A 288,358-nucleotide genomic window follows, 5' to 3' on the forward strand; every position below is an offset into this window, starting at 1 on the left:
TCCTGAACTTGTTGATATCCAGGCATCACTGTTAGAAGAAGAAAAGAAGCTAAAAACTAAAGAAGAACCAAGTACCTCTAGAGATGAGCATGCATTATATGTTGGCAACAGGTACAAAGGCAAGAAAGATCAGCTCTTTTGTGACTTCTGCAAAAGGACCGGACACACCGAGAAGTTCTGCCACGCAAGAAAGAGATCCCAAAAGGCCTATCTAGTCGCAGTCAAAGAAGAAGAAGAAAATGAAGCAAAGGAAGAAGAAGATGAAGATCACCAGGATCGGAAGGACAAGACTCATCAGTCCTTGTACTCTCATAATTCTGATAGACTGTTTTAATAGCCTTGTATTTTTCCTTGCCCTAATGCTTCCTGCCATAAGCTATGTAAACTCCTTATGTAACTTGGCATTACAGTCCCTGTACACTTTGTGAGGCCCCTGTTACAGCCTCTGGATGTTCACCATGTTTATGGTTCCCACACTTTGCAGGTTCTCATTACAGCCTCTACACACTTTGTGCCTTTCCTAGTTGTGATTGAGGAGGGGTGTTGAGAATCAGCAATCACACTCAAACAGCCTCTTTGTATGGAGTCTCAGGGTTAAGGACATGCAGGCTAACTTATCCCATATGCACAATGGTGCCTACTGCAGTTTCCTATTTTCCTATAAAGCATTGTACTTGCTTCCTTTCTTAAAGCAATGATAGTACTCTTTTCATTTCAGTAAAGTGTCAATGTCATTGTCCACATACACAAGATTGTGTTTATGAGTCCAAGTCTCAATCTTGGAACCTAATTCACTTGTGTAACAAACAGTGTCCATTCCATCATGAGTCTACACTTCTCCTTCCATCCTCCATAGCTTCCGGTTATGTCATGCTCTAGATCCCGCATTTCTAACACCAAGGAAGCCCAAGAAAGAAAGTATGCCTATCAAATGATGGCCCATATGCGGGTAAAAGGTGTTCACCTTAGAAATTCCATTCTCTCACAATGAAAAAAATCATGTTGCCATCAATTGCTAGGTTCTCATAATTGTGGTGAGTGTTTTGCAAACAAAGTGAAGGCCCTTTCTTCAGGAGGTCCTCGTCTCCAAATCATCAAATCTCTCTCTCTCTCTAGCCTAATCCACATCAAAGGAGGACAACTATGCATGAATGGTGTGGAGTTTTGTAGAGGTACAAAGTATGGAGACTACCTTCAACTGTTGCTAGCTTGAAGGTTGGGTGTGGTTGAAAAGGTGGCCATCACACCTTATGAAATATATGTCACCAAGGATGGACACACTAAGGCAAGAACAATCGCTAGTGAGCAAATTCTCTGTATAGCAATGTTGGTGGGTTTCAAAAAGAAACACTCTGGGAAAAATCCTTTATAATTCAAGAAAGTGCATTCCCTCTACTCCCTTAAGTAGTCTCCACTTATGAATAATAGTAATGGCCTGAATTTCTACACCTTCCACTCTGTACAAAACATCCGAGTGAATGTATGCATCAGTAGGAAGATTTTCTTCCAATAGCATCTTGTCATGTACTTTGGGGCTGAAAGATTAAGGGAGATTCTTGTATAACCAGAACCTATAATCTTCCCAATGCTAGACTACAATGCATCCTTCAATGTACATGTCTTTATTTTATTATAATAGTTTCTCATGAATCACCGCGAGTTGTATGACCAATCCAACCTCTTGTTATGCAAACTGTGTATATTGTAGCCAGCACAAAGCTTAGATTCCAAGGCATTATTAGAAGCATACTGGGGCCTAGACGTCTTGTTGAAATCAATGCATCTATGAACCCATTCATCCTTTCTCTCATAAAATACAACTTAAGTCTAAACATCCAAAAAAGGTAGAAACATTGCTAGCTCTACCTTCCCCAACCTCCACCAAACAAGTAGATCCAAAAAAAGGTAGAAACATTGCTAGCTCTACCTTCCCCAACCTCCATCAAACAAGTAATCTCCTTCTTACAAAAGCTAAGATATTTGGGTGGATTTATACACCTACTCTCTCAGGCCATATATCCCCTGCAGCACTGACACACCAAGTAACACTTGTATGGAGTGAACAAAGTGAAGGACATTTTAAGGAGATAAAGAAAATGTTGGGGTCACTTCCTATAATCCTCCAGCCTTGTTGGGAAGAAACATTCTTTGTAAACCCTAGCGTGGGAGAAGAGGCCATTGGTGCTACTCTCCTACAAAAAGATCCAAAAACATCCTTCATGAGGCATGTGTATTTTTCCAACCGCCTCATGAAAGCCTCAAAGAAGGCTTACACCTCCATGGAACAACTAGTGTTGGCCCTCATGTTTGCAGTAACCAAATTTTGGTCATATTTGCTTCCAAAGAGGTTCGTGATCATCACTGTGGAGGATATGTTTCCCTTTGCACTACAACATATGGAAATCTTTGACAAAATAGCAAAGTGGGTGGTCCGACTTCAAGAGTTTGATTATACAATGGAGGTTGAAAAAACAACTCCAGCATGCCTGGCTGATATTTTGACAAACAGGTGCTATGAGAAAAATCTCAGGGTGAAAAGAAAGGACCTTCCACCACCCCCATCCATAAAGACTCTTGTAGATGCTTATAGTCTCTACTTTGATGGTGCATACAAGAGAACTAAGGATAAGCCAGCCCCAGGCATTGTTGTTTTCTCTCATTTAGGAGAGAAAATCTATGGTGAAGGAATCATCTTGGAAGGTGTCCACTCTAACAATGAGGCAGAATATCAAGCTTTAATTCATGGTTTTTATTGGTGTCTTAGTAATTCAATCGAGAGGTTGAATGCTTTTGGAGAGTCCATGCTATTGGTAAGGCAGATGTAAGGTACATGGGCATGCAAAAATACAAACCTCTCTAGTAAAATGAGAGAGGCCAAATCTCTTATGAGAAGATTTAGGGAGGCACAAGTACATCATGTGCCAAGAGACCAGAACAAGGATGCCGACCATCTAGCATCATCAAAGCTGAATGAGTCAATGGTGGGAGCAGTGGCTATCAAACCCCCACTTCAGCAAGGCAAGGAAGAATTAGAAGATATTCTATACCTCTTAGAGCAAGGAGAAGCTCCCAAACACCTGACTAAGGGAGAAAGACAATGGCTAGCTAGGAAGGCTACAAGATATCGCATGGTAAATGATAGTTTGTATTGTCTTGGTAAGGATGGTGTGCTTAGGAAAGTGCCTTCAAAATGAAAAATTGAAGAAATCTTAAAAGCTTGCCATGATGATGTGTGCGGAGGCCACTTTGCACACGACATCACAAGTAGAAAGGTTCCACAAGCCGACTTTACTTGGCCCAGTCTACATCGAGATGTCAAACATTGGTGTCAAACATGTGAAGAATGTCAGAAAAATCAGGACTACGATGGCTCATAGCAGAACCCCAAACCCCAATCAAGGTCTATGGACCCTTTGAGAAGTGGGGAATTGATGCCATAGGGCCTCTACCACGCAACCCATCAAGAAAAGAGTATATTATCATGGGGGTAGATTACATGACTAGATGGGCCGAGGCTATGCCAACTAGAAGAATCATTGCTAAGGAAGTGAGTAAATTCATCTTTGACCACATTTGTTGTAGGTTTGGTATCCCTCTTGAAATACTATCAGATAGAGAACCAGGGTTTAGAGCTAATGTGGTGGGTGAACTCATGCAAAAGCTAAATATTCAATGACGACACTCTACCCCTTACTACCCTCAATGCAATGGATTGGTGGAAAAGGTAAATGGAATGATTTGTAAAATCATCAGCAAATAGGTACATTCAAGGCCCCGGGATTGGGACAAGCACCTTAGTGGAGCTCTATGGGCTTACACAACCTCCTTCAAAACCATGTTAGGGTTCACACCTTTTCATCTAGTTTATGGACAAGAGGCTCTTTTGCCTATTGAGGTGAAATTAGCTAGCCTTGGGTATTAGGTGGCACAGTAGGCTCTCAAAAGGAGAAGTTACATAAAAGATTATTGGACCTAGAGAGGCTACAATTGGATCGTGAAGAAGCCATCAACCACTACTCCCAGGAAGATGAGAAGCGTAGAGAAAAGTTCAACAAGAAGTTAACAGATAAAAACATCAAGGAGGGATCTTTAGTGCTTCGATATGACAATCGCTTTGATAAAAGAAAGGATGGCAAGTTTCTCTACCGGTGCAAGGGACCGTTTTGGATCCCAAAAAAATTCAACAATGGCTCCTACAAACTTCAAGACATTGAGGGAAAAATGCACAAGACCAGGGTAAATGGATGGTGCTTAAAACCCTATCACATTAGGGTGGGGTCAGTTCAAGAAACCAAAGAGTGTCTAGAGGCATAAATATCTCTAGCCAGGTTGGGGGGGCTATATGATCTAAGAAAATTATGAAAAAATATTTGTCTAACACTTTGTTGATTTTTTGTACATTTGGAGGTTTGAAATAAAGAAGAGGGTGGAAACAACCTCTTGGGAAATCCAAGAAATCACTAGATGGAAATATTTCATGGACCGGTTTACCAAGGGGGGGTGAAGAGTAAAGATCAATGGAGGAAGGTGAAGGAAAAATGTGTAATATGAAAAGAAAAGACATGAAATGGATTTGGAGCCATCCAAAGGGCATGTGAGGCTCATAATGCCATGGCTTTGGAGCCTTATGATAATTCAAACAAATGGGACCCTTCTTGGAAGCATTAGTGGAAGAAAAATTAGGCACATGATTTTGTAAGATTTTTTGAAAATACTTCCACTCTAATTCAAAAAAACTTTTCAACATGAAAGTTGTAGCGCGTGAGCTGAAGTTTTGGCTGGTATTTTTTTATACCCTTTTGAAACTACGAGTCGGGAGATATGGCCAAAATGGTGGATGCTAACTTTTTCCAACTGCGGTGGAGACCACCTCCCAATTTTATACACACACACTTTCTTCCCCACACTTAGCACTTCCATAAAACATCATTCATTAGAATCCCAACCCTTTTCCCTCCCTTCTCCTCTCTCTCAAGCTAATAAACCATTAGAATTCTCCTCCTAAATCACCCTCAAATCATCCTTAATTGTACTAGTAGTGTATGAATTCTCATTACTCTCTCTCCATAATTGCTAGATATGATCTTATTTTATGAAAATTCTCTATATTTTTTTTATAGGAGAGATCTTGGACTCAAGCTATGGGGGGGAGAATAGAGACAACTCACCTATGATGGAACTTGATTAAGTACAAAATTGGTCAATAAAACATCTAGATGGAGTTTCCACATTGGTGGAATCGCCTTAATGCAGCTTTGGTGGTGTTAATTCCTATTCTATCTTAACCTCCTCCCTAAATACTCTCAAGACCTATATAAAGAGGCCTTCTCCTCTGTAATTTGCAAGAGAGAGCCAAGAGGCATTCTTTAGCCCTATTGAGCCTTCCCATTCTCTCTCATGAGCTTATGCAATTCATTCCCTTACTATAGCATATGCATGCTCTACAATGTAATAAGCCCATGCTATTGGTGTCCATATTGTGTATATTGGTTATGTCTTGAGGGTTCTCCATCTCTTGTGCCCTCTTAAGTTTTATTGATTCATTTGTAGTTCTCTCTCTCTCTCTCTCTCTCTCTCTCTCTCTCTCTCTCTCTCTTTCTCTCTTCTCCCTCACAAGCTCCTCTCCCTCTTGCATAGCGTCCTAGTCCGCTCTTCCATGACTAGGTGGTGCCCTTACCTCATTCACTTTGTGGCAAAAGGGAGTTTGGCATAGTATAGAGGCTGCCATACCGAATTTCTTCGTCATGTACTATTGTGAGAGAGATCATATGCAAGAGATAGCTAATTCTATAAAAAACAATGTATCTATCTATGAGAGATGGTGAGAGAGAACTATGAAGACAATGAAGATGAATCATATGTGATTAATTCCAGTCAAAAGTAGTGTATTCTTTTGTGTTCTTATAAGTTTTGATAGATTCTATAAAGATGTTAAAGATTAAAAAGTGGGAGATATCTATTGATGATGCATGAAGATTTCTTGCTAGTGGTGTTATTTTCCTTGTTGTGGTTCTCTAAAGAATAAAACAAAAGCTTGTTGATGTTACAAGATAGTTTTTCTTGCAGTAGAAACCCTTTTTCCTTTGGAAGCTTTCCTTACCAAGGCCACATTCTACAAAAGATTTATCCCCCAATGGAGAAAGCACAAGGCTATTTCTGATGCGGTCCCTCTATGATTGTCTGTTTCCACTACCTTCTGAAGCTGCCAAAACTTGCATCATAGTAGCAAATTTCCTCCCACAAAACTGAAGAGTAGAACAAAGAGAATGAGTATCAATGGAGGATTTGGCCTTTATTGAAGAATTTCCAGACATCATCAAGTGGGAGATAATCAAGAAGCTTCAGGAGTCGTGGTCAGTGGAGGTTCACAAAAACAAGAAAGAAAAGAGTTGAAATTTGTTCGTGGATGCTCAACAGTAGGAGACGTGGGATGTTTGGTGCACTAACAATCTCCTGTTTTTCCAATTAGCAACCCACTCGAAGTTGGTAGATAGAGTGTTCTTCACAATATACACTATTGAAACCATCAGAAGCTGGCATTACTATGATGATGGCACAACAACGATCCTTAGAAGATTGAGTTTTAACACCTTCAGAATGGAATATCTCCCTCTCTGTAGTGGTTTGAAGGCTGAATTCTGAGACATAGAGAAGAAGGAAGTAGAAGAGATGTTGGCCAAAGAGTCCTCTGGAGACCTTTGATTCTATTATATTGAGTATAGACTAACTGGTTGGAGCTAACCCCCTGATAAATGATGCAATCAAGAGGCAAGCATTAGAACGAGTCCAGAGGTACGTGAGAAGAGAAAAGAAAAAAATAAAGGCTGAGAATGAGCTTGCAGAGTAGAAGCCTCCTTTGACGCCCTAAAAGCACTCTTTACACAAGTCCCCATGGCGACTCAAGGTCCCCTTCCTAGTCTCATTCGTCCTGGAAATATTGATGAGGCCAGCAAATGTAGTCCCATTGCCCATTTTTAAGGGAGAGTACAATGAAGACCCTAATCTTCATGTAGCAAAGTTTATGATAGCATGTGTGGCTAACAATGTCAGAACCCCTGAGCATTGGTTAGCAATATTCCCCGCCACTTTCAAGGGAGTGGCATTTTAGTGGTATGAGAGACCAGCAGCAGAAACTTTTGGCACATGAGATGACCTTCCTCACTAAATTCAGGTGTGAAGGTTTTGAAGAGCGGATGCGAGAGGAGTTCATGAACCTAAGTCAGTCCTTTGGAGAAAGAGTAGAAGCTTATGTCTCATGAATGGTATCCATCCTGAAGAGATCAACCAATCATCGTTTGGATGAAGGCATTTAGAAAGGAGTATTCCTCAGAAGCCTACAGCTAGAGGTATGTAAGTTTGTGGAATTGAGAAGACCAGTCAATCTACAAGCTCCAGTGGAAGGTGCTAGACTGTATGATGAAGTAGAGGTTGTCAATGACGCCAGGAAAAGGAGTTCTACCTTCTACAATGTCAGGAATGGTGTATCTGCCCAAATACAGTCCCAGGAATTGTTCCCCACCCCTACCAACAAATGCCTACAATGCCTCAATACAGTGCACCAACTCCACAATGGCAATAGACAATGCCCGCCATGATGACTCCACAACTACCCAAATGGCCTTAGACAGTCCCTCAAATGGTGAATCAACCTCAACATTGGAATCCTATCAACTGGAATCAACAACAGTCAACACTCCAGATAGGAGCCCTGAATCAGAACCAGAACAGAGGATCTTCTACATCAACTCAACTAGTCTATATAGTGATAACAGAGACGCCTTAAAACTCCACTACCAACATGGCAGGAGGCAAAATCTTGAAGGAATACTTATCTAACTTAGTTTCAAATATCAAGACGGAACTCATACATGTGTTGACAAAGTAGTTGCAGACTCTGAAGGTAAATACTGCCAGTTTGTCTAATCCCACAGGAGTAGTGCGAGAGGGCCTCAGATCCAATACATGGTGTGGAAAATGCCAACAATTGAGATATTTAGCCAAAGAATGTACTCGCAAACCGACTATCCCAGGAGCTTTTTGTTCATACTGCTTGAGGAAGAACTGTACGGAAGATATCTACTCTCTAAAAGAGATGCATGACAGACGGAAGAGAGATGAAGATGCAAGGTTCAATCTACTGGAGTCGAAGATAACAACCCAAGATATCGGGCCAGGCCGTCCTAGCGCTACAAGAAAGATAGTCTGGTGGTGGCTAGAGATCTGAAGTTGAATGCTATAGATGCGGAGAAAAGGGGCACATTTTGCCAAATTGTCCAAACCCTAGAAGGTCAATGGACTATAAACCTCTCTGTTAGCAGATGTAAAGGAGAAGGTCACATTGGAAAGGACTACCCCAGTCTAGCCCCTGTCAAGGCCAATGCCACTGATAGCCAGCAGAAGGCACATGAGCCTCTCTCTAATCTGTTGGAGTTTGAAGTTGCTGCTATTACCCATGCCAAGAAGAAGGAACCTTTTGTCCAAAAAGAAAACAATCCTCCTGCCAAGAATGTGAAGCTCAACCTGTCAACAGAAGGGTAGGTCAGTACAGAACAAAACCCTGTAGTATAGAGCACTACAGTGCTAGAGAAGGTACCAGAGAAAGTTCCAGAAACAGAACTAGAGGTCCAAGAGATAGACGATACAGAAATACCTCTAGAAACAGAAGAAGTGCCGATGCTGCCATTGCTGAAAGAAAAAGGAAAGATGAAAATGGGTGTAGCCCCATTTCTTAGCAGGTTGGAGAAGTCTGTGTATCTCATCAAAGAATATGACTTGGTAAAAGACCTAGACACTTTTAAACTGAATTTAACATTCCAAAAATTGCTGATGTTATCTCCTGGCTGTCGAAAGAAGTTCAAAAGTATCTTGACTCGAAGACATGGTTTAAGGATTGCTCCTTCAACATCAACCAAGAGCAATAAGGCTCTAGAGCTTGTAAAGGAAGTGGATATAGCCAACACCTTCCTAGATCTCGGTACTCCAGAAACTGGAGTATGGATTGAAGGGTACTTTATTGCAGATGCATTGATTGATGGAGGCTCATCAGTGAACATAATGATGGATGTGACAATGAAGGATCTAGGATTGCGTGGAATGCAACCTACACAGTGGCTTATCAAATTGGCAAACCAGAGCAGAATCCAACCATTGGGCATTCTCCCATATGTGAAGACAACCCTGGCAGGAAGAGACTATTGGTTGACATATATGGTGGTAAAACCAAATTCTTATGGGACCTCATATCCTCTGTTGCTGGGGAGACCATGGCTTTTTGAAGCGAGAGTGAGGATAGATTGGTTCAAAGGAACCCTGATCCTAGGCACAGGACCCAACAAAGTGGTGCTAAAGTTGTATGGATCGCAAAAAGGCAATGGATCCACATCCATTGAAGTCATAATTGACTCCTCTAATGAAGTAAAAAATGGTACATCAGCAGATGAAGAGCCTGTTAAATAGATCTTTTCCAAGAAAACAGAGGCAGAGTCCCTAATAGTGGGCATTGTAAGCTAATTCCCTCAAGATGCAAAGTCCTTGTCAATAGGTAAATACTTCCTGCCTAAACCAGGAATGACTTCTGATTACCTCTAATAACGAGATAGAGGCCTGGATGTACTGCTCTCCCTACTACATGGCCGAAGCAGAGCCAGAGACAGAGATAGAAGATGGCACAGAGAACATGTTCTTCTCTTACATAGCTCCTATAGAGATAGAGACAGAGACAGAGTCTGCAAAGGATGAAGATGATACTGAGGAAGATGGTTATGAAAGAAAAATGGAAGAGTCTATCCCACCTGAAGAGGATACGTATGAGGAGGACGTCCCAGAAGCACCAGAAGAAGAAGATCTCATGCTGTGGGATAGAATGGCGATGGTACTGTTTGGTCTGGTAAATGGATCCTCTCATATGCAAAATCTTTATAAGAAATGGATGAAAAAGAAGAAGTCGTCTTTCAGTAGTGGCTCTTGCCGCCCTTACCGATCCTTCCCAAGAAAAGATGATGATGATGCACCTTGCCAACAATCACCAATCCAATGGCCCCAACAGACATTAGAAGGTCCATGTTATGTGACATTCTTGGATGCATCATCAGAAGATGAGTCCTTGAGCCAAGAGGTAACTAATTTCAACACCAAACCTGAAACAGCCCTCATTCCATTTCAACATCCCAAGGAGCAATCCAAAGAAGAAGTTGGTTCTAGTGGAACATCAGATGAGGACACCACTCCCTTGAAGGAGTCAAATTTGTATCCAGAAGCAATGCATGGGACATTCATCCATGAAGTAGAGGGTGAAAGACATTTGACTTTTGTGGATGAAGATGGCTCTGAACGCCACCTAAAGGTGGGTAGCAGCTTGCCATAAGAGGAACTATTGATTCTACATAACTTATTGAAAGAGAACTTGGACGTGTTTGCATTGTCTTATAAAGATCTGAAGGGGATTGATCCCACAATATGTCAACATCACATTGATCTAGAGCCTAGAGCTTGATGCCAAGCCTGTACAGCCACCAACAACAAAGGAAAATGAATCCAAACTACTCTACCTTGGTAAAAGCAAATCTGCTGAAGCTTCTAGAAGTCGAGTTCATATATCCAGTGTGGCCAATAATGAATGGGTCTCACCCATCATGGTTGTATCCAAGAAGAATGGCAATTTGCAAACTTGTGTGGATTTCCGCAAGTTGAATTCAAAGACAAAGAAGGATCACTTTCCTATCCCTTTCACTGACCAACTGTTGGACACGGTGGCAAGCCATGAGCTTTACTCCCTCCTGGATGGATTCAATGGTTCTAACCAAGTGCAAATAGCAGAAGAAGATCAATCCAAGACAACCTTCACAACATAGTGGGGGACCTATGCCTACAGAATGATGTCGTTTAGGTTTTGCAATGCCCTTGCTACCTTCCAGCGAGTCATGATGGCCACATTTCAAAATCATCTACATGACTTCATTGAGGTATACTTGGATGATTTCTGTGTTTATAGTTTGATCCTTAAACATTGGGGACATTTGGAGCAATGCTTTGATTGATGCCGGGAGTATGGGATCTCCCTCAACCCTAACAAATGCATATTTGGAGTCTCTTTTGGAGTCCTGTTGGGCCACATTGTCTCTGCACAATGGATAGCAACATACCCTGAAAAGATTGAGAAGATTGCATCCTTTTGACAACACCAACCAACCTCAAACAATTGAGAGGATTTCAAGGCCATGTGGGCTACTACAGAAGGTTCATAGCCCATTTTGCAACAAAGGCAGTCCCCTTGCATAGGCTTGTAAGGAAGGATGCGGAGTTCATTTGGACAGAGGATTGTGATCAAGCCTTTAACACTCTGAAACAGTGCGTGGTTGAGGCCCCTATCCTGCAACCTCTTGATCGGACAAAGGAGTTCCATATTCATACTGATGCATCAATTGAAGGCTTAGGTACAAGCGTAGTTTTATGCCAGAAAGGCTCCTCAAAGTTGGATCAGCCCATCTACTATGCAAGCCGAAAAGTCACTCATAGAGAGAGCGTAACTATACAATGACAGAGCTAGAGTATTTGGCAATAGTATTTGCCCTAGAGAAGTTTCACCATTACCTACTGTCAACTCATTTCAAATTTTATGTGGATCATGAGTCCCTATCCTTCTTGATGAATAAAGCATATGTGAAGGAAAGAATGATGACATGGCTCCTTCTATTCCAAGAGTTTGACTTCGAGGTAATCACGAAACTTGGTCGTTCCCATGTTTTGGTTGATAATCTATCGCGTGTCCGGTAGAATGCAAAAGAGGAGAAGGACCTCCCAGATGCGCCCTTTTTTCTAGTCAAAAGTTTCACTCCCTGGTACGCAGACATCGCTAACCTACTGGCAATCCAATAGTATCCTCCTTGCATTTCTAGCTGGGAAAAGAAGAAGCTTCTGTTAAAATCAACCCCCTACACCCTGTTATGTGGTGCGTTGTACAAGAAACTGTACAAGAAAGGCAAAGATGAAGTGCTCAGAAGATGTATTGCAGGAGACGAGATTGGGATTGTCTAAAGCTTGCCATGATGAGCCATATGGAGGCTACTTTGCAGGAGAAGCAATAGCCAGAAAGGCTCTGTTAGCAGGATACTGGTGGCTGACCCTCTATAAGGATGCCTATGACTATTGTAAGCGATGTGATGCATGTCAATGGATGGGGAAACCCACCAAGACTAGTGTCATGCCACTGCAACCTATCCTTCCCTTGAAGCCGTTCGAGAAGTGGGGCATCGACTTCGTGGGTCCAATCGATCCCCCCACCAGACGGAAGCAGAATAGATACATCCTGGTATGTATGAATTATGTCACCAAGTGGTGTGAAGCTAAAGCTATGAAGCGGGACGATGGTAATAGCGTGGACTTGTTTCTGTATAAGAATATCGTCACCCATTTTGGTAGTCCCCTAGATCTTGTGAGTGACAGAGGTACCCACTTCCTTAACAAAATAATGGAAGAATCGATAGAAATGTATAAGATTCGTCATCGCAAGTCCAATTCCTATTACCCTAGAGCCAACGGCCAAGTTGAAGCCACCAACCTCATCCTCTACTCAATCTCCTGATGACAAGGACGATTGCTGCACATCACTGTGATTGGGATGATCGACTTACAAAGGCCCTCTAGGCATACAGAACCTCCCAAAAGGTAGCTACAGGACAGACACCCTTCCATCTGGTGTATGGTACAGAAGCCATCCACCAATGAACTCTTGGGAGATGTTGAGTCCCTACAACACCATTTCTTGCACTTGAAGTGTCTTGATGAGATCCGCACGATGGCCCTACAGTGCATGGAAGCCACACAAGCTCGCAGAAAGGTCTATCATGACAACTTCATCAAGCAAGAGTTCAAAGAAGGTAATCTCGTCCTGGCCTATGACTCAAGACTTGGAAAGTTTCCAGGCAAGCTTCAACAACGATGGATGGGTCCTTATAAGGTACTTGCTGTCAATCTGAATGGCTCAGTCCAAGTCCAGACTGTGGATGCCTCTAATGATCCTTTCATTATCAATGGCTATCACCTAAAGAAGTACTTCCCTCCCTGGGGATCTTGACAATCACACTCAACCTACCCTTTCCCTTTTGGTGGGTGTCACACTGTCTTTCTCCTTGTGCTACTGATAGCCATTATGCTCTTCTTTAGGAGGTGGCATCCTTCTGTTAGCCCCTCCCAGACACCTCCTATCCCTACTCAATAGAGGTGGCAAGGATGGTTTGATACATGGCGCCCCTGCCATTTGATGCTTCAAAGACAGTCAAAGGAAAAAAAATAAAGAGAAAAAAATAATAATATATCGGTCATAAGAAAAAGGACTTCGGTCCCTGTCATGCCAACCTATTCTTTGAGAAAATGTGGAAACACCCTCGAGAGTAGAAAAGAAAAAGAAAAGAGAAAAAAAACTATTATGGGAGAAAAGGAAACAATTCCCTGTCATAGCAGGCCTCATTCTGAGAAAAGGTGGAAATACCCTTGGACGAGAAGCTGGCTATGGAAAAGGTAGTAACACCCCACAATTCAGGATAGCTGACTCACCAGTAGAACTTCTTCATATACTATTTCAAGCTGCCTCCCTTGGTGCATTGTCTCTACAACTTCATCAACTCGTCTGACCCCTTCAACAGACAATCTCTTTCCAACCCAATCGAAGTACCAGACATGTTGGCTATCTCCCTGGGTACGCCTCATCTTCAACACCTTGATGATAATAATAGACGAAGTGATCTTCATTGACAACGCCTTGAGTGATGCGAGCTTTCATCCTAACAAGATGGGATGTGAGTATGGGCTACCCACATGTATCTATCAACAGAGTGTGAGACAGAGGGTGGGGTGAGTGACCAATCATTTCCCTTTAATTCAAATAAGAGGTGAGCTATGTGGACTGGAGTGTTGCATGCATGAGTTGGGCATCTCAATGCACAAAGCACGATCTATTCATGTGCACTACATTATAAGGCTCCCTGGCCTTCCTTCTTGCACTGTATGCCGACACAAGGCGGGGTGCACATTTGCACCATCAATTGCACACAAGGCATACAACCTTTGCACAAGTGACAAGTGTCTATGAGGCTAACATCAATGGGTTTTAGGAATGGATTGCCCTATTGTATTTATCAACAGAGAGTGAGACACAGGGGGTTTGAGTGTGACTGGTGTTTCCTAAATCAATTATCGAGAGGTGAGGGGATTGAGAGACATTAGGACAATTGGAGTCATGTACGTTTTCATTTTCCTATGCACCCATGAGATGGGTCTCTGCCATCATCACAAGACATATCACCCTGTTCTGTACATTGCACCATAAGGCTCCCTAGCCTGGGACTGGACACACTAATGCACCATCAACTGTGCACCCTGGCATACTCCCTCTGCACCGTCCCCCTTATCGATTCCTAAAATAGGTATGAGATTTAGGTCTCCATCAATAATACCTCGAGTGATGTAAGTTATGGGGCGAGTGACTATTCTCTCATCCCCTCTAAGTGCTCGTGAGCTGAGTGATTATCCTTTGTTAACGACACCTACCCTGACGGGCTTTATCAACCAGCTACCTCCTTGGATATTGTTGCATGGTCCCTACCATGATGGCTGCATGCTAGAGCAAGCCGTCGTACCTCCTACAACCGAATCCAACCCTCAGTGACAGTTCCTTCAACTATACGTGAAACGGGCCAAGTTTCTACCCCTATCCTTATGATTGCACATGTATGTTATATGTTAAGTGTGGGGATGTCAGAGTCCAGTCGATTGATGAGTCCTAGGCTGTGTTGATGCATCCAACCCTGTTCGTTAAGGTTTTAAGTGTGGGGATGCATCCCTGCACGTCTATGATGCATACCCCCCTACATATGCCCCAATTTGATCATGCATCTATGCCATGACCTGCGTTTACCCTGATGGGGTCCCTTCCCCACCCACTCGTCCACTTTCAACCCACCCTTGGAGCCGTTCCTTCTCTATTTCTCTTTATCCCTTGTTTTGAAGTTTTTTCATGTGAACGCACCCTACGTTCACTAGAACCCCAATCCAACCTTCTAGTCCTGTTCATCCCTTCAAATTGACCATGAGGTCCAGTTGTTATCTCTCATGTGTCTTACAAGCCATTTGCAAATCCCTGATGAGGAGGACTTAAATGTTTATGCGGGGGATGTGATCTTGCAAGCTGTCATGTATGTGCATTCAGTTGAGCTTCTGCTCGCAACGAGTTTGAAGACTTATCATGAGCAAACATCTTGGTATAGAGGACATGCTTGGCACTCACCTTTCGAGGTTGATGCTTTGGAACCTCGTTGTCTCAGGAGTGTATTTCATAAATTCAATATCCATCCATTACAAACCCAATTGTTGAGCTTTATTGCTGATTATCCATTATTTATTGAGTCCTTTTTCCAGGATCGTAAATTTTGTTGTTCTTTTTATCTGTTGGATCCTGTTGATCTCCTTTCTTATTCTCTTATGGCATATCGTTTCCCTTTTTATGTTTCCCTTCTTTCCTCTAGTCCTGATACCATTCCGCTTTTATCTTTTACCCCTTCTAGATCTCCTCATATCCTTGTGTTTACCATTTGTCCTTTTATTGCCAATCCCACATTATCTCCTACCCCTTCTGAACCTCCACCTAGTGTTTCTCCTATTCCTTCTATTTTCTCAGGGAATTCCCTTCAAACCTTTTTGTTGAATTCTCCATCTTTTCCACCTTCCTTATCACTTCATTTACCCTCATTATATGATTTGTCTTATCCCCCTTTACAATGTTATCCCCTTATTCCATTACCCTCTCCCTCTGATTATATTAACCTTCCTCCTCAGTCACTGCTAGATACTCCTGGTTATGATCATGACATTCTCCATCGAAGACAATGGACACTGCATGATTCTGTGATACGAGCGGTATTTAATTGGCCTCTTATTCCAGGGTCATGGGATATGTCTACAGCATGTTTGAACTTTTATCTTCATTTTGCCAGAGTGCATGTTACTTCTGAAGATACCACTATCCATCTTGCAGCTCTTTTTTTTTGTATCTTTTTTTCATGCATCAGGAATCAAATCTAAATGCTCGAAAGAGTATCCCCCCATTGACCAAATGTGGATGTGACTGTTTTTCAAATGGATGTATTGTACTAATTTGCACAGGCCTTCCCTACTATGTTCATCATCTTATTAGAAAGGATGTGTTGTTTATAGTTCCTCCAAAATGTGCCTCAGCATTTTGTTGATGAGAGTAAAGCTCTGGAGCGCCTCAAGCTTAGTATGCAATTTAAGAAGAGATACCTTCATCCTACTTAGTAGTGGATCTTTTCATGATTGTATCATCTTTTTCTTAATGGAAACTTATTTTTGCTCTCCAATTTTGGGGATCCATGCCATTCAGACTATATTTGTATATGGGTATTTTTTGTGTTGGGTGTTTTTTTTTTTTTTGATCGTGTGGAGCTAATGAAGATGAAGATGTGAAAATTGATTATGTTAGTTATAACATGGTTGCAATTGAATATTTGGATGTCAAACTTTTATATCCTTTAATAATTTGAGTTATTTTGGTTTTGTGATATTGGAATGGTTCCTGGTATTATTGGTTTTCCTTTCATATGTGTTTTGGATACAAGTTCAATGAAGCTGATATGTTCGGGAAGTGATAGTAGTTAGTGACTTGTGATGGATTGAAGATTCCTTTTAGCATATATTAGAGCTTTTATTCTCCTTTTCTTTCTGATGTGGGGATATGTTGAGCGTGGAAATGATTTGTTTTTTGGGCTGATTTTTTGTTGTTTTTGTTGATGAATGCTTGATTTTGGTTAATTTGAATATGTTTTGAAGTGTTTGGAATTGTTTGAGTTTGTTTCAAGGGTTTATGTTGGTTTTTGATGAGGGCATGTTGTTCTAAAGGGTTCTGTGGTTCTCTCTGTTTGGTTCTGTAAGGTCTGATTTTCTTCTATTTTGTTATGTTGTGTTTTTGTTTTGGTAGTTGAGATGGTTGAATGGATATTTTGAGAGATGGTTGAGATTGTGTTAAAAGATTTTTGAAAGATTGAATTGATTTTGGTTTGGTTTTTGTGGTTTTTTTCATCTTCTGTAAGGTTCTGTAGCTTTTGTAGTTCTCTTCTTATGTTGTTCTATTGTTCTGTAGACTGTTCTTTTTGTTTTTGTTGAGTGTTATGTTGGATGTATGGATGTTTTGGGAAGTGTTATTTTCTTACAAAAGGATTAATGAAAACTCTATTCAAGCTAATCGAAGTGTAGAAGTGGCTGATGAAGATTCACAGAATGTTACAAAAGAACAGTGATAGAAGCCAGATCCCAGAGGACACTATGATGTCTCTGGTGCCTCTTTGCATCTGACACACCTTTTGGGAGGTGTATCCACAACCTAAGAAGGACTTTGTGAGTGATTATTTAGCATTGTAATGAGATTTTTGATGTACTATTGAGAGTGTACTATTGTGAGAGAGATCATATGCAAGAGATAGCTAATGCTATGAAAACCAATGTATCTATCTATGAGAGATGGTAAGAGAGAACTATGAAGAAAATGAAGATGAATCATTTGTGATTATTTCCATTCAAAAGTGGTGTATTCTTTTGTGTTCTTGTTAGTTTTGATGGATTCTATGAAGATGTTGAAGATAAAACCGTGGGAGATATCTACTATGATGTTACGTGAAGATTTCTTGCTAGTGGTGTTCTTTTCCTTGTTGTGCTTCTCTAAAGAATAAAACAAAAGCTTGTTGATGTTACAAGATAGATTTTCTTGCAGTAGAAACCATTTTTCCTTGGTGTTTCTCTTGGGGCTCCATCCTGACGATCGATGATGTTCCTTAGAAACTTCAAATGCAGCAAGCCACCACACATGGTGCTCAAATTGAACATGAAAGTTCCCTAGGTTGTTCTTGTCCAATTGTAAAGCTCTATTTATCAAAGTTACACTAACTATGTTAAGCTTTACTCCTTTGACAACCTCACTTTCATCCAATTTTTTAACAAACTGCAATTTACCATTAGATTCCTTAATAGACATATTGTAGTACATTACCATTACCGACTGCACCTTGTACAAATCCAAATAGTAATTGTTGAGTTTAGTGAACTTCACCTCATATGCATTTTTTGTCCCAACCTTTAGTATTTCAATGCATTGAATATGCATGGGATCTCCTATCACCTCCAAAACCTTTGCATTAAGTTGTTGTTGGGCCTCTATTAACTTTGAAGGTTGAGATAAAGGCACGATTTTATTTCTCTTAAGCACACGACCAAACCTAGCATTCACACCTTTGAATATCTTTGAGTAAGTCGATGTGCTAATACCGGCCCTATCACAAATGGATTGTGCATCCATAGCTGAGAACTCATTTGACACATCTTTCAATGTGTATTCAATCACCTTTTCAACCTTAAACTTAGGATTTCTCAAAGCATTTTCCAATGTACTTGCCTTCAGCAATCTATTAATACATGATCCAAGCTCACCCTCACCTAGGTTCTCATTCTAAGCTACCTTGCATGCTTTAATATATCACTTCCACTGGCTACTATTCACCATTAACTCGTTGGTTGGCTTCTTCCTTCATTTGTGCTCTTATTTTAGCTTGTTGTTGATCTTTCTTGGGTCATCCAATTGTGCCTTTGCCTCCTCATATGAGATACCAATGTCATGGATAGTGTCCTACATTGTAATAATTTGATGGTTTTGTTGAATTATAGTGTCATTCAACTATACCACTTATCCTATGAGCTATTGTATATGAAGTTGATGTGCATCGATCACAACATGACATTTTTTAATGGTTGCTTGGCAAGTTGTAAATACTTTGAATGCCTAATCATTGAGCTACCTAGTGTAACCAAGCAACCCATTTTCATCCTTGTACACATACTTTAGCAAATTTGTGATTTCTAAGAAAGTTGGAGGTCTATTGTCTGAGGGATCAATTGGGTAGATTCCCCCATCAACCCATAAGTCCACATGTTTCAATCCCATTTGCATGTAACTCTGTAAAACCTGAGGGTTGACACTGGTACCTTGGGTTCTTTTGACTAATGGGACATATTCAATCTGTACCTCAATATGTAGCTCCTTCTTTTCTATATTCATTTTACTTATTAATAGAAATGGGGAGCCTACTTTGTTGTCATAAGAGGTACAGTGGAGATGCACAGAGAGGCACACAAATGTGCCAAGGGAAAGAATGGTGTAAGTAATTCACTCTGTTAATGAAGTTTGCATAAACATAGAGAAGAGGTCACAATACAGTCATGAAAGAGTATAGATATGGGGAAAAATAGCTCAGAGAGTAGGGATGTCCACTTTTTGTATTTATAAATTTCTATTTTACCTCCAAAAACATTTCCAAAAAACATGAAATTTGACTAGTTGGTTTTTTTTAAAACCAAAATCTAGATTATAAAAAATTTCCAAAATATCTTAAAATGAACTTCCAAAATTTTATTTTTCTTATTCTCGATTAAAAAATCAATTACCTTGTATCTACTAATCATTTTGCATTGAAAACAAAGCACTACACTCCCATAACTAACTCATTTTTAATATAAAATTTGGTTGAAAAATACTTCTTGAATGAGGAGGGAGAAGGAATTTGAGTATATCCTTTGTGGATAATATAAAAAAGGCAAAACAAGATTGCAAAAGTGGAGAGAGAAGATGATTATTTTATTATTCTTCCCTCCTCTTTTCATTGTTTTAAGGGGGGGAGGGGAGGGGCGCTAAAAGGCCCATTTGTGAGTTTATTTCTTTCCTAATGTCAGCACATTCTTAGTAGTCCATCAAGAGATATCCTAGACAACACTATCCAAGACTCTATGGAATATCTCAGAGTTTACTATCGAGGCTCACTTGAGCCTACCTTCTTGTAGTAGAAGCTTCTAACCGTTCCCACGAGGATCAAGATAAGTTTTGTGTTCCTAATATTGATCAAGTCACCTATCGGTTAGCTAGCGTCAGTATTTCGAGTTTCCACTTCTCACAAAATTACTTGAACTGAATCGGACCTGCATTGCACTTGGTTCAAAGAGAATGGGAGATGAAAGGAAGTGCAGCACGTTGACCCTTCTACCCGTAAGGAAAAATCCCATTCTGATCCCTAAAACAATGCAAGTCAGTTGTTCTACCTAATATCTAGTTGGTAGAAAAGCTCTTGACTAACCAAGATCCCCAACCATAGGTCTAGACCCATTAGGGACCCATCCACCCCCTTTTCTTGATATAGTATTTTTAATTATCTAATTACCTACCACTTTAGGTTTAACATATAAAAATAACTTCTTTGATTATCTTCTAGCATAGATTCATTACACATCTTTATTTCACGACACAAAAATAATATAAAGCAATTCTTTCTCAAACATTTCCTTTAAGAAAATGTCTTTTTATAATGCTTCATGTCTGATGACTGGATATAATATGAGCTCAAAGTTTTTCTTTCTACCAAGTTCGGTCCCTAGAGTAGTATCGAGACTTTTAAAATACTATTTGGACTTAGAGGGTAGTTGACAATTCATAAGAGTCTAAGGAATCTGTACCAGAGCCCTTGTTATCCTCATCTCCTCTTGCCAAACTAGAATTCCCTATGAGAGGACCTTTCGTATCGTGGCTAGTCCATACTTGGCAACGCAAAAACAAAAATCACTTGGAGTAGATTTTATTCACGTTGACCTTGGGGAGGTCTAGCTGTTGAGATATCGAGCTCCACTCGTGATACGCCAGGGTGACCGTTGTGTATTTATGTCACCGACTTGTCAGTTGTGCAGACGCGGTTGGTACACCGCCCATGAATAATAGCTACATGATAGCTATCCTTATCTACTCTAGTTCGTGGCTCAGTTAGTATGCCACCTTAGTTAGTTGAGTTTGGTTTGAGACCCATATATAGGGTTCTTCTATTTCTTTGTATGAGAGTTCTTTTGGCTTACACAACTAAGAAGAGGAAAATTGTTTTCAGCCTCCACCCTTGTGTGTATTCCCCCATTGTGCAAGCAAGAAAGCTACAAGTGAAACTCCTTCCTTCTCTCCCACAATCTTCACATGGTATCAGAGCCTTGTTCGTGGTAAGGAGCTCAAGAAAGCAAGCCAAGCTCGCGGTGTTCTGGTAAGAGGAGCAGTGTTGCTTTCATTTTCTGTTTTGGGAGCAGATCTCTGCAGGTAACACAGCCGGAAAGTGCAGGAGTGCATTGTCTCAGGTTGAGACGCCCTTCGCGGTGAAGCAAGAGGGCACTATATGCTGCGGGCAAGGGCTTTAGCCCTTGGCGACCTTGTTTTTTTTATTTGAGGCCATTTCAGGGCCTGTTTTGAAGGCGGAAGTTTTCTGCACGCACTCAGGAAAAGACCCTATTTTATGCTGTGCGACCACTGTTCTACAGGTCGGTGAAAAGTTACTGTAGAAATTGCATCGTATGCTTGTGCGCAGAGACATTGGGAGTTTCAGAATCATCATTGGTTCTTGTTTATGCAAAATCGTCACTAGGAAGTGACTGTGTGGTCAAATACCACTTTCGCCAGTTTTGCAGATTTGCCCTTGTGAGGGTGAAGCTGTGTTTTTTGCAATAACAGAATTTTTTTGCAGCATTCTGTAATGGCATCTGATTCTCTTTCACAGATTGTCACTGAAAAGCTTGACAAGAACAACTTCCAGGCATGGAAGTTTAGAATGACGAATTTCCTTATGGGAAAATGATATTGGGAATTTGTTGCAGGAAATGAAGAAGAACCAGTTCTTCCTGATGTTCCCAATCAACAACAAATGCAAGCATTCAAATCATGGCATGAGAGAGCCAGGAAAGTTATGTACTGGCTGTCTATCAGTATTTCAGACTCTATGATTGTGCATATTCAGGATGCAAGTACGCCAAAGGAGGCATGGGATACTTTGTCAAAAATGTATAGCACAAATACGCAAGCCAGGAAAATGCAGCTCAAGCAAGAGTTGCATAATGTGCAAAGAGAAAGTATAAGCATCAATGACTACCACATGAAGGTGAAGAAGATTGCAGATGCACTTGCTTCCATTGGGTCGCCAGTGGAAGATGATGATTTAGTTTCTGTGACCTTGAATGGTCTAGGAAAGGATTATGCACAGTTTCGGACATCCATTTCAGTTCGTGAAAGATTTCCTGATTTTGAGGAGTTGATTGCTCTTCTAATTTCTGAGGAGCAGAGAAATGGTGGTGCATCTTCTTCAGGAGGAACTTCAAAAGAAGCTGTCTTCTACTCAAATGCTGGAAGAGGTAGAGGCAGAGGTAGAGGAGGCCGATTTGGAGGCCGTGGTAGAAATCAGAATATGCAGCAAACTCAAGAAAACCAGTCCTATGGAGGAGGACGTGGTAACTCTAAAGGCAGGGGGAGCCAAAGAGGTCGTGGTGGATGGCAAAGAGGTCAAAATGCAAACAGTAATGTTGAATGCTACTACTGTGGTAAAATGGGTCATATGGCTAAAGACTGCTATAAAAAGCAGAATGACATCATGAATGGAAAACTGCAACAAGGGAATTATGCATCTTCTAGTAGACAGGGTGATGACAGAAATGAGCATTTGTTCATGGTGCAGCACATGAACAATTCTGTGACAAGTGCAGAAGAAAGCAATAATGTATGGTATGTTGACTCAGGTGCATCAAACCACATGACAGGTCATGCAGAATGGATGGAGGATGCAAGGAAAATGGAAAAACCAGGATTTGTGGAGACTGGTGATGATACTGCACATCCTATTGTGCAGATTGGAAAAATTCCTTTGTCTATGCAGGATGGGAAAAAGAAATACCTGTCCGATGTATTTCATGTTCCGAATATCACCAAGAATCTGGTTTCTGTTGGTCAAATGGTTGAGCAGGGCTTGCAGGTCAGATTTAATCCTCATGGATGCTTTGTTGAGGATATGAAAAATAAAGGTCGCTTGATAGCAAAAGGAAAGAAGAAGGGCAGAATGTTTACATTGGATGCAGACATGCCTGAATTGAGTGCAGTAATGTTTGCACATGGGACCAGTGTAGTTGCAGATATTGATATCTGGCATAAACGCATTGGTCATGTTAATGTACAGCGACTTAAATCAATGCAGGCCCAAAACATTGTTGCAGGATTGCCTAAGTTCAAGGTTGCAGAAATGCATAAGGTATGTGAAGCCTGTCAGTTTGGAAAACAGGCAAGGAAACCATTTCCTAGACATGTTCAAGAGAGTAAGAAGCTATTGGAATTAATCCACTCTGATGTGTGGACTACTAAAGATGCATCTCTTGGAGACTGTCATTATTTTGTCACTTTTATTGATGACTATAGCAGAAAAGTTTGGGTGTATTTTATGAAAAAGAAAAGTAAAGTTTTTGGGCATTTCAAAACTCTTAAAGCTATGGTTGAAAAAGAAACAGGTCTGCAGATAAAATGCCTAAGGTCAGATGGAGGGGGAGAGTACCTCTCAAATGAGTTTGCAAGGTTCTTGCAGGAGCATGGCATAAAGCAGCAATATTCATGTAGTCATACCCCACAACAAAATGGAATTGCAGAAAGGAAAAACAGGCATATTGGAGAAGTATCTCGTGCCATACTCAACGAAAAAGACTTGGCAGATTTTTACTGGGCTGAAGCAGTTGCTACAGCAGTCTACATAATGAACAGGACTCCCACTGCAGCAATACATGGGATGACTCCAGAGGAGAGGTATATTGGTAGGAAACCAGATATTTCTCATTTGAAAATTTTTTGTTGCATTGCCTATGTACATGTGCCAGATGAGTTGAGATCCAAGTTGGATCCAAAAGCTGAGAAGTGCATCTTTATTGGTTACTCTCTGCAGCAGAAAGGGTATAGATGCTATAACCCTTCTACTCGTAAGTTTACAGTGAGCAGAGATGTTGTTTTTGATGAGATGAGTAGCTGGTATAAACCAATAAATGTGATTGATGATGTAGATGCACAAAATGGTAATGCTGCACAGAATTCACAGCAGCAGTCACAAAATATTAGTGGACCTGGAGCGTCCTCTAGCAGTGGTTCACATTCTTCGCCATGGACAGGCAGATTGAGATCAGGAGAATCTTCTCAAAGCAATGCAGATAGTGGTATGCAGGTATCACAAAAAGGAAAAGAGAAGGTTGATCAGCCCATGTTTGATGTGAATGCAGGTCACTCTTATGTGGATGGTGAATCCAGTGGCTCAGAACAGAGCATTGATGATGAGTTGGGTATTCCTTCTATTGTTACACCTGGAGTAAGGAAGACCAGGGATGTTTTGAGAGCACCTGGGAGTGAACCTACTTTGCACAGGTCTACCAGAGCTAGGTATCCTGTGGATAGGCTGAAATATAATGGATTTACAGCCATTCACTATGCATATATGGTCAAAGTGATATAGGAACCAGAACTCACTTCTTTTGAGCAAGCCATGGGAAAAGAAAAATGGGAGAAAACCATGGATGAAGAAATGGATGCCTTGGAAGCAAATGCTACATGGGAATTGGTACCTTTGCCTAAAGGTAAAAATGCAATTGGCTGTAAGTGGGTTTATAAGGTGAAGTACAATGCAGATGGTTCTGTGAACAGATACAAGGCAAGATTAGTAGTCAAGGGGTATGCACAAACATATGGCATTGACTATGAAGAAACATTCAGTCCGGTTGCAAGGATGGCAACCATAAGAGCAGTCATTGCTATGGCTGCATCAAAGGGATGGTCTTTACATCATATGGATGTAAAGAATGCCTTCTTGCATGGTGATTTGCAAAAAGAGGTCTATATGGAGCAGCCACCAGGTTATGTGCATGCTGTTCATCCTGAGTTTGTTTGCAGGTTGAAGAAAGCCTTGTATGGCTTGAAGCAAGCACCTAGAGCATGGTCTGACAAGATAGGACAGTATCTTGTCACTATTGGCTTTCAGATTTCCAAGGCAGATTTCTCACTTTATGTGAGAAAAACAGAGAAAGGTATTATGCTACTTGTCATTTATGTTGATGATTTGATTATGACAGGTGACAGTGATGAAGATATCCTTCATGTGAAAATGCTATTGAAGCAGAAGTTTGAGATGAAGGATTTGGGAGAGCTGCGTTATTTCTTGGGCATTGAGGTGATTAGATCACCAAGTGGGATACAGCTCTTGCAGAGGCAGTATGGATTGGACATGCTGTCCAAATATGGGATGACAGGCTGTAAGCCTATTTCAATTCCTTTGGAGCAGAATGTGAAGCTGAGCACAGATGCAGGTGAGCTTCTAGAAGACCCTACTATGTACAGACGCATAGTAGGAAGTTTGATTTATATGACTATTACCATGCCAGATTTGAGCTATGCTGTTGGATTGGTAAGTCAATTTATGCAGGCTCCAAGGAAACCACATTTGGATGCGGCTAGACGCATACTCAGGTATGTGAAGTCCACATTGCAGTATGGACTATTTTATGAGACTGGGGTTCAGATACAGTTGCATGGATACACTAATGCTGATTGGGCTGGTAGTATTTCTGATAGACGATCTACCAGTGGATATGTGTTCTCTTTTGGGAGTGCTGCAGTCACTTGGAGCAGCAAGAAACAGCCTACAGTTGCCTTGTCAAGCATAGAGGCCGAGTACAGGGGTGCAGCAATGGCTGCATGTGAGGTAGCTTGGTTGCATAAGCTACTTTATGATATGCATGAGCCTACAGATAGGCCAGTTGTCATTTATTGTGACAACATGAGTAGTATACACTTGGCAAATAACCCAGTCTATCATGCTAGAACAAAGCACATTGAGGTGCATTATCACTATGTGCGAGAGAGGGTTTTACTAGGTCTTATTGATCTAGTTTATGTCAGCACAGAGGATCAGGTAGCTGACATATTCACGAAGGCATTGGGCGCAGAGAAGCTGCGCAAGTTCAGAGACCTGCTTGGTGTGCAGGAATTGGGATTGAGCTCGAGGGGGAGTGTTGAGATATCGAGCTCCACTCGTGATACGCCAGGGTGACCGTTGTGTATTTATGTCTCCGACTTGTCAGTTGCAGACGCGGTTGGTACACCGCCCATGAATAATAGCTACATGATAGCTATCCTTATCTACTCTAGTTCGTGGCTCAGTTAGTATGCCACCTTAGTTAGTTGAGTTTGGTTTAAGACCCATATATAGGGTTCTTCTATTTCTTTGTATGAGAGTTCTTTTGGCTTACACAACTAAGAAGAGGAAAACTGTTTTCAGCCTCCACCCTTGTGTGTATTCCCCCATTGTGCAAGCAAGAAAGCTACAAGTGAGACTCCTTCCTTCTCTCCCACAATCTTGACACTAGCATCATCATGGAACACTGCCCCAATCAGGATGTTCTATGCCCATCAAAACACTACCTCAGTCTCCTGAAATGCTAAAATACCCATTTGTGAGTTCATTTTTTTCCTAATGTCAGCACATTCTTAGTAGTCCATCAAGAGATATCCTAGACAACACCATCCAAGACTATATGGAATATCTCACAGTTTGTTATCGAGGCTCGCTTGAGCCTACCTTGTAGTAGAAGCTTCTGACCGTTCCCACGAGGATCAGGCTGAGTTTTGGATTTCTAATATTGGTCAAGTCACCTATCCATTAGCTAGCGTCAGTATTTCGAGATTCCACTTCTCACAAAATTACTTGAACTGAATCGGACTTTCATTGCACTTGGTTCACAGAGAATGGGAGATGAAAGGAAGTGCAGCACATCGACCCTTCTACCCGTAAGGCAAAATCCCATTCTGATCCCTAAAACAATGCAAGTTAGTTGTTCTACCTAATATCTAGCTAGTAGAAAAGCTCTCGACTAACCAAGATCACCAACCATAACTCTGGACCCATTAGGGACCCATCCATCCCCTTGTCTTGATATAGTATTTTTAATTACCTAATTACCTACCACTTTAGGTTTAACATATAAAAACAACTTCTTTGATTATCTTCTAGCATAGATTCATTACACATCTTTATTTCACGACACAAAAATAGTATAAAGCGATTCTTTCTCAAACATTTCCTTTAAGAAAATATATTTTTATAATGCTTCCTGTTCTGATGACTGGATATAATATGAGCCCGAAGGTTTTATTTCTACCAAGTTCGGTCCCTAGAGTAGTATCGAGACTTTTAAAATACTATCTGGATGTAGTTCACAATTTGTAAGAGTCTAAGGAATTTGTGACCAGAGCCCCTTGCTATCCTCGTCTCCTCCTACCAAACTAGAACTCCCTATGAGAGGACCTTTCACATCGTGGCTAGTCCATACTCGGCAACGCAAAAACAAAAATCACTTGGACTAGGTTTTATTCACGTTGAACCTTGGGTATGTCTAGCATCATCATGGAACACTGCCCCAGTCACGATGTTCTATGTCCATCAAAACACTACCTTAGTCACGACGTGCTAAAAGGCCCATTTGTGAGTTCATTTTTTTCCTAATGTCAGCACATTCTTAAAGTCCATCAAGAGATATCCTAGACATCACCATCCAAGACTCTATGGAATATCTCAAAGTTTGCTATCGAGGCTTGCTTGAGCCTACCTTGTAGTAGAAGCTTCTGACCGTTCCCACGAGGATCAAGCTGAGTTTTGGGTTCCTAATATTGGTCAAGTCACCTATCCGTTAGCTAGCGTCAGTATTTTGAGTTTCCACTTCTCACAAAATTACTTGAACTAAATCAGACTTGCATTGCACTTGGTTCAAAGAGAATGGGAGATGAAAGGAAGTGCAACACATCGACCCTTCTACCCGTAAGGCAAAATCCCATTCTGATCCCTAAAACAATGCAAGTCAATTGTTCTACCTAATATCTAGTTGGTAGAAAAGCTCTCGACTAACCAAGATTACCAACCGTAGGTTTGGACCCATCAGGGACCCATCCACCCCCTTGTCTTGATATAGTATTTTTAATTACCTATCACTTTAGGTTTAACATATAAAAACAGCTTCTTTGATTATCTTCTAGCATAGATTCGTTACACATCTTTATTTCACGACACAAAAATAGTATAAAGCAATTCTTTCTCGAACATTTCCTTTAAGAAAATATCTTTCTATAATGCTTCCTATCCTGAGCCCGAAGGTTTTATTTCTACCAAGTTCGGTCCCTAGAGTAGTATCGGGACTTTTAAAATACTATCTGGACTTAGTTCACAATTTGTAAGAGTTTAAGAAATTTATGACCAGAGCCCCTTGCTATCTTCATCTCCTCCTACCAAACTAGAACTCCCTATGAGAGGACCTTTCACATCGTGGCTAGTCCACACTCGGCAATGCAAAAACAAAAATCACTTGGACTAGGTTTTATTCACGTTGAACCTTGGGTATGTCGAGCATCATCATGGAACACTGCCCCAGTCACGATGTTCTATGTCCATCAAAACACTACCTTAGTCACGACATGCTAAAAGGCCCATTTGTGAGTTCATTTTTTTCCTAATCTCAGCACATTCTTAGTAGTCCATCAAGAGATATCCTAGGCATCACCATCCAAGACTCTATGGAATATCTCAAAGTTTGCTATCGAGGCTTGCTTGAGCCTACCTTGTAGTAGAAGCTTCTGACCATTCCCATGAGGATCAAGCTGAGTTTTGGGTTCCTAATATTGGTCAAGTCACCTATCCGTTAGCTAGCATCAGTATTTTGAGTTTCCACTTCTCACAAAATTACTTGAACTGAATCAGACTTGCATTGCACTTGGTTCAAAGAGAATGGGAGATGAAAGGAAGTGTAGCACATCGACCCTTCTACCGGTAAGGCAAAATCCCATTCTAATCCCTAAAACAATGCAAGTCAATTACTCTACCTAATATCTAGTTGGTAGAAAAGCTCTCGACTAACCAAGATTTCCAACCGTAGGTTTGGATCCATTAGGGACCCATCCACCCTCTTGTCTTGATATAGTATTTTTAATTACCTAATTACCTACCACTTTAGGATTAACATATAAAAACAGCATATTTAATTATCTTCTAGCATAGATTCAGTACACATATTTATTTCACGACACAAAAATAGTATAAAGCAATTCTTTCTCAAACATTTCCTTTAAGAAAATATCTTTTTTAAATGCTTCCTGTCCTGATGACTAGATATAATATGAGCCCGAAGGTTTTATTTCTACCAAGTTCGGTCCCTAGAGTAGTATCAGGACTTTTAAAATACTATCTTGACTTAGTTCACAATTTGTAAGAATCTAAGGAATTTTTTACCAGAGCCCCTTGCCATCCTCATCTCCTCCTACCAAACTAGAACTCCCTATGAGAGGACCTTTCACATCATGGCTAGTCCATACTCGGCAACGCAAAAACAAAAATCACTTGGAGTAGGTGTTATTCACGTTGAACCTTGGGTATGTCTAGCATCATCATGGAACACTGCCCCAGTCATGATGTTCTATGCCCATCAAAACACTACCTTATTCACGATGTGCTAAAAGGCCCATTTGTGAGTTCATTTTTTTCCTAATGTCAGCACATTCTTAGTAGTCCATCAAGAGATATCCTAGACATCACCATCCAAGACTCTATGGAATATCTCAAAGTTTACTATCGAGGCTTGCTTGAGCCTACCTTGTAGTAGAAGCTTCTGACCATTCCCACGAGGATCAAGTTGAGTTTTGGGTTCCTAATATTGGTCAAGTCACCTATCGGTTAGCTAGCATCAGTATTTCGAGTTTCCACTTCTCACAAAATTACTTGAACTAAATCAGACTTGCATTGCACTTGGTTCAAAGAGAATGGGAGATGAAAGCAAGTGCAGCACATCGACCCTTCTACCCACAAGGCAAAATCCCATTATGATCCCTAAAACAATGCAAGTCAATTGTTCTACCTAATATATAGTTGGTAGAAAAGCTCTCGACTAACCAAGATTACCAATCGTAGGTCTGGACCCATTAGGGACCCATCCACCCCCATGTCTTGATATAGTATTTTTAATTACCTAATTACCTACCACTTTAGGTTTAACATATAAAAACAACTTCTTTGATTATCTTCTAGCATAGATTCATTACACATCTTTATTTCACGACACAAAAATAGTATAAAGCAATTCTTTCTCAAACATTTCCTTTAAGAAAATATCTTTTTATCATGCTTCTTGTCCTGATGACTAGATATAATATGAGCTCGAAGTTTTTCTTTCTACCAAGTTCGGTCCCTAGAGTAGTATCGAGACTTTTAAAATACTATTTGGACTTAGAGGGTAGTTGACAATTTGTAAGAGTCTAAGGAATTTGTGACCAGAGCCCCTTGCTATCCTCATCTCCTCTTGCCAAACTAGAATTCCCTATGAGAGGACCTTTCGCATCGTGGCTAGTCCATACTTGGCAATACAAAAACAAAAATCACTTGGAGTAGGTTTTATTCACGTTGACCTTGGGGAGTTCTAGCATCATCATGGAACACTGCCCCAGTCACGACGTTCTATGCCCATCAAAACACTACCTCAGTCTCATGATGACGGTTTGTGCTCAAAAACACTATCTCAATCAATTATCTGTATCCTATTATCCATTCTTTATCCTGATAATTTTAAGAAAATTTGGAATCTAATTTACAACCACAAACAACTTACTTCAAGTGTATCACACACAACAGTCTTAATGAATTTTTTTCTAAGACATAACCCTTTTCCTAGGGTGACAATATCAAGGCTAAACTTGGCCTAAGTAGCAATAATTTTCAATAATCCTCTTAGATTACTCTTTCCCTTGGGATCTTGCCCAAGATAAATCTTAACAAGGAGTTTATCTTTTAAACTTCCCTCCTCTAGGGTTTGGACAACCATCAATCCTTCCAAGATTTCTAAAGGACTTCTAAGCAAAAGCTTTCATGATGATCTTTTTTAACAAAATTTTATTAGTCCTTTGCCTACTGATAACTCACTAGATTCAAAACCCTTTGATATTTTACTACAAAAAGTATTCTAATAATTCTATCTCAAGATTTTTTTAAGAGTTAACATTTGTATCTCCATTGATTGGAAATTCCATCAATTTAGTACAAATTTGGATTTAGAATTTGACTACTTAAATATTTCTTATTGCAAAAATCAGTCCTTGAATGTAATTCATTGTAGTTTCTACTTGATGCAATAAAATCATAAATTCTTTTCATATAGTGTAGTATTTTCCATGCAATCTATTCCTAATAAATCCAATGCAATCTAAATTAATTCTTTCAAATTGCAATTATCAAGGCAAAAATTCTCTTCAATAATTTTTCTACGCATGAGATTATATGCAAATTTTACTTTCAGTACTATCATGGATGCAATTTTCCTTTATCAATTCATGAGATGATGATCTAATTATCGTATTTAATATTTAAGATATTCATCAAATATGGCACCTGGGGATTCACAGAGCGCTTGGTAGTTGTTGGTATTTGCAACTTCATTTGTAACTCTGGTACCTGCCATTCCATTTGTAGTGGCCATATGCGGAGTGTTGTTAGCAAATACTGCTCTCTTGTAGCTTCCATAGCATTATTAATGACTCCCGCTCCTACAACCCTTGCAATTTTTCTCTTTGGAGCCATGGTCTTCTATCAAATAACTGTAGAGAAAACTTTGATAATAGAGCTATGGGTCATCTTTATTTGATTTATAGATATGGTGACCAATAAGAATTTGAGAAGAAATCAAGTAGACTCTCAATTTTACAAGGGAATGAAGGTGGAAGAGATGGGATCCAAATGTTATCTCTCCTATGGTAATATTTACTACGCCACATGCACCATGGAACTTGAGGCCTATTCTAGTGTCTAAAGCTTACTTGCAAAAGCCAATGGATTTTCTAAATGAAAAGATACACATGAAGATCTTGGAGCCCTCTTCATCCCCGTACTCAAATCGTTGGTTTACTATGTTTAAAAAGAATGGGGCTTTGAGATTTATTCAAGACATGCAGTCGGTCAATAAAGTGACCATAAGAAACGTGGGTGTAGGTCCTGTGGTTGATGAATTTACAGAGGCTTTTGCAAGTAGAGTGATCTATTATTTGGGTGATCTTTACTCAAGGTATGATCAATTTCAGCTTGCAGTTGTTGAGAGAAAGGATATCACAACCATGAAAACTCCCTTAGGGTTAGTATAAATGTGTACTCTCCTGCAAGGTGCAACAAACTCAATGGCACACATGACAAATGCTATGAATATAGAACTCAAGGATTTTATACGACAATCGACAATGACCTTCTTGGATGATGTTCTGATCAAAGGGTATGTAGTGGATAACAAGAATGAAAAGATTGATGCTCATGGGTGCAAACATCTTGTTGTAGACCATATTGTTGATTACGAAAGAATTTTGACACATCTAGAAGAGGTGCATTTAACTCTTTTTAGACAAAAGTTAGCCTCTAGAGTTGAAGAGGTTTTGATTGTGGGACATATGTATGGGCCCTATGGGTGAAGACCATCACCAATGAAAATAGATGGGATTGATAGAATGCAAGATGTATGCATGAATGTATTTGAGGTGCGTAGATTCTTGGGTGCATGTGTGTTCTATTTTATATGGATCCTTCACTTTGCACGTGTAGTTGATGCTCTATATCAACTCTTGAGAAAAGGTCAGAGGTTTCAATGGGAAAGAAAGCATCAGAAAGCATTGAAGGAATTGAAGTGGCTCTTGAAATCTGCTCTTACATTGAGAAAGACTGATTCACATGGGAAGCCTATCTTATTACTGTTGATACGAGCCCAATTAGGATTGGATGGGCGATTGGACAAGATGATGAGGAAGGGCAAAGATATGCAATTTGATTTAGTGCTAGATTATTGACTGAACAATAGAGAAGGTATCCATAGGTAAAAAAAGGAATTACGAAGAATTATGATAGTCCTTAAATGTGATAAGGTGTACTTTATGGGTGCTCGTGCAATCATTGAGATTGATTGTTTGCTAGCATTGGGTATGATTACTAGTTGTGCTAACTCAGACATTGCTATGCTTTGGTGGATTACATACATCAAATATTTAAACCCTAAGTTTCAGCGATGCAAAGATTTGCTACAATACTAGCAGAAGCTTGGACAACAAAGAGAAAATACTTTCAATGCTATGTATCTTCTATAGAAGTGTTTCTAAAATATAAATATGTAGGAGAGTGGCTAAGAATCGGTCAATATCTCAGCACATTAACAAAGAGAGAAAAGTGGTCAGATGAGGAGTTTAAGAAGATCAAGAGGAAAGCCTATGGATTTTTCTTAAAAGATGGGTACTTGTGGAAACATGCTAATAAGAATTAGGGTATGCAATTTCGAGTTCTGGGTGACAGAGCTTCACAAGTAAATGTTATTCATGAGTTTCATGAAAGCATATGGGTTGGCCATAGAGGTGTTTGGAAAACTTTTACAAATATCAAAGAAAGATATTGGTGGCAAGGCATGTATAAAGATGTTTCTTACTTTGTGCAAACATGTATGACATATCAAATATATTCATCTATGAGACATCAGGATGGATTGCAACCCACATATCCCTTGTCTCTTTATTTTGAGTGGGTGGTGGATTTAGTCACAATGCCTACAAGTCTTTGGAAAATGAGGTATCTTATACTTGCCCATGAAGACTTGACTAATCAAGTGGAAAGGGGAGCTCTACACGTGCCAAGGCAACAAATGCATTGTGTACTTTTCTCTTAGAAGAGATCTTTTGTCGGTATGGTTGTGTGGGAAAAATTACAGTAGATAGGGGTGAACTGGACTTGGATGAAGCCCATGATTTCTTTGCGCGATTGGGGATAAAGCTTGCTTTAACTTAAACTTATAACCCTGAAGGAAATGGCAAAAGTGAAAGAAGTCACCCACCTATTGTGAGGGCATTGGCAAAAGCATGTGGGGAGAAGGTAAAAGAGTGGCCACACAATTTCTCCCTTATGCTTTGTGAGCTGACAGAACAACTCATAGTGCTATTACAAGATATATGCATGTTGAATTGATGTACAGTAAAAAAAAAAAAACTTATCATGCCAATAGAAGAGATGATAGTCACATGGAGTGTGCTACCTTGGGAAGAGAAGATGAATTAGGAGGAGTGGCTGGCCTTATGTATTAAACAGTTGGAAAGAAAGTTAGAAGACATAGAGATAGCAATTGCAAAGTTAAGGGCAATAAGCTGGATATAGAATAAGCAATGGTTTGACAAAAGATATTGACAAAAGACATAGATTGAGGCCAAGAACCATACAAGATGGGGATTGGGTGCTGGTTTATGATCATAGTTTGAAAAACGAGCATAGTGCCATGTGTAGAGTCTCCAAACGATGGTTCAGAATTTATGTGGTAAGACAAGTGTTTGATAATGCTACTTATGCATTAAATGAGCTGTATGGGATAGCCATAAGAATTTCCCTAGTAAGGAAAAGAATCAAATTATTCAAGAGATAGGAATCTACTACCTACGAGTTGCCAAAACTGGATGAAAATGGTGACCATGATATAAGGTGTTGAAAAGACGTGGGATCTAGAGCATGGCTATGGGGGATGGAAGATGAAGATTAAGCTCATGATGACATAGACTGAAGACTTGACTTGTTACACAAGTGAATTAGGTTCCAAGATTGAGACTTGGACTCATAAACACAATCTTGTGTATAAGACTGACAATGACCAAGATACTAACTAAGATGGAAAAGCATCATGATATTGTATTCATCATATATTAAAAAGTGGTAGTCAAGTACAATGATTTATAATTGCCGGATGGGTAGCGGTTTCCCTCTATGTGCATATGGGATTCAATCTGCTTGCATATCCTAAGCCCAAAACTACCTCATACAAAGAGGCTACAGTAGGTGTGATTGCAAATATCTCAACACCCCTCCTCAATCACAACCAGAAAGTACAAAGTGTGTAGAGGCTTTAATGAAAGCAACACCTATAAAGTGTGGGCACACCAAAAACATGGCAAAACACCAGAGGCTATCGCAGAAAAGGCTAAGTGTAGGTACCACAAACATGATGGACATCCAAAGACCATAATAGGGGCCTCACAAAGTGTATAGAGCCTATAGTACAAGGCTACATAAGGAGTTTACAAGCTTATGTCTGAAGCATTAGGGCTAGGAATTACATAGCTAAAAAAGTCTAGTAAAATTTGGGTCAAGGATCATGGGTCAAGGATCGGCAGGCCCTTGTAGTTTTTAGTATTTCTTTTCGCATCGATCTTCAATTTATTATAGGTCTTCTTGTTGGTGTAGTCCAACTTGCTCTTTTTGATCTTGTACTTGTTCTTCACTTTGCTTGTAGCTTCAGTGTCCACCGCTTTGATCTTTTGGTCCTCTTCTTCTAGGTCCTCCTGGTCTGCTTCTTCATTGGCTTTGCTTGCAACAGTTGCATCAATCTTCATGATCATGTCCCCCTCAAGAAAAGGGATCATCTTTGAGGCAAAAGAAATGACTTCAAACTCTTGCACTTTCTACAAGGTAGTAGGTAGTTCTACAAATGGAAATATTGATAGCATTTGGATATAGACAACTCCTTGTATTTCTATAAGTAGATCACAAAAATCTTCTATATATTGTACATAAGCAACACAAGTCATGTTACTCTTCATGAAGTGTCTCCACATAGAGATCTTCTTATTTGTCATTAACATCAGTATCAAGTAAGTGAGAGGAGGTAGTGTGAAAACACACTATGGAGTATTAAGAGATATTATGCTTGAGTTTGATGATGATTCTTCATCATTATCTTGTCCTTAGACTTGAGTCCCCTCCTTGTTGCTGATGTGATGGATAAATTTTACTTGAATCCTTGTTGGAAACTGAGCTAGAAGCTCAGATTAGAGTGGCAAAACCTTCCAATGAACTGAGAAGAGTGAGATGGAAGAGGAGATTGAAGATGATATTTGCTTGAATATTTCAAGTCTTCCAAACACTCCACAAATGTCTTCACCTTGATGTTTATCACTGATTAAGTCAGTGAATCAGAGTGGCAATGTCTTAATCCAAGTGGTAGAAGAGAGAAAATGAAGTAAAGATAAAGCTTTTGAGAAGTTGGCTATGGCTACCAACTCTAGGGTTTCTAGGCAGCCCTAGTTTTTTTGCTCGTGCAGCTCATGGACTTAATCATTTCGCTCAAGACTTGATGAGAAGGAAGCTTGGGTAGTGGGCTTTCAAAGCCCTATGATTAGAATGAACATCGCGCTGCAGACAAGGAGAACAGTCGTATGACCAGACGACGCAGGTAGGGATCGCAAATTTTGACAATGCCGGGCAGAGGGCCAATATCAATGTGATTGAACTAACACGGAGTTGCGCCTGGAGCAGAGGAACAAATACTTAGAAGAAATCCAGTCAAGATCTAGCCTGGTTGATGAGATGCAGGAGCTCAAAGTAGGGTAGGTGTTGTGTGGCTATGGCAGCCTCAAGGTCAAGTGAGGATGAAGTTGGAAATGGAGTCATAGTGATCCTAAGCTATCCAAAGATGAAGAGGAGCTGAAAGAGCAAAGAGGAGACGTGAGACATGCTATGCCATGCTCAGCTGCGCTCTGATACCATGTTGAAAGGACGCGGGATCTAAAGCATGGCTATGGCAGATGGAAGATGAAGATTAAGCTCATGATGGCAGAGACTAAAGACTTGACCTATTACACAAGTGAATTAGGTTCCAAGATTGAGACTTGGACTCATAAACACAATCTTGTGTATAAGACTGTCAATGATCAAGATACTAACTGAGATAAAAAAGCATCATGATATTGTATTCATCATATATTAAAAAGTGGTAGTCAAATACAATGCTTTATAGTTGTTGGATGGGTAGCAGTTTCCCTCTCTGTGCATATGGGATTCAGTCTGCCTGCATGTCCTAAGCCCAGAACTGCCTCATACAAAGAGGCTACAATAGGTATGATTGCAAATATCTCAACATAAGGGCTAGCCAAGAAGATACGGAAGATAAAGAAATAAAGGATATGGTTGCAAACGATGAGGAGGACTCTAAATCTAGTGACAACTAGGACTTTGGCACATCTGCTAGAGAATGTGTAGGTTCAAAGGGGGTGAATGTCATGCTGCTACATGGACATAGTATGAAAGAACTCGGAGTGCATCATCATTCAACTTTCTTATTAATCTAGAGAGTCAATGTCATATTGGTCATTAGTGTTAGTGTCCATAATATGGATGGTTCACAAATATGAGATTTTTAAATAATTTTAGATTTTTTTTATATTTTAGATATTATTTCTTGTAAATATTCTAAAAAGGTGTAGAAAACCTCTAGAATAGGGTCACATACAAAAAGTAAGTGGCTTTTTAGTCAATTTTAGAAAATCTCATTAAAAAAGAAAGGCTATGAATTCATGCGGTGTGTGATCACAATTTTCAAGTAGCAAATAGCACTCCGGAGGAAAGGAGAGAAAAAGGAGTGATCCAAGAGAATTTTGATCAGGTATCCTAGGGTTTTACCTCCTTTTGGAGCCAAGGAAACCATCATATTTTATGTTTGAGTAGCAGAGGAGAATCTAATGTTTGGTGCACATTTTTGGATATAACAAGAAGCTCCAAGAGATCTAATGCTTGGAGATTTCTTTTGAGTAGTAGTAGACATTGTCTAGATAATCTAAGAACCATTTATCATGGAGTTTAGTCATCAAACTGTTGAATGTTGAAATGACTAGATTTTTTTGTTGATTTTTTGTTGTTTTTTAGGCTTGAATGGTTGATTTTTTATGGATTTTGAGTGATGATTTGTTGTTTTGGTAGTGTTTGAGAGTATTTTGGATTATATTGATTATGTTTTGGAAGCTCATGATGATTCTCAATAGAAATATGAGGCTATGTGATGTTCTGATAATAGGTTCTAATGAGGTTCTAATTGGTTATGATACCTTCTATCTAGCTTCTATTTTGTTCTAATTTTCTTCTGTATGAAGCATGGATTGATGATTGATGAAGGTTGAGGTCTTTTGAAAGCTTATTGAATTTTTTTTTATAGTTTGGAATGGTTTTGGTATGAGTTATGAGGTTCTAATGTTTTCTGTTGACCTTCTGTAACCCTCTAATGAGCTTATGTTATTGTTTTGTTCTGTTCTATATACTTCTATAAGTGTTCTGTGGAATGTATATGTGACTTTAGGAAAGTTTTTTAGCCTTGGAAAGAGGTGAATGTAAGTTCAAAAGAGCTCAAGGAAGTGGAAGAAGTTCATATTAGACATACCTCTTGGAAGCGGCATCCACGACCGAGGAAGGATTATTATGAGTGATTATTGATAATTGTAGTAAGGAAATGATGTACTATTGATTGAGAGAGAAAGGGAGAGTCAAAGTTAGCCAATTCTATGCCAAACAATATATCTATTTATGAGAGACTATGAGAGAAAACTATGAAGACAATGAAGATGAATCATATGTGATTTCTTTCCATTTAAAAGTGGTGTATTCTTTTGTGTTCTTGTTAGTTTTGATGGATTTTATGAAGATGTTGAAGATTATGGTTGATTCTATCAAATCCGTGGGAGATATCTACTATGATCCTGTGTGAAGATTTGTTCTTTTCCTTATTATGGTTCTCTAAAGAATGAAACAAAATCTTGTTAATGTTACAAGATAGATTTTCTTGCAGTAGAAACCCCTTTTCCTTTGTGTCTCTCTTGGGGCTCCATGTTTTTGGTGTGCAGCCAGGGAAACTTGCCATCAACAAGTATGAGAAGAGGCTGAAAATGAAGGAAATGGCATTGCCAAGAAGAGGAGAATTTAATGGATGTTTGCAAAGTTCCATCTTCCATTAAAGAATTGGAGATTCTCATTACCAAAGCCACTTTCTACAAGAAGTTCATCCCACAATGGCGGAAACACATTACCATCATGATGCAGGCTCTATGTGGTGGACTATTTCCTCTTCATGTTGAAGCGGCAAAAACTTGCATCTTGGTGGCAAATTGTTTGGGAACAAACTGAACTGCAGAAATAGAGAGAATGACCATCCATGGAAGATTTGACATTCATTGAGAAGTTTCCAAACATCATCAAGTGGGAGATCGTGAAGAAGCTTCAGGAGTCGTGGTCAGTGGAGGTTCATAAAAATAAGAAAGAAAAGAGTTGGAATTTGTTCGTGGATGCTCAACAGCAGGACACATGGGATGCCTAGTGCACTGACAATCTCGTGTTTGTTCAATTAGAAACCCACTAGAAGTTGGTAGACAGAGTATTCTTCACAACATACACTATTGAAACCATCAAAAGTTTGCATTATTATGATGATGGCACAACAACAATCCTCAGAAAAATGAGTTTTGATACCTTCAGAATGGAATATCTCCCCCTCTATAGTGGTTTGAAAGTTGAATTCAGAGACATAGTGAAGAAGAAAGTAGAAGAAATGTTGGCAAGAGAGTCCTCCAGAGACTAAAGCCTTCTGTTATCCTTCTGTGGAGCACTAACAAGTTAGTGGATCCAACCCCCTCATGAGTTATGCCATAAGGAGACAAGCACAAGAACGAGTCCAAAGGTACGTGAGAAGAGAGAATGCAAAAATCAAGGCCGAGAATGAGCTTGCAGCAGAAGCCTCCTTTAATGCCTTAAAAAAGCACTCTTTACAAAAGTCCCCATGGCGACTCAAGGTCCCCTTCCTAGTCAAATTCATCGTGGAAATATTGATAATAGGCCAATAAATGTAGTTCCATTGCCAATTTTTAAGGGAGATTACAATGAAGACCCTAATCTTCATGTAGCAGATTTTATGGTAGCATGTGTAGCTAATAATGCCGAAACCCCCAAGCATTGGTCAGCAATATTCCCCGCCACTTTCAAGGGTGTGGTGTTTCAATGGTATGAAAGACAAGTAGCAAGAAATTTTGGCACATGGGACGAGACCTTCCTCACTAAATTCAAGCATGAAGGTTTTGAAGAGCGGATGCGAGAGGAGTTCATGAACCTAAGTCAATCCTCTAGAGAAAGAGTAGAAGCTTAAGTCTCGCTGTTTGGCAATTAGACGAAAACGCCGATTGTCTATAGAACACGTACGACGATTTGGCGAGTTTCAATCTGAGATCATTGATCAGGCGATTGCAGACTTTCAGCAAACGGTAATTTGAAGTTAGCATTTTTCATGCATTGTACTCTCAAGCTAATTGAAAACCATACACAATAAGATTGGGTCTTGTTGGTAAATTTTGTATCCAGGGGGGTGATGTCTCGACCCAAGGGGAAATGGAATCCATCTTGAAGAGATGGAACAATCATCATTTGGATGAAGGTATCCAAAAAGGAGTGTTCCTCAAAGGCCTACAACTAGAAGTTCACAAGTTCGTGGAATTGAGAAGACTAGTCAATCTGCAAGCTGCAGTGGAAGGTGCAAGACTGTATGACGAAGTTGAAGCAAGGTTGTCAATGACCTCAGGAAGAGGAGTCTTATCTCCTCCCATGCCAAGAATGGTATATCCATCAAATGCAGTCCCAAGGACAGTTCCCCACCCCTACCCCCAAATGCAAACAGTGCCGCAGTACAATGCACCTAATCCACAGTGGCTGTAGACGACAATGCCTCAAATGATGGTTCAACCACAACAACAATGGCCTCAAACAGTTCCTCCAATGGCGACTCAACAACAGTGGAATCCTACCCACTGGAATCAACAACCCCAAGTTTCAACAGGAGCTCTGAATCAGAACCAGAGCAAAGAACCTCCTAGATCAACCCAACCAGTGTATGCAGTAATTACAGAAGCTTCCCAAAACCCTACAACACGTACTCCATGAGGTGGAAATCTGAAGGACTACCTATTCAACTCAATCCCAAGTATCAAGAAAGAGCTTATGGATGTGATTACAGAGCAATCACAGTTGTTGAAGGTGAATACCACTAATATATCCACTCCTATGGGAGGTGGGAGAGATGTGATGTGCTCTAATACATGGTGCAGAAAGTGCCATCAAGTGGGACATTTAGCCACTGAATGTACCCAAAAACCAACCATTCATGGATCCTTATGTTCATACTGTTTGAGGAAGAACCATACAGAGGATATTTGCTCTCTGAAAGAGATGCACGAAAGAAGAAAGAAAGATAAAGATGCAAGATTCAACTTGTTGGAATCCAAAATGACAATGCAGGACATTGGACCAAGGCCTAGGGAGTTTGGCCCTAATTTCAGTCCAAGGAGGTTTCCCTCTCAAAGTTACAGAGGACGGCAGTCTGCTAGCGATGGTCAGAGATCAAAGGTGGATTGTTACAAATGTGGAGAAAAGGGTCATATCTCAACAAATTGTCCAAACCCTAGAAGATCTGTGGATTACCAGCCCTTATGTAGTCGATGCAAAGGAAAAGGCCATACTGCAAAAGATCAGCCCCTATGAAATCTACTTCTGATACCCAACAAAAGACCCAAGAACCTGCTTCCAATTTGGTGGAATTAGAAGTGGCTGCCATAATGCACGCAAAGAAAGGAGAATATGTAGTTCCAAAAGAGAACGTTCCTTCTACCAAGACTGTGAAGTTCAACCTTCCTCAGGAAAAGTAGAATAATGCAATCCAAAGTAAGAAAATACAGAGCACTATAGAGCCACAGAGAGTTACAGAGAGTTGCAGAGACAGGACCAAAGATCCAAGAAATAGAGGATGCAGAATTACCTCCTCATGACGAAGAAGTGCAGATGTTGCCACTCCTAGAAGAAAAAGGGAAAATAAAAGTGGGTGTGGCCCCATTTCCCAATCGATTGGAAAAGCATGGGGATCCTCACAAAGAGTATGATTTGGTCAAAGGCCTAGACACCTTTAAACCAAACCTAACCTTCCGACAGTTGTTGATGCTATCTTCCAATTGCTGAAAAAGATTCAAAATCATCTTGACAAGAAGATGCGGCCTAAGGATTGCTCTCCCAACAACAACAAAGTCTAACATAGCCTCAGAACCCGTGAAGGAAGTAGATGTGGCTAACGTCTTCCTGGATCCTAGAACCTCAGAGATTGGCTTATTGATTGAAGTATGCTTTATTGTTGCAGATGCATTGATTGATGGAGGCTCATCAGTAAACATAATGACGGATGTGACAATGAAGGATCTAGGCTTGCAAGGAATGCAACCTACACAGTGGCTTATTAGATTGGTAGACCAAAGTAGAATCAAACCATTGGGCATCCTCCAATACGTAAAACAACCCTTGCGGGAAGAGACTATTGGCTAACATATTTGGTGGTCAAGCCAAATTCCTATAGGACCTCATATCCTTTGTTGTTAGGAAGACCTTGGCTTCTTGGAGCAAGAGCAAGGACAGACTAGTTCAAATGAACCCTAACCCTAGGCAGAGGACCCAATAAAGTGGTGTTGAAGTTGTATGGATCACAAAAAGGTAATGGATCTACGTCCATCAAGGTCATAACAGACTCCTCCAATGAAGTAATAGATAATGGTACATCAGGATACGAAGAGGCTGTCAAACAAATCTTTCTCAAGAAAACAAAGGCACGGTCCCTAGCAGTGGGCACTGTCAGCCAACTACCGACGGAAGCAAAGTCTTTGTCCATGGGAGAATACCTCCTGCCTAAACCCGAATTGACTTCTGAAATCACCTCTGACAGCGAAATAGAATCATGGATGTACTGTTCTCCCTACTACATGGCAGTCGTCGCAGAGTCAAAGATAGAGACAGAAGCAGAAGCAAAAGCAAAAGTAGAGGACATAACAGAGAGCTTGTTCTTCTCTTACAGAACACCCACAGATGTAGAAACAAAACCTGAAGAGGATGAAAGTGATAATGTAGATAAAGATTATGAAAGCAAGCTAGAAGGATCTATCCTACTCACAGAAGGCAGAGATGAGAAAGACATTCCTAACGTTCCTGAAGCCTCAGAAGCAAAAGATCCCTTTTTATGTGACAAAATGATAGTGGTACCCTTTGGACTGATCCATGAATCATGTCATACCCAAATCCTTTATAAGAAATGGATTAAGAAGAATAAGCCTTCCTTTGGCCATGGCTCTTGCCATTCCAAAGTTACTCTTCCTTAAAGAAGATGATGGCGATGCACCTTGCCAACAACCCCCAGTCTTGCAGTTTAAACAAAACACAGGAAGTTCCTATTATGTGACATTCTTGGCTGCATCTTCAGAAAGATGAATTTCTAAGCCAAGAAGTAACTCATCCCCCCAACCCAAACTCGAAACTTCAATGATACCTTTTTAGCCTCCCAAAGAGCGCACTAAGCCTCCATTAAAAAACACCAATAATTCCAGTGCATCATTAGAAGATGAGACCACTCCCTTGAAGGATTTGGATCTCTACCCAGAAGCAATCCTTGGGACATTTATCCGTGAAGTGGAAGGTGAAAGGCAATTGACATTCTTGGATGCTGATGGTACTGAACATCACTTGAAAGTGGGTCTAAATCTTCCAGAAGAAGAACTAATGGTCCTACGAGACCTACTAAAGGAGAACTTAGACGTGTTTGCATGGTCATATAAAGATTTAAACGGGATTGATCCCACAGTATGCCAACATCACATCGATCTAGAGCCTGATGCCAAACATGTGAGGCAAAGATAGAGGCACAGGAATCCCAATTATTCTGCTCTAGTGAAGGCTAAATTATTGAAGCTCCTTGAAGCTGAGTTCATTTACCCCATGGCTAACAGTGAATAGGTTTCGCCCATTGTGGTAGTACCCAAGAAGAACGGAAAACTTTGAATATGTGTGGACTTTCAAAAGCTAAATTTCAAGATGAAGAAGGATCATTTCCCTATCCCTTTCACAAACCAACTGTTGGATACACTGGTAGGCCATGAGCTCTATTCCCTCTTGGATGGATTTACTGGATACAACCAAGTCCAAATCATAGAAGAAGACCAATCCAAAACAACCTTCACAACATAATGGGGAACCTATGCTTATAGAGTGATGTTGTTTGGGCTCTGTAATGCTCCTACTACCTTCCAACGAGTGATGATGGATGCCTTCCACTGCATGATTTCATTGAGGTGTATCTCAATGACTTCTGTGTCTATAGCCTAATCTATGACCATTGGAGACACCTAGAGCAATGTTTTGACAGATGCCAAGAGTATGGAATTTCTCTCAACCCCGACAAATCTTTTTTTTGGTGTCTCATCAAGATTTCTTCTGGGCCACATTGTCTCTCCACAAGGGATAGCAACAGATCCTGCTAAGATTGAGAAGATTGCCGCCTTGACAGCCCCAACTATGGCCATGTGGGCTATTACATAAGGTTTATCGCACACTTTGCGACAAAGTCATCCCTTTGCATAAACTCCTATGAAAATATGCCGAGTTTACATGGATTACTAATTGTGATGAGGCATTTAATACCCTGAAGCAATGTTTAATTGAAGCACCCATCCTGCAACCTCCTAATTGGATGAAGGAGTTCCATGGTCACACTGATGCATTAGTTGAAGGCCTACATGCAGTCCTATGCCAAAAGGGCCCCTGTAAATTAGGTCAACCAATCTATTATGCAAGTTAGAAAGTAACTGATAGAGAGCAGAACTACACAGTGACAGAGTTTGAGTGTTTAGCAATGGTGTTTGCTTTGGAGAAGTTTCGACATTATCTGATGTCAACGCATTTCAAATTCTACGTGGACCATGAAGCCCTTTCCTTCCTGATGAACAAGGCCAACGTGAAGGGAAGAATGATGAGATGGCTCCTTCTGTTTCAAGAGTTTGACTTTGAAGTGGTTACCAAACCCGGTCGCTCTCATGTCTTGGTTGATCACCTTTCGTGAATCCCTCAAAGTGATAATGAAGACGAGCAAGATGATCCTGACCTTCCTAATGCTTCCTTTGCATGTTATTCATTTTTCTTTGTATCGTTGTGTTGTCACGAGCCTCACCTCACGCATGAACGTGCATGTTTTTGCTTTTACGTGCCTCATGATGCCCTTGTGGCATCCACGACTCCCCCGCCAATGTCCTGGCCCTGTTTGCTCCCCGCCGACACAAATTTTTTTACCCTTGCCCCGCGCCTATGCACGGGACGACAAGGGGGAGCTCTCTTGTTTTTCTTTTTCTCATTTTTATTATTATTTATCTCTTTTTTTCAAGTTTTTTTTAAACTAATTAAAATTTCCCCCTCCCCAACGGTTCCCCCTTCCTCCCTCTTCTCTCTCCTCTTCTTTCTCTCTCTTTCTTTCTTCTTCTCTCTCCCTGACCCCTCCCTCTCTCTCCCTCACCTACGTCTTCTCCTTCTCCACCTCTTCTCTTCCTCCCGCATCTTCTTCTCTTTCCTCCTTCTCCTCCTCCTTCCTTCTCCTCCCTCCATCTCCCCTTCCTTCTCCTCCCTCTATCTCCCCTCCCCTCCTCCCTCCTCCTCCTTCCTCCTCCTGCTCCTCCTCATCCTCCCTCCCTTTCTTCTTATTCTTCTCTTTCTTCTCCTCCACTCTCTCTCCCCACGTCGCTTCCCCTCCCTTGTGCCACCCCCCCGCCAGGGCGCCTATCGCCACCCACCCTCCCTCCTCGATGTTGTCTCTTCGTCGTCGTCACACCGCCGGTGCCACCCACCCGTCGTCACGCCACCCACTCGTGGTCACGCCGCCCGCGCCGCCTCCTCACTGCCGCCTCCGCGCCGCTTGTCACCTGCAATACCCCCCCTCCCACCCGCTGTTCTTTCCCCTCCCTACCCATTACCCCCCCTACCCACTACCCACCCCCTGTCCACCGACGCGTCCCCCCCCCCCCCCCCCTTTTTTTTTCCTCCTACCCCCCTTCCCATTACCCCACCCCTCTTAGCCCCCCTTTCCCCTGCACGCCTCGCTCTCTTACAATACCCACCTTTTCTCGCCCTTCGTTCGTGCGGGCTTATGCAACGCTTCGTGCAGGAATCCGTGTGGTTTTTCGAGCGTGTTCATTCATGGATGTGCTTGCGAGTTCCTCGCGGTTGTTCACATGCTCTGTGTGTGGTTTCCCGTGTGTGGTCGGTGTGGCCGTGGTCTTCGCAGGTGTTCACGCGCGACGATGCTCAAGGACTCATTCACGCTTGCAGGTTCCTCGCGATTGTTCACACGCAGCTGTCACACGCAAACCCGAGTATCTCCTACTACTTTCCAAAAAACTCGAGAAAACACCTAAAAATAACTAAAAACACTTAAAAATTCATATAAATCCAATAAAAACCCAAAAAATAGCTAAAATTTTCTTTGACAAATTGTAAAGTTTTTTGGATTATTTTCTTGGTCATAATTGTAGAAAATTAATTGCAAAAAATTAAAAATATTCAAAATCATTTTAAATTTCATGAAAAAATTAAATAAAACTCATTTAAAAACAATAAAAATCAAAAATAATTCCAAAAATTTTTATAAAATCTTAAAAACACACTTGCATATTTTTGGCATGTTCCATCCACTGAAAAAGCTGTACCAATGGACAAAATATTATTTTAAGGCCAAAATGCTAAAAATTTTACCTAAATTCATAGAAATTTCATTTTACATTCCAAAAATACACTGAAAAATGCTAAAAAATACAAACACATTGTTGAAGCTTGATGGTTCAATTCTCACTCAGGGTTGATTGCAGAAAGCTTATTATTAAATTTATTTTTTTAACCATAATAAATCAAAATTATAAATAAACAACAACAAAAAACCACATAAATAATAATAATAATAATAATCACAACACAAACCCTAATTACAACTAACCAAACCCAATATGACCACATTAACCTTGCCTTGCTATTTTTTTTTTTAAATCGAGTGTTCATTTTTTTTTCAGTTAATGGCTTTTGCTTTTTTGTTGGACTCATTGCATCTTGGGACTAATCCATGTGCCCTCAGTTTCTTGCATATACACCCCTCTCAGGTATTTATTTTTTATATTTTCTACTGTATTTATTTTTTGTCACCCCATAACCACAGTTAATTATTAAAATGAACTTTAATCACCCACTTTTCCACGCATGCTCACACCAAACACACCTTTTTCTAATAAATTAAAATGGACTAGCCATTCACTTAGCACGTGCTTCGTGCGCTACAGTCACATCTAATTTTATTTAAAAATGAAATCATTGTCACGAGTGCACGTACTACACAAAAAATGCTAAACACACACTTAATTTTTAATCAATGAATTTGCATTTAGAGACCTCAGTCTGGGTATTGGAGTCTGGGTTTCGTTTAAAGCATCGTTTCATCATAATAATTTGTAATTAACATTTTAAGAAGGAATCGTCGTTTTCTTATTAAGGTTTAACACCTAATAAAATTTCACCCATTTTTAAATAATTTCTTAAAACAAACCATTCATTAAACCTAATTCCCCTCACTGCACTTACTCCCCTTTTCAATAAAAGTGCTTCGTGGACTAGGCACATGCCGTCTTTCGAGTTGTAGTTGCTTACCGCAGTTCTGGTCATGTTATGAGAGGGTTGTTGTTGCATTATGGTTTGATTTCTATGATACGATTTTGGGTACGGTCTGTAGTTTTCTTTTGAATAGTTTTTGATAGTTTGAAATGGTTTTTGTATGAGTTATAAGGTTCTGATGTTTTCTATTGACCTTCTATAACCCTCTGATGAGCTTATGTTCCTGTTCTGTTCTATTCTATATACTTCTGTAAGTGTTCTATGGAATGTACATGTGACTTTGGAAAAATTTTCTAGCCTTGGAAAGAGGTGAATGTAAGTTCAAAAGTGTAACATGTCTACTCCTCAAATTGCGGGACACGTCTTAGCAGCCCATTGGGAAGAGAGTCTAGAAAGCACCGCCTGGCACTCGCAAGGAATGTCACAGGGTTTGCGATCCAGGTCCTCCCGAGTCTGCCCCGCGCAGAAGTATCCGGCCATTCCCACTAGGATCGACCTGAAGTTCAGGTTCCTCGTAGTCGGGTCTTCCTAACAGCCTTCTAACGTCGGTCTACAATTGCTCCACTTTGTGCAGATACAACTGGACCTAAGCAGACTCATACCGCACTTGGTTCAAAGAGAATGGGAAACGAGAGGGATGCATCGCTCGACCTCTCTGCCCGTAGGGCATAGTCCCATTCTGGTCCCCTAAAACGGTATGAATCAGGGTTCTAAACCAACATTGTCTAAGGTCATTGTCCGACTTTTCCTAACATTTCTCGTTAACATTTCCTTTGAGGAAAGCTCTCGGCTAACCGAGACCACCCTTCCGTAGGATAGACCCATTGGTCACATCCACCACGCTTCCCTCGGGGGTTGTTTTAGTTATCTAATTACCTACCACATTATGTTTGACACATAAAAGCAGCTTCCTTAATTAACCCATTAATCACAGGTTCCTTTACGTAATTTAGGGCACAGACACGAAGACAAGATAAAACAAGATCAAACAGTTTCTTAACTTATCTTCATATTAATGTTTGTCTCCTGCCCATACAAGAGAACTAAGTGTCCCTTTCTGCCTCCGTAGAAAAATCCTTTTGTCTCCCAGTAATAAAAACCCGAAGGTTTATCCTACCAAGATTCTGCCCTGTAACTAGGATCAAGGCCTCGAGACCCCATCTCGAGTCACGTAGAACACTTGTGTAGGGCCCGGAGGCATTGGGATTTACGGCCAGAGCCCCCCCTGGCACCCAAGCGTCCTCCTACGCCAAGTAATTTCCACGGAGAGACCACTCATGGCGGGTTTGGTCCACATTCTCGATGCGGATTCATAACCCCCTTGGTTAGGGTTTGGTCGTTCGCGGGGGGTAGCTAGCGCCATCCTTCCTTAATTATCCCTTTAGAAAATCATCCACAGCTGAAGCAACCAACCTAATAACATTTACTAGGGAAAACATCCCTTTTGTTCCCATGGCAATTTATCCTTACAGACCCCGCCATGAAATTATCAATCACAAACAACTTGGATTAGCATCCAAAACCACATCAAGAAATCACCTTGCTTATGATCCTCCTATCCTTAGTAAGATTCTCTCCTCTTACCAACACAACCAGTCGATATTCACTTGGAGATACCCTTTTCAAACAACCAAGCATAACTTGGGTCAACAATCCATTTAGAGTTAGGTCACTATCTTCTATTAAGCTAGGAACGTATCCATTTGCGATAGTCTACAGTAAGATCAATAAAACAATTCACAGGCAATTATACTTGACCTCTTAAGCTCTCTTCCCCTTGGGCGTTTCCTTGTGGTAACTTAGTCCTAACTCAAAGCATTGACTGGTCAACCAAGGCAACAGACAAGCCTTATTCGCAACCCATCCAATAGCCTTTTATTCTTCCAGTTCTTTACTCATCTCTCTCTAACCAAGTAAAGTTAACACACTTGGCAACACAAGACTTTTCACCTAGGCCTTTAGGATATAGTCTGGATGCATGCGTGCCTTCCATCTCTCTTAGTGCGGTACTATGCAGAATTTTCTTGTTAGACTCAACACTCTTCCACATGGAGCACTTAAAGCATTAACACATTCCTTGAGATATGCATTCCCCCCTTTTCATATCATGTAGGGTCCTAAGGGTATCATGACCCCTATTCTATGTATGAAATCTAAAAGCCATATTTTGTTTAACTTCCTGACATAAATCTACATAATTAATTTTACCTATATCATTCCTATGTTTTTCTATGATATTGCGAGTTTGATGGCAAAAATTAAGCCTTTAGCGAACCTCTATGTAATAGGATGCATTACAATGCAACCTCCAACGCGACCCTATCTTTTCTTGCTTTTCAATATATGCGATGTGGCTTAAATATATTTTCATCATGCAACTATATACATGACAATGCATGCAAATTTCAACATGGAACCTATTACCCTTTGTTAATTATCATGCGACTAAACCTCTAAGATGAAAGCCACTATTTCATGTATCAAAACCTAACTTCCATTCATCATTCCTTGTGAGTAAAACCTATTATTTTATGTGTGTGAAAAACCATGCAAAATCTATCATTTTATGCATGCAAGATCCTATCTTTTCTATTCTCATACATGTACCATATAAAGGTCATTCATCATAGTCCTAGTTTTCCTTTCAATGCAAAGAGCTTATCGTGTAAATCCTACTTTTACCTTCTTACAATAACCTTTCTCAAGAAAAAATAATTATTATCAATGACTAGCATTCTATCATAATTTTATAGAAGAACCTGGTTTAGTTGCATGGGACTGGGGTTTTAATTCATGCTTGAGCTTCTATCGGCTCTCATAGCTCCTGCATCTCTCATGACTCCCAAGCTTCTTCTCTTCATGACGAGATCTTTCGCGGCTTTGGGAAGGTGATCAAGAGATTATGGACCTTCTTCTTCACTCCTTCCTTCAGATCTTCATCTCTCTTTCTCTCTCACTCTTGTTTTACTTCTTCTCTTCTTCTCCTTCTCTCTCTCTCCCTCTTCTTCTTCTTCTCTTCTTCTCTTCTCTCTTTCTCCCTTCTCCTTCTTCTCTCTCTCCCTCTTCTTCTTCCTCTCTTCTTCTCCTCTCTCTTTATCCCTTCTCCTTCTTCTTCTCCTTCTTCTTCTTCTTCTCCTCTTCTCCTTCTCTCCCTCCCTCTTCTTCTTCTTCTTCTTCTCCTTCTCTCTCTCTCCCTCTTCTTCTCCTTCTCTCTCTCTCCCTCTTCTTCTCTTCTTCTTCTCCTCCTCTCTCTCCCTCTTCTTCTTCTTCTTCTTCTTCTCCTCTCTCTCCCTCTTCTTCTCCTTCTTTCTCCTCTCTCTCCCTCTTCTTCTTCTTCTTTCTCTTCCTTCCTCTTCTTCTTCTTCTCTCCTTCTCCTCTCTCTCCCTCTTCTTCTCCTTCTCCTCTCTCTCTCTCCCTTCTCCTTCTTCTCTCTCTCTCCCTCTTCTTCTTCACGGCCAGAGGGGGGGGTTTCTCATGGGGGAGGAACGGGGGAAGCACGGGGGGGAATATTACAAAAAGATCTTAAGGAAGTGGAAGAAGTAGCTGTCAAAAACTCAAAAGAAGACTGCAATGAAGTGACAGTGTTGAGCTATGAAGAGTCACTGTAGTGGCTCTAGTGACCTTTCATATTAGACACACCTCTTGGAAGGGGCATCCACGACCTACAAAGGATTATTATGAGTGATTATTGATTATTTTAGTATGGAGATGATGTACATTGATTGAGAGAGAAAGGGAGAGTCAAAGATAGCCAATTCTATGCCAAACAATGTATCTATCTATGAGAGACTATGAGAGAAAACTATGAAGACAATGAAGATGAATCATATGTGATTTCTTTCCATTTAAAAGTGGTATATTCTTTTGTGTTATTGTTAGTTTTGATGGATTTTATGAAGATGTTGAATATTATGGTTGATTCTATCAAATCCGTGGGAGATATCTACTATGATGCTGCGTGAAGATTTGTTCTTTTCCTTGTTGTGGTTCTCTAAAGAATGAAGCAAAAGCTTGTTGATGTTACAAAATAGATTTTCTTGCAGTAGAAACCCCTTTTCCTTTGTGTCTCTCTTGGGGCTCCACAAACAATCAACTTACTGTTGTAATAACCAGGAATACACAGGGTTGAATTATGCTTGGAGTCTCATACAAGGCTTTTGTTTCCCTTCTCAGGTTCTATCAATACATAGTGCTTCGAATCATTGAGCTTTGTCTTTACATATTGTGTAAAGGCTTTGGTAGACTTGGGAGAAGATTTTATGATTGATTCATGATGTATGGACATGTCTTGAGGAGAACTTGATTTTTAGTCACTAAGTATGAACCCATTAAGGAAATAAGAGGTGGCACAATAAATGTACCATAAGCAAGGGTGGACTACATGGGTGTAGTCCAATTGTAAAATCACTAGTGTATCCTCATGTTGGTTACCTAATATGCTAGTCAGTAATATCTTGCTACATCACCAAGGCACATAATGGATGGCAGCTTGTGTAGAGCTCAGCATCTCAACAAGGAAGAGTAAGAGAGAAAGAGAGAGTGGTGAAGAGAGAGAAAAAACAAAAAGCAAAGAAAGAGAGGGGAGATAAATAGGGGAAAAGAGATATATATATATATATATATATATATATATATTTAGAGAGAGAGAGAGATAGAAATATATATATATATATATATATATATATATATATATATATATATATAGAGAGAGAGAGAGAGAGAGAGATAGAAAAAGAGAGTGAGTGAGAAAAATTAAGAATAATGAAAAAAGAAGAGGAAGATGGGAGATAGATAGGCAAAAAGAGAGAAAGAAAAAGAGAGATATAAAGATAGGGAGAAAGGGAGAGTAGGGGGGGAGAGAGAGAGAGAGAGAGAGAGAGAGAGAGAGCGAGAGAGACAGGAGGAGAGGGAGATTGAAAGGGAGAGAGGAAAAAAATAGCAAATTAATAATTTTAGAAAATGAAAAGAGGGAGAGGGAAAGACAAGGAAAGGAGGAGGGGAGATGGAGAGAGAAGAGAGGGAGAAAGAGATAGAGAGAGATGAAAATCATAGGAAAAGAAGAAGATGGAGAGGGACGGAGGGAGAGGAAAAAAAACTAGTGGAAAATATAGAGGGAGAGGGAAAATAGAGAGGAAGAAAAGAGAGAAAGAGAGAGAGGGGTGTGGAGATAGAGAGAGAGGGCTCAAGAGGCAGAGAGAGAGAGAGAGAGAGAGAGAGAGAGAGAAGTAAAAATTTTAGAAAACAAAGATAGGAGGGAGAAAAGGAAGGAGAGGAGAGGGAAAGAGAGGCAAAGAAAAGATGAAGAGGCAAAGGGGGGGAGAGAGGGATAGGGATTTGGGAGAGAGAGGTGGAGATGGATATGAAAAGGGAGAGAGAAAGCTAAGAGAATAGCATAGGGGAGAGAGAGAGAGAGAGAGAGAGAGAGAGAAAGAATGAGAATGAGAAAGTCGAAAAAATAGAGATAGACAAAGAGGTGGATTAGATAGTGAAAGAGAGAAATAGAGAAGGAGAGAGGGGGGATTAAGGAGAGAGAGTAAATGAAAGAGAGGGAGGGAGGAGAAAAATAGGGAAAGTTCAAGGGAGAGATAGAGAAAGAGAGAGAAGGGAGAAAAATAAGGAAAGTTAAAGGGGGAGAGAGAGAGAGAGAGAGAGAGAGAGAGAGAGAGAGAGAGAGAGGGTTAAGTAGATATCAAAAGAACAAGAAAGTTAAAGGGAGATAGAGAGAAAGATAGAGTAAGAAAGATAGAGAAAGAAAATAAAAGAAGGAGAAAGTTAAAGGAAGTAAGAGAGAAATAAGTTTACTAGGAATTGGAGAGAGAGAGAGAGAGAGAGAGAGAGAGTAATGGAGTTGAGGGAGAGAGAATAAAGAGAAACAAGATGAGAGTAAGGGAAATTAGAGGGTTAGAAACATAAAGAAAGAGGGTGAGAAAGATAGAGAAAGAAGAAGAAAGCTAAAGGAAGAGAGAGAGGGGGGAGGGAGAGAGAGAGAGTAGTAGCAAATTTTAGAGAGAGACAAAGAAAGAGAGTGTGAGAAAGACAAGAAAAGAAGGAGAGAGGGAGAGATAAACATAATATAGCATATTGGATAACTCTTATTTTTGTAGAGACCTTTGCATAGACCTTTCAATGTATGCTAAGCTATATCAAGATGAAATTATGGAGCCGTAGAACCAATTGTGTTTATCATACCTCACTCTTAGAGTTTTGATACTTTATTACATGTTTTTTAACTTTTATGCAAGTCTAAATATATGTTGTTATTGTACTTCACTTCATCTCTACATTGAATTAATTGATAGCTCTTTTTGGTTATGCAAGTCACTACAACTAGTCCAAATATTAGTAAAGCAGACAATTCGCAAATGAGGAGGTGAAGAATATTTTCACACATATGTCTCCGAATCAAATGGTGTACTTTAGAGACAAAGCATGTGTAGAGGAAGATAGCTCATGTATGCTACACTTGACTAATTAATGTGATGGCTTTGGTGGATGTTATGAAGATCCAAAGACTTTCTCTCCTTGTCCTATTATGACTATTTTTCCTAAGGATACTAGAGAGATACATATGTTACAACCACACAATTGCTTGGTACTTCTGGCTCTCGTTTGAGGTTTAGGAGATAGTAACTTTGGTGGTTGCTATAAAGACACATATGTATTATCTCCCTCCTATCATTTGAGTAGATCTGTATTTCCTATATTAGCTACATTTGTAGTCACTGTCATTTCTATTATGCTTGGGTTTTCTCAGCCATCTACAAGTGGCACTCCTATAGATGCCACTCCTATAGGTACATCAGATATTCAAGGATATCTTTGTTATTCTCAACAACATGGTCCTAAGTGGGAGAGGATCCATATTAGACATACCTCACTAGGCTACATGTTCTTAGTGGAGGCATCCACTTGTACTATATATATGAATGATGAGAGGAAGAGATTCATGGCATCCACTAGTATTGTATATATGAATGATGAGAGGAAGGAACTCATGGCATGCATGCACAAGTTGTGTTAGTAAGTAATTTGGCACAATGTATTAGATAGATGAAAGAATATATAAGAAGCTAAAAAAGTCTATATGATAGCATCCTTACATGAGCAATTCCTAGTATCGTATTGGCTAATCTTTCTCTATAGGATAGATGATGGAGCAAATGTACACCTATATGTCCTATAGGCGATCGGATACATGGAAGATAGCAGAGAATGGCACAAGAAAGCTCAAATGGAAAGATTAGGAGGATTGGAAGAGGTTGACGGAGGAGGCTCCTTCCTCTCTACAATGATAATAGCAATAAACGGGAGGCAATGAGGGCATAATGAGAGGTGCAAGTCATATATTAGATTGGGAGTGCTGACCACAAACGTACCTGGAGGATTTTGTAAGTTTTCTATTTGTCATGGTGGTTTTCTTATTTTATGTATTGCTTTAGTATTTATCTACTTCTAACTATACTAATTGCACCATGCCTCCATGGAGACGTGGCTTGCTGGGTACGAGCAAGCCAGGAAAGATCTAGAAGAAGCGCAATCCAAATTTCCATGTAGTACACGCCATCAATCAATTCAATATCCCAAGGGCATGGAGGAGATGTTGTAGTTTATGTCTATGTGATGGTTACATGGATCTTTGATCGCAGCCTCTCGCGAAGGGGTGGAGATCTCAACTGAGGAGTGGGAATTCTCGAGGGGATGTAGTCCAAAGATGACCACATATTTTATAAGTTGTCATATCTAGATTTTATATGTGACAACTAATTAACCGTTTCAATGTATAATACAAAATATACAGTGCAGCGTGGTCGTACGGACGAATTTTTGTGTGGAGTGTATCGACAAAATGTGCTCCACAACGGATTGTGGTATCATGGCAAAGTTCGAGCAAGAGAGACGACGGCGAGCCATGGATCCAAACACCATTATAAATTAGATGGAGTATTTTGAAAACTTGCAAAGTATTATCACGGAGATTACCATAGCTTCTCCATGATCCTATTTGATGTGCATTGGTTCAAAGTGGTACTGGAAGGAGCCAGGAAAACTGTTCGACGAGGTCCACCTGGATTTCTCGAAACAGATTCCGAAAAACAATGGACGGATTTATGCAACACGTTTGTATTGTCGGTCCATTGTGGACAGGTACATGAACTCATGTTTTTTTAAATTTTATTACGACATGGTATATGTCACAAATGTTAAATCTCTCTTGCATGTGATTTTGAAAACATGTAATTTTCTATCCAAACCCCTGACAACCTCGATGGTGGTATGTTGTACCTTCAGCTCCCCGAAGTGCGAGAGTATATGATGAAAGCAATGTTCCCAGGGTAGATGAGGATAATATGCAGATAGAGGGGTCGATACTGCAAGGGGTGGAGGCTGTCCAAAGCTTGGAGCATGTAGAGGAGGCAAAATTAGGTAACAATGATGGAAAGACAAGAGGCCAAGAATTCTTTGAGAATGAGGTGGACTCATACTTTTGTGGTGACCTTTCTATCGACCTTCCAGTGTATGTAGAGTTGTGTAGAAGATTGACATGGAACTATAGGCTACATCATACTTGGAGCATCCACTTACTCAATTTCTTGATGAATCGCTTATAAGGGTACTCTAGAATATGCATTTTAAGTAAGATCATTTTTTTTAGAGTTATATTATTGTGCTTTGCTTGAATCTTTATCTTGATTATGCTAACATCAATTTTTGTCTGTGCAGGTGACCTTTGTGGATATTTGGACAGCACGATGAGTTGAGGGATGAGCAACAAGGAGCTACTAGAGATCTTCACACATATGTCTCCAGATCCGATGGCTCGATTCAGAGATATGGTGGACCAGGAGCTGTCTCAAACACCATCAGGTCATTCTGTTAGATGTACTTTGGCATGCTCTGATGCTTTGATTTCCAATAGACGAGTTCGATGCTCCAGATTTGGGCTAGACGAAGGGAGTAGTTCTGGGGGATGCTACAGAGGCGTGGATGCGATGAGCCTGTGGTCAGCTTGAGATATAGGTGCTACTCCTTGCTCTCATGCAGGTTTGAGAGAGGGTAGCTCAGGTGGTTGTTGTGGAGGTACCGACGCAGTGTCTCTATCTCGTCATTCTGCCGGAGTTGCATCACCTGTGGGATTTGTCACACCTGTGGAGATGTCTACTCCAGTCACTCCAGCTTTTGCTCAGCCATCGCCGCAGGTGGCACCCCTATGAGTTCTATTCCGAGAGATACCACCCCCGTGGGTGCATCTAATATATAGGGGTCTCCTGGATATGCCGAAGAGCGTGATCGCAGGTAGGAGAGGACACATCTTAGACGTACCCTAAAGATGTATAGATACCTTGTAGATGGTAGGACATGAGCCGTCGTCATGAATGATGAGGGAAGGAGAGTAATGGGTCGTATGAGAGAGTTGTGCCAACAAGTTTTTTGGCATAACGTCTTGGATCATTGGAAGAACATACCGAAGGGGAGCAATGACTACATAGTAGCATCCTTGCATGAGGAGTTTTTGATACCCACCGCAACAGATAGGTTTTCCACAGGCTTGATGATAAAGTGCATACGTGCGTACATGTCATACAGATGATCAAATGTATGCAAGGCACTTAAGAGTGGGGCCTCAAGCCCGAGTGGCTAGATGCAAATGACTGGCACCGACTCAGGGAGGAGGCTACACATTCTCCAAGACACTGGAGGCAGCAGCACGAGGTAACAAGGGCATGACTGGAGGCAGGAGTGGTCCATCATCTTGGGAGTGGGGGCCATAGGACTTATTTGGAGAACTTTGTAAGTTTTTCTTTTGTTCTTCTCTTTTTTTTTTGCAATATCGCTTGTACTGACAATCGTGTTTCTAACAGTTGTATTTTGTTTTCTTTGCAACACTGCATTACAAACCGCGATCCCACCGGCCTAGAGACTCGATATGTAGAGAGACACGGTCTCACTACATTGATCGATAGATTGTATGCACGTGGTAGTTCAGTAAGTCACTCATCTTTCTTGTCCGTAGTTATTAATTTTAATTAAAATGCATTATTGTATGGTGGACTGATGTGTAGTTGTTTCTTTTTTTCAAAGTTTGTTCGATGCTCCTTTGCAACGGGACAAGCTTTCAGATGGCGAGGATCTATAGCTCGCACTTGGATTCGTGGAGGGCACATCCTCTTCTTTTTTGGTCTTGTGATTTTTGGTCTATAGCTCGCGCTTGGATCGCTTAGATGTTGCTAATGCAATGACAGTTCTCACAATTTCCATCTTTTCAATTGAGCTGAAAGTCTCCTTATAATCCAAATGATACTACTATTCATAACCCTTAGCAACTAGCTAAGCTTTGTATCTTTCCAATGATCTATCTTCCTTGCGTTTCACTTTGTAAACCCATTTATAGCCAATGGATGTTTTGGCTACAAGCAGACTAACTAAATCACATGTGTCATTTTCAACCAATATTGCATATTCCTCATCCATGGTAGCACACCAATTTTTATCTCAAATTGCCTCATTGAACTTCTAGGCTCTTTGTGACCCTTCACTTTAGTCATGTAAGCAAAAGGTCTAGTTGAATACCCACTATAAGTTAGCCTATCAATAGGCTTTCTGACCCTTTTCTACCTTCTTAACTATGGTTCACAATGCGATTGTCTCTCCTGAGGCAGTACATACCTACTTTGCCTTACTCTAGGTTGTAAAAGATACGGGATCTAGAGCATGGCAAAGGCGGAAGCTATGGAGGATGGAAGATAAAGGCACAACTCATGTTGACATGACAATGTAGACAATTGTTACACAAGTGAATTAGGTTTCAAGATTGAGACTTGAATTCATAAACACAATCTTGTGTATGGACAACAATGACACAGACACTTGACAGAAGAGACAAGTACTATTGCATTATCATCATCTGAAAGTGATAGTTCAAGTACATCATTATATAGAGTTCTTTGGTAGCACTTAACATCCACTATGCATATGGGATTTTGTCTCTCTTCCTAGAATGGACTGCATCTTCCTAGCCTAGTTGTCCTATACCAAGGGACTAAAGTAGGTGTGATTGCAAATATCTCAACACCCCTCCTCAATCACAACCAAAAATACAAAGTGTATAGAGGCTTTAGTAAAAGCAACACCTGTAAAGTGTGGGCACACCATAAACATGGCAAAAACACCAGAGGCTATCGCAGAAAAGGCTAAGTGTGGGTACCACAAACATGATGGACATCCAGAGGCTGTAGCAGGGACCTCACAAAGTCTACAGAGGCTGTAGTACAAGGATAACTGAGGAGTTTACAAGTTTATGTTTGAGGCATTAGGGCTAGGAAATACAAAACTAAAAAAATCTATCTGAATAGAAGGACTGATGAGGTTTGTCCTTCTCCTAGTGGTCTTCTTCTTCTTCTTACTTTGCTCCATTTTCTTCTTTTTCTTGGACTACAACTAGATAGGCCTTTTGGGACCTCTTTCTTGCGTGGCAGAACTTCTCAGTGTGTCCGATCCTTTTGCAGAAGTCACAGAAGAGCTTATCCTTCTTGCCTTTGCACCTGTTGCCAACATATAATGCATGCTCATCTCTAGAGGTACTTGGTTCTTCCTTAGTTTTTAACTTCTTTTCCTCTTCTAACAGTGATGCTTGGATATCAACAAGTTCAGGATTTGGCATGTTGATTAAGGTTATTGATACATTATTATATTCAGGAGGCAAACTCTTAAGTAGAACACCGATGCAAACATCTTCTTCCATTTTACTGTTGATTCCTGCAAGTTGGGTTAGAAGTCCTTCCATGTAATTTAGATGTGTGGCAAGTGATGTGCTGGACTTCATTTCAAGCCTGAAAAACTCAATCAGGAGACCATACTTTAATGATTTAGACTGTGCATCGAACAAGGTGTCAAGTCTCTTCCATGTATCCTGTGAGGTCTCACAGTTATCCACACGGTGGATATAGTTGTTGTCTAGATCCAGTTTGATAATGGCCTAAGCCTTATCATCATTCTTTTGCCAAGTGACATCAAGATCCGCATCACGAGGCTTCTTTTCTTTTCCAATGGTAATGGCCCAGAGGCCCTTCTTCATCAGGATCAGTTTGATGCGGGTCTGCCAGGTATGAAACCCGACTCCTTTGAAACGAGCAGTTGGAGAGTCTTTGCCCATGTTAGACTTACGGGAATAGTAGCAAATCAACTTCAAACTTTTGAGATTTATCAGTGGAAAAGCAGATTACAATGTGTCAAGAGATACAAATAATGACAGTGTGAAAATACACTATGCGGAGACTATGTCTGTGTTGATGTTGAGCTTGAATCTTCTTTGTTCGGGGTCGTCAATCCTTCTTCAATCTTTCCAGGTTCTTCCCCTCCTTGATTTGATGCTGGGACAATAGATCTGAGTGGCAGTGTGTTGCTCCAAGTGGCAGGAGAGAGAAAATAATGAGATTTTTTAGCTTGAGTGGAAATTTGGCTATGGTGGATTTTAGGTTTCATGATAGGGGCCTGGTTTTTTGCTAATTGCAAGAGCTATGGTTGATCATTTTCAAAACTTTTTTTATGGAAATGTAGCTCTTTTCAAGGCCTATCAAAACCCTATGATCCTCATCCAGATTGCGGCCTGTAGTAGCGATGGCGACAGCAGCTCGATCGTCAGCAAGCGCAGTTCAGCCAAGTCCTTGCAATTTCGTGAATGCTGAAGCAGAGGGTGATCAATGTCATGCTATGTTGTGCCATGAAGAAGTGCCTTGATGTAAGGAATGATTCCTTAGAAGGAAGCAAGAGGAGATATGCTCTGTGTTGGGAGATCCAGGGACTCCAATCAAGGTATGTCTTGCAAGTCACAGATTTAGGCTATGGCAGTGACTGACAATTTGAGCAATGATGAGCTATGGAGTGGCCAATGCCAAGCTCTTAAGTGATACAGAGAAGCCTTGGGAGTCAAGGAACAAATGTCCAGAAGAGAACAGTTTCAGATATGACCTGTGGAGAGAGATCCAGGAGCTTCAAGTTGACAGGGTGCTGCTGTCTATGGCTACCACAAGGTCAAATGGAGAAGAAGGAGTAGAAGATGAGCTCCTAAACTTAGCCTAAGCTAGACTAAGCTCAAGCTGAGCTAGATGAGAGTACAATGGAGCTGGAGGAGCAGTGCCATGCCTGACTGTGCTCTGATACCATGTAAAAGATGCGGGATCTAGAGCATGGCAAAGGTAGAAGCTATGGAGGATGGAAGATAAAGACACAACTCATGTTGACATGACAATGTAGACAATTGTTACACAAGTGAATTAGGTTTCAAGATTGAGACTTGAACTCATAAACACAATCTTGTGTATGGACAATAATGACACAGACACTTGACAGAAGAGACAAGTACTATTGCATTATCATCATCTGAAAGTGATAGTTCAAGTACATCATTATATAGAGTTCTTTGGTAACACTTAACATCCACTGTGCATATGGGATTTTGTCTCTCTTCCTAGAATGGACTGCATCTTCCTAGCCTAGCTGTCCTATACAAAGGGACTAAAGTAGGTGTGATTGCAAATATCTCAACATAGATGTCATAACAAATGGTATGCCCAATTCACTATTAAGACTTTCACTTCCGGGTGACTTATATCTAGATGTAAGCAGGCCAGTAACATCATCAAACGTCTTCTCTTTGCCTTTATCTAATCTCCCCCTCACTGACATATCCATGTTAGTGGATGCAAAACCATGACTATGCAGTTATTCTGTCCAACGACTAACATTAGAAGAACCATCACATGTAGGTCCACTCACTATCATACTAATAGAAGGATAATTTTCAGCATATCTGGCTGGTCCATCAGAAACCACTGCATTTTGACCACCATACCATGATCCCAACTCATCGAATACTACATCCTTGGTGCTTATCAAAGTCTCATCTGCCACACCATTCTACAATGGTGTATAATGGCATGTAAGCTGCCTTTTAATGCTATACTTAGCCAAGTACCTATCAAACTCCCAAGAAACATACTCACCACCTCCATTAAATCTCAAGCATGAGATATAATATTCAAGTTCATTATGCTCTCCTGAGTTTCTTTTGTTTTTGCATTTGTTACTTGAAATCTAATAAACCTTTCTTTTTTCACCTCAATTTATTTTGTAACCTCTTCTTTTGATGATGTTTCCTCATCCTTAAGCAAAAATAAAAGTCATTTTTCTTTTGCTGAAGGAATTGTTCTAGCTTTTCCAAACATTTCAGAAACTCTCAAGACTATAGTTTTTATTTGATGAATAGGTGTCCTTAACTCCTCTCTGGTGTTTAAGATTTATTTTTTCTTTCCTTCCTTTCTAACGCTTTCTCTATTATTATTGATGAAACTTTCGGGTTTGAATCACTTTCTGAAATCCCATCCTCACTTTCATTCTCCTCTAAACTATCACTCTCTTCCTCCTCTTCTTCTTCACTATCATCCTTATTTACTAGTTCCTTCATTGAAGCCATATCAAACTTCTTTGCTATTCCTCTACGATCATAAATTGTTATGGTTCCTCTTTCCCAATCTTGTATTACACTTGACTTCCTAAGCCATGGTCTACTAAGGATAAGCAAAAAAACTCCAAACTCTATTGGCAAAACATGACATGTTATTTTCATGGCTACTCCATACACCTTGACCTCCAAATTCTACAGTATTCCTATACATTTCACTTTGGGATGACTTGAAAGCTTAATCTGAAATCTAGATCCTGCAATTATTCAAAGTCCAAACTATTCTACATAGGCTTGAGTAATCACACTCACTTGTACTCCTCCATCAATATATGCCTCTCCTATATTTTGATTCTTATACCACCATGCATCAACTACATGGTGTATATTTGGTAATTCTTCTACACTCAAAACTCTTATTGTTCCTTTTCTTCTTTTCTTATATTTCAGATTTACTAATTTTTTCAATTTCCTCTCATCCTAGGTCACACTTCCATCAATTGGGCAAATGTTATATCTGCTTTTCTACCCATCATATCCCTTCTCACGTCATAATCACTTTCTCCTTCTCCTAAAGAGATATCAGAAGCATGATAATGTTTCCTAAGTTTTCTCTTCTATTCTTATTCCTTCTTGTCTCCTTTTTTTAATTTTCTCCCTCTTTCTTCACCAACATTACTAGTTTCAAGCTCATCTCTCTCTACATCTCTCCTCCTTTTGGTTGCTAATGTTACATCAATTGTTTTATTTTCCTCACTCTTTTTTTCAACTAGAATACAATTTATGGTAGTCTTTCCTTTCTCTTCTTCTATTGGCTTTGGTGCTTAAGATGAAGTGTGGTCTTTAATTTCTATACTATAACCGTTCTATTTGTTTGGAAGATTTTGAGATAAATGATACATATCCCCTTCTTCCCTCAGTGGTGGATACAGACAATTTGTGCGTATGTGAGCTATCTCTCCATATGAATAAGAAATCGGTGGTCTTTTGAAATATCCTCATCCTTCTCTCATATTTTTTTGATTAGTATATCCCCTATTAGGGAGTCCACCTATAAGAAATCATCTATATAATGTGCGTTCAAAGGATATTAAGAAGTACCCTTTTTTTACATGCTATAAGGCCTTAAAATGGACCCTTTTACTTTATTGAACTCATAGATTTTTTTGTATTGTAATTAACAAATCTATTTTTTAAATATAATCCTGTAAATTTTACTAAATATAATACCCTTTCTTTTAAACTCACATGGTATCTTACATGTTCTATAATGGGACTCCTCAAGGTCTATCCTATCAATCCCCCATTACCTCTTCCTACAACCCTGCCTCTCAAAGCTCCTAACCTCATGTTTTGCATTTGCCCAGATAATTTATCTTTAACCTTTAGAGCTAATTATGTATTATCTTGCTAATATTTGATCATTTTACCCATCCTCTGGCCAATTTTAGTCTCTATTCTGAATATTTAATGTTGTAAATAATTCTCTTTTTTAATTTTATTTTTATTTTCTTTCTTTTTCAATTGTGATCATCACTACTCCCTTAAAGGTACTTAGTTCTTTAATTTTTACTTTAGTTCTTACCTCTCCCGTTAATTTTTTCACAAAATTTTTTATTTTTAACATTGTAGGTGCTCTCTCTTCTAGGCCTAGAGATGTGTTCTAATGATCCCAAAGCCATGTGTATTCTAAGGCAAAAAATTCTATGGTTTGGTCTTTTTTTCTTTGCAAAGTTCTATATTTTGTCAAAGGTGTTGAGAACTCTCAATCTCTTTAGATCTATCAAGGAAGGCTTGTTTAGTAGCTTCATATTCTAAAGGAATAGGAGGATTTCTCAGTCTCCAAAATTTTTAATAATTTTTAAACTAATTTCTACCTTCATCCAAAAAATGACTTTTTAGAATCTAAAGTCTCAAGGTTGACTCAATAATTTGCTAGATTATACATCCAACCTCCAAATTTTCAAGGAATCATTGAGGATCATCATCTTTTGTTCCATGCAATTCTGGAAAGGAATTGGCCATTTGAAAATGGTCTCAAACAAACAATTTAGAAATCACAAACAAAGTCAGATTTTGGCACTCCTCAGCAAGGGCACCAAGAAAGATGTTTCACAAGTGGTGAGACTGAAGATAATCCTCTCACACAACCCGAAAACAATATGACAAGGAGTGGAGGTTTGAAGATATGACTTTGTTTATGTATTCAATCATAAGTAACTTTTTCAAAATTCACGTAATTGTAAAAAACATAAGCCGCATGTGGCCATTAAAAAATACACAAAGTGATAGCATATACTCAAAGTAATAGGGCTTACCTTTATATTCTCAACAAAATCGCAAAGTCCACTAAACTTGATATTTCTACAAAGTTCAAACCTCTCAAGGACCAAAGCTCTACTCAAACATCTTTAGTTTTTTTTTTCTGACTTAACTTGGTGTGGCCCTCCTTTCTTACAAGAAAAGAATTTTTGATCGTATTAGAAGGGACCTTATCACTAACAGCTTGGGTGTTTATATAGTGTTCTCCTTATCTCAAACACATGATTTGCTTTTCAAAAAAAGCCTTTAAGATTTTACGTTTTCTTATAAAAAGCTTTATTGCTTTTCTTTTTAAAAACTCTTTGTCTTTCTCACCTTCACGTTTTGACATAAATCAACATGGCCTTTGACAATCCCGTTATTGTAGCTACCATCTTCATCTCTTCAATGTCTACAAGAACGGCTCCTTCAGGGACCTTTCCATTGTTGCAACTAATGCATGCTTCCACTATCTTACTAAAAGTAGCTTCCACCTTCTTCTCATGATAACTCACCTATAATTAGCTAACTCTATATTCTTAAACATGGTGCTACTCCCCTAAAAGCATGCAAGTGGTCTCCTTTTAGAATAAACTCTTCCTTTACTTCAAAATGAACATCATTTCGAGCTATCGTCACATAACCAAGTTCTAATAGCATCCTTAGAAATAAACCATTGTATTTATGAGGAAGAAGAGCCCCTACATCTACCTCATATATCATCCAATGTGCTCTGTCAATATCCTCCAACAATTGTAGTATAAAAAGAGGGTACATACACCAAAGTTGGCCTATAACACATATTGCCTCTCCCCACACAACATCCATTCTTCTAGCCTTCCCAAGCATAATTAATGTTTAAGGTCATTGTCTTTGATACCGATTTTGAAGAAGCATAGCAACTTCTTGAATAATTGCCCATACAAGGAAGAGGTAAACTCCATTCTTTGAAATCTGATGTCATAGTATCAACATTGCAAAGTAGTGGTGATATACCCTCTCAGTAGACACAAATTACTCTTCCTTTATTGTGAAATAATGACTTAACCAAGTCCTTGTCACCCACCATCAACACTCCACTTGCGTAGTAATTTGGCTAAATGAAATGATTCAATCCTGCTACTTGGAGCTAGATCAGTCTTGTTAATAATCAATATTGGCAGTGATTTCATTTTCTCTTCTACTTGGCTTTTTAGTATGTCATGAATTTTGCCATCATAACATGACCGTCCTTCTTGCATAGGATATATCCAAACCACACACTGACTTTACATATTCATACGATCATTGAAACATGCTAGTGAGATCCATAAAATCTTGTGATAAGCGGTTCTCCTTATCCTCAAGGGCAAGACCATCCCAAACAAAATGTATGCTTTAAACCAAAGAAAGGCAAGCTCAAGAAAATATACCAACACTTGAATAAAATCCAAGCATAGATTAAGGAGCTCAAAATAGGAGAAATCCTTCTCTAAGAAAAAAATTAATGTCTGCTTTTTTTCTTCAAAAGAGTATCGTATTTTTCATGTACCTAGTTTTGATTCAATGCAATGTGCCTCATAACCCAAATTATGCTTAGAAATTGTATGCAATGCAGTCACATATTAGTTTAAAAGAAGTGCAAAGTTGGAGCTTATTCCATGCAATCATATAATCAATGCCATATGTGAAAATATGAATGCATTCAAGAATTAGTGACTAGCTATCTACAAGTGCCCATGCATTATGCACAATGCAAACATAGTCCATTGATTACATTTTGATCCTTAACCTCGCCTCTCATCAGCCAACAAAAGGAAGAAATGTTTCACTCCACTCCATCCACCCAAGCCTTACCATCACCACTCAAGGAAAATAGTGGTCCTCATAATATTGACAAGGTGAAACAACCCATCTCACAATTGAAGGCATCCTTCATGATCCTCAAACTCACCCAACCACCTTTCCTACTCATCTAGTGGTTCCTAATTTGGTGATGAAAATCCCAACTCTCATGATTGCAAAGAACTAAGCATGTACAATGAAAGGTGCTCTCTCCAATGTGCTTGCTTTTAAATTTATTGCAGATAGCTACTATGGGTATCATGCTGTGCTAGTGCTCAACGATGGTGTAATAAGTGTATCAACCCAACCCGTGTTATGGAAATAATTGAAAAAATAAGGAGATGACTCCTGACTGTGCAGTGCACTTCACAAGTGCAACATGAAGTGCTCGTGAACCCATAATCCCTATGATGTGTGAAGATCTCGGTAAGAACATATACCTGATTCAGGATGTGCAGCGGCTATAACCAAAAAATCAAGTTTCAACCTATCCAAGAAAACACGAAACTTGACTAGGAAAATCACAAAACACAAATCCTAGTTTGATCAAACACAAAAAATATAGGTTAAAAACAAAAAAATAAATAGTCACAAAAAAATCAAGCACAATAAATCCTACCTACTACATGTTTTACAAGGGGTTTTTTGATTTCGCAGAAACTCTTAATAACATGCACTCACATAATATCCACACCACAAAACCTATGTATGGTTTAGCTCCTCTAGTGTAGGAAAACTCTTAAAGTTTGCTTAGGATTTGACTTGTCTCCCAAACCAACAAAACATATCATGTGCACAATAAGAAGACTAGCACTTTCTCCTAAAGAGTGGTTGCATGAGAGGTCTTTTAATTGCAAGTATCGAAGATTCCAAGCAGAATGCACCATTAGCTTCTCTTCAACTTCTTCCATCCTCAACCCAATACTTCTGCCTTTCACTTCATAATGAAAACTTACCAGGAGAATAGTCACCATCGGAATCCAACAAGACACTCCCAAAGAATATCACCAACTTTAATAACTAGGTCACCTACTACCACCACTTCAACCACAACTTACCTTATAACGAGAAGCTTCTACACCATGGGTACACCATCAACAGCTTGAAAAACTCCTCTAAGTGCAACACACAATGGTCCCTAGCATCCATGTCTTTGGTATAATATGAAGTATCCCACCTATGATAGAGAGTGCCATGGGACTAGAAGGGGGGTAATGTTAACCGCAAGTAGCAAGGAGCCTAAATTAGGAGCCTTAAGGAGCACACTTTTTCGATTAGAATCCTACCATGAAAAATCAAAGATTAATTGTTTTCAATATGCATAAATTATTTGTATAATTAAATCACTAAGAGATTATACAATTGTATTAATTTATCATGAAAATCGAAAGCCAATTATTACCCCATGCACATTATAATGATAGCATAGGCTCTCAAGGAAAATCCACAAAGGTTCTACTTTGTTCTCACCACAGTAAAAATCATGCAATAAGAGATGATCGGTCTTTTGACCAAAAGTGGTTGGATGTCCAGGAGGAATAGCAAAACCCTAACCCTAAGAAGGTGTATAAAAAGGATGAAAGTGAATAGAAGAAGCTATTCATGTGTTAACAAACTTTGTGTACTTTCCTTCTTGCTTTCTTTGTGTGTGAGAGAGTGATGGTGAAAGTGAGAGATTGGGAGCAATAGAGTGAGAGTGAGGGACCATGAGGTGAAGCTCTACTATTCTTCTCTCCAAGCACTCTCTCTTTCTATGCATGTGCTTCCTCTTTTACATGTGGAGGTCATTGAGGGGGGTTGAGAGACAAAGAGGCCCTTGCTTGAGTTATGGAGCTTACATGTACATCCATCATGGTTGGTAGTATGCTACACAATACTCACTACAAATAGGTTGCAATCCACTTGTGAGTAGCTAGAGAGAGAACCCAATGATTTTATGCATTGAAGCTCCTAACAAAGCCTAAATGGACATAGGTGAAGGGATAAGACAACTAGAAGGGAATAGGGAAAGAGGACCTTGGCAAGATGCCCGGTCATGTAAAAAAGGGGATGGGTATCCAAGGGATTTAGGGCTTGTATGTAAACTTGAAAAGTGAATGAGGAGCTTATTCTTTGGTGTGTGGTAAAAGTGGTCTCTTTTTTTGCTCTTCTTGTCTCCTTCTTGCTTGCTTGTGTGTGCTTGAGAGAGGGAGTGTGAGGGAGTGAGTGTGTGAGGGTGACGGATCATGGAGAAGAAGCTCTCCATTGTCTCCTCTCTTCTTCTTCTTCTTCTTCTTCTTCTTCTTCTTCTTCTTCTTCTTCTTCTCTTGTCTTGTGTATGGCTATGGAGGATGGAGCTTGAAGGAGGAGGCTTGAGGTTACTTGAGGTTGCATCTCGAATAGTGGAGCTATCAGCTTGCTTGAGAGAGGAGGTTGCCTACAATTTGGAAATCCCTTCTTCTGAGCATTATCAACAGTGATTCTAATCACTGAAAAACCCTTATCAAGATTTGTTACTGCCCTGTGGAGCTTAAATGCAAGTGCTTCTCATTCCATGGGCAATATTAGGCTCGTAAAGCTCAACCTACATTATGAGTACTAGAATGAAAGCTGGCAAGAGTGCTTCTTAGCACTACTAATGCATTCAGCTGATGCTCCTTATTGTTTTCTGCTGGTAAATCAGAGAAATGAGTGTTATTGTACTCTCCTCTGATTCATCCCATAGCATAGAGTTGATTGATAACCCGTACTCCATCAAGAACTCCTCTAATATGCCACATTATCAGGAGGGGCCTAAAGTCCAATCAAAGCTCACCTCATTGAAACCTAGGACAACAATAAAACTTAAATCAAGGGTTGTTCAAAGAACAGGACCTCAAAAATCCTATCTTGAGATATTACATATGTATGATTTTCAACCTTTTTCATCTCTACAACTAAAGTTGGTTATCATTTGTAGGGCTATCAATTCTGCTATTTGGTTCATGCTTGGCCACCTGTAAAGGACTAGACACTACCACTGCTTAAGGCAATAGGTAATACCTTCCTATAACGGCCATGGCCTATGTCTTACCTATTGAAGGGGCTCATGGCACAGCTGGCCTCCGTTCAAGCACCAATTCATGATGAAGATGCCATTGCCATCCTTTTGAATTATGTGAAAAAGCTCTTTCCAACCCTTATGACTACCCTAACTAATATCTCGAACCCAACCTTGGCAAGTACCATCCAATCATGCGTGGATGAAGAGAATAGGAACCATAATGAAGGAACTTGAGCATTCACTTCCCGTGAGCAAGTGTTAGTCCATACATCTTCTACAAAGTGCTCCTTCTGTCATAAACAAGGGCATATCATAAGCAATTCCTAGAAGAAATATCATGACAAAATGAAGTGTAATAAATGCAAAAAGACTGGGCATATCACCAGTAAGTGTCCCAATGTTCCCAAAGTACCTAAGGAATTGGAGGCCAACTTTGCCTCCCAATCCATAGATGATCGACTCTTTTGAGTCTTGTAACACTCTCTACCTATAACCTTCTTTTGTAGCTTGATTTATACATGCATCTCATTGTGGATTAAGGGGGGGCATCCTATCATGCTTTATCCAATGCCACATGGCATTGAGGGGGGTGTTGAGAAGTAAGCATGGAAACTCTCCTTATACTGGAGAGGATAAGGGCAGCTAGGTGTAAATGGATTGGAGGACAGGGGAGCAAGGGGAAACCCTAACCCTAACCTCTCCAAAGTATAAACAGCCTAAACACTCACAATTGAGGAGAGTGTACTGGTTGTACCTTGAACAACTGACTAAGCAATATCTTCTTCTTATACTTGAGCTCTCTCTCTCCCTCTTGTGCACACTCTCTCATGCTTCCAACTCTAATTTGCAACATTGCTCGTTGCCTTGTTTACCTGTGCTCAATGTTGGTTGATTGATTCAAGAGCTTTATTTCATGTCACCCCTTATCAAGAGTGGTTCCACTTCTATCATAGCATGATATGATCTATTAGATTGGGTAATGACATACTGGCATTGGATATTATTGGTATTGGAGATGTCTAACTACAGTTTTCTTTAGGCAATATATTTAATTTGCATGATGTATGCCATGTTCTAGCTTTGACTAAAAGCTTACTTTCAATTGGATAGTTGGATGGTGTAGGTTATATTGTCTCCTTTGGTGATTTCTCACGGAAGCTTACTCATGGAATCTTGTCCTGGCATGAGGTGCCAAGTCTAGCACTCTTTATTCCTTACTTTTATTTGGGTCTATCAACCATATTTTGATAGTGGCTGCAGTACCACATGCATCATTATGGCATTGTTGCCTTGGGCACATGTCCTTAAAGGGAATGAAAATGGTTTCCCCTTTTGCAATATCTTCTACTCCTTGACTATAAGTGTTTTGATTCTTGTGATCATTGTCTTTATTGTGGACAGACTCGTAATTCACATAAAAATTCTAGCATTATACGTATGATTGAGCCTTTAGCTCTTATTTATTCTAATGTTTGTGGACCTATGCCCTGCAAGTCTTCAAGTGGCACGAAGTACTTCATTACTTTCATTGATGATTACTCACATAAGGTCTAGGCATATCCCATAAAGAAAAAATTGGAAGTCTTGGCTACATTTCATCATTGGCTTGCTTTTTTTGAGAATCAATGGGTATAGACTAAAATGCATACGTTTTGACAATGGGGGAAAGTATGTCTCTAAAGCCTTTGAGTAGTTTTGTGGTTAGAGGGGTATTAAGTGTTAGTTGGACCACCCCGTTCACCCCCATCCCAGAATGGTATGGCTAAGTGCATGAATAGGACAATTCAGGAGCGAGTACATAGTATGCTTAGCTAGGTGGTAACACTTTTGCATTGAGGTAGTTACAACTATTGTACATTTGATTAATCGATCCCCATGCACTGCTCTTGACTATCAAGTTGTAGAGGAGGTATGGTTTGGAAAACCTCTATCATATGCTCATTTGCGTTCCCAAGGACAAATGCAATAAGGTGGATCCTAAGTTTGTACATGATATTGTTTTCCATGAGAAGAAAATACATAAAAAATCTGAGTAATTTGTTGAGGTACACATGGTGATATTTTAGGAGGAGCCTTCCATTACTATACAACTAGCTAGACCACTTACAGTAGCTAATGTTCTTGTGGCCTTATAGGACCATGATGTTAGATGGGAGGTATAGGTCCCACAGCCTATTTTGCGGCAATCTACTAGAGATAGACATCAACCTAATTGATTTGTGTCCTCTATGGATTATGTTATGGTGACAAATATTGTTAAGCCTCTTACCTATGATGATGCCATGCGCAGAGGTGATAGTCACTCTTGGGAGAGGGCCATGTAGTCAGAGTATGACTCAATGCAGAAAAATCATATGTGGAATTTGGTTCCTTTGCCTAGTGAAAAATGTGCTTTGCCATGCAAGTGGGTGTACAACTTGAAGAGTACCCGTGGATGCCCCAAGCCAAGGCTAGATTGGTTTCTAAGGATGGTTGTGTAGCTCGATCTTGACCTCTATCAAATGGATGTCAAGATGGCTTTATTACATGGAGACTTGTATGATGATATTCATGTAGAGCAGCCTAAGGGCTTTGAGAAAAAAGGCAAGGAATACCTAGTGTGCAAGTTAAGAAAGAGCCTTTATGGCCTTAAGTAGGCACCTAGGAAATGGCACCATAGGTTTGATGCTTTCATGCATTCACAAGGATATACTCATAGTGATATGGATTTGTGTTTATACACGAAGAGGGCTTGTGATGGCAATCTTACGATTTTGGTACTTTATGTGGATGATATGCTTATTGCTGGAGTGTTCATGATGAGATGGATGCCTTGAATGGTCAGCTCAAGAAGAGCTTTAAGATGATGGATATGGGACAGGCCTTGCAATTATTTGGATGTGCATCACGTACAATCACTCTAAGGGGCTCCTTTACTTGTCATAGGAGTACATCTAGAAGGTCCTTGAGCAGTTTCATATGTAGGATGATAGGCCTATTGGATATTCTTTACCTTCTCATGTGAAGGTTAGTTAGGCTAATTGTCCACAACCTGATGAGCAAAAGGCCAAGATGGCCAAGTTCCCTTATGCATCCGTAATGGGCAGTGTGATGTATGCCATGCTAGTAACTCGTCCTGACATAACATTTATAGTGGGAGTTGTGGCATGCTATATGGCTACACATGGTAGGTCGCATTGGGATGTCATGGAGGGTATCATGTCATACCTTAAGGGCATTGTGGATATGCTCATATATTATGGTGGCCAGGATAAAGGAGTCATAGGGTACACTAACTGATTATGTAGGACATGCAGACAGTATGAAGTCCACCTCTGGCTATATCTTCACCTTTGCTGGAGATGCTATTTCTTGGATATCCAGGGTGCAAAAATACATGGCCCTATCTACTATAGAGGTAGAGTATGTTGTAACCATTGAGGCTTACAAGGAGGCTCTTGGGTTAGGCCTCACCTGGTGGAAGACCTTGGTATTATTAATGTGGTCTCTACACTACATTTGGATTCTACACGAGTGCTATTCAATTAGCCAATAATCTAGTATTCCATGCGAAGAAAAAGCATATTGAGATGCACTGCCACTTTATTTGAGAGCTCATTGAGGACAAGTCTATTGAGCTTGTCAAGATCTCAACTGACCAAAATTCTATAGATCTACTCACTAAAAGTCTCTTAGTGGACTGTTTTGCATTCCTTATGAAGTTGATGGGCATTGGATGAGATGACACCTTTCTGCTTTATGCACAGTCATCCTTCGTCAAGTTTTCCTTGTTCTCTTCTCATTAGGGGCACATTTGCCTTTAAGTGGGAGGTTGTTGGGGGTAAAGGCACTTGTACCTAACTACCCATGTATTCATTTCACTAACATTACACGCACACTTGTATATTGCAGGTGGTGGGCATCCATCATTGTCACTTGATTTTTTATTCTTTCAGTGATATTTGAATAAAAGAAGGATAGTCACACATTGTGATTGTTGGAGTTCCCACATATAGTGCCTCTCTCTCTCTCTCTTGCTCTCTTTCTCCATCTGCCATAGCTCTTGCTTTGCTGAGATGTAAAAAATGGAAAGTAAGTTTTTGAAATTGAAATTAGGTTTGGTTGATGCTCTAGGTTTGGGAGGCCCTTTGAAAGTTTGGGATCTCCCAAACCTATAGTCAAAATAATATATAATAAATAGATGCCCTGCTCCATTGAGAGAGAGAGAGAGAGAGAGAGAGAGAGAGAGAGAGAGAGAGAGAGAGAGATGGCAACGTGCCTACTACCCACACACACCCATGCAATCCCTGCCCTATTCCATAGAGAGAGAGAGAGAGAGAGAGAGAGAGAGAGAGAGAGAGAGAGAGAGGTGATACATCAAATTTAAAAAAAGCAAGAGAAATAAGTGAGATATTAAAAACAAAAAGTAAGTTTTTGAAATTGAAATTGGGTTTGGTTTGTGCTCTAGATTTGAGAGGCCCTTGGAAGGTTTGCAATCTCTCAAACCTATAGTCAAAATAAAAATAAAATAGATGGTCCAACTTGTAGTGTCAATTTTTGAAGGACTAATCCCGGTATGTTCTTTGGAAGGTCTATGTCTATGATCTTGCCCTCGCCTTGAAGATCACTTTTGAAAATGTGGCCTTTGAATGATGTGTATAATAAACATGACCTTTCAAGATCTAAACTTCATGTAAGCAAGCTTTTCAATGAAAATCACTTATTACTGATATACCATAGAATTTTAAGTCATGTATAAGACAAATTTTACTTTCAATTATTACTTTATATATTGGATTTAATGAGCTCTATTACAATATTTTTGGCATTGATTTATTTTTTAAGTCTTAGCAATTGTTGATATGAAAGAGAGAGGTGTACCTAGGTGTAGGGCTTGTCAAGAATTGATTTAGTCTCTAACATGTATGAATTATGTATTCAAACGTATTTTCAAGTGTCTTTTTCAAGAAACTTCAAAGTAATATATGAGACATAAATCCCCTATTCTTAGAAGCTTTAACAACAATTCTAATATATTTTTATTTGAATTGAATGCTAAAATGACAACTTTCAAATCTCAAGTCAACAAAGAAAAGAAATTACAATAGTCCATACAAATGATAGCATAGTGAGAGCATAAGTGTCTAACTTGTGGTATGGATATCAACATCTCGATGAGCCTTCAAGCTATCCCAAGTAGAATGGATCGCATTCCAATCTACCTCTCTTGGATCTTGTATGCCATTGTAAGAAAGAAACATGAGCTTGTTAACATTCTCTAAGCTCAATCAATTGCCATCATTTGACTTGATACAGTTTATCTTAGAGAATCCCCTTTCACAATTGACAGCGCTTGCAACAATGACCAAGCATGCATGCCAAAGTTTTTTCATCTCACCACAAGACTGATCCCATTCGATATCATGTGCACAAAACTACCATGCCACATGCATACAGCTCTTTCGAGGATAGGCACTCTTCAAATTTTCCATGAACTCTTCATATTGCAATTTACACATGTTCACATTCACTACATCACCAAACTTTTCCAACAATAGTCTAATCCATATAGCACCCATGTTGAAAATACCATGCACATCCTCTGGATAGTCTATAGGACTAAATATTTTGGTAGCCTCAAAAAGCTCTAGGTCATGAAATTGAGCATGCAATGAAGTTATAACTCTACAAACAAATTGCCTTCCAACATCAACACAAGCATCCCATGTGATAAGATCCTTGGTAGTATCTTTATTTCTCAACACATCAATATGCAAGCATACTTATCCAAACCACTTGTACCATGTGATAAGATCCTTGGTAGTATCTTTATTTCCCAGCACATCAATATGCAAAGCATACTTATCCAAACCACTTGTAACATTTTGAAACACCATGCAACCATCTTTCATAAGTTCAAAAAACCAAGTGCCATGTTCAGCACCTCTACCAAACTCACATGCAAGAAAACATGCTTGAAGAAGATTCATAGTGGTCCAAGCTCTATACCTATTGTGGTGATATCCGCATGATCAACTTGGAATTTTTTATTCAATACATTTAGATGACGAAGCACATATGCTAACAAAAGAAGAAAAAACTGAACTTTGAAAGAGATAAAGGAGACATATAAGTCACATTTCTCTTGCATCCAAACACGCAAGAGAACTAGCATCAAAGTTACCATCCTCTTTGTTACTTGCCCGTGTGACAACCAATGAATGTCACGAATTCTTAAAATCTCATGTGCTGAAAGATGAAACTCTGAAGCAATATCCTTTACCTCTTCATGTCTCTTGTATGAGCTATTTACCCGTCTGTAAGCCTTCTTGAATGCCTTTTCCACAATATCAAAAATAGGAAATGCACACAATAATGCATCTTTTACTCCAAAGCTTCTCTATGTGCAACACAATGTAGCCCAACCAAACGGCGCACATCTCTAGCAAAACATGCAACCAATCCATTCTCTTTGCCCATCATAACATTGCATCCATCAGTAGCAAAACCCACTAATTTTGATTTGATAAGCCATAAGTACATAAGAACTCTGAATGTGCATCATATAAAGAACTTGCAGTTCCATTGCTTGTACAAAGAAATCTTATGAAATGATTGCATACATCACCATTCTTTGTCAAATATGTTAAACACACAATGATATGATAGTCATTAGAGATATCCATACTTTCATCTACCATCAAGGAGGAGAAGAAAGAACTCTCAATAATTTCACATCTAATCATCTCATAAAAGCATGTATAATATGGCTCCAAGAAAAGTAAGGAAGACGTGTATGAGAGGTAGGATGCATAGCTATGATTAATAGGAACATTTGGGGCTCCAAGAAATGCCAATTCCTCTATATCCTTTTGAAAGTCACACAAAGGCTTATCCTTGATGGTAATGAAATACAAAACTTTCAAAAGAACCTTCACATGATAAACCTTTTTATCTATTGTAGTAGAGTCCATCTTCTCGAGATGCAAATTCATAGGCATCATAGGCTTCCTTTCTTTTTCAACCCATAAAAATGCAGCCTTCTCGTGCTCTTTGGATTTCTCACAGGTTTGTGATGATGGCCTTTGAAGTACTGTACTCCCAACTATGGCAAAAGCATTACTCATCCGAAATTGTATACAATAACTACAAAATATCCTTTCCTTGCAATTAGCATCATGCAATGCATAACTCCATGGGTGATACGTTTTCAAATGCTCTTTGTAAGAGTATTGTCCTTTCACCTTTTGAGGTACACTACCCTCATAATCTAGAGTAGCATTTGCAAGAGCAACATATTGCTCTCGAACCTCATCAAGGCTTCTTATAGAATCATCAAAAGAATCCATAGTTTGGCTTGCATCTTCTATAGGCATGTCAAGATCCAAACTCAACATTTGCATGAATAGATGCACTGGGTGTATCGGATGTGGATACATGTGCACTTGAGGAGTTACCTACAAGAGTGGAATCCCCTTGAGTCACACACTTCTTTCTCGCAAGTGCTAGAGATAGAGTCAATTGACTCAAATTTCTCTTAGGATACCTATAATATGTTGCAAAAAGTTAAATATAATATATTATGTTAGGATAGAGGCCATACCTATAATATGTTGCAAAAAGTCAAAGTATGTTATGTTAGGATACTCTAAATGGTAGGGATAAGTGCGCAAAATGTTCAAAGCTTGAGCATTTACAATAGTAGGATAATGTTGAGCTCATACCTACTCTAAGTTTTGATGAAAAGGACTTGATTTGAATTTGGATGGTAGACTCCATGAGAAATCTACTCCTCTTGTAGTACACAAAAATTGAATCTTCGTTCATGCTCTGCAACCATATATTATTTTTAATAACTAATAATTACATTAATTTTTATTGCTTTTGAGTGAAAGAGAGAAAAATATCCATGGTAGTCTGGCACTCAAAGCATCAATGCTCTCTTCTCTAAAAGAGCCTCCACTGCCCACCATACTTGATCCCGTTACATTACAACTAATTGGGCTATGTAAAATCATACATGAAATGATCCAGCAAACAAATGGGTTATTGTCTTATGCATTCTAAAGCTCCTATAAAATAAAGATTTTCTTCGTTAACATTACATTGGTCAACATGTACTCTAAGTATGACATGCTTAGCAAATTGCAATAAAGTGTTTTATGGGCCTCTAATGCACATTATATTCTTCTAGAGTGCAATACATCCAACATTTTAGCACATGTATTTGGAAGGAGTAGGATGTTAAAAGATTACTTATCTAATTTAAGATAGGTAATCTCAAATTAGATTAGATTAGAAACTTCCCAAGCTCATGTGGGCTCTTTACATATAGATATTATGATAGCTTTTAGAGTTTTATAGTTAAACTTTGAGCTTGGAGTCTACATAGATATTGTTAGGGCTTTACATGGATTCACATGATCCATGGCATAATGCATTATGATGTATAGAATGAGAATGGTGCAAAATCATATCTAAACATGGACAACCCGTAGAGTGCCTAGTTGCTCATGAACTAACATATAGGTAGCCATTATGGCTCTCATCCCTATCACATGGTTCTACTTTGTAGAAGCCATGGTCAACCATCATGGGGACATAGATGATAGATTAGACTAGGACAAACAAATAAAATATATGAATAAGCATTTCTTCAATAGAAAAAATTCAGATTGGTGTGCACTTTTGAAATGCAAACTCTAGTATAATCTTATAGATGGTAAATATTTACATCATTTTAAAAATGATCATGGCATGGCTATTAGCTATGGCATGCTATACCATATAGCTAATCAATGAATGAAAATGGAGAGCAAGCAAAGTTTCAACGTCCATAATAACTTATTAAAATTTTGTGCGGACTCCAAGAGCCATCAAAAGCACTCTTGACTTATAGACTCACATTGTATACTAAAATTTTGAACCCTTAGTGCTCACTGCCTCAACAATAGCCCCTAATTCAAAATTATGAATCCATTATCAGACATCCCTTAACTTCCTAAGTTCTAACTCATAACTTTATAAGGTTTAACATATTAAAAGCAATTATCAAGGTTCAAAGTTCTAACTTCTAACCCGTAAAACAATGATGACGGTGGACCGTGGTCACAAGTGCTTCAGCCTTTAGCCTTGAGTGCTTCTGAATCCCGATTCATGATGATGGTGATTACCACTGATGTGTTTAGCCAATGTGGAGTGATGCACTGATGAGTAGCCGCATAGGAGTTAGCACTGAGTTGCTGACGTATTTGCCATTGTGTTGGAGCCTAGGGCTAGCAGGGGCTGGTGGTGTTGGCATTGAGTAGTGCTACATGAGGCTGGGGTGATGTTGGTAGTGGGTGTAGCACTGGCAATGCTACATGGTTTTGGGGCAGCACTAGTAATGGCCGCTGCTGGCCGTGTGGGAGCCTAGACCGTGGAGACTAGTGGATCAATAATGTTGGCTAATGACATAAGTGATAGACAACAATGTCATATCGTCACCTCACACATGTGATGCAACCTCAAGGCTTAGCATTGATTATTGTGGATGTCGAATCTCGATTCTTAGCTCTACACAACGCATAAATGAATGAGGTAGATATTAAATCCAAAGTCAAAACTTGAGAGGGGAGAGGCAAGACACATGAAAGCTACAAGAGCCTCAAGGATGATGCGTAAAGAAAATGGAGAGGAGACACGACTCGAGGACTGTACCTAAAGCAGTGGTTGACAATGACTCCCAACTTCCAAGAGAGCTCAAGCCTTGTAGGCAATGACGACAACTTGCAATCTCAAGACGAACATCACTTTCGAAATGATGAGGGGAGGGTTTTTAACTTTCTTGCCATTTCAAATTTTGAGGACAAGGTATACAGTATACCCAAGTTTTAACTCAAGACTTGAGAGACTAGACATGACTTATTGCCAATGGGTCCTGTGTCTGTCAAAGCTTCGAAAGTGTTGAGAGTGACTTAAAAGTTTGGAACTCCTCTAAAGAATAAGATAAATAATTTTATTTATAATAAAATGTATTTTTTTCGAAAAACTTGAAACTTGAGAGACTAGACACGACTTATTGCCAATGGGTCTTGTGTGTGACAAGACTCCGAAAGTGTTGAGAGTGACTTAGAAGTTGGAACTCCTCTAAAGAATAAGATAAATAATTTTAATTATAATAAAATATATATATTAAAAAAAACTACCTTTCGAATGCAATGTTGGGAAAATTTTTCCTTTCTACAAGAAGGGCTAATTTTTTCCTTTGTATTTCAAAGGCTCGTAATATTTGGGGGTTTTTGTAGTGTGGCAATAATGGGCCAGAAGGGCATTGCAATGTTCAAAAGTGAACCGACCAGAACCTAGGCAACCGCACTAATAAGCCTAAGACAAAACATGTAGCAGTCCAGTCCTCGGATGATCGATCTGGTCTGTCATTCGATTCTGCATCCGCTGCCATAGATGGAGAACGGATTAGCATTAACGGTGAACGATAAGGAAGGAGTGAAAGCGGAGCAGGAGCAGATCATCACTCCTTGGGAGGTGGCAGCCAAAGACGGAGGTAGAATCGACTATGACAAGCTCATAGTGCAGTTCGGGTGCCAGAAGCTCGAGTTATCGCTCGTGCAGCGTGTGGAGAGGATCACCGGCAAGGCTGCTCATCCTTTCCTGCGCAGAGGAGTCTTTTTTGCTCACAGGCATGACTCTTTTTCTTTGTTCTCGTTGCTCCCTTTCACCGATTTACTGATAAGCACAGAAATCAATCATCCTTCTCTGATACGCCAGAGTTTATTTATTTCTGTAACCTATATCGATTACATGTAATAGAATCCGGCTTTTTTATCTTCTCCCAGCGACTTATGCACGAGTCTAGACAATGCAGTGTAGGCAACTTCAGTTCTCGTGCCTGCAAACTAGAGGTACTTAGTGGCTCTACTCAGTTTGGACATTAGATAAATCATATATGATCCACCATCAGATGCCTACAGAAAATGAAATACCGGAGCCTACATTAGCCCATGCTGCCGTCTGTGGAGGAGGAGGTCTGCCCAACAGCTGCCAGCCCTTCTGGAGCAGTCGTCCATCTTCAGTTGCTGTGTTTCGGGCTGCATGTGCAGACTGGAGGCTGTTGCCCATCAGCTATTGCAGTAGCGATCAGTTTCTATCACCTAATGGAGCTGCTACCTGCACTTTTGCTGCCTCTACCCCTGTTGGTTGTTGCCCACACTGGTACTGGCCATTTTGGAGGAGCTGCACATCTGCATTTTTGGCCCTGCTGTGCATGGTGGCGTGTTCTTGATCACCAACAGCTACAAAGGACTGCTTCATTACCGTCCAAATTCATCCAGTGTCTGTTGAGCCACTACTCCCCATCTCAAGATGGGGCAGAGAAGATGATGAGTTGGAGAGTGTGTCATACTTTGAGGGATCCTGAAATGCAGCAAGTAGCCTCTTGGGATGTTTGGCAGCAACAAATGCAGCTCTGTCAGGCTGGATCAATTTTGAGATGGACAGTCGGAGCAAGAGAACAACAAAATATTGCAGGGTTGATGACATGGCAGCATAGTAGGCAGCAGAAATTGTTAGAATTGGTCAATTATGGGCAGGGCCCAATGTAATTTTTGTGATGCAGACACTTATTAAAGTGCCAAAGTTTAGTGTGTCTTACGTAAGACCTATTGTACTTTCATTGTATCATTCTAGTACTTGCATCTTTTGAGTGTGGAACTGTTACTCACTCTTGCTCATTGTCTTGTGTTCACACACTCTCTCTTCCTCCATTTCCAATAGTTGGTATCAAAGCTAGACATGTGGGTTCCGTTGCTTCACCGCTTAGCTAGTCCCACCCACATGAAGTCCCCTTAGCTGACACAGGAAGAGGAGTTGCTGTTTTGTAGGGAGGATTTGCTGTTTTGGAAGAGAAGTTGCTGTTTTGGAGAAGCTACTGTTGTTGTTTTCAATCCCGTACACGCAACCTTGTACATATATCTTTAGTTAGTCTTGCTCGCCATTTTCTTAGTCCTGCTTGCCATTTTTTGAGCCTTATCCGCCATTTTTGTGGACTGGACTTGGAAAAAAACACAAAAACCCTAATTTTCTGAATTTGGGAGTTTTAAAAATTTTTTTGGTGCAATTTCTCATCCATCCTGCTCATCTCATCCCCAATTTCAAAGAAAATTTCAATTTAGTATACTTCATGCCAAGAAATTTTGGGGTTTTTAATCAAGTTTTTTTATTTTTAATTTTTTTTGAAATTTCTTCAAGCAAATTTGAGACTTTTGTCTAATTTTAGCTCCCGTCTGTGAATCTCCATCGAAATTGCCAACATTGTGTTTTCTTCAACATTGGTGTAACAAATTTGGGCCTTTTATGATTTCTACATTTAGTACGTATCCCAAGGCGCATTGGAGTTGTTGGTTGCTATTGATAAACATCCCAAGGTTGCACCCCATCATATTTTTAGGTTGTATGTATAAATCTCTAAAATTTCTTAAAATTTATTCATCGAGATTTGAAGCTTTTACGTGGCACGCATCCCAAAACATTGGGCATATGCTAGAACAACATTATTTTGCTATTTATGTGACGTTGGATAGAGAAATTGTAGTAAATCTGAAAATTGTAGTGAAGGCTATGGCCCATGCAGATTCTTTGGCAGCGGATGCTACTTGCTACCGGTAGTTGATTGGATTCTTGATTTGGCTTCTTAACACTTAGGTTGATTTGTGCTTTCTTGTAGGTTTGTTGGCCGGTTCACGAGTGAACCCAAGATGGGCCATTGGACGTGGGTTCTTATTGTTTGTCGTTGGAGAATCTGCATGGGTTGTGGCCTTCCAATTCGGATTCAAAGGAGTAGAAATGACCTTACATCCCTCCATTTCAAATGTGACCAAAAGCTCTTGTACATACCGCTCTATTGAGAGAGGAAAATCCCCCTCGGAGTCTGGTAAATCTCACGACCTAAGGAGAAACGAAGAAGACCCATATCTGCCATTTCGAACACCTCGTGCAATGTTGCCTAGTCTCCTTGACCTTTTGGGCATGGCCACTTGTCAAAATAAGATCATCTACATAAAGCACAAACAATGCGTGCCCTCCAGTTGATATGTGGACATACAACCGGGAATCAGAAGAGGAATGTCAATACCCCAACTTCCCTTGGAGGAACGAGTCTATATTCTCATTCCAAGCATGTGGAGCTTGTTTGAGGTTGTAAAGGGCCTTTTTCAACCTGTACACGTGTCCATCTGATGAGGAAAAGCTAGGAGGCTGCTCAATATAGATCTCCTCCTTCAAATCACCATTTAGGAAGGTAGACTTCACATCAAGTTGATAAATCGGCCATCTCCTACGGCTAGCTAGCTAAGGCAAGAATAGCTTGAATGGTAGCCATCCTAGTTGTAGGTTCTAATGTGTCTTGAAATCCACCCTTGGCTACTGTGCGAAGCCTTTTGCAACGAGCTACGCCTTATGCTTATCTAGAGTACCGTCATTGTGATATTTGGTCTTGAAGATCCATTTTACACTAATCGCCTTCCTATGAATTGGCCGAGGCACAAGAAGTTCCGTACCACTCAATAGCATCCAACTCCTGCTCCATAGCCTTCTTCCAATGCTGAAATTGCAAAGTCTTCTTCAGAGGTAGGTTCCCTATGTCAGAAGTGGAGCAGCAATGGAAGCGTAAACATATGCTGTAATAAACAGCTGAAATACAAGACAAAAGAGAAAGGGAAAGAAAGAATATAGTACAAATGAGAACTCAGATGTATGCTTGGGAAATGGAATCCATATATCGGACACGAGACTGTTGCATACAACAGTGAGTCACTAGCTATGTGGGCACTAGCACCGGCTCCTCTCTCCACGGGACCTCCAGGTGGTAACCTTCTTCTAATGCTGTAACTGCAAAGCCTTCTTCATAGAGGTAGGTTCCCTATGTCAGAAGTGGAGCAACAATGGAAGCGTAAACATATGCTGTAATAAATTGTTGAAATACAAGACAAAAGAGAAAGGGAAAGAAAGAACACAATACAGATGAGAACTCAGATGTATGCTCAGGAAATGGAATCCATATATCAGACATGAGACTGTTGCATACAATAGTGAGTCATTGGCTGCGTGGGCACTGAGGAGGAGGAGCCTAGAATATATATAAGCATAAATAATGCCATAAAATATGTCAGGTCGGCCAACATTTAATGCTGGTCGACTGGTAATAATAAATGCCCCAATAGCATAAAATGCTACACACTAAAAATGCCTAAAATAACTACATAAAGTGCCTAGCCATAATATATGCTCAGACTCACACATGAGCTGTCATACTCTGCTAACACCCTATCCTGTATGGCATGGGTTGCCAAACAATATTTAGTACAAATAAGCTTGGTAGCATGTGCTTGGTTTCTCCAAGACCGCCGTGGACCATCTTGTGGCTACTATTTCTCAAGGACTCCCTCAATCCTTGAATCACGAAGTATGTCTTGAGCCCAACAAGGAGGAGGCTAAATCTCTCCTCGGTGTGCACCATCTGTTGAAGTCTTTGGAACATCCACTAGTGGTGGCTTAGTCAGGGAAGTAGGTGGGGAAGTAATATCCTCATTTGAAGAGGAAGCCTCTGCATGAGGTGCAGGCTCCAGAGGTATAGTCACTAGCGCCCAACTATCGCTTGGATCTCCAAGCACGGGATGCTCCTTGCCCCCTCTCTAAGGTTGAAACCTCCACGAAACGAATATCTCGACTCATGTAGACATCCCGCTTAACATGATCATATGATTAATAAGCTTGGGACTGCAAGCTGTAGCCCACAAACACCTTATTGAGAATAAAGAGCCACCGTGCCTTTTATATGAGCTCAAGTGTGAACACATCACAAAAACCAAAAAACAGGTATACTCTTTGTATCCACACGTTGTGCATCTTACTCTCTCTCACTCTCTACTGCTACTGCTCACTCACACACTCTCTCTCCCCCTCCGCCATTGCCATTGCCATTGTTGAACATTAAACCTTTATTGTGCGTAGGCCACCACAAACTGGTATCAGAGCTCAAGCTCATCCCGATCGAGCTTTTGGAGCTTGTCCAAGCGCTAACACAGCAAGTCATTAGTCTTGGTCAAGTGTCAGTAACGTAGAAAGTGTGTACGTAACAAGTTGAATGTAGCTAAGCAGTCAGGCGGCAGCCACAGCAAGCCTCGACAGGCTGGTGAGAGGCTTTGCAAAGTCAGTGTAGGGCAATCAAGCGATAGGTCAAATAGGTTGCGGGGTAGTTTGGCGGCATTGTAGGGCAATAAGGTAGGTTGTGGGGCAGTTGTACGGCATCTCCATGTTAGCGTAGGTGTTATGGGGTAGTCAACTATCAACCATCAACGCTTTTTTTTTTCCTTGTGAAGTGATCACATTTTTTTTTCTTCAAAGGTCTCCTTTGTTAAAAATTAGCGGATTGTCACACGCGCACAAGCACAGTTCCACAAATCTCAAAGATTGGGCACGCATTTACTTCTGAAACTTGGGGATTTTCACGTATGCATGAAGATTTTACTTGGTTGACTAAAATTTGTGGATTCTTGCACACTCTCGAGTCTCAAAAATTGGGGCTTTTCATGTATGTTCAAAAATTGTAGTGGGACATAGGTACAATTCTTGAAAAATTTTGATACATTGGACCCTGTACAATTTGGGGCTTTTGCAAAATTTGCAAAGTTTGGGTCAAATTTGGTCTTGGTATGCACGTGCAAAGCAATTCCAATGCAAATTGAGCACATAGGACCTCGGACAAATTGGGGGCTTTTGCAAAATTTGTGAAATTTTGGCAAAATTGGGCTTGTGCAATCCATTTGGGAGTTATGTTTGATGTCATTTGAGCAGTTTGAGCAGAGAAATTTTGGGGTGTTTGACCGTGGAAGTCAAATTTGTGCCCGTGGATGCATTTGGAGCAGAAATTGCAGCTAAATTCGGGGCTTTCTCGTGCAATTGATATATTAGCTTGTGATACCGCTGCAATTGCTTGTGATGTGCTGTTGCGCACATTTTATACCTTTGAAAATTGATTTGCAGATCTGAAATTTCTGCAATTACTTAAATTTTCGTTGCTGGTTGGTACCTGCTTCGTACCTTGGTCATTTGTGTGATAGTTGGGCTTACATTTGACTTTTTAGTCACTTTTGAGCTGTAAATCATGGCTGGCAGCAGTGATAGCACAATCTTTTGGACATTAAGAAGTTTGAGGGCGCACACAACTTTGCTATATGGCAGAAGCAACGCTATAATGTCTTGGTGTAGAAGCAACGGGTGAACCTATAAAGACAAAAGGGGTAAAACCAGCAACCATGGATCTAGATGAGTAGGAAGAGTTAGATGAGCTTGCACACTCTACCATAGAGCTTTTAGTGTCAGACACTTTGCTCTTCAACATAGAGAAATTGAAATCTGGCTATGATATGTAGCAAAGACTTGAGGAGTTATATGGTTAGAAAAGTGCAGCTAGCAAGGTTTATTGGTTGAAAAAATTGATAGACCTTCGTATGAAGGTACAACCATGTTTGTACATTTGAATGAGTTCAACTCTATTTTCAGCCGGCTGATTGCTTGGGAATTTCACATTGATGAGGAGTTCAAGGTAACCTTTTTGCTAGGCACTTTACTTAAAAGTTGGGACACTTTTAGGACAGCAACGAGTAAGTCTAATGTTATGTCATTATATTTAGATGTGGAGAGCTCTTTACTTGTGGGGGAGTTTAATAGGCAAAATATTTCAGTAAGTAAGTCTTCCAATGCATTGCATACTAGAGGTAGATCCCAACGGAAGGGCAACTTTGACAACAAAGCACGTAATAAGTCTCGTGGTAAAAATATGGAGTGCCATCATTGTGGCAAGAAAGGGCACTTCAAGCAGGATTAACAGTGATGATGACAAATATGAGAAAAAGGATAGCTAACATGCAAAGAAGAGGAATGTGAAGATAGAGGAAGTCAATGTAGTCAATCACGAGAGTGATAGTGGTAGTGATGTACTCTTTCCTTCTTTTTTTAGTGCACAGTCTTTGATTGCAGATTTTGATGATGATATGCACGTATGGATTCTTGATTTAGGTGCCTCATTTCATGTAACACCACACTGTGAGTGGCTCTCTTAACTACAATGGTGGTAGACATGGTGTTGTCCACTTGGGGGACAATTATGCATGTGATATTGCAGGGATCGATAGTGTGCAGTTCGCATTTCAGTATGGTTCAATGTTCACTTTGCATAATGCGAGGCATATATCCTAGCTCAAGAAGAGCTTGATAAGCACATGGCAGCTAGATGATGAAGGCTATTATATCACTTTTGGGGATAGCAAATGGAAGATATGTAAGGGCTCTAGAATTGTTGCTAAAGACTTTGAAAGTGATACTCTATATCCATTACATGTATCTAGTGTGCGCGATCACGTTGTTGCCATAACTGAGGAGCCAAGTGTATCTTTGTGGCATAGTCAGCTGGGGCACATGAGTCAAACTGGAATGAAAGTACTTTCTCATTTGGGTTATTTGCCGTGCTTGAGGTATGCTGATTTTGACCATTGTATTTTTGGCAAGCATGCTCAAACATCACATAAAGTCTCTTTCATAAAATCTTCACTCTTAGAGTTGGTATATTCAGATGTATGTGAGATGCTGAGGTTGTCTCTAGGGGGAAAGAAATATTTATCACTTTTGTTGATGATGCCACATTCAAAGTATGGGTTTATCTGATCCGTCATAAAGACGAGGTTTTGGATAAGTTTAAAAGTTTCTTGGCACTTATTGAAAATATGACCAACAAGACATTAAAGTGTCTTTGCTCTAACAATGGTGGGGAATATGTGTCCAAAGCCTTTTAAGCCTTTTGTGACATCAAAGGGATAAAAAGGCAGCTCACTGCCCCTTTTAATCCACCCCAAAATGGTGTTGCAGAGCGTATGAATAGGACTATTTAGGAGAAGGTTTGTAGCAGGCTCTCTCATGCTGCATTACCTCATGGATTTTAGGCAAAGGCTGTTCTGACAGCTGTACAATTGATAAATTAGTAATCAAACAAGTCTTCAAGTCCTGTAAATGCAATTTTCTAGGATATGGAGATAAGGGAGAAATGGGGTATAAGTTATGGGATCTTGAAAAAAGGAAAATTGTGCATAGCAATGATGTAATCTTCCAGAAAGATCGCATGCATAAACAACTCGAAAAGACAGAGGAAGTGAGAAGGTTTGTGTTCCGAGAAGAAATACGTGTAGAATAGTAAAAAGTGCCCGTTGTACAGCAGCAAATACCTGCTATAAATGACCCTATAAATGCAGGGAATGATACTGAAATTGATCGGCAAGAAGTTGCCCATAATATACTGTAGTTTCAGCAAGAAAATGTGCCATTGGAACAGACGGAATAGGTAGGATAGCATGCTAAACCTTTTGAACAACAAGCTATTAATGCAGATTTGCAGGCTGAACAGCCAACAAACACTGATCATTGGGTTGTAAGTCAACTAGAAATACCAAACAGCCAAGAAGGTTTGTTCCTAGTATGAATTATGTTGCTGATTATGTCATGTTGATAGATTGTGGTGAACTGTCATGCTTCAAGGAAGCAATGGACAAAGAGGACAACAAGAAATGGCATAAAGCGATGGGATCTCTAAAGAAAAATGGTACTTGGGAATTGGTACATTGTCTAAGGGGTAGAAAATCCTACCATGCAAATGGGTTTACAAGATGAAGGTCACCTCTGGTCCCTTGCTAAAGTATAAAGCACGACTTGTTGTCAAAGGGTACAAGCAGGAATATGGGATTGACTTTGATGAGATCTTTTCTCCTGTAGTCAAAATGACTACTTTGCAAACCATATTGGGTTTAGTTGCATGTGAGGATATGGAATTGAAACCGGCCTGTTCATTGGAAAGGGCGGTAGTGTACAACCAAAATATATAAATGCTTTCACCCAATTCACAGTCGCCCACTTTACTTGAACTTAAAGACACAGAACCAAGAAGAAATACAGGAAGCTAGAATGCACCTGTTGCAACACAGATACCCTGTTGGCCCCTAAGTCAGGTGCCCCTTGCGGTATTTATTTATTCATTAACAAGGGGATAATCCCACAATAACCTGCCTACAAGCTGTCCCTGTACAAAGTGGAGAAGGAAACACAGTTCCAACCCGATTTCGACACCATAACGGCGGTACAACTTGACCTGGTCATTATCCCTACTCAATAGGTGCCTCCATACACCTAAACACACTCAATGAAGTGTATGGTAAGAAATTCGGCACGCTGAATTTTCTGGTTTTTGTCTTTAAACTGCTCCAAAATACATGTATAGTGTCCCTGGAGCTTCCTTGAAGCTTCTGGAGCAAATAGACACAAAAAATGTCCAAAAACCTAAACCTGCAAAAATATACAGCAGGCTGTAATTTCCTGTTTTGGGCCCTGTTTTACCTGCCAATCACTTGTGTGCGTAGCCAGCGGGCTCCCGCACCTTATGGGCCACTTGCCCTTTGAATCCTGCAGGCTGCGAGATTTCACGCGAGAAATCTCAGGAAAACAACGTTTTCCACATAAGTATTTGCTTGGGAATGCAATTAGCAAACCCTGTATCTGTTCAAGAGGCTCTTGCCTCGGCAATTATGCATAAACCCATAACACTGTACATGATCCATCTGATCAGCCCACAACACTGTACATAATCCATCTGCTCAGATAAGGAGAGAGTGACCTAGGAGGAGCAAGCTCAACCTCTATACATGAGTCAGGGATGAAGAAGTACCCTCCATAGCTGATGTATTTGCAGCAATCTGCCCTCAGCCCCCATGAGTTCCATGCTCCAATCTGCCCCTCATGCATTGAAACTCGTTTTTGTGCTGCTCTCTCTCTCTCTCTCTCTCTCTCTCTCTTTTGGGAATTTATGCCCAAATTGTGACACATGGCATACACGTAACAATTTTCCTGTTTAAACCTTTCGGTCTAAAATTCTCTATGATCGGTGCAAAATTTGACCTCAGCACAGACCAGAGAATTAATCCTCGTGCAAAAACGAAGATAATGACGAGAACAGATTCTGGGGTCCAAAAATAGTAACTCCCTAAATTTTAGGAGCTGCTTCCATTGCATCCCCACTAGTCTTCTGACCATCTTTGAAGACTATGGCTACATCCAAATTTGCAATGTAGCTCAACTGAAAGTGAATTTCCATTGATGACCCCACATGGACTAATCTCTTGGAGATTTGTCCATCTTCACTTTGAACTAGTCTCTTCCATGCTAGTTCTTCAACACACTTGTCCATATACACTTTCACAAGTCTCTTCCAGGCTTGTCAATCCACAGTGCCATCAGTCTCTTCCAGACTTGTACTGGACCTTAAGTGTCCAGTCTTGACTCACTGGACATTTCTGTCCGTTTCACATACTGGCCATGCAACTTAGGTGTTTAGATTTCAAGAGGGATCCTTTTAAAAAGAAAAACCAAATAAAGTAGTAATAAAGAAATCAGCAAAAAGGTAATGGTTGTCACAGTCTTGTGACATACCTCCCTCTCGAAATCGCAAACGTCCTCGTTTGCATGAATGTCATACATGCTTCCAGCTAACCCAGTGAACTTACACTTGGCAGCACATGTACAACACATACATGCTATCAGTCAACATTGTGTACTAAACACACTATTAACACACGTATGCTCTAATTGTGAAACATGGCAGACTATCATCATGTGACTCCACATCACTGTTTCCAGATATAGTGGCCGATACACCACAATGATATCCCCATAGTGGCAGATTCTCATTTGATGACTCTACATCACCCTGACTAGAGATCTAGTGGCCGGTACATCAAAATGATATCCCCACTGAGTCAATTCACAGAATATATGCCCGATCGAGTAACCATTGTTACAACATGTATTCAATTCAATAGAAGTAAAAACTGTATTCTTGCAAGCAATACTTACTTCTTTAGCACTGAGAAAACCATATGGACACAATAAGTGTTAACCTGTACAAAATCTGTTTTTGTACATAATTTCTTTCTTAAGCAATTGTCACTTTGACAATCTATTTCAGCTTAGAGATACAAGGGGTCAAGGTAGGTTGCAAGCGAAATGCTTCAAGGTAAAGTTCCAACACATTAGGTGACTTTGCAAGTTCACCTTCGTCCATCCACTTAGCATCTATAGCTGGATAGTTCTTGAACTTAGCCAAATACCTTCTAGCAATCTTGCCTTTCACTTTCCTTTCCTTGTGTACCAGTACCTGTTTTGGAACAAGAATTTCATCAAGTTCCTCAACTTCGGGCTGTTCCTCAGCTAGCATATCTTCTGGCACATCACCCACATAGGGTCTAAGAAGACTTACATGGAAAGCATTATGAATCTTCCAATTGTCAGGCAATTTCAGCCTATAGCTAACATCACTAATCTTCTCTGTTACTTGAAAAGGCCCATAGTATCGCATACTAAGCTTAGTGAAAAGACTTTCCTTGCCTTTCCGCTTCTTTAAGCGTGCCTTTTTAAACCGCAACAGTACCCAATCACCAAGTGAAAATAACAATTCACGACGGTGATGATCAACAGCTTTCTTTTGCTTTGCTTGAGTCCTTTCAAGGGCATGCTTAACTTTCTGATACATTTCATCCATACTCTGCACATACTGATCTGCTTGAAAGATCTTATCCTTTGTATGCAAAATGGGAGGAACCTTTTTACCACCTTCAACAATTTCAAAAGGGGCTTTGCCTGTTGACGAATGCACAGTATTATTGTATGCATACTCAACCAAAGGCAATCTGGCACTAAACCTGCTGAAGGTTTGGGCTTCTTTCCTTTCCTGTCCTCTTTATCATCATCAGTTGGTCTCTTATTCTTGTCCGAACAATTAGACGCAATATGACCAGTTTGCTCACAGATAAAGCACTTCCTCTCAGCCATTAAAGCCTTTTTCTCTTCAAGAGACTTGCGCACAAAAGGCTTCTTCTGGTCCTTTGACTACTGTCCAAAGAACTTGGCTGGCTTCTTCTTGAACTGCCAAGGTTTACCTGTGCTTTGAGAAATCTGAGAAACCTGTTTACCAAATGGCTTCTTTGCTGAAAATTTCTCAGATTTGTCCTGTTTAATGCTGCCCCCAAAACCACTTGACTGTCCCAGCAATAATGCATCAGCAGTATTTCTCTATCTGCTCGGTCAATGGCACAACCCTGTAAGAAGTGACTGGAAGCAAAGCCTCCCAAAACTTCTTGTTATAATCTTCGAGATCCTTGCATTTAGATGCATCCAAATTGTGCCAAGCTGACATAACATCGATCTCAAATTCATTGGTCAACCAAGTAGAAGCAAATACTTGCTTAAAGTAAGTCCAAGTGGCAGGAGCCTGCAACAGTGTACTCCACCACTGACTAGCATTGTCCTTAAGAAAGGTGGCAGCTTTCCGGACTTTAGAAGGCTCTGTAAAGTTCCCTCCTGCAAATGCGGCATCAAACTGCTGTAAGAAAGAGAGAGCCTTAGTCCTATCTTCAAATCCTCGAAAGATGTCAAACTGTACGGCTGCACCACCTTCCTTGTATGGCTTTGGCTTCTCATGAGCCATCAAAGGGTCCGTAGGATATGGCTGTAACATAGGAACACTAACAGGTGGCATGGAAGTTGCTGGACCACTGACTACAGGGCTTGTAGACACAATACTTGCTTGCTGATTTTGATAACCAGCCATACCAAAAGTGCCCTGTGGCATGCCAAAACTGCCCTGAACTCCCTGAAATCCAGGCCGCATGCCTATATTGCCATACATGGGGTTTGACATAAAACCCTTTGTACCCCCAAACACTGTTCGTGGTACATAAATCTGGTTTCCAGGCGCATAACCAGCCATACTATGAAATACAGATCCACCTCCAAAGTACCCAGGATGTACAGAGGTTGGTGGAAAAACCTGTGGTAAAGCTTGAAAACTGCTTCCCTGTCCATTTAAACCAACATTTGGCTGCTGTAAAGTGGCGAGCTGAACTGGCAATGCCTGTGTAACTAGCGTTTCCGCCACCTGTTCCTGGACAGTCAGAACCAATTTTGGAGTCTCCATTGACTCCGCAAGTTGCCTTGGTGTTTCCACTGAATCTGCAGCATGCTTACCCTTATCCTGGACCTCTACTGGATCCGAAATCTTTGCAAATTGCCCAACTTGCTGTAAAGGAAGGGAGGGTTGCGAAAATGCCAAAAACCTTGGATTCTGCATCACTTGAGTAAACATACTCACAGTAGCAACTAACTGAGTCTTGAAAATGTCTTCATCCATAGAAGAAGCCGTAAGAACTTGTGGCTCAACCATAACAGGAGGAGTAACAAACTGTGGAGGTCTAGAAGACTCTCCCACCTCATGAACAACAGGGATCTCCTGTGATGAAGACGCTTCCTCTCTGGTGTCTTCCTTTCTATCAGCCATAATGCACAATTCTGTGTCTACACCCAAACCCACCCTGGCTCACTCTTTAGGGAAAAAGTGATTCAAATCCCGGCAATGGAACCATGAAACCGGCCTGTTCACTGGAAAGGGCGGTAGTGTACAACCAAAATATATAAATGCTTTCACCCAATTCACAGTCGCCCACTTTACTTGAACTTAAAGACACAGAACCAAGAAGAAATACAGGAAGCTAGAATGCTCCTGTTGCGACATAGACACCCTGTTGGCCCCTAAGTCAGGTGCCCCTTGCGGTGTTTCTTTATTCATTAACAAGGGGATAATCCCACAATAACCTGCCTACAAGCTGTCCCTGTACAAAGTGGAGAAGGAAACACAGTTCCAACCCGATTTCGACACCATAACGGCGGTACAACTTGACCTGGTCATTATCCCTACTCAATAGGTGCCTCCATACACCTAAACACACTCAATGAAGTGTATGGTAAGAAATTCGGCACGCTGAATTTTCTGGTTTTTGTCTTTAAACTGCTCCAAAATACATGTACAGTGTCCCTGGAGCTTCCTTGAAGCTTCTGGAGCAAATAGACACAAAAAATGTCCAAAAACCTAAACCTGCAAAAATATACAGCAGGCTGTAATTTCCTGTTTTGGGCCCTGTTTTACCTGCCAATCACTTGTGTGCGTAGCCAGCGGGCTCCCGCACCTTATGGGCCACTTGCCCTTTGAATCCTGCAGGCTGCGAGATTTCACGCGAGAAATCTCAGGAAAACAACGTTTTCCACATAAGTATTTGCTTGGGAATGCAATTAGCAAACCCTGTATCTGTTCAAGAGGCTCTTGCCTCGGCAATTATGCATAAACCCATAACACTGTACATGATCCATCTGATCAGCCCACAACACTGTACATAATCCATCTGCTCAGATAAGGAGAGAGTGACCTAGGAGGAGCAAGCTCAACCTCTATACATGAGTCAGAGATGAAGAAGTACCCTCCATAGCTGATGTATTTGCAGCAATCTGCCCTCAGCCCCCATGAGTTCCATGCTCCAATCTGCCCCTCATGCATTGAAACTCGTTTTTGTGCTGCTCTCTCTCTCTCTCTCTCTTTTGGGAATTTATGCCCAAATTGTGACACATGGCATACACGTAACAATTTTCCTGTTTAAACCTTTCGGTCTAAAATTCTCTATGATCGGTGCAAAATTTGACCTCAGCACAGACCAGAGAATTAATCCTCATGCAAAAACGAAGATAATGACGCGAACAGATTCTGGGGTCCAAAAATAGTAACTCCCTAAATTTTAGGAGCTGCTTCCATTGCATCCCCACTAGTCTTCTGACCATCTTTGAAGACTATGGCTACATCCAAATTTGCAATGTAGCTCAACTGAAAGTGAATTTCCATTGATGACCCCACATGGACTAATCTCTTGGAGATTTGTCCATCTTCACTTTGAACTAGTCTCTTCCATGCTAGTTCTTCAACACACTTGTCCATATACACTTTCACAAGTCTCTTCCAGGCTTGTCAATCCACAGTGCCATCAGTCTCTTCCAGACTTGTACTGGACCTTAAGTGTCCAGTCTTGACTCACTGGACATTTCTGTCCGTTTCACATACTGGCCATGCAACTTAGGTGTTTAGATTTCAAGAGGGATCCTTTTAAAAAGAAAAACCAAATAAAGTAGTAATAAAGAAATCAGCAAAAAGGTAATGGTTGTCACAGTCTTGTGACATACCTCCCTCTCGAAATCGCAAACGTCCTCGTTTGCATGAATGTCATACATGCTTCCAGCTAACCCAGTGAACTTACACTTGGTAGCACATGTACAACACATACATGCTATCAGTCAACATTGTGTACTAAACACACTATTAACACACGTATGCTCTAATTGTGAAACATGGCAGACTATCATCATGTGACTCCACATCACTGTTTCCAGATATAGTGGCCGATACACCACAATGATATCCCCATAGTGGCAGATTCTCATTTGATGACTCTACATCACCCTGACTAGAGATCTAGTGGCCGGTACATCAAAATGATATCCCCACTGAGTCAATTCATAGAATATATGCCCGATCGAGTAACCATTGTTACAACATGTATTCAATTCAATAGAAGTAAAAACTGTATTCTTGCAAGCAATACTTACTTCTTTAGCACTGAGAAAACCATATGGACACAATAAGTGTTAACCTGTACAAAATCTGTTTTTGTACATAATTTCTTTCTTAAGCAATTGTCACTTTGACAATCTATTTCAGCTTAGAGATACAAGGGGTCAAGGTAGGTTGCAAGCGAAATGCTTCAAGGTAAAGTTCCAACACATTAGGTGACTTTGCAAGTTCACCTTCGTCCATCCACTTAGCATCTATAGCTGGATAGTTCTTGAACTTAGCCAAATACCTTCTAGCAATCTTGCCTTTCACTTTCCTTTCCTTGTGTACCAGTACCTGTTTTGGAACAAGAATTTCATCAAGTTCCTCAACTTCGGGCTGTTCCTCAGCTAGCATATCTTCTGGCACATCACCCACATAGGGTCTAAGAAGACTTACATGGAAAGCATTATGAATCTTCCAATTGTCAGGCAATTTCAGCCTATAGCTAACATCACTAATCTTCTCTGTTACTTGAAAAGGCCCATAGTATCGCATACTAAGCTTAGTGAAAAGACTTTCCTTGCCTTTCCGCTTCTTTAAGCGTGCCTTTCTAAACCGCAACAGTACCCAATCACCAAGTGAAAATAACAATTCACGACGGTGATGATCAACAGCTTTCTTTTGCTTTGCCTGAGTCCTTTCAAGGGCATGCTTAACTTTCTGATACATTTCATCCATACTCTGCACATACTGATCTGCTTGAAAGATCTTATCCTTTGTATGCAAAATGGGAGGAACCTTTTTACCACCTTCAACAATTTCAAAAGGGGCTTTGCCTGTTGACGAATGCACAGTATTATTGTATGCATACTCAACCAAAGGCAAATACTGCTCCCACTTTGACTTGTGCTCTGACACATAGCACTTAAGTAGATCCAAGACAGTAGAATTTGCCTCTTCTGACTGTCCATCAGTCTGTGGATGAAATGATGATGAGAACTTAAGCGTTGTGCCCATGTTCTCAAATATACCTCTCCAGAATAGACTTCCATGGATCACGGTCACTGACAATAGACTGTGGCATACCATGATACTTGAAGACATTGCACATAAACAAATGTGCCATCTGATCTGGTTTTATCTTCTTCTTGACAGGAATGAAATGAGCCTGTTTGCTAAACCTGCAAATAATAGTCCATATCCCATCATTTCCTGTCTGTATCCTTGGAAGATCAAAGATAAAATCCATAGCTATGCTTTCCCATGGTTTATCTGGAATAGGCAATGGCTGTAAAAGCCCCGGTGCTTTTTGCCTGTCAAACTTGACCATCTGGCAAATCAAACACTGCCGCACATAAGCATCCACGTCTCTTCTCAAAGTAGGCCAATAAAAGAATGTCTCTACTGCTTTGATTGTTGCATCAATACCACGATGCCCTGCATACGGTGGAGAATGACTCTCTGTCATAACTTTCCGTCTCAATGGCGTAGTCACACATAGTCTACCATGCATCAACATGAAACCATCCTTGAGAAGATAATGCTCATGATGTTGTCCATTGACAAGCTGATCAAAGATCCTTGCAAAATCTTCATCATGAGCATACTGTTCCTTCATATCATCAAGCTCATGATGATAAGGAATTGACACAGCTGAAATTTGTGGCTTCCTTGACAAAGTATCAGCCACAACATTCTTTTTGCCTTCCACATGCACAATCTGAAAATGGAACATTGACAAAAAGTTTGCCCAACGCATATGATTTTTTGACAGCTTAGTCTGAGTTAAGAAATAACGCAATGTCTGATGATCTGTCTGGACAACAAAATCTGCCCCAAGTAGGTAGTGTTTCTAACTAGAAAGCGCATGAATCACAGCCAACAATTCTTTCTCATAGACCTGTATAGTCTTCTCTGGCCCTCGCAAGATTATGCTTTCATAAGCCACTACCCGGCCATCTTGCATTAGCACTGCACCAATGCTATTGCCACAGGCATCACACTGGACAACAAATGACTTCCTAAGATCTGGCAGAATGATCACTGGACTACAATTCATCTTTTCTTTAAGAAGATTAAAAGCTGAAATCTCTTTTTGTGTCCACTGGAAAGAGACTCCTTTCTTCTATAAAGCATGTAAAGGTGAAGCAATCTCTGCAAAATTGCGAACGAACCTCCTGTAGTAAGAACACAAACCCAGGAAGCTTCTAACATCATGGACAGTCTTCAAATCTGGCCATGTTCTAATTGCTTCAACCTTAGCAGGATCCATTCGGACACCATCCTTTGACACTATGTGCCCCAAGAACTGGATTTCTTCCAAGAAGAACTCACTCTTCTTGCCATTGATACGCAACCTATTACTACGAAGCTCATCAAAGACTGCTTTCAAGTGTTCTCTATGCTCCTGTTCATTCTTTGAAAAGACAATCATGTCATCAAAGAATGTACCAACAAACTACCTGTATGGATGAAAAATCCTGTCCATCATTCGATTAAACGTAGCAGGAGCATTAGTAAGTCCAAATGGCATTACCAAGAACTCATAGAGACCAAACGTGGTCCTAAATGCAGTCTTATGTACATGCTCTCGCTTAATCCTGATCTGATGGTATCCACTCTTCAAATCTATCTTGCTGAAAATTGACGCTCCTTCCAAACGGTCAAGGATGTCGTCAATTCTTGGAATGGGGAACCTGTTCTTGATGGTACTCTTGTTCAATGCACGATAATCTATGCACATGCGCCAAGAGCTATCCTTCTGCACTAAGAGCGCTGGTGAGCAAAAGGGAGATGAACTTGGTTGAATCAGCCCTTTTTCTAACAGCTCATTCACCTGGCTCAATATCTCTTTTTGTTGGGCTGCACTAACCCTATATGGAGGTCTATTTGGTGGGCTACTACTTGGCACCAAATCTATCGCATGATCCTCAGACCTCTGTGGTGGCAACTGTGATGGGAATGAGTCAGAAAAACAATCACTGAACTGAGACAAGAAAGCAGACCTGTCTCTATCTAACATAGAGAAATTTGACTCATCATTATCCTTGACATCACGTGCAAAAATCAAGTACGCAGAAAGATGATTCTTTATTATAGATGTAATGGCAGAAGCCGATACAACAGGTATAGACTCTCCTTTAAGGTTCACATCAAGCACATGAGTCTTTCCCCTATGTTCCAAAGTCAGTGTCTTGTTAAAGGCATCCAACACACCATGCTTTCTGAACATCCATGGCATTCCCAACAAGACATCACAGCCTTCAAGTGGCATGATATAAAATTCTTCTGCATCAACATAAGACTGTATATGAAGAGGCAGCTTTCCAAGAATGGGTGTCACAGACTCTAAGTGTCCAGGACATGCCAACCCTGCCTCTGCTGTGTAGCCCATCTCATCTGCTTTGATGCCCAAAGTAGAAGCCAACTCTGGTGAGATAAAGTTTGCCTTAGCTCCAGGATCAAAGAAAATGAGTACATGTTGATCCCTAACTTTACCCCAAGCTTTGCAAAGCTCATTAGCATCTGAGTGTGGCTTGTCTCCCAGCATATCTGGCACTAAACCTGCTGAAGGTTTGGACTTCTTTCCTTTCCTGTCCTCTTTATCATCATCAGTTGGTCTCTTATTCTTGTCCGAACAATTAGACGCAATATGACCAGTTTGCTCACAGATAAAGCACTTCCTCTCAGCCATTAAAGCCTTTTTCTCTTCAAGAGACTTGCGCACAAAAGGCTTCTTCTGGTCCTTTGACTACTGTCCAAAAAACTTGGCTGGCTTCTTCTTGAACTGCCAAGGTTTACCTGTGCTTTGAGAAATCTGAGAAACCTGTTTACCAAATGGCTTCTTTGCTGAAAATTTCTCAGATTTGTCCTGTTTAATGCTGCCCCCAAAACCACTTGACTGTCCTAGCAATAATGCATCAGCAGTATTTCTCTATCTGCCCGGTCAATGGCACAACCCTGTAAGAAGTGACTGGAAGCAAAGCCTCCCAAAACTTCTTGTTATAATCTTCGAGATCCTTGCATTTAGATGCATCCAAATTGTGCCAAGCTGACATAACATCGATCTCAAATTCATTGGTCAACCAAGTAGAAGCAAATACTTGCTTAAAGTAAGTCCAAGTGGCAGGAGCCTGCAACAGTGTACTCCACCACTGACTAGCATTGTCCTTAAGAAAGGTGGCAGCTTTCCGGACCTTAGAAGGCTCTGTAAAGTTCCCTCCTGCAAATGCGGCATCAAACTGCTGTAAGAAAGAGAGAGCCTTAGTCCTATCTTCAAATCCTCGAAAGATGTCAAACTGTACGGCTGCACCACCTTCCTTGTATGGCTTTGGCTTCTCATGAGCCATCAAAGGGTCCGTAGGATATGGCTGTAACATAGGAACACTAACAGGTGGCATGGAAGTTGCTGGACCACTGACTACAGGGCTTGTAGACACAATACTTGCTTGCTGATTTTGATAACCAGCCATACCAAAAGTGCCCTGTGGCATGCCAAAACTGCCCTGAACTCCCTGAAATCCAGGCCGCATGCCTATATTGCCATACATGGGGTTTGACATAAAACCCTTTGTACCCCCAAACACTGTTCGTGGTACATAAATCTGGTTTCCAGGCGCATAACCAGCCATACTATGAAATACAGATCCACCTCCAAAGTACCCAGGATGTACAGAGGTCGGTGGAAAAACCTGTGGTAAAGCTTGAAAACTGCTTCCCTGTCCATTTAAACCAACATTTGGCTGCTGTAAAGTGGCGAGCTGAACTGGCAATGCCTGTGTAACTAACGTTTCCGCCACCTGTTCCTGGACAGTTAGAACCAATTTTGGAGTCTCCATTGACTCCGCAAGCTGCCTTGGTGTTTCCACTGAATCTGCAGCATGCTTACCCTTATCCTGGACCTCTACTGGATCCGAAATCTTTGCAAATTGCCCAACTTGCTGTAAAGGAAGGGAGGGTTGCGAAAATGCCAAAAACCTTGGATTCTGCATCACTTGAGTAAACATACTCACAGTAGCAACTAACTGAGTCTTGAAAATGTCTTCATCCATAGAAGAAGCCGTAAGAACTTGTGGCTCAACCATAACAGGAGGAGTAACAAACTGTGGAGGTCTAGAAGACTCTCCCACCTCATGAACAACAGGGATCTCCTGTGATGAAGACGCTTCCTCTCTGGTGTCTTCCTTTCTATCAGCCATAATGCACAATTCTGTGTCTACACCCAAACCCACCCTGGCTCACTCTTTAGGGAAAAAGTGATTCAAATCCCGGCAATGGAACCATGAAACCGGCCTGTTCACTGGAAAGGGCGGTAGTGTACAACCAAAATATATAAATGCTTTCACCCAATTCACAGTCGCCCACTTTACTTGAACTTAAAGACACAGAACCAAGAAGAAATACAGGAAGCTAGAATGCTCTTGTTGCGACATAGACACCCTGTTGGCCCCTAAGTCAGGTGCCCCTTGCGGTGTTTCTTTATTCATTAACAAGGGGATAATCCCACAATAACCTGCCTACAAGCTGTCCCTGTACAAAGTGGAGAAGGAAACACAGTTCCAACCCGATTTCGACACCATAACGGCGGTACAACTTGACCTGGTCATTATCCCTACTCAATAGGTGCCTCCATACACCTAAACACACTCAATGAAGTGTATGGTAAGAAATTCGGCACGCTGAATTTTCTGGTTTTTGTCTTTAAACTGCTCCAAAATACATGTACAGTGTCCCTGGAGCTTCCTTGAAGCTTCTGGAGCAAATAGACACAAAAAATGTCCAAAAACCTAAACCTGCAAAAATATACAGCAGGCTGTAATTTCCTGTTTTGGGCCCTGTTTTACCTGCCAATCACTTGTGTGCGTAGCCAGCGGGCTCCGCACCTTATGGGCCACTTGCCCTTTGAATCCTGCAGGCTGCGAGATTTCACGCGAGAAATCTCAGGAAAACAACGTTTTCCACATAAGTATTTGCTTGGGAATGCAATTAGCAAACCCTGTATCTGTTCAAGAGGCTCTTGCCTCGGCAATTATGCATAAACCCATAACACTGTACATGATCCATCTGATCAGCCCACAACACTGTACATAATCCATCTGCTCAGATAAGGAGAGAGTGACCTAGGAGGAGCAAGCTCAACCTCTATACATGAGTCAGGGATGAAGAAGTACCCTCCATAGCTGATGTATTTGCAGCAATCTGCCCTCAGCCCCCATGAGTTCCATGCTCCAATCTGCCCCTCATGCATTGAAACTCGTTTTTGTGCTGCTCTCTCTCTCTCTCTCTCTTTTGGGAATTTATGCCCAAATTGTGACACATGGCATACACGTAACAATTTTCCTGTTTAAACCTTTCGGTCTAAAATTCTCTATGATCGGTGCAAAATTTGACCTCAGCACAGACCAGAGAATTAATCCTCGTGCAAAAACGAAGATAATGACGCGAACAGATTCTGGGGTCCAAAAATAGTAACTCCCTAAATTTTAGGAGCTGCTTCCATTGCATCCCCACTAGTCTTCTGACCATCTTTGAAGACTATGGCTACATCCAAATTTGCAATGTAGCTCAACTGAAAGTGAATTTCCATTGATGACCCCACATGGACTAATCTCTTGGAGATTTGTCCATCTTCACTTTGAACTAGTCTCTTCCATGCTAGTTCTTCAACACACTTGTCCATATACACTTTCACAAGTCTCTTCCAGGCTTGTCAATCCACAGTGCCATCAGTCTCTTCCAGACTTGTACTGGACCTTAAGTGTCCAGTCTTGACTCACTGGACATTTCTGTCCGTTTCACATACTGGCCATGCAACTTAGGTGTTTAGATTTCAAGAGGGATCCTTTTAAAAAGAAAAACCAAATAAAGTAGTAATAAAGAAATCAGCAAAAAGGTAATAGTTGTGACAGTCTTGTGACAGGAACTCATATAGATGGATGTAAAGATTTCTTTTTTACATGATGATCTACAAGAGGACATATATATGCAATAGCCAGAAGGTTTTGTGTCTAAGGGGCAAGAAAAGATGGTATGTAAGCTCAACAAAAGCTTGTATGGGCTGAAACAGACACCGTGTGAATGGTATCATAAGTTTGATACATTTATGCAATCTCAAGGATTTAAGAAAAGTCAAGTGGATCATTGCTTGTATACTAAGAAGGCAGCGAATAACAACCTTATTATAGTGATTTTGTATGTGGATGACATGTTAATTGGTTGTAGGGATGTTCATTCGTTAGATACCTTGAAACAAAACGTACATAGTAGCTTTGATATGAAGCATCTTGGTGAGACAAATCATATTCTTGGCATGTGTATACTCAGGGATAGATCGAAAAGTCTTCTTTATCTGTCACAGCAGAAGTATGTATCTAAGATTTTACAGTGTTTCAATATGAAGGGAGGGAAAGCAATTGGTGTATCATTGCCTCCATATGTGAAACTTAATTTAGAGGACAGCCTTACATCTGATAATGAAAAGGCTGAAATAGCCAAGATCCCATATGCTTCAATTGTGGGTAGCTTGATGTATGCTATGGTTGCTACACGTTCTAGCATTGCATTTTCGGTGGGAGTAGTTAGTAGGTATATGGCACATCCTGGTAGAAAGCATTGGGAAGCAATAAAAGATATCATGAGATATCTTAAGGGCACAAAGGATTAGTGCATCTGCATTGGAAAGCAGAAGGCATCTGTCATTGGCTTCACATATGTAGACTATGCTGGTCGTGTTGAAGGGTTTGTATTCACCTTCACAGGGGGAGCAATTTCTTGGATCTTCAGGCTATAGAAGTGTGTTGCATTGTCTACTACATAGGCAGAGTATGCTATCATGCTAGTATGGAATCTTGTCTTTCATGCAAAGATGAAGCACATATAGGTGATGTATCATTTTATCAGGGATGTACTTGATAGCAAAAGCATTGAGCTTGTGAAGGTACATACAGATGATAATCTTATAGATCTTCTCACGAAGGGACTTCCAGCAGAGCGGTTTGCTCATTGCCAACAAATGATGGGAGCTGGATAGTATATGTATTTTAGCTTTGTATATACTTAGACTTAGCTGATTTTTTTCTCAACCTTTAGCCACGCTGCCTTTAGGTGGGAGGTTGTTGGGAATAAAGGGCCATAGTGCCTTTTATACGTGCTCGGGTGTGAACAAAACCCCTTAGTACTTATACTTTAGTACTTTACATATAACTATCACAAAAACCTAAAAAGAGGTACACTCTTTGTATCCACATGTCGTGCAGCTCACACACACTCTCTCTCTAGTGCTGCTGCTTACTCTCTGTCTCACTCAGTCTCTCTCACACACACACACACACACACACACACACACACACACACTCTTTTCACCGTTGCCATTGCCATTGCTGAACATCGAAGCTTTATTGCATGTAGGCCACCATACACTTGTCTTTGGAAAGCAGCTTCAAATTTATTACGCTGTGTCTTTGGGATGTGGACATAGGCGTCACACCCAAAAACCCTGAAATAATAAACATCAAGTTGATACTCAAAATATGCCTAGGGTGTCATACCAACAACGGTTGAAGTGGAGGATCGATTAAGTATGTGGACTATAGTAACCACAACCTTGGCCCAAAGACACTGAGGTGTCTGTCTATGCTCCATTATGGTGCGAGCCATCTCAATTACACTACGGTTCTTTCATTTCAATATGCCATTTTCTTGAGGTGTGTTTGTGTTTGCTAGATACCACAATCTGCATAAAATCTATCAAGCTCATTAGAAACAAAATCTCCTCCTTTATCTGATTGTAATGTCTTCAATTTTCAGCCTGATTGATTCTCTTCAAAGAGTAACCAATCCTATGGGAGAAAGCTTCTGACTTCAGTTGCAAAAAATAAGTCCATGTCATCTTGCTAAAATCATCCATAATTAGCATGATATACAAGCTCCCCTTAAGGGAATTAGTTCGCATATGTCCACATAGATCTGTAGAAACAAGCTCCAAGGGTGCTAAAGACCTCCTCGAAGCCTTGCTGAGAATGGCATCACGATGTTGTTTCCCATGAATGCAAGATACACATGGCTGTTGGCTCACCACAATGTCCGGCATACCTCGAACAAGCTGTCCCTTAGAAGCCTTTCGAAGATAATCATAATTGAGGTAGCTAAACCGAGCATGCCAAAGCTCGGACTACGTTTGAGAGGTAAGAAGAAGAGAGGTCAAGGTAGAAGGAGACCTTAGGTTGTAGACTCCATTCTCCTCATGACAGGAAGTAAGCACCTGTCTTGATCCATGATCAAGAATCCAAAAGGAATCCTTTTCAAACTCAACCAAGAGGCTGAGGGCATGAATCTTATGTACTGAAAGCAAATGGTAACCCAAGCATAGCACATAAAGCATATTTGAAGTATGGGTATCACCTTGTCCATTTGGAATAAGCTGCATATTACCCCTTCCTTGAATAGGGACAAAAGAGCTATTGCCAATAAGAATTTGTCCATGTGAAGGCCATAAACGGGCAACACCTGCTGTAGAAGCAGTCATATGCCTAGAACCACAACTGTCAGCAATCCATTCACGAGGGTGTGGGGCCGTCTGTCAGTAGTCATGTTTGTCATGCCTTGTCATCTCTTGCCTTTGAGCCTCGGTTTGGGTTAGACGAGGACATAGGAGCTTTGACCTGTCTGTCACTTAGTTTGACAGAGGAGGCAGCTCATTTTAGAGCACTCAGTTTATTGCCTTTTAGTATATTTTCTCCTCTAATTGGGATTCTGCGTGCATTTCCCGAGTAGTTTCTGCATTCATAAGTTTGCCTCACCTGCCAAACATTGTTTGCCCTTTTTGGGATTTTTTTTAGATTTTTTGGCATTTTACTAGCAGTAAATGCTGGTCGACCATATTTTGGCTTGAGATTTCAGGTTGGCCACATTTGGGGGAATTTGGCTATTCATAGCCCCCTCTAGTTGGCAGATCATTCATTCATCTTCCTCCTTCCTTGGCAGGTGCACACTTTGACTCTGTCATCTTCCTCTGTCTTCTTTGTTCTTTTGTGTCTCTGTGTTCGTGTTCCTTCTTTCGTTGCACGCTCTCATATGGTAACTTGAGAGAGAGAGAGAGAGAGAGAGAGAGAGAGAGAGAGAGAGAGAGAGAGAGAGAGAGAGCTGATTTCTTGCGGAGGAGACCACCCCCCGGACTGCACGACGGCCTTGCCACATCAGCGTTTTGCTGAAAATACAGCTTTCTTTGTATAGGCGACAATATTTCTTCCCTAGGCGGACCCTCTACATCGACTTCCTTGTGATCCTATAGCCGTTTCCTCTTGTTTTGGGGTTGTCTACGGCCAAAACGCAGATTTCTTGTGGGTGTCTTGCAGGATTTTGAAAGTATCTTACAATCACTTTCGTGGCTTTGATGATACAGATGAGGAGCCTTCTCCACACTCCTCCGAATGACGGCAAGATCATGAAGACTATTACGTGGATCATGAAGGACGGAGATCACCTAGCTTGTTTGTTCGGGAACTCTCTTCTCCCCGTTCTCTCCATATCTCACAAAAGGCGTGTGTTGTTGGCCTTCATATGCCTTCAATGGCACCCTCTATATAGGTACTTGTACTCCCTTCTTTACCCAAAGAAGACTGACTTGATGGTTCAAACTACTCGCTTTGGTCGTGTAAGGTGGAGTGTATGCTTGATATCTTCGACCTTTAGGAGTTGTTACCCACCCTATTCCTTGTCTAGTGGACGATCCCATTGTTGGATCATCGATGGATCGCGTAGCCTTATGGGATTGGCTCAACTCTAGAGCTCGATCTTTTCTCTTCATGAGCTTATAGGATTTTGTCCTAATGCATGTGCGCAAGTTGTGGAAAGCAAGAGAAGTGTGGACAAAGCTTGCTTCTTTGTACGATCAAAGGACATTTGCCCATCAGATCCCAACATGCGTAAACTGGCACTCACAAATACCTAGTCACTTGCCTTCTGCACACTTAAACTGTTCTTCCTTTTTGAAGCAATATGTGAAGAATAGCTCACAACAGAACTCAAAATACAGATAGCCAATGCTTGCAACTCAGGCCCCTCGGCTCCATAGTCCTCCCACCATAAGGCAGCCCCAACTCTACACTTGTCATCTTGTGCATTCTCACTACCATATATGCCATGACAAGGTCTATACCTTATAAGATTGTCTTTGATTTTGCGTCTGTCGTCAGAGTCAGAGATCATATTCCTTAAGATTGTCATCCAATCAACTACAATCTCATTATTCCTATTTTGAGGGCTCTCCTAAAACTCAGGATCCAACACAAATGCAACTGCATGTAGAGGAGAATAATAACTGTTCCATCGTGTGACGGATAATGTGTGTAACTCCTCATACCTTTGTGCCATCTCACAATCCTCATCATCATTATCAAAAGGAGAGAGAAAGTATGCTGCTTCTCCATCATTCTGTTCATAGCCTTGTAGACTTTCCCAACACATAGCTGCATACTGTCTACAAGTCTTAGCAAATGTATTATTGGTTGCACCATGGCATCAATTTGACATACATCATTTCAAAATGAGGCATCTTCTGCACATTTAGCACGTTTTATTCCTGTAGCAGTGGAGGACAGTGCATTTGCACGATACTTGTCACTAATGAAGATTCGTCTCAAAGCAGCACTGCATGTGCTTAAGTGACCAAGCATCAAAAAATTATAAGCAAACCGTATTTCCAAGTACTTCAAGAGAACCTTCTTGGATCTCTTGTGAAATTGAGCATGCATAAACTGGTGGTTCAACACAAACGTCACCATAGCATTTGCTTTCTCAATTACAAGCTCAATCCAATCCAACTTACCAATGTTTTTTAGCAGATTATTAGCAGTGGAGGACAGTGCATTTGCACGATACTTGTCCCTAATGAAGATTCGTCTCAAAGTAGCAGTGCATGTGCTTAAGCGACCAAGCATCAAAAAATTATAAGCAAATCGTATTTCTAAGTACTTCAAGAGAACCTTCTTGGATCTTTTGTGAAATTGGGCATGCATAAACTAGCGATTCAACACAAATGTCACCATAGCATTTGCTTTCTCAAATACAGGCTCAATCCAATCCAACTTACCAATGTTTTTTAGCAGATTATTCAAGCAATGTGCCATGCAAAAAGACACTGTAATGTGTGGATATGCTTGTGGAACAATATCATTTGCAGCCCTATTTGCAGTCTCTCCATCCACAACAAGTCCTTGTGACCAAATCAGGGTGAACCATCTCAATGCTGCTCATCCACTGAGTTGCTAGTACATTTGCTGACTTGCTAGTCTTAGTGGCATCATGAGAGTTTATGAAATACATCTCGCCACGTGAATATGCAACCATACCATAAATAGATCTCCATCCATTTACAATTAAAGTTGCCTTATTTGATTGCCATAAACTTCTTTATGTTTTCAGCTGTAATCTCCACTGCACGTCTCTCCTCTTAAAGAGAGGTGCGCAAAGACTCGGAGGATGGTGTAACATAGGAGGGTCCTGCTTCTCCAATCTTTTTACACATGCTCTTGAAGTACTCAGAACTGACTGCATTAAATGCAATGTGATCATGATAAAAAAATCTTGCAACTGCTGTGTCTACATCCTCCTTTCTTTTGGCATCCGTATGCACATCAAGAGTGGTCTGCCTAACACGTGTCACAGTGGGTGTTGCAGGAGTTGTAGAGCCAGACATTCCAAAAGCACCACCACCTATGTTGCTGGTGAAGTAAGCTGCAGTGGATGATGGCCTAGTTGAACCTAGTCTACTAGTAGCATCAGCAGTAGTAGTGCCAAATGAGTGTGGATCAACTGCCACTAGCCGTGATGCTCTCCTTTGTGCTGAAATGGCATCTTGCTCAGCAGCCTTTTGTTGAAGAAACGGCTTCTTCTCTTGACTGACATTCTCACAAAAGAGCACTTGATGGCCGACTCTAAAAAATGAGCCCCCACTTTGTTTGCCTCAGTGTTCTTTCATAGCCACAAAAATGACATTTCCAATGTCGTTAGCCACCCCCCGATGTTGGCCTTTTAGCCTCAACCTCACACTACCATGACGAATGATCGGATCTCGTACCCCTACCACCGGGACAAGGGGCAGGAAGTCCAGAAGATGTTGCCAAGGGGACTCGGGAAGATGATGCCATGGCTTGCAAATTGTTGGGTCACTGCAGTGACTCATTGTCAAGTTTCAATTGATTATTGAGTACTTGTGTCCTGCTGCCTTCACTTCACCTTGCGAGTCTATGAACACACTTTGTACTCTGTACTGCAATGAGTACTCGTTGTATTGTAGTATGCACTGAAGTCTGAGGGTCTGAGTACACTCTCTCAGCTCTAGCCTCTGTCATGTCTCACCGTTTTCTGGTCAATGAGCACACTGCCACACTACAGGTAACAGTTTGGACTGAAGTCTAAAGATTGACTCCTAAGGGACCCAGAAGTAAGAACTCTGCACATTTCAAAGCTCAAACAGCAGAGACTAGGGTTATAACTTGTAGCATCATCATTTTAAAATTAAAATTTATAACTTATAATGTCTACATAGTTCGCTGTAATGTCCAGAGACTAGACTCTAGACTCCACTGTCCAGACAAAGAGAGTGTGCAACTTAACAGTTTTGAGTTTTGAGTTTATTATTTATTATTATTGTTAAAATTTACAGTTCTGAGGTTACCTGGGCCTTGGAGGCTGGGCCGTTGGACTCTGGAGTCATGAGTGAGAGGACTCTGCAGTATGCGCCCTGGCCCTTAGGTGACTATGTCATGACTCACAGACTGGTCACTGCAATTGACAGGGATAGCCCATTGGTCACTGCATGGAGTGTGGGGATGTGAGCTGGCGTAGGTGGAATGTAGCAAAGATGATGAGGGCAGTGGCACATCAGAACGGTGGTCGAGTGTCGATTTGCAGGTCATAGGTACAGGTGAATAGTATGTGCTATAAACACTGAAAGTGAGAAGCACATCCCTGCCATGTGGCATCCCAGGCACACATCCCACAATGAGTACAGTGTCATAGTCTGTCCCCTCCTGTCCCAGGACGCGTCCTCTGGTGACCCAAAGATGTGTGGGAACACCCACGTTTTGGGGCGTGTTAGGGTCGGGTCCCGTGTTCCAAGTCAGGTCCCTTGCGTTCCAGGCCCGCGTCCCTTGCATCCCTTGTGGCTATGATACAGTTCTAGGTATACTTGTAGATGTGTATCTATGTCTAGAGCCTCCTTGATTAAAATTGACATACTGAAAGTTATGTGGATCTTGCACACCAAAACGAGAAACAACAGAGGGTTTTGATTCATATGACTGAAAGGGATTATATGAACCTAACTCTAGGCTTGGTTGAGATGAAAAAGATGTTTCGCCAATTGTCCCAAATGCCATATGTCCTCCTTGATCAGAGAGGTGGCCAGCCTCACCGACCGGTCTGGATGTCATAGGAAAGTTGGTAGGAGGGAGATAGTTGGTACCATACTTGATGCGCATGAATTCTTCAAACTCCTCATTTGTCATGAAGCTAAGAAAAGGAGAAGAAAGTGAAGGTGAAGGTGAGTTGTTGTCTCCATTATCGAGTCCATAATGCCTCCCCAAGGCCTCTAGTGATGGTGAGGCTTGAAAAGACACTGTGGGATCCCAAGAAGGAGATTGGCTCTAATACCATGTGAAGATATACTAAGGTTTGCATGGAAAAAATGAAGAATGTATGATCATGACAAAAACACAATAACTCAGATAGTAACACAATAAGTGCAAACCCTAATTGCAAAATGTGAAAACGCAAAATGAGTAACACAAATACAAACAAAGAAGAAAGAGAATTCTGAAGTGAATGAATCAATGCCGTAAATGAATGAGAGAATGTTCAAATTTCTCAAGGGTAGAGCTGTCCAATAGTCGGTTGCTCTTGTGGGAGTGTGTTGAGGGAGGTGTCGATGTGTGTTGTCCATCAGAGACAGGTCCTGAGTGTAATAACCGCCAGTTGGAGCAGAGGCTGATGAAGAAAAGTGTTGAAACACAAAAACGACTTGCTGAAGATGATGGCAGCTGATCATTGGCAGCGGGAGGTTGGGTAACAATGTAGACCATTTAGCAATAGTTGTTGGGGGCTGAATAGTTAGTGGAAGAGGGCTGATGCTCAAAACCTACAAGACAAGGATGGGCTGAATGGTAGGCAGCCTGTCTATTTATAGATGCAGATGCAAAATGATCCTCCCAAATTAGGGTTTTGCATGTGGGACATGGGAACACTCTAGAACTGCTCCCCATTTAATGAGACTTATGGTAATTTACATGTTTTGGGGCTGTTTTAAAGAGCTAATCAGTTTACAATGTTTTTAGCTCAATACCTATATGCTTTTATATGTGCTGTCTTGTTCTTGACACCGAAGACTATTCTCTCTTTCAATAGCTTGACCATGTGGTATGTGGCATAGTGTATCTTAAACCCTTATCCTTTTTCTTTTTATCATTTTAGCAGAAGAGGAGGTTTTTAGGCTATACTTTTCACATAGGAGTTCACATAGAGTTATCAACAAAACTTTGAGATACTTTTGCACACAAATGGAAGATTATTCCGTGAGAAAGAAAGCATTTCTAGTGACCATTTATTGTAATGGAAAAGCAGCTACTGTAGAGAATAATACAATTATGTGTTTCACAAGTTACTTTCATACATTTTTTAAGTTATGGGCAAGGTTTCAAAACGACTATACTCACATGTGTATGCTTTTATATGTGCTGCCTTCTTTTTCACACTCAACACTAGCCTTTATGAAACAATTTTCTCTTTTAATGGCATTCCCTTGCGCTTCGTGGCATAGCTTATATTTTCCCCTCATCCTTTTTTTAAAAATCCTTCAAGAAGAAGAGGTTTGTATGCTAAACATTTCATATAGGGTTTCAAGTTTGTAAATCTTTCATGGAAGTGGATTAGTCATGAATGTAGCAGTGATAGTTTTTTGTTTATGGCAGCATGTTGATTCTTAGTTCACAACATGTTTGAATTTTCTTTTCTGCAGAGACTTGGATCGCATTTTGGATGCTTATGAAAAAGGAGAGAAATTTTATCTTTATACTGGCCGAGGGCCCTCATCTGAATCTTTACATTTGGGCCACCTTGTTCCATTTATGTTTACAAAGTTAGTAAACACAAGCTCTTTTCCTCTTTTTCTATATAGCATCTCTGTTTTTATGCTTGTGTTGCCTTTGTGAATGCATATTTCTTGTTTACCTACAGATGTATTTGGAAGCATGCACATAAATATCCTCAAGCACAACATTCTGGAGTATATACTGCTGTTGTTCCATTGCTTATTCTTCACATGCATTTGAAGAGGTTTTGTAGCCAAATTGACCTTTGTGATTGCCACCAGGTATTTGCAGGATGCATTTCGTGTGCCCCTCGTCATTCAACTCACAGATGATGAGAAGTGCATGTGGAAAAATATATCTGTAGAGCAAAGTAGACACTTGGCTCGTGAAAATGCTAAAGACATTATTGCATGCGGTTTTGATATCAGCCGGACCTTTATCTTTTGTGACTTCGATTATGTGGGAGGGTAATTCACATTCTTTTTACCTTTAGGGAATTGTTGTTTGGCTGCTTCAGAAATTTACGTGCTTCTTACCTCACTTCGTTCGAAGTTCATGTACTTGGATCTTGCCTTACTTCTTCAGGAGTTTCTATCAAAACATGGTTAGAATTGCGAAGTGTGTAACATTAAACCAAGTAAGATCCCATATTTCTCATTCTACTCTTTGACTACCGTTCTTTATGCATAAGTGGGAGGACTTTCAGGTGTATGTTATAACCAGAGGCAGATATATCAGTTTTGTTGTATTGACTTGTGGTAGGTGTCTATTGTATAAAAGTATGTGCTTTCACTTCATGCATACATGTTTCTGTATAGTATTCCAGATTGACAAAATGCTTGATTATCCGCTGTAAGAATGGATGGGATCGCTTTTGGTCTTAAGTTTTACAAATATACAAGCTTGGTCAGCCTGAAAATTAAGAATGGTACTTAAGATTCATATCTATAATCTGAGTAACACAAGGATTTTGGAAGGAGAAGAAAGACATCAATTTCTTAGGAGCTTGTAAAACCCCGACCTTGGTTTCTTGCCCTCATTCCCCCAGACTGCCTTGTATATGATGTACGTAATCTAGCTTCAGCTTGAATGCTGAGCCTACTCCAATCAGGTTCAGCCATGCTATGAAGCCCTTGTATTTTTATTGTTTTGAAGAGCAACAAAACAAGAAAAGTTTTGTTGATTCAACCCACAAATCACTCTCTCTTTTACCGTTGAGATAGGCCCAACCCTGCAACATGCCTCACCTTCTGACCTGCCTTGCCTGTGCCCTATTCCGACCCCACCCCCCTTGCCCTCTGCCCCTACCCGCCTTTGCTCCACCCTTACCCCATGCCCCAACCCACCTTGCCCCCACCTGCGCGCCCCCACTTTCATCACCCGCCTCACTCTGCCTTCTTCACAACTGCCCCATCCCCCCTTTGGCTTGCCTTGACCTTGCATAGGTCCAATCACGCTGGCTGCCCTCTGGACATGTTCACCTTGCACTGCACAGGTCTGCTTCTCCTTGCACAAGTCTGCCTCAACACTGCCTATTTGCATAAGCCACCCCCTGACACAATACCCCTCCAATTAAAAAAAAAAAGAGGAGAGAGAAAAGGAAGAAAAAACATAGAAGCAGAAGAAGAAAAATAAGTAAGAAAAAAAGAAGAAAAAAAAGAACAAAGACGAGGAGGAGAAGAAGAAGAAAAATGAGGAAGAAGAAAAAGAAGAAAGAAAGAAGAAATGGGAAAAAAAGAGAGGAAGAAAATGAAAGAAGGAAAAAAGAAAATAAAGGAAGAAGAAAGATAAATTCTCAAGTCACACCCCTTCGTCGTCATCCAATTTCTCCCCATCGAGCACTTCATCCCTTAGGCTCCTCCCCGTCCACCACTCTCTCACCTTTGAGAAACACTTCTTTGTCCGAGCTACAATGCTTCGTGATTAGGCTCCTTCTCATCCACTATTCCTTTAACCTTGAGCTATACTCCTCTGTCATCAGATTGTCTCCATCTACTACCTTGTAATCTCCCAGTTGTACTCCTCCATCATCAGACTTCTCCCCATCCATCACTCTCTTAACTTTGAGCTACTCCTCCCTCATGAGATTCTCTATGTCAATCACGCTGTCGTGCTACTACTCGGACACGGTGTGAAAAACTCTGGAGTGCATCATCATTCGACTTTCTTATTGATTTAAGAGAGTCAATGTGATCCGAGTCATTAGTACTAGTGTGAGTTGCATGGATTATAAAAAAATACTAGATTTTTGGATGTTTTAGCCTATTTTTGATATTATTTATTGTAAAAATCCAAAAAAGTTAAAAAAGCTTCTAGATTAGGATGTTATGCAAAAAGCAAGTTGTTTTTTCAACCAGTTATTAGATTTTTCATAAAAAAGAAAGATTGACGAAATTGCGCGTGTTGCGATCGCTGTTGACAGGCTGAAAACTGCACTTTGAACTAGAAGAGGAAGAATAAGTGATTTGGGAGATCCCTGAGCAGGTGTTCTGGGGTTTTATTCCCCTTTCGAAGCCAACGGAGCTATCAGATTTGGGTTGCGAGCAACAGAGAAGAAGCTGTTATTTTGATACACGTTTTTGTTCTACGAAGAAACTCTAGGAGATCTAATGCTTGGAGATTGTTCCTGAGTAGTGCGAGACAAAAGAATTTAGGTTCTGTCAATACATATTGATTCAATTCATTGTGCTTTATCTTTGTCGTGTTTACCTCTTGTCTATTCTTTTTTTTCTTTTCCATCTTCTATCTCTACTTTGCTCTACCTCTGATTCTCGGCGGATTCGACCTTTCATAAAAAACCCCTTCGACATTGGTGAATCCGACGTGAAAGGTCATCAGAAGAAGGAAAGACAAGATGGGAGAATCTTCGAACACAATTTCCAGTGATGTTTTGCAACAGTTGGTGCAAAATATGAATATGCTTATGCATGTATAACAACAATAATAGGTGATGCAAGCTTTTGCTCAAATAGAAAGTGTTGCGATGAATGCTTTGCAAGCAGTTGAGCGTGAGGTGAAGTTATTCAATGGCAGAAATGTATCTGCATATGTATATACCTATGCTCAAAAGATGGAATACTTTGGAGTGGTTCAACTTGCATGGAGCCGATATTTTATATGTGTTACTGTACATGAACTGAAAGCGCGGATTACTGAATTATACATGCATGATGTTGACTGGGTAGCTTTTAAGAAGACACTTAGGGAAGAATTTCACATTGAAGATACTAGTTTGATTACGTGCAAGACTTTTCAGGAGTGGGTTTTACAACCCAATAAGGGTCTTGTGGCTACAGAATTGCTAAGAGAATTTGAAAGTTGATTTGAGTAGTTGGATCTTGCAGAACAACAAGCTCTTGCAAGCTAGAAAATTGAATTGTTTCTACAGGCAGTTGATCTTGAGCTTCAAGAGAAGCTTGATGATTTGCTGGAGAATCAGACTACAGAGATAGGTTTGAAAACAGAGTGGAGAGATGTTAAGGAAGCTGTTACTGCACTTGTAAAAAAACATAGAGGAAGAGAAAGATTGAATATCTCTAGCTTGCCCACTGTTACGGACAAAACAATTGAAGTATCCAGTAAGCCACCCACTTCTATGGCTAAACCTATGACTGTACCTGCTATTGTTCCCTATGTTAGGGAAGATGTCTTGGATGAATTGGTCAAAGGCATGCGGAATCTTCAATTGAAGATTGCAAAATTGGATGAAAAAGGACAAGAGGATACGGGACGGGTAGTAGCCCCTAAGCCAAGAAAAAGATATATATGGTGTGATAGTTTGCAGTATGAGAGAAAGAATTGTGCTGCCTATCAGGAGGCCTTGGCACGATAGCTCATCTTTTGGAAAGATGAGATGGCAAGATCTATGCACAAGAAACGGGATTGCCTCTTGCTTTGAATTTTGGAAACGAAGGTATGCAGAAGTTGTTGGAAGACTCGGTTGTCCGAAATGCTTATGCGGCGGTACATGCTTTTACTTTTGGTCTATAGTTGGATAGAATGCATGGCCAAGTGATGGTTGGTCCAAAGGCTGAAATATGGACACATGCTTTACATGTAGCTAAAAAGAGAAAGGTTACTGATAGTGAAATGCCTCATGTAGGGCAAAACATTCGTGACATAAGTGGTTGAGAATCACCGGTAGATGCATATTCAGTGTATATTTAGCAAAGGTACAAAACATAGATGTACTTGTGGAAGAAAAACGAAAGAGATGAAGATAATGCAGGGACATCTAAAAGAATGACAAGAAGAAGTGTGGATCAGCCTAAAGCTATAAATCAGCCACCTTCCGAGCATGTTGTGGAAAAGGTCAGTTAGGAGCAAAAATAGGATAGCAAACAAGAGGGCAGAAAGAAGGGCAAGCAGCCAGGATATAAGTTGCAATCTGACATTGAGACAGCCACAGATCTTAAGAAGGTTCTTGAAGAACGGATCTTAAACAGTCGGGTGGAATTCGCCTTGGGAGAGGTGCTTGGCATTGCCAAGCGAGAATTTCATGATGAGATCATTGACATAATTAAGAGAAAGCGTCAGCTTCTTAGTAATACCACTAGTGTATTGCTGCAATTTGAAGAGGAAACTGGTTTGTTGGATATTTAGACTGAATATGAGCATGAAGTATTGGATTATCTATGCATGATGCTACTAAGCATTGGACAGCATGTGGAAAAGACAACCATACAAGATAGGGATTGGGTATTGGTTTATGATAGCGGTTTAGACAACTAGCATAGTGCCATGTGTAAAGTTTCCAAAAGATGGTTTGGACCCTATGTGGTAAGACAGGTGTTTGATAATGCTACTTATGCATTAAATGAGCTAGATGGGACAACCATAAAGCTTCCGGTAGCAGGGAAAATGATCAAATTATTCAAGAGGCGGAAATCTACTGCTTATGCGTTGCCAGAATTGGAAAAAAATAGTGGCCATGATATAGGGGCTAGCCAGGAAGATATTAAAGATGAAGAAGCAAAGGATATGGTTGTAGAGGATGAGGAGGACTCAAAATTTGGTGACAACTAGGATTTTGGCACATACTGGAGAATGTGTAGATTCAAAGGGAATGGATGTCATGCCACTATTTGGAGACAGTGTGAAAAACTCTGGAGTGCATTATCTTTTGACTTTCTTATTGATCAACAGAGTCAATGTGATCTGAGTCATTAGTACTAGTGTGAGTGGAATGGATTATTTAAAAATACTTGATTTTTAGATATTTTAGCCTATTTTTGATATTATTCATTGTAAAAATCCAAAAAAGTTAAAAAAGCTTCTAGATTAGGATACCATGCAAAAAGCAAGTTGCTTTTTCAGCCAGTTATTAGATTTTTCATAAAAAAGAAAGATTGACGAAATCGCGCGCGTTGCGATTGCTGTTGATAAGTTGAAAACTGCACTTTGAACTGGAAGAGGAAGAAGAAGTGATTTGAGAGATCCTTGATTAGGTGTCCTAGGGTTTTACCCCCCTTCCGAAGCCAACGGAGCCATTAGATTTGGGTTCCGAGCAACAGAGAAGGAGCTGTTATTTTGATGCACGTTTTTGTTCTACCAAGAAGCTCCATGAGATCTAATGCCTGGAGATTGTTTCTGAGTAGTGCCAGACAAAAGAATTCAGGTCTGTCAATACATATTGATTCAATTCACATATTTGTCGTGTTTACCTCTTGTCTATTCTTTTTTTTCTCTTCTATCTCCTATCTCTACTTCGTTCTACTTTGTTCTACCTCTGATCCCCGATGGATTCGACCTTTCGACAAAAACCCCTCCGACAACGTTGTCATGCCACTACGCGGACACAGTGTGAAAAACTCTGGAATGTATCTTCATCCAACATCTTTATTGATGTAGAGAGTCAATGTGATCTGAGTCATTAGTACTAGCGTCTATGGCATAGATGGTCTAAACTTACTAGATTTTTGGACAGTTTTAGCATATTATTTATTGTAAATATCCGAAAAAGCTAGGAAAGCTTTTAGATTAGGATGGCATGCGAAAAGCAAGTTGCTTTTTCAGCCAGTTAAGGGATTTTTCATAGAAAAGACAAATTGATGAAATCACGCACGTTGCAATCGCTGTTAACAGGTTGAAAACTGCAATTTGAACTGGAAGAGGAAGAATAAGTGATCTGGGAGATTCCTAATCAAGTATGTTGGGGTTTTACCCCCCTTCCGGAGTCGATGGAGCCATCAGATTTGGGTTTCGAGTAGCAAAGAAGGAGCTGTTATTTTCTGATCCACGTTTTTGTTTTACGAAGAAGCTCCAGGAGATCTAATGCATGGAGAATACTTCTGAGTAGTGCCAGACAAAGGATTTCAGGTTCTGCCAATACATATTGATTTGATTCATTGTTCTTTGTCATTATCGTGTTTACCTCTTGTGTATTCTTTATCTTTTTTTCCATCTCCTATCTCTACTTCCTTCTACCTCTGATCCCCGGTGGATTTGACCTTTCGACAAAAACCCCTCCGACATTTTTGAATCCAACGTGAAAGGTCGTCAGAAGAAGGAAAAACAAGATGAGAGAACCTTTGAATACAATCTCCAGTGATATTTTGCAACAGTTGGTGCAAAATGTGAATATGCTTATGCAGGTACAACAACAACAGGTGATGCAAGTTTGTGCTTAAACAGAAAGTGTTATGATGAATGCTTTGCAAGCAGTTGAGCGTGAGGTGAAGTTATTCAATGGCAGTAATGTATTTGCATATGTATATACCTATGCTCAGAAGATGAAATTCTTTGGGGTGGCTCAACCTGCATGGAGTCGGTATTTTGTACGTGTTACTCTACATGAACTGAAAGCATGAATTATTGAATTATACATGGAGGATGCTGATTGGGTAGCCTTCAAGAAGACACTAAGGGAATAATTTTTTTATTGAAGATATCAGTTTGATTACGCGCAAGACTTTTTAGGAATGGGTTTTACAACCCAATAAGGGTCTTGTGGCTACAGAATTGTTAAGAGAATTTGAAAGTTGATTTGAGCAGTTGGATCTTGTAGAACAACAAGCTCTTGCAAGTTAGAAAATTGAATTGTTTTTACAGACAGCTGATCTTGAGCTTTAAGAGAAGCTTGATGATTTGCTGGAGGATCAGACTACAGAGACAGGTCTTAAAACAGAGTGGAGACATGCCAAAGAAGTTGCTACTACACTTGTGAAGAAGCATAGAAGAAGAGAAAGATTACATGTCTCTAGCTTGCCCACTGTTACGGGCAAGACAATTGATGTATCTAGTAAGCCACTTACTTCTGTGGCTAATCCTATGGCTGTACTTGCTATTGTTCCCTCTGTTAGGGAATATGTCTTAGATGAAGTGATCAAAGGCATACGAGATCTTCAATTAAAGGTTGCAAAATTTGATGAAAAAGAACGTGAGGTGTCTCCTCCAACAGACCTGGAGGAGTCCTCTAGTAGTTGACTGAAATTCATATTCATGCACATCACCATCCCGTCTCCCCATGGGAAACCTTGGACTTAGTTGAACATGGGAATCTCAATTCTACTTTATAGAGAAAGCGTGGACAAGTCACCCCTAACAGCAATTTAACGCTCACCTAAGAAAGACCACTTTGTAATCGACGTCTCTTGGGAGCCATGGAAGAAGCTTGATGGGTTCAGGCAACGCTTCTATGTAGGGGTGGAGAGAGAGAGAGAGAAAGAGAGGCTTGTTTGATTGCAGCAGAGCTTTGTCGCGTCAATAGTAGTAGAGAGACTTCTGCATGGGTCGTTGTGTGTCTGTGTGTGTTCTGATGTGACGCTCTATCCTTGTTTATATAGTAATCATGGAGGGGGGTAAAGAGAGAGCGCCTGCTTTTTGGCGTTTTTGATGACATCATTGATGACAAAGATTTTCGTTTATTTCTGCCCTGCAACTTGTTTGGATCATAACTTCGTCATATGAACTCCAAATATAGTTGTTTGGGTACTCAAAACGATCGAAACGCATCTGATCGACAAGCCAACGCAGACAGAATTGCAAAAATTCATAAAAAATAGGCGAAAATAAGGATTTCCGTAAATTGTGTTATTTTATCGATCTTTTGTCTTGGACGATTTATTCCCTTCAAAATAAGTCATAGTATATATTTGGATCCATCTAAAGTGGAAATTAAGTCATCTAAACATGATACTACAGATTTCAGACTATTCTAGTAAACCAGTCATGCTTCTTATAAATCCTATAGAGATTCTATAGTTTTTTTTTTCCATATGTGGATGTGCAACATAAATCAATTTTCTTTGGAATGTATAGGCACATTGTTTATTAAAATAAACTAAGTAATGGGGACATTACATTCTCTCCTCCTTGGAGAAATCGAGATGTCCTCTTGCCTGCTATCATGTTTTTGCTCTTGCAAAACTTCTTCCATAACATGCTCGAGAGATGGCTGATTTGTAGCTTTAGATAAATCCATACTTCTTCTTGTCATTTCCTTAGATATCCCTGCATTATCTTCATCTCTTATCTGTTTCTCTTCAACAACTGCATCCATATTTTGCCATTTTTTAGCTTTATACTGCATGTTCTAATGTAAAAGTGACAATTGGTGATATATAAGAAGAGCAATACTTCTTTGTGCAAGATAATTCCTCGTATGCTGTGATTTTGGGACAGCCCTATATAACAGGAGTGCGTATGGAAACAAAGGTGCTTGATGATGGTTCTGCTTATGCAAGAGTCAGAAGCAAGGATGGAAAGGAAGCAGTCCAATTTCTTATTGTTTGTGTTAATCATTCTAGAAATCAGGATACACTTCGAGAGTCTCCTTTGGTTCCAAATGCAAGGGAATTCAAAGACCTGGATTTTCATTAAGCACTGCTGTAATGCGAGGCTACAGTAGTGTTATTCAGAGGATGTACTCGCTCTTGATGGAATGAAGCATGTATTTACTATTGGTTATTCTCAGTTTACAACAAACAGTTCATGTTGGTTTAAGCCTATGGAAGCTATGTGCAAGGCTGAACGCATATCTATGAAACAAGCTACTAAGGAACTGAGAGCATTGGGATTGTTAGCTGAAAATGAAGGCATTTCAGGCATCTTTTATGGGCTGAATATTAATGACACTATCACTGAAATTTCAACAACTATACATGCAGAAAATGAGGCTGAAAACAGTGTTGTCAGTATGTTCTTTGGACATGTATGATGTTATAGCATTGTTTACTCAGTAGGAAGGATTACAATGGGCTGAAGTATAAGACAGTTGACAAAAAGGTAAAACCAATTGCTTTGCCACTTCCACCAGAGAGTGAGGGTTTGTATGAAAAAGTGTCAAGGCAGCCAAGCTTACGGGATCCTAAATACATAGGTCATTAGTTTACATCTGAAACAATACATGAATTGAAAGTTGGTGCAGAAGGGTTTCTTTTGCCTGCTGAGAGAGACTGTTTTATGCGGATGTTGGCTAGGCATGGAAAGTCATTTGCATTTCAGCCAAGTGAAATAGGTTGTGTGGATCCAAATGTTGTCTCTCCTATGGTCATATTTACTGTGTCATATATACCATGGAACTTGAGGCCTATTCGAGTGCCTAAAGCTTACTTGCCAAAGCTGATGGATTTGCTAAATGAAAAGATTCGCATGAAGATCTTGGAGCCTTCCTTAGCCTCGTACTCAAATCGTTGGTTTTTTGTGCCCAAAAAGAATGGGGCTTTGAGATTTATTCAAGACATGCAATCGGTCAATAAAGTGACCATAAGAAATGTGGATGTAGGTCGTGTGGTTGATGAATTTGCAGAGGCTTTTGTAGGCAGAGCGATCTATTCTTTGGGTGATCTTTACTTGGGGTATGATCAGTTTCAGCTTGCAATTGAAAGCAGGGATATCACAACCATAAAGACTCCCTTGGGGTTAGTACAGGTGTGTACTCTCCCACAGGGTGCAACAAACTCAGTGGCACACATGACAAATGCTATGAATAGGGTACTCAGGGATTTTATACCACAATTGACAATGTCCTTCTTAGATGATGTTACAATCGAAGGGTGTGCAGTGGATGAAAAGAATGAAGAGATGGATGCAGACAGTTTGTTGCAAACCATATTGTGGATTGTGAGAGGATTTTGACGCGTCTAGAAGAGGTGCATTTAACTCTTTCTGGACAAAAGTCTATATTTGTAGTTGAAGAGGTTTTGATTGTTGGGCATATGTGTGGGCCCTATGGGCGAAGACCATCACCAACAAAAATAGATGGGATTGATAGAATGCAAGATGTATGCATGAATGTGTCAAAGGTGCGTAGATCTTGGGAGCATGTGTGTTCTATTTGATATGGATTCCTCACTTTGCACATATAGCCGATGCTTTGATACCAACCAATTATGCAGAAGTTGTTGGAAGACTTGGCTCTTTGAAATGCTTATGGGGCTGTACATGATTCTACCTTTGGTCTACAGTTGGAAAGAATGCATGGCCAAGTAATGGTTGGACCAAAGGATGAAGTATGGACATATGCTTTATATGGAGCTGAAAAGAGAAAGGTCACTGATAGTGAAATGTCTCATGCAGGGTAAGACATTCGTGGCATAACTGGTTGGGAATCACCAATAGATGCATATTCAGTGGATGCAGAGGATGAGGAGGACTCAGACAACTAGGATTTTGGCACATACCGGAGGATGTGCAGGTTCAAAGGGGGTGGATGTGGTGCCACTACGCGGACACAGTGTGAAAAACTCTGAAATGCATCATCATTCAACATCTTTATTGATGTAGAGAGTCAATGTGATCTGAGTCTAGTGTCTGTGGCATAGATGGTTCAAAATTACTAGTTTTTTGGACAATTTTAGCCTATTATTTATTGTAAATATCTGAAAAAGATGGGAAAGCTTCTAGATTAGAATGGCATGCAAAAAGCAAGTTGTTTTTTCAGCTAGTTAAGGGATTTTTCATAGAAAATACAGATTGACAAAATCGCGCGCGTCGCGATCGCTATTGACAGGCTGAAAACTACAGTTTGAATTGGAAGAGGAAGAAGAAGTGATCTGGGAGATCTATGATGAGGTGCCATGGAGTTTTACCACCGTTCCAGAGCCAATGGAGCCATCAGATTTGGGTTCCGAGCAGCAGAGAAGGAGCTGTTATTTTTTGATCCACGTTTTTGTTCTACGAAGATGCTCCAGGAGATCTAATGCTTGGAGAGTGCTTCTGAGTAGTGCTAGACAAAAGATTTTAGGTTCTGTCAATACATATTGATTTGGTTCATTGTTCTTTGTCATTATTGTGTTTACCTCTTGTGTATTCTTTATCTTCTTTTCCATCTCCTATCTCTACTTCCTTCTACCTCTGATCCCTGGTGGATTCGACCTTTCGACAAAAACCCCTCCGACAACGCCCTCGTCTCCTAGTTATGACCCTCCATCATTAGTAAACATAGGCCCAAGACCAAAGGCCGATCGAGCTTCGACATTACTTTTGCAAAGAGATGCGTAGGTTGTCGAGTTTCACTAGTACCATGTCAATCTTGTGACCAGCGTATCCACACCTTGGAGGCTGTCTATGATTAAGATCAGGCCCTATTTCAACAGGCAAAGGTTCCTTTTAGAGCCTTAAGGATAGATTGAGTGATGCTCACCAAGGATGCTCAGTCATCTAGTGTTGGGTGACTTGCACATCGCATGGGAACACTACATATGAGCTTTGTTGTATAGCGTAAGAATAAGCTTTGAGTTCTATATCACACTTGTGTACAACAACTGTTCGAGTTGTACTTCACTTTTGTAGATAGCATAGGAATAATCTTTTTATCATAAACAAGGCAATTTACTAGTTACTTCTAACTCTTGTCACTTGAGTGACTTAGGGTTTTTACACCACAAATAGGCATTGACGAGATGTCATCTTCTAGTGATTGTACCCTCCTAAGTATGTGGACAAAGGTGAGGATACTTCTTCCAGCACTTCTCCTCGAGATGTGAGGTGTTCCCATAGTGTGGACACCTTGTGTATTTGTATCAAAGTTGGAGGATGATTTTGATTTGTTTGGCTTCTTCTTTCCTTTCTTTTGCTTGGACTATCTTTCACCCTATGATGAAGGCACAAAAGCACGGCTTTGTGTATTGGCTCTGTGAGAACCTGTCTCCTTGTGATATTCATCTAGCTCAAGCACCATAAGACCTAGCTCTTCCCAAGTGATATTATCTTGTGTATGAGAGGTGAGAAGACTCATAGAGAAGACCCCATACTTTGGTGATGGGAGACTTAAGGGAAGTGCCACAACAAGGTCTTCCTAAGCCACAATCTTCCCTAGGGATACAAGCTCATCCTGAATTTCCTCCATATGGTTGATCATTGATTTAATCATTCATCGTAGGGGAATTTGCAGATGGAGAGATGTCCTAGCTTCAACTCGACATCCGATGCTTGAATGCCTGAACTTGATGTACCACAAAGCCGTGCTGTGGAGTTCATGGTTGGTCCATCATTGGGATCCATGGTAGGTTGATGATGAGGGACTATGACAAACTCCTCACAGGTCAAAAGCATTGAGGATGCAGTTGACTTTGCATGATCAGAGTGTAATTTTTCCCATCCAGATTTTCGGAACCAGAGAGAGAGGGTAGGATGCGCACTTGAATACGTGGTGCCATGATTGCTGATCATGGACTTATGGCCATGGAAGATAGAATAGGGAGAGAGTGTTATGAAGTTGGTCAGGAGGTGGCGTACTCACAGTCGGCTGGTCAATCCACGTCAGGATCTCTATTGCGATCTTGACGGTCTTTGCGATGATCCTCATGGTCGTGGCAGTCAAAATGCTGGCCTTCTCGGTCTCGGTTGTCACTTTTTCAGTCCTCGTGGGCCTGATCGAACGATCCTGCCAATCATTCTGGTCTGCCACCTAAGTCCTTCAAAAATACCTGCAAAACACAAGAAAAGATGCTGCTGAGGTGGATGACCTGTTGGTTGATGATGTCAGCCCTGTGAAGTTCCATGCATGCCTACTGTATGATCTGATTGCTGAAATCAGCATTGAGAAATACATGTTGAGAAATACATGTTGGAGAGGTGTGAGCTGATCAAAATGCGATAGTCGAGGGAGTTGCCTGGCTGCAATACACAAGAAGTAAGGTGGTGGGACAGAAAACACAGCCTTGTGAAGGCTGGGGCCTGATCAAATGCAGCAGATATGGACCCTTCCAGCTAAAATGCAGCTGTTCAGCACTCTTTGAATGTCGCCCAGCAATCTGATGTTACTGCCCAACAAGCAGATGGTCAACTGGATGCTCCTCTTTGATCATTTCTGGCTCCCACCAAGATAAATGATACCATGTGAGAGTGCAGCGGAAAAGAACAAGGACATGGAGTGAATAGAGGAGGAGGAGACGAGAAGAATGCAGTTGAGTGAGGGTGCCAGATGGAGGTAGGAGAAAGATAGCTGAATGTCGAGGAGGGCTGGCAATGGAATGAACAACTGACAGTGGAGTGGGGAGGGCAGCTAGCCGAGATAATTAGGCTGACTTGTGTAAAATGCCAACCCATGCATAAAAATGTGACAAATTATGACAAATGCTGCCCATGCCCATTACAGTGTCTGCCTTGCCATGTGGCAGGAAATGCCATGTTTGTGGGTTATGCTCAGTCACTGCACTGAGCACAACCCATAAATAAGGGCATGCATGAAGTCCAATATCCCAGCAGTCTAGGCTGACATACAAACAGTCAGCCTTGAGTTGTCTGAACCCTTTTCTATCTTGAGGATGTACAATAGGACAAGTGACTTAAAAAAGCAGCTCTGATACTGGTCTATCTCTTAATCCCAATGTGTCCATATTGTCTTCTGTTGTTCCGAACTGCTAGATGACATTGCTTGTATTTTTTAATCCAAGGATAGCAATCATTGACAGAGTTTTTCTTGAGTTTTGACTGAAGGGCAAGTTGGAAACTAACTTTGCTGGATACTTCATTTAATAGACATTGTATTATGTGTTTCATTTGCATTTATCAAAGTAGTCATCTTTGCTCATCTTTCTTTTGCTTTGATCTTTCTAGGCAAGGGGAATATTTGGGTTCACAGGTGAAGATCACATTGGTAAAGTCAGTTTCCCTCCAGTTCAGGTATTTTATTCCACCTCTTGAGTTATTCTGTACTTTTTAATTCTTTGAGACATCTAGGGCTTACTGTTAAGCTTTTTCAAAGGCAGTTTCTTTTCCAAGAAGAAGCTTTGTGATGGAATTGGATGCTATTATGCATCCAGCGTGATGAAAATTGATACTACCATGCATCTGGTCTGATGAAAATTCAAGAGAAGTGGCTTGCCTTTCTCAAGAATATTATGTAATTTGCAGTAATAGGTGCTTTGTAATGGGTCGGTATGTTTTAGTCTTGTTCAGTGAATTTGTTCAGACAATTACCGTTATTTGTGTGCTCAAATGGATGTAGCTAACGTTTCATCATGAATTTGCTAAGAAGTGACAAAGATTGGTAGCTGGTTTGAATTTCTTCTATTGTGCAAGGCATAAGATTCACTTATGGTATCATATGCTGTATTTTATGCATGAACAGTGAATGGTAGAAATTGTTTGATCTTTTTGAGTAATATTGCCATTATTGTGGTGGCCTTAATGCTACGATCTTATCTTCATGCTATTCAGACCAATATGTGTTTATTTGTGATGCAGGCGGCACCTTCATTTCCTTCATCTTTTCCTCATCTTTTCAGTGAAAGAAAGGAAACTCGCTGTCTGATTCCATGTGCAATTGATCAGGTTTCCTTGTTTAAGGGTGCTGAATGTTTGTTCCTTGTAGTAGTGAGTGGACATGAGGGATTTTTGGTGAAAAAAGGGATTGGATTCTGTTGCTTGCAGGATCCTTATTTCAGAATGACACGTGATGTAGCTCCGAGGATTGGCTATCATAAACCAGCTCTTATTGAGTCACTTTTTTTCCCTGCTTTACAGGTTTCAATCAGCTTATTTAGTTTCATATTTGCAACCTTGAATGCATGCTTTAATGTCTAGTTTCCTGCCTTTTGTTTAGATTCATATTGGAACTTTGACGCTGTATATTGCATTTACTTTTGTACCATTCCATCCTTTTCTGGAGTATCAATAACTGAGGCAATATATGGCAGGATATTATCTAAGGGAAGAAAACATGTGTTTCATAAGGTCCTAAAGCACCAGTCCTTTTCAAGGCATGATAATCAAACTGCTTGCCATATCAACCATTGGTGATAAATACAACCAACTTAGTTGGAGCTGCACGAAAATGTTAATTTTCCCTGTGAAAAGAGCTACTTTATTTAAGGAAGAGCTGCCTAATGCATGACAGGAAAATTAGAGTTTCTGTCACACTTGATGTTCCTTTCTCAAGAAATGTTCATAGTCTTCTCCTTTGCACATTTTTCCTTGGTAGTAGATTTCAAGTCATAAGCTGCAGTATTCTTCTAATTTTTATGTGATAAGAATTTCAATTTTCAGGGAGAAAGTGGAAAAATGTCTGCCAGTGATCCTAATTCTGCAATTTATGTGACTGATTCAATGAAGGATATAAAAAACAAGGTAAGTGTCTCAGATCAGTTTACACTGTTTACAACAGTCTTTTCCAAGTTTAGTAATCTTCAAATCGTAAACTATCGCTGTAGAAATGAAGTCGTCAGAGGGGAAAGTACATTCTATAATGTCAGCTAATATTCCGGCATGTTTTGATGATGGTTGTTAGATAGAGCTCAAAAGCTTGAAACAATCAGCCTTCCTGAATAAATTGTAAGAACAAACAGATGTGAATGTTATATACACATGACCAAAATAAAGCACATGTCCCATGTATTTAGCCATGCTGCTGATGGTTGTTCCAAATACATTGTCTGTATCTAGAGACTTGCTCCCTCACAAGCAAGCATAACTAAGATTCCTGTCTTTTTGAGTAATTCTATTGAACCCTGGCAAAAAACCTTCAAGAAGAAGATTGTAAATGAAGATGAAATGTTGCACACAGATGACAAATACGAAGCATACATCACTTGTATATGATTGTGCTGATGATGACTGTCCTAAACACGTATATGATTGCGTTGCCAGCTTGCTCTTCCAAAGTGGCTGTAGCTTCCCCTATTCAGGCTTTGACCTTGGGACAGCAGAAAGTCTGGAGTTTGGGAAGTGATGGTCCCCAGTCTGAACGCATAACTCTCCCCTTGCAAACGTGCATTCTTTCTAGAGATTGGCACATCATATGATTGAGTTGCCAGCTGACCCTTCCCAAGTTGCTGCAGCTCCCCTATTCAGGCTTCGACCTCAAGACAGCGGAAAATCTGGAATTTGGGAAGTGCCAACAGTCCCTGGTCTACCATTGGAGACTGCAAAGCAGCCCCTGTCTGCACCCTCTCCGCTTGCACAATGTGCATTCTTTCTAGAAGTTGGCATCCTTTTGAGCAAATACAGTGTGTTGGCAACCAGCTCCATTTCCTGGCTAATTGTCTGCCAAAAAAGGCCACAACATTCTTGGCCTTAACCATCTCACTTATCTATCCACTTGTGGCCACATACATTGGCCCTCTTGCTTGTGCCTAAAGCATCATTTACTGAAACAAAAAAACATATCACCATGTGTGTATGCAATGAGCCGGTGAGTGAATCTCTTACCTGTGTCGCTCTAGCCATCTACTATCAAGGTCACTCCATTCAATATTGCATGCCCATAGCTGCTTCATATTCTCTGTAGCTTGCTCAATCTTGATTCTTACATCTCTTCTTCTCTAGCAATGTAGTATGCAAGGCCTCTCCCCTTCATGACCTCCATTATTTGGATTTTCCCCTATGTTTACGACTTTCCTTTTGCACCGGTCCTCTAGGAGCCAAAATGATCTAAAAGTATGCATGTCAAAAGGATCTGAAAGTGGATTCACATCTGTGACCTTGAGAAGAGGAAGTTGGTGAGTGTGGAGCAAGTCCAAATGCACTTTGGAAGATTAGACACCACTTGTCCTCTTTTGTCTTGCTTTGCAATGTGAAGTGACAATAGGCCTTGTATCATTTTCGTTGGGTATGGTGCTTGTGGTGTGATCGGCAGGCTATGACGGATGGAATTGTATGGAGAGAGAGAGAGAGAGAGAGAGAGAGAGAGAGAGAGAGAGAGAGAGAGAGAGAGAGAGAGAGAGAGAGAGAGAGAGAGAGAGCTCTGCCTGGACGTTCCGTCGCCCTCTGCCTGGTGCGTGCATCTGTTCTGTCGCCCTGGTCCTTCCTTCCTGCGTCTGGGGACCATCGTGCTGGTCTGTCGCCCTATTGATCATCCTCGTCTGGTGCACCTTTGGTCCTGCACAGCTGCCCGCCCTGATCTGTCCGTTTTGCCACCAAGGGGAAGCAGCCTGTCACACCCAGGTTGCCACACAGAGCACGTGACAGCGTGAACCAGCAAAGGGAACGAGCCTTTCTCTGCCTGTGGACGTGCCTTCTCTGCACAGCGGCCATCTGTTTGTGCGCGCGTGCTTCCCAAGCCCCTTCGTCAGTCCAGTGCCGGGTCTGTTTGCCTGAGAAAGAGGGAGAGCGGCCTGCGCATTCCTGCCTCTCGTGAGATCTTTACTCGGCCTCTGACCAGCATACGCAGTGATACAATATGGCTGGTTTGGATCTGGATTTTATAGACCAAATGGTGGCAGCGCTTGGTCCGGAGTCTGATACCGAGGAACCCGAGGATATGGTTCCGTGCATTGAACAGATGCCCCCTGGTCTTGACTTTCAGCCCTCAGGCAAACGCGCCAAGCATACTTCGGAAGAGACAATGGATCATTAGGATCGCTCCTATGCTCAGGTTGCTTCGGATTCTGCGGACTCTCAGGATGTTGACTGGGAGCATTTGTTGGAGTTTGCCAATACTCTGCTTGGCGATTATGTTCCACATAATTAGGAAGTCTTTTCTGACTCTGCACCGGAAGATGTTTTGGAAGCCACTGTGGACCTGAAATCTGTCTTGCGCTCCTTTTCAGTATTTTATGATCAAGCTGTGATACTCTTCTTCACTGGTAGAATCCCCCAGCTTTCCCGTATTCGCCAGTGGCTGCACAGTCTGCTACAAGGGGAATGTGTTGAAGAGATTTTTGTTGGGCCCCGAGGTTTTTTTGAGGTGCTGTTGAAATCTGAGACGCACCGTGCTGCTCTCCTGTCTAAACTGCCTTTGTTTTTTTATTGCCGTTTGGTCCATGTTGTACCATGGCGCCCAATGGCAGATTTTCAGCGCCTGCTGCAACGTGAATGCCCTGTGTGGGTTGAAGTGGAAAATTGTCCGGTTGTCTATTGGCCACTGTTAAAGGACGCCATGGCCGTTGTGGGCACTGTTTTGGTCCCTCCAAGTCTAAGGGCCGTGAATTGTAACCGGTTGTGTATGTTATGGGACACTACTAGGAAAAGGCCTGCGTGGTTATGTCTCAATTTCTCTGGCATGCATCCTTTACACTTTCGTTTGAAATGGGGCAATTTTGCAGGACATTGCTTTTCCTGTGGAAAATTGGGGCATTTCATGGCCGAATGCCCAAAGCAGCAACACACTTCAGATGCTGGGCATGTTGCGCTGCCCATGGAAGTTATGGTGTGTGATGCTCCGTCGCAGGATGCTATTCACCCACCTAAAGTTCTGGATAAAGTTAAACAACGGGTTTCAGGTTTGGATTCCCGTGGCACAGATTGGGTTGAAGTACGCGTAAAAAAAGGCACCAGGGTGGTTACTGGCATGGAGAATTCTGTGCCTTCTGCATCACAAGATTCCATGCGTACTTATATGCGCAGGAAAGAAATGTTGCCTTCAGAGCACTCTGCTCCTGCTATGGTTTCCTCTGCCCCTCGTCCTCAACCCACTAGGAGAGTGTATTCGGATCGTCCAAAGGGTCCACCTGCTAAGCTGGCTTTTGATACTAGAGGCAACGTCATTACCCCGTGGGATCGTCGTTATCCCCGTTCCATCCCCAAGCCAACAGATATGCCGTCTACCTCCAAATCTGGTCCTCAGAACTCTTTTGCCGTGTTGGCTGATTTCTTGGATGAGGGAGTCCTAGACATTCTCGCAGAAAAGGTCAAATCGAGGCAAGCTGTGCCTCGTACCTGATTTTCTTTTGAATACACATGAAAATAGCCACGTGGAATGTTGGAGGAATTTGTTCTCGCCACAAGCAACATGCCATGTGGACTGTATTGCATGAGAATCAGTGGGATGTCTTGTGTGCTGTTGAACACAAGAGTCACGACGAAGCCGAAAAAGTTGTGGATTGCCATGGCTTTCGTTTGTTCTATGCAGGGACATAGGCCATGCATTATTTTGGTGTGCTCATGATTGTACATGAAAAATATCAGCCTCTTCTTATTAAAAATGATGTACATGGCCGCTTTGTGGTGATTGAAATTTTATTCGAAGGAGAGATCTTATGGTTACTTGGCCTCTATGCTCCGAATGATCCTTTATCTCGTCGGGAGCTTTGGCATACTTTGCAGACTTCCTTGTCACTTGGCAGACGGGGCTTCTTGATGGGGGATTTCAATATGTGTGTTGATTCTTCGCAGTCCACATCGGAGCATTTGGTAATGGACGCGCCGGAAAGTCGTATGTGGCATGAGTTGGCTCTTGCTGTTCTTAAGCAAGATCTCTGGTCCTGGTTGCACCCGTCTTCTACAGGGTTTACTTTCCATTCCGCTCAGTATGCAACAACATGGTCGCGGCTGCATCGCATATACATCATGCAGAATGATGATTTCCTTCCTGAGATTCTCGAAATGAAAGTGTTGCAGCAATATGCCTTGTCGGACCATTTCCCTTTGCAGCTTGAGCTGCTCGCACAACCCATTGCACCTTTTAAGCAATTTCTAGAGAGACTCCCTTTGCGTTTTAACTCGTCTTATTTGAAGCATGCAATCTTTCAGGGCTATATGCAGCAATTGATTGATAGATTCTTATTGGACTTCTCCTCTCAGGGCGTTGCTTTGTTTGAACGATTGCTCTCTAATGCGCAGCGGGTTGGTCGGCAGTATGGGATCCATCATGCCTCTCTTTGTCGGCAGCGTCGGCAAGCAGCGGAGGACCTGTTGGCTTTGGTCCGTTCTCTGCTGGTGGACACTCCAGATGATGCATTTCTACTAGCACTGGCGATGCGTGTGGCTGATCTTATTAAAGAGTTTTAGTTGAAATAGTATCAGCAGGCCAAATTGCAGCATTTGACGGAGACTTTGCAAGATAATGCGTGTCAGACTCATAAGTTCTTTCGAGCTCTCCATGCCTCTCCTGCTCAAGAGAATATGACTAGACTCCTGGATGCAGAAGGCCACCTGGTCCTTGATCTGCAGACTATTGTGCATATGTGTAGGAATTATTTCCTCGACCTTCTTGGTTCCACTTCTCCACCTTCAGCCCAAACTACTCAGGCCCGTTCAGTTTTTTATGACCTGGTCCGCAATCAGGTTCCGCAGGACATGCAAGCTACTATGGAGTCAGATATTTGTGAGGCGGAGGTTATGGATGTTTTGTTACACTTGCCCAAGGATAAAATTCCTGGCTGGGATGGTCTCACCAATGAGTTCTTTGAGGTTTTTGCTACCCAACTGGCGAAACCATTGACGGCTTTGTTTTAGCAGGTGTGGGAAACGGGGATCATGCCTTCCTCATGGAAAGGAGGACTTATTAAACTGCTTCCAAAGGTTCCTTTGCCGTCTATGTTGAAACATTGGCGCCCAATTTCTTTGATGGGTTCTATGTATAAATTTTTTTCCAAAGTAATGGCGAATCGGCTCCACAAGCATCTCCCTGCCATTGTGCATCCTCTTCAATATGGTTTCATTAAGGGCCGAAACATTCTGCACAATGTATTAAATGCGCAACCGGCGATTGATTATGCAAGGTATTCTAATCAGGAGGTCGTATTGATTCAATTGGACCTGGAAAAGGCTTTCGACTATCTGGACTGGTCTTTTGTTGCAGAGCTTATGTCTGCTATGGGCTTTGGTGCTCGGATGTCTCGTCTGATCTACATCATCAGTGCAGCGGCGTCTTCGCGAGTCATGCTGAATGGAGGCGTACCGAGCCATTTGTCCTTGCCCGCCCTCTCAGACAGGGGTGCCCTTTGAGCCCTCTCTTCTTTGCCCTTGCGACTCATCCAGTTCTTTCGATGTTATCTCATATGGCAGCTTCTACTCAGTTGGCTGGATTGTCGCTTCCTTCTGGACAACACTTCATTAGTCAATGCTTGGCTGATGACAGCTTTATGATTCTGCGTGCGGACAAGGATAACCTTCACAAAGCATTGGATGTTTGGGCTCTCTTTGGTCAGGCTTCCGGTCTTCGCATCAATGCGTTGAAATCAACCATTCTCAGCTGCACGGAGTTGGATTTGCAGTCATTGAACTGGCAGGGTATGGTTGTGCCTCGTGGCTCCATTGTTAGGCATCTTGGGTACCCCTTGGATGTTGATGTTCCCCCAAAGCAGCTTCTATAGTGGACTTCTCAGAAACTGGCGGTAAAGTTTCTGTATTGGAAGTCTCAGGCTTGGCCCTTCCATGTTGGCCTTAAAGTAGCCTAGACAATTATGTTGCCAATGCTCACATATTTCTTGCCCTTGTTGCCCTGGACTACTACTACTCTGAATGCTCTGACTTAGTCTATTCGTTTCATGCTATGGAAGAAGGATTCCTTGCATGCAGGCATTTCCTGGATTTCTTGGTCGCATGCGTGCACCCCCAAACGCATGGGTGGAGGAGCTATTTTGGATGCCCAAACTCACACGCTGGCACTCCGTTGGTCTCTTTTCCGCGCCATGTGCTCGGATCATCATCCGTGGGTCGTTATAGCCCGTTATTTCCTTGAGGAGCATGGGCTTCGGCATGGTAATACCCAAATCCGGAGTTCTTGGTGGCATGTTCTTAATGTTGATTCTCGGCTCTCCAGTTTTTCTTCATCACTGCTTGCCCATTTGGTATGTTCCTGGAAACTGGTCCTCCGGAAGGCTCAGTGGCATCCGGCGGAGGATCGCTTAGCTGCTAATTCTTTCCAATTGGAATTGCTGGCAGTCTCGTGGTTACCTTCATGGGAAGGTAAACAAGAGCTTCGACCACAATTCAACCGTATGGCACGTTTGGGCTTAACTTCAGTCGCGGATGCCACCCTTGCCAGTCGCAATGTGTTAATATCGTTTCGTACAGCCAGGAGGATTTTCAGGATTCCTCGTGGATACAGGCATTTATGGGAACAAATTTTGATGGTGCTCCAAAGCAGACAACCCTTTCTTGCCCTTGCTTCGGATCGTCCCTGGCAGGATTGGGACTTTGAAGGCCGGCTGAGTTTAGGCAAAGCTTCCGCTAACCAGGTCTATCATCTTTTCATTAAAGATCATCACTGGCTGGTTACTAAAGCTAATGCTCTATGGGGATTGCGTAAATCCCGGTCATGGTGGAGGGCAACTGTGATGGAGGGGTGGTTGAACAAGACACCCTTCAAATATAAGCTCTTTCTTTGGAGGGTGATGATTGGGGGTCTTCTGCTTGCTTCAGCTCTTTCCAAGCGACGAATCTCCAACGACAACTGTTTCTTTTGCACCACCAGTGTGGAATCTGCCCGTCACCGATTTATTTCTTTCCCCATCGCTAAGAAAATCTGGTCGTTCTTGTTAGCCATTTGGCGAGCGGTGGTTGGTTTCTCGCTAAGGCCCTTTGATTGCGTCTTTGCGCAACCCAAATACCCAACACCGGCACAGCCACATATGAAGCTCGTGTTTCACTTTCTTCGATATTGGGGTTGTTGGCATAACTGGACTATTCAGAATGCTTTTCTTTTTGATTCCGCCTGTAATGTTCAGCGGCATATTGCTAGGCTTAAGGGTCTCTTGTATTGGCAGATAGATCTTCTTTAGCATTCTGACATACTCTCTCGGGAGGACTTACGTCTCTGGCATATGGCAATTTCCTTTGCGTCTTTGCCATGACTTTGTATCTCTTAGTACTGGAACCTTTTCACATGATGGCTTGGTGTCATCATGTATCTTGTAATCAAGTAAATTTGTACTTTTTTCGTAATTAATATAATTACCTTTTACGAAAAAAAAAGAGAGAGAGAGATAACTCTTGCAAGTATACACAAATTGAAAGATAGATTGATAATGATAGGTGATATAAGTGTGATAAAAATACAAGTGATAGGGCTTGAATATATAGGCTGAGGTATCCACCTATACCTTTGACCCTTATTTTATGCTAAGTGGTCTTATCTCAAGAGGCAGTGTTTAATCCCGTACAAGTGATTTTGAAAAAAGAGATACATAAGCAAGAGAGATACAACATGAGATAGGTCATGACAAGTTCTACCGATAAGCTCAGGGACCGATGCAAGACATGGTTCAGAGGTGCGTGTAAGCTTCGACAAGGGAGATTGGTGGATAGGAGATAGATGTGTTCAGTAGCGTGAGTTAAGGGGGGCTGGCGACCATCTCGACGGGCAGAATTGGAGACAATTGTCTTCTCTTTCTTCTTTCTCTTCTTCCTCTCCTTCTTGTTAGAATTTGCTAATTCTATGGGCAATGCCTAATGTTTTACTTAGTTGGTTTGTAGTGTGAACACAACTACATTAATCAAGTTGTGTCACCACTTCTAGAGTTTGTTCTAGAGTTAAATTAACTCTAGTTGGGTTAGGGATAGGTCTTACTTACATAAGACCTATTGTACTTTCATTCTATCATTCTAGCACTTGTATCTTTTGAGTGTGGAACTGTTGCCTACTCTTGGTCATTGTCTTGTGTTTATACACACTCTCTTCCTCCATTTCCAACATTTGGTATTAGAGCAACTTCTATGCGCGGATTCCAAACAGCCACCGTTAACTGGTGCCACTCCGCTAAGGTCTTGTTGCAGTTTTTTGGCTCTGGCACTCATCACGAGGTGGATTTCAGCTGTTGGTTATTGTTGGCATGCGTCCCGATGTGACATTTCTGCAAAAATTCAGATTGTAATGTAAAAATTTCTTCAATTTCTTTGAAATTTCAGGAAGAAATTTGGGCCTTTTGCCCTAGATGCATCCCAAGGTAGGAAATTAGTGGTACAACAACATTTAATTGTTGCTACAGTAAGATTGAATAGTAAATTTAGAGAAAATTCGAAAATTTTGGTGAGAATTGGTATTAAATTGTTGGAATTTGTAATTTTATGGGCATGCATTATGAGGCAAGTGTACTACAGCAGTATATAGCAGTGCATTGGTTTTATTCTTGTGGCTGAGTGCTATTTTGGGTGAAATATCATATACTTTAGCATTTGTGTGATCATTTGGCACTTGTTTGGTAATCTCGAGGGATTTCTGGCACTCTAAGGAGTACACACACTATACTTCAACTTTGAAGTGTTTGACAATATGGCACGCCAGGGCAACAACGATTAGAGAAATATCCTTGGTGTTCTTGTTAGAGCTGGACATTCCTTGGACTGGCAGGGGGAGCAAGAGCAACTTGTGCAGCAGGTGACAAGGGCAGGATGTGCGTCATGTGGCAGTTGGGCAGTTGGACAGCTGCTGTCCAGTCGGCTGTACATTAATTGCAGCTGACCTGCATTATCTGGTGCATTATTTTCAGCCTATTTATAGGCTCTATTCCAGCAGCCTTTGTCAGTCATCTCTCACAGATTTCAGGCTATAGACCTTGGAGATTGCCCTCGGGGATAACGGAGACTGAGATCTTCGAGGTGGAGACATACGCAGATATTCTCTCTGCACCGGTGTATAAGTCTGCATCCTTATACATCATTCTTCATTGCAGATTTTCTGCGTTTCACTGTCTCTGTCTTTGTCTCTCCTCTCTCTGTTCATTCTTTGTCTCAGTCATTCGCTTCCGCATTTCTTCACTCTAACATGGTATTAGAGCATTGAAGGACTGACCTAGGGTGGAGCCATCTAAAGAGGAGATTTCAGCGCGAGTCAAGGCTGTGTTTTCAGCATTCAAGTGCGAGCAGGTGGGCTGCGCATTAGAACAAGGCTGAGGCGAGTGTGGGCGTGTAAGAAAAGAGAAGATTTGCTGTAGCTGCTGCTGTTTTTTGCTGTCAGAGAAGGAAGAAGGCTGCGTTTTGGGCCTTCAAGTGCAGATTTTACCTTTTCATTGCCTCTGGTAAGTGAAGGAGCGGGACGAGCGAACCATAGTCCTAGCAGGCTGTATTTTCACAATCAGAGGGGGCTGCTTTTTGTTTTTGTGCAGGCATTGTAGGTAAAGATGTCTTCCGAGGCTGAGACAGAGTTTAAGGCGATCATGGACCGGAAGGTGCTCGTTCTATTGGCTCTTCCTTTGGATCAAAAGCTCGATGGTGAGAACTATCGCATCTGGCGGGTCATAATGCTTGCTATGTTGGAGTCCTATGATTTGGCGGAGCTTGTTACAGAGGCAATCAATTGTCCTTCCTTGCATGATGATTCCCGACTCTCTTCTAGTGAGAAGGTGGAGTCGGCTAAGGCTCAGGCACATTGCGATAAACTCAATGCTTGCATTTGCTCGTTTTTATTTTTTTCATGTACTACAGCTATTCTCTCTCATGTAGAGCATTTGACGGTGGCTAGGGAGATATGACTGGAGTTGGATCAGATATATAATCGGATGACCGTCATGAAGCGAGTCTCTTTGGAAGTGCAAATGAGGACCATGAGTGTCAACAAGTCATCATCCATGCGGGAGCATATCAACAAGCTAAGGTACCTTTAGATGCAGGTTCAAAATGCAGGGAAAGTGATTACCTTTGAAGACATGGCGATAACTCTCCTTTCACAGTTACTATCTCGCTTCAACTGTTTTTCTTCTGCCTTGATTGCTTCAGGTCGGGGTTTGAGACTCTTCGGTGGGAAGAGTTGGTTCCTATGGTCTTGGACCAAGAGGAGCAACTGAAAGGAAATAATGCTTCGTAATCTGAGGCTTTGGTTGGTTGCTTCAGTGGTTTTTATTCCACCTTGATTGCTTGAGGGCGATCTAAGACTCTTCGGTGGAAAGAGTTGGTTCCTATGGTCTTGGACCAAGAGGAGCAATTGAAAGGAACCAATGCTTCGAAATCTGAGGCTTTGGTTGGTTAATCCTCTCAGAAGAAGGGGAAGGGCCGAATGAAGGAGGATAAATCTAAGGACAAAGACAAGGAGTCTACTTGTCACATTTGTGGCAAAATATGTTACTGGAAAAAGGATTGACTCAACAAGGAGGAAGAGGAGAAGGAGAAATCTTCAAAGGATTTCGGAGTGGTGGCTACTCCCTTATCAGTTGCTTTCCTCCATTTGGAGGTGGTTGAGGATTCGACCCTGACGGCTTTTGATGTTGCGTCGATGGCCCCATCCACTCGAGAGTGGATTGTTGACAATGGTGCCTCTCGGTACATGACTCCTCCTTCCGCAGGTGTTACCCATTTGTGGCCTTCTCATGGTCAAATTCTCATTGGTGATAGTTCATCTATTCCTATTTAGGGACGTGGCAACATGTATCTTATTTCAGATGGGCATGGTGGTACCCATGCATCCGAGGTACTTTATGTACCGGTTTTGTGATATCATCTTCTCTCGGTGCATAAGATTTTCCCTCGGCCTTTTGGTTGAATTTGATGTGGATTCTTTTCGGATTTTTGATTGAGGATTGAGACAGGTTTTTTTTTCAGGTTATGAGGAGAATGGAGTTTACAAGTTGTGGTCTTCTTTTGCCTTGACTTCTCTTCTTATCTCTCAAACTTAGTCCGAGCTTTGGCATGCTCAGTTTGGCCACCTCAATTATGATTACCTTCGGAAGGCGTCTAAGGACCGGTTTGTTCGAGGTTTGTTGGATATTGTGGTGAGTCAACAACCTTGTGTATCCTGCATTCGTGGGAAGCAGACTCGTGATGTTGTTCCCAACAAGTCTTTGAGACGGTCTTCAATACCCTTGGAGCTTTTTTCTACCGATCTTTGTAGACCGATGAGGACAAAATCCCTTCGAGGGAGCTTGTATTTCATGCTCATTGTAGATGAGATGGGCCTATTTCTTGAAGCTGAAGTCGAAGGCTTTCTCCGACTTTAAGGATTGGTTGCTCTTTGAGGAGAACCGATCGAGGCGGAAGCTGAAGACCTTACGATCGGATAAGGGCAGAGAATCAGTTTCTAATGAGTTTACTCGATTATGTGTAGATTGTGGTATTCACTAGGAGTTTGCCAATACAAACACCCCTCGAGAGAATGGCATTTTGAAGCGAAAGAATCGCAGTGTGATCGAGATGGCCCGTATCATGATGAAGCATAGTCAAACACTTAGTATCTATGGGTTGAGACTTTGGCTATTGCAGTTCACATCCTTAATCGTTTCCCTACTTTCGTTGTTGTTGGTATGACTCCTTATGAGGCGTTATCGGAGCATTTGGGGTCGAAAGTCTACCACGGGAGTAAGAGACAGCAGAGTGAAGGGAGATTCAAGGAGAGGAGTAGACGGAAGAGAAGGGGTTTAAAGAAATAGAAGATGTAGAAGAATACTCATAGAGGTGAAGCCTGTTAATGTATTTTTGTATTTTGAAAAGATAAATCTCTTGTAGACCAAAAGCGTGCACAAAACAATGGCTTTCTCTCTGCTGCTCAGACCGCCAATTTGATGCTTCCGTTGGCTTCGAAAGGGGGGTAAAATGCTAGGATACCTTGCTAGAATTCTCCCAGATCACTCCTTCTCCCAGTTCGGAGTGCTGTTCACTGCCTGAAAACTATGATTGCGCGTCGCGTGATTTCGCCAATCCTTCTTTTTTGCATAAAATCCCCCAAAAATGACTGAGAGCCACTTGCTTTCTTTTACATGTCATTCTATTCTAGAAGTTGTCTACAGCTTTTGGATATTTACAAGAGATAATATCTATAATATCAAAAATTGGCTAAACTTGTCCAAAAATCTAGTATTTTTGAACCATCCACACTACGGACACTAACATTAATGACTAATATGGCATTGGCTCTCTAGATCAATAAGAAAGCTGAATGACAATGCTTCTAGATTTTTTCACACTGTGTCCATGTAGTGGTACGACATCCACCCCCTCTTAACCTGCACATCCTCCGACATGTGTCAAAGTCTTATGGATCTGTAGTGTCAGAAGAAGTATCCTCTGCCATGTCAATGTCTTCATCTTCTACCTCTTCTTCTTCTATGTTCTCATGTTCATGCTCAGTATCCAACTCCTTCAACTCATATGTTGAAGACTCCCTATGTTTAAAGGGCTTGATATGTTTTCCAGCCATTGGAATCCTCAGAGCTGTCTCATCCATCTCATTTAATGCATAGGTAGCATTGTCAAAAACAAACCTTACCACATATGGACCAAACCACCGCTTTGCCATCTTCCAACTGGCACTATGCTGATTTTCCAAGTTGCTATCATAAACCAATATCTAGTTCCCTTCTCGTATAGCTTGTGGTCGAAATTTGTGTCGCTTGTCAAACCTCTTCTTGTTCTTGATCCTTGCAGTCCAACTTTTTCATGGTTGTCTCAATGTCTTCAGGCCTTCTTTCTAACTGTCTAATGCGTAGGACCAACAACTCTTCTCTATTCAAACCCTCTTCCCATTGTAGAACACTCCAAGTAGCAATAGTCTCCTCAATAGGCATGATTGGAAGTTAAAGCCAGCTTGATACCCAATCGTGAAAAGAAGTCACGAGTCTCATCCGTATCTAATTCTCCTCTATCTGCAACCACTTTACTAATACAACCATACCTGCAAAAGACTTCTTCCAATAAGAACCCGCAAACTGCTTGAGTAGTCTTTGTACTAAGAGCTCGACCTTCCACTTGATTTGTCAAGTCTTCTCGTGCAAGCACAAGATATCTCATATTCCATAAACTTGCAGGCATGGTAAGCAAATCAACTATCCATTTATAATGCAAAGACAATGGATAGGTTGGTTGCAACCCATCTCTATGCTTTACCATGCAATACATCTGACAAACACTGCATGATTCCACATAATGCTCCATATCTTTATACATGTTTTGCCACCAATACCTCTCTTTGATCTTGGTAAATGTGCCCCAAACTCCTCTATGTCTAGCCCATAAGCTTTCATGAAACTCCTGCATCACCTGTTGTTGAGAAGCCCTATCTCCCAATACACGTACTGGAGCTCCTCTCTTTTTCTTTGCATGCTTCCATAAATATCCGTCTTTCAAGAAAAAGCTATAAGCTTTTCTTTTAATCCTTTTGAATTGAGCTTCAGACCACTCAGCCTTATTTGTCATGAGGTTGAGATATTGGCCTATTTTTAGCCAATCATTCTCATACAACTTTTTCAAAAATTGTGTTCTCACGGAAGCATAACATGATGATGCTTTCTCTCTATTGTCCATCTATTCTCCATGGCTGTAAGCTCTTTTCTTACTGCTGAAATCCCTGTTACAACAATTGTACTTGTAGTAACAATAGTTGCATACTCGTTCCTTGCTGTCATAAAGTTGTTTTCAGCACCTATCACATTGTCCTCTTCATTTTCCATCAGCTCCTTTTCATCTTCAAACCTTGCTCGTGAAAGCATTGTCAAAAGATGATGTACCAGCGAGACAGTAGGGTTTCCGGGGAGGAATACAGAGTGAAATTGGCAAACATGGAGAAGAGAAGAGAAGAGAAGAGAGAAAGAACAAGGGTCCCATAGCACAAGGAAGATGATGAAGGCAACCACGAACCACGAACCACGAACCACGAACCGCAATGTCCTCTTGAAGGGATGTGAGAATAGTGGAGAGGCTGGAGAGAAGAGGTGACAGATTGAATGAATGAGCCGTAAGGAATGAATGAGAGAGTGGCCTATAAATAGGCACAGTCAGTCTAGGATGGCGCTCCTTTTTGGGGTTATAAACCCTAAACGCAAAACGCAGAAACACAAACTGCGGGTGAAGGGTTTCTCGACACCCCCTTTGAGGCCCAAAAAGGGAAACAAGAGAAGAGTGAGATGGAGATGCAATGCTACATGCTGAAGAATGCTCATGCAACAGGTGTCACTTGGACAGTGTTCCTCGTGGGGAAATTGTTCACTTGCCCAAGCGTCCTAGTACAAAGATGATGAAAACATGCAATGCTTAGGAGGAATATCGGACTTTGTGTGGTGCCGAGAACCATAAGGATATGCCCGTACTGGATCTCGGGAGGTGGCTCCATGCTGACCAAGTGACCGAGGCAAGAAGAGAAGAGGAGGAAGAAGATGTAGAGGATCCCTAAGATCCAAGATTTCCACCGAAAAGGGAACATGTAGTAAAGAACAGTAGACAGAGTGAATTGGAGATCCCGAAACTCAACCTCGAGAGAAAAGCCACTAGCTCTGTGCATCCATATTGGAAGGAATGCAAAGGCCTCGTCACCAAGTCGCGGTTGAACCTCCGAGGTCCCAATCTAGGTGGTACCTAAAGATCCTGGGTATCAGTAGAAGAGATGACTGGTCGAAGACAGCCACTCCAAGAAAGTAGAGGATGGGTGAAGAACTTCATGTGGAGTAGGGTTCCCCTCTGAGGTGGGAGGTGGAGGGGCCCCCGTTGAAGTCGAAGAGGAAGTAGATGCTCCCTCTGAGGGCAAAGAAATAACATCCCCTTCTGAATTCCCCTTTGAACTAGATAGAGAATCCAAAAACTCATGGATCACGGACTCCGAAATGTTTGACGACAAAGGAAGTGCCGGTGATAATGCTGAAGAAGGTATCTAGGGTGCCAAAGAGCTTTCAGAGGTAGCCTCTCGAACCTGAGTAGTCAAGGGTGGGGCTCAGAATGAGCAAGAAGTGTGCAACAGTCACTGTTTCTCAGTGGAGTAGACTGGGTAGCCGAAGAAGAGGAAGGAGTCGAGCTGCCACTGTCTCGCAAAGGAGCGGACTGATGAGGAGATGGTATCAAACAATCACTATCTCTCGATGGAGCGGATTGCAGATCCGTAGGACTTGAAAGCCACTGCACTTGAAAATAAGTGGGAGAAGACTGCCTCTGGCATTGCGACGATCTCCAGGAGGTCGTAGCGCCAATCGATCCTCCATATGCTCGAAAGGACTTAGTGCGCATCGGATGCGTCTTATTGCCTTGAGCATAGTACTTTGATAGCCGATGCAGAACGTTCTCTGTGGCCCAGAAAGGAGAGGTGGCACAAGGAGTACTTGGTGGAAGATGCATATACTTCGGGGTGGGGGGGTGGGGAGCAAAGGTTAAAGTCGGCAAGGATTGATGGTGTGTTCGGTGATGCCACAGTAGGAGCACCCAGTAGTCTGGTCATCTGTTGGTAAATAAGCCATGGATACCAGTGTGCCTTGCTGAAGAAGGAAGAGGTCAGCCACCATGAACCACGAACCGCAATGTTCGCCTCAAGGGGTGTGAGGGCAGTGTGAAGCATGAACCGCAATGTCCGCCTCAAGGGGTGGGAGGGTAGTGGAAGGGCTAGAAGTGAGCTGCCAGTGGGAGGAGGATGCGACCAACAGTCACTACACCCCAAAGCTCTCTTTTGACTTGAGAATACCGCCGTTGCTGTTCATTGAGGACCTTTGCTCCAAATTGAATGGCATACCTATTTCCATCAACATCATCCTGACCCAATGTTGAACCAATGCCAATTGGGCTTGTATCCATGGTGAGAATAATAGGCTGTCCATTCTCATAATTTTCTCTCTTTAGTGTTGGGGCTGAAATCAATAAGCTCTTTAACTTCTAAACTGCCGTCGTATGCTGTTTACCCCACCAAAACTTTTGCCCTTTTCTCAAGAGCTGACATAAACTTTCAGCCACATGAGCAAAATGCGGGATGCATATCAAGTAAAAGACACATACACCCAAAAATCTTCTCTCCTCGAATACGTTTGAACATGTCTTTCGCATTCTGCTTATGGCATTGTTCCCAACAACTAATACTTACAAAAACCGACTTTTCTCCTAATAGAGTCAAATGCAAATTTTCAAGACGGCTCAAAATCCTGTCACATTTACCAATATGATCAGCCACAAATCTTCTACATCCATACTCATTCAACTCTTCATTCTTCTCATAGATATCACATCCTTTGATCGGCACATCATCAAAAAATGGTAAGGTTAATTGAGGAATATACTCCCTCAAAACTTTATGTATAGCATTCATCATATGCGCCACTGAATTGGTTGCTCCCTATGGAAGTGTACACATCCTAACCAATCCAAGTGGTGTCTTCATGGTAGTGATATCCTGGCTTTCTAACTCAAGCTGAAACTGATCATATCTTGAATATAAATCACCCATAGAGTAAATTGCCTTGCCTGTAAATGCTTTTGCAAATTCATCCACTATTGGGCCTGATCTAACATTCCTTATGGTGACTTTATTAACTGGTTGTAAGTTCTGTATAAACCTCAAAGAACCATTCTTCTTTGGAACAGTAAACCACCGATTTAAATATGGAGCTGAAGAGGGCTTCAAAATCTGCATCTTGATCTTTTCGTTCAAAAGCTCCAGCAGCTTAGGCAAATATGCATGAGGTATTGGAATAGGCTTTAAATTCCATGGCACATGAGGTACTATAAAGATTACCATAGGTGCAATTATGGTCGGATCAACACATTTAATTTCATATGGCTGAAACGCAAAGGCTTTCCCATGCCTTGCCAACATCTGCAAGAAACAAGCTCTTTCTGCAGGCAAAAGAAAGCTTGTATCACCAATTTTTAGCTTTTGTAAAGTTTCAGCTGTAAATTTATGTCCTACTCCATGTGGATCTCGTACACTAGGCTGTTGAGTCACTTTTTCAGCCAACCCATCACTTTAGGTGGTAAAGGCAAAGCCACAAGCTTAACCTTCTTTGCAACTGTTTTGTACTTTGTATCCACCCTTGCTTCAGCCCTGTTTTGCAGCCCATAACATTCATGCTCAGCAAACTCTTGAATGACTTCATACATCTCTAAAGTGTTAACATAAATAACCTCTTTTTCTGCCCTGTTTTCAGCATTAATTGCTGCAGAAATTTCAGCCATTGTATCAACATCAACCAGCCCTGAAAACAGTCTTGAAATACCTTCATTTGTAGCCATCAAACCATGTCTTTAGCTCTTTTTCAGCCCATCCTACATATTTCTTTTCAGCCTTGCACATGGCTGAAATATTCTTAAAACTGCCAAGACTACATGTTGTCCATTCTTGCAATCCAGACACAAATACAGTTTTCTCCTTTCTTGGAGGCATAATTATCTTCTTAGAGGCACTACCATAGCCTCCACTTACAGCAGTGCTGTCTAAAAGCCCTTCAACTCTCGTGCATTAGGTGGCATGGAATTATCTTGCAGCCTATCTCAATTGCGGGGATGATTTACACAAACAGTGAGAAATTGTACCGCCTTTGTATGTCTTTACTTCGAACCCGAGCATATGAAGAACTATCATCTAAGGCATTTGTTTCCAGCCTTGATTTCGAAATACAAGGCTGCTCCAAGATCACTAGATAACTATATGAATCTTGCACAAAAAAATGATATTCATCCTTAACATCTCCAATAGTCACGGGTACATTCGATAAGCCGTATAAAGATCCCCTGATGAATTATTTGCTGCTTGCATGTGCCATCCTAGATCTACATCAATCGGCCAACCTCCATTCTTATACAAACTGCGTGTCATAACATTGATTTCGGAACCATGATCCAAGAGAGCTATGCAAGGCGTCTCTCTTTCTCCCACTTTAACAATTGTCTCTGTTGTGGCAGGAGCCCAATGTGTTCGTGAATAATGACTGCTTGGAATAAAATGAGCATCTCCTTCTTCATGTACTTGTTGATGGACATCCCCATTATACATAGCCTTCTCTCTATGCTTACTACTGTCCATATGACCAATTTCAGCCACAAGCTTGCTGTCTACACTCCCATTTAATCCATTTTCAACATCAGCCTGCTCCAAATCAGTATCACATGCATCATCATATTCCCTCTGAAGTTTTTTCTCTTTGTCTTTGTCAACTTGCATCAATGCTTGCAAAACTTCACCATCAAATTGTCTTTTTCGTTTCAGTATATCAATGATTGCATCATGAAATTCACGCTTGGCGATTCCAAGAACTTTGCCAAGTGTGAATTCCACTCTACTGCCATGTGTGCGATCTTCCAAGACCTTTTTAAGGTTTGTGGCAATCTCAAGATCCAATTGTAACCTATAAACAGACGGCTGGCTCCTTTTTTCCCCTTTTTGTTTCTTCTCTTGAGATGCATCCTCCTTAACACGCTCAGGTATGACTTTTTCAGCCTCTTTTTTGTTGCTCCATTTTACTTCGTGTTATGCATTTAGATGGGCGTGAAGAGGAATGACCAGCAGTGTCCTCATCTCTTCTTTTTGTTTCTTCCACAAGAGCTTCTTGATTATGAACCTCAGCAAAATAAGCATAGGCTGAAAATGAATCCATTGGTGCTCTCCATCCTATTCTTCCTCGTATACAGCCAATTCAGACTTTGCTGTTTTGCATTTTTCCATGCAATCTAATGTCTGCATTCAAATGCAAGATTTTGCTTCAGCCATGTCTTCGTTATCAGCTCTATCAGTCCTTTCAAATTTCAACCCATATGTGGTTGCATCTATGGCAACAAATGCTGTCCTTGCAGCCATATCTTCCAATCTCTTGTGCATGCCATCATTTCCAAAATTTGGCTCTATTGGAAGATTAGTTTGTGTTGTATGTATTTTGCCATCTTTTCAAATGACTAACCTTTTTGCTTCTGCTTCACGGTAGGTTGTACAGTCTCGCTTTTTATGGTGTAAACTGCCACACCAAATGCATCTCCTCTTGTATCCTTTTCCAAAATTTGGCTCTATTGGAAGATCAGTTTCTGTTATATGTATTTTACCATCTTTCCAAAAGATGAACCTTTTTGCTTCTGCTTCATGGTAGTCTTGCTTTTCATGCTGTAAACTGTCACACTAAATGCATCTCCTCTTGTATCCTTCTTTGTATGGTCTTTGGGCTGTTGCTCGAGCCTTCTCTTCTACCTTAACATGCAACTTTTCAACTTTTGCATAGATTTTTGTCAAATTCAGCCTCAACTCACGCATGCCTTTGATTAATTCATCCACAGCATCACCTTTAAGAGCCAGACCAATAGGTATTGCTGGTTGTCTTGCCATAGCCACATGTGCCTTGGTTGCAATTTCAGGCCCCTTCTGAGCACTGGTAGGTGTGGTGCCTGTACCCATCTTAATTTCATCCACTCTCTCTTTACCAACATATGCATTGCCTCAGTTACATTAGCCCAATCTGATTTCAGCCCCGTTTCAAAAGAGGTATCTTCTAAACGATTAGTTAGCTTCTCTTGCAAGACAGGATCTCCAGCCTTTAGAAACAAATCAATTTTCTGACTCTCCAATGATTGCTGCTTATCGGCATCCAAATGCGCATACCGACTTTCAAATTCATTGAGCAAAGCTGTAGTAGCCAACCCTTTATTGGGCTTTTTAATCCAATCTGTAAATATCTTTTTAGTTTACCAATCTTGCATCTTCCAAGAAAAACTCTTCTCTCAAAGCTTTCTTAAAAGCTGTCTAATCAGCATGTCTTCTATGTAACTCATCAATCTGATCATGCAATTCATGCATGGCAAAACATGAGAAATACCGACTCCATGCATACTATGGTACCCCACGAAACATCATCTTTTTTTCATACAACCGGATGAAGGCCGAAACATTTTGACCCTTAAACTGCTTTAATTTCTGTCCCACTGCTTGTAATGCAATCACAGCTAAGGAATCAATTATTTTTGCTTCCTGCCGAGTTTGCATATGTTGTTGTAACAACAACTGTTGTTGTTGTAACAAAGTAATCATCTATTGTAAAGCATCACCACTACTTGAACCTGCAGAATCCCCCACCTTTATACACCTACTTTCGACTTTCACGTCGGGTTCTCACCACTGTCGAAGCGTTTGGGGTCGAAAGTCTACCATGGGGGTAAGAGAGTAGGGTAAAGGGAGATTCAGGGAGAGAAGTAGATGGAAGAGAAGGAATTTAAAGAAATAGAAGATATAGAAAAATACTCATAGAGTTGAAGCGTGTCAATTTATTTCTGCATTCTGAGAAGATAAATCTCTTGTAGACCAAAAAAGTGCATTTAACAAGAGCTTTCTCTTTGCTGCCTTAGATTGCCAATGTGATCCACACAACAAACACTGACATTAATGACTAATATGACATTGACTCTCTAGATCAATAAGAAAGCTGAATGATGATGCATTCCAGAGTTTTTCACACTGTGTCTGTGTAGCGCTACGATAGCGTACTTTGGGTCAAAGCCCAATGTTTCTTATTTCAGGGTTTTGGGTGTGATGCTTATGTTCACATCCCGAAGACACTGCGTGACAAATTTGAAGCGGATTTTTGAAGACTAGTGTTTGTGGGCTATAGCTTGCAATCTCAAGGCTACCGATTGTATGATTCTGTTAAGCGGGATGTCTACACGAGCCGTAACGTTCGGTTCGTGGAGGTTTTAGCCCCAAAAGGGGGTGAGCACCACCCTATTCTTGGAGATCCCGATGATAGCTGGGCCCTAGCGATTACTTCTCTCGAGCCTGTGTCTCTTGATGACTCTTCTTCGGATGAGGAGTCTAGTTTCCAATCACCGGATTCGCCGATTGGTCCTTCGTTGTCGATGGACCTTCTAAAAACTTCAGCAGATGGAGAGCACCGATGTGAGATCCGGCCTCCTCCTTGTTGGGCCCGTGACACGCTTCGAGATTCAGGGATCGAGAGGGTCCTTGAGGAGTGGCAACTGCAGGGTGGAGTGTGGAGGTCACGGAGACACCAAACACATTCTGTGGAGCTTGTTTGCTCTAACTATTGTTTGATGTCCCGTGTTATGCAGGATAGAGAGTCTACATTTGTGAAGGAGGCTTTATAGTCTTATCATTGGTGGAAAGTGATCGAAGCCAAGTTGGAGGCTATTGAGCGGAATGGCACTTGGCACCTTATGCCTCGTCCCTCTCATAAGAAGGTGATTGGTGTCAAATGGGTCTTCAAGACCAAGTACCATAGTGATGGTTCTTTAGACAAGCACAAGGCTCGCCTTATTGCTAAAATTTTTGCTCAGTGCCTAGGTGTTGATTTTGCGAGGGAGTGAGAGGATCAAGGTACAGCTGAGAGTGCAGTAGACAGTGTGAGAGTGAGAGAGAGAGAGAGTGAAGCACGACATCCAATCCAATAGACTGAAGAATGTAATGAAAGTACAAAGTACAACCCTTAAACCTTAGGGTTGTAGGGGGTGTTCACACCCGAACATGGTAAGTGCCCATAAGTGTGTAACATAAGCACATAAGCACATACGAAAATAAGACTATAAGTCTGGGGGAAAAAACCTCTCCTACCGAGAATAAAAAGTGCCCTAGTGTCCTACTGATCACCGACACTCCCATATGAGCATAGGCGTAAGTGAGGCATGAGTCAAATACCCAACAAACCCCCCTGGAGTGAAGAGTGATCAAGAGTACAAGGAGCATCCGCCACCAAAGGATATCAAATTTAAAGCATTGCGAAATGCTTCAAATTTGTCACGAGGAAGAGCTTTGGTGAAGATGGCTGCCACATTATTGGTGGTAGGACAATAGACAAGGCTGATATCACTTGTATGTAGCCTGTCTCTGACAAAGTGATAATGGATCTCAATGTGTTTCGTGCGGGCATGAAACACTGGGTTCCGTGCCACTGCAATGGCACTCTGACTGTCAATGAACAAAGGAGTAGGCTCCGTAACAGATACATCCAGATCAGCTAGCAAGCGTCTAAGCCATACGCATTCAACTGTGGTAGTGAAAGCTGCCTTGTATTCAGCTTCACATGATGATGTGGCAACAGTGGATTGTTTCTTGCTAAGCCAAGAAATGCAAGAAGAGCCAAGAAAGAAACAATTGCCACTAGTGGAGTGATGTGTATCATAATCACCAGCCTAATCAGAATCACTGTAAGCATGTAACTGCAGTGGTCCCCCCTTGGCATAAAGCAACCCAAGAGATCGAGTACCTTGCAAGTAACGAAAAACACGCTTGACAGCTTGCCAATGTGACATACGTGGTTGATGCATATACCTGCTCAAAGCTGAAATTGCAAACTGTATGTCCGGCCTAGTGTTGCATAGGTAGATAAGGCATCCAACTGCAGGAGCATATGTATGTATATCAAACAAATCACTGTCATCATGTAATGACAGTTTGAGTCCAGGTTCCATGGGGGTACAAACTGACTTGCAATCCTGTAAGCCAAACTTCTCAAGAAGCTGCCCAATATACCTTGACTGTGATAGCCCAATACCTCGGGCATCATATATGAACTGGATGCCCAAGTAGTAATGCAAAACTCCCAAGTCAGACATGTCAAAAGTTTGCTGCAAATTTTTGTTTGAATGCTGAAATCTGATCAGCATGTGTTCCAGTGAGCAAAAGGTCATCAACATAAAGACATATAATCAGCATAGATCCCCCTTCTTTACATATGTAAAGGGTAGAATCAGATGAGCTGTTTAGAAACCCCTGACCAAGCAAGAAAGCATCTATTTTTGCATACCAAGCTCTAGGAGCTTGTTTCAAACCATATAGTGCCTTTTTGAGCTTGCAAACCAAATGTTCTGAGCCTTCAACTGCAAAACCAATGGGCTGTTGTACATAAACTTCCTCTTGAAGTTCCCCATGTAAAAATGCAGTCTTGATATCCAGCTGATGCACTGTCCAACCATAATGTGCAGCCAAAGCATTCATAGACCTGATGGTCGTCATACGGGAAGTAGGAGCAAATGTCTCCTCATAGTCAGTGCCCTTTTTCTGTGCGTAGCCTTTAGCTACAAGCCGTGCCTTGTATTTATCAATGGATCCATCTGCTTTCCTTTTCAATTCGTAGACCCATTTCGTTCCAATGGCTTTCTTCCCAAATGGCAAAGACACCAAATCCCAAGTTTGATTCTTAGTGATAGAATCTAATTCAACTTGCATTGCTGCCATCCAATTCACACTATGTTGTGCATCCTCAAAACATTCAGGCTCTTCATTATCAAAAGTACTTGCTGCCATACCAAACTCCATGGTATGTGCTGAATCATGCAAACGAGTTTGCCTTCTAGTACGACCAGCCATGGGTGCATCCAAAGGACTATCTTGCATAGTCTGAAAATACCATCTAGGTAACTATCTAGCTTCCTGACTGTGTGCAAGCTCTTGCTGAATTTCAGTTTCAGCATTATGCTGAATATTCCGATTAGCCAATGGCTGAATTTCTGCACTTTCCATAGGAGCAGCTGGCTGAACATTAGGTTCATTTTCTGAAGCTCCAGCTGAATCATCAAAAGTAATGGGCAGCAGCCCTTCAAAAACATCACGGGCAGCCTGATATGTGTCCAAACAAGCCAAGGATAATTCTGATTTTTCATCAAAAACAACATCCCTGCTGACAAAAACCTTCTTTGTAACGGGATCATAGAGTCTGTAGCCTTTGCTCTCACTGCTATATCCCATAAAAATACACTTAACAGCCTTGTTGTCCAACTTTTTTCTAAGTACCTGTGGAATATGGGCATAGGCAAGACACCCAAAGGTACGGAAGTGGCCAACAGAAGGTTTATGGCTGTTCCAAGCCTCAAAAGGTGTGATGGTCTTCAAGGCTTTGGTAGGGCATCTGTTCAAAATATGGCAAGCACACATGACTACTTCCATCCAAAAACTATGAGGCAAGCTCTTTGCCTTCAGCATACATCTGGCCATCTCCATGAGTGACCGATTCTTCCTCTCTGCTACCCCATTCTGTTGTGGAGTATAGGCAGTAGTGTACTGATGGACTATGCCTTTCTGCTTCAAAAAAGAATTCAGCATAGAGGACATGTATTCCCCCCCTCGGTCCGAACGGAGAGTCTTAATTTTGCATCCAGATTGATTTTCAACAAGTGCACTGAAAGCCAAAAATGCATCATACACTTCTGACTTCTTTTTCAAACAGTAGACCCAGCAAAAACGTGTAAAGTCATCAATGAATGTCACAAAATAATAATAACCGCCCAATGACATTGTTTGCATAGGCCCACAAACAACTGAATGCACCAACTACAATCTGGTTGTTGCTCTGAAAGCAACATCACGGGGAAATGAGAAACGATGCATTTTCCCCAAAATGCATCCCTCGCATAAGTGCTCAGGAGGTCTCTCCAAGAGAGGTAAGCCATCCAGCATCTGAGTACGCTGCAAAAGCATCAAGTTGCCAAAGTTTACATGCCCCAAACGAGCATGCCATAACTCCGCCTGTATCATAGCAGGAGTAAGAGTGGATGTCAAGTATGCCGACTGATCTACTGAAAGAGCATCCAACTCATATAAACCATGACACAAAGATCCTGTCAAGACCAAAGTCATGCGTTCTTTATCTCTAACCATGCAACGGTCATCATCAAATGTGACTTGCAAACCACAACGTGCCAAAGAAGAAATAGATAGCAAATTCTTCTTGATCCCAGGCACAAACAAAGCATCTTGCAGGCAGAGAATAGAGCCATCAATGGCTGTGAGCTGAATCTCCCCAATACCACGAACAGGGTATGATGCATTATTGGCACACTGTACAGATTTCCCAACGGGAGGTGCACTAACTGAAGCAAACAGATCTTTGCGAGATGTAATATGTCTAGAAGCACCACTGTCAAAGAACCAAGTGTCAGCATCCTCTATAGAGCTAAGTGCTCTATCAGCCCAAGAGATGTCATAACTGCAAGTGTAAAAACAATAGTCCCTATCTACAACAAAGGACGCAGACTCACTAGCAGTGGAAGGAGTAGTAGAAACAGACATTCCTGACTCCTTCTCTTTGGCAATGCGCTTCCTGCACTCAGTGATATAGTGGCCTGGCTTCTTACAATAATGACATTTTCCCTTTTTAGCTTGCGTCCCCCCTTGTGTCTGATTCTGTGATGTGCCAGAAGTACCAGAACTCTGTGGAGCATTTTTCACCTTGCTGTTTTTGCCTTTTTGTCTTGCCACAAAAGCCTGCTCAGAGACTATAGCATCCACACCGCTATTTTTCCTTGTTTACTCCTCCTCTAGAAGCAAACTAACCAGCTGAATAAAAGTGAGTCGGTGCTTGACAATCCTCATGGTGAGGTTCAATGCAGTATGAAAAGACAAGTACGAAGGAGGTAAGGAATTCAAGGTGGTGGATATCAACTGTGCATCCGAAAAGTACTCATCTACATTCATGAGCTGCTCCCGCAAGTCCTGAATCTTATTCAAGTGATCCTGCATAGAATCACCCTCATTCATCTTCAAAGTCTCTAACTTTTTCTTCAAGAAAGAGATTCGAGTCTCATTCTTTCCTGCAAACATATGCTCCAAAGTTAGCCATGCATCTTGTGAAGAAGATGCTGAACGAATATGAGGGATGATGGACCGCTAAACTGCCAAAGCAATCAGCGACAAGGCCTGTGCATCACGTGTATCCCAAGCTTTTTGAGCTGGAGTTCTTGGAGAAAGTGGCTGAGGTGGAGCGGGCTGAGGTCCCCGTTGTCCACGTGCCCCTTGAGGAGGAGGAGTAACGGGAGCTACAACTCCCGGTCGAGTTTCCTCTCCACTGACATAATCCCATAAATTCTTAGCCACTAATACATTCTTCATCATGAATGACCATAGCGAATAATTGTTTCCATCCAATCTGTCTTCTTTGGATACATACGTAAATACATCACCTCCCTGATTTGCCATGATGACAAATTTCCAAAGACAAATGAGCAATGTCAAAGCAGTAAGGGCTGGAAATCTGCAAATTTCCAGAAATTGCAGCAAGCACACTTCTGCAATTAATGTGCAAGGGTGTACTCTGTCAAGAATTGTCTTTAATGCACGCTTCCCAAGGTGCAAACAGTGCTCAGCAACACTGTAATGTCAAAATCCCCAAAATTTCTTGCCTCAAATGTGTTCAAAACAGTCTTTCTGTGACTGTAGCTGCAGTTCATATGCAAATGTCCTCAAAAAACATAAAAGCCCTAAAATGTCTGATAAATTTGGCCAGAAATTTGCATTCGATGTGTTCCAAACACGTTTCTGAATGCTGTGCTTGCTGCGTAGGAATCCTCTCTTCCAGAAATTTATCTGGAATGAAAGGATAAAGAATTTTTTTTAAAAAAAAACCTCACGTACTGACAGGTTGTCGTTGACCACTCAGCGTGGTGTTGACGGGTGACACGCGGCGCAGCAGTAGACGTGGCAGGAGCCGGAGTCGCTGACGATGTCTGAACAGAGGCGTCGTAGGCAGGTGGCACAGCACAGGAGGGGAGCACTGGTCCAGACGGGGTCTGCAGGTGGCGCGCTGGGACAGGTGGCGCACGCAGGTACAGGTGGCGCTGAGGGCGTCTGGAGCTGCAAGCTGGCGGACTGACAGGCGGTGGCGAGCTGCAGGAGGACATGCTGGTGAACCTAGCGCTGATGGTGGAGATTGCAGGTCTGAATGGCCAGCAATTGGGGCAGCAGCTGACAAAGCTGGAGCTGACCAAGAGCTCAACGAATTTGGGTGCTGCTGGTACAGGAGTGAACAGGGCGAGAGGTTGAGCTGAACCTGAGCTGAATCCCTGCTCTGATACCAAATGTGAGGAGTGAGAGGATCTAGGTACAGCTGAGAGTGCAGTAGACAGTGTGAGAGTGAGAGAGACAGAGTAAAGCACGACACCCAATCCAATAGACTGAAGAGTGTAATGAAAGTACAAAGTACAACCCTTAAACCTTAGGGTTGTAGGGGGTGTTCACACCCGAACACGGTAAGTGCCCATAAGTGTGTAACATAAGCACATAAGCACATACGAAAATAAGACTATAAGTCTGGGGGAAAAAACCTCTCCTACCGAGAGTAAAAAGTGCCCTAGTGTCCTACTGATCACCGACACTCCCATATGAGCGTAGGCGTAAGTGAGGCGTGAGTCAAATACCCAACAGATTTCCATGACACTTTTGTCCCTACTGCTCGTATGGCAACTATCCATGCTGTACTTGCCTTGGTTGGTCATAGGAGATGGCCCATCTTTCAGGGATTTGAAATCGGCCTTCTTGAACGGTGATTTGAAGGAGGAGATCTATGTAGAGCAGCCTCTTGGCTTTGGTTCCTCAAATGGGAAGGTTTACAGGTTGAAGAAGGCCTTTTATGACTTGGAGTAGGCTCCATGTGCTTGGAACGAGAGGATTGACTCATTTCTCCAGGCAAAGTCGGGCTATTGGCGCTCTATGGCCAATTCACCGCTTTATGTGCACACTTTCGAGGGTGGTCGTGTATTGTTTGTTTTATATGTTGATGACTTGATTGTTACAGGTGACCATGCCTAGAAGGCTGAAGAGACGAAGGCAGCCTTACATCAGAAGTTCGAGATGACGGATTTAGGACTTCTCCATTTTTTTTTGGGCCACGAGATTTATTAGACTCAGAGGGGGATTTTCATCTCTTAGCAGAGATATGTACAGGAGCTCTTGGTGACTTTTGAGATGGAGGATCGTTGGTTCATTTTTGTTCCTGTGGATCCGAACTGGAAGGCCACTTCACAGTGAGATTCTCCTTTGGCGGATGCTACCCGTTATGTCAATTGATTGGATCATTGATTTGGCTCCTTAACACACGGGTTGATCTATGTTTTGCTGTAGGTCTCTTGGTTGGGTTTATGAGTGCACCTCAGCAGGTGCATTGGCAGGTTGCTCAAAGGATATGGTTTTTGAGGGGGGGACCTTCGATCTCGGGATTTCCTATCCAATAGGTATAGGTGCTTCCGATCTTGTTCTTGCAGGTTGGAGTGATTCGGATTGGGCTGGCAATGTGGACCTTAGGCGATCTACTACATATGCTATTGTTTTACCTTAGGTGCAGGTGTTATCTCTTAGAGTAGCAAGAAGCAGTCGACGGTAGCTCTCTCTTTGATTGAGGCGGAGTATCGGGCCGTGTCTTCTATCACATGTGAGACTGTGTGACTTCGGTGATTGTTGGAGGAGCTTGGTTGCCCCCAGACTCGTCCTACTATTTTGCAGTTCGACAATGAGATTTGCATTGCCTTGGCATGGAATCTTGTATTCCATGCCCGGACGAAGCACATAGAGATCCAATATGACTTCAATAGGGAGAAGCTTTTGGATGAGACCATCGATGTGGAATACTGTAAGACTGAAGACAATCTTGTTGACTTGTTTACCAAGGCGCTTCCCTAGGCTTTACTTTGATAGCACTCCAAATCCCTTAGTCTTCTACCATGTCCAGAATTTGAGAGGGGGTGTTAGAGCTGGACATTTCTTGGACTGGCAGGGGGAGCAGAGCAGCTTGTGCAGTAGGCGACAGGGGCAGCTTCACTCTATCAGTTCTCACATAGGAGTACGAGCTTGATGGCTCCAACTACCCATTGTGGAGTTTTATGGTCGGCAACCTTTTTATTGCAAAGGATTTGTGGGACTATGTTATAGGTCTCGCACCTCAGACACCTCAGCGTCACGCTCAAGGACTGGTTGCTGGTGTTGGTGTTGGTGCTGCTCCTCCTCCCCCTCCTACGGAGGACTAGAGGAAATGGGGTTCTAAGGATGCTTAGGCACTTTCTTTGATAGCATTGTCAGTGAAAAAGGCTATCATTCCGCACATTTGGCCTTGCAAGATCTCAAAATCAGCATGGGACATACTTTTTTACTGTCCACAGTGAGGCCAAAATCTCCTACCTTTGTAGAGAGTTGGCAAATGTAAACATGGATGAAGGTGATAGCATGACGGATCACCTTACTCATATACAGGATGTGTGTGAGTAGTTTCTTAATGTTAATGAGGTCATTCAGGATGTTGAAGTGGTGAATTTCGCCCTGAACTCTTTTCCAAAGTCACATCTTGGTTTTCACACCTCTTTGATGTTGTCATTGGGGATGGGGGGTGTGGTGCAGCAGCCCCTTATGTTTGTGGAGTTGGAAGGGCTCTTGCTACAAGAGGAATAGAATTTGAAGAATGTTGCTTTGTATTAAGGTGATGTGGCTATGCTTTCCAAGTTTAAAGGCAAGGGTAAAGCTAGGCAAAATGCACAAAATTAGCAAAAGGTGATGTTGGACAGCCATGAAACAAGGTTGTCGAAGACTTAGATAAATGTCAGTATTGCAAGAAGCTAGGTCATTATATTGATAAATGCTGAAAGAGATTGGCCAAAAAGAAGAAGAAAGACCCTGGTTTGGCTGTTCGAGAGGCATTAATCAACAAATCATCAGATGGCGATGCTTCAGCCAACTTGGTAGAGAAGGATTATACATTTCTCACATGCAGTTATGATTTTTCTATGGATGATTCATCATTTGATGCTACTGAAACACAACAAATATGGTACTTTGACAATGGTGCTTCAAAGCACATTACTTCCAAAGAAGTGTTTGTTTACTTCTTTGCATTCAGCTCTTGTTGGGAAGCGTGTCACATGTGCGAACAGCAGCAGCTATGATGTTTGTGGCATTGGGATAGTTGCTATTACTGTTGTAGATGGTTTAGACTTCATGCTTCTAGATGTATTATTTGTGCTTAGCATGACAAAGAACTTGTTGTCTATTTCAGCTTTCAATAAGCATAGCTTTCAGGTCATCTTTGAGGATGACAAATGTATTGTTAGAGATAGAGAGATGGACTATGCACTCAGGTTGTCCGACACCGTGTACAAGGGTTTATTCTTGTTAGACACTTATGACCAAAAGTCTTATGATGCTCTAGCAATCACTAGTCTTACGTTCGCTATGCAGAATGTGGAGCTTTGTTATGCCCGTTATGGACATATGAGCTTTGGGACTTTGATGACCCTTTAGAGGTGTCATATGGTAGATGCATTGTCTCTAGTGGAGACCCTTTTCACCTTCGTGTATAGTACATGCACATTGTTCAATTTTACATGTGAATGCACCCTTATATGCCCTAAGTATAAATACATTTTATTCTTTGTGTACCAACACATTGTTAGAATACTCAAATCTAATCGTACTTTCACACACACTCTCTCTCTCGCTCCGTCACTCTCACTCCTCGAACTATTATTCACTCCTCCAGTTGAGCTCCCACAACTAGTATCAGAACACAGGTTGTGCATGCTTCTCGAAACCACATGCATTAGTCGCCAGCTACAGCTCAACAAGTCAGGCATGACCAGACTGGGATTGGCGGGGAGTGAATGGTACTCATGACCAGACGGACTGCTTGACAAGTTAGACCAGGCTGACGGCTGACGGCAGACGACCAGCGGCAGGAGCATGCAGAAGCCCAGTGACAGGCGCAGACACACAAAGTAGGTAGTGGAGCTGGCGCTAGTAGGCAGCTGGGCAATCAACGGGCAGGTAACAGGGGTCCAGCAGTTGACGTGACGGGTCCGGCAGTGGGGAACCAGCGACGAGGCGCCATCGTGACCAGGCGCCATCGCAACCAGCATGGGGCGAGCAGGCAATGCGATGCCTGATAGGTCAAGGACCCGGAGGGTGGGTCAACGGACCCCTCTCCCGTTTTGTTTTTTTAAAAACAGAAATCATTTTTTTCGGGTCCAGCAGTGCGGAACCAGCGATGAGGCGCCATTGTGACCAGGCGCCATCGCAACCAGCATGGGGCGAGCAGGCAATGCGATGCCTGATAGGTCACGGACCCCTCTCCCGTTTTGTTTTTTTTAAAACAGAAATCATTTTTTTTAAAGATTGAAATTTCTGAATGTCTCTCATTCCCTTCCACTGATGGGAGTCGTGCGGGAAAGCACAATTGTCAATTCTGTGCAAATTCGAGCCCAAAAATTTGGGGCTTTTCTCAGATTTAACCCCGTCTATGCCTGGCAACGACATTCAGGTCAGAAATTGCAGACATTGTGCGTGTTGACCTCAATCAAATTGGGGATTTACCAAATTTGTCAGAATTTCACTCTTTTGAGTAATATTTCCTGACATTGGACCCCGAAAAATTGGGGTTTTCATGCATTGGTAAAATTTTGCTCAGCTGGGTCAGATTGACTGACATTTATGCACTATTGGATCTGAATTTTTGGGGCTTTGTGCAGAATTTGGTAAATTTCTGCAGTTTTTACTCATGTGGTGGCTGGTTCATGTACAAACAGCAGAGATTTATCACTGTTTGAGGAAGAACAGCAATGTATTTGCTGGTTCAGCTTGTGCTTTTGCAGTCCAGGGCATTTACTCTTGTGTTCGTGATAAAATGGCTGCAATTTCTTCTAGTTCAGACATCAAGAGTTTGATGGAATCTAACGGTTTGATGGTCATGGTTTTGACCTTTGGAAAGACCGTATATAGGGCATATTGTTCCTAAAGGATTGTGCGGATGCTTTGCAGGAAGATAAACCCCACAAATGTCTGATGTAGATTGGGCTAGAGTCAACAAAAAGTCTGCGGCTTACATTAAGATGGGTGTCACTGATGACATTTTGACAGACATTAAGGGCTTAGATAGAGGCTATGCAATACGGGAGAAGCTGAAAACTACCTATGAGATCACCACACCTATTAATCAGGTGCATTTAATGCGCAAGTTGGTGAATATGCGAGTGGATGAGTCAAAGCCTGCAATTGAGCACTTGAGTGCATTTGCTGGCATTTTAAATCAGCTCAAGGATGCAAATTTGGATTTTGATGATAAATTGAGAGTGATCTTTTTGATCATGACACTGTCTAATTCTTGGGAGACCTTGGTGGTTTCTCTTAGCAATAACCCTAATCTCTCATATGATGGGGGTGAGGGGTTCAATCTTGAATGAAGAAATTAGACATATGTCTAGTGGAGAAGGCAACAACTCAGCTTATAATGTAAGAGGCAAGGCTGAAAAGAAAAATGCAAATGCAGGACAGAGAAACAGAAGGAAGAGCAAAATAAAGAAAAAGAGTGACATTGTTGGAAGGGCCACAAGAAGCCTGATTGCAAGTATTACAAGAAGAAACAAGAGAGAAAAAAGAATGCAGGAGAGAAACAGGAGGAGGATAAGACAGATGCATCTGACGCAGCCAAAGGCAAGGAAAAGGCCAATGTGGCCTCCAATGTGGTCATAGAGGAGCTTTCAGATACAGAGACTGATGTATTATGTGTAGTTGATTATGATGCCCTTGAATGTCACATGCAAGATATGCAGATTACCACGGCTGATGTGATTGATGCACTTTTGTAAGTTGATGATGGTGTCACTCAGACTTGGATTGTAGACTCTGGTGCCTCTTTCCATGTAACTCCTTGCTTGGAGTGTTTTGCTATGTTCAATGCGGGCAGTAATGGAAAAGTGTATCTTGGAGATAACCATGCTTGCAGCATCAATGGGATTGGCACTGTACACTTGTCTTTAGACAATGGGCAAGAGCTTGTGCTGAAAGATGTCAGATATGTGCCTGGCATTAAAAAGAGTTTACTATCTGTTGGCCAGCTTGACTTGCATGGATACACTATACTGTTTGGTGGTGGTTTGTGGAAAGTGAAAAAGGGTTCCATGTTGATTGCAAAAGGAACCAAGAAGAGCACTTTGTATTGCTTGAATTGTAAAGCTTTGAATGGCAAGTTTCTTGCAGCTGCTGAAATTGGCTGTCATTTGGAGTTATGGCATAAGAGATTAGGCCATATGAGCGAGAAAGGACTTGATATCCTTACCTCTTTGAAGAGTGTTGATGGAAAAGGCTCTAAACTTGACTTTTGTAATGACTGTCAGTTTGGAAAGCAAATAAAAATTTTCTTTTACTCTGGTGTCTCTCGTAAGTTTAACGTCTTGGACTTAGTACATTCTAATGTATGTAGTATGCCCGTGAAATCGTTGGGTGGTGTTGCATATTTTATCTTCTTTATTAATGATTGTTCCAGAAAGATTTGGGTTTACCTCTTGAAAAAGAAAAGTGAAGTATTTGTTATTTTTAAAACTTTTCATGCATTTGTGACCACTCAGACAGGTAGAAAGCTGAAATGCTTGAGAACTGATAATGGGGGTGAGTTCACATCTACTGAATTCAAGTCCTTTTGTGATGTACATGGAATTGAGAGGGAGCTTACAACTCCTTACAGCCCTTCTTCAAATGGGGTGGTTGAAAGATATAATAGGACTTTATGTGAAAGAGTGCGGTGCATGCTGTCCGTTGGTAATCTCCCTCATGAATTTTGGGAAGAGGCACTCAAGACCGCGGTTCACATTTGCAACCGCTTTCCAAACAGGTCCTTAAATAATGGCATCTGTGAGGAGGTTTGGTCTGGCAAATCGGCCTCATATGACCATTTACGCATATTTGGCTGTGATGCTTTTATGCATGTTCGAGATGAGTTGAGGAACAAACTTGACCCAAAATCCACCAAAGGCATTTTCATGGGCTATGGTGATGAGGGTGAATTTGGCTATAGAGTGTGGTTACCTCAGTCCAAGAAAATTATTTGCAGCTGTAATGTAGTGTTTAATGAGGCAAAATTGTTGAAAGGTACTCTAGCCTCTAATGAAGATATGGAAAATGTTAAATTTCCAAATTTGCAGCACCTATTACTTCAGATGATGAGCCTCGTGGTGCTGTACCACATGCTGAAATTGATGATCAGCTAGTTCTTTTTGAGCCAGATGATGATGGACAGCAAATAGAAGCACAAGGAGGTCATGGACAGCAAGATAGACTTGCTGATTATGAAAGTGCAGGTACTGGTAATGAAAATGAAGGTGCTGTACAGCATGAACAACATGCTGAAAATGGCTTACAGCAGCCAATAAATGCTGAAAATGACTTACCTCTAGATGTAGATCCAATTCTTGAAAATGTAGATCATTGGGTACGCAGGTCTACACGCATAAGAAGGCAACCACATAGGTTTGACCCCTCCTTGCATTATGTGATGCTTACAGATGAGGGTGAGCCTCTTACATACAAAGAGGCCAAGTCATGCAAATTCAACTGTAAGTGGGAGCTAGCTATGCATGAAGAGATTAAATCTTTGTATGCTAATGATACTTGGGATCTTGTGTCGTTGCGGAAAGGAAGGAAGCCTCTTCCAAACAAATGGGTTTACAAAGGAAAGACAGTTGATGGAAAACCAAGTACAAGGCAAGACTGGTTGCCAAAGGTTTTGCACAGAAGAATTCACTTCCAAGAGGTCTTCTCACTTGTTGTGAAGATGACCACTCTACGTGTACTTTTTGCTCTCACTGCTGTATTGGACTTAGAGCTGTACCAAATGGATGTGAAAAAAACTTTTCTACATGGTGACATTGATGAGGAAATCTACATGAAACAGCCCGAGGGCTTTGTAGTTCTTGGAAAAGAGCAGATGGTGTGTAAACTAAAACTCAGCCTGTATGGGCTGAAGCAACCACCCCGAAAATGGTACAAAAAGTGTGACACTTTTATGTTATCTCATGAGTTTACACACAGCCAATGTAGATTATTGTTTGTACATGAAAAAGGATACAGATGGCAGGCCCATCATACTTGTTTTGTTTGTGGATGATGTGTTGCTAGTTGGGAAAAGAAAGACTAGCTTGGATGCTCTCAAAAATCAGCCTTCTCCATGAAAGATTTGGGGAAGGCAGAGCATATTTTGGGCATGAGGATTCGTAGAGATAGAATGCAGAAATTGCTGTTTTTATCTCAAGAAAAGTACATTGAAAAGGTATTGGACAGATTTAACATGGCTGAAGCTAAGCCTTTCGGGGTACCCTTACCTCCTTATCTTAAGCTTAGTAAAGCTAATAGCCCAAAAGATGATGTGGAAGCCAATGCTATGAAGGGAGTCCCTTATGCATCAGCTTGTGGCTCTCTTATGTATGCTATGGTTGCTACTCGTCCAGACATTGCTCATGCAGTGGGAGGAGTTAGCAGATTTATGTCAAATCCTGGCAAAACACATTGGGAGGCTATCTAGTGTATTTTTCGATACCTAAACGGTACACAAAGAAAGTGTATTTTCTGTGGGTAGGGTGTACTTATTTTGCAGGGTTATTGTGATGTAGACATGGTAGGTGACTTCGACACTCGTAGGTCCACTAGCGGGTATGTCTTTACAGTTGCTGGTGGGGCTGTTTCTTGGTGTTCTAGGTCGCAGAACATTGTAGCACTGAGTACTATTGAAGTTTAATACATATCAGCCACCACTGAAGCTTCTAAGAAAGCTGTATGGTTTAGGAGACTTGCAGAGGATCTCTGCATGTATATGGGTATTGTACTATTGGGATGTGATAGCCAGAGTGGTGTGTATTTGGCTAAGAATGCCATGTATCATTCACGCACAAAGCTTATAGATGTGTGATATCACTTTATCAGACAAATTTTAGAAGACGGTCTAATCACATTGACCAAAATCAAAACACAAGACAACCCTGCAGATGTTCTCACTAGAAGTCTAAGCAAAGCTTAGCATGAGCATTGCATACGGCTAGTGGGAGTTGGTTAGAGGTTCGCTTCAGAGTCCAGCCCTTTAAGTGGGAGGTTGTTGGGATAAAGGCCCTTTTTCACCTCCGTATATAGTACACATACACTTTTTTATCTTGTGTGCAGCAGGGTGGCACAAACAAAGTCAATGGTGATGACACTGTGTAGGCAAATAGGGAAATATTGACTAGCCAACAACTGAGACGAGCAGATGGAAAGTACAGGTTGTGTCAGGGTGGAGCATACCACTATGCTGGTGCAATTCTTCAGCTTCTCCTCTTTCTTTTTCTTCTTCAACTATTTCTTCTTCTTTTTGTTGGCATGGAGTGGAGGCATGGGCTTCAATGGGGCGGCTCTTCCATTTCAAGGGAGTTGTGGCAGCGATTAGCTGAGGAGTAGTCAAGGAACTTGGCTTTGATACCACTATTGGGTGTGCAGCTCCAATGTGTGACCGGCAGGCTAGGGTAGATGGAACTCCATGGACGAGAGAGAGAGAGAGAGAGAGAGAGAGAGAGAGAGAGAGAGAGAGAGAGAGAGAGAGAACTTGTGTGAGTACACACAAATTGAAAGATAGATTGATAATGACAGGTGAAATAAGTGTGATAAAAGTACAAGTGATAGGGCTTGAATATATAGGCTGAAGTATCCATTTAGATCAATAGCAATAGACAAACAATTTGAGACCACAAATTGGGCTAGAGTTGTGTTAGAAAGTGCCAACTTCCAAGCAGATAAATGGTCATAGCTCTGAAGGGTGAAACTTCTATGTATGGCTATGTTGATGGCCATAAATTGGAAACACGATTAAATTGCTGACATTATAAGTCCAACAAGGAGTTTTGGTGTTCCAAAGCTGGAGGCTGAATAATTCACCATGATTCATTTCACTTCTTGTCTTTGTAGCCTTTAGTGTTTTGGTGGTGACCTCAAATGTGGAATAATATTTGTATATTGTCTTTTAGTGTTATGATGTCTCTTTGAGAGCAATTAACTGTTACATTCATCTTGCCTAGTCTGATCAAATAACTGATTATCCATGCAAGCATTTCACTTTGTCTTACATGGATGCATAATGCAGATTGTAAACAATTCAAAGAACAACCATGCAATACATTGCACAAATATTTCTTTAGGCAGAAATGGATCAATTGCCAACACCTTTTATGATCTTAACATAATGCAGTCAAAGCATGTGAAACAAGGGACTAAATCTTTTTGAATATCAACAAGTGTGTTATGATGAGCTCAATAATGCACAACTGTAGTTACTTGTTTTCTTGTTCTTTTTTGGTGGGGATGGTCAGTTTTGACAATCTTCCCATTCTTCTAACTTCCATACAGGTAAATAAGTATGCTTTCTCAGGAGGTGGAGCAACAACAGAAGAGCATCGAAAGCATGGTGCTAACCTTGAGGTATAAGAAAAACCATGCTTTGAAAATTCCATTTGCATGCATGTGCTTTTAAGAATTTGGAATATTGAATGTCTTTGTGTGCGTGTGCGCCCAAGGAAAGGACTGATGTTTGGGCCTTGCTGAGCATGTCCTTCATGACCTCAAGTGTGGTCAGAACACACATGTTTGCCAGTTGCTTTGAGATTGTTCTCCCCCATAATAGTTGTTTCTGCACAAGCAGCAGCTGTGTAGTTGATGACTGTGTCTTCACAAAAAGGCCATGTATATGAATGTAAGTGAACAGAAGATTATAGCTATTGTCTAAGCAGTGAGGAGAGCTGACTGATGTCTCCCCTCCCACAACCTGCAGGCCACCACCATGCACAGCCACCATCTCTCCTCCTCTGCTTTGTGCCACCACTTCTGCTTCTCCAGCCATGCATACGACTGTTTGTCACACCTTTGCCTTCCACTCCTTTGCGCCTGCCCCTGCCCCTTCCCTCATTTTCTAAAAATATCTGCTGAGTTGTCTTTAGTGGGATGTAAGACAATGAAATCTCTTGTATTGACATGTGCTCACGAATGTAGTGATAACAAACCTTAATATGCATTGTGCGAGCATGGAAAGTTGGATTCCATGCAATGGCAAGAGCACTCTGACTGTTAGTGTAAAGTAGTGTGTTTGGCTCTACCAAGTTACTTCCAAATCTTCATGCTCACCACACATTTCTGGCACTCCATGGTATATGTAAATGGTGCTTTGTACTAAGTTTTACAATTGGAAGTAGCAATTGTGGTTTGCTTCTTCCCAAACCAAGAAATAAGAGAAGTGAAATTGAGTACAATTGCAGATCACAAAATGGAAGCTGATATACTAATTAATTAGTGATAGTACAATGCTCAAATGACCACAATGAATAATGGCACACTCAAATGTGCTAGGGTTGCAAAAAATGTCCTTTGGTAGCAATTTGGACAGCATTACTCCTAATAATAAGCAAATCATCAATATATGGAATAAAAATCAGCACATTTGAAACATGTTGCCTTTGGCCCTGTTGAATCCAAGTCTTGGAGCTTTCAATTTTTGACACGCTTCTCGAGGCTGCTGCTAAACCCTAATTTCTGCCCTAGATTAGGATTTACAACAGAGAAATCTGAAATTTCTTAGCCTCTGGTGATCTCATTGTTGTAATCTTCGGAGCAAGGTTTTAGAAAGGCTAGGAGATGAGAGAGAATGCTGTGGAGAGAAAATTCAGACTTTCTTCATGAAGAACTGAAGAAAATCAGTCATTTACTGCTGTTGCCTTGTCTCAGCAGCTTCTAGATGCAAAGAACTAAAGAAAATCAGTAATTTACTGTTGTTGCCGTGTCTCAACAACTTGTAGATGCTATGATGTGCTGTTGATTGGTCTTCTCCTGTCCTTGGCTGCCTTAGAAGGTCCAATGGCTGCAAATTAGAACAACAGGATCTCCTCCCTCTCTCTTGCAGACTAAATGCACTAAAATGCCTCTCTCTAGCCTCTAAAGACGTTTTTCAGTCTTGCATGGGCATTTGTGACAAGTAATAGCCTTTCCAAATGGTTTTTTCAGCATTATCTATAATTAAATATTAATTTTACAGTCTTTAAATACTGAAAATTAATCTAGTAATTCTTTTCGTGCCCAAAAAAATAATTTAATTGGCCAATAATTCAATTGGTTGGACAACTTTCACAACTGATACTTACGGCCAAATGAATAACCTAGGCCAATAACTGGCTCCAGATACCACTAAGTATTTGTGTGGCATAACTTATAACAACTTTTGCTTGTGACATCTCATAATTTCCTCGGGTTTTAGGCTCGTCAATTTACTCTAATCCCAATTATACCTCACATGTGCAACATTTACTTAACCATGTGATTAAAAATTAATCCACATGTTAAGTGAAATTTCAAAAATACATATCCTCATACTCTAAAACCAATTATACCTCACATGTGCAACATTTACTTAACCATGAGATTAAAAACTAATCCATATGTTAAGTGACGTTTCAAAAATACATGTCCTCATGATAGCCCTCACCCTTAAAATCCTTGCAATCATCCTTGATTGCACTGCCAAATGTATCAAAAGAAAAATAGTGGATTGGAATTTCGACAAGGCATCATAGTTAATGCAACATTGCACACTGTTGCTCAACCATTCTAGATGCCCAACACATACTGAAAATTACTAGTCAATATAACATAACATAAGATTGATAAAGAATCTCAAAAACATTGCGAGATTATCATGTGATATGTCTATTTCTCATGAGCTCAACTCATCTGGCAAAACCAAACCATAGCAAAGCATAACCAAGCATAAACCATGGTTAAAACATCAATGACATTATAACATATGGTGTTGTCCATGGAACCATTTGTAACCCATTGAAACTGATAAAACCAAACCATAGCAAAGCATAACCAAGCATAAACCATGGTTAAAACATCAATGACATCATAACATATGGTGTTGTCCATGGAACTAGATGTAAACCATTAAAAACTGAGCATAATCTGATCATAAATTGATCACTTTTGCTGGTTTGAGAACTGATCACAAACTGCTGTAAATGTGACCCCAAACTGATCACAAACACATTGTAAAAACTGACCCGTAAGCAATGCAAAAATTGATGTAAAACTGATCTCAAAAGTGACCATAAACGGTTCTCAAGCTGATAAAAAAGGTGAGTTGAAAACTGATAAGAATTTTTATCTCAAAATTGAGGCAAAATTCATGCCAAATTGATCATAAGTTGATGCAAAAGTATAGTTTCAGTACCCGGGTGAAACTCATACTCATCTGCATACATCTCATAGTGACTAGTATACTAAGTAGTGACCTCATGGAAAACATACTATCAGCACAGTACCTTAGATGCATGCTGAATACATGCGAGATCCACTATATACGAGAGCTGTCCATAACTGGAGGAGTGGAAGTGCTACCTTCCCCTTGAGCATCAGACAATACTCTAGACCCCTGCTCTGCCGAACTTGATTGAGCCCGAACTAAAGTCGGTTCTAATTGAAAGGCATCTAGATAAAGTTGCAACAATTGAGGATGGTTTGCCAAGTTATCCTCTTCCATTCGTTTGGTATCCATTGGTGAATAGTTTTGAAATTTCACCAAGTATCTCATGGAAATTTTACCTTTGATCTTTCTTTCCTTATGTGCCAAAATTTGCTTGGGTATCAAAATCTCATTGAGCTCCTCAACCTCAGGTTGAATTTCAGAAGACATATCCCCTGGCACATCACCATGAAAAGGTCTCAACAAATTGACATGAAAGGCATTGTGTATCCGCCAATGTGGAGGTAATTTCAGCCGATATGCCACATTGTTGATCTTTTTCAACACCTGGAAGGGCCCATAGTATCTCATACTCAACTTCGGATATGATATTTCTCTTCCTTTCATCTTTTTCAGCCTCGCCTTTTCAAAGCGTAGCAATACATAATCACCCTCTGCAAATTGCAAAGCACGTCTGTGGCGATCAATTACTCTCTTTTGCTTTTCATGTGATCTCCGAAGTGCATATTTTCAGCCATATAATCAGCCTTTATTTTCTTCCTCACCGGAATAAAATGGGCTTGTTTGCTAAACTTGCAAATGATAGTCCATATCCTATCATTCCCTATAGGTATCTTAAGAAGCTAAAAAATAAAGTCCATTGCAATGCTTTGCTAAGGCCTATCTGGAATATGCAAGGGCTGTAACAAACCTGGTATCTTTTGCCTATCATTCTTTACCTTCTCACATACGATGCATATCTTAACAATTTGTTCTATATCATTCCTCAAATTTGGCCAATAAAAGAAATGCTCCATTGCCTTGACATGGCACCAATACCTTTGTGTCTTGCATACAGAGAAGCATGACTTTCAGTGATAACTCTGGCCCTTAATTGCTTTGTGATACATAGTCGTCCATGGAACATAAAAAATCCATCTCTTAGCACAAAGTGTTCATGGCTTTGGCCATTGTAAAGCTGATAATAAATATTAATGAAGTCCCATCAACAACAAATTGCTCTTTCATGGCATTTAACTTAGTGTGATAAACCATGTTGACGGCTGGAATTTGTGGCTTACGTGACAGTGCATTAGCCAAAGATTCTATTTACCATCACTATGTACAATCTGAAAATGAAACATAGAGAGAAAATTTGCCCATCTCATATGCTTCTTTGATAACTTTGTGTGTGTCAAAAAGTACCTCAAAGTTTGATGGTTTGTTTGAACTATAAAATCAGCCCCCAACAAATAATGTTTTCACTTAGATAGTGCATGAATTATAGCCAAGAGCTCTTTCTCATAGACCTGTAAATCCTTTTCTGCACTGGGAGAAATCAGCTCTTATAAGCCACAACTCGGCCATCCTGCATAAGAACAACCCCAATGCTGTTACCACATGCATCACATTGAACTACAAATGACTTCCTTAGATCGGGTAACACAAGCACAGGATCTTAATTCATCTTTTCCTTCAACTTCTCAAATGTTGAAATTTGCACTGCTATCTATCTAAATGACACATCCTTCTTTTGCAAAGCATGCAATGGAGATGCAATTTCAGCAAACCCGTGTACATACTTCTTGTAGTAAGAACATAAACCCAAGAAGCTGTGGATCTTATGCACATTCCTCAAAGGTGGCCATGATCGTATTGTCTCAACCTTTGCAAGGTCCATGCGAATACCATTAGCCAATATAATATGCCTCAAAAAGTGGATTTCATGCAAGAAGAATTTACTTTTTTTGTCATTGATAACCAACCTATGCTCATGCAATTCATTGAACACAATGTCCAAGTGTCTTCTATGCTCTACCTTGTTTTTTGAATAGGCAATCGTGTCATCAAAGAAAGTGTCCACAAATTCTCTATGTGACCTGAAGATGTGATCTATCATCCGATTAAAAGTGGTAGGAGCATTCGTTAGCCCAAAAGACATAACAAGAAACTCATACAATCCAAAAGATATCCTAAAAGCTGTCTTAGGTATATCTTTTGGTCTAAAGCGTATCTGATGATATCCACTTTTTAAATCTATACAGCTGAATATGGCTGCCCCTTGTAATCTATCCATAATGTCATGAGGACATGTATTTTTGAAATCTCACTTAATATGTGGATTAATTTTTAATCACATGGTTAAGTGAATGTTGCACATGTGAGGTGTAACTGGGTTTAGAGTAAATTTAGGAGCTCGAGACCCGAGAAAATCAGAGGATGTGAAAGGCAAAAGTTGCTATGAGTTATACCGCACAGGTACTTGGTGGTATTTGGTGCCCGTGAATGTTACACATGGTTAAGTGAATGTTGCACATGTGAGGTGTAACTGGGTTTAGAGTAAATTTAGAAGCTCGAGATCCCAGAAAATGAGAGGATGTGAAAGGCAAAAGTTGCTATGAGTTATACCGCACAGGTACTTGGTGGTATTTGGTGTAACTGGGTTTAGAGTAAATTTAGGAGCTCGAGACCCAAGAAAATCAGAGGATGTGAAAGGCAAAAGTTGCTATGAGTTACACTGCATAGGTACTTGGTGGTATTTGGTGCCGGTTGTTGGCCTAGGTCATTCATTTGGTGACACTAGAGAAGTGGTATTTGATGGTACTTAACGCCAATCTGATGGTCAAAGATGACACATAGACACTCAGGAATGGAAGTTTCCTAGCCAATTTCATTATTGACCAATCAAATTATTTTCAGGGCTGCAAAATAATTATTAGATTAATTTTCAGTATTTAAAGACTGAGAATTTTTTTAAATTATTGATAATGCTGGAAAAACCATTTGGAAAGGTTGCCACTTGTGAAAAATGCCCATGTAAGATTGAAAAATGTATTTAGAGATTAGAGAGAGGCATTTTTAGTGTATTCAGCCTTCAAGAGAGAGAGAGAGGAGATGCTGTTGGTCTGATTCGCAGCCATTGGAGAACCTTCTGAGGCAGCTAGGAGTAGGAGAAGACCAATCAATGGCAAGTGACAGCATCTACAAGCTGTTGAGATAGGGCAGCAGTAGTAAATGACATATTTTCTTCAATTTTTCGCGAAGAAAGTCTGAACTTTCTCTCTCCTCAGCATTCTCTCTCATCTCCCAGCCTTTCTACAGCCTTGCTCTGAAGATTACAGCATTGAGATCATCAGAGATTGAGAAATTTTAGATTTCTCTATTGTAAACCCTAATCCATAGTAGAAATTAGGGTTTAGCAGCAAGCTCCAACACTTGGATTCAATAGGATTGAAGCTGTTTTTAGCCTATTCAAGTGGAGGGACCAATAAATCATTAGATTTGGGGCCTTTTCCATCTCCATGAAAGCGGGTGAAGGCCAATTGATTGCCCGAATCAAGGGACAAATCAGATTGAAGACTTGTTGGTCATTTTGGACAGCAAGGGGAGTTCGAATACCGAAGGGAATCGGGAGAATCCCATTATACATCAACTTCTTCTTCAATTAAGTTAAATAAATATTGAAAGGGGCGTCAGTTTTGGGACCAACAGGGTGTCCAATGTCTAAGATTATATGGTAAAGTGTGCATTTCAGTTTTGTGAATTTACTAATTGCTGTAAATAGTTCTTAATCAGGTTATTTACCACCCTATCTGAGAAGTAAGGCTGGTTTCACATAACATCATCAATCCTAGGGATGGAAAAGTGATTTATTATCGTGATCTTGTTCAAAGCACGATAATCAATGCATATATGCCATGAACCATCCTTTTTCTACACCAAAAGCATTGGAGAACAAAACAGAGATGAGTACGTTGAATCAACCCTTTTCTAACAGCTCATTCACCGGACTCATAATCTCCTCCTATTGGGCTGCACTAACTTTGTAGGGTGGCTTATTAGATAGGCTACTTTCAGGGATAAGATCTATTCCATGATTTTTTGGCCTTTCAAGTGGTAGCTGTCTTGGAAGTAATTGAGAATAGCAATCAATATACATTTTCAGGATGACATGCAATCCTTCTCTAACTTAGACATACCCCGAACCTCCTCACTATCATCTTTATCCTTAGTAGAAACCAAGTATATTGAAATATGATTTTTCATTACTTTAGAAATGACAGCTGCAAATACAACAGGGACAGGTTTACCTTTCAACTTTATATGAAGTGTGAGTGCCTTTCACTTAGGCCAAATATTGATATTTTTTGCACGAGAATCAATCACTGCATACATATGATGACATCATGGCATACCGAGCAATATATCACAACCATCAAGTGGAGCGATGATGAACTCTTCGTTGTCCACATATCCCTGTATATGTAACCGAAGCTTTGCAATGAGTGGTGTGACAAGCTCTGCATGGCCTTTACATGCCATTCCAACTTCCCCCATGGGTCCCACTCATCCTCTTTGATGCCTAGACGGGCTGCCATGTCAATAGAGACAAAGTTGGCTTGTGCACCATTATCAAAGAAAATCAATGCATGCTGATCCCTAATTTTTCCCATGGTTTGCACAACTCAGTAGCGTCATCATTGGGCTAATCATTAACAACATCAGGTACTAATTCCACTGATGTTTTGGACTTCTTTCCTTTAGAATCTCCTTGATTTTTTGATTCTCCAACTTGCTGCCTATTGGGATAGTCCCTTGGAATGTGACCCTCCTGTTCACAAAAAACATTAATTTGCAGCCATTAATTGCCTGCGTTATGCCAATGTTTTCGAGTCCTTTCTTTGTTGTTTTGGCCTCTTTTCAGGCTAATTTTCAGATTTTCCCCTTTTCTTAGCCATAAAAGACATTCTAAACATGGTGGATTTAATGCAAAAATCGGTGATTCCTTTGGGCAGCCCACAAATATATTTTTCCACTTGCTCATGAAATGGTAGGGGGCTATAAGAAGTAATAGGCAGGAATGCATCCCAAAACTTCTTATTATATTGGTCCAAATTCTTATAGTCCTTAGCATCTAGCTTATTCCAAGCTGTCATGATGTCCACCTTAAAGGTACTTGTCAACCAATTCGATACAAACATTTGCTTGAATTGTACCCATGTTGACGGTGGTCTACCTTGCATCAAAAGAGTGGACCACCATTGTAACGTATTCCCTTTCAAGAGAGTGGCTGCCTTTCGAATCTTGGAGGACTTGGGGAAGTTTCCCTTTAATAGGCTGCATCAGCTTTCAGCCTATCTTGTGCACCATTGAAGGACTCAAACTTCACTGCTTTTCCACCCTCATCATAGTGTTTTGCTGCCCCTTTGGGTGTCAAGTTGTCATACACTAGCTGCTATAAAAAGGGTGCCTTTGCTGAATTTACATGAAAACCAACGCCAAACAGAGCATTTGCATGACGAACATTTATTCCTTGAGCACCATAAGCATTCGGGGGTGTAGATGCAATACCAAACATGCTACTTTGTGCCCCAGGCATCAAACTAATGCTGCCATACATAGGGTTTTACATATTTCCAGCCATACCCAAATACATTGGGCCTTGCATACCATAGCATGAAAAATCATGCTTTCGTCAAAATATCTTACATGCCCCATAATAGCATGCATGCCCGGCTGTCCAAAATCCCTTGGATTGGCACTTTTGTGATGGTCTTGCATTTGTATTCCTTGCCCCATAGGTACCAACTGTTTTGTTTCATTAGCACCTTTGCGAGCTTCAAATGAAGGGTTTGGCATTATCTTTGGTACAACATGCTATCCCGAAAGTGTAGAAGACACATTTTTCTTCTTGCCTTTGTTGTCCTTCTTTGGAGCATTCAAAGTTGGGTAAATTGAGGATCCTTTGCCAATTCAGCAAAGAGATTTGCTGTTGTCTCCTCCGATTGTTGAACTGGTCATAAAATTCTTGTTCACTTTGCTGGTCATCAGCCTCCTTATGCCTTGAAGGCCGTGCATCTTGCCCAACAACAACATTTTCAGCTTGCTATCCATGCTTTGAGCCTTGTCAGACATTGCATTTCCTTCATTTCCATGTGAGTGTTTATATTGAGAGGCATCATCACTGCTTGAGTCCATCTCATTGTATGAAGACATATTGCTGTAATTTTACAGCTGAGAGTGAAAATCAGCATTAGCACAAAGCTTTGGCTTGCAATCAAGTGCCTTGAGCCCACTGAATCAAGGGATTGAGTGGTAGCCCGGAAATAGAACCATGTAACCATCCTTCATTCCATGGATGGGTAGTAATTCCTTGACTACAACTTAGTTACAGCAATAACATTTATTACAAAACTAAGAAATGCAAATTAACTTACAATCTGGGACAATGGACACCCTGTTGGCTCCAAAATTGACGGCCCTTTTAGTATTTCTTTAACTTAATTGAAGAAGAAGTTGATGTATAGTGGGATTCTCCCAATCCCTTTGGGTATTCCAACTCCCCTTGCTGTTCAAAATGACCAGCAAGTCTTCAATCTCATTTGCCCCTTGATTGAGGCAATCAATTGACCTTCACCCACTTTGATGGAGATGGAAAATGCCCCAAATTCATTGATTTGCTAGTCCCTTCACTTGAATTTGATTAAAAATAGCTTCGGCTTGTATTCATCAAGTCTTAGAGCTTCCAATTTCTCGGACGTTTCTCGAGGCTACTGCTAAATCCTAATTTTTGTTGTAGATTAGGGTTTACAAGGGAGAAATCTAAAATTTCTTAGCTTTTGGTATTCTCAATGTTGACAGTCTTCGAAGCAAGATTGTAGAAAGGTTGGAAGATGAGAGAGAATGCTGAGGAGAGAGAAATTCAGACTTTCTTCGCGAAGGACTGAAGAAAATCAGTCATTTACTGTTGTTGCCCTGTCTCAACAGTCTGTAGATGCTGTTACTTGTTGTTGATTGGTCTTCTCCTATCTTGGCTGCCTTAGAAGGTCTTCCAATGGCTGCAAATCAGACGAGCAACATCTCCTCCCTCTCTCTTGTAGACTGAATATACTAAAATACTTCTTTTCAACCTTTAAAGACGTTTTTCAGTCTTGTATGGGCATTTTTGACAAGTGGCAGCCTTTTCAAATGGTTTTCCTAGCATTATTCATAATTAAATATTAATTTTTCAATCTTTAAATATTGAAAGTTAATCTAATAATTATTTCGGAGCCGAGAAAAATAATTTGATTGGCCAATAATTCAATTGGTTGTGCAACTTCCATTCTCGAGTACCCTTGCGTTATCTTTGACCATCAGATTGGCATTAGGTACCATCAAATGCCACTTCTGTAGTATCACCAACAGACACTTATGGTCAAATGAATGACTTAGGCCAACAACTAGCACCAGATACCACCAAGTATGTGTTCGAATAACTTATAGTAACTTTTGCCTTTGACATCTCGTGATTTTCTCGGGTCCTGGGCTCGTGAATTTACTCTAATCCCAATTACACCTCACATGTGCAACATTTAATTAGCCATGCGATTAAAAATTAATTCACATGTTAAGTGAGGTTTCAAAAATACATGTCCTCATGACATCCCCACTCTCTAGAAAGCTCAAATCCTTTCCATGCAACAAAGCATCTATTGTAGCAGCAGTCTCTATAAGTTGAGACATGCTAGAAACGGTGGATTTAGTGGCAAAATCCTTGATTTCTTCAGGCAGCCCACAGACATATTCTTCCACTTGCTCATGAAAGGGGTATGAGGTGATACAAAGTTTCGCGCAGCAATGTATCCCAAAACTTTTTATTGGATTGCTCCAAATTCTTGTATTTCTTAGTATCTTGCTTATTCCAAGCAGTCATGATGTCTGTCATGAGGACATGTATTTTTGAAACCTCACTTAACATGTGGATTAATTTTTAATCACATGATTAAGTAAATGTTGCACATGTGAGGTGCAACTGGGGTCAGAGTAAATTTATGAGCCTAGGACCCGAGCAAACCACAGGATGTCAAAGGCAAAAGTTGCTATAAGTTATGTTGCACAGATACTTGGTGGTATCTGATGTCAATTGCTGGCCTAGGTCATTCATTTGGCCATAAGTGTCAGTTGGTGACACTAGAGATGTGGCGTTAATGGTACCTAGCACCGATCTAATGGTCAAAGATGGCACAGAGAGACTTGGGAGTGGAAGACGCGTAGCCAATTTAATTATTGGCCAGTTAGATTATTTTTCTGGGCATCGAAATACTTATTAGATTAAAGGCTGAAAATTAATATTTAATGATGGATAATGTTGGAAAAACCATTTGGGAAGGCTGCCACTTGGCAAACTTGTCCATACAGACTGGTAAAAGGTTGAAGAAGAGGAAAAATGAGATGATTTTTGTTGTAGCAAAGGGGGGAGGACTGTGAGCAGCCATGGCCAGCCTATTTTCAGCCATTGCAGTTAGCCACGAGTGAGTTTTGAGGAGGTGATTGCAGTTTTAGACCCTCCACAGTCGGGTGATTGCATCCAGGTACAAAGTGAGAGCTGATTTGGATGTCTCAGTTGTAGGCGACAGCATTTAATGCTGTTGTGGCAGGGCAGCATTTGCATTTGACTGATTTTCAGTCATTCTTTGCGATAAAACTCTGAATTTTCTCTCTCTACAGCTTTCTCTCTCATCTCCCAGCCATTTCACAGCCTTGCTCTGAAGATCTCAGCATTTGGATCCTTGGAGGTTGAGAAATTGCAAATTTCTTTGCTGTAAACCCTAATTCACAATAGAAATTAGGGTTTAGCTGTAGCCTCGGGAAGTGTACCAGAAATTGGAAGCTCCAAGACTTGGATTTTTCAGGGGGTTGAAGGTGAATTTCGGCTAAATTCAGGTGGAGGACTAGCTAGCCATTAAATTTGGGGCATTTCCATGGTCTATGAAGTGGGTGAAGGCCAATTAAGTGCCCAAATCAAGGGTCAAATCAGATTGAAGACTTGTGGTCACTTTGGACAGCAAGGGGAGTTTGGATTGCGAAAAGGATTGGGAGAATCCCATTGTAAATCAACTTCTTCTTCAATAAAGCTAAAGAAATACCGAAAGGGGCACCAATTTTGGGACCGATCGGGTGTGCATTGTCCAAGATCAGTAGGTAAATTTGTATTTTCAGATTTGCATTTATTGTTTGCTGCTGTAATTAAGTTGTAATCAGGGATTTACTACCCATCCATGGAAGGAAGGCTAGTTTCATGGTCCATCTTGAAGGTACTTCTTAACCAATTCGATGCAAGCACATGTTAATGGTACTTTACCTTGCATCAAAAGTGTGGACCACCACTGCAATGTATTCCCCTTCAAGCAAGTGGCTGCTTTTCGAATTTTGAGGATTCGGCAAAGTTTCCCCTTGAATAGACTACATCAAATTGTTGAATGAAACTCAAAGCTTTTAACCTATCTTGTGCACCATTGAAGGATTCAAAGTTCACTTCTTTTCCACCATCATCATAATTCTTTGTTGCCCCTTTGGGTGTCAAGTTGTCATACACTGGCTGTTGCAAAAAGGGTGCATTTGTTGGATTTTCATCAGAACCAACACCAAACGAAGCATTTGCATGACCAACACTTATTCCTTGAGCCACATAAACATTTGGGGATGCAGATGCATAACCAAACATGTTACTTTGTGCCCTAGGCATCAAGCTAATGTTGCCATACATAGGGTTTTGCACATTTCCAGCCACACCCGAATACATTGGGCCTCGCACACCATGCATTGGCTGCTGCATACCATAGGGATTTGTGCTATACTTTCCCGTATGTAGTCCTTGGCCAACCATATCATGAAAAATCATGCTTTCACCAAAGTATCCTGGCTGCCCCATCATAGCATGCATACCTAGCTGTTCAAATCCATTGGATTGGCACTTTCATGATGGCCTTGCATATGAATTCCTTGCCCTGCAGGTACCAACTATTTGCTTCATTGGCCTCTTTGGAAGCTGTAACTGAAGGCATCGGCATTATCTTCAGTGCACCTTGCTATCCTAGCTGTTCTTCGAACCATTCAAAAAATCGGGTGAACTGTGGATCCTTTGCCAATTTAGCAAAGAGATTTGCTGTTGTTCTCATTGGATTCTTTAATTGGTCATCAAATTCTTGTCACTTTACTGGTCATCAGCCTCATTATGCCTTGAATGCCTTGCATTTTGCCCTGCAGCAATGTTTTTAGCTTGTTGTCTGTGGGCTGAGGCTTGTCCAACATTAGGCATTGCATTTTCTTCTTCCCCATGTGAATGTCAATACTAAGAGGCATGATCACTACTTGATTCCATCTCATTGTATGAAGACATCTTGCTGTAATTTCTCAGCTGAGCACAAAAATCAGCACTAGCACAAAGCTTTGGCTTGCATTCAGGTGCCTCAGGCCCATTGAATCTAGGAATTGAGTGGTATCCCCTCAATGGAATCATGAAACCTCTACCTGTTGTCTCCTATAATAGATGGCTGAAAACTAGTCTGAATTTTCATTTGTAGCACCTTCTCTCTCTCTCTCTCTCTCTCTCTCTCTCTCTCTCTCTGTCTGTCTCTCAGGGAGGAAACTCTTTGAATGGTTGAAACCGGGCCCAAAAGGCGTTTCCTCAGTTTGCATACGTATTTTTGCCAAGTGGGAGCCTTCTAAGCCCAATTATTCAGCATTATCCATCCATTAAATTAATTTTCAAAATTAAATAATTTTGAAAATTAATGTTAGTCTTTTTAGCCTTGCCGAAAATGAAATATGCCCATTCATAATTAATTTGGCTAGGCTATTTGTAACCTGCAGTGGTTCCCAATCTCTGTTGACTCTTAGAGTGGCATTAATTAATTAATTAATGCTAGTTCCTAGTGTCACTTGTGACACTTGTTGGTGAAACAATTGTCCTAGGGTCAAAACTGATACCAAGTGATCACCAAAGCCTAGCTGGTATGACTTGTCAGAATTTTTACATTTGATGCCCACTACATGTTTAGGGTCCTTGGCTTGTTACCATGAAATAACTGCCATGTGCATCGCATGTGCTAAACAACCTTGCACATTTGATTAGTAACTAAATGAAATGTTATAAGCAAGATAAAAGCATCACAAAATTTCTCATCCCCATGAGAGCGTTAGCTAGAAGATTGCAAACACAGGCTGAAAGGGGTTGGTTATAGCAAATACAAACTATTAGAGGCTCAAATGTTGATGCCGATGGCTATTTGCAAGTGGAAACATGTTGGAAACTTTCACCAATTGTAAAGGCAAGGTCTCATGGCTGTGGATTGATTGCTAGGTGTTGCTACGTGTAGAAGGGTTGGTCACCACCATGAACTGAGGTGTTTGCCGAGAAGGGGTGTAGAGACAAGGGGAGTAGGCGTAAGTAGGAGGAAGACTTGAAAATGAGATTAGTGCTGAGTAAACAAGCTACCTCCTATCTGTAGATGAGTGTATCTTGCCAAATTAGGGTTTGGCTTATGGGACAAAGACACTCTCTAGGAAAGTTCGGTAATTTAATGATAACTTTGGTAATAAGCATGTTTTGGGATTGTAATAAAGAGCATAATGTATTTTTTAGATTGACGGTTCCTCTTAGGCCCAAAACTGAAATTAAAAAGTATCTGGAAGCATAGCTCAACCCGTAATTACCCCAAGGTGTCCCACCCCAAAGTAGCTAGGGCATTAGACAAAGGGTGTATGTTAGTTGCCCAATGGCCTTCTAAGACTACACATGTGATGGTTATCTTATCTTGGGAGCAAAAAGGGGGATCCCAAAGAGGCCAAGGGATCGGACAAAGTGTGCTCGTCGGCTACCCATGAGCCCATAAGACTTGCAAAGGCAATGGAACCACATTGAACTTTTTTTGTTTGGGTAGTTTTTATTTAAATTAGTTGGTTTTTTTTGATCCCATCAAGTATTTGTGCCTTGTTGAGAGACCAAGTCATTCAATATTTTTTTTTTCCATTCCTATATTGGTTTCTGTTTATAGCCCCAAAAAGACTTTTATTTGGATCATTATTTAGTGTCGCGGTGCCACTTGAGAGAGTTGGGGCACCACCTAAGATGGTTTGTGATTATAAATATGGCTTTGACTTCACCCATTCATCATCCCACACGTTCATTCATTGTGGCACTTTGTCACTCTCTTCCATATTCTTTTCTCTTTTCTCCATCCTCTCCATTGCCATTCACACCTCACAAGGAGGACATTATGGTTCGTGGCTTGTGCATCCATTTCCACTTGGTGTCTTGCAACCTACACCATCTAGTATCATCCCTCCTCACCTCACTTGGCGTCATCATTATACTTCTTTTGCAATAGATTCATGCTGTTTACAACAAGTTACATCCTCTTTATTAGCCCTACATCAAATACCTGCGTTTTTGCGTTTTCTTCACTTTTGAAGGGATGCCAAGCATTTGTCTATCTATAGCCACTTACACGGAGAGATCTTCATAAGATATTCTTATGTTTTCTTCTTTAGCTTGTTGCCTAGTAGTCGCCTTGATAGCATCCATAATCTTAGAGATATTACAGCATATCCTTCATCTCTGAGAGCTCATGAGAATTGTGTTTTGCTCCCTCTATAGCTGACTGTCCTTTCCTTCACCCTTCAGTATTTGCCTTTGATATCTCATTGCTGGAGGACTACTTTTTACTTCCTTCACTGTGCAGATTTCCTACAAGTATTGCCGCTCGATTTAGACATGACAGTGTTGTCATCTTCATAGCTTTAGCTGCGTTGTATTGGCTTGATTTACTTAGTATGATTCAATGATTCATCAACCCATCTTCATCTTCTTTTGTATTTTTTGAGTTTCTCTTCTCTCTTAGTGTTTGCCGTACACACTTAGTGTTTCCTCTTTGCAAACCCTACAGACCTTGTGGTTTGCTTTCACAACAGTCATATTTTGACATACAATAGGGGAAAATAAAAGGGATCGTTAGATCTTACACATCACAAAACAAAAACCAATCATGTCTACTTGTGGATGTAAGTGAAGAAGAAAATATGGAGGGTATGTGTGGGATGTTGCTATAGAGAATGCCTTGGGAGATTGCCATATGAGCTGTCACGAATATGGTGGATCTAGAATAGACCACTCTTTGACCAAAAAGGGATAGAATGCATAGATGCATGTTTAAAAGAACAAAATGCCAATGCATAGGGTAATGCAAAGGGCAATGCATCTCAACCAAAAAGTCATAGAATGGTGCCATTTAGACAGTATCCTTGCAAGGCAGTTGTTCACTTGCCCAAGCATCCTTTTACATTCATGATCATTGTGATGCTACGGATAATGATACAAAGTACAAAAACAATGTCACTGAAGAAAAAATAACCAAAATTCTATAAACACCATGAGAATAAGTTGCTTCTTCTAACCACTAGACAATGGAAGGGAAAGCTCCCTCTGAGTACTAGAGAATTTCTACACTGCTGAGGTTGAGTACTGTTCCACTAATCGAAGGGTTTATTTTTGATGAGATATAATGATCCTATCCCCACATTGAACTATCTTTATGTCCAAAAAGTAGATCAACGGACCGAGGGTATATTGAGCTAAAAATGCATCAGCTTCACTTAAACAACTGCAAAACATGCTTAATTAAGGAAGAAACCTTGTTTATTTAAATAGAAATGCATTCCTAGAGAGTGTATGTGTCCCATAAGCACAAACCCACTTCGGAGGGCCCAAACTTTCTCTAAACAGGTATGCTGCTCTCCATCCAGCCTTAATCTCGTTTTTGATTTAGGTATTTCAGCTTACTGCCCATATTCTAGATACGGAGGATATCGCAGTCCAAGCTGGCCATTGCTTGCTGTCCACAACAATCTAACGCCTGTTTCCAGCCTACCACACATTGTTTAGAGCTCATTTCAGCATGTTGATTGCTGCTGCTGGTTTTTCCTGCGTTTTTAGTATTTCTCTTTTTTCACTTGCATTTTTAGTCTTTCCCTCTCTTGGATTGATGTATGCATTAGATCCAGCTTCCTTGGCATCGTTTGTTGGTGTTCGATATCTGAAGGTTGCTTTCCTGCGATTTGGGATCTGTTCGGAGTATGAGACACTCTCCAACTCATTACCCTTGCCTTGATCCTTGAAATAAAGGAGTTCGAGATACAATATTCATTCACTGCATAGTGTGTTTGCTGCATGAGCATTGTATATTCAGTTGTCATATCACTTCTTTCATTCTTTGTTTTCATTGTCTCTGAGTTACCCTAATCCTAATTGTGTTTTTCTATCAGTCTGTGCTTTGTCGTACAGTGTTATTTATGTTTTTGTGCTAGGGTATTTTTTCACATGGTATCAGAGCCGAGTCCTTTGAGAGAAACCTAGGCCTTGATCTGAAAGCTCTACACAAAAAGCAAGAACAATAGAAGGGTAGATGACTTCGAATACTACTTCCGCACCACTTCTCATATCCGAGCTAAATCCATCGATGAACGAGTCGGAGTGGACTTCACAGCTTGCTTCACAAGCTCCCAACATGGCCGGATAGACATTGGACTACCATGGAGTTCCACGACCTTACTAGATCACTGCACAGCTGAGTACAATCTCATTTTGATGCATAGAGTCTAGCAGCACATAGAAGGTAAGTCTGAATTTCACCCCTTAGATTGGGTGCACTGATCTACTGATCATGTAGGAAGGGTAGAATCTCCACTTATTTAGGACCGGCCATCCGCAAAGATAGACTCCATTGCCTTCATATTTATTCTCTCTGATGCTAGGTATGTCTACCATTTCAGATTCTGTTAATGATGATTCTCTTTTCCTATTAGTACGGATGATTTTCATGATGGACGTATGTAAACCAATTTTTGGTTTATGAGTAATGATGAAGATAGATATTTATTTATGAACTCAAGACTAGATAAGCAGTTGAAGCAATAAACTGTGAGAACTGCTTTTTTTTCCCTTCAAATAATTTTGTTTTCAAAGGTCAAAATGAAGTAGGTGCATCTTCATCATCATTATTTCAATTTAATGCATTTAATGGACCAAAGGAACCTACATTATTTTCCACATCTACATCTATCACAAATTCATTTAATCTCCCTCTCATTCCATTCTCTTATTCCGCTGCAACATCCTTTCAGCCTCCATTAAGTACACGGTATGTTGCCTATCATAAAGGATTACATATATTTTCATTCTCCACTCCGAGGGTTCTTCAAACTTAGACATAGCTATCAAGACCTCATCTCTTCCTTAGCCGGACAGGGTTTTATCTTTTCATCATACACTTTTGAGATCATTGCAGCTTGGATATTTCCTCAAATCTCTCCCGAGTGTAGATTAGTTGGTGCCACAGTTTGTCTCCACGGCATTACCTAGTGGACCCTTTGATCATTATGTTGTGTCCGAGTCGACATTTGAACAGAGCTTACGTGTCCCAATGCCTCCACCTTTGATGCCAGGAGGCATATTCCACAGTGGATTCCATGAGGTTTTGTGGTGGATTCCGTAAAATTATATTTGTTGCTGGGGATTATACACAAGGTGGATTCCTTGTGCGAAAAGTCAATGGGAACGCCTGTTCTTTTCAGACGTCACGTTAATTTAATGTGCTAGTGGGTGATTCCGCAAAATACATATTTAAATTAATGAACGTTTATGAGTTTAGAGTGCGCACTCGTAATAAATTAAGGTTAGAATTGAGTTCTAACCAATTTATTTATTTTATAGTTGAAGATTGCTAGGTATTCACTTTTGTCGGTTTAATTTTATTATTTTCAAACAATTATGAATGCTTCAGTTGATGTGTAGAGCAGACAATGGTGGCGTTGGGAAGCACTGGGCAATAGCGTGTATTCAAGTTATTTAGAAGAAATTATCATTTTTGATGGGCTTGCATCTTAGGCGTGGCGCCAATATTTATTTTGACGTGCTTATTTATTGAAGCGTTTGTCATTTATTTATTATTTTGTATACGCATGGACGCACGATTTAAATATTTGTTATTGGACATTATATTTGGGTACAGTCCGACTCTTTGGACGCCCAACCACTTTAATTCTGACCGTGATTTTAGATTCTGCAATGATTTTTGGATTACTTTATTTGCTAATTTAGGAACAAAGATTGATTTTTCATCTGCATTTCATCCTGAAAGAAATGGGCAAGCAGAAGCTACTAACAGTACCATTTTAGATCTTTTGCGTGCATACATAATTTCAAAACCACAAACATGGGATACACATTTACATTTACTTTAGTTTGCATACAATAACACACCACATACAGCTACACAGAAAGCACAATTTGAAATTATTTATGGATGTAGATTACCTACACTTGTTACATCATTGTCAAACAAAGTTGAAGCTGCTGATGATATTGCTAACATGCATGTTACTATTTTTGATGAAGTTAAAGATATGATTGCGAAAGGCCAGCAATCATACACAAAACAAGCCAACAAAAAAAAAAACCAAGAGTTTCAAAGTTGATGATTATGTTTGGTTACGTATTGAAAAGCGAAGATTACAAAGTGTTGACAAACACCCTGTTGTAAAGTTAGGTCCTAGATTTTATGGACCTTTCAAGATCATTCACAAAATCAATGACAATGCATTTAAACTAGAATTACCACAACACTGAAAAATCCATAACACTTTTCATATTAGTTTGTTATGACCTTTTAGAGGCGAATTACCTGTACATCGTGTCTATAAAAACCCTCCTTTGCTAGGAGAAGAAACTGAAATCCTTGAACCTGAAAGTATTCTAGATACTGACTTTATGACCACTAGAATTGACCGTAGATATTCTAGATATTTGGTTAAGTTTAAAAATCATCCTGTTGAAGAGGCTCAATGGATGCACGCTCGAGACCTAAGTGCTTACCTCTCACTGTTGGTTTCACATTGAGCTAATAGCAATTGAGGACAATTGCTATCCCGTCCGAGGGGTATGATGCCAGGAGGCATATTCCATGGTGGATTCTGTGAGGTTGTGCGGTGGATTCCTTAAAATTATATTTGTTGCCGAGGCTCGTATACAAGGTGGATTCCTTGTGCGAAAAGTCGATGGGGACGTCTGTTCTTTTCGGGCGTCTCGTGAATTCAATGTGCAAGTGGGTGATTCCATAACGGGTGATTCCACAAAATACATATTTGAATTGATGGATGTTTATGAGTTTAGAGTGCGTACTTGTAATAAATTAAGGTTAGGATTGAGTTCTAACCAATTTATTTATTTTGTAGGTAAAAACTGCTAGGTATTTACTTTTTTTTGTTTAATTTTATTATTTTCAAACAATTGTGAATGCTTCAGTTGATGTGTAGAGCAGACAGCGGTGGCGTTGGAGAGCACTGGGCGATAGCGTGTATTCAAGTTATTTAGAAAAAATTATCATTCTTGATGGGCGTGCATCTTAGGCGTGGCGCTAATATTTATTTTGACGCGCTTATTTATTGAAGCGCTTGATATTTATTTATTATTTTGTATGCGCATGGACGCACGATTTAAATATTTGTTATTGGACATTGTATTTGGGCACAACTCGACTCTTTAGGCGTCAAACCGCTTTAATTCTTTAGTGGGACAAAAGCAAACACAAAAGCTGAAGCGTGCTAATTGTAAATTGGGCTATTTTTTTGAGCTTGGAGATGAATAATATATCAAATACATGCTTTGTGGAGCGCTCACACAAGGCATGGAGGGAGATTGTACCCAATGAGTCTTTTGCTTCATGTCGTGCAAGTCTTTTCTCTTGTTTTTTGTGCAAAAGTAGAGTTCTTTTGTTCTTGGGGACCTTTCCGCGCTCGCTATGCACACATATAGGATCCGATCTGTGTACCAACCTCCACCAGTATCTTATGGAAACATTAATGTTCAAATGCCTTTGTATTATTAATCGGCACTCATTGGACACTCACAGTCTATTTTTGCCTATCCATCTCTTCCCCCTCCTCCTTATCAGACACTTGCCTTACTACCATCTCCATCATCTTATCTCCACATTCATCTTATCTCACATTCCTGATACCTCATGGTTCTACCTCATCTTTCACCACATATGCATTCAATGACAAGTCTCGTTTTAACGGGTTAAACTTTACAACTTGGTCGAGCTTGATGAGACATGTCCTTGACTCACATAACCTATAGGATCTTGTGCAGGGGTTGGAAGCCCAACCCGATCCCACACTTGTTCCATACAAGGTCATCAGCTCTTGGAAGGCTAGAAATGCCTTCGTTGTTGTGAAGATGATGTAGGGCTTATTACTTGAGTTTCATTCTGAGCTTCAGCATTTTGACTTAGTGTCGGAGTGATGGGCACACTTGATTGACCGCTATGCAGCTTGGGATAGGTCCTGTTAAATAAATCTTGACCATGAGCTTCAGAACTTTAAATCTTTGACTAGGATAACTTGAAAGTCAAGTTGACTAAGTATCGGCATCTCCTTGACCATTAGTTGGTGTTAATCGTCAGACGAATAAGGTGGAAATTTTGGAAAAGCTAAAGCAGAAGACAAAGGCCAAGGCAAAGTGAAATGCAAGACGAAGACGCGCCAAGAAAAATCTAGAAACACGAGAAGTGCAGAAAAGTCCTAAATAAGGAAAAAGGTGCATAAGGAAAAGCGCAAGTCAATACTTTTGTAAAAGAGCGTAAGCGCATCGTGATTTAATTTAAGGATCGCTGGGCTCTCACCCGTGCAATTTGTAAATATAGACGGGCGGTGGAAAGAAAGCTAGGAAGATAGAAGAACAATGGGAAAAAGAGTCTAGGCCACGACCGGCCATGTAAAAAAGGGGATAAGGGGATGACGGCCACCCAAAAGGGATTTAGAGTTTTGTATATAAAGTTGAAAAGCGAATGAGAAGCTCATTCTTGTGTGTGCCAAAAGTGGGTCTCCTCTTCTTCTTCTTCTTCTTGTTCTTGCTTGCTTGAGCTTGTGCTTGAGAGAGGGAGTGTGAGAGTGTGAGGGAGTGAGTGTGTGAGGGTGAGGGATTGGGGAGGAGAAGCGCTCAATCTTCTCCTCTCTTCTTCTCTTCTTTTCTCTTCTCTTGTCTTGCTCGCGGCTATGGAGCTTGCAGCGTGGAGCTTGAGGATGGAGCTTGCTTGAAGCTTGCATTTGGATCGTGGAGCTACCGGAGTGCGTGGGAGAGGAGGTAACTCGATCAGCATGGAGGTAAGCTCACTACACTTGTAGATATGGATGGCGCGTCGGCTATGTGAGAGGTAGCCATTAGTGCTCAGCTTGGAACGCTTGAAATAATAAGCAGTCCGTGGGTCTTGGCGGTTGAGTGAAAGCTTCCACATTTTGCTTCCGCTGTCGGGACCAACGGATTCAAGCATTGAAGTAGGGTTTTCCCCGAACCGGTGCTTGAGGTAGATAGGTAGGAAGCGAGGGAGTTTGAAGAGGTATTCGATCTCCTTAGCAAGTAGATTTTTGTTGTTTTGGACTTCGAAAAGTATGATGGAGTAGTGTAGGTATTTTCCTTATGATTTTTTCTTGCATTTAGGAAGGATAGGAGCAAAATATGGGAGCAAACAGTAGGATTTTCTGTTGCTGTATAACAGGCTGAAACAGGGAAAATGACTAAAAATGAAATTTTGGGTTAAATGTTAGTAAGGGAGAGAAGACTAAGGTGAGTACATGCTTGGGCAGGGTGATAAGGAGCGAAGAGTGGCAAGAAAGGCCACATTATGCATTGCAGGGTTTTAGGAGAGCAGGAGAGAGGGAGAAAGCTTCGTCGCGTAGATCCGCTTCATTCAGGCCATCCGGGAGTCATTTGCCTAGCCCAGGTAATTCTACACCTTCCTCTACATGAGTAGGTTGGATCTGGAGCTGCTCGACGAGACGGAAGGCCTCCAATGCTCCGCGCGGCGAATTTCGTCAAGTCCGGCGAAAAAACGCACCGCGCTCGGCGTGTCCGAGTGACCGCGATTTTGGGCCGAGTCCCAGAATCAACCCTCGGACCGCTCGGAAATTCGGCCCTCGGCCCACTATCACTCGGACCACTTGACTCGGCCCACTTACGGCTCGGCCCGTCCGAATTGAGCATTCAGACCAACCTTGAAACTCGGCCCTCGGCCCACTCAGCCCTTAGACCGCTCGGAAATTCGGCCCTCCGCCCTGCCGATCGGCCCTCTACCACTCGGACCACTTGACTCGGCCCTCTGCCACTCGGCCCTCGGACAACCAGACTCGGACTTGCCAAATTTGACATTCGGATCAGTTACATTTGGCCCTTTTTACTCGGCCCTCGGATGGGCCAAATCAGGCACTCGGCCCCTGCAATTCGGACCTATTGGGCCAAATTTAGATTTTTTCAAATTTTAACTTGAAGATAGTGAAACTGACCGTGAGACCATATAGAGCCGAAATCGTATTATAGATCGATCACTGGGCTGAAACTTAGAGCAAATAGTTCAAAATTTGGCTATAAACGGTCTTTCAAATCACGTATGGCATTTACTGTAACGGCCCTGTGGGCCGGGGGGGGAGGGGGGAGACTGCCCCCCCTCAGACTCCCGTAGAGATGGCTCTACCCCCTTCACACCTCCCCTGAGTAGGTTGGAGAGAAAACACGCGCCATGACAGGTCCTCTAAAACAGACCCTAGTGTAGTAATGGCTCTACACGAGCATGGATTCTCACTTGCAAAAGAGCAACCAAAAGCCCATACCCGAACAGAGACAAACAGAGACCCTAGAACCTCAATGGGCCAATCTAGCTAACAATGGCAAAAAGGCCACATTGCAAAAACACATACGTGTTGCATTCGGACTGCATCTAGTCAAAGCGGAAAGCAACAACATCAAGCTACAACAACGAGAATGACTAGATATGACAGTTCTGATGATTGATGCTCCTTGAATAGCACTGCACTGACGATCCAAGACATTAGTGGAGAATCCACATCTGGTCGTGCAGTTAGGGACTCAAGGGCATTTGTCAGAAGGCTTAAATTTACAAGCCAAGATCTGGAAGACGAAGACATAGTACCGCCTGCTTATCTTAGGGTCAAGCTCACCGCGAAAAGAGAACACACAATCAATGCCTTGATTGATGAAGAAGCAGATTTCAATATCTTGACCTATGAAGCATGGACCCTACTAGGCCAACCAGAGCTCACACCGACTAATGCAACTCTTAGCCCTTACGGGGGAAATCCACAACCACTCATAGGGAAGTGCAAAATCCTTGCGACAATTGAAATTGAAAGCTTGCCTATCCTATTTCATGTTCCTCCAAATAGTGCTAATTGCGGGAAGGAAACCCTTCTAGGAAGACTCTTCAAAAGGGCAACCAAGTGTGAGACCGACTATGTAGCACAGAGGATACACCTGACACTACTGGGTGTGAGGATAGTCACAACCTTTAGCAAGGGTGACCTCATCAAACCTTGAGGGAAGGCAAGGAGGGTGCTGACATAACAGTCAAGCCTACTAACGAGAGCAAGGACTTGTTGGAAGAGTTGATACAAGCACAGGCCGAACAACAAGAACCAGTGAGTGAGGCCATGCCTGAAACAAGAAGGTCAGGAGACAATGCCAAGGACGGCTTTTGGACTTATAAATATCGTAGAATACCCCAAAAGAAGCCTAAGCCTTATAGACAAAGGCATCGATGGAGAGCCAATACAACGCCGTGATGGATATCCAAAGCGTTGCTACGTGCTCAAGGGTATTACGCAGGTAACCGATGGATTTGGGTGCCAAAATCCCCTGCTAAACCTCCTCTGTCGATTCAAGACCAGATTGTATCAAGAGCAAAGAAGCGTAGGAGGAGATCTAAACGAAAAACCAAGTCTCGAGTCAAAAACATTGGAGTGATCGAGCCCCTCACGATCGAAATCAAGAAACCAAACGGGACCACTCAAAGGGTAGATCCTCAGCCTAGCGTGCTTGACAAGCATATATAAGATGTAATCCTTCAGGATATGCAAAAGCCATTAGTGCCCAAAAAGCCTTTGATTTTCCGAGAGGATAACAGGCATCATAGGCACAACATTGCTCATGGCAAGGTTAAATGCTCAATAAAGAAAATAGCAAAATCATCTAATAGCCACGAGCAAATCTCCCAGCCAGTGTCAAAGCCACTCAGGAGTTCCAAGTCTCCTACACCCTCTTCCCCTAAACGGACACATGAAGCACAACAGTCGTCAAGTGCGGCTACTCAATCCCAATCTCTATCTACATCTAAGCTTCCAAATGTCCAAGAGGTAGAACATGACACCACCCTTAGCTCTTAACCCAAGGATATGCCTGTGCAACCTAATGTGACTAAATCAACTCATGCTCGATCTACATAAGTGAATGCTCTAAGTGCAACAAAAGACACGACCACTTCCGATCGCCCTAGGGACTTGACACTGCAATCTACTAGCAGTATAGCCAATCCACTGAAATAGCTGCTACTACTTCCAATCAAGGATCATAGCAGTCACAGCCCTTGGCCGTGACAATGTCCCTTGCGGAATGTGTCCTTAGCAGTTCACCTGTGGAGGAGGTGTCGCAACCAACTTCCTTGATAACTTTAGCACTTCCAAAGCGCCTAAAGCCTAGGCTGGAGGAGTTGAACAGAAGGGAAGAGATAGACTCTCCAGTTGTACACTCACAACCTAGCGAGGCTATTCAGCAGGCCACGGCTATGTCCCATAAGGACACACTAGAGAAAGAGAATGCTGAGGCCCAACCAAGCACATCAACGATTGACCTAGTCCAGGGTCCTGAGTCGTTGGGAGATGCACCTTCACTGACCAAGAAAAAGAGGAGAAAACAACGAAAACAACAGCAGTTATAGGTGGTTGTGGACCCTAGGAACATTGAAACCAAGAGCGCTGGAGAGCTAACGAATAAAGCATCGAGTCCATCCACCAATGAATCTATTGATCTCTCTCCTAATAGCGGTGAAACCTCAGACACATTTGTGTGCTCTGAAAAATCAAAGCAGCCGTTACCATCAATGGTTGCTTTCAACACTAAATCCACCGACAATAGAACTCGCATTGACCAATCAAGAGTGGATACAATGCTGTCACAACAGGATGACAAATTTATACCAGTCACATCCAAGGAGAACCATGACGCAATAACAAAGCCTCAGGAGAAACATGGAAACCCCGAGAGTATAAGAAATCCTAGCGTTGACCAATCTTGCTCATTTAGGTCTGAGCCCCCAACTATGCTAAAGCCTAGGCAAACTCCTAGAACCTTGCATGAGATAGCAACCGAGCAAGCCCTCGTTGAACATAGAAGTGTCGCAGAATGCTTAACTGAGTCCTTGCGGACATGGGCGCATTCCCTAAGGAGCAACTTGGAGAATACTTACCATTTTTCCTATCTTGGGAAGAGCAAGAACATCTTAACCAGCACTATGACAGGCTCCTGCATGAACGCTTGCGACTTATCTCTGACAAGGAAGCCGACGAACTACGCTTAACTGTAACATTAAATGATGTGCTCTGCCAACCAAATCTCTTAGAGATAGAGCAGCTAAAGCGACAATTAGAGGGTCGAAGTCAATTTGAAAAACGTTGGTTTGAAAGCCGCATTGCAATGGCCGAACTAGGAGCCCAGATTATGACAGTCTCAGAGGAGCGATTGGCCAAATGGCGGTCTCAAAGAGACCCAACCTATGTGGCACCAACATCCTTTCGAGTGCTGACTGCCATTTGGGATACCGACTTAGCTCGAACTAGCCAAGAGAAACCTCTAGCTGATAAGGTTGTCACCGAGGAGGAGTTACATGTTGCCAGTAGACTCGGACAAGGTTCTATGCTTCTCGATGTTGCAAAATATCTATCGGTATTGAGTAAGCTGCCACGAGTACTAGATGGGTGCGCCACACTTCAGTACAATCCGGAGTTCTACAATTGGCTTTTATCCTCGTGAAGTGACATGGATTCGTAAATATGTATATAAATAAACAATGATTTTTGTGTGACCCTGTATAGACAATATCAATACACACAAGCAATGATAGTCAAGCGCAGGGAGAAGAGTTGGGTTTGACAGGCTAAGCTCCTCAGGTCCTCCTCTCATCACACATTTAGAAGTCGTGTGACCATTCCCATCTCCATGTGAAGGGTATGCAATCCTCATTACCGCCATAGGAAGCCTTGACCAACAACTTTAATGGTGTAGACGGGGTACCGTCCCTTTCTATACACCTTTCCTCTTTTTCGGTCTATCCTTCCAGGGATGAGCCCTGCTCCACTCCATGACAACCAGTCCATGCAACTTAGCATAAGCCGAGGTCTGCTAACGGTTGGAGGCAAAACGAATATCATCATGGGGGCCATTCCTCTACAACAAACATTGCATGTCTCATCTCTCCCCTCCTCATCATAGGCGCTTGATAGCCCACTGTATAATCCCTTCCATGCGAATAATTTTATTCTGCCTCAAGGCCTAATCCTTGGTTCGCATTTTGCAGGTCCCCCTACGGAAGCCGACATGGAGCACCCAGTGCAGTTGGCTTGCAAGGACGCTATTCGCCGTCGAAGGGAGCATATAGCAAAAGCGCCTCCGCCTGAACACTACATACCTATCCTTAAAAGGTATGCAAAGAAACGAGGCCCCAAGCAACACCGCCCTAGACGTAGGTCAAAAAATCCCCAGGCCAGGGGAATAGAAGCTCAAGGGAGCACATGGGGCATGGCAACACCGGTCATGTAGGCTCCCACTAGACGCTCGGGCACCAGGTACTCGAAAGAGGACAGGGCAGCTCGAGACAAGCAAGAATTTGATGCATTATTCAAAAGCATTCTGGAAACAGTTGCGACCAGGGACTACACCATTCGGGTCTCAGCCGATATTTTCCTCGCCCAGCCTCAGAAGAGCCCCTCACCAGCACAACCTGAGTCGCTTGACCACCCAGACTCGCTCCGCCTCGTACAAATAGAGTAGTCCCATGTTGTATAAAAGGCTTATCAATTGCTACTTGGCCATGATTTTTTGTCTTTAAATGGTTAAGTGTTGACATGTTCCCGAATTGTAAAAAACTTTTCATATCTGCGTTTAATATATTTTACGTCTTTAGCAAAAGAAAAAGCTAATCAAGCACATGTGATAAGTATCTAAGTCAACACCATGGAATTCAGATAAGTGATGTCTCCTTGCGTTGCACTGATTTATTATAGTTGCGGCATATACCGTGCATGTACTCTCATGAAGTGACAAGTGAATGTAGGATGATACAAGTCTTTGTGCGAAAGTGTTCAATGCCCAAGTCACCGCAATACCACCGACCCCACATAGAGCCGCGACAAAGCCAAGCTACCGAAAGCGAAAATTACCCTTGCCGATCGCCCACATTGCATGGCCCAAAGTATAGTCATGGGCTACGCTCTCTTTCTGGGTCAAGCTCTACAGTTGGCTTACGGCAGTTGTTACCTCAATTGTACCGACATCGTGTGTCACAAAGAGGTTTGCAATATCTTAAGTGTATCTCCCCATCTCAACAACTGCTTCTCTAACAACGAGGCTAGGGCACAATCATCATTGTAATATCCATTTCCTCAGCCTTCGAAGCTTGACATTTTCCAACCCATTGAAAGGCTGATAGCCTCAACATATTGCAATGATTGTAGTCAGGCAAGTTCCAAAAAAAAAAAGGGAGAAAAGAGAAGAGAAAGAAATAAATAAAGAAAAAAGCATAAGAAAAAGAAACAAAAAAGAAAACGGAAAAGGAAAAAAGAAAAGAAAAGAACGAAAAGATAAGAAGCATCCACGATCATAGCACAACACCTAGGGGTCCTCAAATTAGGTACGTCCAGTGACCTTGGTCGGTTGGCTCCGTCCCTAGATCCCTAGCTCTTTAGCATCACCCACAATTGTTTAGGGCACATCAAGGGCAGGACATACCTAGGGAGCTTGTCTCGCCTATGGTTAGACCTGTTACCCTGACCCATTCTCACGATTCCCTCTTGCACTCTGTCTTAATACCATTGTAATCAATTGTGGTAAGCACGGCACGAATGGCCATGAAAAGTACACCGTCCTCATCAAGCAAGTTCAATAGCTCCCAGCTACCGAAAGTGCGGTGTCCTTGTGTTCAATTATGCTACGTCGTGTAATCACAACGCAAAGGATGTCTCATACACCTCACGTGTACTTCTTCTCAACATGGACAACTTTGCTTCATCCACACATTGTTACGAGAAACCAAGCCGCGATCTTCTAACTACGTAATATCTAAGTATGTACGAGCACTCACGTAATATCTGCACCAAAACATATACACAGTCTGGGTTCTCAAGTGCAAGACAATACTCTTAGCTTGCTTAGAGTTCGACCTGTCTCCCAAACTAATTGAACTATGTATTGTGCACGATAGAGAAGACTAGCACTATCCCTAGGGAGAGACCACTTATGAGAGGTTTTCAAATTGCAGGTATTGAAGACTCCAACGAAAGTGTTGTTCGCTCTTTATCGACACCCAACTTTGAATTCTTATCCTTTATCATCCTACAAGTCCGCAAAGAATCGTCATGTGCAGAATCCCCAACAAACCAATACTTGTGTTGGCCATCAGTGCAATCCCCAAAAAAGAACAGTCCTACCACCAACTCCAACAACCCTTCCATCAGCCGCCTAGGCCACCAACGTGCCTCCAAGGACCTTCCTCCACACCACCACCAACACTCCTCCACGGGAACCACAGGCGTCCTTGCCACCCACGTCTTCGGTGCATGCTAAAGCCTGCTACCTACGACGGTAAGTGCCATGGGACTGACACTCGTCTAGGAGGGGGGGTAGTGTTAACCGTTAGCCAAATAAGGTGGAAAATCTGGAAAAGCTAAAGTAGAAGACAAAGACCAAGGCAAAGTGAAACGGAAGACGAAGAGGCGTCAAGAAAAATTTAGAAACACGAGAAGCGCAGAAAAGTCCTAAATAAGGGAAAAGGCGCACAAGGAAAAGCGCAAGTCAATACTCTTGTAAAAGAGCGCAAGCGTATCGTGATTTAATTTAAGGATTGCTGGGCTCTCACCCGTGCAATTTGTAAATATAGACGGGCGGTGAAAAGGAAGCTAGGAAGATAGAAGGACAATGGGAAAAAGGGCTTAGGTCACGGCCGGCCATGTAAAAAAGGGGATGATCGCCCAAAAGGGATTTAGGGTTTTGTATATAAAGTTGAAAAGTGAATGAGAAGCTCATTCTTGTGTGTGGCCAAAAGTGGGTCTCCTCTTCTTCTTTTTCTTCTTATTCTTGCTTGCTTGAGCTTGTGCTTGAGAGAGGGAGCGTGAGAGTATGAGGGAGTGAGTGTGTGAGGGTGAGGGACCGGGGAGGAGAAGCTCTCCATCTTCTCCTCTCTTCTTCTCTTCTCTTCTCTTCTCTTGTCTTGCTCGCGGCTATGGAGCTTGGAGTGTGGAGCTTGAGGATGGAGCTTGCTTGAAGCTTACACTTGAATCGTGGAGCTATCGGAGTGCGCGGGAGAGGAGGTAACTCGATTGGCATGGAGGTAAGCTCACTACACTCGTAGATATAGATGGTTCGTCGGCTATGTGAGAGGTAGCCATTAGTGCTCGGCTTGAAACGCTTGAAACAATAAGCGGTCCGTGTGTCTTACCGATTGAGTGAAAGCTCTCACATTTTGCTTCCATTGTTGGGACCAACGGATTCAAGCCTTGAGCGCTTCGAATCGAGCATTGAAGTAGGGTTTTCCCCAAACCGGTGCTTGAGGTAGATATGTAGGAAGCGAGGGAGTTTGAAGAGCTCGGGAAGCAACATCGTGCTTCATTTCCTCAACAATCTATATATAGAACTGAGACGCCTCTTAGATTGATTCACGTTGATCTTTGTGGATCCATATCCAATGCCACTTTGAAGGATGCACTGTACTTCTTTTTGATAGTGGATGATAATTCGTGATACATGTGGGTGTACTTCCTCAAGCATAAGTGCGATGCTTTCACATATTTCTCTGCTTGGGTGTTGCTGGTTCATAATTAGACAGGTCGTGTTGTTGTATGAGGTGTGATACCGGTGGTGAGTTGATCTCCTAGGAGTTTTCCAAGTTTCTACAGTAGCATGGTATCTCTCGCCAGCTCATCTCTATCTACTTTCCCTCTCAGAATGGAGTCGTAGATCATTGGAACTGGATAGTTATGGAAATGACACACTCTAGCTGTTCACTGCAGAGCTTCTTGAGCGCCTTTGGGTTGAGGCTACTAATACTGCGGTATATATCCTCCAGTGGTGCTGACTGTGGCTCTTCCTCAGAAGACCCTTTTCGAGGCATTCTTTGGCTCTCAATCTGCTATATGCCACTTCAGAGTCTTCAAGTGTCGTATATACACACATACACGTGATGATAAAATATGAAAACTTCTTTGGTTAATTCATACTAGGCCAGACTTAGCTTACTCAATCAACATTCTCAGTCAGTATTTCACAATACCTAGGATGTCTCGTTGGATTGCATGTCTTTGTGTGTTGCGTTATTTACAATGTACTTATTCTTATGGCCTCACTTATAGTTCTGGTTTATGTTTGCAGGGCTATACTGATTCTGATTGGGTAGGGGATTCTGACACTCGGCTTTTTCATAGCGGCTACCTTGGGCACAACTTCCATTTCTTGGTCTAGCCATATGCAAGAGACAGTGGCGGCTTCCATGACAAGAATGAGTGTAAGACTCTCTTCGATGGCACCACTGAGGCCATCTACTTAAGGAGCTTATTGGCGGTGCTTCACTTTCCTTGTGGCTCTCCCACCATTGTCTACTAAATTGTGACAACCAAAGTGCTATTGCCCTTGTAGGTAATCCAATCATCACACCACGGACGGAGTCCATTTTCACTTTTCCAAAGAGGAAGTTGGGCTAGATACTATCCGCTTAGAGTTTGTGCCTTTATCAGATAATTTTGCAAACATTTTGACCAAATGATCAATCGGCTGGTTCTCCATCAATACCTTTTATCGAGGATCGGCTTGGAAACACCCTCCCTTACTTTAGATTGACGGGGAGAGGGTGCTTCCCTTTTGGTTTCCCTTCTAGTTTGAGAGGGAACGACTATTTCTCTTGATAGTGACAACGATGATATGTATAATTTTTAGACATTTATTCATTCGTTTATTCTTTTGTATTGTACTTATGGACATTTGTAACTTCATCCACATTGTTAGGATGACATGATTGTAAAAGGGCACTTGGACAAGTGACAATTCCCCTGCGAGGGCATTGTCCAAGTAGCAACGTTGCATTGGATTTTGCGTGAGCATGACATCTTATATCCCCCTTTGCATTACCTCATGCATTGACATTATGTTCATGTAAACATACAACTATGCGCATTTATTTCTTTTTGGTCTTTTGGAGTGGTCGACTCTAGATCCACCATATTCGTAGCATTGCATATGGCAGTCTCCAAGGCAGTTCTCTCTAGCTTGCTTGCTTGCTTTGCTTGTCTTCTTCACATCTTTGCTATATTTGTGTCACCCACACCTTAGCCATTTTTCTTTTTCATTGACACCTAATGGTAGTGATAGTATGCTTGTTTTGTGAAGGTCCTGGGTTTGACCATCCCTTATCACTCTCCTGTTTGGAGCACGGATACTCTATAGGATGAAAACTGATTTGGAACCCTCACTTAATGTTAAATCTATCAAAACTACAAAGCCTCCACAAAAAAAAAGTCCACAGTAGATTTCATCCGCCTTTGCAAGACTTGGTAGGTCATTGGGTAGTTGATGTGCATCTTTTTTGCCTTACTAGGCTAGTGGGCAGCTGGCACGCACCTTTTGTCCGATGCTTTGATTGCTTTTGGATGGGACGCCTTGGGGTAAAATAGAAAGAAAAAAGGGCTTGGCTGGCCTACTTTTCGTGGTACCATTGTTGGGCCTGAGAGGGGGTATTGAGCTAAAAATGCATTAGCTTCACTCAAACAGCCCCAAAATATGTTTAATTAAGGAAGAAAACTTTTTATTTAAAAAGAAATGCGTTCCTAGAGAGTGTCTGTATCCCATAAGAACAAATCCACTTGGGAGGACCCAAACTTTCTATAAAAAGGTATGCTGCCTTCCATTTAGCTTTAATCTCGTTTTTGCAAATTTTAGGTATTTCAGCTTGTTGTCCACACCCCGAACGCGGAGGATATCGCGGTCCAACCTAGCATACACTATTGGAGCTGATTTCAGCATGTTGACTGTTGTTATTGGTTTTTCTTGCGTTTTTAGGCTTTCTCTCTCCTACATTGCTGTATGTATCAGATCTAGCCTTCCTTGGCTGCATTTGCTAGTATTCAACATCCAGAGGCTGCCTTGCTGCGATTTGGGATACGTTTGGAGTACGAGATACTCTCTAGCTCATTACCCCTGCCGTGATCCTTGAGATACACGAGTTTGAGGTATAGTATTCATTCAGTGCATAGTGTGTTTGCTGCATGAGCATTGTATATTTAGTAGTCATATTACTTCATTCATTCTCTGTGTTCATTGTCTCTAAGTTACCCTAATCCTAAATGTGTTTTTCTATCAATCTATGCTTTGTCGTACGGTTATTTGTGTTTCTGTGCTAGGGTATTTTTTCACGGGGTAGTCATTTCAAAGGTAGTGTAAAGTTATAACTTTATATTTGCAATGGTAGTAGAATCTAAGCCAGTAATGAATAAATAGTCAACATATAACAAGATATAGTTAATCCCCTCTGAAGTGGTTTTGATATACAAATTTGGGTCGTATGGGGTAAAATGATAGCCATAGGTTCATAGAAACTTATCCATCGTTTGGAACCATGAATACCTTGCTTGCTTTAGCCCAAGGTCTTATCCTTATGGTTGGAATGAGAAAACTTGGGAGATGCTCCATATAGACTTCTTGTCTTCGGATAATGTCTTTGTCTGTCCTAGGGTCAAACAAGTAGTATGCTTTTGTCTTAGAGGAGTAGGATACAGAAATTAAGAGATCGGCTTGAGGCTTGAGCTTTGCTATCTTGTCATTAGAATTGTGCGTGTAAGCTTGATACTTAAAGACTCTAAGTTGAGAGATAAAAGTTGAGTGCCAAAGAATGCCTCGAAGAAGGGGGTGTTTGGAGGGACCACCATAGTGGAGCACTGATTAAGGATGTACGTCGAAGTGCTAACATGCTTAGTCTAGATGTGTTCATGGAGCTCTTCTATGAATAGCATAGAGCATGCCATGTTTGTCACCATCCAGTTTCTACACTATACAATTTCCTTTAAGAAGGGGAGGTGGTAAAGGTGAGCTAGCAGAAAATGTCATGCTGGTGTAAGAGTTCGAAAAACTCGTGGCAGATGAACTCACCACCACTATCACTCCTCATAGTATCTATATGGATACCTCTTCGAATTTGCACAAGATGCATGTAAGTAGTGAAATATGTGAAGGCGTTAGATTTATGATTTAAGAAGTAGACCCATATATATCTTCAAAAGTCATCCATTAAAAAAAAAAGTGGAACGTACCATTAATGGTCGTAGTGGATATTTATCCACAAATGTTAATGTGAATCGACCTAAGAGGCCTCTTAGCTCTACGAGTGCCCTCAATGGCTGTAGTGGATTCTAGCTTGTAAAGATCAACGTGAATCAACCTAAGAGGCCCGTCAGGTCTATGAATGGATCATTGTGGAAATGGTGTGCAATGTTGTTTCCGAAGTTAACAAGTTATTTAGACATGCTTGGATAGTTTCAAGTGTGGAAAGCCATCTGCCATCAACTATTTGTTGGTGTGACAATCCGTAAAGAGAGTCATACCAAGGTGTTCTAAGTAAAAATGCCGGGGATGCTCATCATTTGTTGGTTCCCTAGTTAAGGGTAGGACACGATACTGATGGAACTCAAAGCACTTGATGGTTGGCTGGGAGAGAACTGTGTCATCATATAGAGGCCGCTAGGTTGCACCTCGTTGGGAGGAATTACTAAACCACTTTGAGTATCAAGTACCTTGATTGTGGTCATTGATAACCAGCCTATGCTCACGCAGATCATTGAACACAATGTCCAAGTGTCTTTTATACTCTAGCTCATTCTCTGAATAGACAATCATGTCATCAAAGAAAGTATCCAAAAAATCCTCTATGTGGCCTGAAAATGCGACTCATCATCCGATTGAAAGTGGTAGGATATTTGTAAGCCGAAAAGGCATGATAAGAAACTCATATAGCCCAAAATATATTTTGAAAGCTGTCTTAGGTACATCCTCTCGTTTAATGTTTATCTGATGATATATTTTGAAAGTTGTCTTAGGTACATCCTCTCGTTTAATGTTTATCTGATGATATCCACTTTTCAAATGTATACGGTTGAATATGACTGCCCCTTGCAATCTATCCATAACATCATCAATCCCAGGGATGGAAAAGTGATTCTTTATCGTGATCTTGTTCAAAGCACGATAATCAATGCATATATGCCATGAACCATCCTTTTTCTACACCAAAAGCACTGGAGAACAAAAAGGAGATGAGCTATGCTGAATCAGTGTTGGAGCTCAACTGGGGATGTGCAGTAGTTCGAGGAGCGAGAGTGATGGCAAGAGAGAGCGAGTGAGTACGATTAGATTTGAGAATACTAACAATGTGTTGGTACACAAATAATAAAATGTATTTATACTTGGGGCATATTAAGGGTGCATTCACATGTATAACTGAATAGTATGTGTGTGCGTTGTTGGTGCTCAGTTGGGGATGTGTAGTAGTTCGAGGAGTGAGAGTGACGGCAAGAGAGAGAGAGAGAGAGAGAGAGTGAAAGTATGATTAGATTTGAGTGTACCAACAATGCGTTGGTACACAAAGAATAAAATGTGTTTATACTTGGGGCATATTAAGGGTGCATTCACATGTACAACTGAATAGTGTGTGTGTACTATACACGGAGGTCAAGCATGCCTTTATCCCCACAATCTCCTTCTTAAAGGTCCGAAGTGAACCTCTAACCAACTCCCACTAGTCGTATGCAATGCTCATGTTGAGCTTTGCTTAGACTTTTAGTGAGAACATTTGCAGGGTTGTCCTGTGTTTCGATCTTGGTCAATGTGATTAGACCATCTTCCAGAATTTGTCTAATCAAGTGATATTGCACATCTACATGCTTTGTGCGTGAATGATACATGGCATTCTTAGCCAGATACATAGCACTCTGGCTATCACATCCCAAAACTGCAGGACCCATAGACATGTTGAGATCCTCTGCAAGTTTACTCAACCATATAGCTTTCTTAGAAGCTCCATTAGCTGATATGTTGTGCAACCTAGAACACCAAGAAATAGCCCTATTAGCAACTGTAAAGACATACCTGTTGGTGGACCTATGAGTGTCCAAGTCACTTGCTATGTCTGCATCACAATAACCTTGCAAACTAAGTGCACCCTGCCCATAGCAAATACACTTTCTTTGTGTACCCTTTAGATATCGAAGAATACACTTGATAGCCTCCCAATGTGTTTTGTCAAGATTGACATAAACCTGCTAACAACTCCCACTGCATGAGCAATGTCTGGACGAGTAGCAACCATAGCATATATAAGAGAGTCACAAGCTAATGCATAAGGGACTCCCTTCATAGCATTTTCTTCCACGTCATCTTTTGGGCTGTTGGCTATACTAAGCTTAAGATAAGGAGGTAAGGGTACCCCAAAAGGCTTAGCTTCAGCCATATTACATCTGTCCAGAACCTTTTCAATGTACTTTTCTTGAGATAAAAGCAACAATTTCTGCATTCTATCTTCGCGAATCCTCATGCCCAAAATATGCGCTGCATTCCCCAAATCTTTCATGGAGAAGGCTGATTTCAGCTGATTTTTGAGAGTATCCAAGCTAGTCTTTCTTTTTCCAGCTAGCAATATATCATCCACATACAAAACAAGTATGATGGGGCTGCCATCTGTATCCTTTTTCATGTATAAACAATGATCTGTATGGCTGCGTGTAAACCTCGGGGAAGTTACTATATGTACATCCTCTACATCACGTGCGTAATATCCTTATCCATAAAATTTTCTTGCATAAAACATAACCCTTTTCTATTCAATTTGTAACTAACCCCTTTATATTACACCTTTATGTATATAAAAAATGTATAAAAATGGTATTTTTTAAATGCCTTATTTTGAACCCACGTGATGCACACATATATATCCTCTACATCATGTGCGTTCAAGGCCTATTTATAAATATCCTTATCCGTAAAATTTTCTTGCATAAAACATAACCCTTTTCTATTCACCCTTATGTATGTAAAAAATGTATAAAAATGATATTTTTTAAGTGCCTTATTTTGAACCCATGTGATGCACACATATATTCATGAGTAACTTACATGAGGTCATAGAAACAGGGAATGCCCGTTCCGGCACTTAGGAACGGATTAACGCGTTTCGGGAGGTCCGAGCCCAGGAAACGCTGGCAGAACATTCTAGCCCGTTCCATGTCCCGTTTCCACCCATTCCAGGCCGTTCCCTGGCCGTTCCTTGTTTGGAACGGCCGTTCCAGTCGCGGGGCATTAACTTTTAAAAAAAAAACGTTGATCGTGTCATGTCCCGTCTCGCGCTAGTTGGCCTGACTCTCGCCTCTCGCCTACCTAACCTGCCTCCCGCTTCTCGCGCCTCTCTCGACTGCCTGGTCTAATTGCCTGGCGCCCGACTGCCAGGCCTACCTCTCGCGACTCCCACCTCGCTCGCCTGCCTCACGCCTCTCCCGCCTGGACATGTGCATGATATATATCTCTAGATGAATCTAGGCTTAAGTGTTGAAACTTGACTCTCTCTCTCTCTCTCTCTCTATATATATATATATATATATATATATATATATATATATATATATATATATATATATATATATATATATATATATATATATATATATATATATAATGCCGTTCCCTCCGTTCTTGTTCCCTAACTTTGGGTGTTCCCCCCGTTTTGGGGGGTCCTGTTCCCGTTCCTGGTAACTGTGTCTGAGGTGTAAGCCCATGAGATAGCATAAAAGTGTCAAACATTTTGTACCACTGCCGTGGTGCTTGCTTCAGCCCATACAGGCTGCGTTTTAGTTTACACACCATCTGCTCTTTTCCAAGAACGACAAAGCCCTCGGGTTGTTTCATGTAAATTTCCTCATCAATGTCACCATGTAGGAAAGCTGGTTTTTACATCCATTTGGTACAGCTCTAAGTCCAATACAACAGTGAGAGCAAAAAGCACATGTAGTGTGGTTATCTTTACAACTGGTGAGAAGACCTCTTGGAAGTGAATCCCTTTTTTCTGTGCATGTACTTGGGTTTTCCATCAATTGTCTTTACTTTGTAAATCCATTTGTTTGGAAGAGGCTTCCTTCCTTTGGGCAATGACACAAGATCCCAAGTATCATTTGCATAGAGAGATTTAATCTCGTCCTGCATAGCTAGCTTCACTTATTGCTGAATTTGCATGACTTGGCCTCTTTGTATGTAAGAGGCTCACCATCATCTGTAAGCATCACATAATGCAAGGAGGGGTCAAACCTATGTGGTTGCCTTCTTACGCGTGTAGACTTGCGTACCCAATGATCAACATTTTCAAGAATTGGGTCGACATATGGAGGTATGTTATTTTCAGCATTTATTGGCTGCTGTAAGCCATTTTCAGCATGCTGTTCATGCTGCATAGCACCTTCATTTTCATTACCAACACCTGGATTTTCATAATCAAAAGCTCTATCTTGCTGTCCATGACCTCCTTGTGCTCCTATTTGCTGTCCATCATCATTTGACTCAAAAATAACCGGCTAATCATCAGTTTCAGCCTGTGGTACAACACCATGAGGCTCATTTTCTAAAGTAATAGGTGGCTGCAAATTCTGAAATTTGACATTTTTCATATCTTCATTAGAGGCTAAAGTACCTTTCAGCAACTTTTCCTCATTAAATATAACATTATGGTTGCGAATAATTTTCTTGGACTGAGGTAACCACACTTTGTAGCCAAATTCACCCTCATCACCATAGCCCATGAAAATGCCTTTGGTGGATTTTGGGTCAAGTTTGTTCCTTGCTCATCTCGAAGTTGCACAAAATCATCACAACCAAATATGCGTAAATGGTCATATGAGGCCGATTTGTTAGACCAAATGAAACCAGCCTTCCCTCCATGGATGGGTAGTAAATCCTTGATTACAACTTAATTACAACAACAAACAATTATTGCAAATTTGAAAATACAAATTTACCTATTGATCTTGGACAATGCACACTCGATTGGCCCCAAAATTGGCACCCCTTTCGGTATTTCTTTAGCTTTATTGAAGAAGAAGTTTATTTACAATGGGATTCTCCCAATCCCTTTCAGTATTTCAACTCCCCTTGCTGTGATGAATCAACAGTAAGTCTTTAATCCGATTTGCCTCTTGATTCGGGCAATCGATTGGCCTTCACTCACTTCATAGACGATGGAAATGCCCCAAATTCAATGGCTGGCTAGTCCTCCATCTGGATTCAGCTGAAATTCACCTTCAGCCTTGTTGAATCCAAGTCTTGGAGCTTCCAATTTCTAACACGCTTTCCAAGGCTGCCGCTAAATCCTAATTTCTGCTGTAAATTAGGGTTTACAGCAGATAAAGTTGCAATTTCTCAGTCTCCAAGGGTCCAAATGCTGAGATGTTCGGAGTAAGGCTGTGAAATGACTGGGAGATGAGAGGAAAAGCTGTAGAGAGAGAAAATTCAAAGGTTTCTTGCGAAGAATGATTGAAAATCAGTGAAGTGGAGCTGGTTGCCTGCCACAACAGCATGCAGATGCAAAGAATTGAAGAAAATCAGTCCTTTATTGCTGCTGCCCTGTTTCAACAGCCTGTAGATACTGTCTCTTGCTGTTGATTGGTCTTCTCCTGCCTCTAGCAGCCTCAAAAGGTCCTCCAATGGCTGCAAATCAGACCAGCACCCTGTACCAAGTTGGCCATGCATTTGCACCTATGTACCCCGAAACGGCGTTTTGGCAAGTTCGAAACGGACCGGCCGTTTCGGATCGTGACAGAAACGGGAGCACGTCGTTTCGGGATCCTGCGGCCCGTTGGCCTTGTTTCGCGTGGTTATCTAGCGCCGTGATTCTCCTTCCTTACTTCGTCTCGCTCGCGCAGTTCTTTTTATTTCCCACCTCGGACCTGCAAACAGCGATTCTCCTTTCCCACCTCGGACCTGCATCAGCCATCTTCCTCCTTTTCTTCTTCTTCTTCTTCTTCTTCTCCTCCTCCTCCTCATTCTCCTCCTCCTCCTCTTCCTTCTTCTTCTTCTTTTTCTTTTTTCTTTCTTCTTCCTCCTTCTCCTCCTTCTTTCTTCTTTCTTCTTGCTCCTTCTCCTCCTGCTTCTTCTTATTCTTATTCTTCTTCTTCTTCTTCTTCTTCTTCTTCTTCTTCTTCTCCTTCTTCTTTTTCTTTTTCTTCTTCTTTCTTCTTCTCCTCCTCCTTTAATCCATTACCTAGGTCATGACTTCTAAAGGCTAATCATATCATGGCGCCGGACCGATATTGGAGGCACATCACTCCAATCAAGGGATACGAGGGCTTCGGCGGATCAAAGAAGTGGCGGTGCAACTATTGTGGATTGGAGAAATCGGGGAGTGTAACATGCGTGAAAAACCATTTGAGTTGCGTTCCCAACAAAGACATCGAGCCTTGCGCAAATGTGCCAGCAAAAGTAAGAGTAAGTCTCCATCTTTGGCGCCAAAAGCGTATGGGTATTGAGCTAGAAGAGGATAAATCAACACCACATGGGGCTAATGAAGTACAAGTGGGGTAAAGAGAGGCCAGTGGGCCTAGTGGCGCTAGCCAAATTGGAGGTGCCAGTGGCCCATAAAAAAGAAGTGCATCCATATTCGTATCGGGTCCAAGTGCAAAAAGGATCCCGTTGCCATCTTCTAGTGGTGGTGGACAAAAGCGCTCCTTCCATGGTGCAAGCGTCCATGCAGAACTTAGAGGCATGCAATTGTAGAGGCAACTAGGGAACTCACACGCTTATTTATTTGATGTGCTATCCCTTCCAATGTGGCCACTATACATCAATGGAAGAAGACAATCAGGACAGTAAGCCGCATAGGGTGTGAGTGGGAAGGTCCATCCACAGGTGCATTACGCATACGGGAGCTTCGAAAGAAGAAAGCATTCATAGAGGCTCAATTGGAGCCCTTGAAGGAGACATGGGTGAAATATGGATGCACAATATTATGCGATGGATGGTTAGATATGCACCGAAGGAATGTTTATAATGTTTTGGTGTCTTCATGTAAAGGCACCATGTTCATTAAGGCCATCGATGCCTCTGCCTCAGGTCTTACCATCACAGGAGTTTTCATTTGGGAGCACATGTGACAGGTCATCATGGACATAGGAGTCCAAAATGTGGTGCAGGTGGTGACAGATAATGGAAGCAATTGTGTGTCTATGGGACGTATGCTTGAGGAGGAGTTTCCTAGCATAGTATGGACTCTATGTGCATCCCATTGCCTTGACTCGCTTATTGAAGATGTTGGGTAAATATCTTGGGTGGATGACATTTTCAAGACGGCAACAAGCATGGTAAGATTTGTGAAAAAGAGACCATCCGTCATAAGTATGTTTCGAGCCAATAGTACACTTGAGCTATGGAAGCCCTCCACCACTCGATTTGCTTATATGTTTATTGTATTGGAGAGGTTGATATGGGTCCGTTCAAATTTGATACGGATCATAGCATGCCAAGAATGGCTCACATGGAGTGAGAGAGTCTTTAAAGGCACTTGCTTTTAGATGCAATATTTTAAATGAAAGTTGGTGGGTTGAGGCAGAGGCATTGGTGAAAAGTCTCACTTCTATTTATATTGTATTGTGTATCACTGATATGGAGGGGAGTACTTTGAGGCTTCTATATGAGTATATGGATAAAATTGGTGAGGCCTTGCTTCGCAACAGCTTTTTGCCCCAAGACAAGTATGTTTTTGTTTAACTTTTACACGGGTAATTATATGGTATTAATGACTCCTTGATGATTGATCATTATTCTAACATCTAAGTTTTTAACATATTTTATCTATAGGGTTGATGAGATTCGTGCAGTGTGGAATGCACGATGGGATTGGTTTCATAAACCAATCCATGCTGTCGCACATATCTTGCATCCCCTTTGGCGTAGCGAGGAGCAGTACACTAGCGATGAGTTAGAGGAGGGCTTTATGGAGCACATGAGGCGCCTCACAAGAGATGATATAGATATGATAAGAAGAGTAGAGGATGATTTCCTGGCATTCCGCAATCATTCTCTTCATTTTGGCCGACCCACAGCTAGGCTTCGAGAGACACAGCTTCAGCCTGTCTCTTGGTGGGAGAAATACGGCAATTATGCTCCTACTTTGGTATGTGATTGGTGACTTTTATATTTTGAATCTTGATTATCTAATGCATTATGCATTCTAGGTAACAAGTTCTGTAATCTATTGCCCACTCAAATGTTAATTTTGCGGCATGCATATTAGCAATTGCCAATTACTTAACCTCAATCTTTTAAATTTGAATAGAAACGCATTGCCATTCGGGTCCTCTCGCAAGATTGTAGTTCAAGGCCTGCTAAGAGGAACTGTAGCACATGGGCCCTCTTCCGCACTAAAAAGAGAAACAAGCTCACAACTGCCCAGTTGGAGGGTTTAGTGTTTTGCCATTGTAATCTCCAGCTTCTTGAGAGGACCGCTCTGTCCCCTGAGCCTTCATAGGTAAATTGGTAATGATTAGTATTATGTATAATTAACTTTTTAACCTTGAGTCCTTGACACTTGACATTGCTAATTTGCTTGGAAGTTGAATTGTAGATTGTGATATCTATGAAGTTTGAACATTGAACATATTGAATCTCCTTTCATATGATATATCTTTGTCTCGTTCACCTTTACAGGTGAATGTTGACAAGATTGATATAAAGAAGATGCGTGACATTCCGTAGATACCACAGGAGGAGCGGGATATCTACTCCATCCTCTATGAGGAGCTATCGGCACCGGTACATGAGACTCGTGCATAGAGTAGAGTTAGAGTAAGGGCCACACGCAGTCGTGCATCACAGACAGAGTCAGAGCCAGAGTCTGAGGATGAGGCTGATGCTGCTTCATCAACTTCTCGATCAAGGATCTCGGAGTCGGACGAGGAGATGTTGCACGGATCCTCAGAGTCCAGATGACTCGTGATATACAGGAGTTAGTTTAGCAGTGCAAAGTCCAGACTAGAGTTGTCGGTTGTTCATTGATGTTGATACTTATAGCCTCACTGGACATAGTTACTATCATTGTATCTTGATCCCACTTATTATGCATCTTGATTTTTGTTCCATTGTTCTTAATGTCAGTCTTCACTGCTCTTTAAAGTTTAGATCATAGATTATTCATGAGTCATAAATTTTAATTCATTTTGTTACCTTATATTTTGAAAATTGAGTCTTAATTGTGTTAAGCTGTCTTAAGTCTCAACCATTGAGTCCTCAGTCTTGACTCCTTAATCTTCACTCGTGAGTCGTGACTCATGACTCGTGAAATGTGTAATGAATCATTATTTTAATCATATGACATGAAGACTCAAAGTTTTGTATGAAATTTGAATACATGTTGTTGTAGACATTGATATATTTACATACCCACATATTACTGTATTTTTTTAGTGTGCAATCCGAAACGCCGTTTTTCCGTTTTCAAAATTTGGCCGAAACTCCGAAACTCCGGTTTTTTCCGTTTCCGTTTCCCCCGTTTCCGAAACTCCCCCGTACTATGATTTGCACTTGCTGCCCCACGGATACCATCTGTTTGAGCTCATCAGGCATTTTGGGCTCTTCTAAAGAAGGCTTAGGCATTTCCTTCGGTTAGGCATTTCCTTTGGTTCTTGTGGCTGTCCCGAAGCTGTAGAAGGTGTCTTCTTCTCTTTGCCTTTACTGTCTTTCGTTGGGGCACTTGAGAATCAAGTAAGCTAGGGATCCTTTGCCAATTCAGCAAAAAGATTTGTTGCTGTACGCATTCGATCCTTGAAGCTATCATCAAAATTTTCAGTCCCTTGCTAGTCATCAACCTTTTTATGCATTGAAGTGCCAACATTTGGGTCATGTCCCACATTTTCAGCATGCTTTCCATGCTGAGAACCATGCCCAATATCAGTCATTGGATTTTCCCCTTCACCATATGATTGACCAAGGAGTGATACATCCTCTCCACTTGATCCCATATCACCATGTGAAGACATGCTTGCTGTAATTCACTACTGAGAACAATTTCAGCAATAATGCAATAGTCCCAAGTTGCAATCAAGTACCATGGGCCCACCAATTCAAATGATTTGATGGTATCCCGGCAACGGAACCATGAAACCAGCCTTCCTTCCATGGATGGGTGGTAAATGCCTAATTACAACTTAACTACAACAGCAAACAATGAATGCAAATCTGAAAATACAAATTTACCTACTAATCTCGGACAATGTACACCCGATTTGCCCAAAATTGGCTCCCCTTTCGGTATTTCTTTAGCTTTATTGAAGATTAAGTTGATTTACAATGGAATTCTCCCAATCCCTTTCGGTATTCCAACTCCCCTTGTTGTGATGAATCACCAGCAAGTCTTTAACCCGATTTGCCCCTTGATTCGGGCAATCAATTGACATTCATCCACTTCATAGACGATGGAAATGCTCCAAATTCTATGGCTGGCTAGTTCTCCACCTGAATTTAGTTGAAATTCACCTTCAGCCTTGTTGAATCTAAGTCTTGGAGCTTCCAATTTCTGGCACGCTTCCCGAGGCTGCTGACCTAGGCTAACAACTGGCACCAGATACCATCAAGTACTTTTGTGGCATAACTTATAGCAGCTTTTGCCTTTGACATCCTGTGATTTCCTTGGGTCCCGGGCTCGTAAATTTACTCTAATCCCAATTACATCTCACATGTGCAACATTTACTTAACCATGTGATTAAAAATTAATCGACATGTTAAGTGAGGTTTCAAAAATACTTGTCCTCATGACACCAAATCTCATCAGGGATGCCATTATTTCAGGACCTGTTTGGAAAGCGGTTGCAAATGTGAACCGCGGTCTTGAGTGCCTCTTCCCAAAATTCATGAGGGAGATTAGCAGCGGACAGCATGCACCGCACTCTTTCACATAAAGTCCTATTATATCTTTCAACCACCCCATTTGAAGAAGGGTTGTAAGGAGTTGTAAGCTCTCTCTCAATTCCATGTACGTCACAAAAGGACTTGAATTCAGTAGATGTGAACTCACCCCCATTATCAGTTCTCAGGCATTTCAGATTTCTACCTGTCTGAGTGGTCACAAATGTATGAAAAGTTTTAAAAATAACAAACACTTCACTTTTCTTTTTCAAGAGGTAAACCCAAATCTTTCTGGAACAATCATCAATAAAGGAGATAAAATATGCAATACCGCCCAACGATTTCACGGGCATACTACATACATTAGAATGTACTAAGTCCAAGACATTGAACTTACGAGAGACACCAGAGTAAAAGAAAAATTTTATTTGCTTTCCAAACTGACAGTCATTACAAAAGTCAAGTTTAGAGTCTTTTCCATCAACACTCTTCAAAGAGGTAAGGATATCAAGTCCTTTCTCGCTCATATGGCCTAATCTCTTATGCCATAACTCCAAATGACAGCCAATTTCAGCAACTGCAAGAAACTTGCCATTCAAAGCTTTACAATTCAAGCAATACAAAGTGCTCTTCTTGGTTCCTTTTGCAATCAACATGGAACCCTTTTTCACTTTCCACAAACCACCACCAAACAGTATAGTGTATCCATGCAAGTCAAGCTGGCCAACAGATAGTAAACTCTTTTTAATGCTAGGCACATATCTGACATCTTTCAACACAAGCTTCTGCCATTGTCTAAAGGCAAGTGTACAGTGTCAATCCCATTGATGCTGCAAGCATGGTTATCTCCAAGATACACCTTTTCATTACTGTCCGCATTGAACATAGCAAAACACTCCAAGCAAGGAGTTACATGAAAAGAGGCACCAGAGTCTACAATCCAAGTCTGAGTGGCACCATCATCAACTTACTAAAGTGCATCAATCACATCAGCCGTGGTAATCTACATATCTTGCATGTGACATTCAAGGGCATCATAATCAACTACACATAATACATCAGTCTCTGTATCTGAAAGCTCCTCTATGACCACATTGGAGGCCACATTGGCCTTTTCCTTGCCTTTGGCTGCGTCAGATGCATCTGTCTTATCCTCCTCCTGTTTCTCTCCTGCATTCTTTTTCTCTCTTGTTTCTTCTTGTAATACTTGCAATCAGGCTTCTTGTGGCCCTTCCGACCACGGTGATAGCAAGTAATGTCACTCTTTTTCTTTATTTTGCTTTTGCTTCTGTTTCTCTGTCCTGCATTTGCATTTTTCTTTTCAGCCTTGCCTCTTACATTATAAGCTGAGTTGTTGCCTTGTCCACTAGACATATGTCTAATTTCTTCATTCAAGATTGAACCCCTCACCCCGTCATATGAGAGATTAGGGTTATTGCTAAGAGAAACCACCAAGGTCTCCCAAGAATTAGGCAGTGTCATGATTAGAAAGTTCACCCTCAATTTATCATCAAAATCCAAATTTGTCATGATTAGGCAGTGTCAGTAAATGCACTCAAGTGCTCAGTTGCAGGCTTTGACTCATCCGGTTGCATATTCTCCAAATTGCATATTAAATGCACCTGATTAATAGGTGTGGTGATCTCTTAGGTAGTTTTCAGCTTTTTGTATATTGCTTAACTTGTATCTAAATCCTTAATGTTTGTGAAGATGTTATCAGTGACACCCGTCTTAATGTAAGCCACATGTTTTTTGTTTACTCTGGTCCAATTTGCATCAAACATTTGTGAGGGTTTATCTTTCTTCAAAGCATCGGCACAATCCTTTAGGAACAATATGCCCTACATACGGTCTTTCCAAAGGTCAAAGCTATGACCATCAAACCATGTGGTTTCCATCAAAATCTTGGTGTCTGAATTGGAAGAAGTTGCAACCATTTTTATCACAAACACAAGAGTAAATGCATCGGACTGCAGAAGCACAAGCTGAACCAGGAAATACACTGCTGTTCTTTCTCAAACGGTGATAAATCTCTGCTGTTTATACATAAACCAGCTACCACGCAGGAAGAAATGCAGAAATTTATCAAATTCTGCACAAAGCCTCAAAATTTCAAGTCCAAAAGTACATAAATGGCAGCTAGTCTAACCGAGCTGAGCAAAATTTTACCAATATTTGAAATGCTCCATTTTTTGGGATCCAATGTCAAGAAATTTTACTCAAAAGAGCGAAATTTTGATAAATTTGCCAAAATCCCCAATTTAGTTGAGGTCACCACACGCAATGTCTGCAATTTCTGATGTGAATATTGCTGTCAAGCATGAATGAGATTAAAACCAGGAAAAGCCCAAAATTTTTGGGCCAGATTCGCACAAATTTGTGACCTGTGCTTCAATGCGTGAACCCCGATCAAAGGAAGGAATTTCAAAGGAGTTTTGGAAGAAAATAAGCTTTTTAATTTGATGAAAAATGATGGGGGGAGGATCCATTGACCTCTCAAGTGGGTCGCGTCACTTGTCTGCTGGCAACCCGTCACTGCCCGTTGCCACGTGCGCCTGTCATCTAGTCCCCTACTGTCATGCACAACCCACGCGCGTTGGTCGTGTTGGCATGGTCGCTTGCCGCCAAGTCCACGCTTGGTCTGTCCCGTCTTTGCTCTGTCACGTCGTTGCAATAGTCAGCCTTGCGTTGACCTGAAGCCCGTGGATTGCGATTTGCCTGTCGCGTGGTCACGCTCGATCGCCTATCCCCTGGTAACGCTCATGTTGGACTTTAGCACAACCTGTGCTAAACATGCCTTATGACTCAAGCTGCCTGTGTTGTGCTAAGAAATGCTCTTAGTCACTTAAACAGCCCCAAAATATGCTTATTTTAGGCTTATTTTAGTCAAAACCCTAAAACGAGGTTCGAGGGAGTTAAGAGGGAGAGGATCTAAAACCCTAATTTTCTATAAATTGGCAGCTAGCCATCCACTCTTTTCCAAAAATCTTGTTTTTGCAGGTTTCAGGTGTTATCAGTTTGCTGCCCACACCCCGGTCACGGAGGACATCTCAACCCTTGCTCTCCAGTACTGTTCCCTACAGTCTGGCTTTTGTTTCCAGCCCTCCACATGCTGATTGCTGCTGTTTCTGCTTGGCAACTGACTGCTAATCATCTGCACTGTTGTTGTACAGTCTACCACGTTAGCAAACTGCTATGTTTGCAGGCTCCAGCTGCCGCCTTGACAGTTTTCTCTCTCCTGCTGTAGTCACTGCAGTCTTTCTCTCACCTATCAGCTATTGTCTGCAGTTTTCTCTCTCCTGCTGGAGTCGTTGCAGTCTTTTTTTCTCCTGCAGGCTGTGCTATTTGCGTTTTTTGTCTTCCTTTCACCTGTTGCCTACGTTTTTAGTCTTTCTTTCTCTTGCAGGCTGTCTTGCTTGCGTTTTTAGTCTTTCTCTTACCTGTTGACTACGTTTTTAGTCTTTTTCCCTCCTCACTGATGTCTGCATCAAATCCAGCTTCTCACTACTGCGTTTGCTGGTGTTCGACATTCGGAGGCTGCCTTGTTGCGATTCGGTATCCATTCAGAGTACGATACACTCTCCAGCTCATTACGCTTGCCCTAATCCCTGAGATATAGGAGTTCGAGGTACAGTATTCATTCACTGCATAGTGTGTTTGTTGCATGAGCATCGTATTATTAGTAGTCATATCATTTCATTTATTATTTATGTTTATTGTTGCTGAGTTACCCTAACCCTAACCCTAATTGTGTTCTTTTATCAGTCTGTGCTTTGTCGTACGGTTTCTGTTTATGCTTCTGTGTCAGGATATTTTTTTTACATGGTATCAGAGCACGATACTCTCTGTGAAACCTAGGCCTTTGATCTGAAAGCTCTTCGCAAGAAACAAGAACAACAGTAGGTTCAAATGACTTCGAACATATCAACACCGATTTAGTCTCCAAAACAGCCTATGCGGAGAACTGAGGGAGAGTGGGTCGATTAGCTTGCTCCACGAAGTTCCGACATGGTGGAAGACACATCTGAGTACATGGAAGAAAAGATAGGCAAGCTGACCTTTGAAGAATATAAACTGATCATAGCCTATCGATGAAAGAAGATTGAGGAGCTCGACCGCAGGATTGTCTTTGAAGAAAAGCTTCTGAATGAAGGTATGCATGATTTTCACTCTTCAGATGTTGTGCGTAAGTCTGATGATGTTGCAGGGCCGTTGAGATCTCCATCAGGAATAGGCCCCCCTCTTGGAAAGCAAGATTCGTAATATTTTTCACTTTTAGACTCTTCTGTCCTCTCCGGTGCAAGGTACTTTTGATTCGTCTTTTGTGCCTTCTTCTTTTATCTCTTCTGTTTTGCAATATATTGGTAGAGATCATGTGGAAGAAAGAGTCCAGTCTGTTGACTATGGAAAAGGTGCTCTTGAGGATCAATTCTTGTATGTTAACACACGTCGAGGGGATTATAAGAAAAAACGAGGTAACTCTTCTTCTGCCCTTCCTTCTTTTTTGTCTACTTCACATAATCAGAATGAATTTGGTGTTCTTTTCACTTCATTACATGGTGCATCATCATCTTCACAGTTTCATTTTCAGTCTTTAAATGATAAAAATGAACAAAAAGAATTTGTACCTCATACACCTCACTTTCAAAACCCATCCATTCCACCACATTCTTCCGTTGCTTCACTACTTCCATTTACATAATTTACATTTCCATTTCAGACACCTCATGTCGCATCGCATATTACACTAGCGGGCTATGGAAACATATGCACATCCTTTAGGACCTCATCCTTCCCTCAGCTGAGTGGTGTTCCACCTACCTTATACACACTTTCGGGATCATTGCAGTGTGGGTATTCTACTCAGTCTCTCCGGAGTGTGGATCAGTTGCCTCCACAATTTGCCTCCATGACATTGCCTAGTGGACCTTTTGGTCATACTGCTGTGTCCCAGCCTTACTTTGGACAAGGCTACTGTGTCCTAATGCCTCCACCTACACCGGCACCTTATGGAATCATTCATGTTCCAATGCCTCCGCATCAATCAACACTCATTGGACACTCACAGTCTACTTCTGCCTACCCATCTCTTCCCCCTCCCTCTTTCTCTAATTAGACACACCCACCTCCACCATCTTTCCCACCATCATCTTAAACCACCTTTCCGACACCTCATGGTTCTAGCTCATCTTCTGACAAGAATGCATTTAATGACAAGATTCGTTTTAACGGGTCAAATTTTACCACTTGGTCGAATTTGATGAGACATGTGCTTGACTCACAGAACCTATGGGATCTTGTACAAGGGTTGGAACTTCAACTCAATCCCACATTGGTTCCATACGAGGTCGTCTGCTCATGGAAGGCTAGGAATGCCTACGCTATTGTCGAGCTGATGCAGGGCTTATTGCTTGAGTTTCATTCTCAGCTCCAGTATTTTGACTTAGCGTCAGAGTGATGGGCACACTTGACTGACCGCTATGCGGCTCGGGATAGGACCTGTCGTATTAATCTTGATCATGAGTTTCAGCTTGTCAAAATTACTGACCGGGATGACTTGAAAGTCAAGTTGGCTGAGTATCGGCGTCTCCTTGTTGTATCAGGTCACATTGTTCCTAATTAAACTCTCCAACAAATACTTCAATTTTGTGGAAGGAATAGTTTCAAAATCTAACATGTCTACATTCTATAAATTTGAGTGTCAGCTGTTGCATTACATACGGTTGTTTGATCAATTTCATATGAATTCCTCTTCAGAGGGGGCTTTTCTTGCTCATTCTCAGAAAGAGCAACAACGGTAAACCAAACCAAACCAAACCTCCACTCAAAATCAAATTCAAACTCAAAAGCCAAATCAATCTGGGGATTCTCAAGGAAACTCCCAGTCACAACTTAAACCAGGGTGGTAGAATGTACCTAAAAAGAATAGGTATTGTCAACATTGTCAAAAGTTAGCCATTTTGACGACGAGTGTTGATCAAAGGCACGAGGCACAACACCAAAACCTAAGTTTCAGACCCCCGCTCCTCAGTTGGGTAACCCCCAGCAGGGGAGGCAAGGTGATGGCAAGGGGCAGCTTAAAGGTCAGACTCACACTGCCACCGCATAGCCATCTCAGTGGACAACGTTCTCAACTCTAGAGGGCTTGTCTGACTGGTTTGCAGAGGCCCACATTGTCTCCATAGAGACATCCGATGCGAGTCTCATTCACATTTGTGATTTGCCTCCTGACGAGGTTACTACAGAGGGCTACTTGTCACAACCGAGCACTTGAGCTCCAGTTTGGATTGTGGATAGTAGAGCTACACATCACATGACTCCTGTAGAGGACATTTTCCGTACTGGAGCCCTTGCAGCTGGGCGGGTCCGTATAGGAAACAACTCCTCGGTCAAGGTTCAAGCTCAAGGTTGCATCAGTTTTGGCACTGACAAGGGTTCGGATTTGGCTTCGTTGGACAATGTATATCATGTCGCTCAGCTTAGGGTGAACTTGTTATCTTTTCAGCAGCTTTGTTGGTTTGGGCGAGCAGTTTTCTTTACGTCGACCACAGTCGAGGTCCTTGACTCTCAGATTGGTTTAGTGATTGCTCGCGGTGAGAGACAGCCTATTGGCCTATACCACATGACTCACTTTCTCACCGAGCCGACTGCTGAGGGCTCTGTATTTCATAGCTTCCAGGTCTTAGCCACATTTCAGGAGCCTACGTACAATGAGCGTCTTTAGCATTTTTGCTTAGGGCATCTTGGTTATGACTCACTTTATGAGTTGTCACGCCGTGAGCTGGTTGAGGGCCTTCCACGCTTGAAGCTAGCTCGAGATGTCTGTAAAGCTTCTCAGCTTGGGAAGCAGCACCGTATCCCATTTTCTCAGCAGTCTACACATAGAGCTGAGGAGCCTCTTGGATTGATTCACGTTGATCTTTGTGGGCCGACATCCATTGTTGCTTTGAATGGCACGCTGTACTTATTTTTGTTAGTGGATGATCATTCTCGATACATGTGGGTGTACTTCCTCAAGCATAAGTCAAATGCTTTCACATATTCTTCTGCTTGGGTGCTGCTAGTTCATAACATCGTGTCGGGTGCATGAGGAGTGATAGCGGTGGTGAGTTTATCTCCCATGAGTTTTCTGAGTTTCTACAAAAGTATGGCATTTCTTGCCAGCTCACTCTACCAACTCCCCCTCTCAGAATGGAGTCGTAGAGCGTAGGAACCGGACAATCATGGAAATGATACGCTCTATGCTATTTGTAATAGAGCTTCCTGAGCGCCTTTGGATTGAGGCTGTTAACACTTTAGTGTACATCCTAAACTGGTGCCCGACTGCGACTCTTCCTCAAAATACATTGTATGAGACATTTTTTGGTTCTCGGCCTGTTATTTTCCATTTCAAAGTCTTCGGGTGTCATGCATACACACATGCCTGATGACAAGATAGGTAAGCTTACTTCCTGAGCTGATCTCCTTATTTTTGTGGGATATTCCTCTGAAGCGAAAGTCTATCTTTTGTTCGATCCTCGAACAAAAAAGGCGATCGTTAGACAGGATGTCGTTTTTGACGAGAGAGATATTGTGCAGTTTTCTGCACCGGATTCCGATCCGCTTTCTTCTTCCACATCATCAGAGATCGTGCCTACTGAGCCTCGTATACTTCTCGCTCCTGGCATTTCTGCAAATTTATTGGCTCCCATGCCCTCTTTGCGAGACCCGTTACCTTGCTGGTACAGCAGACCATGCGGGATTCGGGGATCCTATCACCGGATTCCACTCCGGAGAGACCCAGAAGATCTACCCGGCTTGCTCCTCAGGCATCATTTGCAACGCTGTTTACAGCTGATTACATAGCGCATTCTGAGTCGGATACATGGCAAGAGACTCTTCAATATCCTCAATGGTGAGAGGCCATGGAAAAGGAGCTAGAGAGTATTGACCGAAATGAGACTTGGACATTGGTGGATTGTCCGAGCCACAAGAAAGTCATTGGAACAAAGTGGATTTTTAGAACAAAGCTAAAAGTTGATGGGACTTTAGACAAGTACAAGGCTCGCCTTGTAGTGCAAGGGTTTCGACAGAAGCACGGCATTGATTATGAAGAGACCTTTGCCCTTACTGCACGGTTGACTTCCTTTCAGTTGCTACTCGCGCTTGCCGCTCACCACGGCTGGCCTATACATCAGTTGGATATCAAGAGTGCCTTGCTGAACGGCAACTTCGAGGAGGAAGTCAATGTGGAGCAGCCACCGGTCAGGGAACTCTAGAGATAAGGTATTTCGCTTGCAGGAAGCTCTTTATGGGCTGAAGCAAGCGCCGCGGCCTTGGTTCCATAGAATGGATGAGTTCTTACAGACCCATGGATTTCATTCTAGCCCTTATGACCCGAACTTATATGTTCGATCCTATATCCTGCTATATGTTGATGACTTACTTATCACAGGTTCAAATTCTACTGCCATAGCGGAAATTAAGGCTAAGCTTAAAGCTACATTTGAAATGACAGACCTTGGTTTGTTGTCCTATTTTTTGGGGATGGAGGTAGTTCGTTTTGGAGGATGTATTTTTGTGTCACAGCAGAAGTACGCACTTCAGCTTGTGGAACAATACACTTCGGATCAGACACAGCCAATGGCCATGCCTCTTGATCCTACTGTCCACTTGTTGAAGGATACCCTAGGACAACCCTTTGATGCACACACCTATCGTTTTGTTATAGGAAAACTTCTTTGGTTAATTCACACTAGGCCAGATTTAGCTTACTCAGTTAGCATACTCAGTCAATATTTCACAGCACCTAGGATGTCACATTGGATTGCATGTTTTCGTGTGTTTGCGTTATTTGCGGTGTACTTTTTATTATGGCTTGACATATGGTTCTGGTTTATGTTTGCAAGGGTACACTGATTCTGATTGGGTAGGAGTTCCTGACACCGGGCATTTCCATGGCGGCTACCTCTTTACCTTGGGCACGGCTCCCATTTCTTGGTCCACTCGTAAGCAAGAGACGGTGGCGGCTTCCACGGCCGAGGCTGAGTATCGGGCTCTCTTCGATGCCACCATCGAGGACATTTATTTGAGGAGTTTACTGACAACACTTCATTTTCCGTGTGACTCTCCCAAAGATGTCTATTGCGACAACCAGAGTGCCATTGCCCTTGCGGGTAATCGGATCATCACACCATGGACACGGCATGTGGGAGTCCACTTTCACTTTTCCAGAGAGCAGGTTGGAGCTAGACACTATTCGCCTAGAGTTTGTGCCTTCATTAGATAATTTTGCAGATACCTTGATCAAAACGGTCAACCGACCGGTTCTTCAATACGTGCTACTTAGGATCGGCTTGGGTACACCTTCCCCTACTTCTTTGGCTTGATGGGGAGAGGGTGCTTTCCTCTTGCTTTCCCTTCCAGTTTGAGAGGGGATGATTTCTACTCTTGATCGTGACAGTGATAATGCTTACAATTTTTAGATATTACATTCACTTATTCTTTTGTATTGTATTATGGGCATTTGTAACTTCATTCGTAATGTCAGAATGACCTGATTGTAAAACGACACTTGGACAAGTGAACAATTCCCCTGCGAGGGTACTGTCCTAGTGGCACCGTTGCATCGCATATTGCATGAGCATAACATCTTGGATCTTCCTTTGCATTACCCTATGCATTGACATTCTGTTCATGTCAACATGCATCTGTGCGCATTTATGCCTTTTCGGCCTTTTGGAGTGGTCGACTCTAGGATCCATCATATTCATAGCATAACACATGGCAGTTCTCCTAAAGGCAGTTTCCCTACCCTTGCTTGCTTGCTTGTTTTTGCTTATCTTGCTAAGTCCACTATTCTTTTTTTTTTTGTTTTTTTTACCTTTTCACATATTTACCACACGATTGGCACATACACACACTTATTCTCATCTTTAGGGACTTATCCTAGTCAGTGCAAGGGATTGGTCTGCTACTTTTGTGCTTGACTTGGGTTTAAAACTCTCTTTATCTTTTCCTATCTGTCACTTAATTGGCCGCCGCCGTTATATTACTTATGTATTTTCAAAACATTTAAAAAAAAAAAAGTTCATTGATTTTCTCCGTCTTTGTATGACTTGGTAGGCCCTTGGACAGCTGCCGAGCACCCTTGGTCCGATGCCCTGGCCTCTCTGGGGTGATCACTTGGGCTCCCTTGGTAAGATAACCATCGCCTTGGTAGTCTTGGCAGGCCACCAGGCAGTCGACGTGCACCCTTTGTCCGATGCCCTGGCTGCTTTGGGATGGGACGCCTTGGGGTAAATCAAAATTTAAGCTGGCCTACTTTTCTCGTCCTATTTTGGGTCTGAGGGGGAGTGTTGTGCTAAGAATTGCTCTTAGCCCCTTAAACAGCCCCAAAACATGCTTATTTTAGCCAAAACTCTAAAACGGGGAGGGGATCGAGAGAGTTAAGTGGGAGAGGATCTAGAATCCTAATTTTCTATAAATTGGTAGCCAACTCTCCACTCTTCCCCAAAAAACTTGTTTTTGCAGGTTTCAGGTCTTACCAGCTTGCTGCCCACACCCCGGTCACGGAGAACATCTCAGCGCTTGCTGTCCATCACTGTTCCCTACAGTCTAGCGCCTATTTCCAACCATCCACACGCTGATTGCTGTTGTTTCTGCTTGGCGACTGACTGCTGATCATCTGCACTGTTGTCGTACAGCCTGCCACGTCAGCAAATTGCTGCGTTTGCAGGCTCTTGCTGCCACCTTGACAGTTTTCTCTCTCTTGTTGCAGTCGCTGCAGTCTTTCTCTTATCTGTCAGCTGTCGTCTGCAGTTTTCTCTCCTGCTGTAGTCGCTGCAGTCTTTCTCTCTCCTACAATCTGTCCTGCCTGCATTTTTAGTCTTTCTCTCTCATGCAGGTTGTCCTGCGTGCGTTTTTAGTATTTCTCTCACATGTTGCCTACGTTTTCAGTCTTTTTCTCTCCTGCAGGCTGTCTTGTCTGCGTTTTTGGTCTTTCTTTCATCTGTTGACTACATTTTTAGTTGTTCTCTTAGCTCAACTGCTATTTGTATCAGATCTAGCTTCTCACTACTGCGTTTGCTGGTGTTCGATATCTGGAGGCTGCCTTGTTGCGATTCAAGATCCGTTCAGAGTACGACATACTCTTTAGCTCATTACCCCTACCCTGATTCTTGAGATACAGGAGAGTGAGTGAAAGTACGATTAGATTTGAGTGTACCAACAATGTGTTGGTACACAAAGAATAAAATGTATTTATACTTAGGGCATATTAAGGGTGCATTCACATGTACAATAGAATAGTGTGTATACTATACACGGAGGTCAAACGGGCCTTTATCCCAACAATCAAACCTTTTCTTAGAGCTCATTCACCGGACTCATAATCTTCTCCTGTTGGGCTGCAGTAACTTTTTAGGATGGCTTATTAGGTGGGCTACTTGCAAGGATAAGATCTATGCCATGATCTTTTGGCCTTTCAAGTGGTAGCTGTCTTGGAAGTGACTGAGAGAAGCAATCAACATACATTTTCAGAATGATATGTGATCATTCTCTGACTTAGACATATCCCCCACATCCTCACTATCATCTTTATCCTTGGTAGAAATCAAGTATACTGAAATATAATTTTTTATTATTTTAGAAATGCCAGTTGCAATTACAATAGGGACATGTTTACTTTTCAACTTTACATAAAGTGTGAGTGTCTTTCCATTATGCTAAATAGTGATCTTTTTTGCACGAGAATCAATCACTGCATGCATACGATGATACCATGGCATACCAGGCAATACATCACAACCATCAAGTGAAGCAATGAGGAACTCGTCCGCTGTCCACATATCTTTGTATATGCAACCAAAGCTTTCCAATGAGTGGTCTGACAGGCTCTGTATGGCCTTTATATGCCATTCCAACTTCCCCCATGGGCCCCATCTCATCCTTTGTAATGCCTAGATGGTGGACTGCCATGTCAACAGAGACGAAGTTGGCTTGCGCACCATTGTAAGAGAAAATCAATGCATGCTGATCTCTAATTTTGCCCCATGGTTTGCACGACTTAGTAGCATCATCATTGGGCTGATCATTAATAACATTGGGCACCAGTTCTATTGATGTTTTGGTCTTCTTTCCTTTAGAATGTCCTTGATTTTCTGATTTTCCAGCTTGCTGCCTATTGGGACAATCCCTTGCAATGTGACCCTCCTGTTTATAAATAAATAAATGCAGCCATCAATTGCTTACGTTGTGCCAATGTTTTCAAGCCCTTTCTTTGTTGTTTTGGTCTCTTTTCAGGCTGATTTAAAGATCTTCCCCTTTTCTCAGCCTTAAACAACTTTTTATTCGGCTTATCCCTACTCTCTAGAAAGCGCAAATCCTTTCCACGCAGCAAAGTATCGGCTGTAGCAGTAGTCTCTATGAGTTGAGACATGCTAGAGATCGTGGATTTAGTGCAAAAATCCTAGATTTCTTCAAGCATTCCACAAACATATTTTTCCACTTTCTCATGAAGGGGTACAGGGTGATACGAAGTGATGGGCAGCAATGCATCCCAAAACTTCATATTGTATTGTTCCAAATTCTTGCATTCTTTAGCGTCTTGTGTGTACCAAGCTGTCATGATGTCCAGCTCAAAGGTACTTGTCAACCAACTCGATGCAAGCATTTGGTTGAATTGTACCTATGTTGATGGTGCTCTACTTGGTATCAAAAGCGTCATCACCACTGCAATGCATTCCCCTCCAAGCAAGTGGCTACCTTTTGAATCTTTGAGGATTCGGCGAAGTTTCCCCCTGAATAGATTACATCAAACTATTGAATGAAAGTCAAAGCTTTTAGCCTATCTTGTGCACTATTGAAGGACTCAAAGTTCATTGCTTTTCCATCCTCATCATAATTCTTTGTTGCTCCTTTGGGTGATAAGTTGTCATGCACTTGTTGCTGCAAAAAGGGTGCATTTGCTGAATTTACATCAAAATCAATACCAAACGGAGCATTTGCACGACCAACACCTATTTCTTGAGTCCCATAAACATTCAAGGATGCAGATGCATAACCAAACATGTTAAATGTGCCCCAGGTATCAAGCCAATGTTGCCACACATAGGGTTTTGCACATTTCCAGCCATAACCAAACGTGTTACTTTGTGTCCTAAGGATCAATCCAATGTGGTTTTGTACATTTTCAGCAATACCCGAATACATTGGGTCTTGCATACTATGCATTGGCTTTTGCATACCATAGGGATTTGTGCCATACATTCCCATATGCAATCCCTATCCAACCATAGCATGAAAAGCCATGCTTTCACCAAAGTATCTTAGCACCAAATGAGGACAGCAACAAATCTCTTTGCTAAATTGGCAAAGGATCCTTTGTTTACTCAATTCTTGAATGCTCTGAAGAACGAGAGCAAGAGCAAGAAGAAGAAGACATCTTCTACACCTTCGGGATAGCAAGGTGCACTGAAGGTAATGCCCAAGCCTTCATTTGAAGCTCCCAAAGATGCTAATGAAACAAAATAGTTTGTACCTATGGGACAAGGAATACAAATGGAAGGCCATCATGGAAGTGCCAATCCAATGGATATTGGACAATCAGGCATGCATGCTATGATTGGGCTAACTAGTCATCAAATTCCTCTTCACTTTGCTGGTCATCAACTCCATTATGCCTTGAATGCCCTGCATCTTGCCCAACAACAACATTTTTAGCTTGCTGTCCATGATCTGAGCCTTGTCCAAGATCAGACATTGTATTTTCTTCATTCCCATGTGAATGTTCGTACTGAGAGGCATCATCACTGCTTGATTGCATCTCATTGTATGAAGACATATTGCTTTAATTTCTCAGCTGAAAGCAAAAATCAGCACTAGCACAAAGCTTTGGCTTGCAATCAGGTGCCTCGGGTCCACCAAATCAAAGGATTGAGTGGTATTCTGGCAATGAAACCATGAAACCAGCCTTTTTTCGTGGAAAGGTTGGTAACTCCTTGATTAATCACTTAATTACAGCAATCAACAAATGAACATAACTTAAAATGCACAAATTATCTCAATAATCTTGGACGTTGGATACCCTGTTGGCCCTAAAAGTTGACACCCCTTCGGTATTTCGTTAACTTGATTGCTTTGCTGTTCCAAAAGCCTCTTTGTTGTAGCAACAATTAACAATCAATTTGGGCCAATTGCCTTTATCGGCTCAACTTGTCGAATATTATCTAGGAGCTATCACCTATTCCTAGGGATGCTTGAATTTGCTATCGCCAGGCATCAGCTGCTATGGCCAGCTCCAAGAAGCCTCAAAATTGTTGTTGCCTGCTGCTGCTGCTGATTGGTTTTCCGCTGCCCCTATTGTCTTAAAAGATCCTCCAATGACTGTAGATCAGAGCAACACGTCTCCTCCCTCTCTCTTGCAAGGTGAAATGCACTAAATGCCTCTCTTCAACCTCCAAAGACGTTTTTCAGTCTTGCATAGGCATTTTTGCCAAGTGGCAGCGTTCTAAACCCATTTTCCAGCATTATCCAACCATTTAATTAATTTTCAGAATTAAGTAATTTTGCAAATTAAATTCAGTCATTTTGACCCCACCCAAAATTAAATGTGTCTATTCATAATTTAATTGGCTAGGCCACTTGCAACCTGAAGTGGTTCTCAACCTTTGTTGACCCTTAGAGTGGTATTAATTAATTAATTAATTCTAGTCCCTAGTGTCACCATTGATACTTATTGGCCAAACAACTGTCCTAGGGTCAAATCTGATTCCAATTGACCAACAAAACCCAATTGCCATAAGTTATAACAACTTTTGCCTTTGACACCCACTGTATCCTTGGGGTCCTTGGCCTGTTACCATGAAATAATTGCCATGTGAATCACATGTGTGTAAACAGCCTTGCACATTTGAGTAATAACTTAATCAAATGTTATCAACAAGATTAAAGCATCTCAAAATTTCACGTTCCCGTGACAACTCTAGCATGTCTTGGCATCCTATGACAATTTCTCAAGTGACTTGTTTGAACCTAGCACCATCTGGAGGAGCTCTGCCAGTTGCACCCACCTGTCACATTTGCTGTGACCTACACCCTGTATTTCCCATCAGTCCTGTCAAATGTATACATGACCTCTTGGTGCATGTTGTGTTTCCTTCAATTCTCGTGCTAGTTGATGGTGATGGTATTGATTTCTACAATGTTTCATGGCATGCACTTTTATAATCAAATCAGTTGATTAGAACAGAGAGCTTCAGAAATGGATTTGAACTGTGGAAATCTGCTTTTGTATATTTAGCTTCAATTTTTGCATTTTCTGTTCATTTGCTGGTTAAAGTCTTAAAATGAATATCTCAGGCATAATTATGACATTTTTGTGTTTTCGTGATGGTAAAACCTGTGTTTGGCTAGGTGGATGTGCCTGTGAAGTATCTCAACTTTTTCCTTGAGAGTGATGAGGAGCTAGATCAGATAAAACAGGTTTGCATTTTCCTGCTGCAATCTATCTCACAGCCAGGACAATGAAGCAATATGGTTGAAAAGGTTTGCTTATGTTGATGCTTCTAAAGAGGTTTACTTTTTGCCTACCAAAGGCTGGCTGCTGAAGGGGTGTGACATGACTTCAACCAGTAAATGATAGTCAAAATACAAAAATCAAGTGTAGACCAATCATATTGTTAAATGTCTTGTCAAACAGTCTATTAATGTTCGGTGAAAATCTACATTCAAGTATTTATCTATTTGATCAAACAAAAATGTCATGTGCAAAAGAGATGGATGGTGGCCATAAAGCATCATAAGGACATGTTTCATGTTGCTTCTTATACTATGAAACTCATATAGCATTCCATGAGTTGGAAATGATGTCCACATTCATGTTATTCTGACTATGAATTCTGTTTCTAGAGTCCAGAGATTAGCAGCTGGCCAGTTTTTAGGTCATTACTTAGACTGGCAAGGCTATTTTTGCTACTTTGAAGTTATCGTCAATCTTTTATTTTGGTTCAGTTTGTAGAAGTCACTCAAAATTTAAACGTCAGTTTTGGTGTTGCATGCGCATGAGGTGAAAGCAGCATAAGGAAATGTTTCATGTTGCTTCTTATACTATGAAACTCACATAGCATCCCATGAGTGGGAAATGATGTCCACATTCATGTTATTCTGACTATGAATTCTGTTTCTAGAGTCCAGATTAGCAGCTGGCCAGTTTTTAGGTCATTACTTAGACTGGCAAGGCTATTTTTGATACTTTGAAGTTATCCTCAATCTTTTATTTTGATTCAGTTTGTAGAAGTCACTCAAAATTTAAACTTTAGTTTTGGTGTTGCATGTGCATGAGGTGAAAGCAGCAATCTCTGTCTCACCAGCAGCCCCTATAGATAAAATAGATTAGATACGGTATCAGAAGAACATTTTTATTGCCATGATTCATGAAATTGGAGCATGAGGTAAGAACTCCCACCTCGTTTACACTGCAGTATGAGATGCACCACAAAATATTCTCAAAGGCATGGGAATTCTCTATCAATCCCTCAACCTTTTCCCTGCCCTCCTTTGCTACTCAAGCCGAATCAAGTTTCTTTTGAAGACAAGTCAATTTCCAAGTTTCATAGTCAAAAGACATCAAGTTCATTTCAGATTTTTTGCTAAGAAGACATAAATCTATGATAACACCTCAAAACGATCTTCCCGAGGTGAAATTACAGGAACGAACCCTCTATAGCTATTATGGCTTTGATGGTACAGTAATGCAGTAAAGATAAGAAAGAGAAGTCTAATACAAGGGTTGAGTAGACAGCCAATCAAGTGGTTTGTAATGCTAAAATGTGGAACTCCAAGTGGAAGAAGGTGCCATAATCCTAAATATGAAGAAAGGTGTATCTCCACCTGGTGGACTCAAAATCTCCATGTAATCTTTCCCATCCCCAGTGGAGGATATGAACAATCACCATCCAAATCCTAGAGACAATCTCTGCGGTGTGTATGGCCCGGAGTTCTATGGTGTAACTACATCTTGCAGTCTTGATGAACCAGGCAATAATACTACAAATCAGCTCCCATCTGTGATAATGTCTTTCAGTTTACATTTTCTGGGAGAAGTTTGGAGTGGGAAAGAAGTTTAAGTGCAGCAACCAGAATGGAGAGGCCTTTTATATGACAGTTTGAGACTGACCAAATGTTGCAGCAGTAAGGAAGGGCAGAAATATCGTCCATAGGGCTTAGCATTTCTGAACAATGGACCATTTGATTCTATCTAGATGATGTGGCAGTTAAGAGCTTGCATGTTTAGAGATTGGGACAGTTTGGGCATGTGTGGACGCCTCCCAGATTGCTTCAAATGAGTTAATGTTCATGAGAGACCATTGGATGAGGGTCATGCATGTTTCTTTTCTTCAGACACTACATTGTTTGATAGTTGCATGTTAGAGGGTCCTGCTTATGTTCATACTAAAATCAAACAATGATTTTACAGTTGGAAATGCTTTTCTGCTCTTGTGCTTTTGATTTTTCAGGAAAATTCATTAGATTCTTTTGTGTTAGCATGAGTGAAGTGCCTTGACATTGGATTCAATGCAGCTTTTGATATCCAATCTAAGTGGAAGTAAACTGATGACAGCTTAATGCTTTGCTTTACAGTTCATGAGTTTTGCTTATAAGCCCATGATTGTTAGGCTTTGCATTTCTGAACAATGGACTGTTTGATTCTATCTAGATGTTGTGGCAGTTGAGAGCTTGCATGTTTAGAGATTGGGACAGTTTGGGCATATGTGGAGGCATCCCATATTACTTCAAATGCAGTTAATGTTCATGAGAGACCATTGGATGATGGTCATGCATGATTCTTTTCCTCAGACACTGCGTCATTTGATAATTGCATGTTAAGAGGGTCCTACTTATGTTCATCCTTCAAACAATGATATTACAGTTGAAAATGCTTTTCTGCTCGTGCGTTTGATTTTTCAGGAAAATTTGGTTGATTCTTTGGTATTAGCCTGAACAAAGTGCCTTGACATTGGATTCGATTCAGCTTCTTATTTCGTTGAGATTGTACATGAATTAAGCCAATCTAAGTGGAAGTAAACTGATGACAACTTAACACACACACGCGCGCGCGCGCTCGCGCACGCGCGTGTAACAAGGGGATGTTGGGTGTTTTTGACAACTCGGATAATTTGAACAGGAGTATGGTGCTGGTAGAATGCTCACTGGTGAGGTGAAGAAACGGCTTATTGAAGTTCTATCAGGAATGGTTGAACGGCATCAAAAGGCACGTGCTGCTGTGACAGATGAGGTACACATTTAGACTTTGAACCATGTTCTGACATACAGATAGCTATGGGTCTTTCTAAGGACTAGACTTTGTTTTAGTATGAGTAGTCTCCTCTTGTTTTTCCAAAACAAAACAAATTAGGTCTGGGTAGCATGATTTTCCATTAATAGCAAGATGAAAAATTATGTTTGGACTGAAATTTTGAATTAATGGTATCCTTTTCAATCCAGAATGTGAGTAGGTGATTGCAAGTTAGACAGTTTGATGGGAGTATTGCGTTGGCCTACATGTCTTTCCCAGTTGCTCACAAAAACATAAAGTAGGATTCTGAGACAGTTTTTAAATGATGATCAATAAAGACTTGGTAGGATCCATCATCCAAACAGGTTTCTGCTTCATGCTCTTCGAACTTATTAGGTTACAGCTTCTGATCGTTAATGTCATTTGTGTTACTGATGCATGTTTGGAGAATGGAAGAGAGTAAGCTTTGCTGGCATGTGTCAGTTGTGTGACAACACACAATGGTGCTCAGTACGATTTAGCTGATGCACATTGAGAGGAAGTTATCCTTGGTTATATGTAACAACCTTTAGGAAGCATAGTAGATCTCAGTACGATTTTACTACTGTTTTTGACTATGAATATCATTGCTCATTATGATTTTCTCTTGAGACTAGTACTAACGATAAAGATTTAACTTCAAGTGAAGCAAAGCCTTAAACTTGGAATTGCTTATGCATTCTCTTGTGGATTTACTTGTGCAAAATCAGCTTGCAGCTTCTTTGGCAGTAGAGCTCAGAGTTACTAGTGATAAATGGTATATGATTAGCAGATTTTGCTAGTTACTAGTATATGATTAGCAGAGTTACTAGTGATAAACAGTAGACGATTAGCAGATTTTGCTAGTTACTACTTGATGTTGTCTTAAAAATTTCTCATGCTTTTGAGGCTTTGATTTGCAGATGGTCGATGCATTTATGGCAGTAAGACCATTGCCACACATGTTCAGTTGATTTCTAATGGTTACATTGATCGCAAGATCTCAAGCAGTTTCTCCTCAAATTGTGGAGGCGACTGAGAGAGCATTAGGTATGGGTATTTCATTTTTGACAGGGGCAGACAGAGCAGTTTTTTAATATATTTATGAGGATATGCCAATCAAGGGATACTCTATAATTTTGACATAAATGTAATAGAATGATAGAATGAGAAGGCAGGTCCCTTACACTGTTCAAATTATTAGTGCAGCACACATCTCTCTCTCTCTCTCTCTCTCTCTCTCTCTCTCTCTCTGGTAATGAGTTATATTATATCTTGTTGTAGAAGAGGTACAAAAGAAAGTACAAAAGTCAGGTCAGGGTCTCACTCAGGAGACCACCCAACACCAATAAACCAAACCAAGATCAAGCTGCCGTTGAAGAAGTTCGTTAAGCTTTGCAACATGATGTTGGATGTTTGAGGTGGCACAAAAGATGAACTCATTGCAAGTGACCCAAATATATCAACCACCCCAAAATTTGAGAAAGTGAAACAAAATCTTCATATGAAGCTGTGCCGGACCTTGATATTTAGCCTTACCAAAGACCCAACCAAAAGGATGCATCGTAGTCCCCACCATAGCATGCCAAATGTCAAAAAGGAGGGCTCAAATCTTTCAAGCAGAAGGATATGAGATGAATCTATGACATAAAGACTCAAATGTAGTGGTATGGAAGAAACAATTCTAATTGGAAATACCCTTGTAGTGGCTTCTAATATAAAGTATTGAGAGAGAGAATTAGTGTCAAGTATCACATAATGACTACAATAAATTGAAAAGACTTAAGAAGAACTACTCAAGTATCTCGTCACCCACATATCACACATTCTAGTATCCCATACCACTAGAATACGGAATATGCATCATATTTTGATAACTTTGAATATCCTTGGGAACTCATCTTCATAAAATTGAGCGGATGAAAAATTCAAATTCCATAATGGGCGTGGGTTTTGAGCCACACATCGGTATTGTCTCAATATGGTGAATCTATACCATCAAACGTTTTGCCTCGTGCAGTGAATCTGCACGGGGGTTTACCAATGGACATGGAAAACACTTGAAAAGAGCACCAACATGAAATGTACATCGAAACAAAAACAAAGTTACCCAACATAAATAGTTGACAATACAATCGAGAAGGAAATGATTATCATTCAAGATAAATAAATGATTGACAGAAGAACACATCTTTGATGCTTTTTGTGAATATTGACACTCTTGGAGTATACCCTTGGGAGATACTATAATAGATGTTGAGTTAATTAGGAGACTTAGATGAAGAGAATAACTTTGTGGTTACGGAGCCGTAGATGAAGACATAAATATTTTGTGGCCACTAGTGTAAGTGATGAGAAGCCACCTTAGAGTAATAAGCTGTTCAATCTTTTTGTAATGACTTCATTCTTGCTCAAATATATCCATATGAAGGTATGCACTAGTCATGCCAAAAGATGGATAACAAGAAAAACTCCTTCAAGGAGCCTTGCCCATGGCATAGAAAAGAGTATGAATAATAATTAAGAAACACGAAGACCTCATTATTTGTCCTACAAGCACAAAAATAACATGTCAACAATGTTTTTAGAAAAAGAGATGACAAAAAAGAAAAGAACTCTCTTCTTTGTGCATATGGAGTGTGTTCATCATGAGTCAACCTTGGTTGAGAAAAGAAATAATTTGAAGACAACAATCTCAATATAGAAATAAGCTTTAAGAAATCCTAAAAAGAAAATCTTGAATATGCATGAACATCTGAGTTGGGCCTTTGTAGAGGAGACTTCAATATTTGCATGGAAAATGTATTGAAGAGTTTTTTTCTATTTGTAGACTTTGGAATTCTTAAGAAAGCATAGGGTAAGATCACTAATAAAAATCCTCCCCTCAGGTGTTCTAGAGTATTATGTGTTCATTCGCAGTTAAATGTGAAAGCCTTGCGTAGTATCAATCTTTCAAAAATCTCATCTAATAAATGATCTTGAATAATAGAAACCCTTTGTATGAATAGGCTAATAGTTGCAATATATCTTCCATAGTGTTGAGAAACAACCCTTTAGAATATTTTGCAGGGTATAATTAACTACATGCAAATAGAATTTTATTACTCGGTAATATTTTGCACTTTTGTACATAGAAATGGAATAACTTTCTACGTGCTAAAGAACAGACTCTGTAATACTACTGTCATATGATTTAATGTCGATACTTTGAAGACAAATGACATCTCATAACTTCTTGTATTTAGAAGCTTGTACATAGGATATGAAAAGATAGGTTGGAGATTTGGAGACACTACTAAGTGCAAACTTAGTGGTTTAATCAGAGTTCAGTCGCATGTAATGAGGTTGAACTCAAGAGGAGACACAAAAGTCAAATAAGTCTATGATAATGAGTAAGAAGGCATGTGACCTTGTCTGAGGGGTAAGTAGGAAACATGTGGGACTTCCTTGTAGAGTACGAAAGGGAGGAAAAAGAGAGAAAAGGGGGGAGTAGAATGAATGCTAGGCAAAAAGAGGGAATATTAGGATTGGAAAAAACATTTGGTAAAGAGAAACATGGCTGAACACCCCTAGACCTTCAAGGTATAGTTTGGGGCAAAAAATGAGAGAGTTTGTGGATCATATGACATGTGGGAAGTAGGGAAAAACAAGGCATTCAAGTTGCAAATTGTTGTCTTGATTTTTCAACATTCTTCTTTGTTATTTGGGATCAAATTTGGTTGCATATGCTTGGTTACAATTGGTAGAGGCTTGAAGAATTTGAATAACCCTCTTCACAATGTTTTTGGGGCTACATAAAGGAGTTATTTTGCTAATACATAAGGAATACAAGTCTAAAGTGCTATAAGCAAAAAATTTAAGTATCTGTGGCTTCATATGGGTGTGTTCTTTCCAAAAGGCTTGCCCAAGCAAAGATAATATCAAGACAAATTTGTATTTCCAAATACCTATTAATGTAGGTAAGACTTGACAATGAAAAGAAATGATTTTTTATTGGGAAGTCAAGATTTGTTAGATTGAATAGTATCGTGGTGGCTATATGTAGTATCCACAATGTTTAAAGTGAACTAGAAGCATTGTTTTGAGAAAAGTACTTTGTATTATTGGTATAAGCTCCTTTTGGACTGAGGCAAGAGTCTAAGCTATTATCTCAGGAAGAGTTTTATTTAAGCCATTGACTTGGATGTAAAGCTTCTAGGCTTGACTAAGTTTGTTTAGTTATATAGAGAAGAGTTTACTAAGACTTACCATGTATTGCATGGAATTCTTGTTAAGAGAACTTGTTAGAGGTTTCTTTAATCTAATTTACAGAATCTTTGCTATCCAAAACATAGCAAAAAAAGGCAACATATTGTTCATGAAGTTCATGGGATTCAAACAAACTTTTGAATGCATTTATTTTGATGGAATCAGACTCTCTAACACTAGAGAGGATTTTGAGTATAATCAAAACTCAAGTTTAGAGTGGATGTATGGGCAACAAAGAGTGTTTGCTTGGCAACAACAACAAAGAAGATAGGATTTTGCTTGAGGCTGTAGCTATGAATGCTTTGCAAGCAGCTAAACAAGAGATGAAGCAATTTAATGGGTAAAATGTATCAACTTATGTAAGGGTATATGCATTAAAAATGGATTTTTATGGGGTTCCCCCATATGCATGGAGCTAGTATTTTACTCATCTTGTTGTATAGGCACTAAAATAGCGACTTGTAGTTTTGTATAGAAAGGATTTAGATTGGGCAAAACTTTCATGGATTGGGTAGATAGAGCAAATAAAGGGCTTGTAGCTATAGCTTTGCCGTGTTAATTTGAAGGCCAATATATACAGTTGGATGTTGATGACTAGCAATCGCTAGATATTCAAAAAATTGAATTGTTTTTTAAATTTGTAGATCTAGTTTTGTAGCGAAAATTGATTGATCATTTGGAAGATGAGACATCAATGACATGACTGAAAAATGATTGTGTACATGTATTCGAAGCTATACATATGATTGTAAAGAGGAAAATAATGAAATTGCAATTAGATTCAAGGATTATCCTTGTTGTCTCTGTGAAAGTATAAAAAATTGTAGCAAAGCCAACTATTTCTGAGGTTGATTTGCTAGTTATACATGCTAATCCATTTGTAAAAGAGGATGTAATGGATGAGTTAGTGAAGGGATTACGTGATCTTAGTCTAAAGGTTACAAAATTGGATGAAAATGTGGAGGAAAGGGGACTGGAAGCAACTCAAAGGTCTATCAGAGAAGGATTGAAACTCAAGTGTACATGGTATGAAAGTCTTTAGTATGAAAGCGTGACTGTGTGGCTTGTTGTGATGTAGAAGCTAAAAATTTGGTCTTTTGGAAATACGAAAAAATTCATGTAAGAGAGACAAGGTTTCCAGTTAAACCAAATTTTGGTAAAGAGCGTATATAGAAGCAGCTTGAGGAATTGGTAGCAAGAAATGCATTTTCAACCATAGATGTTGTTATATATGGGTTGCACATTGATGAATCTCTTGATTTTCTTGATACATGCAAGGCTACTATGAAATCAGAACTTTGGTAATTTTCATGTGCTAGTTAGAATATACAGAGTATGATAGTATGGGATGCTTTGGTGGATTCATTTATAGCCTATGCATATTTGGCCAAAAGTGTAGGACATGGATGGTATTGTAGAGAAAAAGAGGAGAAGAGATGATTTTGTTATAGGTACGTGGAAGTGCATGATATGGAGTAAAATAGAGCAGTAGAAGGCTATTAAAAAAGACATTCCTGAACACATAATGAAAGATGTAGTGTTGGATAAAAAGATGGATGGAAATAAGAAAGGAAAGCAACCTATGCATAAATTGTAGCTAGATATTGAGACTACTACAAACATTAAAAAGATACTTGAGGAGGGTATGCTTGATAGGAGGTTTGAGTTTACGCTTGATGAGGTACTTGGCATTGCTAAGCATGAATTTCATGATGAAATAATTGATATCATTAAAAGAAAATGATAGTTTGTGGGAGAGCCCAAGCATTGATGCATGTCGATGAGAAAATGGGTTCTTAAGTATTCATTGGGAATCTGTTAATGATTGTGTTGTTTTCATAAAGTGAGATGAAGCTGAAAATGGGGTGATTAAGGATGAAAAGAGTGATGTATTGGCTGAAAATGTCATTGTGAGCATTACTACTCAGAGAGATGTTATGCAACATTAGATTCATGAAGGTGAGGAAGAAAACCTTCATTTCTAGTATTACTTGTGCACACATTGGGCAAGAGCTATAGGTGAAACGGTTGTGAAGATAGGTGAATACTCCATTTATTGCATTATTGGGTCATGGGTCTGAAATCAAATGTTATGACACGCAATTATATATGAGAGTGGTGGTTGGCCAATGAATGTAGATCATGGTTGGAGAATACTAGTTGCGAATAACTGCCTGGTGAACTTTATGTTGCATGCCCCAATGTACGGGTGACTATTGGAGATGTACATGATGACCAACATTTCTTTGTACATGATACTTGTAGTTATCTGCTAATCTTGGGGCAACCGTACATTGTGACAATAAGGATGGAGACAAAAATGATTGATGATGGATCTTCATATGCTCATGTTAGGAGTAGAGATGGTAGAAGAGCAATACAATTCTTAACTATATGTGCTAATCATCCACGTAGTAGAGAGACTCTCAGGGGATTATCTAGTGCCATCAAATGCCAATGAATTTAAGGGTTTTAAGATGGCATTGCTATGAAAGGGGGCTATGGTAGTTTTGTCCAAAGGATGTTTGTGCCTTTTGATAAAGGTAAAAATGTTTTTATTGCTAGTTTTCATGTATGGACAACAAATGGTTGGAGAAGATTCAAGAGAACTAACACTATATGTAGGGTTAAAAGGATTTATGTGCATAAGACTGAAAAAAAGATTAAGAAATATGGAAATTTGGATGTAGATGGTTCCATTTTAGAGGGGTTTAATGGGATAATTTTTGCTAATACTTTGGCTAAAATTATAGCAGTCATGGATGCTGAAAATATGGTTGAAAACTTTGTTATACATGTATGTACTCTAGACATGTTTGAAGTCATAAAAGAATTTGTTGAACAAGATGTAAAGGGCCACAAAATTGAGCTGAAGCACTTGTAGAGAGGAAGTATAAAACTATTGACAAAAAGTTTAAGTTGGCTGCTTTTCCTTTACCCCTTGACAATGATAGCATGTATTAGATAGTCTTTAAGTAGCCAAGTCTAAGGGATTTGAAAGGAGTTGGGTATACACTCACTGTTGACACACTAAAGGAGTTGAAAGTTGGGAGTGATGGGCTGCTTCTACTTGTAGAGAAAGAACGCTTTATGAAAATGTTGGTAAAGCATGGAAAGTCTTTTGCATTTTGGCCTATTGAAATTGGTTGTGTTGATCCAACTGTTGTGGCTCCCATGGTCATTTTTACAGTGCCACATGTGCCATGAAATTTAAGGCTAATTCCTATCCCTTGGGGCTACTTGCCTAAGTTGATGGAGTTGTTAAAAGAGAAGATTGGTATGGAATTTATCATGACTTCGAAAAATGGGGCATTGTGGTTTATTGTAACCATATTCTAACCATTGGTTTATTGTACTTAAGAAAAATGGGGCATTGTGGTTCATTCAATATATGCAACCGATCAACAAAGTCATGATAAGAAATGTTGGTGCAGGGCCTATTATAGATGAGTTTGTAGAAGCATTTGCTAGCAAGGCTATCTATTTGATGGGGATTTATATTCTCATGAATGATCAGTTTCAACTAGCAGTAGAAAGTTTAGATGCTATTACTATGAAGATGTCTCTGCCATCCATTGTAGGGTCCTTCAAAGCACTAGGCATGATGAATAGTCAAAGAAAAATGTCGGTTAGTATATGCCAAGCATTGGGTTTGCTGTGAATGTGTACCTTTCCACAAGGATCAACAAATTCTATTTCCCACATGATGAATGCAATGATTAAGGTTTTGCGAGACTTTGTTCCCTAGCTTACCATGCCATTTCTTAATGATGTGCTGATCAAGGGTTGTGAAGTAATTTTGTTGCCCAAATGATGAATGTGATGAATAAGGTTTTGTGAGACTTTGTTCCCTTGCTTATTATGTCATTTCTTGATGATGTGCCAATCAAGGGTTGTGAAGTGCATATAAAGAATAAGGAGTTCGATGAGAATGGTTACATGATATTTGTGGCCAATCATATTGTAGATTGTGAGAAGATTTTGACTCGCTTGAAGAAAGTGTATTTAACTCTTAAATGTGATGGTATATTCCCCCCATACTATCATATCTCTTTCTAGCCTAATTCAACATGACCCTATCCTAAACCCTGAACCCTCAATCCTACACCATAACTCCAAAGTATCCTAGATACTTGACCCTAAACCATAAACTTTAGATCCTAAACATTGAAAATTTACCCCAATTCTACACTCTAAACCTTAAACCCTAAATATACTTCTCTAAATCTGTATCAATAGCCCATCTACCATATCCCAATAGTATTAAGCTAGATAATACATTCGGGGTGATTTGGACTCACTTTTGGGCCTTGTAATAATTGCCATATCCCAATAGTATTAAGTTAGATAATACATTCGAGGCGATTTGGACTCACTTTTGGGCCTTGTAACAATTGCCATGTCATTATTTCATTTTCGAAAGGAGACCCATGGATAACTATATCCATTTTATCCATTTTGCAATTAAGGAGGCATTTATTGTAGGTTAGATGTGTGGCCCCTATGGCAAAAAGCCCTCCTCATCAAATATTGATGGAATTGATAGGTTGCATGATACTTGCTCTAGTGTGTTAGAGGTCAAAAGGTTTTTGGATGCATGCATTTTCTATCTCATATGGATTTCTCATTTTGTGCATGTGATTGATTACCTCTATCATATATGTTTAGGAAGGCATAGAGATTCTGTTGGAAAAAGAAGCATACTAAAGCAACGAGCACTTGGAAGAGACTATTGAAATTTTATTCTACATTGAGAAAGGTGGATTACTTAAATGGAATGCCTATTATCCTTATAGTGAATATCAGCCCAGTTAGAATTGGGTGGATAGTTGGATGGAATGAAGATGAGAGAAATAGGTATGCCATTGTGTGATAAGGAATAGTTTGTGGATGCTCATGTGATTATTGAGATAGATTGCTTACCACTATAAGGGATGATTTCTAGTTGTGCCACTTCAAACATTGCTATGTTGTAGTAGATACCATATATTAAGTCATTAAATCTTGAATTGTAGGTAGATTAAAGAAGAGTGCTACTGTAATAGTAAATTCAATAGTAAATGAAGTGTTTCAGGCAAGGGAAAATGCCTGGATAGCAGGAGTTGTGCATTACAGATGCTATGTTTCAGCCATGGAGGAGTTTTTGGGGGACTTGTATATAGATGATGGGTTGAAAATAGGACAATATCTTTGTTAACCCCAGTGCAAAAAAAGAAAATTAAAAAGACACAGTGCAAAGGGAAAAAAGGTGGCCTATCGTGGCTGAAGAAATAGGAGGAAAAAAGGCCAAAAGCACAAGGACAACCTTAAAAGTTCAAGGCAAGTGCAAAAGAGAAAAGACACATTTTAAATATAAAAGCGTACTCTAAATCTTTTTAAAAGAGCGGCAAGCTTCCTCCTGTGTAATTTATAAATGTAGACAAGCATGGGTGAAGGCACAATGCAAATAGAAAAAGGGGACCTAGGCTAAAATGGCGGGGCATGTAAAAAAGGGATGGGTGCCCAAAGGGGATTAGGGTTAAGGTTTTGTATAAAAGGAAAAAAGTGAACGAAGAAGCTCATTCTTGTGTGTGGCCAAAGCTAGCTCTATTGTTGTTGTTGTTATTGTTGTTCTTCTTCTTAATTGCTTGTTGAGCTTGTGCTTGAGAGAGGGAGTGCGAGGGAGTGAGTGTATGAGGGTGAGGGACTGTGGTGAAGAAGCTCTTCATCTTCTCCTCTCTTCTTCTTCTCTTCTCTTGTCTCGTATGCGGCAATGGAGCATGGAGATTGGAGCTTGAGGATTGAGCTTGCTTGAGTCCCCCCTAAATGGGAGATCATCCTCGTCATTCACATATCCCAACTAAGGATCAATGGGTATGAAGCCAAAAGATGCATTAGTGCTATTATCTATATTAGATGGTAGTGAAATGAAATTGATTTAAGTAGCAAACTCAAACTCAAAGAACTCTACATTGATACTGTGTGTAAGATCTATGAATTTCATCATAGACTAATATGATGATGTATCACATGACATATCCATTGAGGGGGCTACAATCCAAGCAGTATAGCTAGACAAGGGCATCATCAAACATGTAGAGTAGGCATGTGTATCATCTATCGCACACTTAGTGATAGCCTAGACATCTTTGTCTCTCCTAAGGTTTTTTGGAATTGTGCATGTTTAATCACTCTAATATAGAAGTGCATGGATTGTCTAATATTGAAAGACAAGCTAATAAATAGAGAGATTGTTAACTGTGTCTAGGACACATTTTGAAGGCATTTAAGTTGATTATTAGATTCCTTTGTACTTTTATAAATGATGATAGAATAGAAACAACATAAAGTGTGGTGCCATACTGCAATCAAAGGAGTTGAGGAAGGAAAAATAGACATGACAGAAACCAATGTGCCATGCTATAGCCACAAGGAGCTAAGGATGACTTTTAAAGAGAGCCATAAGGTGGGAGATGGCAAGTTCAAGAATATATAGGAATGGATGCTAGGGGATAGATTAACATGGGTGATGAAGAGGCTAAAACAAAGCATGAGAATATAGAATTTCATGCAAAGATTATGATCACAAGCAATTGTTGCCATCATAACTTGATGCAATTGTTGTAGGTACCATAGTGGTTGAGTTGTAAATCATGATATTGTGCTAGGCACTACATTGATGGATATGTACACTAAGTGTGGTGTTCTTGCAAAAGCACAAGAAGAGTTCTGTAAGTTTTCAACATTGAATTAGTCTCTTGAAATGCCCTAATTGTAACTATATTGAGCATGCATATGGTGATGAATGTGTGAAATTCTTGGGGCACCTGCAAGACAAATGACTTTCCATAGATGTAGTCACCTCTACATGTAGCTTGAAAGTTTGTGATAGTGTAGCATCAATTAAGAAGGCTAAAGCGATACGTATTGAGGTTGAAAAATTGGGGGCAAGAGTGCTAGGCAATGCATTGGTGGTGATGCATGCTAATTGTGGTGTGATTAAAAAAGTTGCAAGAAGTATTTTCTTCTAGTACATGATATAGTCTCTTGGAATGAAATGACCATTAGGTGTGCTGAGCATGAACATGATCATGAAGCTTTGAAATGCTTTGGGTGCATGTGAGAAAGGGTGTAGTCACCTTTATTGCAATTTGAAAACTTGTGTAGCATAGGAGCAATTGAGAAGGGTGAAGAGATGAATGCTACAAATTGAAAGATGAGGCTCAAGCAAAATTGTAATATTGTGAAAAAAAATTGCATTGGTGAGCATGTATGCTAAGAGTGTTTGCACTTCTATGATGACTAGGTTGTCATAGTAGTAGTGGAGAGAATATCATAGGTTGGTCTAAAGGTACAATGTGTTTTCATTTTCCTTGTTCAAGAAAAGCATTTGCTTTGTCTTGATGTGCCCCACATGAGGAAGGCTACAACCTAGGACAATGACAAAATTTGCATTTTTAAAGGTAGTAATATAACATTATTTTTCCTCTCCTTGTGTTCACACATTGCCTTCTTGGAATTATGTATGGGATACATTTTCTAATGGTTCCATCTATGAATATGGTTATTAAGGCTACACTTTAGCAAGTAGAGTAGCAAAACTATCTTCCAAGAGATAAAGCTGGTATATCAAATTGCTAACTACTATTACACTCAATATAGCATGGACATGGCCATGCAAGAAGAGTGGCTATAGGCCCATTAGAGCCGCCTCCTTTGGCATTAATAATCATTGATAGTGCAATCTCATGACGTGTCAATAACATGCGGATCATCGATATCATCTTCTATGCCAACAAATATGTTGTGAGCAGTAAGTAGGCATTTGATTGGCTCTCAAGGTCTCCCTAGAGAATGCTAGCTTCATTAGGTTTATCTATATGGACAAGAGGGGCTTCAAGTTGGTGAGAATTCGGTAAAGGAAATGCTCACACTTAGATAGAGACATGTATATGTACGTTACTGAGGTTGTTGTCAACAGAGTTGGTGATTTTTGGGCTATCTTGGAGTCAACTCTAAATAGGTAGCCATTAGAAGATTTTCAATATTGAAGCTAGTGCCAAGATATAACTACCTCTGTGTGTGTGTGTGTGTGTGTGTGTATGCGTGCACACGTGCATGCTTGCATAATACGTAATGCATCTGTGTATTTTTGTCTATTTCATGACATAGGAGGTCCATAGACATGGCCCTCTCTGCAACACTCATGTGGCCTTAACTGAATGCTTTTCAACCTACAAGCTAGCCACTGGCCTCTAGCTCTATTGAACCATTCTTGATGTCATAGCTGCTTGTTGTAAGAGATTCCATGATTAGGGTGGCACCTCCAACTACAACTTTTCCTACACAACTTGGTGATATGCAAGGATTCAAGTTAGTTCAAAGATTGGAGGGCCACTTTAGAGTCGATTTATATATTGGTTTAGGGTGCTACATGGAGGACCAAGAGCATGCTCAACATGGTGCTAATCAACATCTTAGAGGTTGCACTTGTCATCTTGTACAACTTACTCAACTTCATCAAAGCTTATCTTACCTAGTTGGGAGCTTGCAAAGTGTAAAACTTGGTCTTTTGTTAGGTTCATGAATCACCTTTGAAGGGAAGAGGCATGCTAATGATGGCCATGTGTGCATCTACTTATGAACCAGCTCTATATGAGCAACAAGGATGATGGAGATCAGTAGACTATAAGTTGAAGAACATAGAACTTGGTCTTTTGTGTGTTCATGAATCATGTCATAGAGAAACTCAAGAGTGTAAGAGAAGAGATGCTAGATTGCTTCTCCTCATAGTGTGTCACCTATGATGGCCACATTCCAACCATTTTGCATACCTCAATATCTCATAGATCAGGTTACAAGGTATTTTCTTACCCTCCCTAGTCTCCCTGTTAGAGCTATAGTTGCTCATCCTTAAGAAGCAGCCTCTCATGGCACAAGGGCTTGGCAACAAGATCTAGCATGAGTGCCATCTCTGAGTCTATCGGGTAGTTGGATTATGGCTAGCCTCAAAGAGCTTATGTACAACCTCATCAATGAGCTTGCTAAGGAAGAAAGCAACCTCGGCCATCAATGATATGAGTGGGTTATCCACCAACCTATGGAAGTGTGAGGTGCTCAACTTGTTAGTCCTCTTCTAGTAATGGGTGATAAACCTCATGTGGCTCTAAGAAGATGCCAATGAGGGCATGTATCCCTTTTACCACAAAAGATTGTTCCAAGATTACACAGTTGTACCATCCAATGTATGTTGCTTTTTCTTCTAGTAAACTAAAGTGTAACATTGCAAGATTCTCTATTAATGAGATACCCATTTGAGCATTCCTTAACATTGAGGTGTAGACAATTAGGATGGGAATAGTTGGGCAATAGGTGTAGACAATTGGGATGGGAATAGTTGGGCAATAGGAGCATTCCTTAACAGATGGGAATAGTTGGGCAATAGGAGGTATGATCAAGATTAGCTGGATGGACACCCCTTCTATGGGATCATATGGGGAACTTCAGTGCATATGGATGCACTCTAACACCACACTCATTTCGTTGCTATGTTGGCACCTTCTAGATATGTGTGTAAAGCACCATTTCTAAAACCATCATGATCGATCTATGCTAGCCACTCCTCAAGTGCTCCAATTTTTAGCATGCATTTTTAGTTTATGCTACGTTAATTTCCTCCTACAAATACATAACATGCAATTTACATAAAATCTAATACATAAGAATGTGATAAGGGAAGATGATCCTCTATTTTTGTAATAGTACTTTAAATTTGTACAAAATTTAGTCAGCCTATAATTGTTTGCAATACACCTCAGGTGCTATCCAGAGCACACTCCTGTATTTTGTATCCTTAGAATGTGTCCAATATCCAATCCATTATAGTCCCTCAATCAGTTGGTATGGGCCTTTTAACAATCTTTGGCATTCTATTTTCCATAAACTTGAAGTGTCACACTACGTGTAATTTTCATTGGTCTACTATAGGTTTGATAGCACAAGGGATTTCTTTACGCACTATGTTTTGTTCCACAATATAGTGTCTATAGTGTCTCCTTGTCCCTACACTCGAAAGGTACACTCTTTAAGTTTTCTCCTTTTGGGGCACTATTGATGTATGTTTTTCAGTAGTCTTTGGTAGTCCATGCAAAGCAAGACATATGCTACATATGAGGACTTTCTATGCCACTCAAAATGATAGTACATGCTTAGCAACCCAATTGATGATACAATGATATCCTTGTCTCTTTAAGAACTTTTATTAGCCCTTTGGTAAACCAAAAATATTTTTTTTCAAACAAGCTATTAGGTTAGGAAGGTGTTTATCTAAATCATTTAAGGTTGAAGATGTGGATTTAACTAGTGTTGCATAGAAAATGCATAGAGTCCTTGCATTTTGAAGGATGAATTTGCTAATTGGTCCTTGTTTTCTCTCATAATGTAGTAAAAATGGAGACCTTCGCAAAAACCAAGATGAATGACTTAGAGGTCTAGATACATCATATGGTTTTATTTATCAAACAAGGAACTGAGGAAAAAGAAAATAAAATCATTCTTCCTGCAAAGTAACTCTGTGTATCTGTTCCCCAATCGTATGTGCATTTTTAGACTTTTCTATCGCAGGGTGATTCAAAGTCAAGTTGATACACATGAAGATCACAATGGTCAATGTTGTTCTTCATGTTACATTGCTCCACCAGGTTCCATAATTCTTGACCATGCCTTTCAACTTTGAATCACAATTGGGAAAAATATCTTTAATAGTAAATAAAAATGGTACAATACGCATCAAATCACATTTAAGATTGATACATATTTATGTTTCTAGGAAGTGAGTTCACGGACAACTTGCTAAAAGAACCAATAAAGATGAAAACTTACAATGATATGGTGAGGAGTGTTAAAACTCCCTTGGTAGAAGTTGCAAAGTCTGTAGCACGTGAAATAAGAGAACGGTTCCGAAGAAGTGAACTATTAGAGGCAATGCCAATAGTTTACCCACAATTTTGGAATCACCAACAAGACATCCATGTTCTTCGAGTAGATTTCAAGAAAATAGTTCGTGTCCTTAAAAATTACATTGAAAAAGTTATACAAGTACAAGATTTTGAAGAAACCATCTCAATACTAGATGGGAATGCACTTTTAGAGAAATCACAATAAATTGGAGATGCTTTGTAGCACCAATTCAGTGAGCTTACAGAGTCTACAAAATCATGTGGTATTACTTAATTATGATACAAGTTTATCATAAGCCAAGTTCTCCGAGATCGTATGCTTGAATGTTTTCAACTTGTTTTTGACTTGGTTTAGACAATGATTTTAGGATTAGTGGAGGATGAAAGAGCGTTTAGTATCATGGGGTTTTTAAAGAAAAAGGTGCACAAAAAGCTAAGTACAAACTTGGATATCTACATGGGATTATATGTTTCCAAGTACTCAATAGAGGAATTTCCATTTAGCATATTGGTTATCAACTAATGCGTGATGAAATCATGTGGATATCATTCAAGGTTGATAAACCTACATGAAAATAATGTACTTAATGTCACTAGATGGTAAGCTTGAGACATTCAAGAAATGCTCTTCAATAGAAAATGTAGGTTAATGTTGCATTGAATCGAATGAATATATTATCTATGCATATTTGTTCACAAACAAGGTTAAGCTTTGATGATTTTGTATTTAGTGGTTTATCTTTCTTTAATTAAACCGTTTTCTTTTCATTAACATGGTTGAACTATCTTTCTATTTTATGACATTGCTATCTTATTATCGAGAAAATTCTACAAGTATTGTGGAGTCATTGCCAACTAAGCCCACCCCCAAATGTCCAACGGACTCCACGTGGACAATCTTTCTTGGTACAGCCTGAAGGCTTCTTACTGTATAGAAGTTATTCTGATAAAGAGAGGAAGAGGGCCTCGGGAAAAAGAAGGCATTCAGTCTAGCACTCTGTGCACTCTCAGTCTAGCATTCCGTGTGGAGACAATGGGCACTCATCCCATCCTTCTTACACAGCACATCTCTCGCGTAGCCTCTACAATGAGTCGCCCAAGTTCACCACATCAACCCCTAGCTCACCCATGCATGAGGATGCGTCTATATATGCATCCTGAGTTTGCTACACATGGGATTTTTCCATATGGAGCACATGTTTCAAGCCGTCTCCAACATGCCACGAACCAAACTCTGCCCAACTTCCTGTCAACCAACGTAGCCCATCACAAGCCCCATCCCAAGATTCGTCCCAAGCCATTTTCTAGATTACCAACGGAGGACATGCTGATGTGGCTGGATCACTTAGAGAATGTCTTAAGGTATCATCAATGGTCTGATGAGCGTAAGGCCATGGAGGTCCGCACATTGCTGGAAAATGTCGTTGCGACCTGGTTTATCCAACAACAACAAGAGGATATATAAGTTGATTGGAAACTTGTAAAATCTCTGTTAATTCAAGATTTTGCATGCTCCCAAACATCCAACTGGCTCCATGTGGACTATATTTCTTGGTATAGCCTGAAGGCTTCTTGCTGTATAGAAGTTCTTCTGATAAAGAGAGGAAGAGGGCCTTGGGAAAAAGGGGGCATTCAGTCCAGCATTCTGCACACTCTCAGTCTAGCATTCCGTGTACTTCACAGTATTAGTCTAAAAATAATACTTTTAAGGTTCTATATCTTTGTGAGTCTCATTGGAAGTACTCGCACAATCGATTATAAGATTTCTTTTATCTAGGCAAAACATCACCTCACTTTCTAAAGTCTAAGCTAGAACTTCTATAATATAAAATTCTAGATAGATCCTTAAAGGGATCCCTGATGCTAAGATGATCCAACACATTGAGAATGGTATTTTAAGAGCTCGATTTCTCAAAGAGACTAACTTCTTGAAGTCTTTTAATTCTTTAAAACCAAAGACTTGGAAGCCCTTATTCATGTAAATAAGAAACTAATCAACCAGAATGAATATGTGTATTCCCAACTCACAAAAGTTACAAATCCTAATTGCATTAGAATGTGACCTCACAATTCTTTCATCTCCAACATAAAAATATTGAGTGCCTTGACTATCCCCTCTTGATCATGGATATAAATAAAAATACTTTTGGACAATTCATAGTCGAGCCTAGCAAAACAACTATCAATTTACCATTAGAGTATTGATCTAGGCCGACTAATTGAATAATGTACGTGACTCGAAAATTTTATGACTAAGGGGATAATTTTCAAATAGGTTATGGATATCTTAAGGAATGATCAAAGATATGAAAGACTATATATCTAAAGATAGTGAAGAAAAAGGGATTAGGATATTCTCTTATACTTGATATCATGTATAGCAAAACTTTCACCCTATGTTTCCTTTGGTATACTAGGTAGGCTCATAATGCAACCTATCCTTGCAAGAGCATGTGGTCCGATTGATGGACTAGATCTTTGTTCCACCCCACTACCAGTTCTTTTATGCTTTCTAGTGGATGCAATATGTGGGTTGGTATCTGACTTCTACCAACAACTGCTCCATACACATTGACCATACTAGCAACCTCAAGTATGAGGTGTGGAGGATCCATTAGAGTCGAGAGACTCAACATAGTTCGGCTTTTGACTTTCTAGGTATACTAGGCATGCTCACAATGCAACCTGTCCTTGCAAGAGCTTGTGGTACGGTTGATGGACTAGATCTTCGTTCCACCCCACTACCAATTCTTTTATGCTTGCTAGTGAATGTAGTATATGGGTTGGTATCAGACTTCTACCAACTACTCCATACAAGTTGACCATACCAGGAACCTCAAGTAGGAGGTGTGGAGGATCCATTGGAGTCAAGATACTCAACATAGTTTGACTTTTGACCTTCGACCTAGGCCCTCCAGGTCCTGTAGAGTATCAGGAGAGCAAGGCTATGACTCAAGCCTAGTGGGTGTATAGTAGGATTATCCAAGTCATATGACCCAACCAAGTTAAATTCACCCATAGGTCATCTGCTTCTGGTTATTAGGTGGAGGTATTTCCCAATCTCTCCGCCTAGTATCTAGCCTTAGATATCTTGAGTGAGCCACCCAAATATGAGACTATCTTCCTTTAGCAGTTCCATGGTTGATTTTGTATATCATACAATTTTTAATAAAAGTAAAGTCATGGTATATAAATAATAGAATAATATAGTTGGTTTTGTTCTTTAGATTGACTGAGTTTTTTTGTCTCATATATATATATATATGCACTTGAATTAACATATTTTGTTGTATATAGATTCAAGGTGAACTGTGGCATAATTTCTTGGTCTTTCACATCATTGACATTGAGAGACTGGCCTATCTTGAAACAAACCTTAAAGAATCCGATGGATGGAGGAACTCTAACTTTTTAAGATCTTTTTGCTCGATGAACCATGAGTCGAAACCGTTATAATGGTGAACAATCAAAGTATTTTTCAAGATCGGTATATTTATGATGAGTAATTGTCATCCTATCTCCTAACATAATAGCTTACTTAGGTAGGCCAAAATGAAACAACCAAATTACTATCGACTTCTTAAGGTTCATGAGAAATATCTTTAGCCAAGTTCCACAACTAAAAACCTTACCCAATGTATCAAACCACTCTTTTCTAAAAGAAACATGATATATATATATATATATATATGCAATAAAACTTGATCTTTTGATGATGTGAATAATCTCATTTAAAGTTTGAATACATCTTTCAAGTACCCTCACTACTAATTTCCTTGGTTGATCAACAGAAAAGAAGTTTCTAGTAAAGAAAGTTAAACCACGTAAGTTTAATGGTAAGTTATTGAAAATAGAAACTAATGCAAAAACATGGATCAAACAAATGGAAGACTATTTTTTCATAGTGTCCTTTGTCAAAATGTGATCTAGGTAGGGGTGAGTCATGATGTGCTCTTCAAGAGGCCGATTTTGAATGGTGGTCAATACCTTATAGGAGGTTGGGGCTATGTAAGTTGGGTCGTATTCCAAGGTCTTGATTGCATGTCTCTCCTTAGCGTTGGTCATGATTTGCTAGCCTTCTTGCTCCCATTGAAGTCAGAGAGCATACCATTGTTGCAAGAAAGAGAAGTCATTGGCAGGTAGCTGTTTCAGCTTTGCAATTTCTTGGTCGGTGGCAAGGACCGTGCCCTTAGCGTAAGACATAATGAGGCATTGCTTGCATGCTTGTTTGCAAGAAATCTCAGTGATAATGCATTCCTCAGCTGCTTGGGGAGCCTTATAAGCCACAATCTGCAAACGATAAAGAGACAAAACAAGATAGAAAAAGAAAAGCAATAGACACCAAGTAAGAGTCACCAAAGTAAGAGTGCTTAAGATATGCAAACATTAAAGAAACCCCTTATACTTGTTTCTACTTCAAGCTACATCTTCCAACATGTAGCTTAACCCCTATTTTAAGAAGAAACCCTACATACATTATGAACATCTACTCATTATCCTAAACATCCTCATAGACTTAAGTGTTTCTCTTCATGTTTCCCCCTACATCATACAAATCACAAGAACTTGATGTTTAGACAATTTTACATAAAGGAAGCTAACTCTATATAAGTCCACCCATTGGATGGCAACTCCTTATGCATCATAAAGCTTGTGAATATTACATTCCAGTGTATCAAGCTTGTGAACTTTACACCTCATGTTTATGTTAAGAGAAGTTAAATGTAACTTGCAAACATGAAATACATAATACATAGGCCTAAAAATGCTCCCAAGAAGGAGACCACCTCTCCTAAATTCAACGTTGCCTTTAACAAACAACCTCCTATATACTACAAACTCCCCAACCTTTCATATATCGACTATCCATACTATAACAAAAGCACACAAGCCATCTCCTTCACCAAAAAGCATGCTACCAAACCTTGCAATAGGTGCTAATCATGAGACTCAATCCAATCTGATGACCATCAATACCTACTCATGACATTAGTAACAATGTCAGTCACCTCTCCACCTCAAGCATTAACCATTAGGGAAATGACCAAAATCAGACCGACCAAGCATGGGCAAACGTATTGATAGTGTGAGTATGTCTCTTGCTATATACCAACCTATCACTAGTGTAGGTGTCACATGTTCAACACACCCAAGACATTAGTTGTCTACCATTCCTTCATCCATGCTGATAAAGTGGCCCTCCCTATAATCACGTTACACTGTCCCCTATAGTAAGACCGCTAGCCATACTCCAAAACACATCTAGTTGTTTGATGATGGTGGCTTGATAATCCCAATTAGACTCCACTCGACACCCTTCCCTACTCTATCAGAAGATGATGACGATTCCCTTTAAGGCCTGTTTTTTTCCCACACATGAATACTAAGCAACTCAGAATAGCTTGCTTTTCAATAATTGTGTTTCTATCCATCACGCCATTTTTTATAAGCTTTAGCTTAATAATCTCCCTTACTTATCCATGTGGAATCTAGCCCCTTTTACACTTGAACATTCTCATGGACACTTGATTTAAATCCTATTAATGCTAACCTTTTGTCATGGACACTTGGCATTGTCACTAGGATTATCTTTGGACAGATATGCATTGCCTTTTTAATCATTTTGACTCTCTTTGTACACTTCTTTTCAATGATCTTTCTTCCAAGGTTTTGATAGGTCACCTGCAATTCAAGCAAACACTAGGGCATCTTGATTTCCTAGCATCCCACTAAATGTTTGCATAACCATGACAATCTAGAACTATCTACAAAATCAAACCACACAAGCTACAAAGAAAAACATCACATACAATTGAACAATATAAAATCCTATGAAAAATAGATTTTTCTTTAGCTATTCATGAGTGGATATACAATGCCATGACATCCATCCCCTCTAAACCTACACATCCTCTAGATGAACCACAACTACTTATCCTCATCTCCTCCAAACTCCACAATCAGCTCAAAATCCTCTTCCTCCACATCCAAATCTTTTGCTCCATCTACCATGTCATCAACTTTCTCTTCTTCATCCTCTCTCTCATTATGTTCTTCCTCTCCCAAGCTCTCCATTGTATATGCTTCTTCATCTCTTCTCTTGAATACTTGACTCCTCTTATTGGCAATAGGTATTCTCATGACTGTCCCATCAAGCTCTCTAAGCACATAGATAGCATTGTCATAGACATGCTTCACCATATAAAGGCCAAACCATCTTCCAAATTGTACTATGCTAATTTTCCAAGTTGGTATCATAGACCAATACCCAATCACCCTCTTCCATTGCTCTAACTTGTAGCTAGTGTATGCTATCAAGCCTATCCTTATTCTGCATCCAAGCTTCCTTAAGGCTCAGCACTACTTTTTGTACATCTTTAGGTCTTCTTTCAAGCTATCAAATGTGAAGAGTTGAGAGTTCCTCCTTGGACATATCCTCCTGCTAAGGCAAAACCCTCCAAGTAAGTGTATAAGTCTCTTTGGGCATCATTGGCTTTTGCCCATACATCAATTGTGAAAGAATAAATCTTGTGGTAACATTGTGGATAATATCGTCTACCCATAAGGCATAAAGAAACATCCTTGGACAATTCGTCATCTTTCCACTACAAGCTTTAGCTAAGGCCTTCACTATAGGTGGATGACCCCTTTCACTCTATTCCTATTGCCTTCCAGATTATAGGAAAAATTCAACATGAGCTTGATACTATGCCTGGAGAAGAATTCCCTAGCTTCATCCACATCCAACTCACCTCAACCTATAGCAATCTTCCCATCACATCCGTACTTGCAAAAGGTCTCCTCAAGTAAAAATTTGCATATAGCATTACTAGACTTTTTTCTCAATGATTTGCCTTCAACTTGATTGGTTAGATCCGCTCTAGCTAGAACAATGTATCTCGTCTTGCCAAAGGCCGATTGCCATAGCAACCAGATCACCGACTCACTTATAATGCACACATAATTGGTATGTCAGATGTAGCTCATCTCTATGGCATGTTGAAGAATATAATTGGCAATCCCTACGTTACTCAGCAAATTGAGGTGTATCTTTAGAGAACCCTTTCCACAAGTAATGTTCTTTGATCTTCTCACATGTAGCCCACACACCTCTATATCCAACCCATAGGCTCTCATAAAACTCTTTCATGACTTGCAACTATGTAGTCCTATCACAAACAACTCTCAATGGTACATCACCTCTGTTTTTAGGATGCTTCTATAGCAGCCCATCTCTCAAGAGACATCCATATGCCTTTTGTCTAATCTTTCTAAACTCTATGTAATGAAGGAGACCTAGGAGAAAGAAGGAGAGAAGGGAGAGATTGCAGAGAGGAGAGAGAAAGAGGAAGAAGGTGAGAGAAGAAGAGAGAGAAAGACTAGCAAAAGAGAGAGAAAGACATGAAAAGAGAGAGAAAGAGGAGGGAAGCCATGAAAGCTAGGAGGAAGGAGAAAAGAGAGACTTGATTATTGATAACTGATGCCCTAATTGGGTCTCTCAATACCTTATATACCCTGTCAGTATAACTGGGTATTCCCATGCTAATCCATGTCCTACCCGTCTATCCCCACTCTTTTACATTCCATCCTGACCCCGAAGGTTTTTTCCCTCAAAAACAAAAAGAGGACCTATGGCTCACAACGAAAGGGGAGGGCTTGTAGAGTACTACTCTGCTCAGCATTACAAAGGAGAATATGGGTATTGTGAAGTACAATCTCATGTGTAATTAGGGCATAGAATTGTGTATATGATGTATATGACATGTGCAAGTTGATAGCATATGAGTTTGGCCTCCAATTCTTGACAATCAGGGGCTGACAAACAGTGGACAACATGCTGTCCAAAACAGGCCTACTAGAGAAAATTGGTCATAACTTCCTATGAGCATCTCTAATTGAGGCATGTGACATGTCAAAACGAAGCTCGTTGAGGGTACTTTCAGGCTAGGTAAGTCATGCAAGGGTGCACTTAATGCAGGCCCAAAACTGTTTGAAAGTAGATGGCTGTTCATTGCAAAACATGCCCAAATCGAGTTGTCTTCAGCCAAGGTTGCCGCCTCAAGGTGAGGGGATTGCACCGGGGAGTGCTGATGTAGATAGAGCTTTCTTTCAACCCCCGGGATCAAATGGATAACCTGCATGGTAAGAATCACTAGCATACATGTCATCCATGCAAGCTTGGGTCTCTACACTACCATCGGGGTCAAATGGAAAGTGGTTATCCTTTCCATGCATTGGATTAACATCCACAAGTAAAGCTAGAATGGCTAGTACCACTAGCTGTTGCATGGAGTCTGCCATAAGTATCATATGATTAAGCTCGGTCTGCGCTTGGATGTTGTCAATAACACATGGGGTTGCATAAGCTGAGAAGTGTACCGCATCAACCCTTATATGTGACATGTGTACAGACTGAAGGGTCTCCTGGAAGGACATGTTTTCTTGATCCGTAATATGAGCATGATCTTTAAGATCTACATGATCTTCTTTCTTGAATGAAAGTTCGTCTTGCTTTGGACCCACATCAAAAGTTCTTTAGCAAGATCTGTCCTATCCTTGGCATAATGATATTCGAACACAAATAGGAGTTTTGCATTCACGGATGGGATCAACTTGCATGCTTGGAAGGTAAAAGAGTGGGGATAGATGGGTAGGACACGGATTAGCATGGGAATACCTAGTTTTACTGATAGGGTATATAAGGTGTTGAGAGACCCAATTAGGGCATCGGTTATCAATAATCAAGTCTCTATTTTCTCCTTCCTCCTTGCTTTCATGGCTTCCCTCCTCTTTCTCTCTCTTTTCCTGTCCTTCTCTCTCTTCTGCTAGTCTTTCTCTCTCTTCTTCTCTCACCTTCTTCCTCTTTCTCTCTCCTCTCTGCAGTCTCTTCCTTCTCTCCTTCTCTCTCCTAGGTCTCCTTCATTACACTCTACATTTGACCATTCAGCTCTCTTAGTTAGTATACTCAAGTATTGACCTATCTATAGAGAATCCTCCCAAAATGCCTCAACTAAAGAAACATGACATATGTGATGAATAGTGAGATAGAAATCTTAGCCTTGTCACCATCTACAATAATTAGTGTTTCCTTATCCTCAAATTTGGCCCTAGATAGCATATCAACAACTGGATTTTCTTTCCCTCTACAATATTTCTGAAATCAGCATTCATGCACTTCATATATGCTATCTATCTAAGCATAGGAATGTTAGGTGTAGAGCAACTAGTGATCACCTGATAAAAGAAAACAATCAGTCCTCCCAACCACAATAGAAGCACCAATAAAATAATGTTTGTTGTACTTAAAGAGCAGTCATGACTCCCCAGAGCTCTCTTTTAATCTGTGGGTACCTCCCCTACCTCTCATTCAAGACTTTTGCTCCAAATCGTATAGTATACATATGACCCTCCTCATCATCTTGTTCAATGGCCCAACCAATCCCAATAGGACTAGTATCCACTGTAATCACAATAGGACTTCTACATGTATAGTTTGCCTTCTTGAGGGTCAAATTAGACTGCAATAACCTCTTTAGCTTTCTCATAGCTCTAGCATGCTTCTCATCCCAAAGGAACTTTTCCCCCTTTCAAAGCAACTGATACAACACATCTATAATATGTGCAAAAAGTAAAATCCAAATCATATAGAGGACACATGCTCCAAGGAACCTCCTCACCTTTGATACTAAAGAGCAAAACTCCACAATCTTCTTTCTGGCATCTACTTTAGCAGCAAGTGAAGGCCTCCTGCCATAGTAGCCACACATATGCCCAACAATAAGTACTTTGTTCACCCCAAAAATTGATTTCAGACCCTGATAGAGTTAAGTTCACCTCTTCCAACCTAGGGTGTATAAGTTGAAGAGTACCCTTGGTGGTTACCTTAAGCTAGGATATAATGCCAGATTAGTTATTAAGGGTTTTAAGCGGGAAAAGGGAGTTGATGGGATATTCTCTCCTCTGTTCAAGATGACTCCTGCTCAAACATTGTATGGCCTTTATCGTGCTAGAAGAGATTAAGGTAAAGCATGAGAGAGAACGATAAGAGATGGAATCTTCATCCTCTTGGTCCCTCATCCTTACTCTCACTCGCTTGCTCTCAAACTCTATATATAAACATAAAGCAAGAATCACAAGTTGGCATATACATGAATAGCCTTTTTCATTCATTTTTAATATTTTTATACAAAAAAGTGGGGTTAGGGTTTTCCCAATACCCATCCTGGCCATCTTTTAGACCAAAGAGTTGTCTTTCCCCCCCTTGCATGCACTTAGTTCCATATTCCTATGCTAAGTGCTACCAATAATAACTCATACGGGAGGGAGCTTGGCTCTCGTTTACAACAAATGATTTCTGCTCTCAAAGTATAATTTTACCTCAAGAAATCTGGCTGCTACAAAACCAGTATACTCAAGATATGCTACTGAAATATGGGATGATGGAATGTAAGCCCTTGGAAACACTATTGGATCAGAATGTCAAACTTGCAATTGATGTTGGAAGTGAGATAGAGAATGTCATGATGGATAGGTAGATGGTGGGTAGCCTGATCTACCTTACTATTATCCGTCCTGACCTTAGTTGTTTAGTGGGGTTGATTAGCTAGTTTATGCAAAAGCCCCATAAGCCACATTTAGATACAATCAAAAGAATTATGTGATACGTGAAGGGTACTTTTGATTATAGGCTATTTTATGAGTTTGAAACATCGCTTGAATTAACAGGTTATAGACATGCTAGTTATTGGGATGGTTGTGCCTATGATAGAATATCAAACAATGATCATCCTTTTAGTCTTGGAAATAGTATGATTAGCGAGAGTAATAAAAAGTAGTTGATGGTTGCTCTCTCTAGCACAAAGGTGGAGTAAAGAGGTGGAGCCTTAATTTTGAGGCTTCCATGTTCTTCTCTTTCTTCATATCTTCATGTCCTCAAATTGGTTAACATTTGCCTCCCTCCTAGTGGAGTGCCAATCCCAGGGCACTTACATCGAAGGAGCATGATGATGTGGTTGTTGAGAAGTGATGGGTCTGTTTTGATGAAGAGATCCTAGAGGGCTAAGTTTCTATGATAGTATAAGGGAAAGATGCAATGTGTGGTGAAGAGGAAAATAATGGGCATTGGAGTTTTTGATAGCATCGGCAAACTAGATAACTTGTTGGAGGTGAGGAAGTCATAGGAGGTAGGAAGTATGGTCCACTAATGTCAATGGTTTTTCATGTGCTCCAAATGCCTATCATGTTGCTCTTTGCGAGGGTGTTACTACCTATCGTGGTGATGTGAGGTGCTCAAAGAGGGCTAAAGTATAAGTTAGTTTTGGGTCCCTAAGCCCTTTTTTTTTGCCGGATCAACCTGTAGCACCCTAATGGTGCATTGTAAGTATTTACCTATTAGTAATATCAATTAACTTTATGCATTAAAAAAGAAATAATTCAAACTATTTCGAGCTCCAGACTTGTTGAATATACTCGTATCTAATTGAAAGTGATCTTAGAAATCCAAAATCAACAAGATATTGCTAGTACATTTGGAAAGGAAAAAGTCACATTATGATGACTGCCTCTCCATAATCTTATAATCAATGATGAGATGAGATGCACTCTCGCCAAGGATTGCAACACATGCAAACTCTGCTCATAGATTAAGAACTAGTGAGCATTGCGCTTAATACCCAAGTATTCCGTAGATTATTGCTTTATTAAGACTAGAAGGCGATGTTCTGTGCGTGCCTAGAGATAAAGAAATCGGTAGGTTGGTGGTAGCGTTGCTTTTGGCACTTGAAACGAGCGCTTTTTGCCCTTCATGTTTATCTCAAAATCTGCATGGATTGCATGAAAGTGAGGGCTTCTCTCTCTCTCTCTCTCTCTCTCTCTGTGAGTCAGAGAACTGTTATATAACAGCTTTGTCTTCACCCTTTCTTTCTTGTCACTTGCTCTTACATCTTCGGTTTTGAGGAAGGCAATCAGATCTTCTTGGGTCTTCCTTTCGTTGTTTCTGTAATCATTATAGTTATTGGGTAGTGAGGATTACCGAAGAAGAAGAAGAAGACGAGATTTGACTAATCAAGGTTGTAAGGTCTGGCTATGGCGGCAGCATCAGAAAAGCCTGTCAGGAACCTTGATCCGGCCCTGCCAGAGGTGGTGCTGAAGAGCGAGGGGGGCCTGCTGGAGGTGTGGGGCAGCCATGTGGGCATCATTGAGCAGGCCCACGTGGGCGCCTCCAAGCTCACTCTCCACCCCCATGGCTTGGCTGTCCCCAAGTACTCTGACTCTGCCGAAATCTGTTATGTCCTCGCAGGTAATTAATAAACATGTTCTTCTCTCACACATACCACGCAATAAATAAATAAAATCATTTTGTTCTCTGCTTGACACTGACACAAGCATTTCCTTTCCTCACTCGGTAAACTTCCGCCCATGACATAATTGATTTCTTGCCTTCGAATTTCAATCTGTTATGTGCTTGGAGGTAAACCGTATTCCCCTCTTACAAGCAATCCTTTCTTCCTTCTTCTTCTTTGGGCAAACAGAAAAAACAACCTATTTTTGTTGGTTTGTGAACAATGAAAGAAAAGACCATTTTCTTTCTTCATTCGGTAAATTCAATAGTTTAATGCCTGCCCCTTCCACTTTTTATTATACCCTTTTAGTATTTTGTCTCAAGTGCATACTAATCTATTAAGCCATTTCATGGTTTAGCAGATTTGCTGATAATTGTATCACATCTTGTCATTCTTGGTAGTTATCACATGATTACAGAAGTAAACACTTGTTTCAAACTCAATTTTATTAAGTTTTAAGGTAAAGAGTCCATTGGGGCTTTCTGAGTATTTCTCAAAGCTCTAATATAAGGCACCAATCGGACTAATATATGTAAGAAGCAAGTATCGAATCCTAAGGCTGATGATTAGGATACCTACTTTCTGGCAGGGACTGGCCTGGTCGGAGCTGTCTTCCCTGACACTGAGCAAGAGTGTGTCAAGGCAGTGAGGAAAGGAGATGTGGTGGCCTTGCCGTTAGGGACCTTCAACTGGTGGTATAACAATGGCCAAGCTGATCTCTGTGTATTGAGCTTAGGAGACACCTCACAAGCTCACAAAGTGGGCGAATACACGGTAGCTGCATGCTGGTTGAACTTCAATTTAATTTCTGTTAATTATGCACTTGTCTTGTTTTTAATAATCCACATAGCCAGAACTGATCAATGAAGTCTGCTCTCTGTGGATATCTTGTCAAGATCTATCTGTTCCTTTTAACATCATTCTTAGTTATCAAAATGTTACCAAACTGAGATATCAACATGTTAATAAACTATCAGTTTGGTATATGCTGGTTAGTATGACCAGCCCCTCTCTTAACAGCTAGTATGTATCTGGCTTAATCTCTACCAATTAATGTATAATTGATATCTGATCGGTACAACTATCATCAAGTTTAAAGGCTAGCATGGATGTGGCTTAATTCACTAGTAATGCATGCAGAGGTTCCATCTAGCTGGACACAAGGACAAAGCCCATGGAGGGATCATGCATGGCTTCACCACAGATTTCTTAGCTCAGGCCTGGGATTTGGAGGAATCTACGGTGAAGAAGCTACTGGAGGGACAAAGTGGAGCTGGCATCATTAAAGTGGATATGGGAATTGGCATTCAAGCCAATTCTTTTCTAGCTTCTGGATATGGGGAATTTGTCTACAATTGCGAGGATGCTAAGAAGGATGTAGATGTCAAGAATGGAGGTCGTGTGGCTGTGCTCACTAGTGACAATCTGTCTATCTTGGGTCGCATTGGGTTGGGTGCTGACTTGGTGAAGCTTGATCCGGTAATTACAGTAGCAATTATTGTGAAGTCTTTATTCGAGATACATTGGTTTGAGCTATTTTTACAAACAAAATGAGTGGCATCTACAGCAGCTCATATTTGCATGTTTAATCATGTCTGGACATTTTTAGATCAAGTGGTAGGCATAGATTGTGGCCTTTAATTCAAGATTTGCATTAGGTTACACAATAACATCTCTATGCTCTAATTGCATGCTATGCAATGAGGCATTCTGGTTTCCTTTTTTCAGTTTCATGGCAGTCTTTCATCAAACCTTTCTAATTGCATGCATGTTTGAGGCTTCTGTATTGGAGTTTTGTGGCAGTCTTTTTAAGTAACTTATCTAATTGGTTGTGTGGCTTAGGATGCAATGTGCTCCCCAGGATTCTCAGCTGATGCAGCCTATCAGGTGACGTATGTGGTGCGGGGCAGTGGGAGAGTGCAAGTGGTTAGCAATGAGGGTCAAAGGGTCATTGACACAGAGATTAAAGGGGGTTGCCTCTTCATAGTACCGCGGTTCTATGTGGTCTCAAAGCGAGCTGGAAAAGATGGGCTCGAGTGGTTTTCAATTATCACAAAAGAGAAGTAAGCTTGCCTATTAAATACATCAGATTGCACTCTGCCTTCGTTTTAACCAAGCAGGCTAGCTGGTTTCTTCTTTGCACTGATTGGACTGCTTTCTTTCTTTTGCATTTTCTCAAACAAGAGTTTTCTGTGTTGGCTAGAGCTTTATCTTGAGACACCATCTTTTGCATGGGTGCATTTGCTAGAGCTTTGTCTTAATACTACTGTCTTAACAGAGCTCCTTGCCAAACAATCTGCTATGCTTGTGCATTAGGATAGTTTGGAGGGAACCAACTGCTTGATGTGGTTAGCTTTTTGAAATCTATTATGAGCTTTTCAATGTGAGGCCAGAAGAGCTTTTCAGTGATTGGGTTTTTTGCTTAAATTAGATGAATGTGTCATTTGCATATTAGTCGCGCATCCTATGGAATATTCTAGACCTTAACATTTTGAAATTAGCATGATATATCTGTTGGCAAGCCTGCGTTCAACGTCCTGTTTTATGAGATCAAACCAAAGACCTATGGATTACCCCCCAAATCAAGGATACAAGATTTAGGTTTTCAGGATATGAACAATAGAGCATGAAGGTGTCTGTTCGTTGTTGATTATGCAGGTGTCTATTCTCTGTTGAGCACTGTTTTTACAAGAACATTGGCCCCCCTGTTTTTGCAGGCCCATCTTCTCCCACTTGGCAGGGAAGACATCAGTATGGAAGGCATTGTCTCCGAAGGTGCTGTGTGCCAGTTTCAATGTAGACAAGGAGGTGGAGCAACACTTTCGGAGCCGCAGGACGCAGGATGCGATCTTCTTCCCACCCAAGGAGATCTAGGCCAGACACAAGCAGTCTGAAAGATCACCCAAAGAGAGACCAGAAGCAAATCCCACTCAAATATGGCAAGGGGGGAGAAATAATGCCAGGCGGCCCCATTCAGCAGGCAACTGAAAGGAATAACCTGTGTTAAGTGTGGGTACTGTGGTGTGGTACAGCCCACTGCTGCTAGCTTTTCCATGTTTCTTTAAGGATATGCTCCACTTCTTTTTTGCCTCATTTCTGATGAGTCTCTCGTATAAGTTGCTTATGTTGAAAGTTTAGTTAATTCAACTGTAAACACTCCCATATGTTTATGGTGAAAGGTTAGTTAATTCAATAGGAGTGCTTGAGTTCTAATCCTCCCATTTAATACCTTATGATATGCCTATGTTAAACTTCAGCCTTGCGTTACACAATTTTTAAGCATCGATTATCTTGTTGAACATCTGTTTACACTTGCTGAAATTTTAGTCATTCCAGCATAAGTTGTGCTTAACCTATCTTTCAAGGATTCATAATGCAATTATTTAAATGGATTCATAATGCAATTATTTAAATCTCAAAATTCATTTTCACAAAATGTTCGTATCTCAAAGCAAAAGAGGAGACCTTTCAAGGATTCATAATGCAATTATGAGAAGAGTCAAAATGACATTGCATGTAATGATTTGCAAAACGCAACAATTGCAAGAGGCAAATCACGTTCCTTGTTAAAAACTTCAATTCATTTACACATATTTCTTCTACAACATAACATCTTTCAAGGATTCATCATTCAATTTACCTTGTAGAAGTGTACACATGATGACACAATTGGATTACACTCAGCATTGAATGTCAAATTAAATTATAGTATTGTCAAATTAAAGTATTTCAATGGGAAAATGGGATTTGGTAATGCTCAATAAATGTAACACAACATTTATATTTTTGTAAAGGCCATCTAGAAAGGTCGTTTTGTGCATGGGCTTTATCACTTAGCACAAGTGCATCAAAAACCTTGTGCATTGGAGAAGTTATCCCATATTTTTAATATAAACACTTGTCCCATATTTTTCATATGAATGAATGCCAACATAATGGAGATAGCATTGGTCTTTAGGCCGTTTGTTAGCATTGCTTGTTAGGGCATATGCTATTACAAGGGTCACAAATTTAATAATAATAATAACACCAACAATGTGTATGCATGCATTGTACTTGGGTCACAAATTTAATAATAATAATAACACCAACATTGTGTATGCATGCTTTGTCCTTGATCTTGCCCTCCCTCTTAGTTGGACCTTCATAGTTGCATGCGGCAAATACATGCCATAAGTAATTAGGCAATTGCCTTGCCCCATGTCTAGGACATTGTGTATTACCTTCACAACCATGAATTGGGCGTTGTTGCAATGCCTGCAAGCCTTAGCCCATAGGCCTCTATTTGCAGGAGTTTACCCTAAACTTAAGAATTTGGAAGTAGGGGATGCATTGTTAATCGGTTCATTTGATAGGCTTTGAAAATCCACCAAAAGGTTTTTTTGATTTTGACACATCGATTTTTGCTTTAAAAACTATCATCAACACAAAGTAGTAGCACACATCTAGATGTTGCAAGGCATGGCCCCTCTAATTCCCATCCAAACCCTAGCTTCTAGATGTTGTTAGTAGGTGCAGGGAAGGCCATGATGTGATTGATGATGATGATGATGATGATGCCCATTTGACACATTGATCCATGCTTGGGATGGGTTTGGACATCGATGACGGTGTTGTGGATGCTCATGGAGCTTGTGGTGTGTAAAGCTACCTAGAAATCTTAAATTCTTTGCCAAAGGTTAAAACAAATGTGTACAAAACAAGTGCCAACATCAAAGCTTGAACCAACATTGGCGAGTGCACAATTCTTCAAACGTATGCATTGGACCTTGTTCCAAAGCTACTAGGGAAATTTCTACACAGAGATGATGTATGTGGTTTTGCAAACAACTAAGGTTGAAGCTTATTTACCTAATGATTCGTCTTATCATGGAAGATTTGATTTTATTGCCCAACTGCATTGGTGTTTGGACTTGGTGGTTTACCTATGGTATGGGTTTGCATACCATGCTTAATTTTGCAGCAGATATTGAGGTAGTTGTAGCAATAGTAGTGATACAATCTTATGTGCCAGTGGGCCTAGAAACAATCCATGCACAAAGATAGCTGATTTAAAAAAAGATGATACTACTTACAAGTCTAGGAAAGGTTGATAAGGCGCTTGGATTGAAAATGGATTGGTCCAATCATCTACTCTATAGTGGAGGTGGATTGGAAGTTTCGGATGGGCTAGCTCTAGACAAAATATCGGTAGGATCTAGAGTGGACATCCATTATGTTGTAGCTCATGATGTTGGAGCTTTTTGGTGATTTGTTGTGGCTGGGACTCCATGGATTAGTGCACCTCGGAATACATAAAGAATTCCCAACTCATCGTTCCTTCGTTTCCAGGCTCGTAGAAGATTTGCATTTGGAGGAATCATGATACTCGAATTTGATGGATCAAGGGTGGGTTGTGGTTCTAGGTTAGTCCTCATCATTGTGTCCAGAAGCTTATAAGAATCAAGGATAGTTATGATTTTAAACATCCACAAAGTATAGTTTGTACCATGTAACTTGCCTTCACTAAAGGTTGGTGGACAAATTCTTAGTGTTTGAATTTTCGATACAGCAGCATCACCACTTGATGCACCAACACTGCTACTTGATGCAACGAGCATCATTTCTCATCTTTGTTGTTGAAGCCCTTGCTTCTCGCGTACTCTTCACTTCTCAAAGCCCCCTGGGCTCTGATACCATGTAGAAATTACATAGCACAATGGACAGAATCTGAGCAAGGAGTAGAGAACACACAACAAATATGAGAAGAATAGAGACTGCTTTAATTTCAAATGAACTGATACAAAGATGGCTTTGTCCACCCGTGCGCTCCCACTTTGAAGCTTAGTGCTTAAGGATAGCTAGACGAACTTTGACTAGAGGTGAAAGATAGATTGACAATAGCTTTAGAGGGGTCTTCCTTTTATAGCCTGAGAAGGTAGTTTGGTCGGTATGTCTAACCATATTATGAATCTCCCCTAATTGACCAAGGAATATTCCCTTTACCATCGAGCCCCTGATAACTCCCACACACCCCACAACTCGATGCATTGTGCCTCGAGTTGCTATTAGCATAACTACTATATCTAACCCGAAAGCTAGATCCACAAAGGCAATCTTTTTTCCATTGGTCATATAGACCTCATCTAACATACAAGTCAGGACCCACTTAATGTATGTACTCATACATGGCTTCTCCTCATAATGGGGGCTTTCCAACTTAGAGGACCATGATGGATCATTGGTGGCACCTTACGAGGGTGGGGCATTGAGCATATCTAACATTAAGAAGGTCAATGATAGTAATATTTGTTGGTTTAGTCTAGCCATTCCTTTTGGGATGGAAAGCTAAGGTAAAATCCATCTTAGAACATAGATTTTTAAACAGTGCTACCCAAAAGTGATGACAAAAGCTACTATCATGATTAAAAAATGTTACTTTTGACAATCCATGATGAGGAAAAATAGTATTAATGAATACTTTTGAAGCTTATTGTGCAAAATAAGGTTCTTTACTGAATCTATCAAGTATATTCCAAATCATGTTATTATACAAATGTTGTGAGAATAAGAATAAAAGTCTATAGAGATTTGCTCCCATTATCCATTAGGTACACGTAGAGGTATAAGTCATCCATAGGATTTACCATGGTGGTTTTTAATGTGTTGATACATAAGGCATCTATAGTCGACCGACTGCCTCAATGATCCATGTAAGCTAGTGCATACATTTGTTTGATAACTTGTTGGTCTATATTGATAAGAACTTCAGATCCCAAAAGGTAATGTTTCCAAATGCCTACATTATGTCCTATGGATATACATTCTTAGTTACTATAATTTGTTATGACGGTTTAAGTTTTTGGTTTTCATGGGCAATATGATGATGATTTTGCATTAAAATGACAATTATGCTTGAATCGCTAGCATTAGCAACCAGCACTAGAAAGAAAGGGTGGACAATGGTTGCCAGTTAGAGTATGGGTACATGGGTTAGAAGGTATTTTAGGGTGTCCAAAGATTTCTACTCACTAGGAGCCCCTCAGAAAATAATTTTTTTATCCCTCAATATAGTTAAAGTCAAAGAAGGCAATGAATTAAAAAAAAGAACTTTTGGTAAAAACATGCTAACCCTAGAAAAGTTCTAACTTCATGCACACACTTAGGGACAAACCATCATTTTATTATTTTAAATTTATTTGGGTACACTTTAATTCATTTAAATGAAAATATATACCCTAAGCGCTCAATTTGATTTTGAAAAAATAGACTCTTGTTAGGATTTGTATAGAAGTGATTTATATGCAATAAATGAAATACAATTTCAAGATGCTTCTTATATTTCTCTTTTGACATATTGAAAATAAGAACATCATTAAAAAAATAATTACAAAATCTTAATAAAACAATAATATTTTATTAATCATCCATGCAAAAAGAGTTTGTATATTCATAAGACCAAAAGGCATAATTATAAATCCATAATGATTGAATTGTGTCCTAATATAGTCTTAGACACATCAGATGAATCCATACAAATTTGATGATATCTGGACTTGATATCTATCTTAGTAAAAACCATAGCCCCCCAAAGTCCATCCAATGGATTGTCTATACTTGGAAAATGATACTCATTTTTGAGAGTCATTTTGTTTAGTATCCTTTACTCAATGCACATCCTATACATTTTGTTTCTCTTTTCATCCAAAAAGATAAGTATAATAAATGGTGAAAACTAGGATGGATGAAACTATTATCTAAGAACTCATTCACTTGTCTTTGAATTTATTTTGTGTAAAGCAATGTGCCTGGTATGGAGCTTTGTACATTGGACTTACTCTAGGAAAAAGTTTTATCATGTCATCCAAGATGGTGGCAATTTAGGTAGATAATCATTAGTAAGAAAATATTTATATAATTCCAAAAACTTTTTCTATGGGGTGGTCAAGCTAGAAGATTCATGAGGCTCAACTTTAGTCACAATAAATCATACATACTTTCTATTATCTTCTAAGTGCGCGTTTAGCTTGTATGTGTCTAAGGAGTGGAAAGAATTCCGTTTTGAGGTGAGTAGTAAGTGAGAATATGTGAGTGGTAAGCAATGTCTAGGTTGTACTAATGTCTAAAAGGTATGCTAAAGATAATGTCAAATGATTAAATAAGGATAACTAGAAAATTTGAATTTTTCTTTATATGTATCTATAAAAATTTCTCTCTCTTTAATTGCTCTTGTACCATTATATTTGATGCCTTGGAATGTAGAATTTACTTTGCACAATGAAGAACTGGTCTCTAGTTGCAACCTCCTAACCAACTCTTCTGAGAGATAAAGTTGTAGGAATCAACATCATCGTACAAAATAGTAACATTGATATCTTTTATAAAACATTTTATCTTAAGAAAGTCATGCAAAGAATCTATGTACCTAAATTTGCATCATTTGATACCTCTTATTGGAAGGAATCTGTAGCACAATCGCATGCATGATTAGCTGTCTCCTTGATGTTGTATAGCTGAGCCATGGTATTTTGTCATTTTTGGCTAGAAGCTTGACTTGACAATTCACTTAAATATGACTAGGTTGTCCATATTAGTAACAAGTAGGCTTGAGTCTTAGTGTTGAGCATTAAGATTTGCACCTTCTAGTTTTACTTATTGTCTCTAGCTTTATCACGGTTTCTTTAGATTGTGGTTGTTATTGAACGATCAAGATTGGATAGACTATTATCCATGAGCAACACACCAAACATTCAAATGAGAAAATTCAATAATTGGTCAAGAGTTCATTTTAGCAATTGGGTGATGGCTTGGAATTCTTTCCCCATATTATAGGCATAAGAGATAGCATCGTGAAGAGAAATGGGTTTAAGATAAATTCAACTTATCCTTGGATGTAGACCGTCTTCATATTTGCATTGTAGTGTGCTCTCGAGAACTTTCTCAAGCATGTGCAACACAAAAAATCATTTGCAAAATCTTTTGGTGTATGTAGCCATGCTATTGCCTTCTTGCCACATCAAATTCATCCAATTTTTGAAAAAGCTTATACAAGTGTAGTTTATAGTTTTTAGTATTACAATATCAAAAATTCATTTCAAGCCAATTTAGATTATAGTTACTTTTATTTGGGAAAAACTATCTAATTGCTTTTAAGAATTAGCTTAACATTTTATATTTGCTTTCCAGTTTTACAAGACTACACTAATAATAAGAATCTTCTGCATGTGTAATCGAGTTGTCCCTTCATTTGGTACATGTGACTTATAAGGTTTCACTACCATCATGCGAATGAAGTTACATTTTATGTCCATCCATTTAAAGTACTACAAGACATGTGTAATAAAAGTAGAATTTTTTTGTTATTATCTAGGTTTTAACAAGAAAAATAGCTTTGGCTTGTTAGATTGCATGAAGAAATTGTCTCAACTAAAGAAGAAAAGGAGAACACCATAAGCTTTTGATACCTTTGATAACCTAACTCAAAAAGATAAGTAATGATTCATCACTAACACACATAGTCTATACTACAAGTATTTGACCTAGTTATATTTCTAATTGGACCTAATGCATATTGTGAAGTTTGAGTGCAAAAACAAGACAATTATGCTATTTTATAAAATAGAAACTAAAAAGTTATTTTTTTGGAAATATCTTTTGAGACGATGCATTACATCAAACCAAGAGCAAAAGTTCTAAGTTTTTCAAATAAATTCTAAGGGTCTTGATATAATGCATCAAAACCAAGAGAAAAAGCTACAATTTATGTACATACAATACATCACAACTAAGAAAAGAGAAAATAAATAAACATATTTTTGTTAAAAGTTGATGTAATGCATCAAAATGTAAGGAAAAGTTACTTATTTTCTTTGAGAGTTGATGCAATGCATTGGAATGTAAGGAAACAAATACAATGTCTCACAAAGATTTGTTGAAAAAATCATACCCTAATACTCAAGACTTGATGCATTCATGAAAAATATACGAAATTTTGAAAGCCTTGATGCATTGCATTAGAATTTAAGGAAAATTTACAAAATTTGCAAAGCATATATATTGCTCTTTGAGATCTGATGCATTGCATTGGATTTGGGATACTTAGTGCTCTTAAGACAATTAGTCATTTTCATAGAAATAGCCTTCTGCTTGTTGGTAAAGAAATCCTAGGTAGTCAATGTCATTCCTAAGTTGAATTTTAAAGTTTTTTAATATCATGCAACCTTCTCTTCCATCTTCATCCCTACTACCATGGATCCTCGAATACAATTGAAGGCTCTCACTTCTACAGATCATGGTGTATATTGAGAGTAGGATGCAATCACTGATGGCAGATTGGCCAAATGGTGGATTAAGTTGGGGCTAGGAGAGGCACATTGCTCACGAGCAAGGGAGGTGTAGTGATCAAATGGATGATAGTGAGCTACTAGTTTAGCCCAAAAGGGTGACACCTAAGCTAGAGACGCCATACAACTATGCGATTTTGAAAGTATTTTGAAACTTAAACCAATTACGAACATTTTCTCCATACTCAACTGAGTTATACTCATGTAGGCATTTAGGATGTGCCATGTGTTCTTATGTATATAAGCAAGGTTCATTAATATTATGGAGAGAGAGAGAGAGAGAGAGAGAGAGAGAGAGAGAGAGAGAGAGAGAGAGAGAGAGAGAGAGAGAGAGAGAGAGAGAGAGCACATGTGTGCCCGCGTGCATGTATGCATGTGCATCAACATTGAATACACATTTAGATCCAACCATAATACTAAGTATGGTCATCATGTTTGATGGGTTAGAAAATGTCATTTAGATCAAATTGTGAAAAATAGGAGGAAAATATATAAATCTCATAATACTAAGTATGATCATAATGTTTAATCAGTCAAAAAATGACAATGCTCAAGTTGTTACTAGTTAGTTCATTCATTCTCTGGATAAACCACTAAATAGTTCATTCATTGCTCTAGATAGACCACTAAAAATGACCATATTAGGCATTGAAGAAGAGGATTGTTACCCAAGAGTTTGTGAATGACTTAAAAATGAATGAAAGTGATGCACCTAAGCATTGAAGGAGGAAAATCTCACACTTGACTTTATGAATATACCTAAAATGAGGTTTAGAGCTTATAATCCAAAGTCCTCTTAATACAAAGTCTAAAATGAGCCAAATACTAGCATCCATTTTAGAACTCTAAAGGACATGCATTCTTTCACTCTTGACCTCAAGCCTTACACACTTGTGATGATGATGGCACAACATCTTGTTCTGATGATTAGACAAACTTATCTCCAAAGCTTCGAAACGTCCGACAGAGTGATGTCAGATGTCCACAATCGCGGCCTTGCAGAGGATGGAATATCTCTGGTTTAGGGTTCTGTGACCTCACAAAGTGCCTTGAGTGCTACAATGTCAAGGGTAGGGAGCCTCCTTCTAGGCTCACAGTCATCGCAAGACAGCAATGGGGTGAGCTGCCACCTCTCATACAACGAGCAATGCTTCAAGGACCTAAGCAGGTCGAGTGACTGCTGCATTCTTGCGGACGGGAAAGTGCTCAAATCCAAAGGCAATGTGGACTATAAAAGGCGTGTTCTTGGAGGGGTACTGGAGGAATGGCAAAAAAGCAGCTTGCTTTTGGAGAGGTCAGCTATGACGCTGTTATGAGGCATTCTTGTCCTACAGAGGATGACAAAGGTCACCACTTAATTACGAGAAAAACAATTACCACAAATTCGCTACAAGCTGAAGGCAGCATCCTCAATTCACAACCTAGCTCTCGAACCCACAACCCTACCGTCCTCTGAATACGTTGGTATTCAGCCCTGCAATCAATCGAGATCCCTTCTTTTCAATGACTCTTGTCATATGAATCAACACCAACTTTCTTGGAAATGCGTGGGCCTGAAGCTACACCACCCCTCGTAAACTTCCTCAGTCTTCCATTAACGTGCCGTTACCGTTGCCATTATAACTTGCTACTTCATTGTCATCCTCTTATCAAGCTAACATTATGGTCAATGGGCCACCACTCAATCTTGTGGAATACACTGCTATGTCTGTCTTAATCCACTGCGTATGCCATTTTTGGCCTGCGGAATATAAACTACTATGCATGTGTTTCAGTGCATGATCCCTTCGAAAATCAACAATAGCTACCAAATCATCAAACGTTGGCACCTTCATCATTGTCAAGCCACTTAACAGGCCGTCATCAGAATCAAACACCGCCACAATACCTTCCTTCTTGTCAACTTCATATGTCAGAGAGGCAGTAGTAGGCTCATTTATAATCCTAGATTCCTCAAGACTTGCAATTATTCCTATTTCCTTGGTGGCTTGACGCTACGCTAGCTTTCCTAGTCACAAATTTGAAACGACTAAGCACATCAACCTTGAAGAAGAAGTTGCTCTGTAATTGTCCTATCTTCACAATTGACTTTCTTCACGATATGATAGTGATAGTTGATGTGCTGGCTCCCAAAATCATGGACGACTGCCACAGTCCTTCACATGCACTGAACGATGCCCGCCTCCTATTGATATTTTTGTGGCACGTCTACCTTTCTCACACATTGCTTGATTGATACTATTGCAGTTGTTGTAACATGTAAGCAGTTGTCACCTTCCCAAATCAGACTATGTCGGATACACACGGTATCGTAATGTATTTCATAGCCCTCCCAAAGCAATACGCCTTAAGCATCCCAATGATGCTAGTTCTGCAATAATCATTGGTTGCTTAATGATGTTGACTCGAGACTCAACGACAATCGTATGATCCACCAACTCTTGAAGAAACAAAGCAGTCGATGAATTAGCATACCATGAAAGCTTCTCTTTATGTAACTGCAATCAACTTCTCAGACTAATGTTGCTGTGATGGATGAAAGTTGCTACTCTGTTGAGACCACATATGATCCATGCTTAAACTTCACTTCTTGTATCACTGTATTCTTTCACAATGAGATCTTCATTCATAGACAAGACACCTATCCTTCACAATCATGGAGTAATAGCCAAATTGCGCAAACATATTCTTGGATGTCAGCATCTACATCTCTTCACAATGAAGATATGGCCAACCTGGAAAGACTTGGCTCTACAACATATAGGCAATGTCTTCCTCAAACTCTGTTCTGCATAGAATTTTGGAGCCGAAATGTCAGAAGCAAACTCCATCCCATTCCCAGTTCAAATTGATGCAAACAAAAAGATGCACATAATGGAAAACAAATTCCTAGTGATGCTAACTAATGAGTTGAAATTCAGGCTCGCAGTGGTGAATGTGCAACGCCATGACATTTGCCCCCTCCAAACCTGCACATCCTTCACACTACAAGGAATTGGGCAATTAGCGACGCCGATTAGCGACGGCGGATATCGGCGTCGCTATAGGCGTCACTATTGGCGTCGCCGCAGGGAAAAAAATCGCGGCCGAAACCAGAGCGCCGTTTTCATTTTCTTTTCTTCACCTTTTGAGAGCGAGAGCGAGGGAGAGAGGCAAGGCTTTGTGAGAGAAGAAGAGGAAGAGACTTGCTGCCGCCGCCGCCGCCGCCGCCGCCACCGCCACCGCCGTTGTTCGCGAAGGAGAGGAGGAGCCCTCGTTGCAAAGAGAAGCCGCCCACGCTCGCCATATCTCATTGGTGAGTCTCCCTCTCTCTTTCTTTTACTTGTTGAAGGTTTAAATCGGTCTCTTTTTTTTGTTTAGGAGAGGAAATAAAAGAGAAGGAGAGGGAGAGAGAGGGAGAGAAAGAGAGGGAGAGGGAGAGGGAGAGGGAGAGAAAGAGAGGGAGAGTGCATTCTCTCTCTCTCTCTCCCTTTTGCTTGTTTAATGTTTAAATTACTTTCTTTTTTGCTTGTTTAGGAGAGGAAACGAGAGAGTAAGAGAGAAAGAGAGGGAGAGAGAGAGGGAGAGAGAGAGGGAGAGGGAGAGGGTGAAGGAAAGAAAGAGAAAGAGAAAGAGAAATAGAGGGAGAGGGAGAGGGAGGGGGAGGAAATAAGAGAGGGAGAGAAAGAGAAAGAGAGGGAGAAGGAGGGAGAGTGCATTCTCTCTCTCCCTCTCCCTTTTGCTTGTTTAATGTTTGAATCACTTTATTTTTTGCTTGTTTAGGAGAGGAAATGAGAGAGAAAGAGAGTGAGAGGGAGAGGAAGGGGAAGGAAATGAGAGAGGGATAGAAAGAGAAAGAGAGGGAGAGTGCATTGTATCTCTCCCTCTCCCTTTTGCTTGGAGGATGTTTAAATCACTTTATTTTTTGCTTGTTTAGGAAATGAGAGAGAAAGAGAGATAGAGAGGGAGAGGGAGAAAAAGAGAAAGAGAGGGAGAGGGAGAGGGAGAGGGAGGGGGAGGGGAAGGAAATGAGAGAGGGAGAGAAAGCGAACGAGAGGGAGAGGGAGAGGGTGAGAGAAAGAGAGGGAGAGGGAGAGGGAGGGGAAGGAAATTTAAGATAATATACTTATTGATAATGGTATGCAATGTGCTTTGCCATGGGCCACGTACTTCATCAAAATGAACCCAAAATTATTGTTATAGAAGAAGAAACCCTTAAATTGAGTGTAGGATAATTTCTCTCAGGTCTTATGACTATGAGTAGAATTGATTGAAATAAATTTTATTACTATAGTTATAAAATTTCATAGATGGCGCGCATTAATTTTAAAATGGATTACTTATACTCAAAGCCGAGATATAACAAATAATTATCTACCGGGACAAACAAATCGTTGAGCATGATACAAGGCCGAGATATAACATCGGAAAATCTCTCGACTACTATATACAATGCAAGGTTTATGGTCAACTTGCAACTTGACGTACATCTCCATAAAGCTATCCATTTAAGCCTCGTTTGCTGTAATGTAGATAAGATGGCAAACGAAGAAGGTCTTATTGTTCAAGACCACGAGACGTATCTTAATCAGCGTGTCCCATGTCCTTGCTCTCAATGCAAGTTGGCAATTAGACGAAAACGCCGATTGTCTATAGAACACGTACGACAATTTGGCTAGTTTCAATCTGAGATCATTGATCAGGCGATTGCAGATTTTCAGCAAACGGTAATTTGAAGTTAACATTTTTCATGCATTGTACTCTCAAGCTAATTGAAAACCATACACAATAAGATTGGGTCTTGTTGGCAAATTTTGTATCCAGGGGGGTGATGTCTCGACCCAAGGGGGAGTGCACCCTTTGCGGCCAATTAGAAGAGTTCGTGGACGTGCGATGGATGGATTGCAGGAGCCAATCGACCACTCGCAAGGCCCATCTATACCGTCAATGCTAGAGGAGACAGACAACCTTCTCGACTTGCCTACAATCTTGGAGCCTGAGATGGAGGCAATGATCGATGCATTGATTCCCATGGATGTTGAGACATCTGACCCGCTTAGAGAGGAAGCATCCATACCATTATATGATGGGTGCCGAGTATCTCGGTTGAAGACATTGCTTGCACTCTTAAGTGTGCAACACAGACTTCATTGTTTTTTAAAAAAAAATAGTATTATTGCAAACATGGATGGATTTTTCAAGGTGTTTTATGATTTTTTCAGGTTATTGAAATATCATATATTGCCACCTGCAAACACCATGCCTGAGTCTCGTGATGATGCACGACATGTTTTACGGAAGCTTGGCATGGACTACAATAACATCTATGCATGTATCAACGACTGCATATTGTTTCAAGATGAATACGAGACTATGGAGACATGTCCAAAGTGTGGTGCTCACAGGTATCGACAGGACTTGCAAGGACAGACCATCCCTCAAAAAGTTCCCAGACACTTTCCGCTCATCCCCCGCATAAACCACATGTTTCGCACGTCTGCCATGGCAAGCTTGACAACGTGGCATGTGCAGAATAGGTCCACGGATAGAGTGCAACGAATATCAGCAGATTCGCGCGCATGGAGCCACATTGACTCTACCTTCCCAGGCTTTGCACGAGAGCCAAGGAATCTTCGGCTCGGTCTCGCCATGGATGGTGTGAACCCATTCGGTTTGCGCTCGACTTCTTACAGTGTGTGGCCTATAGTGCTTGTCAACTACAACATTTCTCCATGGCTTTCTACAAAGAAAGGACATCTCATCCTTAGCTTGCTCGTCCCGGGCCGCTACAAAGTAAAAAATATGGACGTGTATCTTCGTCCATTAGTCGATGAGCTTAAGATTTTGTGGGAGGAGGGGGTCACGGTGCAAGATATGAGCAGGCGCGATGGTTGGCGGTCAGCCAACATTCGAGCCATTCTCATGTGGACGATGCATGACTTTCCGGGATTGGGAGAGTGCTCAGGTGAGCAGACCTTTGTTCTCGCTGGTAATATCTATATTTTATTTCATTCAATCAAGTATTCACTAGGTCGTGGATCGCCTTGCAGGTCTCGTTACCTCAGGTTATCATGCATGTCCATTGTGTGGGTAAGGTTTGAGCAAGAGAGCCGGCGAGGAGCAACGGATCCGAACACGGTTGTGGATGAGATGGAGTATTTTGAGAACTTGCAAAGTATTATTACGGTGGATTACCGTAGCTTCTCCATGATAATATTCGATGTGCAGTGGTTCAAAGTGGTACTTGGAGGAGCTGGCGCAACAATTCGGCGAGGTCCATCTGGATTTCTCGAAATAGATTCCGAAAAAAAATGGATGGATTTGCGCGACACCTTTGTGTTGCCGGCCCATTGTGAACAAGTACAAATAGTCATTTGCTTGCTAATTGTAATACGACATGGTTTATGTCACAATGGTTTGAAGCCACTTTGTAAGTGTTTGTGAACATGTAATCTTCTATCCAAATCCCCGACAACCTCAATGGTGGTATGTTATACCTTCAACTCCTCGAGGTGCGAGAGTATACGATCAAAGCGATGTTCCAGGCATAGATGAAGAAAATATGCAAATAGAGGGATCGAAATTACAAGGGGTGGAGGCCACCGCAAGCTTGGAGCCCGCATCGGCTAACAATGATGGAAATACATAAGTCATAGAATTTTTTGAGAACGAGGCAGACTCGTTCTTTTGTGGTGACATGTCTATCGACCTTCCAGTGTATGCAGAGTTGTGTCAGGAGATTAACATGGGACCAGAGAATATTTCATTCTTGGAGAATTATATTACTCAATTCGTTGTTTAGATCTTCCATAAAGGTAGATAAGATATGCATTTTAAGAGGGATTTTTCAAAAATGATTTATATTAATGTGCTTTGTATAGTTTAAATTGATTATTCTAACATCATTTTTTATCTGTGTAGGTATCAAAATTTTCAGGATGAGTCGAGGGATGAGCGATGAGGAGTTTCAGGACATGATGGCACGCATGTCTCCAGATCAGCTCGTGAGATTTAGAGAGATGGCAGATTAGGAGCTGTCTCGTTCTTCGTCAGGGCGCTCTGCTAGATCAGCTTCAGCGCGATTAGATGCTTCAGCTTCGAGCAGACGATCTCGACGCTCGCGACTTGGGCCAGAGGGAGGGACTGCGACTGCGACTGCAAGAGGATCAGGGGGGTGCTGCTGTGGAGACACGGACGCGGTGTCTCTGTCTCGTCGTTCAGCTGGAGCTGCGTCACCTCCAGGATTTGTCACACCTGTGGGGACGTCCACTCCAGTTACTCTGGCTTTTGCGCAGCCGTCGGCAGATGGCACACCTTTTGGTGGCACCCCCTTTGGTGGCATCCCTTTGAGTGGCACTCCGGGAGAGGGTATCCCCGTCGGTACACCGGATGTACAGGGGTCTCCTGGATATGCCCAAGAGCATGGACGGAGATGGGAGAGGGCCCATCTTAGGCATACTCCTAGGGGTTATGGATACCTAGTGGATGGCAGGTCAGGAGCCATCATCATGAATGATGAGGGGAGGAGGGTGATGGCTCGCATGAGGGAGTTGTGCCAACAAGTTTTTCGGCACAACGTCCTGGATCATTGGATGAACATACCGGAGGGGAGCAAGGAGTACATAGTAGCATCCTTGCATGAGGAGTTCCCGGTGCCAGCCGCAGTGGATAGATTCTCTACGGGCTGGATGATGGATTGCATGCGTGCATACATGTCACATAGACGATCCGACGCACACAAGGCAATCAAGAGTGGGGCTCCAAAGCCCGAGTGGTTAGATGCAGACGATTGACACCGACTGAGGGAGGAGGCTACAAATTCATCAGGATGTTGGAGTCAGCAGCGGGAGGCGGCGAGGGCACGAATCGAGGCCGGATCGGTACATAATCTTGGGAGTGGCGGCCACAGGACATATTTGGAGGACTTTGTAAGTTTCTCTTTTGTTTTGCTTATTTGTTTTTTTGAGATATTCTTTGTACTGACAATCATGTTTCTAACAGTTAGCATTTTGTTTTCTTTGCAGCACTCCATTACAAATCGCGATCCGCAAGGCCTTGAGACTCGATATGCAGAGAGGCACGGTCTCAGATCATTGATTGACCGATTGTATAGACGCGGCGGCCCAGTAAGTCACTCATCTTTCTTGTCCGTAGTTACCATGAGATATTTGAATGCATTATTGTATGGTGGATTGATATGTTGTTTCTTTTTCTGCAGAATCCGTTTGATGCTCCTTTGCAGCGGGAAGAGCTTTCGGGGGACGAGGATTTGTAGCTCGCCCTTGGATCCTTAGAGCTCACATACCTTTAGTTTTTAGTCGCCCGATCTATGTAGACATTTTCTATGTATTAGTGATATTGTTTTATGATTGTACCAATTGCATTTTATGCGATATCATGTATTTATTTCATCTATCAGTTTTATGATTTCAGTATACATTCTTTTTGTTTGCAAACGCTTTGTATGCAGCAGTGCAGAAACTATTTTGTATGGCTCTCATACAGCACACAGTGCTATATGTGGCAGGGCAGCTTGCTGCCCTGCCACAATTTTTTTTTTCTCTGTTACCGTCGCTATTTGCGTCGCAATTTTACTACACGCCTCGCTATTGTCGTCGCTATCAGCGTCGCAAATATAGCGACGCATATAGCGACGATTCTATGGCGTTGTCAATAACGACGCTTTTTGCAACGACGGGGGAAAATTTTGTTGTTTGTATTTTCGTCGCTTTAAACGTCGCTATAAGGTCTATATCTTGTAGTGTCAGCCTGTGTGCCAACTTCTTTACCACTTGCAATATTGTTCCCACTAGGATCATATGGGTAATCATTTGGGTAATATGACAAGTAGGAAAGTTGACCTGACCAATTCCTGAGGCTAATCGATAGGATGGGGATCCCCCCGTAGTGGCACAGGCTCTTCAGGGAATTGTCTTGGCAGTGATCATGCTCTGCGTTGGGCTTCCTCTACTAGTTATTGTCTTCTTCTTTTGGCTGCCACAACGCGCTCGGGCATATGGGCATATTCGGGGTCTTCAGGTGGGAGGTCTGGTAGAGACAGATTGGGCATTCTTTGTTGCTCTTCTTTAGCATCCTACTCAAAGTCTGGACCCTCTTCAATATTCTGCTCGACAACTGATGGAACCACTTGTGGTGGTGGTGGTGGCTGCTCATGCTCTTCAAACCTAAGATCCTTAAGCTCAATAGTGGAGAGGTTGGCATGGCGTAGGTAGTGAAATTGCTGCTCTTTTGTGATTCCTATGCCTATTGGAAGCTCCCGTTCTGTCAGTTCTAGCTTCCTTCTTACCTTCTCCACTTAATCATTTCCCTCCGCCTAGGTGATGTGTAGTACTGTGCTAAGGAAGGCTTGCCTTTGTGTGTTGGCACATACATCAGCAGCTTCTGCCCTGGACTCTGCAAGCACTCTCTCGCACTCAACCACCGCCAAGTGTTCTATTAAATCCGTAACTCTTTCAAAATTGTTTCTTTCCTACTCACTGACTCTCTCGTCCATCTTCTTTCTTCCCTCCTCCAGCTCACTTGCCAAGATTTGTCACAACCTGCTGCTCATTCGTTAAGAACCAGAGTTGGTTCCTTTCCTTAGATTTTCAAGCCAGCTTTTCTTCAACAATTTCTTTTGCCTGATTTACAATGCTGAATCTTTTTTCTACCTCAGCAAATAGCTCTGACTTTTCTTGCACAAGCTAGTCGTGACTTTGGATCTCTGCGAAGTGCAATCTTCTTTGGGTGAAGGCCATGGCCATGAGGGCCTCTATGTCTCCCTTGGTAATCTCCAATGTATCTTACAGTCGTTGTGCCTCATTTTGCAGCCTTTGTAGAGTTTTCACTTCCCTTCCTCGATCGGCTTCTTGCTTTGAAACTTCCAGCCTTAAGGCTACCGAAGTTTCCTTTTCTTTCTCTATCTCCACCAGGGCTATCTTCTTTTCTTCTTTTGCCTTGTCCAATTGTGCTAGAATCTCAGCCACATAAGTGTCATAGTCAGCACCAGATATCATGGGAGTAGGGGTTGTAGTGGTTGATGCCTCTAGCTTCTGTCGTTTTGGATCTCGACTAGACTCGGCATCTGTGGGATTGGCCGTTTTTGCTCCGGCTTCTGGTACAATTTTAGCCACTTTATTGACCCGTAGATGCATCATGTTCATCAATTGGTCGTGTCTAGAGAGGGCGTGGGTTGTGGGTTGGTTGTGGTTGTGGTGTCGGTTGGTACTAGCACAAAGGAGGAAGGCAAGGGGTGGAGCAGGGACTTGCCCTTGCCTACAACTACTGGGGCCGTTTCCACACTGTCACTTGCTTCAACTTCATGGCAGGGACTCAAAGGATCGATCTCTCCTCCCCCATGGGTTTCTTCAAGAGATCTATGAGTGACATCTGCCAACTCAGCAAGTTCTTTCATTCTTAGCTCTTCGGCTTCCTCCTCTGCCCTTCTTTGCCTCTCTTCTTCTGCCCTCTTTGATTCTTCTCTAATTTTTTCGAGTTCTTCCTCTTCTTTTTTCCTTTGTTCCTCCTCCACCCTTCTTGACTCTCTTTGAGCCCTCTTCATCTTGGCTTACTCTTCTTTGCTCAGTCTTTATTTCTTCTCCTTTTGGCTCTTGTCACTCTTCTTTTTCTCCCGTGGTCTACCGCTTGAGTAGGTGGTACCTCCGGCTCTCCTTTATCGCTTATTGTCCTTTCACTCGAGCCTTCTTCCTCGCGGTGAGGTGAGCCTTGATGCACAACTTGCTCTTCATCTACACCAGCATCCTTGTTAGCCTCATGGATGATTGCCGTCAGGACACCGCCATATATGATTGTGGAGGCTTTGGAGGCAGGATTTTTTCTTGTGGATCGTGCAGTAAAAGAAGGAGACTCCCAATTAGCTGGTGCTGTGGATGGAGCCAGGAGCACGGCTGAACTCTTGATAGTTTTCTGCACAAAATCGTTCCAATCCACCTCCTCTAGAACTCTTGCAGCGATGCTCTCTAGTAATGGCACCCCGATTCTGTTCATTAAAGCATTGTATCTTTGTCCTGAGAAAAGGGCGCGGACCATTTTAGCTTGTATCTTTGTTGTGGGGTCTGGAATATCAGCCAAACTGATTCCATCCACTATGTGCACGTCATCTTTTTTGACTCCCATCATGGTATATACATCTCTTCTTGGGTGCCTCTCCTTCTTGGACACAAGCCCCAGGGCTTTCTCGACGATAGCTGCATTAAGGGGCATTTGCATCCTTCTTTCCTGGTCACCAGTCCTTACTATGACCATGCCACAGCTCCTACCTTCATCAAAGCTCCTTAAAAAGTCAGCGCACATGCTATAATCTACAGGCTGTCTAACCTTTTCCACATAGTTTCGGAGGTTGCATTTATCCACCAACTCCTTCATTGTTGGCTCTTTCAGGATGGCATCGTCTAAATTCAGGGTATGTTTGAACGTGAACTGGCTAAATCCACGTGTCTCAACAATAATCCCATACTTTGTCAGCTCCTCTTTAGTGAATGGAAGTTTACCTCCCTTTTCTACTCCTGCCATGGTAGGTGCCTGTCATTACACCATGCCAATATTAGCATTATGAATTGACTCATTACTAAAAAAAACCCAAGAAAGAATGTGTGTGACAATTTGCCGTGCTGCTTCAGACGTATGAAACTTGGAAAGAATTCAAAAGCAACATCTATTTCCTCCTTGCATTCTTTCCTATTTAAATTCAGTTGATCATTTTCATCCATCACTACACCTTGCTACATCACTTGGCTCTCACTTTGCTCCCCCCCCCCCCCCCCCCCCCCCCCCCCTTCCTTAAGTTTTAAAGGAATCCTTCCTAGGATTAGCAAGGGAAGAAGGAGGACTCACATGGACTTTGTGGGGCGAGTTACTTGGCCAACAGCCAAGTATAGAGGTTAGGGTTATATTCAAGCTAGGCATGACGATCAAGTTCACATGGTCGTATGCAAGCTTGGGTGATATAGGTCAAGACATCATGAAAGATGTCCCCCGAGTTGAGGCGGCTAGCAACATGCAGTTTCTCTTCTGTAAGTAACTGGTCATTGCAAGGGTGGGCTAACACATGGTCATCTAAGTGTATGTTGCATGTAATGGCCAAAACCCTAAACAAAAGAGGTGACACATAAGTAGGGTTGTGTTCAATTGTTTTGATTGCCCTTCTTTGCTCGGCATTGGTCATGATGCGGCAGCCTTTTTTCTCCCATTGGAGTCACAAGGCATACCATAGTTGTAAGAACAAATAATCAGAGCTGGCAAGCTACGTGAGCTCCTCTAGTTCTTGTTCAGGTGTAGAGCGATAGGCTTGTGGTATGAGGTAATTAGTCTTCTGAGAATGGCTTTCTCCTTTGAGATTTCTCCATTAGCAATTAATTCAGTGGCAATTTTGTGGAATTTGATGGTCATAAAATTGTAGTCTTCATGGCAATACACAAACATCAGAAGTAAGGGATTCATCGAGAAGTCCTAGGTCAAGCCTCTCATAGCTCCTAGCGAATGTGGTGAAGGTGTTATGTAACACCTTGATGCATGTCACTACGTCATTTCCCGAGGTCTTAGCAAGATCCTTTGCCACTGAAAGGAAAGATCGTCTTTCATATGAAGGCCTAAGACTGTTGGTGGTGGTGGTGCAATTGGGTTAGATAGTGGTGACTCCATTGATGGCATCACAGATGGGAATTTGCACTCAGAAGAACTTTGAGATGCTGCAGGGGGCTCCAGTGGCGTAGGAGGTGTGCTACATTCTATCTGAGCCGGCATGGGGGTGCTCAAATCCTCTGACTTGGATAATTCTGGGGCATCTAGCTTTGGATGATAAATGTGTTGGAATTCATTAATCACAATCAGTGCTGGTCCAGCTTGCTTTGCAGCTTGGGCTCCGTATGTGCAAGCCTCTCTAGCTTTGCTTAGAGTTGAGCCTCTTGAATGTCCACTCTTAGGCACCCATATCCAGGGGTTGCCATATCCAGGGGTTGCCCTCATAGTATCCTTGTGATCGCAAGAGATCTTTGGGGATCCATCGCAGCATGGTTGTGCGCCTACGTCGACAACATCTGAGATGCCTCTTAGGCTGTGACTGATAGTTTTTGTGTTTAGAAGTACGTTTCTGCGGTTTACAAGGAGGTGGCCCTTGTCGTTTTGGCACCCATATGAGCGTGGACTCTTTGGCCTTGTGAATGACCTTATTGGGCTTGGTTCTAGCAATTTGAGCGTGGGGTGAGATATCACAGCCCTTCTTCCTAGGCTTGTCATAGGCGTGGTCATAGGGGTCTCTATCGGTGGCTTTGCAATTGTAGAAGGATCAAGATAACCCTTGCTGAAAGTAGTTACTATGCGCACATTGCCTATAGCAAGATGGATGAGATCTAAGTTATAGTCCACATTGTAGTTCGTTTGCTTTTTAAAAGTGTGACCTAGTAGTGACTTATTACTTGCCCCTTTAGTGTTTGGCAACACATAAAAGAAGACTGGTATACTTTCAGAATCGATAGAGATAGCCACTTTGCATTTTCCTAAGAGTGAGTAAGTGTTGCCCCCAAATGGGCTGAGTTTAGAGTTTGTGGGCTATAATTTAGGTTGACCAATGCGTGTCCAATGGTCATGCGTCAAGATATTATAGTCGGCACCTTCGTCGATGAAGGCATCAAAAGAATACGTCTGTTCTACAGTGACCGTGATTCATAGGTAGGTGGGTGCCACTACTTCTTCATCTTGATCTGTCAGTTCGGTAATAGTGGCCATGGAGACGTTGACAAGGGCTTCAAGCATAGGTGGCTTGTGCAATGGATGGGAAGGAGGATAGTACTTTTTCATGCGATTGCCATTGAAAAAGCCTATTCGTTCACCTTCGAGTGTCAACATTGCCTATTCTACTAATTGTACGTACTTGGAATGGTCCTAGTCCTCGAATTTTCATTTTCTGTTTGTGACCCTTCATAGAGTATAGTAGAACGAGGTCCCCTTGATCAAAGTTGTGCTGTTTGACATGCTTGTCATACCACATCTTTCTTCGTGCCTTCTAACAAATCAAAGCGTGGGTGGCTAAGAGTCGATCCGTGAGACGCTCTAATTCCACTAAGCGGTTGATCCAAGCCTCTCTTCCCTCCCAATGCTCCTGGGCTACTATCCTTAAGCTAGGGACAAAGAACTCTAAGGGTAGAATGGCCTCCGTTCCATAAGTTAGCCTAAAGTGTGTATGTCCTACAGCCGTCTTATAAGTTGTATGATAGGCCCACAAAGCCGCCATTAATTTGTTATCCCAGTCACTTCATGATATGGATACCACCTTCGTAAGCACGTTGACTAGGATTTTATTCGTGGATTCTGCTTGGCCATTTGCTTGAGGGTAGTAGGGCGAGGACCTTCTATGAATGATTAGGAAGGGCAAGAGCAGGTGGGATATCACTTCATTAATGAAGTGTGTGCCCTGATCACTTACTGGTTCAATTGGACAACCAAAAAGTAAAAGGACCTGCTCCCACAAGAACTTCGTAGTGGTTCTACCGTCGTTCTTCTTAGTGGCTCTTGCCTCTGCCCACTTCATCATGTAATCAATTGCCACAATGATGTAGTGTGCCTGGGAGTATTGTGCCGTAGGATTGATAGGTCCAATGAAGTCAATGCCCCATTTTTGGAAGGGCTGTCGTGCTATTACGAGGGTCAACTCTATCTTATCCTTGCGCATGAGTATCTTAGTCCTCTGGCACTCATCGTAGTGTTTTACAAATTTAACAGCATCACTGAATAGGGTGGGCCACCATAGTTGGGATTGTAGCACCTTACAGGCTGTTGTATCCCCACTAAAGTGTCCTCCAGCTATTTCACCATGCACTTCTCTCAATACATCGTGCATCTCGTGCTCATACACACATCTACACAACAAACTGTGTTGTCCTAGCCTATAGAGTTGGCTGACAATCAGTTGGTATGGCCGGATCTTTAAGATAAGTCTCCTTAGTCTGGCTTTCTCAATAGGTCTCTCAAGTAGACCGTTCTCTAGCACTTGAACTACATCATCAGCCCAATATGGCGTCAGATCGGCTCTAAATAAGTCTCTTTCACTAGACAGGCCAAAGAGATGAGCGTCCAGTAGGTCATCAGGTATGCCTTGTCCAATAGCTTCTCTCGTGGGTATACGGGACATGTGATCATCCATGTAGTGCTGCTTTCCCTTACGTACAACCACAGAGAAATCGAATTCCAAGTAGAGAAGTAGCCATCTAGCTATGCGATCTGTAGTGCACGGCTTGTTCACGAGATAAAGCAAGGCTTGATGGTCAATGAAAAAGATGAAGGGGGTGGCCAATAGATAATGCCTAAATTTCTTTACAACAAACATCATGGCTAACCCTTCCCTTTCTATAGTGGAATAGCTCATCTCCATTTTAGTGAGCTACCTATTGGCAAAACTCACGGGGTAATCTAGGTTATACTCACCAAGCTTGCATAGAACAGCTCCAATAGCAAACTTAGAGGCATCTATGTGTACATGAAACGTTATGCTCCAGTCTGGGGCTCGTAAGATTGGTGCAGTGGTGAGAGCCTTCTTCAACTCTTCATATGCACGCTGGCATTCCGCAGTCCACTCTAATATGATCAACAGCTTGTACAATGGTCTAGCAATCAGTGGGTAATTCAGTACAAAGTGCTGATAGTATCCCATTATGGCCTAAGAAACACTGAACGCCCTTGTAGTTAATGGGTAGTGGTAGGTCGACAATAACCCTGACTTTTGAGAAGTTAATTGCAATGCTGTTCCTTGACACTATGTGCCCTAGGATACATCCGTGTTTCACCCAGAACTAGCACTTTAAGGGGTTCAATGAGAGGTTGTATAACCAACACCGTTCAAAGACAGCTCTCAACTTTTCTTAGTGTTCGGCCCAACTAGAGTGTACGCATAAGCCATCTACAAACACCTCTAGCTCGCATCTAAGCATATCCTTGAAGATGGTGCACATTAATTGTTGAAAGGTCGCATTCATTAGCCCAAAGTGCATAATGATGTAGGCGAATACACCCCACTCCGTGGCGAAGGCAAACTTGGGCATTCATTAGTCCAAAGGGCATAAGGATGTAGGCAAATACACCCCACTCCGTGGCGAAGGTAGTCTTGTGCTTGTCGTCAGGGTGCATTTGCACTTGATTATAGCCAAAGAAGCCATCCAGGAAGCTATAGGCTTCTTTGCCTGCTACCCTCTCCAGCATGTGCTCGGTATACGGTAAGGGATAGTTGTACCTCTTCGTAGTGGCATTAACTTTCTTGTAATTCACGCACACTCGAATTACCCCACTCCGTGGCGAAGGCAGTCTTGTGCTTGTCGTTAGGGTGCATTTGCACTTGATTATAGCCAGAGAAGCCATCCAGGAAGCTCTAGGCTTCTTTGCCTACTACCCTCTCCAGCATGTGCTCGGTATACGGTAAGGGGTAATTGTCCCTCTTCGTAGTGGCATTAACTTTCTTGTAATTCGCACACTCGAATTTTACCATTCTTTTTCATAACGATCACTATAGGTGATACCCAATCCATGTGCTCAATCTCATATATAAGTCCCACCTTCAAGAGCTTATCGATTTCCTCCTTCACTGCTTAGGCGTGTTTGGGATTTATAGGGTAAGGCCATTGCTTTGTTGGCAATGCATCTGGAAACATTGGGATATTATGGATCACAACCCTAGGATCGACTCCTTTAAGTTCCTCCAAGGACCGGAAAACGCGTCGACATACTCTCGTAGGAGAGCAACAAGTTTAGCCTCCTCATCCTTGGTCAAGTCGTCAGCAATGAACATAGGTCGAGGTTTCTCGCCTTCCCCTGCCAAGTTGACTTCCTTGACCTTGGTGGGTCCCTCAATTGGCTCACTGGTTTTTCCCTTGTCTCTTTGCTCCTAGTAGAATCACCACTCTATCACCCTTTTTAAACTTTGTGAAGGGTTTGGGGAGATACTGCGGCTTCTTTTGCCTCTCTACTTTTGAGTCCTTAGTTCCCTTCCTAGCCTCCTCCTTTAGGTGTGTGCGCCTTAGGTGGACTGGCAAGTCCCCTTTGGTGCATCTGACCTTAGAGGGTTGGGGTATTTCGGGATCACTCTCCGTATTAATTTCTGACTCCGAGTTAAACTCACATCCCTCGCTTGAGGAAGGAGTTTCGCCAGGGGGTCATAATTCAGTAGGTGTATCCATCTTAAGCACTGGAACTACCAATGGTTGCGCCACTCCTACTTGCTCGTAATCCATGGCTCCTATATGCTCCAACTAGGATCTATCTCACTCCATCCGCATGACTCCCCTTTCATTCCAGCCTGCCCTTTCCCTTCTAGGCCTAGAGTCTGCCTTGATCTGTTCGATCATTCTCCCTTCAGTATCATATTCTATCGTGTCTAACTCATCTTCACTCTCGTCTCCAATAAGTGGCAGTCCTCGTACTCCTCATCATCAGAGTCTTGCCCCTCTGACTGCTCGACATCCCCCAAGCTTTTCTCTCCAATCTCCTTTTCGTCAGTGACTAAAGCCCAATTGTATGATAGGTTCAGATCGTGAATTTTGGTCCATTTTCACTCAGGCTTAGCCAAAAGATCACTTAGGGGTTTTAGATTGGCAGCCATGTTGCCCTTCAATTTATTTGTACTCTATGATTTCCTGAAGCTCGAGCTTGTTGGTAGGGATATGGAACGAGATCGGTTTCCCTGGGTTACATGAGCTTCCTGCCATCATGCAGAGTGGCACAATGGGCTCCCTTGTTGGCATGCTTGGGGATTTAGTAGCTTGCCTATATAGCTCTTCCTCATCTGAGAACTGTAGGTCAATGGTTGCCAAGACGTGCATCCAGTTCCGCTCGTCCTCAGGGCAAGGGATATACTTGGTCAATAACCCATAGGGTTTGCTTGCATGTGCATCACCTTTTAGCATGGTTGAGATAGCATCAAGGTCGGCTGGGGTAGTCTTCTAGGTATCCACCTCAACCCTTACTACTTCTGTTCTATTCCCCAAGAAGATGAGATTGTTACCCCAATCTTTAATAACTCAAGCATTCCTCATCCAAGGTCGGCCTAGCAGTATGTTGTAGTCCACTCCCTTCATGACAATGAAGTTCACGGAAAACTGCACCCCTGTGACCTTCACTGGCCAGTTCTTTAGGACCCGGAATGGGTTGACCTTCATTCCGTTGGCAATGTGACATTGAACCTAGCCGTTTTCACGGGTGGGTTTCCCTAGGCCTGTAGAACTGCGTGGCTCAAGACACTGACACTGGCGCCTGTGTCTATGAATCCTTTTCGTGTTACATCCCCCAAGGCTAAGATAGGTAAGACTGCATGCATCTCAGTGCCTTCCTAGAAAGCAATGACGTGCAGTGACCTTGGAACTGAGTGTAGCGTTAGGCTTGGAATCTGTGTGACTGCGTCCTGCTCTTGCAAGTCAGCGGCAGTGTGCTCCTCTTTTCTCTCCACCCAATGCTTTAATTCTTGCCATAAGGAAGGGTGTTGCCAAAGTAGATCTCCTAGGCTCAAGGTTACTGGCGTGGTTACTAAAGTGGTGAGGAGGTTGCTGGATGGTTGCCTTCCTCCTTGGTTAGCACTCTTTGGCCATATGTCTTGGTTAGCTTGTTGACATGCTTCTTCATGGTCTCGACTCTATGGCATCTCATGTGGTGTGGGTGCGTTCTCCGATTGAGGTCGCGACAGTGAAACGGGTGTACTCACACTAGAGAGGTCTTCAATTTGGTCTTCCAATATGGGCTCTATGTCCTTAAGGTGTTGCTAGGCATCCTTGACCCACTCCTTGACTTTGGCTATAGCCTCGAGTTTCCGTTTGGGGTGGGGGTATTCCCCTATCTTGGCACTCCCTACCTCTGCTATCTTAGGAGCTGAGGTCTCTGCCTCTGCATTAGTGACCCTCTTTCGTGTCACTAGCGTTGTAGCTTCCTTAGTCTCTTAAGGGTAATCTTTGCATCTGTTCTCTTTCTCCTTATCCTCCGGCTTTTCTTTTCCAATGAGGCTGCATCCAAGTTACTTGGCCCATGCAATGAGATGCCTGCTTGTTTTGTCTGTGCTCACATCATGACATGTAGTGGGATGGGCATATCCTCACTGTCAAAGGTCTCCACACCAAACAACCCCAAGGGTACTAAGAGCATGTTGGCAGAACTAGTTGATGGATTCCGTCTAGGACAGCCAAGAAATAGGTGTGTGATTCCACACTCGGTGCATTGAAGGTCAGCTTTGTCCTTGTTTGCCTGTTCCCTTTCTAGGCAGCATGATGAAATATGGCATGGATGACCGCAAGTCCAGCATGAGATTGGATCTTGTCTTGGTCCTCCAAAGCCTTTGCTTCTTCCTCTACCTAGCGCCACCATTGGTACTGGTCAGTAGTCCATCAGGACTGGATTGCCTTCCTCATCATAGGATATGTATGGGTTCACATAGGTCTCCTCTTCACTAGGTTCTTCCACATAGTGAATAGGAGCATCACTCGGTGGATGGGTTACATAGGACCGTGGTGGTCTGGGTATGCCTGTTGGGTTCATCTCTAGCCTAGGAATGGTTGGTCTTGCATCATTTGGTACTGGAAGCACCAACTGGGCTCCCCTGCCAAAGAGGTTAGGTGGCATGTTGCCTAAGTATGGAGGGTTTTATTGCTGCGCATATGGAAATCTCCTTGGTAGTCTGCAATGTAATGCATCATGACCAAACCTATCGCAGTTCGAGCACGGCCTAGATCTAGGAGCTTGGCACTCGGTTGGGAGGTGATTAATGCCACAGTGTATACACTGTACATGCGACCGCACAGGTTTCCTCATTTGGTCTTGCAATTGTGCAAGCTCCATTCTCACCTCAGCCAACTCTTGGCCTTGGTCAACACTCTTTCCCTTATCTTGTATGCTAGAGTTCTCTCTCTCTCTCCTGAAACTATTGATCGCTCTGGAGCTCTCTGACTTGTAATGTCCCGACTGGTGTTCCTCATGCTTCGCTCCCTAAGCTGATCGTCCACCCTTATTGCCTCTTCAAAGAATCTAGCTAACATGTCTCGGTGTAGAGTGGAGTTACTAGCCAAAGCCTTGTAGAGCTCCTTGCTTCGAATTCCATTTATAAATACGGTAGACACAGCCTTCTCGTTAGGTCGCTCATTTGTAGGGATCCTCTTAAAGAGGCTACGCACATGAGTGACGTAGTCCCTTACATCTTCCTTTTCCCTCTGACTGACATTCATCAACCGGACGATGAGATTGTCAGAGTACCTTGCCTCAGAGAATCTCTTGATAAAGAGGTCCTTAAGACGGGCAAAGTTCGTGCACTCAGCTACATCTAGACTAGTGTACCAAATTCTCCCCTTATCACCTAAGCATAGACTGAAATTTTGAGAGCGTTATGCAAGGTCCATGAGATCGTTTGCTTTGCAAACTTGTTCAAATTGCTCCACAAAGCTACATAGGTCGTTGCTAGGTTCATACTTGTCTAGTTGCTTAGCTACAATAGGGATTCTAGATTGCCCCTTTACCCCTTGCATGACCCCTAATCCCGAGAGTAATGCGGTGGCTAAGGCTGTTGCGCTCTGCTCAGCGGACATATTGTCCATGAGCCGCTTGGCTAGAGTTCACTCAACGAGAAGTTAGCCTCTGTTGCTCATTCTCTCTCTACATTTGGCCCTGCTTTGGCTACACTAGCCAAGGATAGCACACGGGCCTCGTACATGTCTACATCTTGTTGGAGTTTCCTAGCCTTCTACTCGTGGTGATAGGCAGTTATGCTCTCTAGCGCCTTTCTAATTGCCTTTCTTTCCTCTTCTAGGCTTGCTACCACTTCCTCTACTGGTCTGCCCTAAACTACCGTCCTAGTCAACAAGTCATACTCATTGACTAACTCCTGCACTAAGACTGGGAATTCTCCCAAGTCTAGTCGGTTCTCTCCTTGTTTGCCTCGTGATCTTGCCATTGCTCCTGCTTCCAGCTCCACAAGGTCGTCGATCAATTTGAGTAGCTCCGGTAGCGTCCGATCCTCTATGTTGTCACCTTTTGGATCTTCATGTCCTCTTAAGGTCCTACTGATGGGGCTCTCAGGCACCCAACTATGTTTTGGGATCTTCTCCTAATAGTGGGTTCCTTGATGTTATTATATCTCCTGATGAGTTCCTTGTTATTGAAAGCAATTGTCAATCTTATTCACAAGTTGTGCTTCGTGCTTTCTAGTGCTCAGTGCGAAAACATGATTTTTCTTTTCTTGTAGTGCACCTTTGGTGATAAAATCAAAAGTGAGGTGCAGATATAGGAAATGCTCAATGCAAACTCCACACTTCCCCTCACGTTCGCAGCCTAATATGGCTTTAAGTGCAGGTTCTGGCTGATCTAAGGTCTTACTGAAAGTCCATGCTATGTTCTCTATTCTACTTCAGGGTTGGTTGGTTGGTTACCGAAAGTCAAGTCAAGTTCTAAATTCGGTCTGCTCAGTGTCTAGCTATTTGGGGTGAATCCTCGGTTATCCTGTCTGGTCTTTGGATCCTAAGGGCTAAATTGGGTTTCCGGGGGAGGGGGTCAGAGATGTGAACAGGGTAGCCAGGAATGTCAGGCAGGTTCAAAAACCCTCTATTTTAAGTTCTGGTGAAGTGGTCCGATTGTGGGAATCGGACAGGGTGGTCCAATTTTGAGACTCAAACATGCTAGTCCGATTGTGAAAATCGGACAGGGTGGTCTAATTGTGAAAATCGGACAGGGTGGTCCGATTCTCATACTAGGAAAAGTGGTCCGATTCTTGCAGTCAGACGGTTCGATTCTTGCAGTCGGACAGTCTGACTTCAGAAATCGGATGGTCCGATTCTGGGAATCGGACGGGCTAGTCTGATTGCGCAGACGACAGCCCGCGGGTTGCGCGCGATGACTCAAGCTTAGCGCGTACTCCATGGAATCATCTAGTGCCTTCTAGATAGGTGCAGAATACTACAAGAAAATGCCAAACATAGTTGGAATCACTGTGGTGCTCGAATTGAACGGCACTCCAAGGATCTCCCTGTAGCTCTCTCTCTCTCTCTCTCTCTTTGTCCCTGGCTCTCAAGCTCACTCTCTCTCACAAAGCAGAATGTCAAATGTGGTTTTTCTTGGTTCCCTAGGCCTCTTATTGCCCCATCCCAACCTGCTGTGGACTCAGAAGCTAATCCCTCACACTCCTCCAACCAGAAATTTGAATTTGTGCCCCTATTTCCCTATTTCCAGCAGTACCATAACCCTTTCTGTTTTCCTTCTTTTTCCTATCCTAATCTTAACCTAATGCAACAAAAATAAAAAACAGAGATGGAGATGGATAGTCCTACTCTAATATTCAACAAAAAATCAAAATACTTACTTGCTCCAAGGATTAAAACCTCTTAAATCTCATGACTATCTCGAGCACTGGTTCGGGTTGCAAACCTTGCTTCTATGCTCAATTCGATGCGGGCGGCACTCGAGGCTCGATTCCGTCGCTCTCAGCAACATAACCAAAATGAAGGGGAGCTACAGAGCTCTACCCCGAGACCTACAGACCGTTTATTGATCAAGCGTTTCAAGCTGAGAGGCCATGGCTTTCTCTCACATAGCTAACACACAATGCCTATCTTACGGGTGTAGTGAGCTTATCTTGATGCTCGATCCAGTTCCCTCCTCTTTCTTGCACTCTGGTAGCTCCACGATCCTTGCGGCAAGCTCAAGCAAGCTCAAGCCCTCTCCATCCTCCATAGCCGCACGAGAAACGAGAAGAGAAGAGAAGAAGAGAAGATGAAGAGAGAAGATGGGGAGCTTCTTCTCCACGATCCCTCACTTCCACACACTCACTCCCTCACACTCCCTCAATCCCTCACTTAAGCACAAGTAAGAAGGCAAGAAACAAGAGAAGAAGAAGAAGAAGCTTTGGCCACACACAAGAATGAGCTTCTCATTCACTTTTCAACTTTATATACAAAACCCTAAATCCCTTTTGGGTGATCATCCCCTTACCCCCTTTTTTACATGGCCGGCCGTTAGGCCCTTTTTCCCATTGTCCTCCTATCTTCCTAGCTTCCTTTCTACCACCCATCTACCTTTACAAATTGCATGGGTGAGAGCCCGGTGCTCCTTAAATGAAATCACGATGCGCTTGCGCTCTTTTACAAAAGTATTGACTTGTGCTTTTCCTTGTGCGTCTTTCTCCCTTATTTGGGACTTTTCTGCGCTTCTTGTGTTTCTAGATTTTCCTTATGCGCCTTTGTCTTCTGTTTCACTTTTTCTTGGCCTTTTTCTTGTGCTTTAGATTTTCCAAAATTTCCACCTTATTCGTCGGATGGCTAACATTACCCCCTTCTAGACGAGTGCCAGTCCCATGGCGCTGTGGTGGGGAGTAGTGGGGTAGTTGGGGTTGTTGCTAAAGTGGAACTGCTGGGTAGATGACCACAATCAAAAGGTGTTGTTGTGAATGAGAGGTGATGGAGTTTGATTAATGATGACCAGGAGAGATTTTGCCGTGCTGTAGACTTCATGAAGATGCTCAACATTTCTCACACAGTTGTAGCTCCCATTCTGTGACGGTTGATAAAGGTTTTGCATGGGCATCTCTAATCCTGTTCATTGCCAGCCGGCTATTGAGAACCATGTAGCCGTGCATCCCATGCTGATCCGAAAGCACTTAATCAATAAGAAATCTGCAGATCTAGGGATTTGAACATACATTTGGAGAATATGAGGTTCCAAAATCTATGCCAATGGTGGGTCCATCATTGAGTTTTCCTTCTGCTTGATTTGGTTCAGTCATGGTAGCCATCAACAGGCAGATGGTCGACTACATCAAGCATGTTGGTCCATCCAACCATCGGAGTATGCAAAAGCTCTTGAAGCTGCTATAGTGGTGTCCTCTCCAACCCAAGGGAAAATTCCTGGTTATTAGCGGATGTCGTGGATGATCTTCTTTAGCTGGGTAGTCATTCACTGAGTTACAATCATAGCCTACAAGAGAAAGTTGTGCATTCCTCCCTAAGGGATGTGTTTGTCTCACGGTGTGGTGTGAGTGCATGTGTAGTGGAACTGGGAGATGGGTCTAACCTTGGGTAAGCCCTTGGTAATATCCCACACTTGAGGACCCAATTCGTGTATTGTTGGAGGTACAGTGCAAAACTTAGGGTGATAGGTTTGAAAGTCTTGCCCTTGATGTGCCCTAAGCATGAATGGACTTGTGTACTACATAATAAGGCTGTGTATACTAGCAAGCTAGTCACTTAAGCAGAAGATAATGTGGGAAGCTCATGATTCCCC

At 41.2% G+C, this 288,358-nt stretch overlaps 2 protein-coding genes and 1 pseudogene across 5 annotated transcripts; all 3 read left to right on the forward strand.

Annotated features, from left to right (window-relative positions):
• Positions 1-79,152: 79,152 nt before the first annotated feature.
• LOC148022922 (Nucleotidylyl transferase superfamily protein) lies at positions 79,153-228,035 on the forward strand. Of its 4 annotated transcripts, none has more exons than XR_015693558.1 (12): positions 79,153-79,531; positions 110,384-110,503; positions 110,738-110,923; positions 111,042-111,093; positions 124,458-124,523; positions 125,088-125,366; positions 125,889-125,969; positions 163,051-163,122; positions 223,390-223,458; positions 226,160-226,270; positions 227,212-227,338; positions 227,573-228,035. XR_015693558.1 is itself a non-coding variant. In XM_087695857.1 (12 exons), exons 1-12 carry the CDS (start codon positions 79,296-79,298, stop codon positions 227,260-227,262), a joined length of 1,224 nt encoding a protein of 407 aa, XP_087551983.1. In that variant the 5' UTR covers positions 79,156-79,295; the 3' UTR covers positions 227,263-227,488. The 4 variants fall into 4 exon arrangements, 2 of the variants coding, with proteins under 2 accessions (XP_087551982.1, XP_087551983.1); XM_087695857.1 differs by lacking the exon at positions 227,573-228,035 and having other exon boundaries at positions 79,156-79,531; positions 125,088-125,174; positions 125,274-125,366; positions 227,212-227,488; XR_015693559.1 differs by lacking the exons at positions 226,160-226,270; positions 227,212-227,338; positions 227,573-228,035 and adding an exon at positions 211,855-212,471 and having other exon boundaries at positions 125,088-125,174; positions 125,274-125,366.
• On the forward strand, positions 204,176-205,928 carry LOC148022923 (uncharacterized; annotated as a pseudogene).
• Positions 228,036-253,231: 25,196 nt separating the features above from the next.
• LOC148022924 (11S globulin seed storage protein Ana o 2.0101-like) lies at positions 253,232-257,027 on the forward strand. Its single transcript, XM_087695859.1, has 5 exons — positions 253,232-253,771; positions 254,404-254,588; positions 254,955-255,293; positions 255,657-255,877; positions 256,532-257,027. The coding sequence occupies exons 1-5, from the start codon at positions 253,558-253,560 to the stop codon at positions 256,686-256,688; spliced, it is 1,116 nt and encodes a 371-aa protein (XP_087551985.1). The 5' UTR covers positions 253,232-253,557; the 3' UTR covers positions 256,689-257,027.
• Positions 257,028-288,358: the final 31,331 nt, after the last annotated feature.

This window comes from Lygodium microphyllum, chromosome 16 (assembly GCF_053477565.2).
Source record: "Lygodium microphyllum isolate KBCC chromosome 16, Lygodium_microphyllum_v1.1.10, whole genome shotgun sequence".
Taxonomy (NCBI): Eukaryota; Viridiplantae; Streptophyta; class Polypodiopsida; order Schizaeales; family Lygodiaceae; genus Lygodium; species Lygodium microphyllum.

Bases quoted from the DNA above. Each gene is read 5' to 3' on its own strand.
- LOC148022924 (XM_087695859.1), top strand. From the start codon at position 253,558: ATGGCGGCAGCATCAGAAAAGCCTGTCAGGAACCTTGATCCGGCCCTG. The intron at 255,294-255,656 runs GTAATTACAGTA...TGTGTGGCTTAG, and splicing joins ACTTGGTGAAGCTTGATCCG to GATGCAATGTGCTCCCCAGG. The intron at 255,878-256,531 runs GTAAGCTTGCCT...CTGTTTTTGCAG, and splicing joins TCAATTATCACAAAAGAGAA to GCCCATCTTCTCCCACTTGG.
- LOC148022922 (XM_087695856.1), top strand. From the start codon at position 79,296: ATGGAGAACGGATTAGCATTAACGGTGAACGATAAGGAAGGAGTGAAA. The intron at 111,094-124,457 runs GTAAGATCCCAT...TGATCTTTCTAG, and splicing joins AGTGTGTAACATTAAACCAA to GCAAGGGGAATATTTGGGTT. The intron at 163,123-223,389 runs GTATAAGAAAAA...GTGTTTGGCTAG, and splicing joins AGCATGGTGCTAACCTTGAG to GTGGATGTGCCTGTGAAGTA.